Below are 265,095 nucleotides of genomic sequence, written 5' to 3'. Positions count from 1 at the left end.
CTTTGTTTTATCACAAAACCGGGTAGCAACTTCTGTCCAGTGAAGTCCACAAAGCATATTGTGACAGATAGGTACATGACCTACAGCACGATCAAGCAAGTTAATGTTTTGGACATTTTTGGACCACTAAACAACTATTGATTTAGAACAACAAAGAGTTAACGCAAGTTGCAAAGAAAACAGGAGCTGCCTCCACTATTCCAACACCATTTCAACATCAACAAATCTCCCCTGACCGCTTAGTCTAATTCAGTGACAACTAAAAGATACCAAAAACAATTTAGTCCAATCATCGTAAGATAAATATGATGTGGCTGTCCATGGTTCTGATTTCTGTGTGTGTATGTGTGTGTTGACTCACCCTACTTGTAGAGAAACACCAATGCCATCCTCTCTTTCATGTTGACAAAACGGTCTATCACTCTGTCATACAGTATACATTTTTATTTAGTGTTGTCCTAGGCTACATGGCTAAAACGCTTGCTCGCTAGCCAAACTTCCATTTATGGGCAACGTTAACTAGTTAACATTAGCCTTCTACATCTAGCTACATATTGAACTTCCATTCTCTCTGGCCAGGGGCACAACAATGAATGAATTAATAGTTGGATCAGAATCGCCATTATAATCATTTGCCAGTACTGAGAATTAAGTAAAACCACAAGTCCAAATCCCTATCTCCATCCATGGCTAATTTAGGAAAGGGACACTTTTAGCTAGCAGGCTAGCTAGCCACCGGAGGACAACAACACAACGAGATGCAACAATTCACGTTTTTCTGTCCATTATGTATGCTCTCAATGGGATTTGATAGGAGTAACGCCAGAATTCAAGCTGGCTTCCCCTAACACATTTTTGGGGTGCGCCAGGACCATTCACAGTTGATTTTGCTCAGTTTACTCAACGCTGATTGGCAAATTTGTTATACTTTTTTTTGTCAAGAGAGGCCAGATGCTCGCTGACTTCCCTTGCCTTCAATGCTAATGCCGGCAACAATGTCATACTTGTTTGGACCAGACAACATCAGATAGATGGCCTACACGTAGAGCGACAGAGGGGCGCTGTTTCGCTCACTCGGATGCTTTCTCCTGTGAGATACATTCAGCCTCTTGCGAATTGAACGAAAATTATGAAACATAGACAAAAGATACATGATTGTATGTGTATCTTTTTTTTATATTGGTACATTTTGGGGGGAAGCCTGGCATCCATGAACACATGCCACTGTTTGACACTACATTTCCCAAAATGCCTTTATTATAGGGAATTTTCTGTTGCACAACTGAATGCATTCAACCGATATGTGTCTTCCCCATTTAACCAAACCCCTCTGAATCAGAAAGGTGCGTGGCTGCCTTAATTGACACCATCAGCGCCCAGGGAGCAGTTGTTGTTTGGGGTTAACTGCCTTGCTAAATAAAGGGCAACATAGCAGGTTTCCCACCTTGTTGGCTCAGGGATTCGAATCAGCGACTTTTAGGTTACTGGCCCATCGCTCTTAACTACTAGGCTTCCTGCCGCCACATGTACAGAGTCTTATTGTACAGCCAACCACTTTTATTTTTTAGGCTGAAAAGTAGTCGATTGTACATTTAATATATGTTGTATTTTATATTAGAATAGGCGTTGCAGATTCGATGCCCAACCTGAGTTAGTCCAATGTGTTATTTAAGTTTAGTCCATGACTTCAACTTCAGCATACTGTGTTTGATGTTTATCATGTCAACCTCTCACCAGACTAGCCTAATGCTAAAAGATGAGCGGATCGGACAAACTAAATAAAGTGAAGGATAATATTGTAGGCCTGCACTGTAGGGGCGGTTCTTTTTCCCCATCTTCATTCCCTCCCCCAAACCCCCACGTCCCTTGGTGCTCATTTGCGTTTTCATTGTTTCTCTTTGCTTTTTGTGACCGAGAACATTATGCTAAAGTCCCACGCAATTGTGACCTGTTCAACTGCCGCAAGGCATCGCTAACGCTCTCTGGCAGCATCGCATCTCCAGTTCCGTAACACCTCTGTCCAGTTAAAATCAATATCGTCGCGTGTCTTTTCTTTACATCATTGGCCTCAACTACAGTGTAAAAAATCGGTTTAACGTCTATAACCAAACTGATTTATCAAAAGAAGATAAAAACCAAAGGGATATGCCGAGAAGAAAGCCGGAATTATGAAGGTGAGCATCGGTGTCTGGACGGGGTTCGTTTGTTAGCCTATCATTTCTGTTACCACCAATAAGTGAGAGTTAAACATAGACATAGCCCATGTTAAGTTAACCACCCATGCCATGCATCCATTATCACAACTAACCCCAGGCTGTCCATTGAATAGCCTACCAGGCTCTTGATTTATAGAGTAAACCTGTCAGATTTGCAGTTTTTTTTTTTGCCCGACTGTTTTTTTCCTCTGTCAGATCACGGGTCTCGTGCTCAGCTGTAGAGCATCCTGTACAACAGTGTCCAAATACTCCGTCTGGCGTGCACATCGCGTCTGAGTGGCTCTACAGAAACTATCGATAACAGCTGTCAATAAACTCGCGTAGTCCGATTTCAAATAGCTTGAATTGAATACATTTAGAATAGAAACGTATTTTCCATTTCTTTTTTCATATTCAATTGTGACCGTTGGGGTCAAGTGTAGTTTCGGTCGGGTCAATGTATATAGACGCGTTTAAACGTCTCCTCTTTGAACGGCTAAATTGCTTGAAAAGAATGTGTATATGTCAGCGCCAAGGCAGGTCAGTATTTTCCCCTAAATATTAGGATACCAATGTGACCATGTGTTGTGAGAGTGTGGGCTCCTTATACAGAGGATGAGGGAGGGAGATCTTCCTGATAAAGGTGACAGTTGACTGGTCAAAGTTGACCTGTAGGTTAGCTTTCAGTTTTAGCTTCTTGAATGTTTTCTTTGTGCAGTATTGCCAGAATGTGATTGTTCACCAATTTTTTTTCTTTCTATTATTGTCTAAGAAGTAGACAAGATAATCAAGACAGTCTCAACATTGTAAGAAATATAATTTAGTTTCATGCCTTGATTCCGTGTGATACCCCCCAAAAAATGTAAAACAGTTAATAATGACATAATTAATATAAGTAGTCGTCCTACTGTAATAGTAGTATTGCACATGTTCAATGGACTTGTGCCCGTTTTGCAATTAGTGTTGTCATAGACACAGCGTTTACATATTTCATGCCTACAAAATCTACTGTGCAGTGTGTGTTTGTGTGACAAACGGCTTGTATGTTGTTAATCAAATGAAATGCACACATGTTCTTGAATATCTGTGTAAGTAAGCATTTGTATAATTGTGTGTGTGTATGTGTGTGTGTGCTTGTGCATGTTTTTTTTGTGTCTCTGTGTGTTTGACTATCAATTGGTGTGCAGGGTGTGTCCCTGCTTGTTTTGAAGTGATGGATGTGTGACCCTGAATTCACACAGAGTGTTGCTCTGGGCTCTGGGAGCAGTCAAGGTTATAGTGGTATTATGAATCATGAATTAAGTCCAGGCGAACCAGAAACATGTGGCGCTATCCCAGCCACTTGTACTTGAAGACCACTGTCCCTCCACAGCTTGGCACACACTGTATCCCTGAGAGAACTGATCTTTCTCTCTCATCTCCTCACCCATTGACACCCACAGGTCTACCCATTTTAGGACTCAGTTGCCGATGGCATATCCTTGACTTTTCAAGGTCTTGTTTTTGGCATGTGCTTTATCTCTTCATATCTCCTTCTCTTCATCCCCCTTTTTTTCTATCCATTCTTTCACATAGTCTTAACCATCTGTAATTAACCTGAAATATATATTGGCCGTTTGCCAGCAGTCTTCAACATTTTCCCCACTAACCAGCTAATGAGAGAATAGCAGATTAAGTGGGAAGTGACATTCTCTTGTGTAGTATTACTTTATGTCACCAGGGAGTTGTTGATTCTCTAATGATGTGCTTGTTCTTCCCTTCACACTCATGCATATTCATGATTTTAAGGTGTGGTTAGGGGAGGAGGAGGTGGCGGACGGAGGATGTGCGGTAGTTTACCCTTGACAGGGCAGGGCTACACAGACACTCCCCCATCTGTGGACCGAATCTTTGCTCTCTGTTACTGCATTGGAATTCTGTAGTTGTAGCGTTCACTGTCTATTCTAAGACCTTGTCTCAAGTGTAGCAGTTAATGTTTGAGTTGGCCATTCTATTATTAGTACTGAACAGAACTGGCACCCATTTCCAAGATTGTTTCTTCCCTGTTTAATGTGTGTTGCTCATCTATCCATATAATTTGATAGGCACACAGACATACAGCAGTACTTTGACCAGGTACGTGTTTGCTAAGTGTGCAGACGTAAATAACCCTCCAATCGAGCGTGCAGATCAATTTAATGACAAATCAATTACAGCGTGTGAAATAACAATTGCACTGCAATAATTTGAAAAGCCTGATGGTGGTATGCTTGAGTCAGTGTGAAAACTAGGATCAATGTCAGGTGGCAGGGAACTGTCGGAGCAGTGTGGAGGGAGGGTCACCTTCACCCATCCATACTGAATCAGCACAATCCCCCACACACTCTAACACACATGCACACGCACACAGGCTCTCCAACTCCCGCTCAGTTCTGCCTCAGGTTACTGTACTGTGATCTCGCAAAACACAAAACCACACCTCTCCTCCTCCCTTTTATCAGTTCATTGCTTCTCCAGAAAGACAGCCAGCCATAATGGTTTCATCTTTCCTTTATTTCCTGGTCCTCTCTCTTTCTTGTGCTTTCCTTTATTTTTTAAAATTCTTACTTTCTCTCTCTTTTCTTTCTCTTTTTATCCCATTCTCTTTCATTCTTTCTCCCTTCATTCCTTTCTGCTTTTCATTCTCCGCTCCGTCTCATGTTTTAGAGAGAGTACTTATCCCTAATCTGAGTCAAAGGAGCTACGATGCCTCACTGACCCTTTTAATTAAAGTGAGCTCTCCGCCTGACGATGAGAGCTCATCGCTGACCTCACTGAGGAGTGATATGCTTCCTGGCAGACTTATAAGGAACCTGTTGTTGTATTTTTCTTCATAGAAGTGGAGTACTACTGGATGGCTAAATAACACCGCTTACTTGCCCCATGCATTACTGTGTTCATTTGAGGTTCGACTTAATGTTTCTGTACTTCACTCCTTAGGGAGTCACCTTTACTTAGACTGCCATCTAAAGAGAGGCGTTGTGTTTATGTCTGCACGTTTCATTTTCCGTCGATCCTCAGATCACTCCCATTCTGTACTGTGTGTTAAGCACCGTTGTGAGAGGTGTACAAAAGGATGACATGAATAGACTAGAGGCGCACACAATTCATGGAGGGGAAGAGAACATCTCTGATTGAGGGTATTGAATGGAATATCTATCGGATAGACGGGTTTACAAACAAATGCATCTTACATTGGGGTTAATGTATGCCACAGGTTTTGTGTGTGTGTGTGTGTCCATGCTTGCATGTTTGACACAGAGGGAGTTATTTTTAGTTTTTCATCCCACAAGCATTTAATCTTTTATTTTTAAATCTGCCACTGCTGTCTGTTTTGTGTTGAGCAATCCCATGTCCTAGATTTAATAGTGAGTGAGCATCAGAGACTTTTAACACACGTTGCTGCACAGCTAGTTTGCGTAGATATTCTGCAGGGGAGGTCCAAAAACAAGATGCTGATCAAGATTAAAATTGAACGCTAGAAGAAACCCTCATTTGCATTTCCTGTCTGTTAAAGAGAGTGGCCTCGCTGTATCCATTCTATTAGTTACAATGATATTTAAGGTCGCTGGCTATTTAACATGCTTTGTTAGGCTGACCTCCAACATGGACAAGCCACTGTAGGATGGTGTAAGATCATGCACCATCAAGAGCATTCTGTCTGGTTGTATCACCGCCTGGTACGGCAACTACACTGCCCGCAACCGCAGGGCTCTCCATAGGGTGGTGCAGTTAGCTGACTCAGCCCAACACATCCCGGGGGCCACACTGCCTGCCCTCCAAGACATCTACAGCACCCAGTGTCACAGGAAGGCAAGAAGATCATCAAGGACCTCAGCCACCCGAGCCACAGCCTGTTCTCACTGCTAACAAGCGGAGACAGTAAAGGTGCATCAAAGCTTGGACCAAGAGACTGAAAAACAGCTTCTATCTCCAGGCCATCAGACTGTTAAACAGTCATCACTAGCCGGCCTCTGCCCGGTACCCTGCCCTGAACCTCAGACATTGTCACTAGCCGGCTACCACCCAGTACTTTACCCTGTACCTTGGATACTGCTGCCCTACTGTATGTACTGTAAATCTGTGTACGCAGTGGTGGAAAAAGTACTCAATTGTCATACGTAAAGTAAAAGTAAAGATACCTTAATAGAAAATGACTCAAGTAATAGTAAAATACTACTTGAGTAAAAGTCTTAAGGTATTTGCTTTTAATATACTTAAGTATCAAAGTAAGTGTAATTGCTAAAATATACTTAAGTATCAAAAGTAAAAGTATAAATCATTTCAAATTCCTTATGTTAAGCAAATCAGATGGCACCATTTTCTTGTTATTTTAATGTACGCATAGCCAGTGGCACACTCCAACATTCAGACATAATTTACAAACAAAGCATGTGTGTTTAGTGAGTCCGCCAGATCCGAGGCAATAGGATGACCAGGGATGTTCTCTTGATAAGTGTGTGAATTGGACCATTTTCCTGTCCTGCTAAGCAGTAAAAATGTAACGAGTACCTTTGGGTGTCAGGGAAAATGTATGGAGTAAAAAGTACATTATTTTCTATAGGAATGTAGTGAAGTAAAAGTAAAAGTAGACAAAGTATAAATAGTAAAGTAAAGTACAGATACCCCGAAAAACTACTTAAGTAGTACTTTAAAGGATTTTTTACTTAAGTACCTTACACCACTGTGTGTACGCAACTAATAAACGTTGATTTGATTTTGATTTGAGTTGAGATTAGGAGCAGAGAGCTCAGATAAATACAAGTTAGAGTTAATGAAGGAAAGGGCTTAGTGCAGTAGAAGGGTAAGATGTTGTGACAGTGGGTTAGATTTAAGGAATAAACCGGAGGTTGATTTATCCAACAGGTTAGGCTTCCAATCATGTTGATTCAGTTATACAATACCAGCTTGGCAACAGAAACCATTGTGTTCAATCTTTTCAGTGTGTTCAATCTCTACAAATGCTTTTTAAATGCTTATACTAGGGGCATTTAAATAGTGTTAATGCTTGTAAATGTGTATAAATACAGACCTCATTCCAGCAGCACTTGAAAACGTGTTTTGTCTTAGTTTCTCCTCTTTATAATGTCTGAACAAAGTTTTCTGTGATCAGAGTAGATCTTGTCGGGAGAGATAAAGCTACCGCTATATATAAAAACACATTGACGTGGATGAAGGATGGCAGATAGATTGACACTAGAAGCACTGAGATACTCAACAGATCTGACAGTCTCTTCACCGCGAAGGCATTGTGTAATATCGCTACAGAGGCGATAGCAGGCGAGATACTGGGTGAGATAGCAAGAAGCATGGGGCTACTGTAGCAGGACTGAGATTGGTTATCAGGACAGGCAATTGAGATAGCCTATTGCCTGTGTTGTGTCTGGACCAATAGCCTTTTAAAGTATAGCATATGCTGCTCCAAATGATGCCTGTCTAAATGCTCTCTCCCCCTCGTTTTCTCCAGTCCTGTCCTGATAAATCTGCAGAGCGCCACAATTTTTCCATATTCCAACACACTGCAGGAGCTGCTTAGCTGTGGAATTCAATTAGCCACTGTCTTAATTGAGGCGTTTTGCTTACACCGTTTTCTTGAAGGTTTTGAGTATTGTACGCCCTCCAATGTCTTCACTTGTTTTCTTTTTTTTACTAGACCTTGAATGATTGAACTAAACCCAAGGCCTCATCTGAAACGGTGTTCTCTTTAGTGGGGAACTAATGTTGTGAATAAATTATCACCCTTGAGGTCTAACCTGAACTGAAAGAAGCGTCAGGAAAATCTACCATGAAATGAAAGATATTGCTTGGTTCTAGGGTCTTCCCATTGTGCAGTTTCTCGCTGTTTGTGGTACTGTTTGGGGTACTGTTTGGGGTACTGTTTGTGGTGCTGTTTGGGGTACTGTTTGGGGTACTGTTTGGGGTACTGTTTGGGGTGCTGTTTGGGGTGCTGTTTGGGGTGCTGTTTGGGGTACTGTTTGGGGTGCTGTTTGGGGTGCTGTTTGGTGGCATTTATATTACAACGAGAGGATCAGGTGGGTGATATGTGAGTGTGTGATACAGTATGTGACTGTTTGGTTTTGGTTTGTATCTTAGTATTCAATCCTAGTACTGCCTCTTTTCACAGGAGGAAGTTAAATGAACTATTTACAATCCGGTATAGTAAATGGATTGTTAAGTATTCAATGCAAGAAAACAAGCATGTTGTATGTCCCTCAGAGCTGAAAAGTACATACTTCAAATGGAGAAAAACAAATGCCTGTTTATGCTTTTCATGTTTTCCCTCTATATGTAGCCTGAAGCAGTAGCTATTCATACTTCCTTAATTAAAGAATAACGATCAGATAGGAATGAAGATTGACCTCCAAGAATAGCTTCCACGGGGAGATGAATACGTTAAGGTCTCTGTCAGGACGGACTGGTATGAAATTACCTCTGAAAGACAAGATGGCAGAACAGATCACTGGGAGGAGGAAGTCTGTGAAATAGGATACGTATTGGTCAGCTCTTCACTCTGCTAAAGGCCAGCATTTTCAATACTGGGTGATTTTTATAGTGCTAGATATCCTTGAATCTGTATAGTGTGTTCTCCTCTGTCAAGCCATTCAATTGCAGTCTGAAGTATTGCTGTTTTTATTTGTAGTAAGAGTCTTTCAGAGAGTTATCGACTTACTGAAGGATTCTCTACGGAAGTTGAAGTGTGATTTCTTTTGACAGCTCGTGTGTCTTGCAAATTTAGCATTGTGTTGTTGAACCATCTTTTAACGGTCAGGTTTTCCTAACTGTATGTTATATAGAATTCAGGACAGATACACACATTTTTTTCTTTCTTTAAATATTAAAATGTTCAAATGTTCAACGTATTGTATGTTTCTTAGGGCAACTTTGTTATGAATACAACTAGTTGAAAGAAGGACATTTCAGTACATTCACACAGCACTAGAGACAAAGTCTAGGGAGCTATGCTGTGTTGACTGGCTGTCTCTGTGTGAGAACTGGACTCTAAGGACTCAGCCTCACCAGAGCTGACACTGTTGTCCCTGAAGCTACAGAGATCAAGACAGCAGCTATGAACACCACACCACAGCGGGCATCTCTTGTAAATCTGACCACAGCCAGAGGCAGAGCCATGCAAAACCCAAACATGGGGGAACCAGATATGATAATACATCAGAAAATAGCATTTAAGCATTTATAGCTCAGAAGATGAACATCTTTAGATAGAGCGCTTGGGATCTCAAAACGTACTTACATTTCATTCAAACATGATGGAGTCAGGGTAATGCTTTCGGAAAGATGAAAAGATCACATATGTCGATGCTAATATCATTTGTCATGCGTTATTGTTTTCTTATACCATGGCATTGTTTAATATTTGTTTCTGATTGTCTCGAAGGGCATTCTAGAGTGTACATTCCCTATAATGCATGTTATATTTGCAGAGTAGAATTCAATGGTTATAGTTCATTCTTACATCTTATATGTTTGAGCTGCTTTTGAAAGCAAAAGTTGAATTGAAAACATTATTGAATTCAACTTCCTTTATTTAACTAGGCAAGTCAGTTAAGAACAAATTCTTATTTTCAATGACGGCCTAGGAACAGTGGGTTAACTGCCTTGTTCAGGGGCAGAACAACAGATTCGTACCTTGTCGGCTCGGGGATTCGATCTTGCAACCTTCTGGTTACTAGTCCAACACTCTAACCACTAGGCTACGCTGCCACCCCATAATGGCAAGCTTGGGCCGATGGTTAGCTAAACGAGCAAGTCTGTTTGTTTGGTTATCACGGCAACTACTGTAGCTACACTCCATGACCAAAAGTATGTGGTCACCTGCTCGTCAAACATCTCATTCTGAAATCATGGGCTTTAATATTGAGTTGGTCCCCTCTTTGCTGCTATAACAGCCTCCAGTCTTCTGGGAAGGCTTTCCACTAGATGTTGGAACATTGCTGCGGGGACTTGCTTCCATTCAGCCACAAGAGCATTAGTGAGGCCAGGCACTGATGTTGGGCGATTAGGCCTGGCTCGCAGTCGACGTTCCAATTCATCACTTTGTGCATGGGGGCATTGAAAGCTGAAACAGGAAAGGGCCTTCCCCAAACTGTTGTCACAAAGTTTGAAGCACAGAATCGTCTGCAATGTCATTGTATGCTGTAGCGTTAAGATTTCCCTCCACTGGAACTAACGGCCTAGCCCAAACCATGACAAACAGCCCCAGACAACTATTCCTCCTCCACCAAACTTTACAGTTGGCACTATGCCTTGGGGCAGGTAGCGTTCTCCTGGCATCCACCAAATCCAGATTCGTCGGTCGGACTGCCAGATGGTGAAGCGTGATTCATCACTCCAAAGAAAGCGTTTCCACTGCTCCAGAGTCCAATGGTGGAGAGCTTTACACCACACCAGCCGACGCTTGGCATTGTGCATGGTGATCTTAGGCTTGTGTGCGGCTGCCTGGCCATGGAAACCCATTTCATGAAGCTCCCGATGAACAGTTATTGCGCTGACGTTGCTTCCAGAGGCAGTTTGGAACTCAGTAGTGAGTGTTGCAACCGAGGACAGACTATTTTTACGTGCTACGCCCTTCAGCACTGGTTAGTCCCGTTCTGTGAGCTTGTGTGGCCTACCACTTTGCGGCTGAGCCGTCGTTCCTCCTAGACGTTTCCACTTCACAATAACAGCACTTACAGTTGACCAGGGCAGCTCTAGCAGGGCAGAAATTTGACGAACTGACTTGTTTGAAAGGTGGCATCCTATAACGGTGCCACATTGAAAGTCACTGAGCTCTTCAGTAAGGCCATTCTACTGCCAATGTTTGTCTATGGAGATTGCATAGCTATGTGCTCGATTTTATACACCTGTCAGCAACGGGTGTGGCTGAAGTAGCCGAATCCATTCATTTGGATGGGTGTCCACATACTTTTGTATATATAGTGTATCTAGTAAACTTGCTAGCGACTTCAGTGGATGTTGAACACATTTCTACTGGCAAATGAACACATTTCTCACGGCGTGTGTTAAATTCTAGAGATAATCAACTTGGGGCTCTATGGGTTCTCTGGAAAATATTGCAACTTCGTGGAAGGTTAGTTCCACTCGGCTAGTGCGTCGTGGAACACACCTTCCATGTCGTTAATTATTTTCCATAGGAAGCATAGCCTCTCGTTGATTATCCCTTACATATGGTATTAGATTGTGTATGCCTTGTTTCATGCTCATTCTGTATTTGGTGCATGTGTTTTATTGATTGGGGGACTCTTTGTTTGTGTGTACTCTGTGTGTGGATGGAAGGATGTATGGTTGGGAAGTTCAGCTGCAGAAGGTCTCACAGCAGGACAGAAAGAGAGGGAGTGTGCAGAGAGGACAATTAGCGATCAATTAAGAAATAAGCATCATTTTTCACAGATATTTTTTCTCTGGAAACAGTACCTACTCATGATTTTGCTCTTTTATCAATTCAATTCGCAGACTCACTTGGCTCTGGATGAACAGAAGCCAAATAAAACAGAAATCATTGGCCCCCATAGAGCAGACCAGACTGTAACCAAGCTCTGGCTCCTGTCGCCCTGCAAGGTCAAACTGGCGACTCCACTGCCAACCCCAGGCTGTGTGGTGCCTCTCTTTCTTTCTCTCTTTCTCTCTCTCTCTCTCTCTCTCTCTCTCTCTCTCTCTCTCTCTCTCTCTCTCTCTCTCTTTCTGTCTCTATCTGTCTCTGTCTCTCGCTTTCTCTCCCACTCTCTCTCCCCCTCTCCCCACACCCACGCTATCGCTATCCCCCTCTATCGCTCCCACCTCTCCCTCCGCCCTCTCTCCTCCCCCTTCACTACCCCTCCCTCGTCCTATCAGCTGTGGCGCCACCAGCCAGGGGAGAGGGAGGAGATGAGATGGAAGATGGAGGAGGATACATGGCTGATCAGCCAGCCAGTCAGTCAAGAGGAAGTGATTAGGCGTGTCCCTTGCTCACACTATATAAATTAGCCTCATTAGGTGTGCTGACCCTGGGCAGGTGGGCCTGGGGGGAGACTCTGCTGTCCTCACTTCCTCTGCTAAAAGCCAGCCTTCCTGTCCCTCCATCCCCTCCATCCCTGGGTCACTAAGTCACCGCATGTTAAGGTATCAACACAGGGAGCCTTCTGTGATAACAGAGATAACTCATTATTAGGACAAAAAATAATTACACAGTGCTTAAACATTACACTTTTTGTTCTCCCTGCCTTTCATTATATGTCAGTCCCTCAGTAGCGTGTGTCTCGCTTAAAATCGATCTTTATTTTTGGCTGTCTCACAGTCTTTCATCCATACACCTACCCCATCCGTCCCTGTGTTGGGTAAGTGTAACGTCTCTTTGTCTCTAAGATCCGTGTGTCTCCTGTGTAACAGTCTGACAGTACTGCTCCCATCCTGTCAGACCGAGGCACTCTCTCTCAGTCACGGTGTAGGAGCACCTGCCCTCTCTCACTGAGCCGCCCACCTGCCACTTCACTGGTTCTCAACAAAGACCTTTAAAAGTCAACTGTTGGAAGAGGCATCACACTTAACTTACAATGCTGTTCTTTTGGAATTCTAGACATAGTGGTGAATCATGCAATTCACATAGCCTTCAGTGCAACATGTCCAGTGCAACAGCACTGTTTTGACTGCATACTCATTTCCATAGGCTGCAATATCTGACTCGAAAGCAAACATTTCCTCAGCAGGAGTTTCAGTGCACATGGAATAATCATGATAGAAAGAGGATTTATAGAAGTATATTACAGTAAATGCAATTCTTAGTAGATATAATTGAGACACCACAACATTTCACTGTCAATTTATTTCAGATTTTTCTGTTTGTATTGAATTACCCATATCAATAACAGACATTCATTTCCAGTACACTATGAGGTCTCCCTGGCAACAGACTAGATCTTTCCATCTGCCATGATGAGAATATACCTACCTGTATGTTTTGTGTGTTTATGTTGCATATTGTGTATATACAATAGAAAAGGTGTTCCATTGAGGTAAAGAAGCATCCGTATTGAGTGTGACAGTTGAGCGTTTGACAGTTTGTTTACTGTATTTCTGTTCGACCCACGGTCAAGTACACAGTGTTTGTATAACACACACAGTTTCCATGTCATTCTGCTTCACATGCAGGTCCTCTGTGCTAAAGGAGGGAGTGCTTGAACTCAGTGCTGTCCTTTTACTGCAATTGTTTTGTATTGAGGATATTTACATTTTCTCAACAGTACCTTGGGAGACGTCAGGTTAATGAAATCCTGAGACATGAAATCACACCTTAATAACACGATTGTGTCAGTGGCACTGTCTTCCCTGTTTCTGTCTCACACCCTCTCTCGCTCTCTCGCTCTCTCTCTCCCTCTCCCCCTCTCCCCCCTCCTCAGCTCTTTTGCCATGTCTAAGGCAGCCGTGAGGAAGCTGCACTGGCGCTCCAAGGTCCAGGAGAGCTTCATCCCCCTGGTTGGTTCCTCTGGGGAACTGGGGGTGGCCGTGGGCGGCGGAGCTGACTATGGAGAGTTCCCATTCGTCACCGCAGCCCCCGGGGGCGGGTTCACAGTGGGCGACATCATCCTAGAGATTGGGGGTACCCCTGTGTTAGGGATGACACTAGGAGATGTCCGCGGGGTCCTTAACTCCTGCCTCCATCCCATCCGCATCAAGACGGTCTCACCAGGTACTGTATGGCTCAGTGTGGTAACTTACTCCTTGGTCTGGGGACACATTGTGAATGCTGCTGCTTCATCCGTCAATGACTAACATCGTTGTCAACCCCAACTTCTCCTTCACATGATAACACTATGTGAATGGTCACACTGCCTCCCTTAGGCAACTCATAGAATAACACGCTTCCCAAGTGGTTATCCAAACATAGCTGAATAATCACTGATACTGGAAAAACAAACTTGACAACTGCAAGGCTCAGTCTAACCACCAGTTTGCTGGCCCGGAGTACTTAGCACCTCTGAACGTAATTTGTGAACCGAGTGTGCACTGATTTTACACGTAGAATCGCCTGAAAAGTGGCAGCAGTCAGACGTCTGCTGCGGGCGGTCCCTAAAACACAGTGTGTGGAGAGAGGGAAGTCTTCAAATTCCCGATGACACATGTGACAAGGAGTCCAGAGAGGGCTGTGACGATGTGACGATACAGTTGTCTATCACCCTGGAGGGGCCTTGGAATTTATAGAGGGGGGTGAGGTGACGGATGTCTTTGTTAGGTCTGAACGGAGCAATATGTCAGCACTATGTCACCTGACCGTGGCTCCCCATGGCCTTGCTGGGGTAGATTGATGGCTAAATCGCCAGCAGGACTGTAAATGGGGCCCTTTAATCCTGGTCCCTCTGCCGCTGGTCCATCCATTATCATTCTGTGAGCCAGGCGGTCAGGCCAACCTCCCTACCTGGGTATTCCGACTGCATGTACTGTGAACAGAGATGGATGGGCTGAGCTGTAATGTGCTGCTGTACTGCCTGTGCTCTAGGCCTACACCTCCTCATTTCTCCTCCCTCATGCTCCTCCTCTTCCTCCCCTTCCCCCTCCTCCACCTCCGCCTTCTACACATCCTCCTTCCGCCTCCTCCTCCACCTTCTCCTCCTCCACAGTCCAGGCTGTCAGGGACACCATAGTGTTTTCAGGCTTTACACCACTAATGATATGATATGAGACTAAGTAAGTGTGGCAAATGATCCCTTCATTATATCTGTGTGACACAAGGATTAAAGGGCTTGTACCAACCCTGTCCATGCTTTGACAGACAAACACAATCATTACTGTCTATGATGACCTTGAAAGCTGATGTGTAGGACAACACCTTACTTAACTGTGATGTGCCATATTGTGTTGTGGTGAAGCAGTGTTCATGGATGTACATCATATGTGCTTTTGTCTAGTGTATTCTGTTGTTTCTGTGAAAACAACATAGCTCTGTGAAAGCAAGCACTCCAGTTCATTTTACTCACAGTATATATGACAACATTAGTCTGATGTATTTTTTATATTCATCAAGCACAATGCTGGACAGCTGTTTCACAATGCCAACAAAAGCTTCTCATTATTTCTCCCAGGAAGCTGCAGGCCCGGGTCTTGCGCGTCATACTGGCCATATGTGGCGGGTCATGTGTGGGTGTAGGAGACTACCTGTGCTAATAAAGTTTTATTACAGAGACGTTTTAATAGCAGCACAGCGGATTCAATCTGCACTCACATCTGGGCCCAGCTTATAGTACAGGCCACTTTACCAGAGACAGAGGGTTGGGAAGCAGTAGCAGCAGGGGCAGGGGAGGAGTGGATGTGGTGGTTGTCTGTCAGTGTGACGAGCAGGGAGATGCTCTCAGGCCATCCATAACACCAAGTGACTTGTCATCAGAGGCCATAAAGCACTTGAGATTAAACAAATAGATCAGAGAGTGAAATAAGTGCCTGGGCCAACAGCCCAGCCTCCTGTGTGACAGCACCACACCGCCTCTGTGTTATTAGGCTATGCATGAGAGGCCGGGAAATAATATATTATGCACTCAGGATGACTGATAAAGTGTTAAGAAGGAGATGTAGTGTTTATTAGAGAGGGAGGGATTGGGAAGGAGGGGGCTGGAATGATATAGGGGTAAATCAAAGCTACTATAGCGATACAGTCTGGGGAATGTTGGCTTGGGCTGTCACTCTCCTTTTGACAGGGTATACAAATATTTACACAATTCGTCAGTTTTTGACTGTTGAGCTGATTTAGCAAGTTCTCTCCGTCTGTCTCCGTCTCCCCCCCCCCCCTCTTTCTGTTTCTCTCCCCTCTCTCTCCCTGTCTCTGCCTCTCAGGCTCTGCCTTGTGTAAGGACCTCAGGCTGTATCTGAGTAAGTGCTTCACTCCAGGCTCCATGGACAGCCAGCTTCAGCAGGTCATCCGGGAGAACCTCTACCTCCGAGCAGTGCCATGTGAGTCCCATGACGCTGTGCCCAGCACCTCTCCCTCACACTGTGCCCGTTACTGACCCCTGTTGCTGTAACTTGCGAGTCCCCTTTAAGTCCTTTGCAGCTATGCCCTCTAAATCCGTTGGGACGCTATAATTGTGAGTCCACCTCTGTATCTGTTCCAGAGTCTGTAACATGCGAGTCCATTCTAGGTTAGTAAGTACTTTTTAATAAGAGAAATAGGAATTAGTATCTCTATGCTCATTACATATCTGGACATCGCATCTCAACATTTAAACACTTCAACAATTTCCTTATTTAAGACCTTCATTTAGATTTAGTGTAGACCTACATGGCTGTCACTATGAAAACAGTGTTAATTGGTGTGCAATCACAATCAGAGTCGGGAAAGCTGTTCTTGCCACGACCGTGTGTAAATATATGCGCGTAGACATGTGTTGAGTGGATTTAAAAAGTGATTTGTCAACCCTGGCTTCATCAGTCAAACATTCAATTACAAGTCAAGTTTAGGTGAGAGAAAGCACCTAGAGGAATATTCCCTAGGACATTTCCATGGCAGCTATCTGTATTTTTACACTGTTAACTTTATCCAGTTTGTATCGGTAGCTTTTTCTGTCTTCATTTTCTGCTATTTCACAGGTTCATGTCTGTCTCTTTCTTGTTTGGTTACATATTACTTTTTCTCTTTATTTTGTATGTGTTTTCATCTATTTATATAGTTAACCTCAATTACTTTGTTCAATGATAATGATTTAAAGTTGTCTAAAACATTTGAAGCAAAGACTTCTGGGTATATAGAGTGTCAGTTGCTCTCTCAATCTTCTCTCTAAGGGCCAGAGGGATGTCACAGTGAGAGTGGACTGGAGAGGACTATGGTGTGGATTTCTGTGAAGCTCTTATTTTGGTGTCATATCACTGACTGGTGTAATATCTGTCTGATAGGTTTGGCTTGTGTCATGTTTTCTCTCTTAAACTGTCATTAGTCTGCCTGGCGGGCTGGCCACAGACCACTCTGGCCAGCCCACGGCGATGGGGAGTTTGGCGCTAATCTCATGTTTAGCCAGGAAGTAGGTCATGTGGAACAGTCTGCCAAACCAGTCAGCATCTCCGCCACGTCTCTCTCACACACACACACACACACACACACACACACACACACACACACACACACACACACACACCGTGCGCACGCGCGCAGGTTAAAACTCCCAAGAATACGCCAGAAAACAACAAGACATTCTGTGTCTTTGAGCTTTGAACATTGCGATATACAGGACGTTCACATAAAAGAAGCATACACATTCTCCAAGCCAAAGTCCTTTTACATAACAATTCCATTTATCCAGTTTGTAATTAGATGGGGGTGATGGATCAGTCTGATCTTTAGTCTGTAGCATCTGTACTATAAATATGCTCAGCATTTATGGATTATGGATTAGAGAGTGTGGTGTACAGCCGCCCTGGTGCTGCTAGACCCGGGTGGAGATAGACTTGTGACACAACTTCCTGCCTGGCTCTCTAAGTTGGAGTGACAGCGAGGCGGCACGCTCATCCCCTGGCTGTGTAATCCTCTGATCTGCAGGAGATGGATGACACAGTAAGATGCTGCTGCTCTCCCGCTCCCTTCTATACCAACATAGACAAACACTGTAACAATGTTGAAATCCTAGTTTAGCCCACTTGCAAAAACACGAGCAAGTCAGCTCAAATGACACTCTTGTACTACTTCATGATATACATCTATGCTCCTACTTATATTCCAGGACACAAACAACCTATTGGGGGAATGAAATGTGTTATTTATACAAATGTAAAAGCATTGAGGTAAATGAAGCGAGTTACCAAGTGTAGATCACAGACAGGGGTGAATGGTGTATCAATGTAGTCCATCTGAAAGCCCCTTATGTACTTTGCTAGGCCTGCTTTACTGTCTCAGATCAATATGTTTTTAAGATGAGGTGGCAAACCATGCCTTAGCTGGCAGTTAGCAGTGGATAATAAGTTGCATCCTATTATGTTCATGTTTTTTTGGATGTATTGCCTTTTTAAATAAGTGGTTCATGTTTTTAATATTTTATTTGGAACTATAGGCAAAAGAAAAATGTGAATTGCTATTTGAACAAAGTTAGTGTGTGGATATCCTCACTGTATTTGTCTTTTGTTCTTAGAAGAACTGAGAAATAACGGATGTGCATTTTGCTTTGAAAGTATCTCAATCCCCTCGCGATTTAAAACATACTGTGTACTCTACTCTACATTATGTTGCCCCTGGCAAGAAATATGTTTACACACAGTGACTCTCATAAGAGCATGACATGATTTTTTTTTAACGCTAAACAGAATGAAGTAAATGCAAGTCATTTATCAATAATTTAGAGGCAGAATGAAATGAAAAGCAGATGTGCGTTCGTGCCTCGGGGGAGGGCTGGCAGTAGACAGCTACCTAATATCTCCATGGGTTGTTGTGGTGCATATAGTCATTAGACAGAGACACAACATTATCATAATTCATTTGGGAACTACATACCACATACTCTCTTCTAGGAACTATTTGTACATATGTCTAGTTGCATCAAACTGTATGTGTCTCTCCTATCTGCCCTTTACTTTGCATAGGATGACTCAATTTTAGGAAAGACTTAAGGACAGCTGAATTCTTTACTATCCCTAGTAAAGAATGGAGTGATCTCCATGAATTCTAAATTACTAACATATAAAAACTGTTGTATTATTTACATTATTTTACATTTGGTTTATGTTGGCCAGTAGTGATGTTGGCCTGTAGTGATGTTGGCCAGTAGTGATGTTGGCCTGTAGTGATGTTGGCCTGTGGTGATGGCCTGTAGTGATGTTGGCCTGTAGTGATGTTGGCCTGTAGTGATGTTGGCCTGTAGTGATGTTGGCATGTGGTGATGGCCTGTGGTGATGTTGGCATGTGGTGATGGCCTGTAGTGATGTTGGCCTGTAGTGATGTTGGCCTGTAGTGATGTTGGCCAGTAGTGATGTTGGCCAGTAGTGATGTTGGCCTGTAGTGATGTTAGCCTGTAGTGATGTTAGCCTGTAGTGATGTTGGCCTGTAGTGGTGTTAGCCTGTAGTGATGTTGGCCTGTAGTGATGTTGGCCTGTAGTGATGTTGGCCTGTAGTGATGTTGGCCAGTAGTGATGTTGGCCAGTAGTGATGTTGGCCTGTAGTGATGTTAGCCTGTAGTGATGTTAGCCTGTAGTGATGTTGGCCTGTAGTGGTGTTAGCCTGTAGTGATGTTGGCCTGTAGTGATGTTGGCCAGTAGTGATGTTGGCCAGTAGTGATGTTGGCCTGTAGTGATGTTGGCCTGTAGTGATGTTGGCCAGTAGTGATGTTGGCCTGTAGTGATGTTGGCCAGTAGTGATGTTGGCATGTGGTGATGTTGGCCAGTAGTGATGTTGGCCAGTAGTGATGTTGGCCTGTAGTGATGTTGGCCTGTAGTGATGTTGGCCAGTAGTGATGTTGGCCTGTAGTGATGTTGGCCAGTAGTGATGTTGGCCTGTGGTGATGTTGGCCTGTAGTGATGTTGGCCTGTAGTGATGTTGGCCTGTAGTGATGTTGGCCTGTAGTGCTGTTGGCAAGTAGTGATGTTGGCCTGTGGTGATGTTGGCCAGTAGTTATGTTGGCCTGTGGTGATGTTGGTCTGTAGTGATGTTGGCATGTGGTGATGTTGGCCTGTGGTGATGTTAGCCTGTGGTCATGTTAGCCTGTGGTGATGTTGGCCTGTGGTGATGTTGGCCTGTAGTGATGTTGGCCTGTAGTGATGTTGGCCTGTGGTGATGTTGGCCTATAGTGATGTTGGCATGTGGTGATGGCCTGTAGTGATGTTGGCCTGTAGTGATGTTGGCATGTGATGATGTTGGCATGTGATGATGTTGGCAAGTAGTGATGTTGGCATGTGGTGATGTTGGCCTGTAGTGATGTTGGCCTGTTGTAATGTTGGCCTGTAGTGCTGTTGGCAAGTAGTGATGTTGGCCTGTGGTGATGTTGGCCAGTAGTTATGTTGGCCTGTGGTGATGTTGGTCTGTAGTGATGTTGGCATGTGGTGATGTTGGCCTGTGGTGATGTTAGCCTGTGGTGATGTTGGCCTGTGGTGATGTTGGCCTGTAGTGATGTTGGCCTGTAGTGATGTTGGCCTGTGGTGATGTTGGCCTATAGTGATGTTGGCATGTGGTGATGGCCTGTAGTGATGTTGGCATGTGGTGATGGCCTGTAGTGATGTTGGCATGTGGTGATGGCCTGTAGTGATGTTGGCCTGTAGTGATGTTGGCCTGTAGTGATGTTGGCCTGTAGTGATGTTGGCATGTGGTGATGGCCTGTAGTGATGTTGGCCTGTAGTGATGTTGGCCTGTAGTGATGTTGGCCTGTGGTGATGTTGGCCTGTAGTGATGTTGGCCTGTAGTGATGTTGGCATGTGGTGATGGCCTGTGGTGATGTTGGCATGTGGCGATGGCCTGTAGTGAAGTTGGCCTGTAGTGATGTTGGCCTGTAGTGATGTTGGCCTGTAGTGATGTTGGCCAGTAGTGATGTTGGCCTGTAGTGATGTTGGCCTGTAGTGATGTTGGCCAGTAGTGATGTTGGCCAGTAGTGATGTTGGCCAGTAGTGATGTTGGCCTGTAGTGATGTTGGCCTGTAGTGATGTTAGCCTGTAGTGATGTTAGCCTGTAGTGATGTTGGCCTGTGGTGATGTTGGCCTGTAGTGATGTTGGCCTGTAGTGATGTTGGCCTGTAGTGATGTTGGCATGTGGTGATGTTGGCATGTGGCGATGGCCTGTAGTGATGTTGGCCTGTAGTGATGTTGGCCAGTAGTGATGTTGGCCAGTAGTGATGTTGGCCAGTAGTGATGTTGGCCTGTGGTGATTTTGGCCTGTAGTGATGTTGGCCTGTAGTGATGTTAGCCTGTAGTGATGTTGGCCTGTAGTGATGTTAGCCTGTAGTGATGTTGGCCTGTGGTGATTTTGGATAGTCAGTTGTGCCCACTGTGGGTTTGATCATGACAAGTTCTGACTCCTATCCTGTCTTTGACTGACAGCTGTGTCTTGGTGTTGATAAGAAGCTCTGCTTAATTACCCCTCTACTCCTAAAACTCCTTCTATCTTGCTCACTCTTTCTCCCTCTCTCCCTCTCTCCCCTGGCCAATGGGATCAGTGGGGGGCCTGAGGGGAGACGCATGGAGGAATATGTCAATAATCCCAGCTATCTCCTGCTGACATGTTATATATATCTCAGAGGAGGGCATTGGTAATGAGTCCTAGCCACACACACACACACACACACGCGCGCGCGCGCGCTCACGCACGCACGCACACATACACACACACACACACACATTTCCTACTTCCTCAGTATTAGCATTAGTGAGTCTACTCTGTCCTGAGGGGAAGAGAATAATTCTACACACGTCAGAGGGCATCAGGAGATTTGCTATCAGATGTTTTATTAGAGATAGAGCCTCATCTTCTGTTGCTGATTGGGACATATTAACAGGCTCTAACACAGTATAAAGAGGAGAGGCAGGCAGTGTTGTGTTGTATGTGTGTCATTGTCATTGTAGTGTGGAGTGCTGTGCCCTCCCTGATGGTGAGACAGCAGTGCATTAATCATATGTTTTATGGAGTAACTGGGTTTGACTCCCTCCTACTGGCCCCACTCTGCCATGATACAGTATGTGCTCTTCCAGGAGAAGGAGAAGGACATGAATTTGACCTTAGCTTGCTGTTTGGAAGGGATTCATTTCAAACTGAGGCCTGATTAGGGTTTTTTTGGAAGGTTTACAAGCAAGTTTCACCCATGCTGACATGTAACAAGTAAGCATTGATTTAACCCCTTACACTCGTGGGAATTGGCATATATGGATGGGGCTAAATTGAAATGTTTCTTACAGAAGAAATATGGAAAGCATATGCGTAACTATGGTAGCTATTAAAGGGGAAGAGTTTGGAGATTATGGGAAAAGTATTAGACTAATGGTGTGGACACAACAGTTCACCTGACACAAGACTGAATCCAAACACTACACTGTTGATTTTATGTGCATTTTACATATACTGTACTTTTTGCAGCATTAAAATGATATTTTTCTAAAATTTGATTAGGTGAAACATAAGACAAAAATATTACAAGGCTTTGAGTGAGAGGTCTAACTGGTGTCTCCAAGTGGACACACACCTCTCCAAAGTGTGCACAGTTCCTCCGTAATTTTAATGCGCTTTTATGACTCAAAGAAGTCTTCAACTATAAGGTGCTTTTTTGAGCTCTCCAAGCTGTGCCATTGAGGAACTAGAGTAAGCACACACAATTGCCCTTCCAGCTGTCACGTCCTGACCCTAGTAAGATGTCATTTTCTATAGTAGAGTAGGGCAGGGCGTGACAGGGGGTGTTTTGGGATGTTCTATGTTTTCTATTTCTATGTTTAAGTTCTAGTTTGTCTATTTCTATGTTGGGATTGTTTGGGGGTTGATCTCTAATTGGAGGCAGCTGATCCTCATTGCCTCTGATTAGAGATCATATTTAAGTAGGGGTTTTTCTCATTGTTGTTTGTGGGTTATTTTCGTTTGAGTAGTGTGGTTTCCTCTCTGCGTCATGGTTTGTTGTTTTTTCAAGTTATTTATGTATTGCATTCAGTTTCACGTCTAATAAATATGTGGAACTACGAACACGCTGCATTTTGGTCCACTCCTTCAAACAGCCGTGACACCAGCAAACAAAAATTGGTTCTGTGAAAGTTCCCAGAACATTTGTTAGATGTTCTCATAACAAAAATTGTCCAGTCATGCTGATAATTATAGAATGTTTGGATAAAACATTCGCCTGATATTGCAAGAATGTTCTCAGAACACATTTCGTCTGTTCTTTTAACGGTTCCCAGAATGTTTAATTAAGTTGTGGAAACAGTCTGGTGGGAACATTGTTGGGGACATCACAAAAGATATGTTCCCACAACACAAAAACTATCCAGTTGTGCGGATGATTCTACAATGTTTCTATAAGGGTGAAAAAAATGTGTTGTCCGCAGCAAATTTTCTTTACAATACAACAAATATAGGCTCCTTCTGTTCAGGACAACCCAGGGTATAACGCCATGTCATCTTGTAACTCTACATCCAACATAGTGATCATAAATGTTGACACTGTATATTACATGAGTTTCAGGATATGGAAATATGAAGTGCTCATTTGGACTCACGGGTATTTGGCTTGCTTGTATGACATCAAAGCAGTATTTATTATAATCCTCAACGTCTCATTTTACGAGTCCTCTTAATTTACAGCATTTCCTCACTCATATATATATTTTTTTTTACTAAAGTTGCCCAATTAGCGGGAGGGATGGGGTCAACTTCTTGTCATGTGCGGTGCTCAAGTTCAGAAAGTCTGTCAGTCAAAACCCATACAGAGCTGTGAAGCGCAGAGCCTGAGCTCTGAAACCATTTATAGCATGTTACTGTACAGTCACAGCATTCCAATTTAGGCACTTATCAGTGTACAAATCTGCAATTTTCAACCCGTATACGGGTACAAGTGTAGAGGGCTACTAATCAACCTACAGATATTGGATCTTAATTTGACCAGTATTGATGCAGCAATATAATTTTTTGCTGGAACAAGTTGAGTCCATTCACACGTTTCTGCTGATGTAATGTCGCTTGATCAGTGGTTAGGCTATTAGCTGGCCAAAATTAGGCAACATGAAAGTGCAGTGCTGTCACGCCCTGACCATAGAAAGCCATTGGTTCTCTATGGTGTAGTAGGTCAGGGCGTGACTAGGGGGTGTTCTAGTTCAATATTTCTATGTTGGTGTTTTGTATGGTTCCCAATTAGAGGCAGCTGGTAATTGTTGCCTCTAATTGGGGATTATATTTAGGTAGCCATTTTTCCCACCTGTGTTTGTGGGATATTGTTTGTGTTGGTGCTTGTGTCACCATGTAGTCACGTTGTGTTGCTTGTTTATTGTTTTGGTTAAGGAAGTTTCACTTTAAATAAATATGTGGAACTCAACAAACACTGTGCCTTGGTCCGTCTCTTACAACAAGTACTGTTAATATAGCCGTGTGTTATTGCGGGTTTTCACTGAATTTCTGTTAATCCTGTGGTGTAAGAAAATTCGCAGCACTAACAGGGTGATCAAATTTTGATCTGACATCTGTACCTTCCTTTCATCTCTAAGAAAGAATATGAAATGCTGTAGACTACAGTGCCTTCAGAAAGTATTAATTTCCCTTGACTAATTCCACATTTTGTTGTGTTACAGCCTGAATTCAAAATTGATTAATACAATTTTTTCTCTCACCTGTCTACACACAATACTCCATAATGACAAGTGAAAACATGTTTTTAGAAATGTTTGCACATTTATTGAAAATGAAATACAAAAATCTAATTTACATAATTATTCACACCCCCACACCCATGTTAGAATCACCTTCGTCAGCAATTACAGCTGTGAGTCTTTCTGGGTAAGTCTCTAACAGCTTTGTATACCTGGATTGTACAATATTTGCAGTTTATTATTTTTTGAATTCTTCAAGCACTGTCAGGTTGGTTGTTGATCATCATCAGCCATTTTCGTCAGCCAAGTCTTTCTATTGATTTTCAAGCCAATTTAAGTCAAAACTGTAACTAAGCCACTGAGGAACATTCAATGTTGTTTTGTTAAGCAATGCCAGTGTATATTTGGCCTTGTATTTTAGGTTATTGTCTTGCTGAAAGGTGAATTTGTCTTCCAGTGTCTGTTGGAAAGCAGACTGAAGCAGGTTTTCCTCTAGGATTTTGACTGTGCTTAGCTCTATTACGTTTATTTTTATCCCAAAAAAAACTCAATTGCAGGTGACAAACATACCCATAACATGACGCAGCCACCACCATGCTTGAAAATATGAAGAGTGGTACTCTGTGATGTGTTGTGTTGGATATGCCCCAGACATAACACTTTGTATTCAGGACATAAAGTTAATTTGCCATATTCTTTGCAGTTTTACTTTAGTGCCTTATTTGTAAACAGGATGCATGTTTTGGAATAGTTTATTCTGTGCATGCTTCCTTCTTTACACTGTCAATTAGGTTAGTATTGTTGAGTAACTACAATGTTGTTGATCCATCCTCAGTTTTCTCCTATTACAGCCATTCAACTCTGTAACTGTTAAAGGCACCATTGGCCTCATGGTGAAATCCCTGAGTGGTCCTCTTCCTCTTCGGGAACTGAGTTAGGAACGACACCTGTATTTTTTTATCTTTGTAATGACTGGGCGTATTGATACACCATCCAAAGTGTAATTAATAACTTCATCATGCTCAAAGGGATATTCAATATCGACTGAGCTTACAGATAATTGTGTGTGTGGGGTACAGATATGAGGTAGTCATTCAAAAATCATGTTAAACACTATTATTGCACACGGAATGAGTCCTTGCAATGTATTATGTGACTGTACATATCCTAATTGCACATGCTATATACAGTATCAGGTTCAATACTTTTTGTATCATTTCATAAGGGGTATGCTAATGCATTAAGTTCTAACAGTGAACTGTGGAGACAGATTGGGATGTGTAACTTTCTCTCGTCTCACTCTCCAGGCACGACCAGACTGCCCCATGATGGGGAGATCTCAGGGGTGGACTACAACTTTGTCTCCATAGAAGAGTTCTTCTCTTTGGAGGAGTCAGGAGCTCTTCTGGAGAGCGGCAAGTTCAAAGGTGAGGAGAGGAGAGGTATTTACTTCGCTAAGTCATCTCCCTCTGACTTCAACTGCATTTAATTTCATAGACATTATTTCATGATCAACACACTGTAGGTCGTGTACTGTATATTGCAGATAGAGCATGCTAGTCTATCTATAGGGGTAGAGGGTTAACTCACAAACCAGTCCACACAGTCTCTTACCAGGCAGGCACATGGCTGGTGAATATCATTAATATAATAGGATATAAGATAATTTTCTCAGAGGAAGCCTTATTACTTACATGTAGTTAATGACACCAGGTCTTGAACAGGTCTCAGTCGCTCCAACCTGCACAACCCACCCCAGTCAGGGGAGGGTTAAAGTTGGACCGCTTCCTCTGATTAAAAAAGCAACCCCGGATTAGCATGCATAATTCATATGAGTTTAATGGGCACAATAAATGCCATCTTCACTTTGCCTCACATGTGACATTGACGGCGGTACGGCTCCTGCAAAGCAATCCGGAGAATCAGCGAGTCTGCAGTACAGTGACACTGTGGTGGGATAACCTTGACGAGTACATCAACAACCTAATGTTTCTCTGTACTGGAGCTGGAGGAATAGATTTAAGTCATTTGATTTGTACTCTAGCTGCCACAACAGAAGGATATAATTGAAGAAGGAAAACGTATACTATACTGTACTGTACTGATCCCTAGGTTGGATGGTAAATCTATGTGATGTATGCATTGCACTGGAACACTGCCATCATAATATTTCAGATTTACTGTATTTTCTATATTTCATATAATGATAGCTATTTCAACTGTGTGTTTGGGATCTCTAGATGGAATCGCTTTACCTCTTATCCTTTTTATCCTTTTCACAATCATATTTGTTTTATTTATTTATGTATTTTTATTCTTGGCACCAAAGACCAAAAGCCAAAAGTACCAATATGCTTCTAACAATACAAATATATCTTATTACTTCACTTTATACGTCACTCTCTCTCCCATCCTGTTTTCTCCCAGGGAACTACTACGGCACCCCCCGGCCAGTACACATTGGTCCAGAGAGTCCTCCCATCACCTACCAGGAACACCGCAACCTACTCCGGAACTTCCGAACACGCAGCAAGTCGCTTAGCAACCTGGAGAAAGCAGCCGAGGAGGGGGAGAACAGCGAGGAAGATTCTGGCCTGTCAGGCAGGTTTACCAAAGACAGACTGTCCCGTAAGATTATATGGGTGACCAATCTACTACAGTCATATAGTGGTAATAAGTAGTTGTTGTATTAGTAGTAATTATAGTAGTAGTAGTAACAGTTGTGGCAGTAAATCATGTTTAATTCAAAACCTTTTTGTGATTTTAAGTTGCCAAAATGTGTGATTTGTTTTCCGCCATTTTATTTAGCTAAGTATGGTGGCCAACAGCTACTGTAAACTGTATAGACTGCCTTGTCCCTCTGTACCTCTGAGTTTTTGATGGCCAAATTAATCAATGATGGGCATGATTAGTATGCTCCTAGCTCTTTGTGGGGCTGTGGCTGCATCGATCGCTGGACCTGCTCCAGAGGAGGGTCTAGCTAACCGCGGGCAGGCTAATCTGTGTGGCAGGCAGGGAACAGGCAGAGAGCAGGGAGTTGTCCATGGTCCTGACCTGTGCTGCTGAGTCATCTATCGCCAGGTCAGGTGGTGCTGAACAGAGCGCTTGCTGGGCTGGCTCTGACTGCAGCCCTGGGTGTGCAGCAGGCCACATCCTCCCACGCCTAGTACATTCTAAAGGACAGGAGGGTCAGGAAAAGCTGTTTAAATATAGTTTTCAAGTTGTATTAGTCGTATGTACGGGATACGCATGGTATACATCGTCCAACTAAATGCTTATATGCAGGTTCCTTCTCGACAATGCAACAACAATATGAAATAGTAAAAAAATAAGAATATGAACATAAAGTAAATGACAGTAGAATAGAATAAACGTTTGAGCATAAATATAATACTGGAAGGCACAATTTATAGTACAATATTTACACGTGTATTGGGGAAGGGGGGGGAGGAGGGGTAGTGTATAAACTGGGCATTACAATAAGATTCTGATAACAGCAGTTGTGACGTGTGTGTAGCATGAATGCATATATGTGTGTGTGTGTGTATGTCTCCGTGGGTGTGTGCATGAGTAAGTGCATGTGTGCTAAGGTGAAGAGAATCAGAGCAGGTGGTCAGTCCAGTTCAAGTGTTCAGCAGTCTGATGGCTTGTAGATAGAAACTGTCTCTGAGGCTGTTGGTATCAGATCTCATGCTCTGATACCGCCTGCCCAACGGTAAGGGAGAGAACAGCTAATGTGTGGGGTCCTTCATGATGCTGTGTGCCTTCCTCAGGAACTGTTTTAAGTGGATGTCTTGGATGGGTGGGAGCATGGTCCCAGTCATGTTCTGGGCCATCTTCACCACGTGCTGGAGGGCCTTGCTGCCATGGACGGAGCAATTCCCGTACCTGGCCATGATGCAACCGGTCAGAACGCTCTCGATGGTGCAACGGTAGTATTTGGAGAGGACCCGGGGCGGCATGCCGAATTTGAACAGGGAGTACAGCAGAGGACTGAGGACACACTCCTGTGGGGCCCCCTGTGTTAAGAACCAGTGTGGAGAAGGTGTTGTTCCCAATCCTCACAGCCTGTGATCTTCCCGTCAGGAAGTCCAGGATCCAGTTGCAGTGGGGGGTGACCAGACTCGGGGCTCTGAGCTTGGTGTCGAGCTTGGAGGGAACCATGTTGTTACTGAACTGTAGTCAATGAACAGCAGTGCATGCCTTGCCTTTTGCGATTTTTGAAACACTTAACTCAATGGATCTGGATCTGTGAATGTGGATTTAAAGCTGTAAACTACATTCAGTGTAGCCAATGTCCATGATTTCAGAGAGTAAGTTATTCAATGGTTCTATTTTCACTGAGTGTAGGCTATCTGAGAACTTCTATAGCAAGATGTGTCAAACACAAGTTTTCAGTGACTTACTTTTCACTGTCCTCTTTATTGACGCTCCAGGTGGATTAGTGGGTATCAGCAATGCACATCCCGTCTCCTTGTCCAGAGGGTCCAGTGGAGGGGATGGCAGTGCCATGGAGAACGGCCATGGCAGCACCAGTGCCAGGGTGCGAGCAGTGATGCCTAAAAACTGGGAGGTGGCCTACAGTGACTCAGGAGAGCCTTTCTACATCGAGTGAGTGACTATTCTATATGGATAGACACTCTCTTTGACTGGGCCAGGATCAGTTTCCTCTAAATCTTGAATTTGTTGACTTGTAAATACTGTTATATAGCATTACCATGGTGATTGATTGGTGACTTTGAGGTGGCCTGTTTGTCACTCTCTTTCAGCCATAACTCCAAGATGACCAGCTGGCAGGATCCTCGTGCACAGAGCAGCAGAGAGACAACGCTTGACAAAAATACATGTGAGCTCTCTCCCATGGAAGTACTGCTGGAGCATTTAACTCAGGGTTTCCCAAACTCGGTCCTCGGGACCCCAAGGTGTGCACGTGTTGGTTTTTGCCCTAGGACTACGCAACTGATTCAAATAATCAACTAATCATCAAGCTTTGATGATTTGAATCAGCTGTGTAGTGTTAGGGCATAAACCAACACGTGCACACCTTGAGGTCCCGAAGACCGACTTTGAGAGACGATGGTTTAACTGTTGCACTGCCTAATAATGCTATCTGTACATTAATTAGACTAGGATCATAGGACCATAGGCACAGTGAGCCTGTTAATAGAGTCAAATGAAATGAATTGAGCTTTTAGTAGAATTTAGATACTGTGTAGTGATTAAGCCCTAACCCGATAACAGCAAGCCAGAACCTGGAACTAATGGCAGGGAGCCATTTTGCTAGCTGCTATGTCTGACAGAGGCCATGTGTTGGGCATGACACTGACAACCTACTATCATAATTATGTTATGTGATTCACAGATAACACAATAATACATCAACGTTTGACCATTATAGCTGATTATAGCAGTGAGAGATCCCATCTGCCAGAATATCATGAGTAAAGCTGGTCTGAATCTGTTGAGTGGGTTGCAGTTTACTGTTGTAACCAGCAGGGGGCGATACATATCAGCCAGAGAGTTTGTTTTCCTTTCAAGGTGCTTGAATCTTCTCTGTGGGATATTATGACAGGACAGAAAAAACACTTTGCCTGCATGTCTATTTATTTCTAAACGTTTTGCACTAAGTGCCATCTGGCCATGAGTTTTCAGTGTTGTGCATCTCTCAACTCAGCTCTAAGTGGCACATTCTAAGCAGTTTACACATTCACACACACAGGGTGCAACCTCTCTCTGTCTCTCTCTCTCTCTGTCGTTCTCTCAACCTCTTCATAGTGACCTTTATTTCCTCTTTACCTTCCAATTGCACAAAACCTCTCTGTCTTTCTCCCTCCCTGTTGTAAGCCTCTCTCTCTGTGTTTCTTTGCCCTTCTCGCTCTTTTCTATATCTTTCCCCCCCTCTCTTTCCATCCCTCCATCGCTCTTTCTCAGTACCAGGGTTCACAGAAGAGCCAGGGGAGCTGAGGGGTTACTCTATCCACACACGCTTCTCTAAAGGTCCCAGGGGGTTTGGTTTCAACATTGTGGGGGGCAGCAGAGCCAGGGAGTTCCTCCAGGTCTACAGTGTCACGCCAGGGGGACCTGGAGCGCTCAACACAGGTAGGAGAGGAGGAAGAAGGGAGGGGAGGGACAGGACAATATGCAGAGATGATTGTCATTTATGCGAAGTTGTAAAGTTGTGAAAGTGATTTGAAACAACAAAAATGCATTTAAAACTTTCTTTGATAGTAGAAAACAGACTTTTCTAGGGCTATGTCAGATTCAGCTTCCCTACGGTATCATAACTGGGCCAATGTTGATATCATGTTCCTCGTAAATGCCCTCCCATGCCCAACTAATACTGTGCCCCTGCCCAGTCATGTGAAATCCATAGATTAGGGCCTAATGGATTTATTTCAGTTGGCTGATTTCCTTATATGAACTATAACTCTGTAAAATTTTATAAGCATTTCGCTTCACTCGCAATAACATCTGCTAACCATGTGTATGTGACCAATAACATCTGCTAACCATGTGTATGTGACCAATAACATCTGCTAACCATGTGTATGTGACCAATAACATCTGCTAACCATGTGTATGTGACCAATAACATCTGCTAACCATGTGTATGTGACCAATAACATCTGCTAACCATGTGTATGTGACCAATAACATCTGCTAACCATGTGTATGTGACCAATAACATCTGCTAACCATGTGTATGTGACCAATAACATCTGCTAACCATGTGTATGTGACCAATAACATCTGCTAACCATGTGTATGTGACCAATAACATCTGCTAACCATGTGTATGTGACCAATAACATCTGCTAACCATGTGTATGTGACCAATAACATCTGCTAACCATGTGTATGTGACCAATAACATCTGTTAACCATGTGTATGTGACCAATAACATCTGTTAACCATGTGTATGTGACCAATAACATCTGCTAACCATGTGTATGTGACCAATAACATCTGCTAACCATGTGTATGTGACCAATAACATCTGCTAACCATGTGTATGTGACCAATAACATCTGCTAACCATGTGTATGTGACCAATAACATCTGTTAACCATGTGTATGTGACCAATAACATCTGTTAACCATGTGTATGTGACCAATACAATTTGATTTGTTTTGAATTCTTAGAAATTGTTTTTGTTCAGTATATATACATTTCTCTCTCCCTCCTCTCCCTCAATCTCTCGTTCTGTCATTCTCTCTCTCCTGACTGGAGATGGATTATAGTAGTGGGATTTTTCTGTGATCTCTCACAGAGAGTATATCTCAATCAATCCCTAATGGTTTGAATGCCATAATCTATCATCCCATGCATCAACACACGTACAGTACCGGTCAAAAGTTTAGACACTACTCATTCCAGTGTTTTTATTTAATTTTACTGTTTTCTACATTGTAGAATAATAGTGAAGACATCAAAACCATGAAATAACACATATGGAATCATGTAATAACCAAAAATAGATTTTAGATTTTAAATTCTTCAAAGTAGCCAACCTTTGACTTGATGACAGCTTTGCACACTCTTGGCATTCTCTCAACCAGTAGTATTATGTAGTGTTATGTAGTGTTATGTAGTGTTATGTAGTGTTATATTATGTATTTTATTTGTCTTTTTGTTTCCTGATTGGAGCCCAGGAAGCAAGGCTGCAGCTAATTGGGGATCCCAATTAAACATGAAATAGTACTACACACACCCAAAAACACATGTACACAACAGTATACGAAGATAGTATACCATTTATGAACTACAGTACATTGTTGTGTCCCTTCAAATTATCTGTAAAGTACAGTACAGAGTGTATGTTTGAAATGTATACTAATGCAATGGGATAACTTCACCAGACCTCCCTCTCAACCTCTCCTATCTGTCCATATAGCAGATATCCTGGTTTACATCAACGGCATCTGTGTCCTGGGAACGTCCCACAAAGAAGTGGTAGAGATGCTGAAGGCAGTTCCTGTGGGCCATAGTGTGGACATGGTCCTCCGGAGGGGATACCCCATGCTCTACAACCCCGACGGCTGCCCCAAGCAGCCCCATCCTGGGTTCACCGACATCTGTGACCCCTTCCTCGCACCCACCACCACCCAGCCCCAGCCCTTACACCAGCGCCTCCCCCTCCTCCGCCCATCCACAGCCCCAACCCAGACCCAGTATCATAATCTAAACGGCGTCCTTTCTCACCACGATGACGTGGGTTATATGGGTCCAGGAGTGAGGCCAGGACTTGATGCCAATGGGAATGCCACCTCCACAGCGACCCGACCACCATCCTCTTACAGACACTCCAGCGGTCATCTTTCCCACTCCGCTGACCCACCATCGTACAGACTGTCTAGTGGGCACCTTGCTCACTCCGCTGACCCACCCTCGTACAGACGATCCAGTCGCTACCTATCTGACTCCACCTCCCCTACACCACCCTCATACAGACAATCCAGTGGTAGCATCACTCCCACCACCCCCCCGGTCCGCCCGCCCCGCTCCCTGAGGGGCCTTGCCCGCCTGCAGGCCTCTGACAACTGCCAGAGTGACAGCGAAGTGGTCTCAGCCATCGGCTCACACAGGTATGGCAGAACACACACTCACACACACACACGCACACAAACACACACACACACAAACAATGTAATTTAGAGATCATTTACTCTCATAGAGAACCCTGACTATCTTTCTTTCTCTTTTCATTCTCTGCAGGGCTTTCATGATCCGTAACCACAACAATAACTCCCTCTCTACCCCCCCTCAGCCCCTGCGCTACAGAACCTCTAAGAGTGACCTGTCTGAGAGCGCCCTGTCCACCTCCTCCACCCTCCCTGTGTCCAGACTGCCCCTGCCCCAGTCAGAGACACCCCGTCTCTCATCCTCCCCTGGCGGAGGGGCGTACTCCCGCCTCATCAGGCCCCAGGCCTCCCTGCTGAGACCCCCTCCCACCCCTGACAGCCCCAACCTCAGCTTCAATGGCTTCCATGGCAATACCAGCGGCAGTGGCAGCCCCATAAGCATCTCGTCTCCCGGGGTGATGAGCCTGGTCAGTGGCCTTGGGGTGGGAGGTGGAGGGGAGCTGGTGCCAGTGGCCCTGGCTCAGTGTGAGGGTGGAGGGGGAATGGGTTTCAGTGTGACGGCCGGGGGACAGGGGGGCAGGCTGGCCCTTGTCAAGAGGGTCTGGGACAGGAGGCAGTGCTCCTCCCTACAGCCAGGGGACGCCATCATGAAGATCAACGGAGCAGACGTCCAGAGTCTCAGCTTTGCACAGGTACTGAGGAGGGAAAAGAGCAGAGAAAGAAGATAAGGAAAGAGACGGAGAATAAGTATAGGGACATTTAGATCAGAGATAATAAAGTGATGCTTTTCCATCCAGGTACAACAGGTTCTCCAGGAACACACCAAACAAGGAGAAGTAGTCTTATTGGTTCACAGAAGAGGTAAGAACATGAGCTAGTTTCCTGCAAACTTGTTCTCAAGAGTTGTATTTTATTTATGACTATATTCTCAGCCCAAGTGATGAATAGAGACTCAAAACATTTCTCAAGAATTCCTTTGTCTTTAGTGACGTTATTTCTCTTCTTCAGGTTCACACCGTTCTTCCATCTCCCCCAACTCTATGCAAAGAGTCCCCTCACCACTCCTCTGCCCCCATCCTCCACCCGTGGCGTCAGACAACAATCCTTCACCCCCTGCGGACGTCCTGATCCTACCCCGTCCCTCCTCCACCCCTCCTCCCCCGACCATGGTGCGCTCCTCTCTGGTCCAAAGCACCAGTTTCCTGGAGTCAGTCCCAGTCACCCTCACCATGGAACCCAAAGACTGGCTGAACGAGGGCATGGAGGATGAGGGGGACAGGGAGGTGGGGATCCCAGGACCAGGGCAGAAGGGAGGGGGACGGAACCGTGTGCCCCGGGGGTTTGATGTGGAGCTGAGGAGGAAGCCAGGAGAGGGGTTCGGATTTGTCATCGCTTCAGAGGATGTAGAGAACAGGAAAGGTGAGAACTGATTGATTTGTAGCAGAGCACTTGCCACGTTACGTCTTCTAATTGGTTGGATTGATGACTTACACTTTTCCCAATTTCCCCCCTCTCTTCAATGGTTAGGTATTGTAATGGAGTTACTGCAGAAAATAGGAAGCATACTTTTTAAGACCAAATCCCTTATCGTGTCCCTTAACAAATGTCATCGCCCAGTGAAAAGATGGCCTTCAGCTTGAAGAGAAAAGCTTCCCAATTGGCCGTACTGTTCTGTAGGATGTTGAATATATTATGATGGCTGCATGACAGTCACTGAGGCATGATGTTGAGTCATAGGTCTCTGTCACGTAAAGACAGACCTCCCCACCCCCAGTAGTCCCATGATGACATCATCCTGCTCGTTATGTATTTAGTATTTTGAACAGCACTACAGAGACTATGGAGTCAGAAAACACAGTAACAGTCCAATGACAGCATTTAATGTACTACGTGTATCATCATTATGCTAAAGCTGGGGTGTTGTGCTGCTTAATTCCTTGTGTGTGCGCACGTGTGTGTGTGCGCGCGTGCGCATCCTTGTCTGTATCAAGGTGTTATGTTGTTGTTATAGGGTGTAATATTTTGTGTGGTGGTGCCCAAGTGTGCAAGTGCATTTGATTAATATTTGTTAGTGTGTGTGTGTGTGTGTGTGTGTGTGTGTGTGTGTGTGTGTGTGTGTGTGTGTGTGTGTGTGTGTGTGTGTGTGTGTGTGTGTGTGTGTGTGTGTGTATGGGTATCGCATGTGAACTCGCTGCACCTCATGAAAATCAATGGAATCGATAGTGAGATTATCCAGCGTGAAGCCCCATGCCACAGGGCTATTAGGAGCTAAGCCACATAGGGTTTTATATGTGTCAGTGCTCTTATCTAAATCAGCCTGTCAGCTCCATTTGCCTCCCACAGAATAACCTTCTGATATAACACACTGCTTTACACTCATAGTCTTAATGCTATTGTAACCCTACACAGTACACTGCATCTCTATCCCATTTAGTTAACAGCACAGGGATTCTTGAAAGTTAGATCAATCCTTGTCCGGCAGGGACATTTATTTTTATAGTTAACCATTTTTGATTTTGTTGCATTATTTAAGCTTACAAATTATATTTAGGGGAATTTGCTTTTGGAATTTTCTAAATATTTTCTATATTTTTCATTTCCACGTCGGCTCTATGCCCGTAATTACCCTTATCCGGAGCAAGGGATCCCAATTTCAAACCCTCCCAAAAAGTGTTTAAAATTCAACTGGCAATAATGAACATTATGTCACGATTATCGTCGGTGAAGGAGGACCAAAATGCAGCAGGACTGTGTTTGTTCATTTTGAACATTTATTAAATCAAAATGAACACAAAAACAACAAAACGATATACCGCCAGTCTTCTCAGGCTCATACATGCTAGACAAGAAACAATCTCCCACAAATACACAGACAAACACACCCAACTAATATAGGACTTCCAATCAAAGGCAACACCACACAGCTGCCTTCAATTGGAAGTCCACCCCAATTAACCAAACATAGACATACAACCAACTAGATCAACATAGAAATACGTAGACAAGGAACAGTGCCCAAAAACCCCGGAATACTAAATCAAATGCACTTTTTAGAAAAACACCACCCCGAGCCACATAAAACAAATACCCTCTGCCACGTCCTGACCAAACTACAATAATTATTAACCCTTATACTGGCCAGGACGTGACACATTAACTGAAAAATGATATTTGTAGTTTCTTGCAATAGCCCTCTCTGACTTTAAATAATATTTCTCTCAAAATTGTGATTTCTAAAAAATGTGTCTGGGGATTTGGTCAACCCAGTCAGATTTGTCTAAAATCCTAAATGAATCAGGAATGAACAGGGTCAGCGACACCACAGGGTCAGCGACGCCATCTTCATGTCTTCATTACATGTAGTGCAACAAGACCACTCATGGTCTGGAAAGTTCTCTACTTTTGATAGATTTCAAGAAATAATATTGAAATCACCATGGTCACAACCATAAACTGTCAACTCCATCTGCCTGATAGATTAAGATATGAATTTTGGTTCAAATATGTTTATTTTAATTAGGTTTTAGAGTCATGAAGCAACTGATGAAAAATACAATTGCTACTTTGTATACCACTTGAATGAAGAAGATAAATTCAATTTTTGTCAACTCCGTAAAACATCAACTCTGTCAGAATTTTGTCAAACATCAACTCCGTCAGGTTGTTGAAATCTCTGATAGAATGGTGATGTTTTAACTGGGGATTTTCAAATGAATCATTTTCTATATTTTACAAATGTTTAAATTGAACTTTTATTTTTAGAGGCAAAAATTCGTCTGTTTTAAGTATTTGTTGTCAACTCCGTCAGTGGCTTGTCAACTCCGTCACTGATGGCTAACTCCCTTAAGATACATTTTTGTTGTTGTCAATATTCAGAAAAAATATTTGAATCACTGTTCTGCAACATATGCTTAAACTATTGACGTGTTTGATGAGCTAGATCGGATCTAATGTTTGCTTTATAAATGTTGTTTTATGTTCTGAATCTAGAAAACATGCCAAAATGCTAACGACATTTGCCCTGGAACATTATATAGCACTATAAAATAAAACGTTTGAAGATTTGTATTGCATATTCGACGCGTACGAACACACGGGTGTGATCACTCTACAGTGGTCCCTGCAGCCTACGCTCAAACCGATGTGATTACAATTCATTACAATGTCTAGTTACGATTGATGCAACAGTCAGCGTTTGAGCTGGACATTTTGCACAAACACAGTCTTTACAACACTATGTCCTCAATGCGAGCAGTTTATTTCTGGATGCAGTGTTCAGACAGTCACAGAAGTAGCAACAACAACATTTGAGGGCCGCCACCGGGTTAACTTTCCTGTTGGGTAACAATCACATTTTGGAACAATGAGCGCTTTCTGACGTCACGTTCATAAAAGACTCACGCTGGTGGAACCGTTAGAGAAATTTGGAACGCACGCATGAAAAGGTTAAACACTTGTTGGGCAATAAATGTAAAAAGGAAATGCCTTTTATCTTGTCTGATGGAGTTGACATAAATCCAGTACTTTGCATTTTCTGAAAATATGAAATCATTATTAGGTTGTTCCTTTACATGGTGTGATAGCTGATACTTTGGTCTATCAAAATATATATTTCAAATGTTGTTAATATTAAGACAAATGTTTGTGAGAAAAAAGTCTCGTCTTTCAAGAATCTCTGAGCACAATGAAGCTAGTTTGTGTAATCATTATGGCTGTGAAGGGGAAAACATCCCACCTGATTAGCTATTAGCTAGAGGGCACTAATTATATAGCGTAAAACGTCAATTAAATGGCGAGTCTCAAATAGCCACCTGATTCTTTTAATAGCCAGGCAACAGCACACATTTCAGCAAATAAATGCCTGTTTCAAGTAAACACCAGGTGTAAATTAAATGTTTACAAGGTTACCATGAATTACCATGAATTGTTTACAAGGTTTGCCGTTTGCTTTGTTCCATAAAATAATTCAGTAATGGCTCGTAGAAATGATGGCAATCGTCCTTTTTTATCGGCAGTAAGAAACTGCTAACAGCTGAGAACTGCTGCTAGCTAACTTGCAAGCACAACAAATCAACAACTTAGGTTATTAGAATCAGGTGTGCTGGATGAGGATTGGAGTGAAAACCTACAGGACGGTAGCCCCCCGAGGAACAGGGCTGGAGAGCCCTGGTGTAGATGATAACACAGTATATTATCCATTCCATGTGATTCATTATCTCACTGGTCTCTCCTCTCTTTGTATTTGCCCATCTGACCATTCAACTCTAATGCAGTTAAATTTTCTTTATGGGCAAAGCTATCATACATTAATGTTGTCGTAGCAGGATTAAGGTTGTTGGTCTTTCGTTTTCTCGCCTCGGACAGGACAAAGGCTGTCTCTCGCTCCATTATCTTCTCTCTCACCCACATTTCACCCCTGTCTTATCTCAATAACTCTTCTCTCCCTCTCCATCCCTCCCTCTCTCTTTCTGTATCTCGCTCCTCCCATAATCTATTATTTTCTATATACCTCACCTCACTCTCCCTCTCGTGAGCACCCGCCCCCTCTATCGCTTTCCACACCCATTCGCTCTGCAGTAAAAGGGTTCAGTCTGGTTTCTCTAAAGATTAAAGCTCTCTCTCTCTCTCTCTCTCTCTCTCTCTCTCTCTCTCTCTCTCTCTCTCTCTCTCTCTCGCTCTCTGACTTCAGTGAGACGCTACGCTGAAGCTTTCCTCAGCAGAGCAACACCAGGGATATGTTTTAGTTCATTGTTTCCTATTGATCTCACTCCCATGCATTTGGATCTAAGCATCTCCTGGCTGTTTTAAGGGAATTCAGGATTTTCTTTGCGCTACGTATGTTATCCTAAGAGTCATGTTGGAAAGACTACAGTCTGCTTTGAAAACTGTCAAGGACTCCAAACGTAATTATGTTGCGTAGTTTACGTTTAATGCACTTAGCTTTGGATAGTGCTGGTATTTATATGTACGTGTTTTGGCTTTCTGGTTTCTGGTTGAATGCTGTCTGTCAAAGTTTGATGCTTTGCTTGAATTGTCACACTGTATGAGTGTGTGTGTGTGTGAGAGAGAGAATTTTGTTTAATTTAAATTAACATTACAGATTTGCACCAGATGCTGTCAATTAGTTCAACAACTGCAATATGTTTCTCGTCCTTTGTTTCCTCGAGCACCATTGGCGTTTGAGTCATTCATGGTATACTGTAAGCAGTAGCTTAAACAGTTGTTGTACTGTAATTGAGGATGTAATCCTACAAGTGGTTATAGTACTGGTAAAAGAATCCGTAGTAGTAACATTAGTAATTGCAACAGTAGTGGTAGTGTTAGCAGTTTAACAGTGGCAGCTTAGGTAGCAGCCAGCGGGTATGATAGTACAGTAGTACTGTAGTGATGGCAGTAGCAGGTTTAATAGTAACATCTGTTGACGTAGCTGCGTAGCAATCATGCTCGTTATCAGTTGTGCTAATAGCATTAGCAAGCATGTAACGTGCCCACTGCCTCTCCTGGCTTTAACATATTTCCTCTATATGCGGCCTGCGGTGCTGGAGGGATCTCTGCACTGCCTGATTGCCTGATGCATGGGAGCTGTAGAGGTACTGTTATCAGTACTGAGCGGTGATCAATGCAGCGCGTCACAGTCACAGTCAGTCTGCTCTGCTACTGGGCATACTTTACTGCAGTGGGATTACTACTGACAGACAGGAGAACAAGGAGAGCCAGAGGAAGTGTGTGTGTGTGTGTGTGTGTGTGTGTGTGTGTGTGTGTGTGTGTGTGTGTGTGTGTGCGTGTGCGTGTGCGTGTGCGTGTGCGCACGCACGCATATTGCTGATGCATTATGCATGATAACACTATCTTATAAAACTCTGCTCTGATTTGACCTGATTGCAGTTTCATGCCTGGGTCACCCAGATTGTACTCAGATCTGGAGAGAGAACTTAGTCCTTTGACTAATTTAAAACAATGATTATCCGGATGTGATCCCCCGCACACCACATCTGCCTGACTATCATAGTCTGGGATTACACTCTTGTTGATTGTACAATAACAACGGGACAGATCAGGAAGTACTTAGTGTATGGTTTTCATACTAAGACTAGGAGGAGGGAAGGGGAGAGAGTGTGGCATCTCTGATGCATGGGTATCTGTCTCTGGGTGTTGATGTTGTCTGATTGGTTATATAATGACGATGGCAACACAGGACAGCCAGCCGTCACCACCCACAGCCCAGTACACCTAGGAGAGAGAGGGGGGCTTTGAGAGACGGCGGAGGCAGGCACAAGGGTGTTACTGTATGGCAGGGTGAGGGAGACGAGGAGGAGGGAGAGAGGAGGGATAGAGAGAAAGGGAGGAGGGAAGAAGAGAGAGAGAGGAGGGAAGGAGGATGGTCCTGTAAGAAGCTTTTCAAATCAAATCAAATTCTATAGGTCACATCCACATATTTAGCAGATGTTATTGCGGGTGTAGCGAAATGTTTGTGTTCCTGGCTCCAACAGTGCAGGAGTATCTAACAATTCACAACAATACACACAAATCTAAAGTAAAAGAATCGAGTTAAGAAATATATAAATATTAGGATGAGCAATATCGGAGGGCTTTGACTAAAATACAGTAGAATAGAATACAGTATAAACATATGAAATGAGTAAAGCAGTATGTAAACATTATTAAAGTGACTAGTGTTCCATTGTTAAAGTGACCAGTGATTCCATGTCTATGTACAGTTGAAGTCGGAAGTTTACATACACTTAGGTTGGAGTCATTAAAACTTGTTTTTCAACCACTCCACAAATTTCTTGTTAATAAACTATAGTTTTGGCAAGTCGGTTAGGACATCTACTTTGTGCATGACACAAGTCATTTTTCCAACAGTTGTTTACAGACAGATTATTTCACTTATAATGCACTGTATTACAGTTCCAGAAGTTTACATACACTAAGTTGACTGTGCCTTTCAACAGCTTGGAAAATTACAGAAAATAATGTCATGGCTTTAGAAGCTTCTGATAGGCTAATTGACATCATTTGAGTCAATTGGAGGTATACCTGTGGATGTATTTCAAGGCCTACCTTCAAACTCAGTGACTCTTTGCTTGATATCATGGGAAAATCAAAAGGAATCAGCCAAGACCTCAGAAAAATAATTGTAGACTTCCCCAAGTCTGGTTCATCCTTGGTCGCAAATGGGTCTTCCAAATGAACAATGACCCCAAGCATACTTCCAAAGTTGTGGCAAAATGGCTTAAGGACAACAAAGTCAAGGTATTGGAGTGGCCATCACAAAGCCCTGACCTCAATCCCATAGAAAATGTGTGGGTAGAACTGAAAAAGCGTGTGCCAGCAAGGAGGCCTACAAACCTGACTCAGTTACACCAGCTCTGTCGGGAGGAATGGGCCAAAATTCACCCAACTTATTGTGGGAAGCTTGTGGAAGGCTACCCAATACTAATTGAGTTTATGTAAACTTCTGACCCACTGGGAATGTGATGAAAGAAATAAAAGCTGAAATAAATCATTTTCTCTACTATTATTCTGACATTTCACATTCTTAATATAAAATGGTGATCCTAACTGACCTAAGACAGGGAATTCTTACTAGGATTAAATGTCAGGAATTGTGAAAAACTGAGTTTAAATGTATTTGGCTAAAGTGTATGTAAACTTCTGACTTCAACTGTATATAGGACTCAGGGTTGAGTAACCGGGTGGTAGGCGGCTAGTGATGGCTATTTAACAGTCTGATGGCCTTGAGATAGAAGCTGTTTTTCAGTCTCTTGGTCCCAGCTTTGATGCACCTGTACTGACCTCGCCTTCTGCATGATAGCGGGGTGAACAGGCCGTGGTTCGGATGGTTGATGTCCTTGATGATCTTTTTGGCCTTCCTGTGACATCGGGTGATGTAGGTGTCCTGGAGGTCAGGCAGTGTGCCCCTGGTGATGCATTGGGCAGACCGCACCGCCCTTTGGAGAGCCCTGCAGTTGCGGGAAGTGCAGTTGCCGTACCAGGCGGTGATAGAGACCGACAGGATGCTCTCAATTGTGCATCTCTAAGGGTTTTTTAGGGTTTTAGGGGCCAAGCTGAATTTCTATAGCCTCCTGAGGTTGAAGAGGCGCTGTTGCGCCTTCTTCACCACGCTGTCTGTGTGGGTGGACCTTTTCAGATCGTCTGTAATGTGTACGCCGAGGAACTTGAAGCTTTTCCCCTTCTCTACTGTGGTCCCATCGATGTTGATAGGGGCGTGCTCTCTCTGTTGTTTCCTGAAGTCCACGATCAGCTCCTTCATTTTGTTGATGTTGAGGGAGAGGTTATTTTCCTGGCATCTGACCTCCTCCCTGTATGCTGTCTCGTCATTGTTGGTAATCAGGCCTGGGGTCGGCCCGTCAGGAAGTTCAGGACCCAGTTGCACAGGGCAGGGTTCAAAACCAGGGCCTCAGAGCTTAATGATGAGCTTGGAGGGTACTATGGTGTTGAAGGCTGAGCTGTAGTCAATGAACAGCATTCTTACATAGGTATTCCTCTTGTCCAGATGGGATAGGGCAGTGTGCAGTGCGATGGCAATGCATCGTCTGTGGATCTATTGGGGCGGTAGGCAAATTGGAGTGAGTCTAGGCTGTCAGGTAAGATCCTTAACTAGCCTCTCAATATGATCCTTAACTAGTCTTTTAGCTGAGTTAGTTTAGGAGATTAATGAATGAAGCCAATGGGTTAATTTTCGTGATTTCAGTGAATTATTGCGACATACTTTTTAACGATATTGGTTCAGTTTTTAGGGTTGAGATTGCATTTTTCATGGAAACAGACATGACATTTTATAACGGATTATCCATTTCCCATGTCAATCCTCAGTTATGATCTAACATTTTTTCAGAGAAGCACAAACACACACACACACACACACACACACACACACACACACACACACACACACACACACACACACACACACACACACACACACACACACACACACACACACACACACACACACACACACACACACACACACCATGGGCCACCTTAGCTGCAGTCTGTGTCTCTGATGTTGTGCATGACAGTGAGGGTGAGTCAATGCAGTGTGAGTGATATTTTGTAAGCTGAGTTGAGGGAGGTGGGGCTTGGAAATGCTGGACAGTGTTCTTCTCACAGTCAGGGAAAATGTCAGCCAAGCACAAACATCATAGACTGAATAAAGTGTGTGTGTGTGTGTGTGTGTGTGTGTGTGTGTGTGTGTGTGTGTGTGTGTGTGTGTGTGTGTGTGTGTGTGTGTGTGTGTGTGTGTGTGTGTGTGTGTGTGTGTGTGTGTGTGTGTGTGTGTGCGTGTGTGTATATGAAAGAGAGAGTGTATTTAAATAGGTCAGTATAGACCAGGTTACTGTCCTTTGCTAATTGTAGGCTAATTATGCAACCCATTTCTTGCCTACAGTTTAGAAAAGGACTGCAGTATTGGGATAGCGAAATGGACAGAGGGAATTATTACATTATGTATAGAGTTTATAAGAGTCAACCATTCTTTGCTTGTCTCTGGTACTAAAAAAGGTTGAAACACACACAGTTAGAAGACATGTCATGCTTGAAAATGTTGTCAAATGAATAAGGGCAAAAGCTTGTCCTTGGCGTGTCAGGGGGATGGAGCGATAGGCTGATTGATGGGGAAATGAAGGAGGAGAGGAGAGCTTTGGAGATGGGAAGAGGGAGAGTGTACAGACTAAGTGCAGTCATTTATTATATAGCCCTGCCAAAAACAGCATAGGCTTAATTACAGCTTGTTTTGAGGGATTCTGGCCAGAACCAGGATGATTTAGATCCCCTCTCTCTGTTCCCACGTGTCCCTTTTAGATGACCTCACTCAATAGCTCTTCACTCTAATTAGCAACCAATTCAAACAAAAATACAAGTATTTGTGAGAAACAGGTTAGTGTCAATCTCTCTCTTCAAGCGTTAAGGTTTCTACTGTATCTACAAGTTTCTACTGTACTTCAACCATTGGTTTGGTGTCTGAGATTTGAGGAACATGTGCTCTTGTATGATCCTGTATGATACAGGTCTAATTAGGGGTTTATGAGATGGTGGAACTGTGGAACTTCACTTTATCATCTCTCTCTCTCTCTCTCTCTCTCTCTCTTTCTCTCTCTCTCTCCAGCCGCCTCCCTCCTCCCTCACCGGTTCGTGACGGTGCGTCGGGGCAGTCCTTCGGCGAGGAGCGGTCAGATCCGGCCCGGTGACCGGTTGGAGGCGGTCGATGGGCGTTCTGTGGTGACCCTACCCCACCGGGAGCTCGCCCATATCCTGCGCCGAGCTGGAAACACCCTACGCCTCACCATCATCCCCCGTCCTAGCACCTGTGAGTACCTAGAAACACACCTGTATATACAAACATATCTACACACACACAGCCTATACACTCACATTTAAGAAGAAAATAAACTCATCACCTCCCCATTCTAGTTCACACGGTCACTAAGACACTGTCAATGTTCTCTGTGTGTACATGCATCCAGTACCTGTTTACTCTCTGTCTTCATTGACATGCTAACCTCACCCCTCCTCTCTCTCAGACTCATCCAGCCTATCGGAGACCGCAGACTATGACCCCAATTACAGAAGCAGAAAAGGGCACAGGTCACGAACCAAGGTGAGGGCAGAGGCCATCCATCCATTATGTGTGTCTGTGTGAGTGTATAATGTCCTCGGGTCCGTGGCTCCTTTCCACAGAGACACTCGCTTTCACCGTTTCTCTGTCTGTGTATCTTTCTCTCCTCCGGAGACTGATATGCACCTCTCTCTCTCTCTCCCTCTCTGTTTCTTCTTTAGCATGACTCTAGGTATTACAGTGTGGATCTGGACCGCGGCCCAACAGGTTTTGGGTTCAGTCTGCGGGGGGGAAATGAGTACAACATGAGTCTGTACGTACTGGGACTGATGGAGGGAGGACCTGCCTCACGCAGCCACAAAATACAGGTGAGTGTATTGTTTTAGAATGTCGGACCAACCGAAGGTACCTCTTTACAGAAGCGTTGTCTAATGTTTCCCTGTAAAACTGTAAGTTACCTCAACTTGAGGACTGTGCTGTAACTGTGTGCTGTAGGTGAGTGACCAGTTGGTGGAGATCAACGGGGACAGCACAGCAGGGATGACCCACAGCTTGGCTGTAGAGCAGATACGCAGGGGAGGACACCGCATACACCTGGTGCTAAAGAAAGGCAACGGATACGTACCAGATTACGGTAAGACACAGAAAAGGACCGGGGGGTAGAAGTTGGAAGCACTGTAAAACCCCAGAGACACTCCTCCCACAGCACAAACTGTCACTCAGTTTCACTTGATTTTAACAGACTAGGTGGGATGAGGACTGAGGATAAGGTGGCGGGAGACTAGAGAGAATCAGGACATTCAACTGAGCATAACCACTAGAGAATCTACCTCAAACTTTCAAACTTCTGTTGTTTATCTCTCTTGGCTGTATTATATCTCTCTTGGGTGTATTATATCTCTCTTGGGTGTATTATATCTCTCTTGGGTGTATTATATCTCTCTTGGGTGTATTATATCTCTCTTGGATGTATTATATCTCTCTTGGGTGTATTATATCTCTCTTGGGTGTATTATATCTCTCTTGGGTGTATTATATCTCTCTTGGGTGTATTATATCTCTCTTGGGTGTATTATATCTCTCTTGGGTGTATTATATCTCTCTTGGGTGTATTATATCTCTCTTGGCTGTATTATACACTGCTCAAAAAAATAAAGGGAACACTTAAACAACACAATGTAACTCCAAGTCAATCACACGTCTGTGAAATCAAACTGTCCACTTAGGAAGCAACACTGATTGACAATAAATTTCACATGCTGTTGTGCAAATGGAATAGACAACAGATGGAAATTATAGGCAATTAGCAAGACACCCCCAATAAAGGAGTGGTTCTGCAGGTGGGGACCACAGACAACTTCTCAGTTCCTATGCTTCCTGGATGATGTTTTGGTCACTTTTGAATGCTGGCGGTGCTTTCACTCTAGTGGTAGCATGAGACGGAGTCTACAACCCACACAAGTGGCTCAGGTAGTGCAGCTCATCCAGGATGGCACATCAATGCGAGCTGTGGAAAGAAGGTTTGCTGTGTCTGTCAGCGTAGTGTCCAGAGCATGGAGGCGCTACCAGGAGACAGGCCAGTACATCAGGAGACGTGGAGGAGGCCATAGGAGGGCAACAACCCAGCAGCAGGACCGCTACCTCCGCCTTTGTGCAAGGAGGAGCAGGAGAAGCACTGCCAGAGCCCTGCAAAATGACCTCCAGCAGGCCACAAATGTGCATGTGTCTGCGCAAACAGTCAGAAACAGACTCCATGAGGGTGGTATGAGGGCCCGACGTCCACAGGTGGGGGTTGTGCTTACAGCCCAACACCGTGCAGGACGTTTGGCATTTGCCAGAGAACACCAAGATTGGCAAATTCGCCACTGGCGCCCTGTGCTCTTCACAGATGAAAGCAGGTTCACACTGAGCACGTGACAGACGTGACAGAGTCTGGAGACGCCGTGGAGAACGTTCTGCTGCCTGCAACATCCTCCAGCATGACCGGTTTGGCGGTGGGTCAGTCATGGTGTGGGGTGGCATTTCTTTGGGGGGCCGCACAGCCCCCCATGTGCTCGCCAGAGGTAGCCTGACTGCCATTAGGTACCGAGATGAGATCCTCAGACCCCTTGTGAGACCATATGCTGGTGCGGTTGGCCCTGGGTTCCTCCTAATGCAAGACAATGCTAGACCTCATGTGGCTGGAGTGTGTCAGCAGTTCCTGCAAGAGGAAGGCATTGATGCTATGGACTGGCCCGCCTGCTCCCCAGACCTGAATCCAATTGAGCACATCTGGGACATCATGTCTCGCTCCATCCACCAACGCCACGTTGCACCACAGACTGTCCAGGAGTTGGCGGATGCTTTAGTCCAGGTCTGGGAGGAGATCCCTCAGGAGACCATCCGCCACCTCATCAGGAGCATGCCCAGGCGTTGTAGGGAGGTCATACAGGCACGTGGAGGCCACACACACTACTGAGCTTCATTTTGACTTGTTTTAAGGACATTACATCAAAGTTGGATCAGCCTGTAGTGTGGTTTTCCACTTTAATTTTGAGTGTGACTCCAAATCCAGACCTCCATGGGTTGATAAATTGGATTTCCATTGATTATTTTTGTGTGATTTTGTTGTCAGCACATTCAACTATGTAAAGAAAAAAGTATATAATAAGATTATTTATTTAATTCAGATCTAGGATGTGTTGTTTAAGTGTTCCCTTTATTTTTTTGAGCAGTAGGTATCTCTTGGGTGTATCACCTCTTTAGCTTCTACTAAATTACGAACAACGCTTTTTTTTTTCTCATTTTGGGGCTTTCCTTCCTTTTATTATTTCTCTTATTTTCTTGGGATTCATTCTTTGAACCCTCCATCTCTCACCTTCCCTCTTACCTCCCCACCACGTTTTCCTTTGTTCTCTCTTTATTTCCTGTCTTCTTTCCCTGTTTTCATTTTACTCCACATCTTTCTCTTCTTCTTTGCTCTTCCTCCATTCCTCTTCTCTCCCCGTCAGTGGAGCTGTCCAGTCTGTCTCTATGTATGACCAACTCCAAGCTAGGCGAGCCTTGCTTCTATGTCATCGGCCGGACAGAGAATACGCGGTTGGTAATCGTTCCTGTTAGTCCTCCATTTATTTGTCTCCTTACATTCCTCTCCTCCTCAATCCCTATCTTGTCTTTACTGTTGTCTTTAATGTCGTCTCTATTATGTCTCTGCTGTTGTCTTTACTGTTGTCTCTACTGTTGTCATTGTTGAAAATACCTTTTGTGTACTGTGCGTTGAAACCCTCATTGTGAGACCATGATCATCCACATGCTGAAATGTTGAGACAGGGGTATAACTAATGACTCAAACCTCAGTTTTAACGAGAAAACAAATGGCCAGTTAAGTCAATGAGAACAATATCCCTTGGTTGAATTGATTCGTGTGCCACTAGAATCTTCTAAGTGTTGCTCAATGCAGAAGAGAGCTAGTGATCTCTATGCTTCAACAATGCAGGAGACATTTGCATGAGAGCACACAACGTTGATATACTGTAATGGTTATAACGAAGGGTTACCTGGAGGTCAGGAAAGTAGCAGCTGTTGAGACAACACAATCTACACACATACAGCTACAGTTTCTTACAAGGATTCCCTGTGAACTCTGGAGTTCCTCTACAGTGGTTATGTAACATCACCTGCTTCTCTAACTCTCCTCATTCTCTCCACCTGTTCAATGTGTTCTCTTTGTTCCCTACTTCCTGGGTTCCTCCCTGTGTGTTCATCAGGCCGTGAGCGCAGAGTCCCCTCCCCCTTCCTCCCGCTGCAGCACCCCGAGGAGCAGAGTGTGGCTGCAGTAGACCTGGCCCGCCGGGCGAGCCGCAGCTACAGGTCCAAGGTGAAGAAGCGGGGGAGGTCTTCGAAAGGGAGAGAAAAGAAGAAGAAAGGAAGTAGGTCAGGGAGAGGCAGAAGCAGCAGCTCAGAGGGAGAGGAAGGAGCAGGGGAAGTTGGACACAGCCTTGATTCAGACCCTGGTCCTGAGAGACAGGAGGAGGAGGACAGTGAGACAGGAGGCAGCGGCCTGAGAGAGAGGACTCAGGTGAGAGGGAGGGATAGCAGGAGGAAGAACAGGAACAAGGGAGGCTCTCACAGTTTACCCAGAGATGCCCTGAGGAAACATAACAACGATAACATACACATAGAGGCAGAGAGGGGGAATGAGAGAGGGAGGGAGAGAGAGAGGAGGAGAGATAGAAAAAGGAAAAGCAAGAGTGAGGAGAGGGTCAGGAAGAGGGAGAACAACGGGAAAACAGAGGAAGAGGAGGAGGTGAAGGAAAGAGAGGAGAAGAAGGATGTGGAGGAAGAAGAGGTTGAAGAGGAGGAGGAAGATGAAGAGGAGGAAGAAGCTTATCTCCCCATTACTAACAAAAGGCTGCCCAGGCCAAAGCAAGACTGGGAGGAAGAGGATGTGGAAGAGAGGGAGAGGAAAAGGAGAGAATGGGACATGGAAAGAGAAAGGGAGTTGGAGAGTGAGAGATTGAGGGACAGAGAGTGGGAGAGGGAGGATGGGAGGTTGAGGGAGATACAGTGGGAGATGAAGAGGATACATGATGAGGAGAGAGAAAGGTCTCAATCCCTAAACAACCTGCTCTCCTTGGAGTCTCGCGTGGCCTCTCCACTACAGAGAGATCCCTTCTCCTTCCTAACTCCCTCCTCTGAGCTGGAGTATGCAGAGTCAGTAACCAGCCACTCAGATGGCAGTGTGTATGCTGCCAGTGTCTCTGGCCTCTCGCTGGCCCTCACAGAGGGGTCTGTTCTGGGGACCCCGGCCCTGCTGCTCCCAGGCCCCTGGCTCAAACCCAGCCAACAGAGGATCACTGAGGTCATACAGGAGAACAGGCTTGCAGGAGAACAGAGAAAAAGAGGGAGAGGAAGGGGAAGAGGAGTCATGGAAGAATCGGGAATATAGATAGCAAAGCAAAAGTATACATGCTGTTTGAGGAAACTGTTATTATATCAAGAGTTCATGATCAAGAAGAGTACCAAACTGTATCCCCTCTCACATACCGGTATATGCTTGCTTTTTAAAACTATACTCAACACAGTTTGTTTTATTGGGATGCTTTTGATATGTCATATTATTTAGTAATATTCTTTGTGCCTTTTGACAGCTGGTTTCTGACTGATGTTACTGTTGACAATGTTCATTTGTAAATATTTTAAGATGTTCCAGTGGAACAAAAATCAGTTTCTCTCTTCTCCTCTGTGGAAATCCTTTCTGTACACAGCACCTTTCTCTGCTCTCCTTCAGGAGTTGCAATACAATTGTCCTCCTGCAGTTTTTAGGAACTGGCATGGTCTTTCTCTCTGTAGTGATACATGCCACTGTACTTAAGTATTGGAGTTTCAGTTCCCTTCCACTGTAGATAGAGAGACAGCATAATACCTCATGATACTGAGCAATAATATGCAACAATCCCAGGCTCCACTTTGTCCAGGGAATGTGAAGGGAAGGGGTGGTATTGTATAGTACCTGCAACTCCTACTGTCCATCCAACTGTTCTGACATAGATGCTGTTGTGTGTGTTCATTTGATTGTGATGACTTTCAGAGGACCGTGACTTTGACAGCCAGTTTGTGCTGTGTGTGCAATCTATATACTGTCTAAATATTTGTATTAAATACATATCTAAATGCTATTGTATATACAATATTTAATGGAGCCCTGAATAGTATTGTTGGTTCTGTGAAATATAATAATACATATAAAAGATAAAGGCTACTGAAAACATTTTAATCAACATTATAGACTTGGGATTTCATGTTATTGAAATTAATGTTGTGATATTGGTTAAGTATCAGGGTAAACCCTTCTATCAAACAAATCTTACCAAAGTAATACAGCATGCATAAATATTTAAATTGTCAAAATGTTATTTCCTGGAAATAAGAACAGAGCCACTATTTATTCTACAGTAGTGCTGTGCCCTCTTCAATAGTGGTGGAGAGTTGACTCCAAAAGAGTTGATTCCTTGACCACAGAGTCAGAGTCGACTCTTAAAATCCCAGTAGGGTCATACCTTATCATGCCACTGACGCTGTGAGACATACGAGATGAGACAGGATGTATGTTACCTCCACCAACAGTGTGTGTGGTGTCTCTCTTGTCGTGATGGTGTGTTTTGTCCTACATTTTATTTTATTTTGTATTTTTAATCCTAGCCCCCGTCCCCGCAGGAGGCCTTTTTCCTTTTATTAGGCCGTCATTGTAAATAAGAATTTGTTCTTAACTGACTTGCCTACTTAAATAAAGGTTAAAAAACAATAAAAATACTAGCTAGCTGCACAAGCAACCGTGGTTAACACTACTCCCTGGACCAGAGCTAGTGTTCACAGACAACACGGCGTCAGCACACATAATCTGCAGCGAGATGCTTCAAAAAATCATAGAGTCGTTCAAAGAAATGTGCCGTGGGAACTAGGCTGATGTTGGCTACTGGTTAAGCCTAGAATATTTTGGTTATTAGTGTCAAATGGCTCCATATGCATTGCTAATCAATCACCCAGTTCAGCGCACACACTCTGACATTGCAGCTGTAGCTAATTTGAGCTAATTTTGGAATGTTTTGTCAAATTGAAGTCGGAGTCGAGAAAGAGCCGACTCCAACCGCTCGGATAGCAGGAGTCGGAGTCGGATTCAACTCCCAAAATCCCGGAGTCGTTCACCACTACTCTTAAGTGCCACTTGCAGTTGCCTTGGTAACCAAACCCATACTGAACCATTAAGCTGGCTCATACTGTGTATGTGGCATTTGGATAATGAATGAGTAGTGAGTGTGTCGTTATAGTCCCCTGTCATGACTAAAATGATCAAATATCTACGTATTTTTCTTGTCTATTGATCTTCAGTAAAAACAGCCAACGGCTCCTGACATTGAGTTATCTGAATAAATAAAGGACAATATATTAAATCAATCTGTCATTGCTTTGCCAAACAATTGGTAACTGGTAAGCCAGTTATGGGAGTTAGGGCCCAAATAGGATATTTTTGTACAGATGTATTTTTTAAATCCCCAGGTATTGAGATATATAATCGATAAACCAATATATATATTAAGTTAAAGGACTGAAAATGAAATACAGGAAGACACATATTGCTTTCAATTGACATTCTATTCAAGACATTTGGAGATGGCGCTGTCTGCATTGAATTATCTGACCCACCGAAACAGTGTTGTGAGGGAAGCAACTGAGTATGTATAAATTAAGATGTCTAATTTTAGATACAGTTTTTACATTCTTTTTCTCATGCCAATGGAAAAAAAGCAGAGGTGTCACTTCACAACTGGCACAGCACATCTCCAGTGTAAACCAGAACATGAATAAATGATTACACATCAGCACATGACTACCAAACCAGTCCAGTTAAGCTCCATTTTTTATTGAGACTGTTGTTGTTACTGTTGTAACTTATGTTTTTGAATGCTTCTTCTTTTCATTTTCATAAAGAAGATAATAGCCAATAAATTGTTAACAAACTTAAAATAAACTGCTAATAAAATATTTATATTACTTTACATCATTTTCTCATCTATTTTGACAATACTTGTGTGAGTATGAGACGAGGTTCATTGAGAAGATGTTTTCTACTTAAAGCAGTAGATGGCAGTAAAATTTGGTACAGTGCGGAGGGTGAGGGTGGAAATGCATCTAAAAAAGTGTGTGTGTGCATGTGTGTGTGTGTGTGTGTACGTGCGTGTGTTTTCATCCATCTTATCTTTGGTATCACTGCAGGGCAGTGCTTCAGAGCACATAAGAACCCTGTTCTCCTCTACCCTGTACTGAAGTTGACAGCCATCAAATCAACATAATCCCCACTGAGTCAGAGTTGAGACTCATAGAGGGTTACAAACAAACGAGAGATAAAAACAAGTAGCAGAAGAGAGCTGGAAAGGAAGATGGCATAGAGAGATACAGTATATGGGAGTGAAAAAGGAGAGAAATTGGAATGAGAGATGTATAGCAGGAGTGAAAGGGGGAGAGAGGTGGGGTCTGAATAGCTTCAGTGTTAGCATGGCAGATGGAGTATGTATGGGAATGTTTAGATGCGCCTGGAAAGAGAATGCATGAGAGGGAGAGGAGGAACAGGGCACACAGTGTGTGTGTGTGTGTGTGTGTGTGTGTGTGTGTGTGTGTGTGTGTGTGTGTGTGTGTGTGTGTGTGTGTGTGTGTGTGTGTGTGTGTGTGTGTGTGTGTGTGTGTGTGTGTGTGTGTGTGTGTGGCAGATGTATGAGTATCAGGAAAAGGCAAATGGCTGATCCTTTAGTAACACATGAATGATTTACCAGGCTCTGTGGAAGAGCAGGGATTTCACATCTCTCCATGTACTCTCTTATCTAATATCAGGCTTTTTACTATTAGTGTACAACAAATTGCCTCACCTTTAACACATGCACACCCACATGCATGCACTCTCTCTCTCTCCATCTGTCTTTCTCCCACATACACATACACACACAGTTATTGTGACATGAGCAATTACACAAAGACCTTTACAAACTTTGTACTGGAAAATGACAGTTATTTAATCCTGTATTACTAAAAATATTGTGGCACAGAGGCCCTTTAGTGGACTATTTTGGCTATAGTCTGACGCTTCATTGAAGTAGTGAAGTGTCATTAGGCTTACTCTGACGAAAATGCACATAGGGAGCCATGAGAGGAGGCAATAGCCTATTACCAATAGTGACATATTACTGTAGGCCTATGCTGGTAATGACTAGGTTCTCCTCAGCATAGCGGTTTGCAATTAAAGTTATTGATAGCGCAGAAAGCCAGCGCCCTCTGGATTTTCTCCAACTGAGTCAAGTGCGAAATGAATCGGCTTTAGGAAATTACTTTAACTTCCCTTCACTGTGGAGATTTTGGGGAATGTTTACAAAGAATAAGACTTACATCTAACCAGTAATCTATATAGCCATAATGCCTCAAAACCAATAAGAAAAACAGTTCAACAGTTAGAATTAAAGCCATTGATAAATGCATATCATATGCACATAACGATTTCGTTAAATTGATCATTGCACACCATATTTCAATCAAAACGTTTTAGAAAAATATACATTTTAAGGTAGCCTACATTTGTCAATCGCCTATAATGTGCATCATACGTTGCGCGTCCGCACAAGAGCGCTCCTGAGCCCCACGCGCGCTCATAGCCTACAGTTCACAGATTTGCCAGGAGTCCATCTCTTCGTATATCTGTACCACCACTGGTGTGACGTTACTGCGACTCTTACCATAGTGGATTACAGATGGGTAAAACATTGACAATCGTTTGATAAATGCACTTTATTTATTTTAATCACATGGGATTTTAGAAAGTGCGCAGCGGACTGTTTTATTGGTTTTCCCTGAAACGTCGGGAACAGGACACAGGCAAGTGAAAACTCCTTATACAGATCAAGTATGTGTATTGAAGACATGTGGAGTATTTTACAGTTATATCATTTTTCAGCTAACAAATTTCGGAAAGAAATTTAACTGTCTAAAGATTTTTTAAAGACTCGAGTTCGAGTAGGCAACTCTTCGTCATGGACGCGTGAGGTGAAGCTACACGTTGCGGTGATCTACGAGGGACACTCGGGCAAAATCTATAGCCTAAACCATCCTCTGGCTTTTGGATGTGGTCTGTACAGGGCAGGGGTGAATACTTGGAGCTCTAGCTATGACATGAATCAGTCTTCTAACGTCTTAATTTTGTCTTTTCCAAAGACACATCTAGTTATGGGGTGAAGAGGATGAGGTAGGGACTGCAGGGATAGTCTGTGGGAGGGAACATGGAATGTTTTCTATTATATAATCTTTGACAAAACTGCTTATTAGTGGGAGAACATAACAAGCCAATTTCCCTGACCCCTTTCCCCCTCCCCTTTTCATCTGGGAAGACAGAAAACTTTTTGTGATCATTGATCATTTTGGAGAGAATCAACCTGTTTTCAGACAAATTGGCTGTTGAAACGATAACACATCTTGACTGAAGTTGACAAGGAGAACACTGGGGTCTATGACAAGAGTCACTGGTGTGTATTATTGTTATTTCACTGATCTTGTATTACACAGTAACCCCCTCTGTCTGCCTCTCCATAGGAGAGAGGAATATTGAATTACCAAGATGGCTAATGTGCATTTATTGTTTCAGATTTCAACTATACCTCTCTGTCTCTTTTTTCTCTGCCTTGATCCATCTCTCTTTTTTATTGTTTGATTTTGGTTGATCATTTGGAATGACACCTGATGCCCAAGGTCCTGGATTTCTATCTTCCGTCATCCTTCATGATGCTGAATTTAAAGACACTAAGCCTTCAGCTAACCACACTCAGTTGTACCCCTTACTTGTTTTTCACCTTTGCACTCTTTTCTTTGTGAAGCCATCTTTTGTGGACGTAGAACAATTGCAACCAACTCCATCTTGCTGTGAGATACTGTGATATGTAATCATTCGAGAAACTGTCGACACACCGTTGTGTCCCTTGCCGTCTCTGAATCTCTGAAAGGCTTTTTGCGTAAAGTAGAAAGGGAAAAAAACAATCCACAAGTTAATTTTCCTCCAGCCCCCCTGTCCGTCCTCCCTCCCCTCTCCCCCCCCCACTCATCAGGGCTGGTGGGGGGGTGGGATCTGGAGCTCCAGGGTCGTAACGGCGGAGGTGGTGGTACCCTGGAGCCTCCTTGTAGCAAGGCCTCCCATCATGGAGACCAGTCCAGAGAGCCCCAACCGGGCCGTGGAGTACCTCCTGGAGCTCAACAACATCATCGAGAGCCAGGCCAAGCTCATGGAGACCCAGCGGCGGCGCATCGAGGAGCTGGAAGGCCAGCTGGACCGAGTCAGCCAGGAGAACCAGGACCTGAGGCTGGAGAAACCCACTCCTCCACGAGCCCCGGAGCTCCCCGAACAGAACCATAGCAACACCAACCACAGAGCAGAGCAGCCCCTCTCCCTGCCCATCCACCCTGGCAGCAGTAGTGGAGGTAGTGGCAGCACCCCCAGCCCCATCACCGCCCCACCCCCTGCTGTGGTGGTGCCCCCTGCAGGGCCGAGCCGGGAGAGACGTGCCCACACCAGGCTGACCCGGGGCATGTCCTGTGGCTCGAACCCAGCTGAGAGGGAGCAGCGGGACAGATTGGACCACACAGACAGCTCTGACACCAACAGCTCCACCATCCGCAGAAAGTGAGTTCTGTTTCTCTTTTGTATAATTCCCATGTTTCCCCCCAGTGCATTCTTTCCACAACCCACTGAAGCATGGGTTGCTTGATGGATATGGTGTTATGATTTTATTCCCTGACTGAGTAAAACGTTGTCACTAATTGTCACTGTTCCTTGATGGTAGTCTCTCAGCATCAGCTGGATGTTCCCAACATGCCCAAATTATTCATGCCCAATGTGTCCCCTGTGGCGGATTTGATTTAATCTGGCTTAAAAGGAGTTGGCATACTGTTCATTTAATTGTGATCAGACAAACAAACAGCTCTGCTACAGTTATATAACTCCTCTGTCTACCTCAGGGAGTGACATCACCACTGAGTAAAAGTGAAGGGATATTTGCATCCAGATCACATTAGTTTGAAGGGAAGTGATGTGCTCACTGTAACCACACTGTCTCAAATAGGTGTAGTTGTGTTCAAGGCGTGAGTGTGTGACATACCGAGGACTACAGGATGATTAGATATTGATGAAGATGCTTGGAGCTTTGCTTTATGGGTCCTGTGTGTACTTAGGGGGTTAGGGTTTGATTTTACACAGGCTGACCGTTACTGTAATACCTTCTAAGTTTTAGTTCAGCGAGAGCAGAGTATAGTCACTGCATTGTGTGTTCTGTTCAACGCAGTGACTTGCGTGTTTGTGTGTGTTCCTCTTTCTGTGGGAGTTCCATTTTATGAGTGTGCTGATTTTGTTAGCGGGGTTGTGAGATCTGTGTGAAGGAGTGATTCTTTGATGCTTTATGTGTAGGAGTGGGATGTGTAATGTGCAGAGGAAGACAGTGTGTGTGTGTGTGTGTGTGTGTGTGTGTGTGTGTGTGTGTGTGTGTGTGTGTGTGTGTGTGTGTGTGTGTGTGTGTGTGTGTGTGTGTGTGTGTGTGTGTGTGTGTGTGTGTGTGTGTGTGTGGAGAAACCATATGAAATGATTATGCTCTGCTCCGTGCCTTTGTCCTTCAAAATCATAAAAATATAGCTTGACGCCCACGTCTGCTCAGAAATGCACTTTCCTTTAGGTTCGTTTCTGAGTGAGAGGTCAGGTCTTATTGGCCATGAATGTCTAGCTAGAGGTCAAGCTAAAGTGAAGGTCTGGAACACACTTCTGTGGCAAACAATATAATCCTCTTTTCAGTTTTACTTCCACACACAGATAATAATATTTGGTCTAATATGTTCAGGTACTAGGCGTATTATCTAAGCTGTTTGTGTGGAGGCAGATCCCTGTAAAAATACTATTGTATACTAATATATGACCATTTGTTGCAATTTTTTTTTTTTTACAGTATGTGTTATGAAGGCATAATAACATCACCAAATCATATTAATCCTATCATATTATTTCTCATTTTGGTGGACTACGACTTAATTCCCTCCTTTTGACTACATCTTCATTTATTTGTTCTCATTAATTGGTTCTCAGTCTCTCATCAGATTGATTCAGACTCTTGACTAGACAAAATCCCCTATTGATAGAAACACATATTAGTTATTTATGTGGGTGTTAAACACACTGATGAATTGCAAATGTGGGACAGTTTGCAGATTCAACCCCTGTTAATGGTAGTGCTTGTGACACATTAGCTCTCTACTTTAGGTTTTAAGCTAATAGCTGTTGTTCTTCAATTTAAGTACCACATTCAATACATGTAGTATACTTAGCTTGGTTGTTAAAGGAATTGCTACTGCTCTTCAAGTGCCACATTTACAGTAATATGGAGTAGTGATTTATTTTAGGTTATCATGTGTTGGTTTCTTCTCTGCCCTGACCTTGTCCTCAAACCCTTACCCAACTCACACCATTCAGCTCATTCTCAGGCCACTGGTGAGGCCTGTCATCTGTCATCAACAACCCACTAATATACACAATATTTACAACATCCATGTTTAGGTCACCCTCAGCCATCTAAATATGGTTCAGATCAAAGAGAGAGAGAGAGACAGAGGGAGGAGGGATATAGAGATGAAGGGAGGGAGATAGAGAAGAGAGGATGGGAAAGAGAGAGAGAGCGACCCCGACTCAGCATGTTTCACTCTAAAAGGGAAACAGTGGAACACACACACTGGTTCACCATCTGTTATCAGGGAGGTAAAGAGAGATGGAGGAAGATAGAGGTAGCGAGCTAGAGAGATGGAGGAGGAGGGAGGGCAGGACAAAGGGGCTAGGTTTAGAGACTAGGTTTTTGTGGGCACTTAGTTTGTCTGTTGGAAGAAAATGTACTATCTCAACATTGCCCCTGTGACTGTCCGGTCCTCGTGCTCTGATTTCTAGGGCTGTGATGTTCAGTAGAATGGCCTGATTTAAAGGATGATAAACTATGTCCCTTCTGCTTCTGAACCACAGTAACAACAACACAAACTAGCCCATCTCTTCTTCCAGCAGCACAGCGGTGTAGCCCAAACAGCTGTCCCATATTCCATTCCCTCTGCATCCACTAATGGGAAGATGAACAGTGTGAGTTGCAGGCCTTCGGGCATAGCCACGGGAAGTAAGGGTTCTGGGGGATACATTGAAATCATTTAGCAAAAATTAGGCTATACAAAACAATTTCCCCCAAAATGATATTTGTCCTGTCTGAAGAGACATAAATAAAATAATTCTAAATACTACACCAGAGAGCATCATTTAGCCACAGAGGATAGCTTCTCCAATAACATTTGTGGAGTAAGTTTTATCACAAGCACTTACAGTCGGGGATGCAGCAATTTGGGAAACACGCACTCCAACATAGTGTGGCCATAGATATAATCCATAGAAGGATTTTGGAACCTCAAACGTTAGCACTTTGATTGTTAATCTTTGACTGAAAATGTGGCGCCTGACAAGTGACTGGGAAGATTTTTTAGTTTATCGGACATTTGAGAAATTTACTGGCCATCCATAAGGCACTGGGTGCGTAACCCATTGGGGTGTCCACCCACGCAGCCAGGGTCGTCAATAAACGAGGGATATAGGCTAAATGAGCTACATTTACATGTCCTTACAAACAGACTATAACAAATTACAAAAACACTGTTCATTGTGTTTGGATGTGTATCATATGTGTCACGTTGGTATAAAGAGTCGGGAGACAGGCACAGGAATGCGTAATGGTTTTTTTTATTGACCCAAATTAAAGCGTGCCATGTGAAGGTACAGGGACGAAGACCAAACAAACACGAGAAGGTGGTATACAAAACACAGGGTCAAACCCAAACAAAAGAGCGAGGAGTACCTCGAATACATACACGGGGTGAGACCCGAAAACACAGCACAGGTACTCACATGACAATTGGACATTGTAACAATAATCGACAGCTCAATGGAGAACCAAAGAGCACATTTATACAAATCAATCAGTGGGAAATAGGAACCAGGTGTGCGTAATTTGACAGTTCCGGAGGGATCCGTGACAGTACCCCCCTCTGACACACTGCACTAGCAGCGCAACAACGCCGGCCTTGAGGACGATCACAGGAACGCAGTGCGGGTTGATCAGGACCCGATGCAGCTGCCGAAGTTGCGTTGTCATCGGACGGACCAGTAGCAGTGGCCTCGGACGGACCAGTTGTGGCGGCGTTGGACGGGCCAGTTGTAGCTCCTGAAGTTCAGGCGGCACAGGATAGACCAGTCGCAGCGTCATCGGATGGGCCATTCCCGCTGTCTCCCTTAATGGTCGATTATTGTGTCACGTTGGTATAAAGGGTCAGGAGACAGGCGCAGGAATGCGTAATAGGGTTTTTTATTTACCCAAATTAAAGCGTGCCATGTGAAGGCACAGGGACGAAGACCAAACAAACACGTATACAAAATACAGGGTTAAACCCAAACAAAAGAGTGAGGAGTACCTCGAATACATACACGGGGTGAGACCCGAAAACACAGCACAGGTACTCACACAACCAATGGACATTGTAACAATAATCGACAGCCCAGTGGAGAACCAAAGAGCACATTTATACAAATCAATCAGTGGGAAATAGGAACCAGGTGTGCGTAATTTGACAGTTCCGGAGGGATCCCTGACAATATGCAAAACTTGTTTGCCTTTTTTTGTATTGTTTTTTACTTTCCTAAAACAATAAATGTCCACCTCACGGTTCAGCTGTCAGAGATTTGAGCACTAAATGCATCAGGGCATTGCATGCATAGACTTATAGGCTTAGGTGTCCACTGTATGATATTAATATTAAAAAAAGAAATGTAAAGGAAGAGAAGCGTATGCCTAACCCCAGAGAGAGAGACAGAGAAATGCTGGCGGTATGCTACGACACCAGCATGCATTTCTTTAACCTTGTCAGATAGGCTACTGCGTCTGCTATACAGATACAGGCGTACAGAAGAAGACAAATTTTACACTTTTCAATCAGAATATTTTTTATAAAGATAATCATTATATTGTTAGATTCTAGGAGTAACTCTGGTAGGCCTTAAGCATTCTTCCTCACCTCAAGTTCAACTGTCTGGAGTCAGGTGGAGTGCCGGTGCGCATTGCCTTCATATCATAGGCCTGCAGTATAATAGGCTAATAGCCACACCACACCAAAACTTCACAAAAGTTTCTAAACTTTATTAGGGGAGTATCAAAAGTAAGTCAAGCCATTGTTTATAGGGGAAATACGAGCAGGATATTATATCGCGGCAAACATAACATTACAGTTTGAACTTAATTTGGCCATAGAAAATGTCTCAATATAATAAAACAAAACATTTGCGAACTGGTTTAAGTCTTAACAAAAGTTTTAACAGGCTATATAACAGCAATTACCAAGAAAGGCTAGTGCCTACAGTACCCCTCCCCCCAAAATAAAAAAATATGTTTTATTGTCACACACCAGATAGGTGCAGTGAAATGTGTTGTTTTACAGGGTCAGCCATAGTGGTATGGCACACCTGGAGCAAATTAGGGTAAAGTGCCTTGCTCAAGGGCACATCAACAGATGTTTACCTTGTCAGCTCGGTCTTATCGAACCAGCGACCTTTCAGTTACTGTTCCCACACTCTAACCGCTAGGCTACCTGCCACCCTAATAAACAAGTTACAGCAATAGGCTAATTATATTTATTTTACAAACGGCCTACTTATAACCTATCTTAAACTAAATACAGAGCACACAATTAAAAAGACAGATCGAACTTAATTTAGCCAACCAAAAAGTCTGAACAGAATTAAACAAAACACGTTTTTGTCATGTATACTCCCTCTCTGGCCTCGAGGTCATCAGGCTGCTGATTATCCCGCATACCTGTCACCATCGTCTCGCGCCCCTGCGCCTCATGACACTCACCTGGACTCCATCACCTCCTTGATTATCTTCCCTGTATCTGTCACTCCCCTTGGTTCATTCCTCAGGTGTTATTGACTCTGTTTTCATGTTGGTGCGTTGTTTGTGTTTCGTGTTCATTTTATTTATTAAAACACTCACTCCCTGAACTTGCTTCCCGACTCTCAGCACACTCGTTACAGTTTTGCATATTTAAAGAATTACCTTAGATGAATAAATAGGCCTACAATAATAACAATGATATACAATAATAATAATGATGAAACAAAGTATTATAAATACAAAAAAGGAATAAATAAGTAAAAAAATGGCATCCTTCCTGAATAGCGAGTTGCACAGTAGTACTCTGCATTTGGCCATTTGTGTGGTATTAAAAGATATTCTTCTGATGTCTTCTATCATGTAAAAGACGTAGAATTGCATGAAATGTGTTTATAAAAGGACCATACAAAAAATAAATAATCCCCATGTGAGGAAAGTAAAAACGTGTCTTCTCAGCGGTATGCCAACTGTATGCCATCCCCCCCATCCCCCCATCCCCAACACAAAACATCTTCCCTTTGGGTTATTGAATCTGACGTGACGTCAATCCCTTCATCTCTCCAGTGGGGTCAGCAGAGTTGAGGTCATCACCACAGTCTTAGTCCATGGAAGTGGATGCGTCCCAAATGGCGCCCTATTCCCTACATAGTGCACTACTTTCCCATGGTCTGTGGTCAAAATTTGTGCACTTGTGAATAGAGTATAATTTGGGATGCAGAGAGTTTGTTTGTATTCTGTTATGTAAGTGTGTGTGCATTTTTGCATGCTTGTGCAAATGTTTGGGAGTGTCTGACTGTGTGAAATAGAGAGGGAGACCCACACAGAGGGAGTGTGGAAGATTAATTAGTGTGACCTTAGTATAATTACTCCTGGCCCAGGGGTGATAGTTATTTGGGTGTGGGTGTGTGTGTGCATGATCTCATGGGGTGTCCATTATCAGACAGTCAACACTCCTGGTATCTTATGGCTATCATGGTGTCTTTTAATGGGAGGATATGACAGTTCTCCCCATGGTGAAAGACTGCACCCCTGTAGCATGTGCAGTAACTTTGATCTAGGTGAAAATTGCTTTCTCATAACATTTCCCTATTGAGTTTCTGAGTATTGCTTCTGTGTTATATAATACAGAAGAAAGGAAATAGTTGGAGCTTCCCCTCTTCCTCATTTTCTCATGAGGTTTAGAACCTCAAATCAGCATTGTGCAGGTGGTGGCTGTTTTTTACTCTCTCTCCTCCCTCCCCCCTCTGCCTCTTCCTCTCCTCCCTCCCCTCTCTGCCTCTCTTCAGGGCACTACATGTATATATTTCCTCTGCTTTGTAGGCTGACATTTATTCTGTTTTGAAATGCAGGGGATGGTATGGGCTTTTGTTGCAGAGGAAGCTAATTCTGTTGAATCTCTCACACACTCACTCTCTCTTTCTCTTCCTTTCCACTCCATCCTTCTCTCTCTCTCTCTCTCTTTCTTTTTCTACACTCCATATTTTTCACTCCCCCACCACTTCCTCTCTCTCTCTCTCTCTCTCTCTCTCTCTCTCTCTCTCTCTCTCTCACTCTCTCTCTCCCCCTCACTGTTTCTGTTTCTCTCTGCTGCAGATATGACTCAGAGGAGCTGCAAAAATTACTTTTCAATCCTCCCTCCCCTCCCTCCCTCCCTCCCTCCCATCACTCACTACCTCTTTTCTCCTCCATCACCATCTGGTTCACCCTTTCTCCTTTTTTGACTGAAGGAATGATAGATGTTGACAATAATCATCAATGATCACATCGTTCATTTGGTTATCTGACAGAAGCCCCCTCAAGCCTCTTTAACATGGAAGTACTGCTGGTAAGTTACTGCTGAAAAGAACGTTGCCTCAGGCAGATCTGGGAATAGGATTTAGCTCAACCTGCTTGACCAATACCAATAAAGAGCAGTATGCTATATACGATAATAAGATCTCTCTGGACCCTCTCTAGTAAAGATGCCCTGAAGGCAGCAGCATCCTCTTCAACAAGTAGTCAATCTCCTCCCACTACATCCCCTACATGGAAGCTTTTCTGGTTGTGTAGTCTACTCTCACGTTCTACCCTACAGTCACAGAAACACTTTCCTTTAATACTTTCTTGAGAGAAAAGGCATATTCTATCTAAGAATTGTGATGATGCAATGTATCATATTGTTTGATATTATATTGTGCATTTCTCCACAATGAGGGGACTGTAATCTGAGACTGCAGCCTATTCCTCGACCATGGGAGTGTTATCTCCTGTGATGTCGGTCTTTATGAGGTCAGGTAGTGTCATGGCCATGATGACCATGTCCAATTGGACCTGAGCCCCCGTCACTGTCTCCCGAGTGGCTCGACCAATGACCTTGGCTCTCTCTGCACGTGCTCGTACTGTATTCACCACTCAGTGGAACTCCCAGGGATTTCATGTCACTGCACAGCAATCGAAGCCAAGGTCTCAACCCTACACACCTCTACTCCCTGTAGAGAGACAGACAGTGTGTTTCTTTAGGTTGTTTCTTTATATTCAATTCTATAGAAACATTTAGGGGTTTTGTCGGTCCACTCTGTTTGGTATTCAGTTGTAGCTCTAGTAGGCTTGGACATAAAGTTCTGCTGCAATGCTTCAAAAACCTTTGTGTGACCTTCTGAAGTGTGAAGACAGATTGTTGGATATTGATATTGATTGATGTTAAAGTGGAGTGCACTGTCCTTATCTTAGGTTTATAAAATATTGTGTAAAACATGGTTGCTGTGGAAACTGTAAAGCGTTCCCTAAGGCAGTTACGATGTTGTGCTTCCATCCTCTACCCTGCCTCTCCCAGACCCCCTCACTTCACATATTCACACAGGGGTGGGTGGGTTGACGCTGGGTCTGAACACCCCCACCTCCTCCGCTGATGTCACAGCAGCTTGGAGCTAGAACGATCACGATTAGTCATTTGCTCCTGTAAATTAGTGGTTGTGTACAGAACAACAGTTCAGAGTGGTGACATAGTCATTTAGAGTTGCACTGTGGTAATCAGCACAGAGGCAGGAAATTACAATGATGACCTATGACACATTCTTTTGTTGACACATGAGTAGGTTAACTATTATAAAAGATGCACTCTTGACCCCTAGAATGTGGATTCAGTTTAGCATCTATTTTATTTGAGTGTAAGCTAGGAGTTTGTTTTCAATGTTGCACAGTAGACTGCTTTATCATATGAGCTCCAGTACTGGGTCAACTGTAAGAAGGAAAATTCAAAATACATACACCACACACACACCACACACACCACACACACACACACAGAGCAGCCCTTTACACAATCTCCTCCAATAACTACATTTGGGCAACAATTCTCTAGAGGGTGTTCCTTGTGTCCCAGATGTAGGGGTTAACATTTAGGGGAATGGTACTGTACAGCAGAGAAACTATAGGAATTGTCATTTGGAAATGTTATTCTGAGTGCTGTAGGAAGGTTTAGCATTGACTGACTGAGGACATTATATCTGCATTATTACTATACTGATCTGTCCATATATCTATCTATGGCTGTGATTGGACTGAGCCAGTTCGCTGTAGTTGACATGTCAGCCCTCCTTTGGCCACTGGCCATTGTGGATTGCTTAACTATTACTTGATTCAGTGTCTTTGGCATTCAGATGTAGACAAGTGGTAATTTGACGACGTGACGCGGTGGAACACATGTGCACGCAGCGCTGTGGAGCAGAAGACTGGTTACCGTGGGAACGCTGTGAGCTCCTCTGTAAAGAACTCTGTGGGCGAGAGAGAGAATAGAGAGAGGGAGAGAAGCGAAGAGAGGAGAGGGTAGGAGTGAGACCAGGAGAGGAGTGAAAGACAGGCGATAGTATGGAGAGAAGAGAGAGAGATGGAAGAGAGCTGCTGAAGAGAGCTGCTGGGAGAGAGAGAGGAAGAGAGCTGCTGAGAGAGAGAGAGAGAGAGAGGGAGAAATAGTCATTTTTCATTGGAGGGTAAGCTACAGGTCTCCTCAATTGGTAAAGTTGGGCCACTTTTTCTTTGGTCAAATGATATGAGGGATCATTATAATTTTCACACTGACTAACTGATCCTGTGACAGCCTGACATAATGTCAGTCTCTTGAGTAAATCTGGCTTCCCACCTCTTCTACTCTTAATGAAACCTAATTGTGTCTCTCCAAACAAGCACCAGAAAACACATCTGATAGTTAAACCCACCCACCCAGCATAGTATTAAAACCCTCATTTTAGGGTAGTACACACAGTGGTATTGTTTACTCTACTAGAGAGCTCCAATAGATAGCAGGTGCTGCTGCTACATAGATGGAGGTAATTGTAATCATGCCCCTCTTCTTCTCCGGTAAATGAGCGCCTCTATCGCCTGGCACTCAGCACCAAACGCCCACACAGGCAGTCCGCGCTGTTGCCAAGCAGCGGGAGACTCGGAGCCCAGAATAGGGGGAGGGGGTTTCGAAAAACACTTAACTTTAGGCTAGAGGCAGCGCACACGGGCAGGGGGGGGGCGGCTCCCCCACACACACATTCTCATCTGTAGACGGGGGGGGGGGGTTATGACGCAGTAGGCTCCCACACACACACTCCCATCTGTAGATAGTGAATACAAAAATGTAAATGTTGAAATAAAAGGGTTTTCAAGAGGCTTGTGCTTCAGCTGGTTAAAGTAGGTTTGTGCCTGGTTACTGGCGCAGGCTAGTGAATGTGAATCCTTACTGGCCATGAACTGTAATGTGTATCAGAGTTGAAATGTTCAAGATGTACGACGTGAAACAGGTAAAGATACTCACCCAATGGCAAAGATAACTGTACAGTGCATTCGGAAAGTAATCAGACCCCTTCCCTTTTTCCACATTTTGTTACATTACAGCCTTATTCTAAAATGGATTAAATAAATACAAATCCTCATCAATCTACACACAATACCCCATAATGACATCTCATGTAACGGCCGTCGTCAGAAAGAGACCAAGGTGCAGCGGAGGATGTGTTCATCATAAAGGATTTAATGAATCACATGAACACTATAAAATAAACAAAACGACCAGCAACAGTTCTGTCCGGTTACACACTAAACAGAAAACATAGAAAAATGAACATAGAACGCCCACCCAATGTAACACCCTGGCCTAACCAAAATAAAGAACAAAAACCCCTCTCTATGGCCAGGGCGTTACAGTACCCCCCCCCCCCCCCCCCCCCCCCCAAGTTGCGGACTCTGGCCGCAAAACCTGACTCTGAAGGGGAGGGTCCGGGTGGGCCTTCTTACGGCGGCGGCTCAGGTGCGGGACGTGGCCTCCGTTCCACCTTCGGCGTCGCCCACTTAGGTGGCGCCCCTGGCCGCGCCGGAGGACTGGCGGGCGACCCTGGCCGCGGGTGGAGGAGGCACAGGACTGACCAGGATGGGGAGACCCACTGGAGGCCTGGTCCGTGGAGGAGGCACAGGCTTGACCAGGATGGGGAGACCCCCTGGAGGCCTGGTCCGTGGAGGAGGCACAGGACTGACCAGGATGGGGAGACCCACTGGAGGCCTGGTCCGAGGAGGAGGCACAGGATAAACCGGGCTGTGGGGGAGCACTGGAGTTCTGGTACGTAGGCTCTTTACCCACACTCCAGGCTGAATGCCCACTTTGGCCCGGCACGGGCGGAGCGCAGGCATTGGGCGAACTGGACCCTCCCAGCGTCCTGGAGACACAGTGCGCAGAGCCGGTGCAGGATAACCTGGACCGAAAAGGCGCACTGAAGACCAGACGCTCTGAGCTGGCACCATCCGTCCTGGCTCGATGCCTGCACTCGCATGGCACTTGCGGGGGGCTGGCCTATAGCGCACCGGGCTATGAACGCGCACTGGAGACACCATGCGCTTAACCTCTCTAGGGTATGTGGGACGAATTCGTCCCACCTACTCAACAGCCAGTGGAATCCCGTGGCGCGATATTCAAATACCTATTACTTCAATTTCTCAAACATATGACTATTTTACACCATTTTAAAGACAAGACTCTCGTTAATCTAACCACACTGTCCGATTTCAAAAAGGCTTTACAACGAAAGCAAAACATTAGATTATGTCAGCAGAGTACCCAGCCAGAAATAATCAGACACCCATTTTTCAAGCTAGCATATAATGTCACAAAAACCCAAACCACAGCTAAATGCAGCACTAACCTTTGATGATCTTCATCAGATGACACTCCTAGGACATTATGTTATACAATACATGCATGTTTTGTTCAATCAAGTTCATATTTATATAAAAAAACAGCTTTTTACATTAGCATGTGACGTTCAGAACTAGCATACCCACCGCAAACTTCCGGTGAATTTACTAAATTACTCACGATAAACGTTCACAAAAAACATAACAATTATTTTAAAAATTATAGATACAGAACTCCTTTATGCAATCGTGGTGTCCGATTTTAAAATAGCTTTTCGGCAAAAGCACATTTTGCAATATTCTGAGTAGATAGCTTGCCATCACGGGCTAGCTATTTTGACACCCACCAAGTTTGGCACTCACCAAACTCAGATTTACTATAAGAAAGATTGGATTACCTTTGCTGTTCTTCGTCAGAATGCACTCCCAGGACTTCTACTTCATCCACAAATGTTGTTTTGGTTCAAAATAATCCATAGTTATGTTCAAATATCCTCTGTTTTGTTCTTGCATTCAAAACACTATCCGAACGGTGACGCGCGGACGCGTATCGTGACAAAAAAAATCTAAATATTCCATTACCGTACTTCGAAGCATGTCAAACGCTGTTTAAAATCAATTTTTATGCGATTTTTCTCGTAAAAAAGCGATAATATTCCGACCGGGAAACCCTGTTTTCGTTCAAAGACTCAAAATCTAAAATGGACTCTTCACGTGCACGTGCGCCCACGTCTCATTGTTCTCAGATCGACCACTTACCAAATGCGCTACTGTTTTTCAGCCATGGGCAGCAAAGTCATCATTCAACGTTCTGGCGCCTTCTGAGAGCCTATGGGAGCCTTAGAAAATGTACGTTACAGCAGAGATCCTCAGTTTTCAATAAAGAGAGTGTAGAAGGCCAAGAAATGGTCAGAGAGGGCACTTCCTGTACAGAATCTTCTCAGGGTTTTTGCCTGCCATATGAGTTCTGTTATACTCACAGACACCATTCAAACAGTTTTAGAAACTTTAAGGTGTTTTCTATCCAAATCAAACAATTATATGCATATTCTAGTTTCTGGGCAGTAGTAATAACCAGATTAAATCGGGTACGTTTTTTATCCGGATGTGAAAATACTGCCCCCTATCCTAGAGAGGTTAACCGCATAACACGGTGCCTGACCAGTACTGCGCTGCCTCCAGTAAGCACGGGGAGTTGGCTCAGGTCTACCGCCTGACTCCGCCAATCTCCCCGTGTGCCCCCTCCCAAAAAATGTTTGGGGCTGCCTCCCGTGTCCGTCGCTCTCCCTCGGCAGGTTGTTGCAGTGGTCAAATAATTGATCCCATGTCCAGTCAATCCTTGACTCCAACACTTCCAGCGACCAGGATGCCATGACCTCCCGAGCACGCTGCTTCATCCCCTCCTTGTGCTGCTCCTTCCTTCGCTGCTTGGTCCGTTTTTGGTGGGTGATTCTGTAACGGCCGTCGTCAGAAAGAGACCAAGGTGCAGCGGAAGATGTGTTCATCATAAAGGATTTAATGAATCGCATGAACACTATAAAATAAACAAAACGACCAGCAACAGTTCTGTCCGGTTACACACTAAACAGAAAACATAGAAAAATGAACATAGAACGCCCACCCAATGTAACACCCTGGCCTAACCAAAATAAAGAACAAAAACCCCTCTCTATGGCCAGGGCATACATCACAATACCCCATAATGACATCATCCCTTTTCTATGAGACTCAAAATTGAGCTCAGGTGACTCCTTTTTCCATTGATCATCCTTGAGATGTTTCTACAACTTGATTTGAGTCCACCTGTGGTAAATTCATTGATTGTACATGATTTGGAAAGGCACACACCTGTCTATATAAGGTCCCACAGTTGACAGTTCATGTCAGACCAAAAAACAAAGCCGTGAGGTCGAAGGAATTGTCAGTAGAGCTCCTAGACAGGATTGTGTCGAGGCACAGATCTGGAGAAGGGTACCAAAAATTTTCTGCAGCATTGAAGGTCCCCAAGAACACAGTGGCCTCCATCATTCTTAAATGGAAAAAGTTTGGAGCCACCAAGACTCTTCCTAGAACTGAGACATCAGGGTAAAAGGGTCTCGGTCAGGGAGGTGACCAATAACCTGATGATCACTCTGACAGAGCTCTAGTGTTCCTCTGTGGAGATGGGAGAACCTTCCAGAAGGACAACCATCTCTGCAGCACTCCACCAATCAGGCCTTTATGGTAGAGTGGCCAGACGGAAGCCACTCCTCAGTAAAAGGCACATGACAGCCTGCTTGGAATTTGTCAAAAGACACCTAAAGGACTCTCAGACCATGATAAACAAGATTCTCTGGTCTGATGAAACCAAGATTGAACTCTTTGGCCTGAATGCCAAGTGTCACATCTGGAGGAAACCTGTCACCATCCCTACTGTGAAGCATGGTGGTGGTAGCATCATGCTGTGGGGATGTTTTTCAGTGGCAGTGACTGGGAGACTAGTCAGGATGGAGGGAAAGACGAATGGAGCAAAGTGCAGAGAGATCCTTGATGAAAACCTGCTCCAGAGCTCTCAGGACCTCAGACTGGGGCAAAGGTTCACCTTCCAACAGAACAACGACCCTAAGCACACAGCCCAGACAACGCAGGATTGGCTTCGGGACAAGTCTCTGAATGTCCTTCATTTGCCCAGCCAGAGCTCGGACTTGAACCTGATCGAACATCTCTGGAGAGACCTGAAAATAGCTTTGCAGCGACGCTCCCCATCCAACCTCACAGAGCTTGAGAGGATCTGCAGAGAAAAATGGGAGAAACTCCCCAAATACAGGTGTGCCAAGCTTGTGGCGTCATACCCAAGAAGACTTGAGGCTTCTTAAACTGTAAACTGTATCCAATACTGTAAGTTGTTATGAGTGTCTCTTACTCTTCCTCTATAGATAGATAGACTCACCTACACACTGACATGTCCTGACACTCTATTTACCCTGCTGTGTGTTGGAGGAAGTCCTTTATTTGTACTGTGAACACCCCTCCACACACCATATTTCCGTTGCCTCTTCCACTTTCACCTATCCTCTCCTCTCCTCTCCTCCGCTCCTCTTCACTTGATAATTTTCACCCCTTGGCCTCCTCCGTATACAACCTCTGTCCTTCTCTCTCTCCTCCCACTCTTCGCTTCCTCTCTCCATCCAATTGGCTACAGATTTTCATACGAATATAAAGAAATCTGCAGGGAAAACAATATGCGCATTTTTGCACCAGAGATGTGTTTCCTTCAAATGGACTTGTTTACGGATAAAAGGCTGTTGAGATGACGTAGTTAAATTTGCAGTTACATTTAATCGCATTTTCAACTGTACTGATTGTTTTGTCACAAAGAAAGTTTGCATTATATAGAGAATGTGTCCACTGATATTTGCATGCAGCCAACAGCTTGCAGATACGGTGCGGATATAGCCTACATTATGAGATTATTATGGACAAAAGAACGAGATAATTGTTATTTGTCAAATGGCAGCCAAGCATCGATCATCATATCACCAGAATAAGACCCTCGTTATTTATTGGAAAGGAGCATCAAGCTCATCACCGTGCACTTCCACCACCCAGTGAAGTTCATCATTTATTTAATCTGTAGCATAATACACTGCATGGTTTCCTGGGTCATAGTGGAAGGATCACACAACATATCATTGCGTGACTCCAAGTTTCCCTCGATATGGTGGTTATTATGTTTACAGTGCATTCGGAAAGTATTCAGACCACTTGACTTTTTCCAGATTTTGTTATGTTACAGCCTTATTCTAAAATGGATTGAATAAATTTTTTTCCTCATTAATCTACACACAATACCCCATAATGACAAACCAAAAACAGGTTTTTAGAAATGTGTGCAAATATATTACAAATGTCAAACTGAACTATCACATTTACAAAAGTATTCAGACCCTTTACTCAGTACTTTGTTGAAGCACCTTTGGCAGTGACTACAGCCTCGAGTCCTCTTGGGTATGACGCAACAAGCTTGGCACACCTGTATTTGGGGAGTTTCTCCCATTCTTCTCTGCAGATCCTCTCAAGCTCTGTCAGGTTGGATGGGGAGCGTTCTATTTTCGATCGCGTTCAAGTCCGGGTTCTGGCTGGGCCACTCAAGGACATTCAGACATCCTGTTAGAAGGAGAACCTTCGCCCAGTCTGACGTCCTGAGCGCTCTGGAGCAGGTTTTCATCAAGGATCTCTCTGTACTTTGCTCCGTTCATCTTTCCCTCGATCCTGACTAGTCTCCCAGTCCCTGCCACTGAAAAACATCCCCACAGCATGATGCTGCCACCCCCATGCTTCACTGCAGCGATGGTGCCAGGTTTCCTCCAGACATGACGCTTGGCATTTAGGCCAAACAGTTCAATCTTGGTTTCATCAGAGCTTCTCATGGTCTGACAGTCATTTAGGTGCCTCTTGGCAAACTCCAAGCGGGCTGTCATGTGCCTTTTACTGAGGAGTGGCTTCCGTCTGGTCACTCTACCATAAAGGCCTGATTGGTGGAGTGCTGTAGAGATGGTTGTCCTCCGGGAAGGTTCTCCCATCTCCACACAGGAACTCTGGAGCTCTGTCAGAGTGACCATCGGGTTCTTGGTCACCTCCCTGACCAAAGCCCTTCTCCCCCGATTGCTCAGTTTATCCAGTGAGCCACATTTAGAAAGAGTCTTGGTGGTTCCAAACTTCTTCCATTTAAGAATGATGGAGGCCATTATGTTCTTGGGGACATTCAATGCTGCAGAAATGTGTTGGTACCCTACCCCAGATCTGTGCCTCGACACAATCATGTCTCGGAGCTCTATGGACAATTCCTTCGACCTCATGGTTTGGTTTTTGCTCTGACATGCACTGTCAACAGTGTAACCTTATATAGACAGGTGTGTGCCTTTCCAAATCATGTCCAATCAATTGAATTTACCACAGTTGGACTCCAATCAAGTTGTAGAAACATCTCAAGGATGATCAATGAAATCAGGATGCACCTGAGCTCAATTTCGAGTCTCATAGCAAAGGGTCTGAATACTTATATAACTAAGGTATTTCTGTTTTTTTTAAATCCATTTTAGAATAAGGCTGTAACAAAATGTGGAAAAAGGGAAGGGGTTTGAATACTTTCCGATTGCACTGTATATCAATATTTGCACATAAAAGCGTGTCCACCGCCATTCCTCACATAATGCAATTTACAGATATCCGAGTTCATCTAGTGTATTTTGTTTTGTAAAAATTTGGAAAGTTAACTGACAAATTAGCTGTTTCCATCAGCACTGTCATGACATTTTTTTATCCGACATGTACTTTACTTGCATAGAAAGGTTGGATGGAAACCTTGTTAGTGTCACTCTCCTTATTCACTCCCTGTGTGTTGCTATCGTACTCGGCTCCACGAGGGCCAAAAAGGGGCTTAACCCCCTCAGTTGAAATTTGGGACAGAGCGTGCCATGGTGTGTGTAGGGGGACTATGGAAAGCCACCGAGGCACAGAGTTTCCGTTAGCCGGTAATTGCCAACTTTTGGCCAATAAATAAATGAAAAGCCAATAAATAAAAATATAGCCAGTCAAATTGTTCAGGGATGCCCTGATGCTGAGGAGAGAGAGCCTTGGCTTAGGCCACTGTTGATTGTGAAGATGGAGGCCTTTTTTACTGAAGTAAAACAAAAGTTAGAAAGTATGCCTATAGTGAAAAGCCTACAAGGCAGGGCTCCAGACTGAAAACATTTGGTTACATTTTGCAACCCTTTGACACCTGGTTATCCTCATGATTCCTGTAATGAAAGTGTCTGCCTGCCTGTCCCTGTAACTGTTTTGCTGGGGCCTGTTGCTGTGGAGCAGAAAAATAGTTTTCTGATTGTTTAACAAAAAATCCAATTGTTGGGAAAAGCCAGCTATCCTGTTGTCGCAGATGAAGAGAGGATGTTCTCAGTTGTTTGTAGGTATACTTTTTATTTCTCAACTCTCAATAATGAGCTCAATAGCAACTATTTTACAAAGATATTTGATATTGAGATGCGAAATGTGCATTGGCCATTGCGAGTGCATAGGCCGCATTGGACAGTAGGCTACAACTGCAACGTTTTTTTTTGCATTAAATGAACTGTTAGATTAATGCATGGCTACTATGAGTGGTTATTATCTTTAGAATTAGTGATATAGTTAATGTGTTTTGAGTTTCCACTTACTCATGTGGTGAATTAGCCCTAAATAAATTAGCCTATGATTTCAGAACACATAATGATACAGGAATATTAATCTCTAAACCAAAATATTCTGGAGCCCTATTTTAACAGTAATATTTATTTGGCAAGACAGCTGTGCATGGCTGCATCTCACTGTAGTAGGATGTAGGATATGTTTTGGTTTGAATTTCCATTCACCTTTTGTTTACTGCGTTTGTTTACTGTTAATGTAACCAGCCTAAATATGGATTGTGTCATGATTTTATCGATACAATATTTTATTTACTAGGCCTACCACTCGGTACTGCTGTTTCATTCATTCACTTTCGCAGTTGTGTCGGTATTCTAAGCCAAACTGCTATTCAGTATGTTTGTTTGCATGCATGAGTAACTAGGCTACTACTTTCAGCATTTAGTCTGCATTATTTTGGTAAGACAACTGCATTCACATAGGCTGTTTGTAATAGGTGAATTACGCTATGTATCTTGTAGGCTATATTCATTACTAAAACGACCTTGCTTTAGTGTGTAGGGCGATGTCTATTGTGCTGATACAGCGCAGCGGAGATTGGCGCGAAATCTGTAGCCTACCTGTCACTTCAAAAGCACTCAATGATCTTGGAGTCTCTGCATTTGAACTGTATGTTTATTGTGGTATAGCGGGATATAAGCAGAATTCAATATATACTGAACAAAATATTAAAATATTTTCAAAGACTTTACTGAGTTACAGTTCATATAGGAAATCAGCATTTAAAATAAATTTCTCCTAGAGATGAACGCACTTTGGTGCGAAAAGTGCAAATCAATCCCAGAACAACTGTAAAGGACCTTGTGAAGATGCTGGAGGAAACAGGCACAAAAATATCTATATCCACAGTAAAACGAGTCCTAGATCGACATAACCTGAAAGGCCGCTCCGCAAGGAAGAAGCCACTGCTACGGTTTGCAACTGCACAGGGGAACAAAGATCATACTTTTTGGAGAAATGTCCTCTGGTCTAATGAAACAAAAATAGAACTGTTTGGCCATAATGACCATCGTTATGTTTGGAGGAAAAAAGGGGAGGCTTGCAAGCCAAAGAACACCATCCCAACCGTGAAGCACGGGGGTGGCAGCATCATGTTGTGGGGGTGCTTTGCTGCAGGAGGGACTGGTGCACTTCACAAAATAGATGGCATCATGAGGGAGGAAAATTGTGGATATGTTGAAGCAACATCTCAAGACATCAGTCAGGAAGTTAAAGCTTGGTCGCAAATGGGTCTTCCAAATGGACAATGACCCCAAGCATACTTCCAAAGTTGTGGCAAAATGGCTTAAGGACAACAAAGTCAAGGTATTGGAGTGGCCATCACAAAGCCCTGACCTCAAACCTATAGAAAATTTGTGGGCAGAACTGAAAAGGTGTGTGCGAGCAAGGAGGCCTACAAACCTGACCCAGTTACACCAGCTCTGTCAGGAGGAATGGGCCAAATTCACCGAACTTATTGTGGGAAGCTTGTGGAAGGCTACTCAAAACGTTTGACCCAAGTTAAACAATTTAAAGGCAATGCTATTAAATACTAGTTGAGTGTATGTAAACTTCTGACCCACTGGGAATGTGATGAAAGAAATAAAAGCTGAAATAAATAATTCTCTCTACTATTATTCTGACATTTCACATTCTTAAAATAAAGTGGTGATCCTAACTGACCTAAGACAGGGAATTTTTACAAGAATGTAATGTCAGGAATTGTGAAAAACTGAGCTTAAATGTATTTGGCTAAGGTGTATGTAAACCTCCGACTTCAACTTTATGTCATGACAGAGTAAAAAAGTGTTCACATTCAGATTTGGTCTGAATCCTTTCCCTAGTGTTCTGCTCTGTAGGATTCCTATAACATTTGAATAAAATGCCTTAATATTTATGCGGAAAGCTTTTTCATCAGTACAGAAATAGCTGTACTGTTACCTGTATTTAATCTGTATAAATAGGGATGTGCTGTGATCTCAGCTACCACATTCAGCATTATCAAAGCCACTGCTGACAGGTTCTTCTGCTTTAATTGGAACTCTTATCATCAGCCACGCTACACAAACGAGCGCTGCCTCTGCAATGTCTGCATAATTATAATCCTTAGTCATTTTGAACCTCTTTCATTTTCTCTCTAAGCCACTATCTCCCTGTAACTGCTTATGCTGATATACTGATTTCTTTGGGACCCTGTCACACCCAACGTTTTGGTCAATTCCAGTTGAAGTCTGATGAATTGGAATTCAAGTCATGAGAAGAAAACGTATCAATATAGGAGGATGCATGACATAGTTCCAATAGAACGCAACCTTCTTGTCACTCTCCCAGCTTCTTGTTACTCTCCCAGCTTATTGTCACTCTCCCAGCTTATTGTTACTCTCCCAGTTTATTGTTACTCTCCCGAGCCTCTCCCAGTTATTGACTCTCCCAGCTTATTGTTACTCTCCCAGCTTTGACTCTCCGTTAGCCTCTCCCAGTTTATTGTTACTCTCCCAGCTTATTGTTACTCTCCCAGCTTATTGTTACTCTCCCAGTTTATTGTTACTCTCCCAGCTTCTTGTTACTCTCCCAGTTTATTGTTACTCTCCCAGTTTATTGTTACTCTCCCAGCTTATTGTTACTCTCCCAGTTTATTGTTACTCTCCCAGCTTATTGTTACTCTCCCAGTTTATTGTTACTCTCCCAGCTTATTGTTACTCTCCCAGTTATTGTTACTCTCCCAGCTTATTGTTACTCTCCCAGTTTATTGTTACTCTCCCAGTTTATTGTTACTCTCCCAGTCTTATTGTTACTCTCCCAGTTTATTGTTACTCTCCCAGTTTATTGTTACTCTCCCAGTTTATTGTTACTCTCCCAGCTTATTGTTACCGACACTCTCTCAGTGTCTCTAGTCGCTTGGCTAACTCTTTTCCATAAATACCTCATAGTTATCCGCAATTTCATAGTTAAATGCAATTTCTTTCCCCCAAATATTTGAAACTCCACTCGCTTCCTCTAACCCATTTAGCTACTTCTGTCTGAGGGACCAGTTTAAAACTACTTTCCTGGTCAGGTATAATTAATCCAGGTGACCTGCTGGATCTTTCAGTGAGCGGCCTCTCTCCCTGGCCTCTGTACCACACGCAGCGGGGCCCCAATTTGAAATTACTTGGACTGTCACTGTGTGTCTGAGTGGGAGGCCTGCTGTTATCACTCTAATCTAACTCATCCAAGAGCTTTCCTATCTCTGCTCTCTCTCTCTCTCTCTCATCTCTGTCATCTCTCTCCTCTATCCTCTTCGTTCAGGCGTTTAGATTCTGCAGATGGAATTACTCAGATTTTTTGGTAGAGGAGAATTTAGATTCTAGACTGACTTCAAAAAGCTTACGGATTTTATGTGCACTTGTACTGTATTACGGAGAGTGGTTGAACTTTTTTATAGAAGACTGCAGAAGACCAGTACAGTGTGGCAGAATGCAGTGTTGGGTTATATAATCCGTTAGTGTTGGAGTTTTCAGATATAATCCTCCCTCTCTCTCTCTCTTTTTCTTTTTCTTTCTCACTCCCTATTTATATATCCCTCATTCTTTCTATCTCTCTCTCCTTTTCTCTCCGTCCATCCACCCTCTCTCTCTCTTTCTCTCTCTGTCTCTCTCTCGCTGTCTCCTCTCTTTATCACACACTCTGTCTATTATCAGGCCTATTTACTGTACATGCCTGTATTTTTCTTCTCTAACTCATGTCCTCTGTCCAGGTTTTTCTGGAGTTGGATGCCATCCTTGACCTTTTTCCAGACAGTCAATAGACGATGATGATAAGAGGTCAGGGTGGTTGGCTGACTGGATGACTGAGGAACACCATTGTTTGCAGAAGCTCTGTACCTTTGTTGTCCCTCACTCCTGAGTTTGTTAGTCACTTCAGTAGGACAGTCATGTACATTGCAATTCATGATACATTTTTTTATTTTAATCTCTCTTATATGTCTTTCTTCTGTTTACTACCATTGCTGCTTCACTCAATGACAATGTTCTTGTGTGTTGCTTCAATTCAATTGTCTCTCTCTTTCTTCATTTTTGCTCCGTCTCTCTGTCTCCGTCTCTTTTCCTCTCTCTCTGTACATCTGTCTTTCTTTCTTGGTCTTTCTTAAGTGTCAGGCAGTCACCATCTTACTCAAGCTATCCAATCTCTGCTCCCACAAGCCCTACTGCAGCCAGCCCCTATGCCACCCTCCTCCCTACCAGTCTGACTGTTAACAGCTTCTTCAGCCTCCATCAGTACTGCTGCCCCTCGTCTGCCAAGCACTCGCAGCAGGCAAGGTAAGGGCCACCTAAGGGCCTTCAAAAGAACCCCAAGAACCCTTTAATACCTCACAACAATCCTTACCTCCTGCAAGACCCTTAGAACCCTAAACAGATCCTCAGTCCTCCCCTGGTCACCAACCCTTACTTCAAAGCTTGCCCTCCCTTTCCTCTTCCTACAAAACCCCTTCACTCCCCTGGTTAACCCCCTGGTTACCCGTCACCCTAAGACCCTTACCCTTTACCCAGCCCCTGACCTGTGCAAGAACCCTCCATTGCTATGTCACCTCATCGTTGTTTCACCCTTTTTCACCACCTGCTTTGCCTTTCATCACCTGGTCTCCCATACACCGGTGGGAATGTGTCACCAGTTCACTCCTGACCCTGGCCTATGCCATACTGTCATGCTGCCTCCTCATCTTTCTTGACTATCAGAGAGTCCTCACTGTTGTCTCCATCTTAACCGCTGTGTCTGAGAGGGGAGTAGAGGGGATGGCCATCTTTAAAGGGTGAATCAGCAGTTGCTACATACATTTTTGGACTTAAAAATGGATGATATGTACCCATTGATTCTTGAAGAACATAACTTAATGCCTCATGAGCTTAATTCACTGTCGGACCCCATCAGAACCAATAATATAAGCTTATTTTACTTCAATATTTGTAAACAAAAGTAAATGTAAACAAACACTCTATAGCCTCAAAACATGGTTAAAACTATAATGTTGACATCATGGATGGTCAGTCCTTTCATCCATAGCTCTGTCTATGAATTTGAGAGTGGTTCCATTTCTCCAGCTCCATCCAACACCTTTTACCGAAAAGGGTCAGGGGGAGAATGCTTTGTTGTTGTTTCCACTGATGATTGCTACTTTAACAGCTTAACACAGAGAGACAGGGAACTCACTTAAAAGGGCCATTTTACAAAGAGAGAGAGAGAGAGAGATGTCCCCACTTAGAGAAGAGAAAAAGCAATCTTCTTGAGTGGAGGGTCTGAAGGTAGTCTGAGTCACCACTAAACCCACTGAATCTTCACCTTCTCTCTCTCTCTCAACATGACCCTGCGATATACTGGAGCAGACACCAGCTTCAGTGCATCATGGTTCAGGACTGCCATCTAGTGGGATATACAGGCCTAGTGTGCAGTCAGTGAGCGCTAGTTAGCATTGTTGCCTGGACAGAATACTATTGAAATATGACCTAGAATACAGCAGCTGATAGCTAAGAAACACAAATTATTATTATTTATTATTTTTTTTACACAGGATATGACATGAACATTTAAGACAGCATCCTGCTCCTCTCTTCTCTCAGTATCATTTCCACTACTGTATTGCGTTGATCAGCTTTTTCTCACGTATTTATGTCTCATGCCTTTTCTCTTTTTCTTGATGTTTTTCTCTGTTTCTCTGTGTATTCGTCTGTCTGTCTGTCTGCCTCTGTGCATGTCTCCCTGCCTACTTCTCTGTCTGTCTCCCTGCCTGTCTGCCTGTCTGTCTGTCTGCCTGTCTGTCTGTCTGTCTGTCTGTCTGTCTGTCTGTCTGTCTGTCTGTCTGTCTGTCTGTCTGTCTGTCTGTCTGTCTGTCTGTCTGTCTGTCTGTCTGTCTGTCTGTCTTCTTCTCTCTGTCTCCTTCCCTTCCTATTTATCTGTCTATCAACCTGTCTCTTTTCCTCTCTGTCTGTCTATTTGCCCATTCCCGTTGGTTCCTCAGAGAGGAGTGCAAGGATGTGCCCTCCCATCAGTTCTGTTGTCCCTCCTCAGGGTGCAGTAGCCCCTCCTCTCGGTAACCCTGGGCTTTGATTGGTCTCTTGGCATCAGTCTGGACAACTGATTGGTCTCTTTGTGCCTAACTGGACAGCTTACCCAATCCACCTGAGTCGGACCCTCTGGGGGACTCTTGTTATTTACTGAGAGAAAACTGGAAGCCTCCGCAATACAGTTTAACATATGAATGACTCTGGAGGGAGCCTCATCTGGCTGGATTTAATCTGATCATCTTCAGAGTTGCATGCAAATTCTAGTATTATGATAGTTAGTGATAGTGATTTACCAGATACAGTGCCTTCGGAAAGTATTCAGACCCCTTCAGTTCAGCCCTTCAGCCTTATTCTAAAATGGATTAAATAAATAAAAATCCTCAGCAATCTACATACCCCATAATGACATCACAATACCCCATAATGACATCACAATACCCATAATGACATCACAATACCCCATAACGACAAAGCGAAAACAGGTTTTTAGACACTTATGCAGATTTATTGAAAATAAAAACAGAAATACCTTATTTACATAAGTATTCAGACCCTTTGCTATGAGACTCAAAATTGAGCTCAGGTGACTCCTTTTTCCATTGATCATCCTTGAGATGTTTCTACAACTTGATTTGAGTCCACCTGTGGTAAATTCAATTCATTGTACATGATTTGGAAAGGCACACACCTGTCTAAATAAGGTCCCACAGTTGACAGTGCATGTCAGAGCAAAAAACCAAGCCGTGAGGTCGAAGGAATTCTCCATAGAGCTCCTAGACAGGATTGTGTCGAGGCACAGATCTGGAGAAGGGTACCAAAACATTTATGCAGCATTGAAGGTCCCCAAGAACACAGTGGCCTCCATCATTCTTAAAAGGAAAAAGTTTGGAGCCACCAAGACTCTTCCTAGAACTGAGACATCAGGGTAAAAGGGTCTTGGTCAGGGAGGTGACCAATAACCTGATGATCACTTTGACAGAGCTCTAGTGTTCCTTAGTGGAGATGGGAGAACCTTCCAGAAGGACAACCATCTCTGCAGCACTCCACCAATCAGGCCTTTATGGTAGAGTGACCAGACGGAAGCCACTCCTCAGTAAAAGGCACATGACAGCCCGCTTGGAGTTTGCCAAGAGGCACCTAAAGACTCTCCGACCATGATAAAGAAGATTCTCTGGTCTGATGAAACCAAGATTGAACTCTTTGGCCTGAATGCCAAGCATCACATCTGGAGGAAACCTGGCACCGTCCCTACAGTGAAGCATTGGGGTGGCAGCATCATGCTGTGGGGATGTTTTTCAGCGGCAGGGACTGGGAGACTAGTCAGGATCGAGGCAAAGATAAACAGAGCAAAGTACAGAGAGATCCTTGATGAAAACCTGCTCCAGACTCCTCAGGACCTCAGACTGGGGCAAAGGTTCACCTTCCAACAGGACAACGACCCTAAGCACACAGCCAAGACAACGCAGGAGTGAGTCCATGAGCGGCCCAGCCAGAGCCCGGACTTGAACCCGATCGAACATCTCTGGAGAGAACTGAAAATAGCTTTGCAGCAATGCTCCCCATCCAACCTGACAGAGCTTGAGAGGATCTGCAGAGAAAAATGGGAGAAACTCCCAAATTCAGGTGTGCCAAGCTTGTAGCGTCATAACCAGGAAGACTTAAGGCTGTAATCACTGCCAAAGGTGCTTCAAGAAAGTACTGAGTAAAGGGTCTGAATACTTTTGTAAATATGATATTTTCATATATTTTTTTAATTAGCAAACATTTCTAAAAACCAGTTTTTGGTTTGTCATTATGGGTATTGTGTGTAGATTTATGAGGAAACAAACAATTTAATACATTTTAGAATGAGGCTATAATCTGACAAAATGTGGAAAAAGTCAAGGGGTCTGAATACTTTCCGAAGGCACTGTATTATGACTCCACAGTAGACTCATGAACCATGATGATCTCCTCACTTTGTATATCCATCCTCTGTCTCACTGCCTAACATTATTAGCTTTTCTTTGCTCGTCTTGACACCTGTCACCTCTGTTTTAAGTAGTCGTTCTCTATGTTCAGTAGCTGCTACACTGCCACCCAAGTCTGTGAGAAGCTAGGCTTATCATAACTCAATGAAATCTAAGAGAAAAAAAAGCAATTTCAATGTCATGTCTTGGTATTTGTTTGTGTTTGTTTAGAAATGTTAGATGATGTTGCTCCATATCTGAAATAAACATATCATGTTTGGTGCATAGAATAATATATCTTTTTTCTGATGTACTGTAGACCTCTGGACAGCAGGGGGCATAGTTATTATATTCTCAACGGTAGAGTTGTCCTACTTCTCAACTTTGTCTCTGAGACACATACAGTAGTTGACCAGTAACTGTGGGCACAGGCATCCTCAATAAATGTTGGTGGCCAATAGAACATTATATCTGTGTGAATTTATGATCTATGTGTGTTTTCTTTACTCTAATCATACACTAGGTGCTATCTAGAACCTAAAAGGGTTCTTCAGCTGTCCACGTAGGAGAACCTGTTAAAGAACCCTTGTTGGTTCCAGGTAGAACCCTTTTGGTTCCAAGTAGAACCGTTTTGGGTTCCATGTAGAACCCTTTCTACAGAGGGTTCTACATGGAACCCAAAATGGTTCTACCTGGAACCAAAGGGGGACTACCTGGACCCAGAAAGGGTTATCCTATGAGGACAGCCAAAGAACATGATCACACTCATCAAGGTAAACTACAGAGTAAAGCAGAAATGCAGTATGACATCATATACACCAGGTATGGAGATACATAGAGCTGTATATACACTACCGTTCAAAAGTTTGGGATCACTTAGAAATGTCCTTGTTTTTGAAAGAAAAGCAAATTTTTTTGTCCATTAAAATAACATCAAATCGATCAGAAATACAATGTAGACATTGTTAATGTTGCAAATGACTATTGTAGCTGGAAACGGCTGATTCTTTATGGAATATCTACATAGGCGTACAGAGGCCCATTATCAGCAACCATCACTCCTGTGTTCCAATGGCACGCTGTGATAGCTAACCCAAGTTTATCATTTTAAAAGGCTAATTGATCATTAGAAAACCCTTTTGCAATTATGTTAGCACAGCTGAAAACTGTTGTGCTGATTAAAGAAGCAATAAAACTGGCCTTTAGACTAGTTGAGTATCTGGAGCATCAGCATTTGTGGGTTCAATTACAGACTCAAAATGGCCAGAAACAAAGACTTTCTTCTGAAACTCGTCAGTATATTATTGTTCTGAGAAATGAAGGCTATTCCATGCGAGAAATTGACAAGAAACTGAAGATCTCGTACAACGCTGTGTAATACTCCCTTCACAGAACAGCGCAAACTGTCTCTAACCAGAATAGATAGAGTAGTGGGACACCCCGGTTTTATTGCTTCTTTAATCAGAACAACAGTTTTCAGCTGTGCTAACATAATTGCAAAAGGGTTTTCTAATGATCAATTAGACTTTTTAATTGATAAACTTGGATTAGCTAACACAACATGCCATTGGAACACAGGAGTGATGGTTGCTGATAATGGTCCTCTATACGCCTATGTAGATATTCCATAAAAAATCTGCCGTTTCCAGCTACAATAGTAATTTACTACATTAACAATGTCTACACTGTATTTCTGATCAATTTGATGTTATTTTAATGGACAAAAAATGTGCTTTTCTTTCAAAAACAAGGACATTTCTAAGTGACCCCAAACGCTTGAACGGTAGTGTAGGCCTGACTCCATCCCCTTATTGTTGGAATTTGAATGAGAAGTACATTACCACCCCCTCCTCTCTGTCCCTTTTCTCTCCCAGCTTTTCTGTTGTGACTGGTGTGTGTGTTTGTTCTATTTGTCGTTATGTAATAGTGTGCCTCCCTGTCAGTCAGCTGGGTAAAGTGAGATAGCAAGGTGCAGGAGGAGGGAGGTTGAGAGAGTTTGGGCAGGGTGAGTAAGTTCCGAGGTGTCAAAAGGCTGAAGAATGTAGCCTTGCAGCTCTGCAGGGTGAGCGAGAGAATGTGAGTGTGTGTGTGTGTGTTCGTGAAGTGTGTGTTTGTTAGGGTGTGTTTGTTATCACGCTCCACCAGTCCGTGTGGGACCTCTTTAACCGTAGGAGCACGGTAAGGACCTTTGAATTCACTCCTAAACTTTCTGTACAGAACAACGGAGATGACATGCTGTAACTAGTGGTAAGTCTTGAGTGATTGTCAGTTGGAATGTATGCAATACTTGTGTATGCACGGTTTGTGCTTATTATAGAGCTGACTGAGTCAGTGTCTCAGTATGGTGAGCCTACTGTGCAGCGTACATGAGTGTTGCGAAGGCTGTTGAATTCAGCTTTATGAATTTATTTTTATTTAAATAGCTTTTATAGATACTATCAATGTGGATGTGCAGTTTATTGTAGACAATGGTGTTGAAAGTGTCTAGTGAGGATAGTCAGGGTTTTTGATAGCGTTCACTACAGTTCATTACAGTAAGTTCATGTTTATGACAGTGAGAGGTTACATTCAGTATCAAAAGCATGTAGGACCGAGGGAGGAAGTAGATTGAGTGAAATTCACGAGAAGATGTCTGAGTGTGATAATGAATGGGTGTGACCTGTGACAGAGTGTATGTCATTACACTGACAGAGAACAGAGCCGTTGGGTTATACTAGAGGCTGTCTCCCTGTTTCCATCGCAAACAAACTCTCACTCACTCACTCACTCACTCACTCACTCACTCACTCACTCACTCACTCACTCAGTGAGCGTTACAGTAGTATGCGCATACAGCATGTACAGTGTCAGTGTGTGTGTGTAATGTCTGTGAGGAGAGAGAGTAAAAACAACATTTATGTTGGAGATTATAAGAGAGGCAGTTAGATGGTGGATTGGAATCAGTGGATAGAGTGTAGGAGGCAGAAGAATGCTTGGATGTGACAGATGAATGATTAGATTGTTCTCACAGTATTCACTTCTTCTGAGTTCTACAATAGAAGTTCTTCAACTCGTGGGTAAATGTGTTCTTCCTCTTTCACACATGTGAGAGCCATTATCGACATTTCCATCGTTCCAACACTAGAGTGGTTTGAAGATGTGACGTCGTCTAATAGCAGTGAGGGTTCAAAGCTGAGATAAACTAAAGTCTGTTGTTGTTCTCTCTGAATGGATGGATGGATGGATGGTCAGTGTTGTTTCCCTTTGATGGGTCTTGAAAAGGATTGTATTATTCTATCACTAAGCAGAAAGCTTGGGTTGCTCTCACCTCTGGTGTCTGTCTGTAAAGCAAATTAAATCAAATGTATTGGTCACATACACGTGTTATGGCAGATGTTATTGCGGGTGTAGTGAAATGCTTGTGCTGCTAGCTCCGACAGTGCAGTAATATCTAACAAGTAATATCAAACAGTTTCACAACATATACCCAAAATACACGTAAATCTAAGTAAGGAATGGATTAATACATATATGTCAGAGCGGCATTGGACTAAGATACCGTAGAATAGTATAGAGTACAGTTTATACATATGAGATGAGTAATGCACGATATGGGGACATTATTAAAGTGGTTAGTGATCCATTTCCTTAAAGTGGCCAGTGATTCCTAATCTATGTCTATAGGCAGCAGCCTCTGATGTGCTGGAGATGGCTGTTTAACAGTCAGTGGTGTAGTATAGAGTACAATACAGTATATACATATTTAATGAGTGATGCAATATGTAAACACAGTATAAAAGTGACCGTCTCTGATGTGCTAGTGATGGCTGTTTAGCAGTCTGTTGTGGAGACAGAACAAGAGAGAGGTGATGGGCAAGTGAGGGGTGAAGGACAGACAGAGACAGGGGAGATCAAGAGGACAGGACAAGGAGAATTGTGTGAGAGGAGCCTGTTAAAGTAAGTCTTTGGTCAGTCACAGTGCAGATCAATAGAGTATTATGACTTCTCATCAATGGCAGGGAGCACATGTGTTTTTAAAATCCTAGCCACTCTCCTGTTGTGGACCCATGGAGACTCTGCCTCTTCAACACACGCTGACAGGCAGTCCATCAATAATGAATATGGAGGAACAGGAGGAACAGGAGGCAGAGGGCAGCTAGCGAGGAAGTGACACTGTTTCACACTGCAGATAATACATCTCTTCCCCACTCACTTCTCTCCTCTTCTGCTCTCTGCTTCTGCTTTCTTCTTCTCGTCACATATTGTCAAAAGTTCCCCATCGGTTTCTAATCTGAATTTCATCCGAGGTGAAGAGAGTTATGTTGGTGCCCTCTGAGTGTACCTGCAGCCCCACAGAGGGCCTCAGTCAGTAGCAGCACTGTGACAGGCCTACAGGAGGCTGATCCATAAAACATGAGGCTCTGATGTGATCTGTGATATGGCCACCCTCATGATTTATACAACAAACTTTTTACTCCAATATAAACTTTGTGTAAGCATATTATGTGAACACATGAACACAGTCACAAACGCAGGAAAAACATTAACATGTTTAATTCAGTCTAAAGAGTCAAAATATTACAGCGCCCAGTTGTTGGCGCAATAGAAGGTGGAGCATATTTGGGTCCTTTAACAAAAAATATATGTTTTATTGTCACGTACCAGTCAAACGTTTGAACACACCTACTCATTCAAGGGTTTTTCTTTATTTTGACTATTTTCTACATATACACATACATATACAGTGGGGCAAAAAAGTATTTAGTCAGCCACCAATTGTGCAAGTTCTCCCACTTAAAAAGATGAGAGAGGCCTGTAACTTTCATCATAGGTACACTTCAATTATGACAGACAAAATTAGAAACAAAAATCCAGAAAATCACATTGTAGGATTTTTTATGAATTTATTTGCAAATTATGGTGGAAAATAAGTATTTGGTCAATAACAAAAGTTTATCTCAATACTTTGTTATATACCCTTTGTTGGCAATGACACAGGCCAAACGTTTTCTGTAAGTCTTCACAAGGTTTTCACACACTGTTGCTGGTATTTTGGCCCATTCCTCCATGCAGATCTCCTCTAGAGCAGTGATGTTTTGGGGCTGTCGCTGGGCAACACAGACTTTCAACTCCCTCCAAAGATTTTCTATGGGGTTGAGATCTGGAGACTGGCTAGGCCACTCCAGGACCTTGAAATGCTTCTTACGAAGCCACTCCTTTGTTGCCCGGGCGGTGTGTTTGGGATCATTGTCATGCTGAAAGACCCAGCCACGTTTCATCTTCAATGCCCTTGCTGATGGAAGGAGGTTTTCACTCAAAATCTCACGATAAATGGCCCCATTCATTCTTTCCTTTACACGGATCAGTCGTCCTGGTCCCTTTGCAGAAAAACAACCCCAAAGCATGATGTTTCCACCCCCATGCTTCACAGTAGGTATGGTGTTCTTTGGATGCAACTCAGCATTCTTTGTCCTCCAAACACGACGTGTTGAGTTTTTACCAAAAAGTTATATTTTGGTTTCATCTGACCAGATGACATTCTCCCAATCCTCTTCTGGATCATCCAAATGCTCTCTTGCAAACTTCAGACGGGCCTGGACATGTACTGGCTTAAGCAGGGGAACACATCTGGCACTGCAGGATTTGAGTCCCTGGCGGTGTAATGTGTTACTGATGGTAGGCTTTGTTACTTTGGTCCCAGCTCTCTGCAGGTCATTCACTAGGTCCCCCCGTGTGGTTCTGGGATTTTTGCTCACTGTTCTTGTGATCATTTTGACCCCACGGGGTGAGATCTTGCGTGGAGCCCCAGATCGAGGGAGATTATCAGTGGTCTTGTATGTCTTCCATTTCCTAATAATTGCTCCCACAGTTGATTTCTTCAAACCAAGCTGCTTACCTATTGCAGATTCAGTCTTCCCAGCCTGGTGCAGGTCGACCATTTTGTTTCTGGTGTCCTTTGACAGCTCTTTGGTCTTGGCCATAGTGGAGTTTGGAGTGTGACTGTTTGAGGTTGTGGACAGGTGTCTTTTATACTGATAACAAGTTCAAACAGGTGCCATTAATACAGGTAACGAGTGGAGGACAGAGGAGCCTCTTAAAGAAGAAGTTACAGGTCTGTGAGAGCCAGAAATCTTGCTTGTTTGTAGGTGACCAAATACTTATTTTCCACCATAATTTGCAAATAATTTCATAAAAAATCCTACAATGTGATTTTCTGGATTTTTTTCCTCATTTTGTCTGTCATAGTTGATGTGTACCTATGATGAAAATTACAGGCCTCTCTCATCTTTTTATGTGGGAGAACTTGCACAATTGGTGGCTGACTAAATACTTTTTTGCCTCACTGTATATATATACTGCTCAAAAAAATAAAGGGAACACTTAAACAACACATCCTAGATCTGAATGAAAGAAATAATCGTATTAAATACGTTTTTCTTTACATAGTTGAATGTGCTGACAACAAAATCACACAAAAATAATCAATGGAAATCCAATTTATCAACCCATGGAGGTCTGGATTTGGAGTCACACTCCAAATTAAAGTGGAAAACCACACTACAGGCTGATCCAACTTTGATGTAATGTCCTTAAAACAAGTCAAAATGAGGCTCAGTAGTGTGTGTGGCCTCCACGTGCCTGTATGACCTCCCTACAACGCCTGGGCATGCTCCTGATGAGGTGGCGGATGGTCTCCTGAGGGACCTCCTCCCAGACCTGGACTAAAGCATCCGCCAACTCCTGGACAGTCTGTGGTGCAACGTGGCATTGGTGGATGGAGCGAGACATGATGTCCCAGATGTGCTCAATTGGATTCAGGTCTGGGGAACGGGCGGGCCAGTCCATAGCATCAATGCCTTCCTCTTGCAGGAACTGCTGACACACTCCGGCCACATGAGGTCTAGCATTGTCTTGCATTAGGAGGAACCCAGGGCCAACCGCACCAGCATATGGTCTCACAAGGGGTCTGAGGATCTCATCTTGGTACCTAATGGCAGTCAGGCTACCTCTGGCGAGCACATGGAGGGCTGTGCGGCCCCCCAAAGAAATGTCACCCCACACCATGACTGACCCACCTCCAAACCGGTCATGCTGGAGGATGTTGCAGGCAGCAGAACGTTCTCCACGGCTTCTCCAGACTCTGTCACGTCTGTCACGTGCTCAGTGTGAACCGGCTTTCATCTGTGAAGAGCACAGGGCGCCAGTGGCGAATTTGCCAATCTTGGTGTTCTCTGGCAAATGCCAAATGTCCTGCACGGTGTTGGGCTGTAAGCACAAGCCCCACCTGTGGACGTCGGGCCCTCATACCACCCTCATGGAGTCTGTTTCTGACCGTTTGAGCAGACACATGCACATTTGTGGCCTGCTGGAGGTCATTTTACAGGGCTCTGGCAGTGCTCCTCCTGCTCCTCCTTGCACAAAAGCGGAGGTAGCGGTCCTGCTGCTGGGTTGTTGCCCTCCTATGGCCTCCTCCACGTCTCCTGATGTACTGGCCTGTCTCCTGGTAGCGCCTCCATGCTCTGGACACTACGCTGACAGACACAGCAAACCTTCTTGCCACAGCTCGCATTGATGTGCCATCCTGAATGAGCTGCACTGCCTGAGCCACTTGTGTGGGTTGTAGACTCCGTCTCATGCTACCACTAGAGTGAAAGCACCGCCAGCATTCAAAAGTGACCAAAACATCAGCCAGGAAGCATAGGAACTGAGAAGTGGTCTGTGGTTATCACCTGCAGAACCACTCCTCTATTGAGGGTGTCTTGCTAATTGCCTATAATTTCCACCTGTTGTCTATTCCATTTGCACAACAGCATGTGAAATTTATTGTCAATCAGTGTTGCTTCCTAAGTGGAGAGTTTGATTTCACAGAAGTGTGATTGACTTGGAGTTACATTGTGTTGTTTAAGTGTTCCCTTTATTTTTTTGAGCAGTGTATATTAGATACTTCAAAGTAGCAACCCTTTGCCTTGATGACAGCTTTGCACACTCTTGGCATTCTCTCAACCAGCTTCACCTGGAATGCTTTTCCAACAGTCTTGAAGGAGTTCCCACATATGCTGAGCACTTGTTGGCTGCTTTTCCTTCACTCTGCAGTCTAACTCATCCCAAACCATCTCAATTGGGTTGAGGTTGGGTGATTGTGGAGGCCAGGTCATCTGATGCAGCACTCTATTACTCTCCTTCTTGGTCAAATAGCCCTTACACAGCCTAGAGGTGTGTTGGATCATTGTCCTGTTGAAAAACAAATGATAGTCCCACTAAGTGCAAACCAGATGGGATGGCGTATCGCTGCAGAATGCTGTGGTTGTCACGTGTGCTCCCTCTCCGGCCTCTAGGTCACCAGGCTGCTCGTTATGGTGCACACCTGTTACCATCGTTACGCGCACCTGCACGTCATCAGACTCACCTGGACTCCATCACCTCCTTGATTACCTGCCCTATATATGTCACTCCCTTTGGTTCCTTTGTTTCCATTGTTTCTGTTTCCTGTCTGTGCGTTGTTCGTGTTTCCTGTTTTGTTCATTTGTTTATTAACTTCCCTGAACTTGCTTCCCGACTCCCAGCACACTCATTACAGTGGTAGCCATGCTGGTTAAGTGTGCCTTGAATTCTAAATAAATCACTGACAGTGTCACCAGCAAAGCACCCCCACACCATCACACCTCCTACTCCATGCTTCACGGTGGGTACCACACATGCCGAGATCATCTGTTCACCTACTCTGCATCTCACAAAGACACTGCAGTTGGAACCAAAAATCTCCAATTTGGAAATCATCAGACCAAAAGACAGATTTCCACCTGTCTAATGTCCATTGCTCATGTTTCTTGGCCCAAGAAAGTCTCTTCTTCTTTATGGTGTCCTTTAGTATTTTTTTTTGCAGCAGCAATTTGACCATGAAGGCCTGATTCAGTCTCCTCTGAACAGTTGATGTTACGTAGTCTCCTCTGAACAGTTGAAGTTGAGATGCGTCTGTTACTTGAACTCTGAAGCATTTATTTGGGCTGCAATTTCTGAGGCTGGTAACTATAATGAAGATATCCTCTGCAGCAGAGGTAACTCTGGGTCTTCCTTTCCTTTGGCGGTCTTCATGAGAGCCAGTTTCATCAGAGCACTTGATGGTTTTTGCGACTGCACTGAAGAGTTCTTGAAATTTTCCAGATTGACTAACTTTCATGTCTTAAATTAATGATGGACTGTCATTTCTCTTTGCTTATTTGAGCTGTTCCTGACATAATATGGACTTGGTCTTTTACCAAATAGGGCTGTCTTCTGTATACCACCCCTACCTTGTCACAACATAACTGACTGGCTGAAACGCATTAAGAAGGAAAGAAATTCCACAAATTCAACAAGGCATACCTGTTAATTGAAATGCATTCCAGGTGACTACCTCATGAAGCTGGTTGAGAGAATGTGAAGAGTGTGCAAAGCTGTCATCAAGGCAAAGGGTGGCTACTTTGAAGAATCTCAAATATAAAATATATTTTGATTTGTTTAACACTTTTTTGGTTACTACATGATTCCATATGTGTTATTTCATAGTTTTGATGTCTTCACTATTATTCTACAATGTAGAAAATAGTCAAATAAGAAAACCCCTTGAATGAGTACATTGGATAGGTGCAGTGAAATGTGTTGTTTTACAGTGTCAGCCATCGTAGTACGGCACCCCTGGAGCAAATTAGGGTAAAGTGCCTTGCTCAAGGGCACAGACAGATTTTTCACCTTGTCGGCTCAGGTATTAGAATCAGTGACCTTTCAGTTATTGGCCCAAAGCTCTAACTGCAAGGCTACCTGCCGCCCTAACACACTAACACTCACAGGAGGAGTGGCAACAGCAGGGGTATCAAATTGAGATGAGGAGAGCAGAGAAGGCCTTTGGGAAGGGAGGAGTTAAATGAGAGCAAGGATGTTCAGAGAGTTATCATCAGTAGCCTAGAAAGCATTGTTCAGTATGTTGTGTTTTCATGTGTGATATGATGCAACCTAGGTTTGGATATGGGGGGGAGCCAGACGTAAAAAGGCCATCTGAGTCCTTCTGTGTGATGTGGCAGCCAGCGTGGTGTCCCTATCTTTTGGTGTATAACTGTGTGGCTTTGTCAGCAACTGTCCATGTTTTCATTCCATAAAAGGAGCACTCTCGTGGTGCACAGTGGTAAATTGTATACTATTTATACGTCAAATGGAAGACAGACCTGCAATAGAGACTGGGTCTGTGAGTTTACTATCTGTTTGTGTGACTAACTACAGTAGCCTGCTCAGTGCTATATATTTATGTGCTGTGTGTATACACACTGAGTAGATTTGTTGTAACACACACTTGTAGCATTATGCTCATGATGACTGTCCGTCACTCGCGGCCCACAATGCATCTACACCGACCTAAACGGTGTTAATAATCCATCGTCATGGCAACAGTGCTTCTCATCCCTCAACTGCCTCTCCGCCCACATAGGTCTCACAGCAACCGTCACTAAGCAACCCCCTCTTCCTTCTTAGTTTCTGCATTTGTGAGGCTGCGGGGGCAGAGAAAGAAATGGAGTAAGAGATGATGTTACATCAAGAAAATATATCATATATGATGTGACAAAAATATGATATTATATATGATGTGACAAAAATATGATATCATATATGATGTGACAAAAATATGATATTATATATGATGTGAGCCAAGAAAATCCCTGCCATGGACTGGCGCAAGAGGAATGAACTCTTCAGTAACCTATAAACTACATATTTCCTTCCTCCTTTTTGTCTCCCTTTTGCTCTCTCCAAAAGTGCGCATACACACATCACACACACACACACACACACACACACACACACACACACACACACACACACACACACACCCCCGTGAAAGTGTTATTGGTTGTGATTTTATGATTTTCATCATGTGATAATTTAGGGGTTTTCCACTTTTTTTTAAACGCCACTCCTGAATAAGAAACAATGTACAAATTAATTAACAAAAATGACAAAAATATGATATCATATATGATGTGACAAAAATATGATATCATATATGATGTGACAAAAATATGATATTATATATGATATGACCAATGACCCAACACACCTCCAGGCTGTGTAAGGGCCATTTTACCAAGAAGGAGAGTGAAGGAGTGCTGCATCAGATGACCTGTCCTCCACAATCCCCCGACCTCAATCAAATTGAGATGGTTTGGGATGAGTCGGACCGCAGAGTGAAGGAAAAGCAGCCAACAAGTGTGGGAACTCCTTCAAGACTGTTGGAAAAGCATTCCAGGTGAAGCTGGTTGAGAGAATGCCAAGAGTGTGCAATGCTGTCATTGAGGCAAGGGGTGGCTATTTGAAGAATCTAAAATGTAAAATATATTTTGATTTGTTTAACACTTTTTTGGTTACTACATGATTCCATATGTGCTATTTCATAGTTTTGATATCTTCACTTGATGTCTTCACTATTATTCTAAAATAGTAAAAATAAAGAAAAACCCTTGAATGAGTAGATGTTCTAAAACTTTTGACCGGTTAAATATGATTAGAAAGAGGGGAAATATTGAAAGTGGTTTTCACTGAAGCTAGAGATCTACAGAGCTTATCAAGAAGATATTGCGATACATTTTTAAAGTCTGATTAAACATAAATAGAGTAGGAGGAAGTTATCTTTATATTACTTGGCCATATGCAACGTGAAGTATAGTACAAATCACAGAAGGTTTGGTGCACCTTAATTGGGGAAGATGGCTCGTGGTAATGGCTATAATTAGTGGAATGGTATCAAATACATCAAACACATGGTTTCCATGTGTTTGATGCCATTCCATTTACTCCATTCCAGCCATTATTATGAGCCGCCCTCCCCTCAGCAGCCTCCACTGATACAAATGTAACAGATATATTGGCCACTAACATTTTTAGAGGTGGTGGAGTGGTCAGAGTTGTGTCTCTGTACAGCTGGCTCCAGTCATTGTGACTACTGTTGTTATTACATGACATGCTATGGTTCCCTGTGTTCAAACAGCCTTTCACAGTATTGTGGCCTTGTTTCACCCTTTTTTATCAGAGAAAACAGTGTATTTCTCGGTACAGGAAATGCTGTTGAAAACCACTATGACATGTGTGCACATGATGGTTGATGGTTGTAACATCAACACTCTATTACACAAATAACACAGTATTCTCAACCTTAACTAATGTGTCTACTGTGGCTGTGTAATTCTATAGTCCTCCAGTGTTCCTTCCTCCCCGTCATATATTTTCTGTCAGCTTCACACCGACCACAGGAAACCACTGCTTCTCAGGGGAAGAGAAGGAAACAGGAAGAAGGGAGGACCAAATTGAGAGAGAAAGAACATAACTTTCCAAATTGTTGTACCCTATTCCTACAGAGCATGTTGTAAACATGTGGGCATTTTACAATGATGTTGGCCTGCTTTATAGTCTGAATAAAGCTTTGCCCACATAAATGTGCATGCTGCCCCAGTTTCTGTTTCCTTGGGCCTCGGCTCTGTCATTACGTTTCCTTCAGGAAGTGAGAAAGAACCAGAGGGCAGCGCCTGGGCAGAGTGGGTGTGGCAAGGGAAGGGAGGGAGGGAGGAAGTCAAGGCAGGGGCATGTGACTTGTGACTGTGGTGAGGTGAGGTGGTTACTCACTGACGGACTGGCCGACTGGTTCTCTGGGTGACTGTTGCTACATGGGATAGAGAGCAGGACAGTGGAGTAGCTGTTGGATTACCTGGAAGATCAGGGCCTGAGGGGACTGTTGGGCTGGATAGGAGGCTGCCTGCTTACCCTGTCTGTACATGTCTGTTTGGAGAGATGCAGCTCTGTAGGCTACATACAGTAGGTCAGACAAGTGTGTGTTGCAGTACTGTACAGGCCTAGTGGGAAAAGTTAGCGTTCGTGTGTATGTGTCTGTTTCATAATCTATTTGTCAAAAGTGCAGTCCTGTGCGTGCATGCGATTGGCTGTTATTGTAAACACCTGGTCTTTCCCGACAGGTGTGGAATGAGTGGTATGTGGCACTGGCAGTGAAATGTGTTTGTGGCTAATGACTGCCCTAATGTTCAAAAAAACTGTTATTTTAATGTATGACAGAGAGAGTGTGAGACAGAGAGGGAGAGAGATACTTGGTACAAGACAGAGAGAGAGAGAAGTCTGAACAACGGTACTAAACTCAGTAGTACATTAACTACACAGGGAGTTTTCCGGCCTGGACAAACAAAGAGGGATAGAAAGGGTACAGAAAGAGAGAGAAGGGTCAGAGAGGGAGTGAGAGGGCAGAGACTTTGTTTCACAAGGCAGGAAACGACACGTGATTCTGTCAGCTCCAGTGCAAGGAACATTTTGGAGGAATGAGAAATTCTGCTCCGATCACGTTCTATTACCATTTGTGTGACTGGAAGGGTTGCTGCACATGATAAAAAACATATATACAGTGGCTGAGTAAATTCTGATCTTTGTTGTGGTGAGAAGCTAAGTACAAAGTGCCAGCGTGAATGTGAGTAAGTCTGGTCCTCCTCCCTCATGAGATCCAGCAGGAGAAGTTTCCTGCCACGCCGGTCTAATTTCTACATGTGAGTGACTTACCTATGAGTGACAATACATCTGTATTTGGGGCTGGAGATTACTAAGTTAAGTATGTCCCCTTTTCATCAAGCCCTTTCCCCTCTCATTCATCCTTCTGTCCCCACAGTGTGGAAACAGAGACCCAGTGTGCGGAGCCTCCCGGGGCCCACTCAGACGGCCCCTACAGCCAGACCACAGCGTACCTGCGTGGCACAGAGCGCTACAGTGACAGCAGCAGTGGTCCTGGTCCTCCAGGCCCTCGGGGGCCTCCGTGTGTGGCCCCTCCCAGCTCGGCTAGCCTTGCCTGGGCACTGCGAACACGCCATCAGCCTGCCAGCCTGGCCCTCCGCAAGCAGGAGGAGGAGGAGAACAAGAGGTGCAAGCCCAGTCTCTCTGACAGCTATGAGCTCTCCACAGACCTGCAGGACAAGAAGGTACCCTGGGGTATGGGGGTGTGTATACAGAATGTGTCTGTACTGTATGTTTTGAACTCTGTGTCGTATGTGTTGTGTGTAGAGAGAGAGAGAGAAACAAGAAGCGTGATGACATGCGTTACTTTACTGTTGTGGTAGCCCTGTCTATAACTCCTCTGTCAGGTGGAGATGTTGGAGAGGAAGTATGGTGGCTCCTTTGTGAGCCGCAGAGCAGCCCGAACCATCCAGACGGCCTTCCGCCAGTACCGCATGAACAAGAACTTTGAGCGCCTCCGCAGTTCGGCGTCCGAGAGCCGCATGACGCGACGCATCATCCTGTCCAACATGCGGCTGCAGTACTCGTTTGACGACCGCCAGCCGCAGCAGCAGGGGGCCGGAACACAGACCAACTTCACACACAGCGTGGGCATCGGCCCTCCTCATTCACCTGACGCAGAAAGGACAAGAGACTACACACACCTGGAGGACTCCTTCACCAAACAGGTTGGTCTGGTGCATTCGCTATAGCAGTGATATGTTGAATCAAGTGACTAGTTAACCTCTTACATCTAGACGTTCCGCTAGCGGAACACCTGCTCCAATATCCAATGATAGGCGTGGCGCGAATTACAAATTCCTCAAAAATACAAAAACTTCAATTTTTCAAACATATGACTATTTCACAGCATTTTAAAGACAAGACTCTCCTTTATCTAACCACACTGTCTGATTTCAAAAAGGCTTTACAGCGAAAGCAAAACATTAGATTATGTCAGCAGAGTACCAAGCCAGAAATAATCAGACACCCATTTTTCAAGCTAGCATATAATGTCACAAAAAACAAAACCACAGCTAAATGCAGCACTAACCTTTGATGATCTTCATCAGATGACAACCCTAGGACATTATGTTATACAATGCATGCATGTTTTGTTCAATCAAGTTCATATTTATATCAAAAACCAGCTTTTTACATTAGCATGTGACGTTCAGAACTAGCATACCCCCCGCAAACATCCGGTGAATTTACTAAATTACTCACGATAAACGTTCACAAAAAACATAACAATTATTTTAAGAATTATAGATACAGAACTCCTCTATGCACTCGATATGTCCGATTTTAAAATAGCTTTTCGGTGAAAGCACATTTTGCAATAATCTCAGTAGATAGCCCAGCCATCACGTCTAGCCATTTAGACACCGACCAAGTTTAGCCCTGATCAAACTCCGATTTACTATTACAAAAGTTTCATTACCTTTGTTGTCTTCGTCAGAATGCACTCCCAGGACTGCTACTTCAATAAAAAATGTTGGTTTGGTCCAAAATAATCCATCGTTATATCCGAATAGCGGCGTTTTGTTCGTGCGTTCCAGACACTATCTGAAATGGTAAAGAAGGGTCGCCCGCATGGCGCAATTCGTGACAAAGAAATTCTAAATATTCCATTACCGTACTTCGAAGCATGTCAACCGCTGTTTAAAATCAATTTTTATGCCATTTTTCTCGTAGAAAAGCGATAATATTCCGACCAGGAATCTCCTTTTCGGCAAACAGAGGAAAAAATCACAAAGACGGGGGCAGCCAGGTCACGCGCCTAAGCCCACAGTCCCTTGATCGGCCACTTGAGAAAGGCGATAATGTGTTTCAGCCTGGGGCTGGGATGACGACATTCAGGTTTTTCCCGGGCTCTGAGCGCCTATGGACGACGTAGGAAGTGTCACGTTAGAGCAGAGATCCTTAGTAAAAGATAGAGATGGCAAAGAAGTTCCAGAAATGGTCAGACAGGCCACTTCCTGTAAAGGAATCTCTCAGGTTTTGACCTGCCATTTGAGTTCTGTTATACTCACAGACACCATTCAAACAGTTTGAGAAACGTTAGGGTGTTTTCTATCCATATATAATAAGTATATGCATATTCTAGTTACTGGGTAGGATTAGTAACCAGATTAAATCGGGTACGTTTTTTATCCAGCCGTGAAAATACTGCCCCCTAGCCATAAGAGGTTAAATGAATTCTCAGTTAGAGATTCTATTCCTGTTTGAGTCTCTGTTTTGTCATACTGCAGGTTGAATATCTGTCCCTTACTGTACCAAGATGTTCTATCCTCTCCCTCCATGTGCCGTTCAGGTGAAGTCCCTGGCTGAGTCCATGGACACCGCCCTGACCTGCCGTAGCGGGCGGGATGACTCCCAGGAGGACTTTGGAGAGTGTGTGTGGAGCAGCAGCAGTAACCCCTCCTCTCAGAGAGGCCTGTGTGAGAGACCCCGAGGAGGGGGAGGGGGCCTCAGCATGCATGGAGACAGCACAGCCACCTCCTACAGTGATGTCACTCTATACATGGACGACTGCATGCCCTCCTCACCCCTCTCACTGGACCGGGCCCCCAGCAGCACAGACACTGAGTACTGGGGCCCTGGGGGAGGCGTGGGGGCCCGTGAGGACAGCAGGGACACTGAGGGAGGGGGTAGCAGTAACAGCCGTCGCAGCACTCCCTGCACGGAGTGTCGAGACTACCGTCTGAGGGGCGCCCACCTGCCCCTGCTCACCATCGAGCCCCCCAGCGACAGCTCCGTGGACATGAGCGACCGCTCGGACCGTGGCTCCCTCAGCAGACAGATCTACGAGCAGGAGCCAGTGGGAGGAGCGGGCTCTCCTCAGGGAACACTCAAACACTCCCCTAACACTCCCCGCTCTGTCTCCACAGCCGCAGCGCAGGGCCAGACCCGCGCCCCCGGCCGGGGCCCCCCCCTGCCCACTCAAATCCCCCACCACGTGGCACACCACCATCACCACCACCCTCACCACCACCAGTACCCAGACACCCCCTCGTCCTCCTCCTCCCCCCAGCAGCCCCCAACCACCCCCCTGTCCTCCTCCTCCTCTGCTGCGCTGCCCCCTGGTGGCCTAGAGCAGCCCTGTCTGTCTGATGGGGACAACGACTCTCTCAACTCCACCACCAACTCCAATGAGACGGTGAACTGCAGCTCTGGCTCCTCGTCTCAGGACAGCCTGAGGGAGCCCCTACCCCCCCTGGGCAAGCAGACCTACCAGAGGGAGAGTAGACACAGTTGGGACTCACCGCCATTCAACAACGACGTGGTGCAAAGACGCCAGTACCGCATCGGACTCAACCTATTCAATAAGTAAGACTTTTGCAATCCATTTATATTTTACATTTAAACTACGTAAAACAACCACATGTCACAATCAACCACATATCACAATCATTGAATGTAAAACCTTCGAAACAGGAAAAGTAGTGTCAGGACATAGTGTCAACGAGAGGGAAGTGGGAGTCGTTCTCTTGTGATTTGTCATTGTCTGATTGGTCTCTGTGGTTCTCAGGAAGCCAGAGAAAGGGATCCAGTACCTGATCGAGAGAGGCTTTGTGTCCGACACTCCGGTCGGGATCGCTCGCTTCATCCTGGAGAGGAAGGGCCTTAGCAGACAGATGATCGGAGAATTCCTCGGCAACCGGCAGAAACAGTTCAACAAGGACGTACTGGAGTAAGGGAATGAGGGACGGAGAGGGGGAGGATTCCGAATGGGAGTATACAGTAAACAGGGGATTACTAGAAGTAATTGGAGAGGCTACTGTTACAGTAGTGACTGTGTCTCCTGTGTATGTTATAGCTGTGTGGTGGACGAGATGGACTTCTCAGGTATGGACCTGGACGATGCTCTGAGGAAGTTCCAGGCCCAGATCAGAGTTCAAGGAGAAGCCCAGAAAGTAGAGAGGCTCATAGAAGCTTTCAGGTGTGTGTATATTGTATGTGTTCAATAGTCAAACTCATGTGTCTATTGTGTTGTTAGACTCTGGAAATAGATTGAATGTACAGTGAGAATGTGTGTTGTTTTTGGAAATCTCTCTGAAATCTACACTACTACTACTCTTGAAAGTACTTGAAACATATTCTCCTTTCTCCCCCAGTCAGCGGTACTGTGTGTGTAACCCGACGCTGGTCCGCCAGTTCCAGAACCCAGACACCATCTTCATCCTGGCCTTCGCCATCATCCTCCTCAACACGGATATGTACAGCCCCAACGTCAAAGCAGAGAGGAAGATGAAGATAGAGGACTTCATCAAGAACCTCAGAGGTGCAGTTGGAACAAGCAGATCCATACACATGCGCACAAACAAAACATTGAACTTAAGGTCCTCATGTGAGAAACAAGATTCTCAGGCTGGCCCCCAGACTATAACATGGCAGTATACTGTGATCAGTGATGACTATTTCCACTGCGTTTGTTTCATCCTTTTGGGTTGTATGAGTTTTGAACTTAAAAGTGAGCCTGCTACCTCCCAGACACTCATAATGCAAGACACTTTCCATCAAAGAGTTCTTTCAATTGAATGAGCAAAATATTTAAACACAGCAGGAAGTAGACTGATGTAGGCGCGTTTAACGCATTAAAAGCCTCTCTCTTTCCCTGTGTGTCTACTAGGAGTGGACAACGGCCAGGACATTCCCAGGGATCTGTTGGTTGGGATCTACCAGCGCATCCAGAAGTGGGAGCTAAGGACCAACGACGACCACGTGTCCCAAGTGCAGGCGGTAGAGAGAGTCATAGTAGGCAAAAAGCCTGTGAGTTGTCTGGGCTTGAAATGTAACTGTAGCCCCGTGTCATTTCCCTGTTTAGCCTGTCAACATCTGTGGTACTATGTGTTGTTGCTATGTGTTACTGCATTGACAAGCTGTAACACTAGTTTGTTCTTTGTGTTACTGCTCAGCCTTAGGGAGATGTAATTCTAAACTATTTTCTTTCTTTGTGTTTTGTGTAGGTGATGTCTCTGCCACACCGCAGGCTGGTATGCTGCTGTCAGCTCTATGAGGTGCCTGACCCCAACCGACCCCAGAGGACAGGAGTTCACCAACGGGAGGTCTTCCTGTTCAACGACCTGCTGGTGGTGAGGCTTCCTAACACATCCTCCTAACAATGGGACCTCCTATGAGAGCCTCCTGCTAATGCATATGGAGAGTTGGAGACCATCAGGCTATCCTAAACAATGTAGAAATATATATTATGTTCTCTTTTCCCCTCCCTTTACAACCACATGTTCTCCATGTGCCTTCTCAGGTGACTAAGATTTTCCAGAAGAAGAAGACTTCTGTGACGTACAGTTTCAGACAGTCCTTCCCTCTGGTGGAGATGCAAGTCCACATGTTCCAGAACTCATGTGAGAGCCTGTTTCCTCCTCTGCCTCTTCCTCATATTCAACACTAAACCCCTCCAGACATCTGCACATTTACTTATCAGTAGTTTTCTTCTCTGTACGCTCTGTACTCTTTCTCTCCCTCTATTAAGTTGATGAATATGCTCCTCTCGTATCTTTGAATGAGTTCACTCTCGTTTCACTCTGTGTGTGTCTCTGTCTGTCTTTATGACATCGGTCATAAAGTTAACAGCCAGATGGTAAATGTTATGTTTTTACATTATTCTCTTTCTCTGTCTGTCTCGGTCACCCAGACTACCCCCACGGTATCCGTCTGACCTCAGCAGTGTTGGGTGGAGAGAGGAAGGTCCTTATCGTGTTTATGGCTCCCAGCCAGCAGGACCGCACCCGCTTTGTCAGTGATCTTAAAGAGAGTATCGCTGAGGTGCAGGAGATGGAGAAGTACAGAGTGGAGTGTGAGTACACCTCCCCCTGTTGGTCATTATGGGGAACTACAGCTGTGTGTGGCTCGACAGTGTAATAGAGTAACTATTGCTTTCCTGCATCTTACCCTATCCACCTGTAAGTGAAAAACAGGAAGAAAGGTAGTGATGTGTATTAACTATTTCTATTGTCAATCTTCTTCTCTCGGTCTTCCTCTCAATCTCTCTTTCTCTCCGTAGCCGAGTTGGAGAAGCAGAAAGGCGTGATGCGGACTGGCCTGCTGACCGGCTTGGTCGGAGGTGGAGTGGTTGTGAAGGGTGAGGTGGCGAACGGCACCCTGGGAAGGCCCAGTCTAGATGACAACTACTCTGCGGGAGAGGGACTCAAACGCTCTGCGCTCAGCTCATCTCTCCGAGACCTATCAGATGGAGGTAAAACACACAAACACACACACACACATACATACACTACCGTTCAAAATTTTGGGGGTCACATAGAAACGTCCTTGTTTTTGAAAGAAAATAACATTTTTTGTCCATTAAAATAACATAACATTTATCAGAAATACAGTGTAGACATTGTTAATGTTTTTTTTTAATGGAATATCTACATAGGCTTATAGAGGACCATTATCAGCAACCATCACTCCTGTGTTCCAATGGCATGTTGTGTTAGCTAATCCAAGTTTATAATTTTAAAAGGCTAATTGATCATTAGAAAACCCTTTTGCAATGATGTTAGCACAGCTGAAAACTGTTGTGCTGATTAAGGAAGCAAAATAACTGGCCTTCTTTAGACTAGTTGAGTATCTGGAGCATCAGCATTTGTTGGTTCGATTACAGGCTCAAAATGGCCAGAAGCAAAGAACTTTCTTCTGAAACTCGTCAGACTATTCTTGTTCTGAGAAATGAAGGCTATTCCATGCGAGAAATTGCCAAGAAACTGAAGATCTCGTACAACGCTTTGTACTACTCCCTTCACAGAACAGCGCAAACTGGCTCTAACCAGAATAGAAAAAGGAGTGGGAGGTCCCGGTGCACAACTGAGCAAGAGGACAAGTACATTAGAGTGTCTAGTTTGAGAAACAGACGCCTCACAAGTCCTCAACTGGCAGCTTCATTAAATAGTACCCGCAAAACACCAGCCTCAACTTCACCAATGAAGAGGCGACTCCGGGATGCTGGCCTTCTAGGCAGAGTTCCTCTGTCCAGTGTCTGTGTTCTTTTACCCATCTTAATCTTTTATTTTTATTGGCCAGTCTGAGATATGGCTTTTTCTTTGCAACTCTGTAAAGAAAAAGAAAGGAAGGTCTTCGTTTCTGGCCATTTTGAGCCTGTAATCGAACCCACAAGTGCTGATGCTCCAGATACTCAACTAGTCTAAAGAAGGCCAGTTTTATTGATTCCTTAATCAGCACAACAGTTTTCAGCTGTGTTAACATAATTGCAAAAGGGTTTTCTAATGATCAATTAGCCTTTTAAAATTATAAACTTGGATTAGCTAACACAACATGCCATTGGAACACAGGAGTGATGGATGCTGATAATGGGCCTCTGTACGCCTATGTAAAATCAGCCGTTTCCAGCTACAATAGTCATTTGCAACATTAACAATGTCTACACTGTATTTCTGATCAATTTGATGTTATTTTTAATGGACAAAAAATTATATTTTCTCTCAAGAACAAGGACATTTCTAAGTGACCCCAAACTTTTGAACGGTAGTGTATGTATGTATGTATGTATGTGTATATATATATATATATATATATATATATATATATATATATATATATATATATATATATATATATACACACACACACACACTACCGTTCAAAAGTTTATATATATGTAAGTACATACGAACCACTTCCTGGAAATTGTGTCTTATGCTAATAAAATACTCTCAGTAATCCTGCCGTTTAATAGAGATATTCTATATGCTCTTTTTACTGACTGACTGTGTTCTTTATAATGATTCATAGAAATCCTTCAGACACTAATGTCTGGACACTGAGAGTAGAGGGTACCTGGTCCATGGGGCTGTTTGAGATTCTTCCTTTGCTTCTTCTGGTCTCATCTTGTTCTATTATCTCTGACAAATGAAAGAACACTAGCTTCTGCAAGCAATATCTTTCACCTCTCTGCAATCTCACTCTGCAACATTCTGTTACTCTATTTCCTCTCTTTTGTAACCTGCCTCTTCCTGGCTGGGTGCAGGTAAACGTGGTCGCAGAAACAGTGTTGGCTCCCTCGACAGTACCATGGAAGTAAGTCTGAATGGACAAACTGAATGGTGTACCTGCCCCTTTAATACATATACCTCAAACATAGCCATCCCAGTATATCCCTTTAACAGAGCCATAAACGCGTAGTCTTTCCCCTTGTCCTCGTCCTTGACCCTGACCCCTTCCTCAGCATGCTCTGTGTGTTTGACATGTGTGACTGACATGTGCATGCGTGTGTTCTGGAATGAGCTTTTCATACCTCTGTGCTCTTGTAACAGTGTAGGTTCCGTCCCTCTCTTCGCCCCAACCCGGGCTCGAACCAGGGACCCTTGCACACATCAACAACTGACACCCACGAAGCATCGTTACCCATCGCGCCACAAAAGCCGCGGCCCTTGCAACGCAAGGGGAACAACCACTTCAGGTCTCAGAGCGAGTGACGTCACCAATTGAAACGCTATTAGCGCGCACCACCGCTAACTAACTAGCCATTTCACATCGGTTACACTCACCCCCCTTTTGACCTCCTCCTTTTCCGCAGCAACCAATGATCCGGGTCAACAGCATCAATGTAACAGTGTAGGTTCCATCCCTCTCTTCGCCCCCAACCCAGGCTCGAACCAGGGACCCTTGCACACATCAACAACTGACACCCACGAAGCATCGTTACCCATCGCGCCACAAAAGCCGCGGCCCTTGCAACACAAGGGGAACAACCACTTCAGGTCTCAGAGCGAGTGACGTCACCGATTGAAACGCTATTAGCGCGCACCACCGCTAACTAACTAGCCATTTCACATCGGTTACACTCTCACAACAGCCTGTGCATGTTCTTGTTCTCAACTCTTGTTCTTCTCCATTCTTGCATTGTCAAAATCGTTATTTTCATTGGTTTGTTGTTGGTTTGCAGGTGATGTGGTGTTTGTCATTGCAGTGTTCCAGTGATTTGTCCAAGGCGTTCTGATAGGATGTCATATGCATGAATTACTTCCTTTCCAGAACTCCTTCTCAACTCTCCTTCCTCTTCCTCTTTGTCTTCCTCAGGGTTCCATCATTAGCAGCCCCCAGCCGCACCAGCGTTACCCGGTTCCGGGTGTGGTCCCGGGCTGCTACCCTACAGAAGACTACCGGCCGCATCGCCCCATCCTGAGCCCCGGAACGGGGGTGGGGGGTGGGCCGGGGCAACAACACACCACTGCTGGGACGGGAGTTGGGGGGGTTCCCAGCAGTGTAGAGAGAGCAGGGGTGGGGAGTGGCCCTGGGGGGGGCAATACGGGCTCCTTCCTGGGCTCTCTATTCGGCAGCAAACGCGCCAAGCCGCCAAGTCCCCTTATACCACCGGGGCCACCCTACCCCGCCCCTGTCCCCCCACCCACTACGGGAGGGCCCCCTCCTCACTCCCCATCATCTCTGTGCCAGTCGGAGGGGGGCCCTTCCAAGATCCAGGCCCTGCATGCTCAGTACTGCCACACGGCCGCCGTGCAGCCCCCTCCTCCCTACTACCATCACCATCGCTACCACGTCCAAGCTGGCCCTCCTCCCTTGCCAGGCGGGGGCGTGCCCCCTCATATCCTTCAGAGAGGGCCGTTCCCCTGTCGTCCTCCTATTGGCCCCCCTCACGCCCAGCTCCAGCAGCTGGCCCATCTCTCCCAACTTTCCCAGCATGGCATGCAGGGTCGCTACAGCAACATGGCGGTGGGCTGTCCTCCCCCCCTTTCTCCTCACTCCCAACATTCCCAGAACCCCCAGTTCACCCTGTACCACACACAGCCCACACACTCTATCAGGGCGGGCGCCATGCCAGGCAAACCTCCTCTGACTTTGTCTCACTCCCACCCGCACCCCCACGCACACTCCCACACCCACCCCGGGCACCCCCTCAGTGCCGCACCGCACCCCGCCCCCCACCCACATCAATCTCGCTTCATCTTCGGCACGCTGCCCCACCAACATCAGCATCAGCAGCCGTCCGCGTCCGTCAACACCCATCACGCTGCGCCCGCCGCCCAGTATCAGCCCCAGTACCCTCCTCTCTCTTCTATCCCCCCTCCCCCCCCCCCACTCCCCTTTACCCCCCCCTTCTACCCCCCTTATCCCTCTTATGCCTCTCTGCCCTCACCCCCCCCAGCACCCCGGGCAGCCTCAGCAGGGGCCCCAGGTGACGGGAGCTGGGGCGACTGGCACAGGGGGCAGCTCCAAATCCAAACCTATCAACCGGATCAGCACGGTGGTGTGAGCAGCAGAACGTGGGGCCACAGAAGGCAGAGGTCAGAGGGCAGGATGGAGGAAGGGGGCGGAGCTAGGGACAGGGATAGAGCCAGGGCTAGTAGAGGTGAGCAGGACAGCAGCAGCAGTAACAACAGCAACAGTGACAAGAAGAAACGCAACTTATTTCGCCTCTGCTACTTTCACCTCCGCTTCCCACACATGTAGACCGAGAGAGCAAAGGAAAGAGAGTTGGAGCTGAATTACCTGAACACATACAAGACACACAGGCAGAATAAACACACATAAAGCAATGCCCACATAAATGTAGGCACACAAATATGTTTGGATATAGGCAAATAAGTTTCTCAGGTGAACTCTGTTAGCACACAAACTCATAAGGGAGAGTCACAGGTAGGAGCAACACACACACACAAAATCAACAATTTCTCTAGCCATAGGACTGATGCTGGTTGTAAATGTACAGTAGAGGGCCTGTACCCAGTGTTTCACTGTCTGAAGTATTATTGGAAACGCTGGACTTTGCCAAGACATGAGCTTGAGAGTGTTTTAAACATAAGTACCAACATGTAATCGTGCAACGTTATGAATGGGGCAAATCTGACGATGAAAACACGCAAGATTTGGTTCTGGTGTTGTTGAAATAAGGACAATGCTGACCAACAGAAAGACCATCTCCACCCACCTGGATATGAAAAAGACTTCACCACTAAATACATTCCAGCAGGGTTGTGCATTGTAAACAGCCATTGAGGATAGTTGCAAAAATAATCCCCTCGATTTTGCAATAATTTATTCAGCTTCATAATAGGTTTGTCAATTACCACGGCAGGTCTTCATCACTGAAAGGTATCCTTTTTTTAAAGTAGACCTCAGAGACATTTGCTTTGTCTTCAACTTTTATGACTCACAGTTCAATGGCAGTCTTAGGCTCTATGGTCTTTTACATGTAAAGAGAAGTCAGCTGGTTTCATAGGATTTACATGCATTCCCTATAGGGTGTGTGGATTAATGATGCTACCAATAATATTTTTGAATGTTTTTAAGCCTTTTTGCTGTTGTATAAATGTTACATATATAATTGCTGAGTATGATGAATATTGTCTAATAACATAACTGTTTTGATCCAGTGATTAATTAGATATTACAGATGTTTGATTGATTAAAAAATGATTATACAGAGGATATATACACTTATTCATTCCCTCATACTTGTATGTAATGAGGGTGTTATAAAGTGTGATTTATTTTTGTTCTCTATGATGGTTGCCATTGATAACTTCTATTATCAGTTATTATTATTGAATGTTAAAAATATTAGTTCATATTTAGGACAATTTTTGTTCTTAGAGAGTTGTGTACCCTATATCTCCCTCCATTTTGTCTGTTTATTTTTAGGAGACTGGTGATTGTGTGAACTAGTAGTTGCACAATGTCAAAAAGAAAATGGTTAATTGGAGTCAAAATGCATATGAATTAATATGCTTTCCCACCTCAGACCCCTCTGAAAGATCCCCTTAAGGGCTTTGACCATTTACCTGCTCATGGACAATGATCCTCATTTCATTGGTGACCCTGTCGTTTATGTCCTCCCTGTTATCCTCCCTGTTATCCTCCCTGTTATCTTCCCTGTTATCCTCCCTGTTATCATGGGACTCACTCAGAAGCATCTGGTCTTGTTGAGAGAGTTTCTCACATGGCGTGTGTTTGGATGGTCTATGTCTTTGAACAAGCACGCTTTGTAATATAGTTTTGTGGTTTTGCACACGTGGTGTCTTAAAGTCAAAAATAGCATTATTTTAAACACCCTCCTCACATACCCCCTTGCCAGTCCTCAGAAGACTAATAGCCTACGCCCCAGCACCCTTACTGAATGGGCTTGTCATTAGATCAAACAGGTTTGTTAATCTTCTCATCTCTGTTGACCACCTTTCTTACTTCCTCTCTCTGTTTTTCTATTGCACTGTGTTTGAACAATGGTAGATTGAACAAGGGATTAGTGTTTCAGGATAAAGGGAATCATTTAGTTTTAGGATGGTGAATTGTAGTTAGACATGCTAGACAATACTTGAGGACAAAGAAGAGACAGATTAATGTTAAAAGCCAGAACAAGAATATGGGTAGTCAGGGAAAAATGTAAGGTTTTAGGGGTGGTTGAGGTTGAAGTTTTTTTGTTGGCTTTTTCCTGCATAATTCCCTCTGTATTGTCCCTTTGGGACCCCTCTTGCATGAATATATCTGCACTTATTGAATGGATTGTACTGTATAAATCTGAATGTACATATTGAGGTGTGTGTGTGTGTGTGTGTGTGTGTGTGTGTGTGTGTGTGTGTGTGTGTGTGTGTGTGTGTGTGTGTGTGTGTGTGTGTGTGTGTGTGTGTGCGCGCGTGCGTGTGTGTGTGCGCGTGTGCATGTTTGTGGGAGTGTGCATGTGTGCGTGTGTGAGAGAGAAAGACGAGTAGGGGACTTTGGTTTGAATATTGAATTATTTTTATTTTAGACTGAGGGTGAGAGAATAATTTGCAGTAATTAGGTGTTTGTATGTCAGAGAACTAATTGATATTATTTTAAACATACAGGAAGTATGATCTTAAGACTTTAATTTGTGTATGTAATAAGTATTAACTGGAAGAGTAGAGAATTGAGATGTGAATATTTATTGCTTCTGATATATTAAAAAGTGTCCTTGCAGTGAAACAATCTTCCGTCTTTTATTGATGTCTTCATGACAGAATAAATGTCTGCAAATGTTATGGACAGCAACACATTTTCTTTATTTATAGGGGGGGGGGGGGGGGTTTGGGGGTTGACTGACTCCTGCTATCAGAGTCGTTAGAGTCGACTCTCAAAATTAGCTACAGCTGCAATGTCAGTGTGTGCACACTAATGAATTAAGTGATCGATTAGCAATGCATATGGAGCAAGGTTATTATAGTTGTGCGATTTTCTATTCTTTTTTTTTCTGTTCATTTTTAGATTTGATTTGAAGTTCAGTTCAGTTTCAGTTAGTTTTCAGACTTGATTTGCTAGATTTTATTCAGTTTAATTTTGATAAAAACATGAATATTTCATTTTTACATTATTTAGTTTCAATTTTAGTGTTAGAGACAGAAAGTAGCCTTACGCATGGGAGGCTAGGAGCCATTTATGTGTTGTAGGCCTAAAGCAGGGGTATACTCAAGTACTATTTGAGACAGTCCGGGCACACACATTTCCTGGGTGGCAAAGGTCCGGAACAATATTGTCATTTATCAGCATAATAACAAACCCCCACCTCGCAACCCATGTGACCCCAAACTGTTGAAACTGTTCACAAATTTGCAGGTTTAAAGCTAATTTCCTACAATTCTACAAATGTTTCACATCTTATGTGTGTTCATATGATACCAGGAGTTGAATCCTGGCCGAATTCCAAAAATAAAATAATAGCTCTCTCACCTTGTCTTTATCCTGAAATTCTTTGTGGGTGCTGTTCAGATGAACTTTGAGGTTGGCAGGGCTTTTCCCTTTATCTCTGTTCCACACGCTGCCATCTTCTGACACTACAATACATTTGTTTTTGTCCGTTCTATCAATGTACTAAAAATAATCCCATATTAGGCTTTGGCTTTTGTGACCGACCACTGCTGGTGTTGGGTTTGCTGCCAACATTGTTCACTGGATAGAAAACACTCTGGAGTTTCTAAAACTGTTAAAATAATGTCTGTGAACTGATATGGCAGGCGAAAACCCGAGGAGAATCCATCCCGAATTTTTTTATTTTGAGACACAGTCCATTCAAATGCTTGTCTATGGGATATTCAAAGGAATTCCTCCCAGATTGCAGTTCCTATGGCTTCCACTAGATGTCAACAGTCTTTAGAAAGGGTTTCAGGCTTGTTTTTTGAAAAATGAGTTAGTAGTTGTAGTTTTTCAAGGTGGCTCTCATTTGGACTGTAGTCTTGTGGCATGCATGGATGAGGGCGCGCACTTCGCTATTTATCTCCGGTATTGAACATACTATATTCCATCTTAAAATGTATTGTTTATTTACATATTAGGGTATCTGAGGATTGATTAGAAATGTTGTTTGACTTGTTTGGACGAAGTTTATTGGTAACTTTTGGGATTCCTTTATCTGCATGTTGAACGAGTGAAACGGGTGGATTACTGAATCAAACGCGCCAACTAAACTGACTTTTTTGGGATATAAAGAAGGACATTATCGAACAAAACGACCATTTGTTGTGTAGCTGGGACCCTTGGGATTTCAAACAGAGGAAGATCTTCAAAGGTAAGTGATTTATTTTAGCGCTATTTCAGATTTTTGTGACGCCTCTGCTGGTTTGGAAAATATTTTTAATGCTGGTGTATGCGTGTATGCGGGGCACTGTCCTCAGATAATCCCATGGTATGCTTTCGCCGTAAAGCCGTTTTGAAATCTGACAAAGCGGTTGGATTAACAAGAAGTTAAGCTTTTAAACGATGTAAGACACTTGTATTTTCATGAATGTTTAATATTACGATTTTTGTATTTTGAATTTCATGCTCTGCAATTTCACCGGATGTTGTCGAGGTGGGGCGCTAGCGGCACACCTAGCCCAAATTACCCAACAATGCAGTTCAAGAAATATAGTTAAGAAAATATTTACTAAATAAACTTAAGTAAAACATTTAATAAAAAGTAACACAATAAAATAACAATAATGAGGCTATATAGAGGGGGTACCGGTACCGAGTCAATGTGTGGGGGTACATCTTAGTCGAGGTCATTTGTACATGTAGGTAGGGGTAAAGTGACTATGCATAGATAATAAACAGCGAGTAGCAGCAGTGTAAAAACAATGGGGGGGTCAATGTAAATAGTCAGGGTGGCCATTTGATTAATTGTTCAGCAGTCTTATGGCTTGGGGGTAGAAGCTGTTAAGGATAATTTTAGACCTAGACTTGGCGCTCCGGTAACGCTTGCCGTGCGGTAGCAGAGAGAACAATCTATGACTTGGGTGACTGGAGTCTTTGACAATTTTTGGGGGCTTTCTCTGACATCGCCTAGTCGGATCTGCCCCTTTTTTTTCAATTTTTGCCTAAAATGACATACCCAAATCTAACTGCCTGTAGCTCAGGACCTGAAGCAAGGATGTGCATATTCTTGATACCATTTGAAAGGAAACACTTTGAAGTTTGTGGAAATGTAAAATGAATCTAGGAGAATAACACATCTGATCTGGTAAAAGATAATACAAAGAAAAAAAGGTGTGTTTTCGCGTATTTTTTTGTACCATGAAGGCTATTCCATGTGAGAAATTGCCAAGAAACTGAAGATCTTGGACAACGCTGTGTAATACTCCCTTCACAGAACAGCGCAAACAGGCTCTAACCATAATAGAAAGAGGAGTGGGAGGCCCCGGTGCAAAACTGAGCAAGAGGACAAGTACATTAGAGTGTCTAGTTTGAGAAACAGACGCCTCACAAGTCCTAAACTGGCACCAGTCTTAACGCCAACAGTGAAGAGGCGACTCCAGGATGCTGGCCTTCTAGGCAGAGTTGCAAAGAAAAAGCCATATCTCAGACTGGCCAATTAAAAGAAAAGATTAAGATGGGCAAAAGAACACAGTCAATGGACAGAGGAACTCTGCCTAGAAGGCCAGCATCCCGGAGTCGCCTCTTCACTGTTGATGTTGAGACTGGTATTTTGCGGGTACTATTTAATGAAGCTGATAGTTGAGGACTTGTGAGGAGTCTGTTTCTCAAACTAGACACTCTAATGTACTTGTCCTCTTGCTCAGTTTTGCACCGGGGCCTCCCACTCCTCTTTCTAATAGCGTTTCAATCAGTGACGTCACTCGCTCTGAGACTTGAAGTAGGGTTTCCCCTTGCGTTGCAAGGGCCGTGGCTTTTGTGGCGCGATGGGTAAAGATGCTTCGTGGGTGTCAGTTGTTGATGTGTGCAAGGGTCCCTGGTTTGAGCCCAGGTCGGGGCGAAGAGAGGGACGGAACCTACACTGTTACACCTATGTAGATATTCCATTAAAAATCTGCTGTTTCCAGCTACAATAGTAATTTACAACATTAACAATGTCTACACTGTATTTCTGATCAATTTGATGTTATTTTAATGGACATTTCCAAACTTTTGAACGGTAGTGTACATAAAAACACAGAACATGTGAAATATGGGTCTACTTCTCTGCTATTTAAATCTGAAATCAGAATGTTAACATCTTCTACCAATTCAACAATATAGCTGTTTTGATAACTACTTTCTCTCAACTTTTACAAACAAATACAATTTTCTCCACTTTCCCAACAACTTACATAAAAACTATGAGCTTATGAAATCTTGGTCTGCTTCTCTGTTTTTCAAATCTGAAATATAAACCGAAATATCTTCTACCAATCAAATGATATCACTGGGAGAGCCCATTTAACTTTTATTTAAGACTGATTGTGCCACACAGCTCACCCCATCCCTTAAAAATAGCCCACTATAACAACCCTCACACTCACTAATCAAACTACAATAGTGACCCCACTTCCTATAGCTAACCTGGTCATGGCCTACCTATCTTAAACATGAAGTATTACTACTGTAATGTACTGCTACATGAAGTTCCGGGGCTACTTAGGCTACTCCGCTTGGTAAACGCCCTCCGTGCACCTTTTATTATGAAAATAACACCATTTATTTGCAGTATAACTATTGGAATTAGGCCAGGCATGCAAAAGACAAATTGTTAGTTTATCAATAGATTATTGTGTTTCTATGTCCTGCCTTGGTATAGGTTCTGAGATTAAATAGGTGTCACACCCTGATCTGTTCCACCTGGCTTGTGCTTGTCTCCACCCCCCTCCAGGTGTCACCAATTATCCCCTTTGCATTTTTATATATATATTTAAATTATTATTATTATTATTATTTATTTATTTTTTCACCCCAATTGGTAGTTACAGTGTTGTCCCATTGCTGCAACTCCCGTACAGACTCAGGAGAGGTGAAGGTTGGGAGCCGTGCGTCCTCCGAAACACAACCCAGCCAAGCCACGCTGCTTCTTGACACACTGCTCACTTAACCCAGAAGCACCAATGTGTCGGAGGAAACACCGTACACCTGGCAACTGTGTCAGCATGCCCAGCCCACCACAGGAGTCACTAGTGCGTGATGGGCAAGAACATCCCTGCCGGCCAAACCCTCCCCTAACCCAAACGACACTGGGCCAATTGTACACCACCCCATGGGTCTCCCAGTTGCGGTCAGCTGCGACAGAGCCTGGAGTCGAACCAGGATCTCTAGTGGCACAGCTACCACTGCAGTGCCTTAGACCACTGCGCCACTCGGGAGGCCCCCCTGTGCATTTATACCTATGTTTTCTGTTTGTCTGTTGCCAGTTCGTCTTGTCTCGACAAGCCTACCAGCGTTTTTCCTGTACTCCTGTTTTTCTCTCTAGTCCCTGTTTTCTAGTTTTCCCAGTTTTGACCATTCTGCCTGCAATGACCCTGAGCCTGCCTGCCGTTCTGTACCTTGTGACACTGCCCTGGATTACTGACCTCTGCCTGCCTGCCCTGACCCTGAGCCTGCCTGCCTTTCTGTACCTTCCGGACTCTGCTCTGGATTACTGACCTCTGCCTGCCCTTGACCTGTTGTTTGCTTGCCACTGTTTTTGTAATAAACTATTGTTACTTAGAACTGTCTGCATCTGGGTCTTATCCTGAGGTCTGATAATAGGAAATGATGTCACGCTCCTATTGCACAGCAGTACTGTAGCTTACCCATACTGTCAAATATTTTACATAAACTACCGGTCTATTTACTCTGTTGGCAGGATGTTTTAATCTTTAGCAGTAATGTATGCTGTATCTGGAAAAAGACTGTCAGTTTCTGAAAGAGAAAACAATGCAAATGGTTGTGGACCTGTCCACAGAACGTGTGAATTCAACAATGTTTTGCATTGACTTTTTCCCCATCCTAAATAGTCTGAAACATTGTCTAAAAGGCAAGCTACAAAAAAAAAAAAAAAATTACGGTACTTACAGTATCTTACTAAGGCCTACTTCAATGTAGAAGATCAACTGTTAACTTGTTAAATTCGACTGTATAAGCCTACTACTACTACCTAGTCTCCCACTGAAGGCTACTATCAGCTATTTATAAAACAGTCACTCCTTTACAAATTTGTAACAGATTGTATGAATTGGAATTCGTAAAATATCATATGAATTGCACAAAAAAAGATATATGGCAGGAGGTAACATATCATACAAAATGAATGACGTTGTACACAATTTTGGCTCGTGAGTTCTACTTTCAGAACTACTGGATAAAAACTACTGGATAAAAAGTATTTAAAACCTCTGGAATGCATCTTTGAAACATTTTTTACTTCTTCAACTACCACACAAATGATTTTAAATAGCTATATTAAGTCACACAATTTTTCTCCATGGAAAATTACCATCCAGTTGATGTTGATATTGTACTACACTGTTGAGGGTGCTTGCAAGTAAGAGTTTCGCTGCACTTTTTATACCGGTCCTGCTATCTGGGATCCTTGTGACTTCCCTACCCCATTGAAGTTTAATGTAAAATGGTCGGTGGCGATTTTAGCATGTACATCTCGGTGGGGCAAACTCACTACACAACACTAAACAATACATTAATTGCACTATAACAGTGAAAACCAGTGCCCAAAAACTGTTAGGGCCTACATAAAGCTGTCCCCTCAGCAGAGCTTTCTTTTCAGCACCGTGGAGTGAACCCTTACGACATCTACACCTGGGTATCAGAGGATCCTTGTCTGGCAGCGAAACTGTTCATTCAGCCTCATTTACTGCCTTTAAAAAACATTACTGATATGGCTGACTTGCTTAAACAAACGTGGTTTCTACTGACAATTGAGATGTACAAACTATGGCATAAGGGAACGGTGAGCAGATAAGATGCAATCCGTAATTTCAATTAAGACATTAGTGAGCGAGCTATGATGGACATAGTCAATATAACAATTTGTTCAGCACTTTTGAAATGTACAGGACAGAATTCAGAACATGGGCCATTCTTACAGTATTCTCCGTGTACACCAAGTCATAACGGTATGACAAATAAAGGGGGCATATAAAGAGACAATGAAAGCTCTTACAATATTCAATGATGACATTTCTCTAAAACAGGTTATAGGCTACATGTGCACCACCAAGTCAGAACAGTAGGCTAAGTTATCAGGGGGAAAGGGACCAAATTATTAGGTTGGGGCACATGGGCTACTAACAGCTTACTACACAACATACACTTAGTATTACTTTCTTAGCTACAGTATACATATCTCCCTGGCATATTACATAATTTATGCAGCAGCATATACGTAAGACATGTTTGTCATGAAACGTTTTCATTAAAGTCTGGCATTCTTTGGATTTATGGTGCTTTCAAGACAACTGGGAACTCTGGAAAAAAACAAGGTCAAATCATGACGTCAGTGATCTTCTGGCCTTCTTTAGAGGCCCAAGTTCCCGACTTGGAATTCCCAGTTGGATGACCGCTCAAAACGTATTTTCCCAGTCGGAGCAAATTTTTTAAGAGTTCCCAGTTGTCTTGAACTCCTTAAAGTCTTATATTTCCCAGTTCCTAGTTTCCAGTTGTTTTGAACATGGCAGAAGTCATGCAGGATTGACAGCATGGCCAATGTATTCAAGTTTATCTGGCCTATGGTGTTGCGTGTGAATGTTCATCTTTTGAAGCTTGGATAAGAGACCCTTAAACTCAGACTTGGAACACGCACCCTCTCCACCGAATAGCAGGCAAGGGAAGCAAAAAGTGATTGCTTTGCGATGCTTGCAGTTAGACACTGATTCCTTCCAAACCACTCAATGTTGAATTTGCAATTTCCAACTTGTTGTGTAATGTTTATGTCCAATGGCCGATGAGCACTGATACGTTTTATCTATCATTTCTCTTCATATGACAAGGATTGAAAAGGATTTGCCAATAGATTGTCGATGTCATTCATGATGATGACTGCTTGTCTAGCTTGCTAGCTAAGATTTTGAAAGTATGACGTTGACATGATCATTCCAATCAAAGCTACGATAGATATAACGTGATTTGATGTTGTTTTATCTGTGGCTATGACCTTGAGCCTTCTTGGATAGGCACTTCTAATGTAAATATATGGCAGATTTACAGTGCTCATCGACCATATCAGTGCTCATCGGACATAAACATTACACAACAAGTTGGAAATTGCAAATTCAACATTGAGTGGTTTAGAAGGAATCAGTGTCTAACTGCAAGCATCGCAAAGTTGTCTGAACTTTCTACATCTCCCTGTAGATTTTGCAGCGACATAGTGTCCCCATGAGTGACAGAACACGGAGCCAATGATGGTGCAACTTGAGAAGATTTGTATCCCATACGCTTTGTATTTTCCCTGGCTGCCCCTCCACCACAGAAAGCACTGAGCTAGGCTGAAACACATGCATTTTGGAGCTGCCTCACTCAATAAAGTAAAAAAGAGAACATGTTTTCAGCAGCTTTATAAATTCAATAGATTATTTTTTTTTACATTGTTTGCAAACTGATATGTTATTTTGTATTATTATTAAACATATTTTTTTGCTATACACGTGGGGCTCTGCCCCCACCGGCCCTGAATGAGGAGACTCCACTGAAAATGGTTAAGGTTATGTTAAGGTTATGTTAAGGTTATGTTATGTTATGGTTAGGGTTATGGGTAGTGGTAGGGGTTACGTTTAGGGTAGAAACAGCCCAGGGATTCTGGACAGCACTGACCATTTATAGCTACTGTAAACGGTGTACGTGACTAATACCATGCCAGTAGGTATTACTCCGTCCGTGCCACCTGCGTGCATGCATGCACTTCTGCCATCCTCCACATCAGCATTTTTTTTAAATGGCACACGTTTTAAACTATGTACTAATTTTAATTAGCCAAGCGTATATTAGTAAATAATTCCGCGAATGGGTATCATAATTCGTGAAATAAGTCAAGATCAGAGAAAAAGCGTCTCCGAACTACTTTCTCTAAATCGAACGAGCGTGGAGGGACTAATTCCTGCCCTCTCTTCCACTCAAATAACTCAGCTGTCGTAGTACTAGTAGTTGAGAGACTTGAGGTTGCGCTTAGGCAATGATGAAACTAAGATGGCGTTTAAACCCAGACAGGATGAACGGGGGATAGCGAAATTGGTCACACATTGATTTGATGGGGACATCATTCTCACAGAGATAGTCGTTTACAAGCAAACGAGTCTTCAAAGTGGATCATCTTTACACTTATAATCAAACAGAAGTGGGTATATGGGGGAAGCGACGCTGAAAACGGCCAACCCTTACGTGAGCTATCTGGACCTTGCTTTCTAGCTAACGTTAGCTCGTAACATTACTAGCTACAGTAGCTAGCTCACCAGCGACAGCTAGCTAACGTAGATAACGTTAGCCAGCCGAGCTAAACAACAACAACACTGTCAACAGGGAGGAGGGTAGTCTCAGGAGAAATAATTGTCTACGGGATTGTCCGGAGTATTTTGATTCAAAATAAAACAATTAATATCTGTCTTGGGACAGGTACGAAACAGAGAAGGAACCAATATTTCCAGTGAAACTTCCACGCCAATTCGCAGTGCTACCCGAGACCGGAGGTGCTGCCTGGGATGGGCTGAAAAGTGGAGGCCGTAACGTTAGCTTCAGCCACCGTAATCGTGACCCAGTGCTGAACAATAGACCCCGTGAGCTTTCAAGACACCTACACGGCCCATCATATTATTGGTGACACCTGAATCCATAATTTCCTCTGATCACGTTGAACGTGTTAGGCAGAGTTGCTGTCCAAGTGCCTGCTAACGTTATCTAACATGTAAGTCTAATAACGTTAGCTATACTCTAGCTAGCCATATTTCTTATCCGGTAAGTTAGCTAAGATGCTAGCTTGAGAAATCCTAGTTAGCAACTAACCAACTAACTACAGTGAAACTTAAAGTAAACCAAACAGCTTGGGATTGTCTTAGCTTGTCAGTCACCAAGGACCTCCCGTTATGTAGCTAGCTATGTGACAAATGACCCATATTTTGTGATGTTTGACAATGGCTATATTCATTTGTTTCCTAACTTGAATCCCCATATTTGGTCTTGCAAATGGGAGCGTGGATGGATGCAACCAGGCCTTTAAATCCTGTGACGTTTTTATGTTGAGATTAGGGGCTTTAGCTATATTTAGAGAATGTGTCCAGCATTTGTGAAGCTTTCTCAAATGTCTTTATCATTATTTGCTATTGAAAGGAAATGTAGGAGGCCTTCAGATGGGTCCTGTGAAATCAATTGTAGGAAACAAACCATATCCCAGACAGTATGAGTCTTTTTATATCACCAAGTATCAACATACTTTGTTAGTTAGTGTATTATTTTCTGTTGATGACCAAACACCAATTTGACCTTAAGAGATGACAATGGCACCATGTAAGAAGTGCATTATTTGCTATGTCTGTAAGGTAAGGTAGGGGGAGGGGAGAACAGTTACAAAGAACGCCTCCCTCATATTGGGTTAACAGGTTTGGGATTTTGGTGTTTTACTAGATTGAAGGTTCCATGATGTTCCAAAGACTTATTCCAACTATTAGAACATGATTCAATTCAAAGACATTACTCACAAGTAGAAGAATCATGTAACGTTTGTGAAACAATGGCCATTCAAAATTGTAGGTTGTGTCCCTTAGGGCCCTTTGTTTGATCTGATGAAAAACAGACTCTAAAGCGTTGTTAATCTATCCAATTCAATTTATGGTACTGTACATATGCATTTTTGAAGAACTGGTAATCCCATAAGGAAAAATCCCTTGTGATTATTTTCTCCTTAGCCTAACTTTGAACCCGACGTGGACATTTTCAAGAAATGCATTTGAAATATACAATTTTTATAGTAGATGTGTTATGTAGAATGCGTTGTTTACAAAGACTCCAATAACTACATAAACAATGGATTAATACAATCTTAGGTTTGGGGTTATGATAGGGTAAGATGGTTTTTCCAGCCTTATAAGACATGCATAAATGTATTCTTCAAGAATCAATGGGTAGCCTATATATAGGGCCTGTATCATTCATTGAAATGACCATTGATTAGCAAGAAATCTTACATTGACTTCTCATGGTGACAGTTATTTTGACTGCCAATCTGTTTAGCTAAGTAAGTAGCTGCACTGTGTAGTGACTTGACATGCAGATTTGACCTTACCTGTTGCCAGGGCGATGGAGGGGGAAGACTTTGTGCCTCCTCCGGAGTGCCCAGTGTTCGAGCCGTCATGGGAGGAGTTTCAGGATCCCCTGGGCTACATTGCCAAGATCCGTCCAATTGCAGAGAAGTCTGGAATCTGCAAGATTCGTCCTCCTGCTGTAAGTGTTTACTGATGACATGCATCTATCATTTAACCCCATGAAACCTGTGTGGAGTTGAATATGGTTGTTTTCCTCTGACCTTAACCAATCTGGTGTAGTCTCACTGTTATTTGTGTGTCTAGCACACACAAGTACATTTTCTCTTTCTTACAAGCTGAGCACAGGATTGAGTGATTGCAGGATGACAAGTGTTTACATCAAACATAGACATTGATCAAAGCTTTCCTTTCCCCACAGGACTGGCAGCCACCCTTTGCTGTGGAGGTGGATAGCTTCCGCTTCACACCCCGTATACAGAGACTTAATGAGCTGGAGGTTCGTCTCTCTCCTCATATATTGTACTGTTGAGTCTCAGAAATGGAATGAATAGAACGGTCATCCCCATTCAAGTCAATGATGGCATAATGGGTAGACTGGCATCCATTTTGAGTGTAGCCATGCCAGGAAGTAAAAGCAGGAAGTGTACCTGTGCTGTGATTTCAGTCAACTCAACTGACATTACACAAAAGACATTCCATTGCATGAGCTACATCAGTTAGCATGATTTGAAAAAAATATTCTACATTACCATGGCAATCCATCATCAGGCAGCCATTGCTCATGTTAACATGAGTTTACCAGTCAAATTGCCAGGGTTAGAGCTTCCAAGCCTGTTCTATTTCTATGGGTTGATATTGAAGAACTGTTTTAGCAGTCACATGTTCTGGTTGACCCAAAGATTATATTTTAGTTTTCAGTCCATTCTAATAATATTCAATCCTGACCCCCCCCCCCCCCCCAGGCGGAGACACGAGTCAAGCTAAACTACTTGGACCGGATCGCCAAGTTCTGGGAGATCCAGGGATCCTCTCTCAAGATCCCAAACATCGAGAGGCGCATCCTGGACCTCTTCAGCCTGTCCAAGGTGCCAGAGCTGACTGACCCATTTTTTTATTTCTCAGTAAACCCCCTGTTGCATGTCTTTATTTCTGTAAAACAAAGAAATAACACGTTGAGACTCTTACCATTGCTAACACTATCCAATAGTACTTTAGCCAGTAAAACTGATTTGTCCGCACTTGTATTATTTTGTGTTGTAGGTTGTGATAGAGGAGGGAGGGTTTGATATAGTCAGTAAGGAGAGGCGCTGGGCTCGCGTGGCCCAGAAGCTTGGCTACCCTCCAGGCAAGAACATTGGCTCCCTCCTGCGCTCACACTACGAGAGGATTGTCTACCCCTTTGAGGTGTTCCACACTGGTGCCAGCCTGCCGGTAACGCTACTCACCCACTTTGCTCCTGCTCTTTTGTGCTTACACAAGCGATCTATCAACTCTGATCTATCAAATAGAATTCGACATGCATTAACTTACATTCTTTATTTGTTTAGTCAGTTACACTGTTTATAAATGGTGTCCATCCATAGTCATGAATGCAGAAGAGGGTTTAACCCCAGGATTTCTATGTGTAGCAGACTAAGCCAAAGCTATATGATGGAGAGGAGGTGCATAGAGAATACAAGCCCCACTCCATCCCCCTACGCCAGTCTGTCCAGCCCTCCAAGACGAGCAGCTACGGACGCAGAGCCAATCGTCTCCAGCCAGACGTGAGTGACAGCACCATGCTCCAATGACCGATGTACATAATTTCCCTCTTAACAGTATCAGTCGTGTGTGTATAGTTCACAGATACTAATAGAAGTTGGTTAATTTGACTAATTTCCATGATCATGTTGATCGTTCCAAGGATGTAAGCATTCACTCTCCACAGCCATAATCTGTTAGTAGCCTTATTTAACCAGTCTCGTTCAGAAATGGGGTCCAAATCTATTCATTGGGTGGCGATGTACTGTCTTCTGAGAACTGCTAGTGAAACTACTGATCTGCACCGGTTCACAGATCTCAGCTAGGGTAACACCTGCCATTAACACATCTTACTCGTAGGTTTTTCACACTGATTGTTTTATCTTCTAGGTAGACTATCAGTGACGGATTTGGTTAGGCAGGAAGATAAAGTTGTCATACGCCCATACAATCGTGTAATAATACTCATCTTTTTGGCATTGAAAAACGGAATTACTTGTCATTCATATCGTTGTATTCCTAACTTAGTCCGATTTGAAATAACGTAATATCAAATTAGTCATTCATCCAAATGAATTGAATCTGAGTTCCAGCTCTTTCTCTCCAAATTGGAAAGGAACATCTAGATGGACCCGACGATGCGCTCAGAACGCAACCAGCATGCTTGCTCTGTGTACCGCTACACTGCTGCTATGGTGTCTGCTGCTACTGCCTTTTGCCACATGTTACACTAGCTCTCGTTATATGCTATATGTCACCCTATATCTTCCTTTCTCTCTCTCTTTCCCTCTTTAAACACCACGGATTGTTCATTTTGTCACCCCTGCCATTGAACATTGCTAACCCATTGTAGTTACCTGTAGGGTACCCATGTCTTTCACCCATAGAATACATTTTGTTTGTACCATTTTGCATTTTAAAGTGGTGGTGTGGTGAGATCTTTTGATTTGCTTCCTCATATGCCTTACTCCAGATTTGATTTGAACAATGGCAAGAAATGCTTAACGGGATAGTGTGAGATTTTGGACATCTACTTCCCCAGAGTTAGATGAACTCATGGATATCATTTTTGTGTGTCTGCCTCCAGTATGAAGGACGTTTAAGGTCGTTTTGTGTGTGAAAGCGAGCTTTCATAACAGCTTCAAGACAAATTATTAATGAACAGTAGCTTATTTTCCAAATATTCCAACCTAAGAAGGTATTGTCCTAAAGTTGCCACTTTCAAGAATGAAAGTCGATAGCCTAGTCTATTATTTGCAATAAATGTTATTGTCCAGGCTTGTATAGGCTAACCTAACTCAGCCCGGTCCTGATCAAACTCCCATCATTTGTGTGTCACACAGACACACACACACAAACCTGTTCCATGCTGAACTCCTCCACCAGAAATTAACATTAGAAAAGATTTGCCTGCATTTAGCCTCAGCCCAGGCTTTCAACAACATTATCTTACGTCATGATTCGTCTAGTTGTAGCATTCCATTTCACACGGTTATTTTAGGCAAGTTAAAAAATTAATAGTTTAAAATAAATGCGAATAGTTGGGTTGGTCAATATAACAGTGTGTTATGGGTACATAATCATGATGGGACAAAGGTTGCCCAACCGTAACTGGAAGTCTACCAGAACAGCTAGCACTGGATGCAGAGCCATAAAAATGGTATCTGTGATTTAATCTGACCCTGAGTAAATAGAGAAAGGGCTTAAAATCTTGCACTGTCCCATTAAACTTTCCACTGAGATATCATTGGCTTGGTCATAGCCCACCATAACAATCTGATGATATGGTTTTGTTTTAAACCCACGTATGCATCCTTGTGTGTGTTTAATTTTCCGCTAAAATGTTTTATTACCTAGACCAGGGGTCTCCAACCCTGTTCCTGGAGAGCTACCCTCCTGTGGACTTTCGCCCCAACCCAAGTTGTCACTAACCTAGTTCAGCTTATCAACCAGCTAACTGATTAGAATCGGGTGCGCTAGATGAGGGTTGGCGTGAACCTGCAGGACAGTAGCTCTCCAGGTACAGGGTTGGAGAGACCTAGGCTATGCGTTCTCTGAGGGCTCAGTTCTAAACAGATCAAAAAGACCTTGTGATGTGATCAGTACAAGCACAGCTATATTTGGCAAACACATGGTCTACCCACACCTATTATAGTCAAACACAAGTCATTCTATTTCATCACACCAGATTTCCATCTCTCCATATACCTTTTCACTCTTCCAATGGCAGTTTTTTCTCCTTAGCCATTTCTTTTTCTTCCTCCTCCTGTCTCAGTTCTTTGTTGCTGTTGTTGTCTTCCTATGCAGGGTCCAGAGGATTCTGCCCCCCACCCTCTCTCCACTGGCTCTCAACACATCTCTACATCGGTACTGCCTGTCTCTCTTGAGCACAATGCGAGTCCTCGCTCTATCCCGGGCTTACCTTGCCCCATGTCTCTATCTGGCTCGGTTTCTCGAGCAGCAAACCCCTCGCTCTCTCCCGGCTCTACCCTTGCCCCATGTCTCTATCTGGCTCGGTTTCTCTAGCAGCAAACCCCTCGCTCTCTCTCTCACCTTTTTTTTTTTTTGCAGCAGCAGGCCTCTTGCCATCCTTTTCTAACGCTTAACAAACATCACCATTCAACAGCCTAGCATCAAGCTTTAGATGTCTTTGGCCCTTATTCCTCTCACCCACCCACTCACTCACTGTTTGTCCCTGGCAACAACTTATGGAAATGAATAAGCAATTATCTGTCTGGCCTGTACTTGTTTATGAAATCAGTGTGAATCTCTCTCTCTCCCGTCTTATCTCTTTACTGTTAGTAAGTCTCTGTGCGTCCTTTCTTAATGCTTCCATTCCCTCACTTCTGCAGTGCTATTGTGTGACTGCATGTGTTCTGCTGAGTGCAGTTGAACACCAGTAGGTTGTGTTTGACAAGAACCCTGTTAGACACTCCACTTGGCCTTTTGAGAAAGTAAAATATTTGGAAAATGCAAACACAGCTTTGTACATTTTATGCTCTGAAGCATTGCCCCTTCAAAAGTTTTACAGATTTAGGATCTGAGGTAGATGACGCCTCACCACCTCGACTTGAGTCCATTTTTAATTGTATTAGTCACTCAGTTCAGCTGAGTTGAGACTTGTATGTAGGTTCCCCAAATGAGTTTCCTTTGTTGGTACGTGTGTCTAGACGTGTGTTTGGATGCTTTTTCTTATAACACGGTGGTGGGTCATTACCTTTGTTTAATAACTGTCAATAGTCAAAGATGTACTACTATTTTCCCTTATCCTCACACCATCTCCTGACCCCTTGACCCTTCTGCTTCTCCATTCCCTCTCAGTATACCTGAAAGTGTATTGGTGTTGCTCCCATCACATCTCCATACTGACTTTTTGCCATCTGTCACCCTAGCCTGATCCCACAGAGGAGGACATAGAGAAGAACCCAGAGCTGAAGAAACTACAGATTTACGGTGCAGGGCCTAAGATGATGGGGCTAGGACTGGTGCCCAGGAATAAGAGCATTCCCAAGAAAGGTAACACAACTCTGCTACAATCCTTCACCCCCCCTACCTGGGTCTGAAATGTGGGCTCTGGTCATAAAGTAGTATCATATAGAATACGGTGCGATTTTGGATGCGTGTTGACCACTTCTCCGATTTCCCCTCCTTCCAGAAGAGCTGCCTCAGACTGTGACTGTCCGGGCTGCAGCTCCTGCTGTCCAGGTCAAGGAGCAGCCAGGGGAGGTCAAAGAGAAAGGAGGAGATGGCAGCACAACCACAACGGCTCCTCCTCCTCCCTCTGATGCCATGATAAAGAGTGAGGTGAAGAAAGAGGAAGAGAAACATGAAGGTGGAGAAGCTCATGACAACGGGGACCAAGACAGTGGTGAAAATGGTGACGGGCCCTGCACCAAGATGACCATGAGGCTAAGACGTAACCTCGGCAACCCTCAGTTTGTAAGGGCCTTAGCCTACATTCACGCTTAGATTAAGGCTTATCCTGGACCAAGAAGCATGATCACTGGAGATTCTCTGTCTGGGAATCCAGCCCTGTAGGTTATGTCTGATCCAAAATCAGATGTTATAGATATTTGAATCATAAGGTGGCAATTTAAATGGGCAAATAAATAAAGCTAGTTGAACACCATCTATGCTGCCAGTAATTTAATGGGTGAACAATTTCCATTTACTATTTTGTTAGTCAGCTCCTTTCCAACGTATTTGAGTGTGGCAATTTAAATGCAGAACTTTAATTCTGTTTCACTGATCCGTTCTGTGTTCTGCTTAGGTGGATTCGTTTGTGTGCCGGATGTGTGGCCGTGGCGACGAGGATGAGAAGCTCCTGCTGTGTGACGGTTGTGATGACAACTACCACACCTTCTGTCTGCTGCCCCCTCTCACCGAGGCCCCCAAGGGCAACTGGCGCTGCCCAAAATGTGTGGCCGAGGTGAGAGCGTCATAAACCACGTTTCCATCCACAGAGTAGTCATACCGTCTAAAAAATAAATGCTGCCAGGTAATTTGTTCAATCGACATAGTGGGATCTTTTTGTGTCGGTAAAAGTAATTACCGGTATGGGAGAAATGGCAGTGGAAACAGGTATTTTTATTTATGCGTAAATATTGATATATTAACCATCATATGGAAGTAAACTTGAGTCACGAGATGACATGTTGTGTGGTCCTCCCACTACGACTCATCAGCAAAGCATGGGGTTTATTAGGCTAGAGATGAAATAAATTATGATCAACTTCACTGGGTGGTGGAAGTGCACGGTGATGAGTTTGACGCTCCTTTCCAATAAATATCGAGGGTCTTATTCTGGTGACATGATGATTGATGCTTGACTGCTGTTTGACAAATGTTAATATTATCTTATCCATAATAATCTCATACTATCCTACCCACACAGCCTACCCCCACTGTATCTGCAAGCTGTTGGCTAGAGTGCACGTGCGTAGACCAGAGTAGACACATTTTCTATTTTACCCAACAGTTTTTGTGACCAAACTATCAGTATAGTAGAAAATGTGATGGAAACACATTGAACTTCGATTTTTTATTTATTTTATTCGGTACATGAGAAAGTCCATTTTGTGTGCACTACGTCATCGCGCACGGGTTTTTATCTGCAACAAGTCCGTTTGGTGGAAACACGCATATTTTCTTTATGCAGATATTTGAATAGTCACATTCATCTGTCACCAATTGGATGGAAAACTAGCTATTGAGACCTACAACATCCTGTTTTCAAACAAACATCCTGCTATGTGGCTGCAGCCATCCACTGTCTAATTAATCTGGAGCCTCTGCGTGTATATTTTAACCTGAGGAGTCTGGAGTCATTGAAGCAGGTTTCTGGCAGATGTAGCTTGTAGGGGAAACGTGTGTTTGATGGAACCCGGGGCTGGACGCCTGGTCAGGAGAATTCTGTCTATTGAACACAGGCTATTGACATGTAAACCTGTCAGGAAAAACACTGGGCGTAAACTTTTGCCTTATAGTCATCTGTATGTCTGGTAATTATTTGATTTGCCTCCATCCAATCCAATTCTTCAGTGGCCTCTTGTCTGCCTCGCCTCTTCTTCCCTCCAGGAGTGTAAGAGGCCAGCGGAGGCCTTTGGTTTTGAGCAGGCTACTAGAGAATACACCCTGCAGAGTTTTGGGGAGATGGCCGACACCTTCAAAGCAGACTACTTCAACATGCCTGTCCATGTAAGTGCGCCTGTACAAACTATAAGTGAATGCTTTGCTCTGATGTGGAGATCAACTAGTCCTTACTAATGAAGACATGCTAGTTGACTATATTGATACATTATTCTTCTCCCATATGATTTTTTTTGTTGGTGTACAAACGTCTGTGTGTGTCTAGATGGTTCCGACAGAGCTGGTGGAGAGAGAGTTCTGGCGGTTGGTCAGTAGTATAGAGGAGGACGTGACAGTGGAGTATGGAGCAGACATCCACTCTAAAGATTTTGGCAGTGGATTCCCCATGAACAACGGCATGAAGAACCTCTCACAAGAGGAAGCGGTAACTAGCTATCAGCCTTTTCATATCTCACTCCTGTTGTTTTCTCCTTTTCCTTATATTAGTTCTTTAAATATATAGTTATTTAAATATACAGTGTTTGTCTAATCTGCTCTCATTGATATGCCATTAATATGATACTTGCACAACATGTATAAAACAATATATATTACAATATATAAACCTGCACAGTTTAGTCTGACCCTCTTGCTGCCCTCTTCTGTGTCTGTCTGCAGGACTATGCCCGGAGCGGCTGGAACCTGAACGTGATGCCGGTTCTGGAGCAGTCTCTGCTGTGCCACATCAACGCAGACATCTCTGGCATGAAGGTGCCCTGGCTTTACGTGGGCATGGTCTTCTCCGCTTTCTGCTGGCACATCGAAGACCACTGGAGCTACTCCATCAACTACCTGCACTGGTAAAGAGGACACTAACTGTACAGTACACAAAACATTACAGCCCCTACGGGAGACACGGGGTATTAATAGGTAGTTCATCTGTAGATGGTTGTCCTTTTATGTCCGATAGCTTTATACAGGACAATGTACTGACTGACTGATAGATATGGTTAGTGAGAACCTGTTCGCATCCCCCCCCTCTCTCTCTGTTCCTCTCTCTCCCCTCGCTGTCCCCTTTACCTCTCCCTGTCCCCCTCTCCTCCTCCAGGGGTGAGCCTAAGACGTGGTACGGAGTTCCCTCTGTAGCAGCAGAGCGGTTAGAGGAGGTGATGAAGAAGCTGACCCCAGAGCTGTTTGAGTTCCAGCCTGACCTCCTTCACCAGCTGGTCACTATTATGAACCCCAACATCCTCATGGCCCATGGGGTCCCGGTAAGTCACACACACACACCAGAGTATGTGAGCGGAGAGTGGAGCGTTCCCAATTTGACTGGAGCGTGGAGCGAGTTTCCCAAACGCTGGAGCGTCGGCCTTCTCGCCCGCTCCAATTTCACTTCACAAGCTCAGGGCATGCCCGGCCCAGCATGCATTTGTAGTCTACTTGTGTGCTGCTATAGCCCCTTGCTTTAGCTGCTGCTATTTTCATAAAGAAACTGATAAAACACACAGGTGCTAAATCAAGGTGACTGACAGTGAGGGAAAAAAGTATTTGATCCCCTGCTGATTTTGTATGTTTGCCCACTGATAAAGAAATGATCAGTCTATAATTTTAATGGTAGTTTTATTTGAACCGTGAGAGACAGAATAACAACAAAAAATCCAGAAAAACACGTCAAACATGTTAAATTGATTTGCATTTTAATGAGGGAAATAAGTATTTGACCCCCTCTCAATCAGAAAGATTTCTGGCTCCCAGGTGTCTTTTATGCAGGTAACGAGCTGAGATTAGGAGCACACTCTTAAAGGGAGTGCTCCTAATCTCAGCTTGTTGCCTGTATAAAAGACACCTGCCCACAGAAGCAATCAATCAATCAGATTCCAAACTCTCCACCATGGCCAAGACCAAAGAGCTCTCCAAGGATGTCAGGGACAAGATTGTAGACCTACACAAGGCTGGAATGGGCTACAAGACCATCGCCAAGCAGCTTGGTGAGAAGGTGACAACAGTTGGTGCGATTATTCACAAATGGAAGAAACACAAAAGAAATGTCTTTCTCCCTCGGCCTGGGGCTCCATGCAAGATCTCACCTCGTGTAGTTGCAATGATCATGAGAACGGTGAGGAATCAGCCCAGAACTACATGGGAGGATCTTGTCAATGATCTCAAGGCAGCTGGGACTATAGTTACCAAGAAAACAATTGGTAACACACTATGCCGTGAAGAACTGAAATCCTGCAGCGCCCACAAGGTCCCCCTGCTCAAGAAAGCACATATACATGCCCGTCTGAAGTTTGCCAATGAACATCTGAATGATTCAGAGGACAACTGGGTGAAAGTGTTGTGGTCAGATGAGACCAAAATGGAGCTCTTTGGCATCAACTCAACTCGCCGTGTATGGAGGAGGAGGAATGCTGCCTATGACCCCAAGAACACCATCCCCACCGTCAAACATGGAGGTGGAAATGTTGTGCTTTGGGGGTGTTTTTCTGCTAAGGGGACAGGACAACTTCACCGCATCAAAGGGACGATGGACGGGGCCATGTACCGTCAAATCTTGGGTAAGGAGAACCTTCCCTCAGCCAGGGCATTGAAAATGGGTCGTGGATGGGTATTCCAGCATGACAATGACCCAAAACACATGGCCAAGGCAACAAAGGAGTGGCTCAATAAGAAGCACATTAAGGTCCTGGAGTGGCCTAGCCAGTCTCCAAACCTTAATCCCATAGAAAATCTGTGGAGGGAGCTGAAGGTTCGAGTTGCCAAACGTCAGCCTCGAAACCCTAATGACTTGGAGAAGATCTGCAAAGAGGAGTGGGACAAAATCCCTCCTGAGATGTGTGCAAACCTGGTGGCTAACTACAAGAAGTGTCTGACCTCTGTGATTGCCAACAAGGGTTTTGCCACCAAGTACTAAGTCATGTTTTGCAGAGGGGTCAAATACTTATTTCCCTCATTAAAATGCAAATCATTTTATAACATTTTTGACATGCGTTTTTCTGGATTTTTGCTTTTATTCTGTCTCTCACTGTTCAAATAAACCTACCATTAAAATTATAGACTGATCATTTCTTTGTCGGTGGGCAAACGTACAAAATCAGCAGGGGATCAAATACTTTTTTCCCTCACTGTACAAAGATGAAGAGCTAGAGAGGGAGTGTGGCGATGTAATGTCCACAACTAAAGAATCATCGTGGAGTCTGAAAAGACAGGTATCCCGAAAGCATGAGGGTGTCCTTGGTACGTGTGCAGGCTAACAGAAAGAAATGGGTAGTTAGCTAAGTGTGTCATTGTAGCAAAGTATTTCTAAACCAAAAATCTGATCACTTAAAATGTTTGTTCTGTTATCTAGACAACAGGCAGTCATTGATTTTGGCCCAATAGGCCTGGCATATTACCTCTTCAAGGAGCTTTCTGTTTTTATAGGGTTATTTTACTTCAAATCCTTTAGGCCTACATACAGAAAGAAAAACTACTACACCCAGCCTGGCAAGAGTGGCCCAAAAGGGTGTTTAGCATCCCCAGTGGCTCTGCAAGGCTCCTGGCCTGCTTTCCAGGCACCATCACATGAGCCTGAAGACACAGACTGGCCAAACTTGTGTTTCTAAAATTGAATTCGAAGGCGCTGTGGATGGAGCCTCGTAAGGCATTTTTCGTTTAATTTGTAATTAATTCTAAGTCACAGCCTATATGTGCAATTTATAGACTAATGATTTAATAAAACACGTTTGACCAAATGCTGAGTGCTTAATGTCCCTTCCAGCCTAGTGTGTCGTACTTGCAAATGCTTCACAATTTTTTTTTATTTGTAGGCCTTGAAATAATATAGCCTAAATAATTAACTTGTGTATTTAAAAAATAAAATCTTAGCCTTCCTGTCTGGTTCCTGACCTAGTTAGTGTTTTTAAATACTGTTTAATACGAACATGAGTGCTTCTTAGTCACCTTTTCATGTTCTTTATTAAAATACTTTTGATTAAAATCATATGGTTTGGTTTCAATACTTCAAAACCAGACGGTAGGTCTAGGTAGTAACAAAAATAGATGGGTGTTTAAAAAGTGATTTTAATGAATGGAGCGGCAGAGTGGGGAGGTTTTTTAGGGCAGAGTTGGAGAGGACGTGGAGCACCGCTCCATGAGCGGCTTTTCCCGACCGCTCAACTCCACTCACTTACTCTGACACACACACACACACTTACTTAGGATTGCAAGTGTAACACACTACCTCTCATACCCATACTACACCTCATTATATTATGGAGTTGAAATTATGACAAATAACTGTGAAATATTTGTAGACAATGGCCATTCTGATGACCCCCTTGTGGCTTTTGATCGACAGGTTGTGCGCACCAACCAATGTGCTGGCGAGTTTGTCATCACTTTCCCCAGAGCTTACCACAGCGGCTTCAATCAGGGATACAACTTTGCTGAAGCTGTCAACTTTTGCACTGCAGACTGGGTAAGGCTCTCATCTGTGTCCTGAGAACTAAACTGACTCTAATCTTCCCAACTAGGTCTCTATACCTACCTAATGGGAGTGTCGTACGTTGTTTTCAAATTGTCTCTTGCATTCACCCGTTCCCCCCCAGCTGCCCGCAGGGCGCTCCTGTATCGAGCACTACCGTCGTCTGCGACGGTACTGTGTTTTCTCCCACGAGGAGCTGACCTGTAAGATGGCCGCCTGCCCAGAAAAGCTAGACCTCAACCTGGCCGCTGCCACGCACAGAGAGATGTTCAGCATCGTCCAGGAGGAGAGGGAGCTACGCAAGGGCTTGCTGGAGAGGGTGAGACTAATACATTTGAAGGGAATGGATGTTTACTCTGGGTCTCCTATAGGCCTGTCTGTGCTTTGGTCACTGACTTGAGCAGTCAGTGAAATGACTTTGTGGTGTGTGTTAGCTGTTTGATTGTTGTAGCTTCTTGTGCTATATTGACTGTTTGGTTTATGTGAGTTAGTGGTGTATGTTGTGTAATACTGACTGTGTGTGTAAAGCAGTGTTGCTTGGCTGTGTGTGGTTTCTTAAATCCCTGTGTGTGTGTGTTCTCTCAGGGCATCACAGAGGCTGAGAGGGAGGCCTTTGAGCTGCTACCTGATGATGAGAGGCAGTGTGATAATTGCAAGACCACCTGCTTCCTGTCGGCCCTGGCCTGTTCAAACTGCACTGAACGCCTCGTCTGTCTCTACCACACTCAGGACCTCTGTAACTGCCCCACAGACAAACTCTACCTCAGGTGCGACTGACTGACTGAGTCTCTCTCTCTCTCTACGTATCCTTTCTTTACCGCTAGCGCCTCACACCTGACTCCGCCTCTGTTTTTCTTCTCCCTACAGGTACAGGTACACACTGGATGAGCTGCTGGCCATGTTACACCGGCTCAAAGTGCGAGCCGAGTCATTTGATTCCTGGGCCAACAGAGTGAAAGAGGCTCTGGAGCAGGAAGAGGGCAACAAGACAGGTCAGAACTACACACCCATAGACACAAACTATACACTTGACAAGTATATCGCTCTATACTCTTGTGTGGCTGAACTACACTTCTGTGGCTGAATAATGTCCCCAAAGAAATGTCTTAAGAGTGAATGAAAATGCATATTGACTTTGAGTTGATGTTTCTCCAGGCGTCATGGATCTGGAGGTGCTGAAGGCAGAGGCAGCAGAGAAGAAGTTTCCTGACAACGAGCTGCTCCAGAGACTCAACACTGCCCTCACTGACACACAGCACTGTCAGCACACCAGCACTGAGCTCCTCAACAAGACACTGACCAGGTAACACACACTGCCATACCCAATGCATTTAGCTCCACGGTGACTCACATACACCATAACAAACATTGCTGTGTATGTGTTGCAGGAGGATGACCCTGGCTGAACTCAAGGCTCTAGTGGAGAAGATGGAGAACCTGCCTTGTGTGATAAGCCAGCTGGAGGACGTACAGGTGAGTAGCCTCCAGCTGGACCTGAGCCACCAGAGAGAACCAGTAACTCTGCTGTAGCGTTGTTAATGTCCGGCCCTCTTCCTTCCCTACTTCCTCTCATTCCTTTTTAATTCCCCCTCTCTCAGGCAGTCCTGCGTACGATAGAGGAGTTCCAGACTCAGGCCCAGGCTCTAGCGAGCGACAGGGACTGGCGGCGAGACGCCCCTCCCCCAGAGCAGCTCCAGGCCCTGTTGGAGCAGGGGGCCGGCTTACCTGTCGATGCCCCTGAGTGTGAGCTCCTGAAGGGGATGCAGGAGCAGAGCCGCTGGCTAGGCGAGGTGCGCCGGACCCTGGGGCCCGAGGGGAGTGAGGTGACCCTGGTGGTCCTCAGGAACCTGATGGAGGCGGGCTGCATCGTGCCCCAGAGCGTCTCTGTGGAAACGGCCATGGCAGAGCTGCAGGAGCTGCTGACGATAGCAGAACGCTGGGAGGAGAAGGCCCAGATCTGTTTGGAGCAACGGTGAGGGACACCGACACCTCATACTGACTCACTCTTTCTCTCCTCACTGTCTCACCCACACACACTCATCTCTCTTTCTTTTAGACTCACTCACTGTTCTCAGGTTGTTTTGCTCTTCCTAATGGCCCTCTCTCTCCTGGTGAGATTGCAGGCAGAAGCACCCTCTGTCCACCTTGGAGGCCATAGTGAACGAGGCCCAGCTCATCCCAGTCAAGCTGCCCAACATCCTGTCTCTCCGGGGCTGTCTGAGCCGGGCCAGGGCCTGGGTCACTGACCTGGAGGAGATCCAGGCAAGTAGCACCAACTCTTACTGTCTGTCATAACCTGGGCCACGTTCAATTGGCAAACGTTGTGCAATGATGCAGATAGGATATGCATGAATACCGGTCAGAGAAGTATGCTTGTTCTACAATGTACATGTCTATCACATTGTTCCACAAAGTTGTGCCCTACTAAATGTAATCCAGGCTTGTACTCTCTTCCGCTCATGTGTGCGTGTACTGTAGAATGGGGAGCACTACCCGTGTCTGGATGACCTGGAGGGCCTGGTGGCGATAGGTAGAGACCTGCCAGTCAGGATGGAGGAGCTGAGGCAGCTGGAGCTGCAGGTAGCCAGCGCCCACTCCTGGAGAGACAAGGCCTCCAAGACCTTCCTGAAGAAGAGCAGCCAGCACAGCCTGCTACAGGTCAGACAGGCCAGGGGTGGAGCTTGTGTGCGCCTGCTTAGTTCTTCATTTACAGTTGTTTTGCACTGCACTGGTTAAAAAGGATTTGCTGCACATATCAATCACGCTTAGTGGGTAGGGAGGGAAGCCTTGGGACATAGTCAGTATCCATCTACACACTTTGTTGAACTGACTCTTGGGTGTATGTGAACATTGTCAGCCCTGACATGTCTTTCTATGTGAGTGTATTAGCCAGTAATGTTGTGTGTGTGTGTGTGTGTGTTAACATGTGACTCTTACTAACACCTTGAGCCTCACAACTTTGTCTTGCTGTAGGTGTTGTGTCCATGCGTGGAGAAGCGTAAAGCGAGGGGAGAGGAGACGGGTTGTTTAGATGACACTGATACCAACACTCTGGGCCTTTCTGCTCAGGACCTGAGAGACCCTGGAGCCATTGTGAGTCTGCATGGAGTCTGGCCTAGCCAGGATCTAGTCTGTTCAGTGTGTTAATGTTACCTACCAGTTTCACAATGTCATATCCAAACAACTTGATTAGTCTTAAGGCAGTTTCTATTAGGGCTACAGCGACACTTCAGTCACATACAAACGGCATGCAGAGACCATTAAAAAGTGCATAATCCGTCTGTCCCCCTCTAGGTGACGGCGTTTAAAGAAGGAGAGCACCAGGAGAAAGGGGCTCTGCTGAGGCTCCAGCAGGTCAACCTGTCTAAACCAGGTGTGGAGAAGAAAGCCGAGAAAGAGGTAAAGACTGAGCAGGAGGACAAGGAGAACGGAGGTGGGAGGTGGGAGGACACCATGGAGCTAGACACAGCCCTCCACTCTGAGAACTGTGGAAAGGGGAACGGGGACAGTAACCACACAACGACAGGCAGCAGCACTCCTCCTCAGTCAGTGTGTGTGTGTGGCCGGGCGCCTCGCCCCCCTCTGCTGCGCTGCCACCTGTGTAAAGACTGGTTCCACGGTGGGTGTGTCCCGTTCCCCTCCCTCCTGCTCCCCTCCTCAGCACCCCCCACCAACCCCCTCTGCTGGTGGGACTGGGACTCACGCTTCCTGTGCCCCCGGTGCCAGCGCTCGCGGCGCCCGCGTCTGGAGACCATCCTGGCCCTGCTGGTGGCGCTCCAGAGGCTGCCCGTCCGTCTGCCAGAGGGAGAGGCTCTGCAGTGTCTCACAGAGAGGGCCATCACCTGGCAGGGGCGCGCCAAGGAGGCACTGGACACCCCCGAGATACAAGGGGCACTAGAGAGGCTGCAGGAGCTCAAACAGAACCAGCCTCACAGGGAGGGAGAGGAGGAAGAGGACGGGAAGAAAGGGAACTCTGAGTCGGTGATAGTGCTGTCGGATTCGGAGGGAGGGGAGGGAGAGGGAGTGATAGACCTCACAGAGGAGAACTCTCCCAAGAAGAAAGAGATGAACGGTGGCACGCAGGCTGGATGTGAAAACGGCGTAAGCCGTTACAATGTAACAGGTCAGTAGCCAATATTGTAACACCTCCAGTCCATGATGTAACCCAGTAGACTTTTTCCCCCTGTGTCTGACTGTACCCCTCTGAACCTCCACCCAGGTGTGGGCTCTCTGCTGCCGCTGGTCCCGTCACTAAAAGGCCCAGTGATAGAGCTGTCCCTGACCACCAGGACCCAGCTAGAGGAGTTGCAGCTGGAGGGAGACCTGCTGGAGGTGTCTCTGGACCAGACCAGCACCATCCACAGGGTCCTCCAGGCTGCTTCAGAGCCACAGAGACATACACTCCAAACACTCATACTGGTGAGTGACCAGGAGACCTTTACCCTTTAGCTGTGTATGTTGTAATAGCTTAACTCCAATGGTGTTGGTCCTTTGACATTTCCCATTTAGTTACAGTCAGTAGCTCTATTAGTTTTAAACTGTCTGAATAGCATGGGTTGATGTATCATGTTTTGTCCTGACTCCCCCTCTCTCTCCAGATTGAGCTCCAGGAGCAGAAAGGAGCGGGCCGTGGGGGGCGGGCCAAGGACAAGAGGAAGAGGAAGAGCCAGAGGGGCGACACAGGGGCGGAGGGAGGACCCCTGTCCCAGGACACCTCAGAGTCCAAGAAGACCCGGCCCCTCAACCACACTCCCTCACACATTCCCATCCAGGCACGCCCTGAGGTAACGCTCACCCAGGCACGCCCTGAGGTAACGCTCACCCAGGCACGCCCTGAGGTAACGCTCACCCAGGCACGCCCTGGGGTAACGCTCACCCAGGCACGCCCTGAGGTAACGCTCACCCAGGCACGCCCTGGGGTAACGCTCACCCAGGCACGCCCTGGGGTAACGCTCACCCAGGCACGCCCTGGGGTAACGCTCACCCAGGCAGGCCCTGGGGTAACGCTCACCCAGGCAGGCCCTGGGGTAACGCTCACCCAGGCACGCCCTGGGGTAACGCTCACCCAGGCACGCCCTGGGGTAACGCTCACCCAGGCACGCCCTGGGGTAACGCTCACCCAGGCACGCCCTGGGGTAACGCTCACCCAGGCACGCCCTGGGGTAACGCTCACCCAGGCAGGCCCTGGGGTAACGCTCACCCAGGCAGGCCCTGGGGTAACGCTCACCCAGGCAGGCCCTGGGGTAACGCTCACCCAGGCAGGCCCTGGGGTAACGCTCACCCAGGCAGGCCCTGGGGTAACGCTCACCCAGGCAGGCCCTGGGGTAACGCTTTTGTTTTGCTCTTTTGTTTATTTTCTATTTTTAGTCCCTCGTGTGTTTTTTACAACCTTTGTTCGAGGTAATTAGTTGCATTACTTATTTGAAAGAAGTTGAACCAGTTAAACTCATGCTTCTCTCTCTCTCTCTCTCCAACGGTCTTTGTCTCCCTCTCTTCCTCAGATCTTATGATATGGTTATGGATGCAACACTGGAGAAAGGAATGGTCAGACGTTTGGAGATAATAGAATGGACAGATCACTCTGGGCCGGAAGACAGCGTCAAACTGTGGAAGGAAAGATGCAGGCCATCCCCCCTCGTCTACAGCTCCCCCCCTCGTCTACAGCCCCACCATCTATCCCCCCCTCGTCTACAGCCCCGCCATCTATCCCCCCCGTCTACAGCCCCGCCATCTATCCCCCCCGTCTACAGCCCCGCCATCTATCCCCCCGTCTACAGCCCCGCCATCTATCCCCCCCCGTCTACAGCCCCGCCATCTATCCCCCCCGTCTACAGCCCCGCCGTCTATTCCCCACCTCCCCCCCGTCTACAGCCCCCCGTCTATCCCGTCTTCTTAAACACTAACACAGTGATTCTCTCTTTCTGAGCTCCTACATCTATATTCTACACTCCTGTCTAATTCTCTTGCCCTCCCACTCTATTCTGATCTTTCTCTTCTGCCCTGTACTTTACACCCCCCCTCTGTCTGTCTTTCGCTATCTACCTCTCTCCATCCTCCCGGTGAACGTTTTCGGAGTGTGTGAGCTGGCTTCGTCATTGGAGAGTCTTAAGTAGGGATCCAGGTCAGTCAGTCAGTATGCTGTGTGTTTTCAGCTCTATTAAATGCTAGTTTGGAACAAGCCTCAGACAGACAGACACAGTGATCTGGTTAAGTTGACCCACACATACCCACTTACTGAAGTAGAAATGAATGATATTGATTTATTTTTCTGGGGTTTTTGGGCATGAAGCTTACTTACAGCTGAAGTTCAGTACAGTGGAAGGTTGTGAATCACAGCAGATCATAGGTGTCGATGGTCACCGTGGTAACACTTGTATTTTTTTGTATTTGATCTTGTTTGTTGAGGCTGGGTTGTCAGAGGGGATTTTGCATTTTGAATAAAACCCATTTGGATATTTTGGGAATGTTTTTTGGTGCTACTTTCCCAAAATAGGTATCTCTTTCACTTTTTCTTGCTCTCTTTCACTACTCTCTCTTTCATTAGTTTTGATCCCCTCAGATTTATCCTTTTATTCTGTCCTGTTTTTCAGTCTCATATTTCTTCCCCCTTTCTCTCCCCTTCCAAACTAAAGGAACACTTCACTTTATCACAATTTACTTTTTCTCCTCTTGGTTAAAATAATAATTATTGATATTGCAGACACACAGTTGTCGTGCGTTTGTGTATAAACTTTTCATTTCAATGTTGCCTTTTGTTTCTTTTCACTCTTGTTAGAAAATAAAAGTTTAGTATTGTTTTAGGAATCTTTTGACTCCTGTCCTTTTTTCCATCATATTTTCTTTTCAAGAGGTTTGACAGAATAGTGAATTTGTGGTGCTGAATCGATCAGTACACTCCTTGTGTTGTGAACCTAAACCACAGGTGTAGTTGTCCCTGAGCTTCAGCAACTCCCTTGTGACAGTTTTGAGCATGGTGGTGTATGACAGAAAATATGCGAACAATTCAAAAGGACGAAATCACTTCAACTATTTTGAATTAACAAATTATATAAAAAGCTTTTATTGTAAAACATTTATGGACCAGACATCACAGTATACTGAACAAACAGCCACATTGTTTTCTAGTCTAAGAATTAAACAAATTAAGAACATGTCACATCCACAATTTCACACCAACTTTTTGTCACGTTTTTTGAAGTATGTTACTTTTAACATTTATAGTCAACATGCAAGTAATCAAATGTCAAAGAACTACTTTCAACTCCTCAGATTGTGCTGTCATACTGTATAAGTAACTCCATCGCAGAATACCATCGTACCAGCCATCAAGAAGACACGTTCAAGAAGATTTCCTCAACTCTCAACCACCAGAGATGGAGTTGTCATGTTTCCTGTGCTGTGGGATTTGGTGTGCTTTTTTTCCCTCACTGTGCTTCTCAATTTATTCATATTGAAACGTGCTTATCAGATCTTACCACAATGTCGACGTTTCATTCATTAGTCAGTCATTTTGTCCTTTACTTTGTTCTTGTTGGCCAATGTCCTTTGTATACTCTGTAAATGCCATTCACAACCTTATCAGTGGGCATTCATGGCACTATCCTTATAAGAATGGTATAGCAAATAAATGCTGGTCAATAGCTACAGATTGGTTTATTTCACCAGCGCTTTCTTTTCACTTCTGTTGCCTACCTGCCTACATTCATAATTCTCTCAGGCAGAAATTACAGCTTGCAATATGGGTTACTGGTAATTATGTTCTCTTCTACACTGCACCACTCTCCCTTCCCCTCTCTTTTACTTCGTCACAGCTGATGGTAACTAAGGAGAAGGTTGTACAGTCTATCACCCAATCTCTCTCCAATATGCAGTGACAGATCACAGTAGACAGTTGGTTTCTTTCCCTTTCCAAAGCAACCCACTTCCTCTGGACCATTTATTTCAATCACTCCTACACTTCCTCTCTACCTCACTTTGTTGGTCACCCTCTCCTCTCTTTTCTTTCTCGGTCTTCCACCCTCTCCATTAGACAGTGGTGACTGACAGCAGAGGGTTGTAGACCTTCTTGCCGTCAGGTGACCTGGTTCCGTGGGCCAGCAGTTCCTGGATGGTGATCCAGTTGTCCAGGATCCTACGGCTCCGTTTCTTCTGGCTCCTCCTGTGGCTCAGCTCCAGGATGGTAGTGGGCTCCTGTCCATGCGGAGCCCCCTGTTGTCCACCGCCACTGGACTCCCTGTCCCTCTCCCTCAGGCAGTCCAGCCTGCTCTGCATCATAAACTCCCTGCGTCTGCGCTGTTCCCTGGCCCTGAGAAGCTGCTGCTTCCTTTCCTCCTTGGACCAATAGCGGCCCATCTTCATCTCGCTGACGGCGTCGTCGTCCGTGGTCATGCCGCTGCGCTCCTCCCGGATCTTAATGGCCCGGGCCTTCAGGAGGCGGTCCCTAACGGGCCGCTTGGCAACATAGCGGGATCCGTCGCTGCGTACTTTGACCTTCCACTCCATACGCGGCGAGGTCGGCGGAGGCAGGGGAGGGGGGATGGGTAAGGATGGCATGGACACAGGGCCCTGGGGGATGTCCTTGCATGTGCTCCCCAGGCTCATGGGACTCTCGCTGCCATCCCTGGGTCTCTCCAGGCCCTCGGATGTGGAGGGGGACCTCAGCTGCATGCAGCTCTGGTAGCGCAGGGGGATTCTGGAGCCAGAGTGGCGGCGGGACAGATAAGGGCTGTTCTCAGCGCTACGCCCTTCCCTCCCCTCCACTGTCCCATTGGCTTTGGGGCATCTCACCCCTCCGTCTGACCCCCTCCTTGCCCCCCCGTCGCGGGACAGGGATCTGAACTTGGCCCCTCTCGGGCTAGAGGTCTTAACTTCCGCTCCCCTCCTGTGTGAGCTAGGGGAGTAGGGCTGGTTCAGGTTAGCCTGCCCCCTCTCACCCCTGCCTCCCCTCTCCCTGTGCCGGCTGGGGGTCCGAGACGGCAAAGAGGCAGAGTCTCCCCCCTCCAAGCTGCTGTGGCCATGTGCAGAGGGGGAGGGATACTGTTCGCTGACCAGAGGGGTGCTCCTGCAGCTCTCCCCTCCTGTGTTGTAGGCGCTGGTGCTGTCCTTGTCGGAGCGCTCCCTCTCAGGCAGCTCATTAATGTCTGACAGCTCATGGTGACAGGACTCCTCACTAACCAAAGGAGCCAGCCGCCCAGCCCCGGCCCCACCTCCAGCCCCACTTTCTTCCTCCAGGGGCCATGCCTTGAGACAGCGCTCCCGGAGCTGCTGCATCTTCTGGGCCCTCAGGATGTTACGACACTTGAACTCCAGGTGGCGTAGCTCCTCTTCCACGAGGGCCATCTCATGCTGCATCAGGGTCTCATTCCTGTTCACATCCAGAGGAACCCCCCCATCACCCCCATGACTCCCCTGTCCCCCATGACCCCCATGCTCCCCTAGCAGCAGAAGAGCATTGCTGTTCTTCTCATAATAACACTTGATCTCCAGGAGCTCCCTGTACCTCTCACACTCTTCTTCTGTCAGACCCGGCATCATCATCATCACTGGGTCAGCTGCGTAGACCCTCTCCCCTGCCAGGTCACCACCTCCTCCCCCACCCAGACAGTCCAGACCCAGTAGAGAGTCAGTGCTGAAGTGGAACTCTGTGGAGTGGCCATGTAGAAGGGGTGGGGTGTCCCTGTCCCCCTGGCCAGAGTGGAACCTGCGCATGCTGCCGGGGGTGTTGGTGGCGTTGGTGGTGGGGGCGCTGGTCTGGTCATCTCCTAGTAGGTCGTGTTCTGAGGACTCCTCATTGCGGGTACTCTCGTCTGTACGGCCCACCCCGCTGTCCAGCTCCTGGCTGTTACTCAGCAACGTGTGGAGCAGGCCTGGAGAGTCACGGTGACCTCGCCCACGGACCACCACCACACCACCCCCACCCACGACCCCTGGTCCTTCACCCAGCATGGAGGCCCTGTTCCTCAGCTGATGGGGGCTGGGAAGGTGGACAGCATTATCCAGAACCTCCAGGTCCAGTTCATCTGGGTCGAGCTGGTTGTCATTCTGAGTTGGAGAATGTGTTTCACGGATTGTGTTTATTTTGTTTGATTGCCATTGTGGTTTCGTTATTGAGTTGAAGGTGTCATTGAGGCGGGAAAAGGGCAAAGGAGAAAGGAAAAGAAAGATTGAAATTATATATTAGATTGAACAGGTTCAATTTGTTGTACTCTTGGGAACCTCATACAACATGTTACAGAGGTATGTCTGTTAGCGTTTATCTCAGTCACTAGATGGCGGTAGGACCTAAGGTAATGTGTGATTTCATTACCATTTTAAAGGCATTTTTACTGAGGGGTATTTTCCACTGTGCTGTCTGGATGAAAAGAAGGAAAATTGGGCCCATCGTTAAATGTATGCACATGCATGCCCACCCACCCACCCAACTATATGCATGCACGCACGTGCACTTACAAGCACGCGTACACACACAAACACACACCACCACTCTGTGCGGTGTTTTTACTACCAGTGAATAGTACAGGAGAATTACAAATTGCTTGTTTTAATTTACTCCCTTTATCCAGATCCCCCTGAGATATTGATTAAATGTGTATGCTTTAATTCAGTAAACAAATCACCGCTCAGAGTGGAGTTGATTACATTTAACCCTTAGAAACCTGGACCCAGTTTTCCTTGCATAAACAAAATCAGAAGTGAAAGGAGACTCCAAATAACGTATTTCTGGAAAATAAATATAAAAACTGTTGGTATGCAAAAAAATCTATGCTAATGTGTGGTTTGCATCACTTAATGCCCTATGTTTCATATATATAACAAACTTTCAAGTGACTGAATATTTTTGCTCATAGTGTCATTACAAAGATCGGCCACCAGATGGTAACAAAAGTGTTTATTGCGATCACATCAAGTTACTCCTTTTTATGTATTGATCATGTACAGACACTTTACCAGGTGTTTAAAGACAATGTTACATATATGTAACATTGGGCTTTAAAGGGTTAATTGATTTGGTTTACACTTGAATTGTTTAACTGGATTCAGGTTGAGAGATATTATTACTCAAAAAAAAAAATATTTTCATTATTTCTCTGTCGCTCTCTGTTGCTCTTTCCAGACCGTTGAATAAATCCTTAATATGTGCTCATATATACCGTCCTTGGATGATCCCCATCTCTTCTCCTCTCTTCACTATGTGTTTTCAATGTGAGACTATACTTTATCGATGAATCTTATTATTATAGTTTTATTTTTTGTAAGATTACATTAGTTGTCCTTTTTTTTAACAATACTAAACATACACAAACCATTAATAACATACAGACGCACACAAACATTCATAACATCACCCCTGCACAGACCCACCTGCTCACACCCCCATCTCCCCCTGCCACATGGCCTCAAACTGCACTATTTTGTTTCTCTCCGTCTCCCACACAGTTTCAACATTTAGATAATAAAGCATTAGGCCTTTCCATTGTGTTAACGATAGAGGATTGGTTGATTTCCATTTTTTAAGTATATGTTTTTTGCATGATGATTGACTAGAAAAATATCTTCCAACCCATAGGATATCTCACTGAAGCCTCATATGCCATGTCTTGGAATAGGCAGACAGACAGAGTAAAAGTACATTTACACTGTAATACTTCTGACAGCCAACTTTCCAACTCCACCCACAACTCATGGGCTTAATTGGGGAATTTTGTCCCTTGTGTAATGCATTTGAAACATTAGTTTTGTTGGTGCTGACATCTTCAGGACAGGAATACCGGTTTACTTAACGGAGGAATAAACACACATGTTCATCATTGGTGTCTTAACCAGAACGGGGAAAATGCACTTTATTTATTTTCGCACATGCGCAGTCATACATCTCTCATAGGGCATGACTGTACCAGTGTAAGAACACAACTCAACAACATATTAGTCCACATGCCAACAAGTTTATACTGGATTAAGCATACATTTTCGTTACCTGCAATTTCGTTAGTTACAATACAGAGGGAAAAAAGTATTTGATCCCCTGCTGATTTTGTACGTTTGCCCGCTGACAAAGAAATGATCAGTCTATAATTTTAATGGTAGTTTTATTTGAACGGTGAGAGGCAGAATAACAACAAAAAAATCCAGAAAAACACATGGCAAAAATTGTATAAATTGATTTGCATTTTAATGAGGGAAATAAGTATTTCACCCCCTCTCAATCAGAAAGATTTATGGCTCCCAGGTGTCTTTTATACAAGTAACAAGCTGAGTTTAGGAGCACACTCTTAAAGGGAGTGCTCCTAATCTCAGTTTGTTACCTGTATAAAAGACACCTGTCCACAGAAGCAATCAATCAATCAGATTCCAAACTCTCCACCATGGCCAAGACCAAAGAGCTCTCCAAGGATGTCAGGGACAAGATTGTAGACCTACACAAGGATGGAATGGGCTACAAGACCATTGCCAAGCAGCTTGGTGAGAAGGTGACAACAGTTGGTGCGATTATTCGCAAATGGAAGAAACACAAAAGAACTGTCAATCTCCCTCGGCCTGGGGCTCTATGCAAGATCTCACCTTGTGGAGTTGCAATGATCATGAGAACGGTGAGGAATCAGCCCAGAACTACACGGGAGGATCTTGTCAATGATCTCAAGCCAGCTGGGACCATAGTCACCAAGAAAACATTTGGTAACACTACGCCGTGAAGGACTGAAATCCTGCAGTGCCTGCAAGGTCCCCCTGCTCAAGAAAGCACATATACATGCCCGTCTGAAGTTTGCCAATGAACATCTGAATGATTCAGAGGACAACTGGGTGAAAGTGTTGTGGTCAGATGAGACCAAAATGGAGCTCTTTGGCATCAACTCAACTCGCCGTGTATGGAGGAGGAGGAATGCTGCCTATGACCCCAAGAGCACCATCCCCACCGTCAAACATGGAGGTGGAAACATTATGCTTTGGGGGTGTTTTTCTGCTAAGGGGACAGGACAACTTCACCGCATCAAAGGGACGATGGACGGGGCCATGTACCGTCAAATCTTGGGTGAGAATCTCCTTCCCTCAGCCAGGGCATTGAAAATGGGTCGTGGATGGGTATTCCAGCATGACAATGACCCAAAACACACGGCCAAGGCAACAAAGGAGTTGCTCAAGAAGAAGCATATTAAGGTCCTGGAGTGGCCTAGCCAGTCTCCAGACCTTAATCCCATAGAAAATCTGTGGAGGGAGCTGAAGGTTCGAGTTGCCAAACGTCAGCCTCGAAACCTTAATGACTTGGAGAAGATCTGCAAAGAGGAGTGGGACAAAATCCCTCCTAAGATGTGTGCAAACCTGGTGGCCAACTACAAGAAACGTCTGACCTCTGTGATTGCCAACAAGGGTTTTGCCACCAAGTACTAAGTCATGTTTTGCAGAGGGGTCAAATACTTATTTCCCTCATTAAAGTGCAAATCATTTTATAACATTTTTGACATGCGTTTTTCTGGATTTTTTGGTTGTTATTCTGTCTCTCACTGTTCAAATAAACCTACCATTAAAATGATAGACTGATCATTTCTTTGTTAGTGGGCAAACGTACAAAATCAGCAGGGGATCAAATACTTTTTTCCCTCACTGTATGTTCCAACATTCCCTCCATCTTGTGTCAATATCAGTTATTTTTAATTGGTTCCAATAGTTCATATTTTTTTCGAGGAGATTGTCAGGCAGATAGGCCCTCTGCAAGGTTTTGTTTATCTTACCTATCATATGAATAGCATTTTCTGACTCAAATAGGATTGCTCTGACATCCAAAAGATTTCAAATAGAAATATCTTGATATGAAACATTTAAGTTGCGTGTATTTCAAAATATCTACATTTGTCAGTCCAAAATTGCTTTTTAAGGATTTAATGGAAATGCATTGATTTCCTTTTACCAAGTCATGTACAGTTCTATGCCTTTAGTTTTCCATGTGGACCAATGTATCTGTGAATTCTGAAAAGCTATCCAAGGATTGTTCCATAGGGGTGTGTTTTCAGGGAGTGTTACTGGTTCTTGTAGAATCCGTTTCATTTTCTTCCATATTGTTATGGTGTTCCTATCCATGACATTGTATTGTTATTCTAGCTGCAGTTTTAGTCTACCCTGCATCTCACGTCTCTCTGCAGATTCGAGGGTGCCAGATGAATAAAGGGAATTTGAGGGTACTTGCAGTGGTGACTTTGTCTGGGTAGCAGCCTACATTTAATGGCCCTCTCTTAAATCTGCCCTCTAGCTCATTCTGGGCTGAATGTGGACTGCATTCTGATTTCAACACTCTGAGTGTGTCTCAGAGCACACACACATTTGTTTTTGCATGGCTGTGTGTGAGAAGGTATATTGGTGTGTGTCTATGCCTCATGCATCACTCTCAGTATAAAAATGGTAAACTATGCCGTTCCATCTGGAGGTGTGTGTGTTCAGTGACTACCCATTTGCTGGGTGTGTATATATATATATTATGGGATGTCCCGGGACTGTGTCCTTCTGTCTGTTGAGCTGTGACCTTGAGGGAAACAAAGCAATGCCACATTGGCACGTACTGAAAACAACCAGGCTCTCCCTCTCCTCGCTAGCTATCGCTCCCGTCCAGCTCCGTTTCTCCCTATCTGTCTCCCTCTTACTCCTCTCACCTTTCCTGTCTCCTTACATGGGTTAACAGGGTACGGGGAGATTCATAGTTCCAGTCTTATTTCTTTTACACAAATGGTGTGTCTCTAGTGTAGAGGTTCCGATATGACCTTTCTTTATGCCATTTCTTATGTCATTTCTGTTAAGAAACTAGTTGACTTGAATTTGAATGAATTTTGGTGTGAAGAATGAAACAACTTTGGTGGTTATATGGTATTTACTGTACTGTAGTTATCCTGGTCTGGGTTGGTTTGTTTATATGGTATTTACTGTACTGTAGTTATCCTGGTCTGGGTTGGTTTGTTTATATGGTATTTACTGTACTGTAGTTATCCTGGTCTGGGTTGGTTTGTTTATATGGTATTTACTGTACTGTAGTTATCCTGGTCTGGGTTGGTTTGTTTATATGGTATTTACTGTACTGTAGTTATCCTGGTCTGGGTTGGTTTGTTTATATGGTATTTACTGTACTGTAGTTATCCTGGTCTGGGTTGGTTTGTTTATATGGTATTTACTGTACTGTAGTTATCCTGGTCTGGGTTGGTTTGTTTATATGGTATTTACTGTACTGTAGTTATCCTGGTCTGGGTTGGTTTGTTTATATGGTATTTACTGTACTGTAGTTATCCTGGTCTGGGTTGGTTTGTTTATATGGTATTTACTGTACTGTAGTTATCCTGGTCTGGGTTGGTTTGTTTATATGGTATATCAGATAGTAAACCAATTCAGAGGGTCTCTCACCTCTATTTCAGGCCGGGCCAGGAGCAGGGAGATGTTGGTGCTGTCCTCCTGGGTCAGAATGGCCACCGCCTCCTCTCTGTTCTGGATGTCCACCCCGTTTATCTGAGACATATCAGAAATGTTCTTGTCTGACCCTGCTTTCTGCCATAAATTATAATAGAACGTTACCTAAAATGTTCAACAATCCTACCTGTAATATTCTATCCCCCTCTCGGATACGGCCGTCCATAGCAGCTATACTATTGGGGTTGACCTGGAGAGAGAGAGGATTAGGTTAGCTGGCAAACAGGCGATCAGAGCGAGGATAACCATCCTCCTCACCTCGCCCACATAGATCCCCAGATCCTCCTCATCATCTGTCCGGTAGCACACCGTTAACCCCAGTTTGTCCTGCTGACGAGACTTATACAGCTCCACTTCCTATTGAAATGTGTGGCAGACAAAACACACAAGTTAAACACATGAACACTGGTAATGGAGATGGAGATGGCATGAAGAATGGGATTGCTGTTGAATTACACGGTAGGCAATTTGATTTGACAGGAAAATGTGGCCTCACCTCGTACTCCAACTCATCCTGCCTGAGATCCACCTCGTGCTGAGTGATGTCAAAGTAGTCATTGGGGTCATAATATTCAGGCTCTAAAAGGCTGAGAAGAAAACATAGAGAATATGTCAGTGTATCAACATTTAAGCAGAACTACAAACGGCAGAGCTTTCAAACATCTAATGGAAATTGAAAGGTAAATTGAATTCTCTCTCTCACACACACGCACACTCCACTCACAGCTCGTTGAGCAGGTTGGGTTCCAGGATGGGTGGCAGTGGAGGGGAGGGGGGCGGGTGAGGGGGCGGGGCTCCACCTTGGTGGTGGGAGGTCCTTCCCAGAGTCAACATGTGTTGGAAGCTGATGTCAGTCTGAGTGCCGCTGTCCACACAGTCAGTCAGCCCCCCTGGAACTGCTGCTGTCCCATCCAGCCCCACTAGTCGCCCTGCCAGACCAGCCCGCCGCCGGGCCCCCCTTTTCAACACGTGAGACAGCAGGGGGTCTCGCACATCCAGGGTGGGGTCCCGTGAGAGACAGGACAGCTCCTTACCATTCACCTAGAGGAGGGGAGCGAGACCAGAGGTCAGATAGGAGAAGGTCGTGGAAAAGGAGAAAAAAGGAAGAGTAGGAGAGTGCTGTCTAGAACCCAAAACGGTTCTTCGGATATCCCCATAGGAGAACCCTTTGAAGAACCCTTTTTGGGTTCCATGTAAAACCCTTTACAAAGAGGGTTCTAGATGGAACCCAAAAGAGTGCTACCTGGAACCAAAATGGGTTCTGCCTGACACCAAAATGGGTTCTCCTATGGGGACAGCCAAAGAACCCTTTTGGAACCCTTTTTTCTAAGTGTGGTGAAGAATGATTAAACACAAAGGAGTACCAGGGCACATACAGAGGGAGACGTGGAGAAATTGAGAGAGAGTAACACAAAGATGGAAAACAAGCAGTTTATAGAGAGAAGGGGCAATGAGGGGAGACAGTGTGTGATTACAAAACAGGTGCACCCAACAGGAGTATAGATAGCAGACTTTGAGCCACATTAGAGGATCTCTCGCTAGACATACAGACAGACCAGGTTAGTTCACTGTGTGTTAGACTGAGCCACAACACAAGGACTGAGGAGGAGAATACATGAACGCAACACATACAGACAGGCCTAAAACACAGAACTAGGGTTAGACAGCCAACAGATAGCCGTTGAAGATAACAGAGAATAACACAGTACACCTCAACACATAGGGAAATGTGTAGGTTTAGTGTATGTTCATAATACACACATCACATGTAGGGTTACAAAGGCACATCACAGTACGTGGTACATTTCTCTCAACTTAAAAGGTTTTGATATCACACAGCGGGGGAGAAGAAAAACTTTATACTGAGACCTTCAATCGACCTTCTCCGTCAAAAGGACACAGCGGGTTACTTATTTGACCCTTCTGTTGAGAGAGGGGGGGAGAGCAATGGAATCATTAGAGAAGACAAGACTTACGTTAATAGGGTAGGTTCTGAGGAAAAGGTGAAAGTGCAATGTTGTTGTAAGGAAATGGGTTATTACTGGTTGAGAGAAATGCTGCCTGTTGGTAGACTAATCTCTGTATTATTCCTAAATCCCTCTGCATGTGTCTAACCATGCTGTACATGATCCTCTCTCTAGCCTCATTTATACCTTGTGCTAACATGTGTCCTTTGTCCTGATCTTGTCCACATTCTGATTGTTTTTCATTCTCAGAAATATGTCTACACATGGTATTAAAATGTGTCTCTTATCAATCCACTGTGTACACATTGTGACCACATTTCCTGTTCCCTCCCTGTATGCCAATTATTTGACAGCTATTCTTTCAAAATAATATTTATTTTCCCTATTTTAATACACATTTTGATGTCATAAGTCAATGATGCCACCTGTCAATGATTTCAGAAGGTGGGATAATGATGATTTAAATGGTTTCACTGTCCAGATCCCTCTACACTTGCTAACATATGCCTGACTACCTCCGTAGGTAGTCACAATGCGTCTTTTAATCGTCTACACCTGTCTGGAAATGTGGGCACAATCAGAATGTGGACAGGATTAGGACAGAAGATGCATGTCAGAACCAGGTATAAACTGGGCTTCTGTGAACCAACACAACTCAGTCACATAGAATACATCAAACCATCACAACTCAGTCACATAGAATACATCTCTGTGTAAATCAACGTGTGCCAACCCAGCCTAATAGATAAACCCTCTCTAGTTTCCTATATCTACATGTCTGTGAAGCCAGTTTCATAGTTCTCTCCCTCTCTCTCTCTCTCTCTCTCTCTCTCTCTCTCTCTCTCTCTCTCTCTCTCTATCTCTCTCTATCTCTCTGTATCTCTCTGTATCTCCATATCTATGATGTTTGCCCCCTGCCAGTTGCTACAGATAAAGGGGGATTTATAATTAGGGATTATGGGTGTAGATCTGCTGGGGGAATCAGATTGAAATAGCTGGGATGTTGATTTTGAGGCGACTGAACTTTCTCTGTGAGAGAAGCAGTGATCCTGGTAAACTGATGCAAGACCCCCCCAACATTACGTTTGTTAAGAGGTGAAACATCAAACCACCATTTACACCCCTCTGACCAAATGGTAATGTGCTTTTTGGTGTTTATACAATCTGCTGCTTGAAGTCATGAGCATACTGCACACAGCTGGGTGAATGTGCGTGAGGGTGTGTCACAAGTGTGTCTCCATATGTTTTAATGGAGACCTGTAGACAGTATCGAGGTACTCTGAGTGACAGAAGACAGACACCTGGGCATACAGATATTGTGTTAGTGCATTCATGGTCACACACCGACCTTGGCTGTCTGGGGATTTCCACATCTTTATACCCTGCTTCCATGCCTCCATCGTTCCCCTCTCTTTTCCTGTCCCCTTCAAATAATTGCAATTCAAATCGATGTTCCCCTGTGCAGTCAACCACAAAAACGTTCTTGCCACATTCGCTCTCTATTCTTTTCCATTTGGTTCTGGCCCTCCATGCCTTTCTGTACCTCCTCTCTCCATGCCTTTCAGTACCTCCTCTCTCCCTCTCCATGCCTTTCTGTACCTCCTCTCTCCCTCTCCATGCCTTTCTGTACCTCCTCTCTCCCTCTCCATGCCTTTCTGTACCTCCTCTCTCCCTCTCCATGCCTTTCTGTACCTCCTCTCTCCCTCTCCATGCCTTTCTGTACCTCCTCTCTCCCTCTCCATGCCTTTCTGTACCTCCTCTCTCCCTCTCCATGCCTTTCTGTACCTCCTCTCTCCATGCCTTTCTGTACCTCCTCTCTCCATGCCTTTCTGTACCTCCTCTCTCCCTCTCCATGCCTTTCTGTACCTCCTCTCTCCCTCTCCATGCCTTTCTGTACCTCCACTCTCCCTCTCCATGCCTTTCTGTACCCTCCTCCCTCTCCATGCCTTTCTGTACCTCCTCACTCCCTCTCCATGCCTTTCTGTACCTCCTCTCTCCCTCTCCATGCCTTTCTGTACCTCCACTCTCCCTCTCCATGCCTTTCTGTACCTCCTCTCTCCATGCCTTTCTGTACCTCCTCACTCCCTCTCCATGCCTTTCTGTACCTCCTCTCTCCCTCTCCATGCCTTTCTGTACCTCCTCTCTCCCCTCCATGCCTTTCTGTACCTCCTCTCTCCCTCTCCATACCTTTCTGTACCTCCTTTCTCCCTCTCCATGATTTCTGTACCTCCTCTCTCCCTCTCCATGCCTTTCTGTACCTCCTCTCTCCCTCTCCATGCCTTTCTGTACCTCCTCTCTCCCTCTCCATGCCTTTCTGTACCTCCTCTCTCCCCTCCATGCCTTTCTGTACCTCCTCTCTCCCTCTCCATACCTTTCTGTACCTCCTCTCTCCCTCTCCATGCCTTTCTGTACCTCCTCTCTCCCTCTCCATACCTTTCTGTACCTCCTCTCTCCCTCTCCATGATTTCTGTACCTCCTCTCTCCCTCTCCATACCTTTCTGTACCTCCTCTCTCCCTCTCCATGACTTTCTGTACCTCCTCTCTCCCTCTCCATGATTTCTGTACCTCCTCTTTCCCTCTCCATGATTTCTGTACCTCCTCTCTCCCTCTCCATACCTTTCTGTACTTCCTCTCTCCCTCTCCATGCCTTTCTGTACCTCCTCTCTCCCTCTCCATACCTTTCTGTACCTCCTCTCTCCCTCTCCATGCCTTTCTGTACCTCCTCTCTCCCTCTCCATGCCTTTCTGTACCTCCTCTCTCCCTCTCCATGCCTTTCTGTACCTCCTCTCTCCCTCTCCATGCCTTTCTGTACCTCCTCTCTCCCTCTCCATGCCTTTCTGTACCTCCTCTCTCCCTCTCCATACCTTTCTGTACCTCCTCTCTCCATGCCTTTCTGTACCTCCTCTCTCCCTCTCCATGCCTTTCTGTACCTCCTCTATCCCTCTCCATACCTTTCTGTACCTCCTCTCTCCCTCTCCATGATTCCTGTACCTCCTCTCTCCCTCTCCATACCTTTCTGTACCTCCTCTCTCCCTCTCCATGCATTTCTGTACCTCCTCTCTCCCTCTCCATGCCTTTCTGTACCTCCTCTCTCCCCTCCATGCCTTTCTGTACCTCCTCTCTCCCTCTCCATACCTTTCTGTACCTCCACTCTCCCTCTCCATGATTTCTTTGCTCACACTTCTTTCCAAACCCCACTCCCCTCCCATTGTGTCTCCCTCTTCCTCTCTCCCTTTTGTCTCTCTTTGCCCCCCCCCCTCTCTCTCTCTCTCTCTCTCTCTCTTTGCCCCCCTCTCTCTCTCTCTCTCTTTCTTTCTCTCTCTCACTCTCTATATCACTCACTCACTCACTCCCTATATCGCTCTCTCTCCTCATGCTGCCTCAGCACTCTTCTTTCTCCAGCCCCTCCCTAGAGGATACAAAACATGCTCTTATATCTGTGCCGTTTCCTTCCCTTGCCCGTTTGTCCTTCCTATACTAATGACTCTCCATACATCTCTGTCTCTCTCACCCTCTTAATGAGTTCTTTCACTTGAAGACAAAATAAGAAACCTCATTTTTTTGCATGGCATCTTCCGCCACGCCAAATGGAGTTAACAGTGTGAAGCCTGACTGTATTTTTTATTTGCCAAGTCTGATGAAATTGTCCCTTTACAAAAGCTTGTCCTGCAACTTGTATTTTTTTCCTCTCTCTTCTTTTGTCTACACATGATAGGAACCAGGTGAGATGGAGCATTTGAGACAATGAGTTGTTTTTCTCCTGTAACACCATCATCAGGACCAATGAGGGATAGGGTATATAGAAGACCAGCCCTTTGGCCATTGCTGACAGTCTGAGAACACTTAGAGAGAGGATGGAGGGGGACGTCGCTGCATTCATTATCAATGAGAGGCAGTGAGATTGCTTTGAGGATGGCTTCGTACAGGTTCATGGTTGTTGTGCATTAGATTGGAAGGATAACTCATCTTGACGTGTTGTGCAATGCATTATACATCCACTGGTCCATTATGTCAGCTGATTTCATGACCTATAACCTCTGACCTTTGCAGTGTCTCACATTATCCAATGACAGTCAAGACGAATTGCCAATGAGAGAGAGAGAGCAGGGTGTGTATTGCTCATTCTTCCATTAAAGTTATATTAAATAACAGGCGTGAATTGAGACTGAGTTCCGTACCGTTATATATTCCTGTTATTCTCTACGTTATTCGGAGTAGCACAGTAGGGGGGTGGTTGGGAGAGGCTGTGGAACGAGGGGTGGGGTGAAAGAGAGAGGGAGATGAAAGAGAAGCAGGTAGTTCAAAGGGATGAGAGAAAAAGCGAGGGAGAGGTGCTGATGGAGAGCAGCACCGGGGGAAGGGGAGGTAAAATGATGAAGGGTGGTGAAGAAAGAGGAGTGGAATACAAGGACAAAGAAAGAGGGAAGGAGCTTTCGAGGACTCGTAGATTGTAAGTTTATAATACAATTTTTCTCATTTTGGGTGGGAATGTCTCATAGCTCCATGCTTGTTGGTAAAGTAAATAGTGGAAACACACAGAGGAACCTCCAGGGAGATGTAGTGGTAGAGGCTTAATGAGGCTTTATCTCGAACCTTTTAGCTGCAGTTTGATGGAATATCTACAGTACACCAGACTCTGGGTGGTGTACTGTACACCCAACCCAAACATATGAGCAGTAAAGGAGGATTTGACAAATGTATCGACTCATAAACTCTATACTGACTCGTATTCTTCCCTGTGAATAATTTAGCTTATCACTAAAACAATTTGCATAAAAATGAATAATAAACAATCCAAATGGTTTCCCTCCTTCTTTTGTAATGACTGCGTGCTGACCATGCCCTGCTGCCCTGCTGCCCTGCTGCCCTGCTTCCCTGCTGCCCTGCTTCCCTGCTGCCCTGCTGCCCTGCTGCCCTTCACATATTCAATTCTACTTGTTGGGTAATTGATTTTTCTCATCTCTCATGCTTTGAAGGGTCTAGTCCCCTCTTCACAAAATCAATTATATCTGGAGACATGCTCTGCACCGTCTGGTTCTAACCCCAGCTGTTTGATATCGCAGGAGGACATTTACACAGGCCAATGGGCAGTGGTTGAGCTCAGACAAACAAAGATGAGCTGCTATTGACTTGGGGACTATTCAAATATTCAGGGAAATTGGGAAACTAATAAACTAACAAGCATATTTTGGGTTAATAGATTGATTCTCAGAAACACCATTATCAACAGAGCTATCAATATCTACACTCTAAGAAAAACATTTTCCAAAAGAGGTCTTCGGCTGTCTCGATAGGAGAAGCCTTTTTGGTTCCAGGCCGAACCCTTTTGGGTTCCATGTAGAATCCTCTGTAGAAAGAGCTCTACAGAGAATCGAAAGGGTTCTACCTGGAAGCAAAAAGTGTTCTTCAAATGGTTCTCAAAAGGGCTGAAGAACCGTAGATAGATAGATAGAAGATAGATAGATAGATAGAAGAACCGTAGATAGATAGCATAGGCTAGAGTGTAGGCAGATTAGTTTTTCTTGTATTTTTTAAAGCTTATTTTGGAGCTGTATGTATTTGTTATTGTCTAAGAAAGTGGTAATGTATATTCTCTCTCACACACACACACACACACACACACACACACACACACACACACACACACACACACACACACACACACACACACACACACACACACATGACCAGACATACAACCCATAAACCCCCTCTCCTCCCTTTATGACCTCCAACCTAATCACACACACACACTTAATCATACAAATACAAATTTACCAGAGAGAGGTGTTCCCAAGGGAGAAGATACAGGCCCCATGATAAAGAGGCAGATGAGTTGAATAATAAAAGTACCAAGCCAATTAGTGAGAGTCAACAGATATTTCCATTTACAGATCTTTCTCTATGGAAGGCCCATAGACCGTGAACCCAGGAAAGGTTTATCTTCGTCTATGGGAAAATCATATCTATAAAAGAGGTTTTATAATTTATGTATGAGGAGAATTCCCTCTGAATGTGACTGTCTTTTCGCTTAGTTTTTTCAGAGCAAGAGAGTGATGGAAGACAGAAGGAGACAGAAGGTGGAAGCGGAATCTCTGTGGGTGTGACTGTGGAGAGCCATTTAGATATTTGTAGCCAGAGAAGAAGTAAGTCAATACACAGATGCTGAGAGGAAGAGAGGAAGAGGGGAAGAGAGACAGATAGGATTCAATCTAAGACAGGTGAAGGAGACAATGAGAGAGACAGATATTGGTTTGGATACAGAAACATGTCTGAGGGCAAAGTCAATCTCAATGTCAGGTTGGCATATCACGGCACTCATCGTTGGGATATGTCAATATAATTAAATTGTTTTTTTATGTGCGTTGATATGAGTGAGTGAGCGTGTGTGTGTGTATGTGCGTGCATGTCATCTGTGTATGTTTGTCTGTGTACTCTATACACATGTTAGTAGGTTATCTGTGAGTGGCCATGTGTTTGCACAGTGTGTATGTCAGAACTTTCAGTATGAAAAAGGCACATTAGGCTTGTTTAATGACTTCAGTTGCCGTGGCAACGGCCTCGCATTGCAACCCATTCTACAGAGAGGGAGAGCGAGACCGGAGGAGGTAGAGACTGAGGGGCGGAGGGGGAGACTGAAGAGGGGTGGGTGGTGCAGCACAAAATGGATACTGTGCTCACTGTGTGGTGTAGATACATGAATGTTCTGGTTAGTTTGCTATGCATTACCCATAAACTCAACTAATGCTTATTGTAAATACATAGACTCATGTAGGCTGTAGACACTGATATATGAGGTGACCTTCACCACTTTCACCTGGGGAGTGACAGGAGGCAGAATATAAAATATGGGTGTGTACCATACACAAGACATGTGCACCTATTGTACATTAATACGCTCCTCCGGCAAGAGAAGATTGTATTCAGACAGACAGAACTAGCCTTTCAGTTGAACGTTATGTTTGCGTTATATGTAGAGTCTAAATTTGAATAATAAGCACGAAAACCTCAAACATGCAGTGTTTTAGAAAGCAATGTAATTATGCAAATGTATTTTACGCAATGTGATGTTTTTTTTTTCTTCCATGATGACACATTTTAATTGTTGGTATTTTATTTGGCATCATGGAGTTTAAAAACAATCAACCTTCTGTAGAAATTCTGTATTTACAACATTGCCTGGAGTTCTTTCAATTCAATACATTTAATTAAATGGAAATACAAAGGGCCTTTGGATGGATAGCATATTTTATGCCTGAATGTTACTCTCGGTGTGACATTCAGAAGCTTCATCTTCTGCAATCAAACCGTCAGTGTATTCTGTTTGGAATGCTGATGGTCTATCTACATGCCTACCTGCTCCTCTAGACACACCATTTGCCATCTGGCCTTCCCAAGTTGGGAACACCGATCACCCTATATTTCTGCCAATAGAAGGGGTGTCGGTGTCTCAGTTCTGTGTCTCCTATGTCTATCTCTAACCTCTGTGGTCTTTGTAAGCATTGGGTACACGCTTAGAAAAAAAGGTGCTATCTAGAACCCAAAAGGGTTCTTCGGCTGTCCCCATTGCAGAACCCTTTTTGGTTTCAGGTAGAACCCTTTTTGGTTCCAGATAGGGTTCTAGATAGAGTTCTACCTGGAACCAAAAAGGGTTCTACCTGGAACCAAAAAGGTCTATGGGTGTCACATCCTGACCAGTAAAATGGGATATTTGTCATTGTAGTTTGGTCAGGGCGTGGCAGGGGGTGTTTGTTTTGTGTGTTTTGGTGTTTTTGGTTTAGGTTCTATGTTTTCTATTTCTATGTTTAAATCTAGTTTTCTATTTCTATGTTGGGTTTTTGGCAATGACCTCCAATTAGAGGCAGCTGGTTGTCGTTGTCTCTAATTGGAGGCCATATTTAGTTGTGTATGTTTCACTTGTGTTTTGTGGGTAGTTGTTTTCCTGTATAGCCTGTGTTGCCTTACGGAACTGTTTCGTCGTTTTGTTTAAGTGTTATCTTTAAATAAATTAAGAAGATGAGCACTGCCTTGGTCCTATCCTTACGACGCTAATGACAATAGGGATATCCAAAGAACCCTTTTGGAACCCTTTTTTATAAGAGTATACAGACTGATTGGATCACAGAGCAAACAGACACGCTCCTTGCTACATCACCCAGATGGGGCAGAGAACAGCTCTCTGCTGCTATGGCAGAGGAATCAGTGATAAACCACCAGTGTTTTACTCCCTACCACTCCCTGTCTGGATCTCACACAGGGGACTCAGTCTGCCAGTCTGTGGATTTTGTTGTCTGTAAAAGCTGAGCACATTTTTGTATTACTTGAGCTCGCTTCCTTGGGCATACCTTTATGCACAGCTTATTACACAATTGTGTGAATGCTTGATCAGTGAAGTGATATAATTTTCCACTTTATCAAAACACTGACCCCGCATGTGGGCTCTGTCATCATGGCTGACCTCTGTATTGGGGTCACTGAATTTACTGCCATTCTCCCTTACATGCTCCAGACTACGCACACGCGCACACACCCACACACACACACACACACAGACACAGACACAGATACACACACGAGGGATCAGCAAAGCCACACAAGCCTACCTATTCATCCCAGCTCTGTGAAGCGTTCAAATCAATTACTCCTGTCACCTGAGGGCAATCAACAGAAACAAAGTCCTCTCCTCCCTCCCTTCCCCTTTCTTTTTTCCATCTTGTCCTCTCCTTTCTTTGACTCATTACTCTACCACTGGCAGTGCTCATGTCATCCCCTGTTGTTCGCTCCTATGGCTTTGCCTTGGGCACCAAGTGCAGTTCTGATGACTGGTACAGACTCACATGTTCGGACTCTGTCATAAAACCATAAAAATAGAATAACACATACAGTATATATCACTATGCATTTGACAGATCATGTTGTGATTGGATATTGAAGCTGATTCCTGGGTATTATATTTTTATGTTTCATTTTTATTCAGTCTCACAGGCATTACCGCTAAGCAAAACCAGCCCTTAAAGTTGATTGACAGCCTGCACGTCACACGGTAACGTCATTTTGAATATTGAACAGCTTGCTAGAGACCATTTCTTGCAGTGGCTGCAGCTCATGCCGCGTTCAGAACAACTGGGAACTTGGAAGTCTCCGACTTTCAACTTCAGTGCGTTCAAGACAACTGGGAACTTGGGGAAAAAACAAGTTCCGACTGGGATTTATTTTTTGAATGGTTGTCCAACTCGGAATTCCAAGTTGGAAACTCGGGCATCTTTCTAGAGTTCCGACTTTCCGACTTGAAGATCAGGAGTTCCCAGTTGTCTTGAAAGCGGCAGGTAGCCTAGTGGTCAGAGGGTTGATGGGCCAGTAACCGAAAGGTTGCTGGATCGAGTCCCTGAGCTGACAAGGTAAAAATCTGTCGTTCTTCCCCTGAGCAAGGCAGTTAACCCACTGTTCCCTGGGCGCTGAAGACGTGAATGTCGATTATGACAGCCCCCTGCATCTCTCTGATTCAGAGGGGTTGGGTTAAATGCAGAAGATGCAGTTAGTTGTACAGCTGACTAGCCTTTCCCAGTCCCCTCTTTCTGCCGATGTAAAGTTTGTATCTGTTCCATAACATGGGGCTTGTGAAAGCCGTGTTTTTCTGCACATGAGAGGATCCGGACAAAAAAATCATCAGGAAATTGTCTGTAAAACCCGAACTATTTGAGTTACAAACTAATAAGTCACCACCATTAAAAGATGAGACTAACGAACACGGCCACAGAGTTTCTAAACCCAGAGGCACAACACCGCGAGAATTCCGGGAACACGAAACAGACCAGGCTGGGGATTGGGATTTGAGACGACAATGAGATAAGTGAAAAATGATTCCTTAGTTCTTAATTTTCTAGAAATCTCAAGGCACAACCTGGATTCGAGACGATGTCTTAAGTTGAACAAAACAACTTTACATCGGAGGGCCTTCGCTATGACGGGCTGCACATGCGCAGTTCGATGCGAGACGACCGTTAGACCAGATGACAACCCAAATAACACTGTCGTGTCAGAGACAGTATAATATAAAGATAGGCACAAACTGTTTCCCCAATCGAAATCCCCAATCCCACTTGTTGGCGATGTCATAGCGATGTTTGCTAGCTAATGCTGCCTTCAAAACAACTGGGAACTTCCAACTTCAATGCTTTCAAGACAACTGGGAACTCGGAAAAAAACAAGGTCAAATCATGACGTCAGTAAAAGTCGGAAAGTCTGGGCTCTAGAAAGATGCCAAAGTTTCCGACTTCGAATTCTGAGTTGAATGACCATTCAAAACGATTTTTCACAGTCTAAGCTATTTCCCCCCCAGAGTCCTCAGTTGTCTTTAACGCACTGAAGTTGGAAGTCGAAGATTTCCGAGTTCCCAGTTGTTTTGAAGCTAGCCAACATCACATTGCCTACAAGTGGGATCTGGGATTTTTATTTGAGAAGCAGTTTGTGCCCATCTTCATACTGTATTGTCTTTGACATGAAAGCGTCATTTGTTTTGCTTTACATTTTAGTCATTTAGCAGACGCTCTTATCCAGAGCGACTTACAGTAGTGAATGCATACATTTCATACATTTTTTTTTTCTTTCCCATACTGGTCCCCCGTGGGAATCGAACCCACAACCCTGGCATTGCAAACACCATGCTCTACCAACTGAGCCACACGACATCCACATTGTGGATTCAATAAGCTTTTCGGCAGTTGTCTGAAGATAAATGGCACAACGAGCATAGGGGGTAAAAAATGGCACGAATAAAGTGACCAAACCTGGGTAAAAAAAAATTCTCTCAGATATAGGACAGACAATTCAAAACCTTATTCCTTATGATTTATTTTTGGACTGTCTGTTTTGCCATGTACAAATGTGTTAATCAATGCGTTTATATGGGCTATTCTAAGGCCAAATTCATTTTTTTTCATCAAACACATTTTTAATTAAAAAAATTATACCAACAGGGTCCTAAAATTCAAAATCAAATGGCTGAACTATACATTTATTACCATCTTTAAACAATCCAATATGCTAGCTTAGTAGATATTGCGATCGAAGGGCTTAGACCTACCAGGGTTAAACCTACGTAGGCTTTGGAACGTACTCCATTTAATATGATATGTTACAAATGGAATAATGGTGTGGTTACCTAACACTAAAATGAAAGTAGGGAGGATGGGTGGGGGATACCGCGACAGTCTAGCAATCCAAAGGTTGCGTGTTCGAGTCGGTGACAACTGTAGCAATTTAGCTAACCCTTCCCATAACCCTTTTCCTAACCTTAACCTAATTCTCCTAACCTTCTACAAAAATGATCCTAACCTTTGTCGTTGGTTCTCCTAACCTGCAATGTCAATTCTCCTAGCCTTTGCCAGTAGTTGTCCTAACCTGCAATGTAAATTATCCTAACTTTTGTCATTATGACACAACAAGCAGCATGGTCTCAGAGCAAGACGTATAATACTATACGTCTTCCAAGATGTATGAAACATTACGTCCTCCAATTCGTATAATATTGTACAACCGCTTTCCATTTGTAACGTACATAACATATCATACTAAATGGAGGGATACCAATTTACATCCCAAATCCTAAAAATTGGAATGACCAAGAGGCCAGCTTGGCAAAACCTACATAAGACTTGCACACCTAGATGTGCTTGCACATGTACCGTCTCTCAGTTGCTAAATACTGCTGTTGCTTAGGCTGTAACCGTGGCAACCCTTCAGCGCAACCCCTTGACAATAACTATTTTGCCGTTGAGCTAAAACCAAAGCATCTTACTCTATTCCCTGCAGCATCCCAGTGAAAATCTGGCCCCTCAGTGTCTCCCTCTCAGATGTAATTGGGCTCTACAGGGCTTTTCACAATAATTACAATAATTATAACAGAGTATGAACATAGTTATGATTATTAAAAGGACATGATTGCTGCAACTGCGAGTAAAAAAGTAAAAATGTATTTCATCCGTAGCTTATGCCTTATTTAATCATGTAAATGCCTGTGTTTAATGAATCATGAATCCTTGGTAAATAATATAAGAATGAATATGCCTGCATTATGAATTTTGTCACAATAATAATCCTATTCTGTAGATTGATGATGTTGTTATTTTTCTCATATGTTTTGTTCCTCCAAAAATCTGTCATCATTATGGCTGTTGTAATTACATTGTTCATAATCATTTTATTGTGAGCCCCTCTGTAAAAGCTTGCATTGCTTGTTCATGTGGATGGAGTGTTAAAGTCATCGTTGTGAAAATGATCTGTCAGTTGGTTGTGATGGATGATGGACATTAGACCTATATAACGTCAGCATGTGTCAAGACAGCAAGAGAGGAGGAGAGAGGAGGAGAGAGGAGGAGGAGAGAGGAGGAGAGAGGAGGAGGAGAGAGGAGGAGGAGAAAGGAGGAGAGAGGAGGAGAGAGGATGAGAAAGGAGGAGAGAGGAGGAGAGAGGAGGAGAAAGGAGGAGAGAGGAGGAGAGAGGAGGAGAGAGGAGGAGGAGAGAGGAGGAGAAAGGAGGAGAGAGGAGGAGGAGAGAGGAGGAGGAGAAAGGAGGAGAGAGGATGAGAAAGGAGGAGAGAGGAGGAGAGAGGAGGAGAGAGAAGTGTTAATAGAGTTGGTACTACTGTAAGCTAGACGGAAGAGAAAGAGAGAGAGTGAGAGAGTGAGAGAGAAAGCGAGAGAGAACGTGAGATGGCGAGAGGGCAAGAGAGAGAGAAGGCGAGAGAGAGAGAGGGCGAGAGAGAGAGAGAGGGGGAAAGAGAGAGAGAGAGAAAGCAAGAGAGAGAGGGGGCGAGAGAGAGAGAGAGAGAGAGAGAGAGAGAGCGAGGGAGAGAGAGAGAGAGAGAGGGCAAGAGAAAGCAACAAGGGAACAAGAGAAACAAGAGAAAAAGAGAGAGACAGAGAGAGCGAGAGAGAGAATCACTCACCTGGAACATGACCCTGTACTGTTCCTCAGGCTTCTGAACCACACACATGTTGCACCCCATGATGACCTGGACTCAGGCCAGGTGGGGCCAAACCAGTCCAGGAGGTCAGTACCTGAAAACACCCCTCTTTCCCTTTGGGTGTGGCAGTCAGAGAGAGCTCCCCAGCAACCTACAGGGTCTGAGTGTAGACCCCTCTTATGTTAGGGGACCGCGGATTATGAATCCCAGAGGTTCTCTGTTCCCAAAAACAGTCTGTGTCCCTGTCCCTGTGTCCTGTTCCTCTCTTCTTTTTAGTCAGATTTCAAGTTTTACCATCCTGTAGTGATCCATACATTTACAAAAAGGTTTTGAATGTCTTCCCGTCTGTTTCTGTCCCCATCACAGAGTACAACAATCTTTGTTTGTCTTCATAAGCGTGGAGTAGTTAGGTTCAGGTTAGGTTTTGCATGACTCCATCCTGGTCTTTGGATTGGTCAGAAGGAGTAGAAAGGGGAGTGAGGAATGACTAAGGTGACAAGGGAGCTAGTGATGGGTTGGAAAGAAAGACTGACAGATGATCTCTGCTATTGTGTTGTAATGTATCTAAGACGGTCTATCATAACTATATAATGATGATTCAATAACCTAATAACCACTTCTCATTTCTGTGGAACAGTCTCACCATGTGAGCTGTCTCTCTGAACTAGCTGAGGTTTTTCCCAATGGAACTGGAAGTAAACTCACCCATGTTTTTCCCCTGGTCCCAGCACTCTATCAAAGAAACACTTTCAAAGTTTCAGATGCAAACAGGCACCGATATCAAAGAACTTCTCACCTTCTTTTTCCCTTCCCACCTTCTTCACTTTCCAGGTTTAGAAGGATTGCTTCAGTCCTTTCCCAGGTGCCGCTCCTCTTTTGCTCTGGTACTTTCACCTCTTCAGGATAAATGGACTCGTCAGAACCTTTTCATTGGTGCTTATGATCATTGACATTTCCTGGTTTACCTCCATTGAAACTGACGAAGAGGAGAGAGAAAGAATCTACCCACTGAACCATCTAGCCTTCGGCCTGAAACTCAAGCCCTGGTTGTCGAACTAAGATAAACGGTGTGTATCGGGTACACGAAACCCAATAACACACACACTTGCACACGCATCACAGTGAGGTAACAACACACCAGGAAGTCGCTGTTGTCCCAACTACACCTCTTTGCCTGATGATCTGTATCTGTCAGAATAACAACCTCTAAGGACCGCTTTCAGGATGAAGCTCTTTCAGTGAACATGTCTACATACAAAATGTATGTCATTTAAATGTGGAGTATTTGAGGAAAATAGGTTACAGTTGTCTGCTGAAGGGTGTTTGAGACAGACTGGTTGGTTCAGCTAGGTGTTTTGTCAGGTTTCCAGACAGCACTTTTGACGTTATGGTTCATTTATTAACTAATCGAAAGTGTTTCCAATCCACTGGAATACTGGAGGCTACTGCTCCAGGGTGTCACTGAAGAGAAGATTAGAATTCAATTACAGGCCTGTTAGGCAGAGAACAGGAACCATCCTACTTGGTCGTGTTTTAAAAATCAATATCAAATGCACTATGGGATTCAATTGGATGTTGTGCTTGCAGGACTATTATTGGGAGATTCAGGACTCGTTACCATCAAGACCACCAATGATAAGCCATGTGTAAAATACTGTGCTTTTTATTTGAAAGATTGAGGTTAAGGATCTTTCTTTTCCTTATTGAAATGTGTTAATTGATAGTCTTTTACTTTCTCTTCTCCTCTCATTTGTATCTCTCATTCAACCTGTGCTTCCACTGTTAAAGTGGGATAAATCAGTGTATTGACTTCAATCCTGCACTCATTCTTTAATTACCCTCTGTCTTTCTCTCTCCATCTCTAACATGATGCATGCTCAAGTAGAAAGGTACCACATTATACTGTACCCTTGTAACCATTTCTCCATGAGTGTGTATCTCTCCCGCCTCTCCCCTCTTTGTCTGTCTCATCACCTGGGTTAAACCTTTAAGTCTTATCAGTACCTCCTCCAGGAGACCCTGCAGTCTGAACACCATTCAACACTGTACGCTTTGAAAAGTAAACAAGCCACCCTCCTGGCAGCAACAAGGTGTTAGCTTCTGTAATCCTTCCTCAATGCCTCGCTGACTGCACCTGTAATCTCTCCAGACACTCAGTGTAATCCTTAACACTGACAATATATAACCAACTCCAATATAAAAGACTCACACACACAGAGAGAGACATGCACACACACTTGAAAAACCCCTCCCAGTCTGCTAGGCTAGGCAGTAAGCACTAGAGAGATGCCATTAGCCAGTCTAGTTGTAGAACTGTGGCAGACAGTCACAGCAGGTGCTGAAAGCCAAACAGGCGTGTCAAATGTCCCGACGGTTCCTACGCTCTCTCCATCTCCAGCTCCACATAGAGCCTACCATCGCATGAGGATGTATGTGAATTCTATTCTTACCTGGCTACTACTGTAAAAGCTCCAGTTTGAAACCCAGAGCCTGCCATGTGAATGATCTGAGTCAACAGGTATGGACTCACACAGGATGCAACAGACTCAGGGAGGATAGAAAGAGAGGATACGCAAATTGTAATGATGAGGAAGGATATGAGATTCCCTCTTCCAGATTATTGCAATAATCACTTCTGTCCCTCTGTGTCCTCACAGACCTAAACAAAGCTCAAACTAGAGCCCCAGAAAAAGAAAGTTCATCCATCTTGTGCTGCAGGGAGGAAAGAGCATAAATTCAAGAATGTGAGGCAGCAGCTCTGTAGTAATCCACCTTTTGTCTGTTGGTCATTCTTTTAACAACCCACAATTAGGAACAAAAGCGTTGAGAGGATTCCATCCAGGTGGTGAGTAGAGTCAGAGTGTGAAGTGCCTCTCTCAGGTTCAACATAAATCACCATCAGCAAGATGATAGAAATCACTGACGGCTGATTGGAGGATACTCTTGGCTCCTTCCCTCAGGCGAGACGATAAATGCGCTCCCCCACTGCAGCGGGGAACACAAAGGCGGTTCTGCCGCACCATCAAGCATGCCTGCTGCTACTGCTGAATAAGATTCTACTGGATGCAACACTGTTCTCCCTCCCTCCCTCCTCTCTCTCTCTCTCTCTGGCCCCCTCCCCTAGTCCCCCATATTTTGCCCACACCTCATTTGCTACCCCTCCTCCCCCTCTTCCTCTTTCTATGTCTCTCTCTGTGGGAAACACAGGGCAGGCTCCAGACAGCCTGATGATCTGTTTGCACAATGCAGGTAGCCTATAACAGGAAGGAAGGAGAGAGAGTAAGCTACTACATTAAATAATGCACAATCAAGGTGCACTATCAATTCACATTTGTCAATATTCATATATCTGTGACATACTGAATGTATCTTGCGTTTCCTTCGGTTCTTGGGAGGATTGCAAGTATCAATTGCTTATATGATAAGGTACCAATAATTATATGGGATATAAACTGTACTAGACAAGCATTAAGCACATAAAAAAAAGCCTCTGACCGCCTGTGAATTTAAATGAGTTGATGCCCTGACTCACAGAAAAGAGAGGAACACAATTGGATAACAGGTGTGTGATGGGATGAATTTAAATAGGGAACACAGCCTAGGAATGTGATGTAAATGATTGTGTGGGGGAGAGAGGGGGGTGCAGAGAGGGGGTGGGGGGTGGGGAGAGGGCTTTTGGCAGTATAGCTTTCAAAATGCAAACAATACAAACTGCAAAAGCAGTTTGTGGATAACACAAAGGTTAAAATGCTGACAGATATAGATATACACCTGTTTGGTTTGCACAATACTTGTGTATTACCTCAATTGGTATATCTTCCTTGACCTCCCTTCACACTCTCTCCCTCTATGAATATCAAGCTACATTTTAGTACTGTTTATTGTCTAATTTCAATTTTAAAAATAGCTCTGTTGGCACATTTGCAACAGTCACACTGCAAATTAATTTAGAGCCAAGCAGAGCTATGAGACTAACCAGGGGACAGAGAGGATTAAAGTAGTGAATCACAACAAACTGTACACTGTAGGAAATAACACGTATTTAAATGAGAATGATAGCCTACAAAACACACACACGGTCACACACACGCAAGCACACACTGCAGTACTCTTATCTTGTAAAAATGCATAAAAGTACAGATTTGTCCATAACACCGCAAGACTGCCACAAAGCATTGTCCCATACAGACCACACATGCACTAAATACACCCATTGACTGGCTGGCTATGTGTTTGGTACATGGAGCAATAGGCCCTCTGTCTGAGCCAGTTTGAAACAGGATTTCACGCTATCTGACTGACCCAACAGGCTTACAGACGGTTCAGTTCAGCCCGCGACATTTTACTCAACACCCACACAACCACATACACACACACACACACACACACACACACACACACACACACACACACACACACGCACACACACACACGCGCACACACACTCATGCGCACACACACACTCATGCGCACACAGACACTCATGCGCACACACACACTCATGCGCACACAGACACTCATGCGCACACACACACTTACACACAGACCTCAGACTCGGTTATCCTCATGCTTCACCCTCTCCAAAATGTTAGGCTGCTGAAGATCTTTATCTCGTCAGAAAAGGTCAAAATTGGCAAAAATATCAACTGCCTATTCTGCAAGATGGAACAAAATCAGAGGGCATCTATTTTAGCATAGTGCCTCCTTGGACTTTGATGGTTCCTCGTCTAGCCTAAATGTCATTTCACCATCCATCCGTCACCTCCTTCCCCTCTTCATCTATTCAAGGGCCAGATGTAGAAAAGGGGGCCTCCTCTGTTCTGCAGCCTTGTCTGTGGTTTATCTCTGACTCTATTCTGACTGTATGTATTCACAAGTGCAGTTCTTGTTCTTCTGCTCTGGCGATGGTCTACAGTCTATTGGTGTAGTTTCCACATCCGCATTTTGTCAACATTACTTCTGTGTTCTGTATGTCTGTCAGTATTCTGTCAACCAGTATGTTATGTTCCATATGGGGGCACTGTGCCTCTCTGTGTCTATCTGCATTCTATAGGTCTGCAATTCCACTGTGGTGTATTGACATTGCTGTGTATTGTGGCATACACATACACATACACTGAAAATATGCACCGAAATGGAACCAACTACAATGGAACCATTTATGAATTTGCAGTACTGGTGTACGTATTGAAAAGTTTGGTTCCAAAACGCCATATCCACCAGTTTTTCACATCTGTGTTTTTTCATCAGAAATGTGTTTTCATATTTGTATTAACATGGGTTTTGTTCCAACACACTATATATCCATTGTTCCAAGGAAGCGAAGGTAACCTGCCTAAATGATTACCGCCCCGTAGCATTCACGTCGGTAGCCATGAAGTGCTTTGAAGGGCTGGTCATGGCTCACATCAACAGTACCATCCCGGACGCTCTAGACCCATTCCAATTCACATACCACCCCAACAGATCCACAGATGACGCAATCTCAATCAAACTCCACACCGCCCTTTCTCACCTGGACAAAAGGAACACCTATGTGAGAATGCTGTTCATTGACTACAGCTCAGCATTCAACACCATAGTGCAAAGCTCATCACTAAGCTAAGGACTCTGGGACTAAACACTTCCCTCTGCGACTGGATCTTGGACTTCCTGACGGGCCGCCCCCAGGGGGTAAGAGTAGGCAACAACACGCCTGCCACGCTGATACTTAGCACAGGGGCCCCTCAGGGGTGTGTACTTAGTCCCCTCCTGTATTCCCTATTCACCCACGACTGCGTGGCCAAACATGACTCCAACACCATCATTAAGTTTGCTGACGACACAACACTGGTAGGCCTGATCACCGACAATGATGAGATGGCCTATAGGGAGGAGGTCAGAGAACTGGCAGTATGGTGCCTTTGTCTTGGTCACAACATCAATGTGAGCAAGACAAAGGAGCTGATCGTAGACTACAGGAAAAGGTAGGCCCCCATTAACATCGACGGGGCTGTAGTGGAGCGGGTCGAGAGTTTCAAGTTCCTTGGTGTCCACATCACCAACAAACTATCATGGTCCAAACATACCAAGACAGTCGTGAAGAGGGCACGACAAAAGCTTTTCCCCCTCAGGAGACTGAAAAGATTTGGCATGGGCCCCCAGATCCTCAAAAGGTTCTACAGTTGCACCATCGAGAGCATCCTGACCGGTTGCATCACCGCCTGGTATGACAACTGCTAGGCATCTGACCGTAAGGCGCAACAGAGGTTAGTGAGAACGGCCCAGGACATCACTGGGTCCAAGCTTCCTGCCATCCGGGACCTATATAATAGGAGGTGTCAGAGGAAAGCCCATAAAATTGTCAGAGACTCCAGTCACCCAAGTTATAGACTGTTTTATCTGCTACTGCACAGCAAGCGGTACTGGAGCACCAAGTCTAGGACCAAAAGGCTCCTCAACAGCTTCTACCCCCAAGACTAATGAACAATTCATAAAAATCACCAGCAGACAATATACACAATTTACACAATTTACCAGACAATTGTACACTGCTGCTATTCGCTGTTTGTTTGTTACGTATACATAGTCACTTCGGCCCCACCTACATGTACAGATTACCTCAACTAGCCTGTACCCCCCGCACTGACTCGGAACCGGTGCCCCCTGTATATAGCCTCGTTATTGTTATTATTATTGTGTTACTTTTTATTATTACTTTTTATTTTAGCCTACCTGGTAAATATTTTCTTCTTCTTGAACTGCACTGTTGGTTAAGGGCTTGTAATTAAGTATTTCACGGTAAAGTCTACACTTTACCGGCGCATGTGGCAAATAAAGTTTGATTTGATTTGTTTAGCTGGAATGGAATGTTCTTATGCTGTGTATTTTTGACTGTGACGTGGTTATCTCACCTAGCTCTCTTAAGATGAATGCACTGGATAAGATCATCTGCTAAATGACACATGTAAATAGTTTACATACAAATGTCATATTACTGTATTGATTCATTTTTGTACTTTTTTTTTTTACTGATGTCACAAATGTATTATTGGTACAGCTCTTTATTAAAAATGTAGTTATTTGTCACATTTGACTGTGTAAAATCTAGCAGTGCGAATATATAGCGTTCTGCAACAAAACGTGATTATTTGTCTCTCAGAAATGAAACCATCAAGTGATAGATTTTAAACAAATACATGTCTGTCATTTACCAACGTTTCTGAAAATGGATATATAGTGTTTTGGAATGAAACTCTTCATATACAGACCAAATATAGTGTGTACATATAGACCAAAAGTCTCAATGTTGAATAGGTAAGATATAACGCATGCTAATATTGGGAAATGCAAATAGCTGAAGGTTCTTCAAATTTACACGGACAATATGAGGTGTGTACTGACTGAAAAGCAGAATGAGAATTGTTATCATGCCCATTTCTGTAATGCATTATTGGAATAAGAAAGGACTCACAAGCGCTTGACTTGAAAATGCTAATTGAAATCATTATGTATGCATGAGTGGTAAATGAAAAGCTGAGAGAGAACAGTATTTGACAGAGATTCAAACAGAGAGGGTTTCTGTGATGTTGTGTAGGTGAGGGATAAAGGTCTGAGGAGCATGACTGAAGGGATGTAGTATGGGCGGAGAGAGGAATATGTTAAGGAGAGATTCCTACCTTTCTAGTAAAGCTTGCTTTTGCATTTGTGAGAGGAGCAAAGGAGAGGGTTGGGAGGTAGAGTGATGGAATACCAGCAGAATTTTAACAATGTTCTCATTACTTATTTACTGCTTGGAAGGAAGTACTGCCAGTAAATAATACACTTTACTGGGAACCATGAGGTGTGTGTGTGTGTGTGTGTGTGTGTGTGTGTGTGTGTGTGTGTGTGTGTGTGTGTGTGTGTGTGTGTGTGTGTGTGTGTGTGTGTGTGTGTGTGTGTGTGTGTGTGTGTGTGTGTGTGTGTGTGTGTGTGTGTGTGTGTGTGTGTGTGATAATAAAAACAGATTATAGGGACTACAGGGAATACAGAAAGATAAGTAGAGGTCAGATGTTATTCGGTCTCTAAGGATGTGATTGTGTCTATGTGCAATTAGTGTCTATGTGTGCCTGTGTGTGTTTGTGTGTGTGTGTGAAGTGACCAGTCATCTGAGATCCCAGTCATAGGGCCTGGTTGAGGGGCATAAGAGTTACGAGGGGTGCCTGAGCTTCTGTTCCCTTGAAGATGACTTAGTTACATTCTGAGGGAGTTGCTCAAAGAGAGAGACTTCACAGAGGAAAGAAGGAGATGAGGGGCAGAGAGCTCTGTGACAGCCAGGGACAGATAGAGGCAGAGAGATAGGTGGAGCGAGCGAGGCAGAGAGACACAGTGAGACAGACAGACAGACAGACAGACAGACAGACAGACAGACAGACAGACAGACAGACAGACAGACAGACAGACAGACAGACAGACAGACAGACAGACAGACAGACAGACAGACAGACAGACAGACAGACAGACAGACAGACAGACAGACAGACAGACAGACAGACAGACAGACAGACATATATTACACAGAACCCCAAATAATTCGAAAACAAATCCAATTTTGATAAACTCCCATATCTATTGGGTGAAATACCACAGTGTGCAATCACAGCAGCAAGATTTGTGACCTGATGCCACAAGGACAAACACCATTGTAAATACAGCCTATACTTATGTTTATTTATTTTCCCTTTTGTATTTTAACTATTTGCACATCATTACAACACTGTATATTCACATAATATGATATTTGAAATGTCTTTATTCTTTTGGAACTTTTGTGAGTGTAATGTTCACTGTTCATTTTTTATTGTTTATTTAGCTTTGTTTATTATCTATTTCACTTGCTTTGGCAACGTAAACATATGTTTCCCACGCCAATAAAGCCCTTGAATTGAATTGGGAGAGAAAGAAAGAAAGAAAGAAAGAAAGAAAGAAAGAAAGAAAGAAAGAAAGAAAGAAAGAAAGAAAGAAAGAGGGAGGGAGGGAGGGAGGGAGGGAGGGAGGGAGGGAGGGAGGGAGGGAGGGAGGGAGGGAGGGAGGGAGGGAGGGAGGGAGGGAGGGAGGGAGGGAGGGAGGGAGGGAGGGAGGGGAGAATGAAAGTGAGAGACTCATGAGGAATGATGAAGTGCAAAGGAGAGGAAAGCTACCTACATTTTACATGTTACTCATTTAGCAGACACTTACATTAGTGCATTCATTTTAAGATAGCTAGGTGAGATAACAACATATCACAATCGTATCAACTATATGTTCAGCAAAGTCAGCGCTAGTAGCTCTACATAATCTGTCCTCTTTCCCACTCTCATCTCTCCCTCTATAACCACACTACGACTGAAAGAACATCACTATGTCTCTCTGGTGAGGAATCAGGGGAGTAACTGTTCTTAGACCTCTCCTAGACCCTCTTAAAAATGGATGTATGACATCATCAAAACTGTAATATTGAACTGAATCCGATTGAATTATTGTAATATTTTTGCACTGCTCTCATCCTGAAACTTCTTTGAGAATGTGTCCCTTGGCATGAATATAACACGTTGTCCTCCTTTTCCCCTCTTCCCATATTTATGACTGACTGGGGCTTTAGCCTCATCTTCTCTCTTGAACTGTTAGGCTAAAAATGACCTCTTAGATGGGGGCCCAGAGTGGGTGGGTTTAGTTCACCTTGAATAGAGGAAGCTTTGCTCAGAAGATGGGAGGATTCACAGTAAGTCATTGGCTAGAAAACGAGGGGACTAACTCTACTGGAATCAGGATTTATTATTGATTCAAAGTTAAAGAGAGAAGATGAGGCCAAAGACCCAGTCAGTCAGTAAATATGGGAAGAGGAGAAAAGGAGGACAATGTGTTACACTACATGTCGAAAAGTATGTTTACACCTGCTCGACGAACATCTCATTCCAAGTCATGGGCATTAATATGGAGTTGGTCCCCCTGTTGCTGCTATAATAGTCTCCACTCTTCTGGGAAGACTTTCCACTAGATGTTGGAATATTGCTGCGGGGACTTGCTTCCATTCAGCCACAAGAGCAATAGTGAGGTTGGGCACTGATGTTGGGCGATTAGGCCTGGTTCACAGTCGGCATTCCAATTCAACCCAAAGGTGTTTGATGGAGTTGAGGTCAGGGCTCTGTGCAGGCCAGTCGAGTTCTTCCACACACCGATCTTGATAAACCATTTGTGTATGGACCTCACTTTGTGCACGGGGGCATAGTCATGCTGAAACAGGAAAGGGCCTTCCCCAAACTGTTGCCACAAAGTTGGAAGCACAGAATCATCTAGAATGTATGCTGTATCGTTAAGATTTCCCTTCAATGGAACTAAGGGGCCTAACCCAAACCATAAAAACAGCCCCAGACCATTATTCCTCCTCCACCAAACTTTGCAGTTGGTACTTTGCATTGCGGCAGGTAGCGTTCTCCTGGCATTCGCCAAACCCAGATTAATCCGTTGGACTGCCAAATGGTGAAGTGTGATTCATCACTCCAGAGAACGCGTTTCCATTGCTCCAGAGGCAAGCTTTACACCACTCCACCCTCTGCTTGGCATTGCACATGGTGATCTTAGGCTTGGAAACCCATTTCATGAAGCTCCCGACGAACAGTTCTTGTGCTGATATTGCTTCCAGAGGCAGTTTGGAACTCGTAGTGAGTGTTGCAACAGTGGACAGATGATTTTTACACGCTACGCACTTCAGCACTTGCTGGTTCCGTTCTGTGAGCTTGCGTGGCCTACCACTTCACGGCTGAGCCGTTGTTGCTCCAAGACGTTACCACTTCACAATAACAGCGCTTACAGTTGACCAGGGCAGCTTTAGCATTGCAGCAATTTGACAAACTGACTTGTTGGAAAGGGGGCATCCTATGACAGTGCCACGGAAAGTCACTGTGTTCTTCGGTAAGGCCATTCTGCTGCCAATGTTTGTCTATGGAGATTGCATGGCGGTGTGCTCAATTTTAAACTCCTGTTGGCAATGGGCGTGGCTGAAATGGCTGAATCCACTAATTTGAAGGGGTGTCCACATACTTTTGTATATATTGTGTACATTCATGCCAGGCAAGGTTCACATTTTCAAAAAAGTTTCAGTATGAGAGCAGTGCAAAAATTATGCCCAGCCATCAGCTTTGTCCTGAGACATATTGAGACACTTTTGTTCTCACTTTTGTTCTTCACTCAATGCCACCTTGAGCCATTTTATGTGTGTCTTCAAGACATATCTCAAGACACTAATGTAAAGGTGATGACTGCCGTTTTACGGACTGCTAACCGACTGTGCTATTTTGTTAGTTTTTTCGCATTGTTTGCAACTTATTTTGTACATAATGTTGCTGCTGCCGCCTCTCATGACCGAAAACAACTTCTGGACATCAGAACAGCAATAACTCACCTTGAACTGGACAAAATGTTTTCTTTAATGAGTCCGATGCAAAGGATATACTGCTTTCCCGAGACCAGGCCCAAATCCCTGTCATTCACGTGAAGAAAAGACTGCGATACCGGGGTGCCTTGTGGAGGTCGGAGGTCGGGGTGCCTTGTGAGAATTCGTTGGCAAGTGGGTAAACCGCCACTACCCTCCGTCCTATTAGCCAACGTCACTGGAAAATAAATTGGATGATCTATGATCAAGACGATCCTACCAACGGGACATTAAATGGGGCAGTAGTGGAGCACGATGAGAGTTTCAAGTTCCTTGGTGTCCACATCACCAACAAACTATTATGGTCCAAACACACCAAGACAGTAGTTAAGAGGGCACAACACCTTTTCAACCTCAGGAGACTGAAAAGATTTGCCATGGGTCCCCAGATCCTCAAAAAGTTACACAGCTGCACCATCGAGAGCATCCTGACCGGTTGCATCACCACCTGGTATGGCAACTGCTTGGCAACGACCGTAAGGCGCTACAGAGGGTAGTGTGTACGGTCCAGTACATCATGCTTCCTGCCATCCAGGAACTATGGTATATACTAGGTGGTATCAGAGGAAGGCCCCAAAAATTGTCAAAGACTCCAGTCACCCAAGTCATAGACTGTTCTCTCTGCTACCGCACGACAAGCGGTACCGTAGCGCCAGGTCTAGGTCTAAAACGATCCTTAACAGCTTCTACCCCCAAGCCATAAGACTACTGAACAATTAATCAAATGGCCACCCGGACAATTTACATTGACACCACCCCCCTATCTATTTCTTGAACTGCATTGTTGGTTAAGGGTTTGTAGGTAAGCATTTCACGGTAAGGTCTGTTTGTATTCGGTGTATGTGTATGTGACAAATACAATTTGATTTGAGTTGAGTTGATGCAAGACAAAAACGACAGTCTGTCAAAACTAGAGGATTTATTTAAAAAATGTTCAACTTGAGGTAAGCAAGAAAAGCCTTTTAATATGTCATGCATGTTAGCCGAAACAATGTTTTGTCAAATATGAAGAAATATGTTAATGACATCTTGTTTTAGCACTACCAAATTTGATATTATGCTGACTCTGATTAGCTAGCTAGCTAACAACTGTCATTAGCTAGCAAGCAAGTAATGTACTGTAGTTAAATCTTCAAATGCATGTTGTTACTTTTTTTCAGTTTCCCATGTAGTCCATGGAGGATCAGAAAAGGGGACGGGATCATGTCAAATGTCTCAACCTCGATGATAGCTCAGCCATCACCACCGATCATCTTAAGATGTCTCAAGACATAAAGTTGATCTATTCTTGCTAACAGGTGACTGCAATTTTTGTATTTTCTGTGCAGTTTTATTAAAAAGCGAATACATCTAAATGTTACATCAAAAATATCCACAAAATAAATTATAGATAAATGGCTGGTGCATTTATAATTTTTTTTGGTTTGTTTTATTGATAAGGGATGCCATTCAACCTCATGTGCTGCAGAGTCAACTGGACTTATCTGAGGGCTGACATGGATAGGCTGATGAGGTAAGTTATGACTGGATGCTTGTATCTGCTTTTTGTTTTTACATGTGCTTTGAAAGTTATTTAAGTGATCATATCCAAGAAACCAGTGTTTGGAGGATATGTTTGGAGAAGTTGTTAGGCCCGAGACAAAGTTGAGGTCCAGCAAACCGTACCAATATATCCTCCAAACCCCGGCTTTGAGGGCATTATCACTTTTATACAACAGGTTACCAACATATTCAAATAATGATTGACATATTTTCATTCAAAACTTTATTTTGAATAATTTATTCATACTATTTCATCCTTCCACAAGAAATAGTCCCGACACAAATCTAAGTTTGCTACCCAAGCCAGCTGGTCGTTCGTTCTGTCTGTTCGGTTCCCAGAGACGCGACCCAGTCGTTCAGTCTTTTTGTTCTGTATCAGTCATTCATTCTAAATGTTCCATTTGGCTGGCAACGTTCTTATCCCTTGCTTGCTAGCTAGCCAACTATAGCTAACTTACAGTTACGTCAAAAAGTTCAGCCAGAATAACAGCAAAGTAGCTGCATTTGCATTTATTTAAGCTGTTTTCTAGTAACATTTATTTGGATACATCCATAACAATGAGCTTATGAGGGGCAATTTCTCCATAACAATGAGCTAATGAGGCCTGATTTCGCCTGGCATAGAAAATGTGCTCACTCGTCAGGACACTGTTGTTAAGAGGAGATAGCCAACAACACAGCTAGCACAATCACTTCAAACTGAAGCTGGAAAGAATCCCCATTGTTTCGTTTTACCTTTTTTCAATTTCTTTGTTTATATCCATAAAAATGATACCTGGTGATTCATGATTTTGACTGGCTGAGAAACGCTGTCTGCCTGTCTGTCTCCTCCCGACTCCCGACATGTTCATTACTATGGGACAGCTGGTAATCTAATTTAAATATTGAAACAATGTTGTGAATGTCAGAGAGACAGACAGGAAGGTTTATACAAATATCCGTTGTTCAAAACTAAATGTTAGTCTAAAAGAAATGTGAGATAATGTCTAGATGCTTTTTATAGTGGAGATCAAGTTCATAAGTTGCCTGGCTGGGCTGATGAGACAGTGGATTGTCCAGTCAGATGGAACAGAGTAAATAGGCATTTTAACATCATAGATTTAGCCAGTGGTAACTTGTGGAATAGACACCTGCTGAAATGTGTTTTTAACCAATCAGCATTAGACCCACCTGTTTTATAATGTGTAATGAACAAGGCCTATCAGTTTTTTGTCAGGATAGTAGGATGGAAGACGTCAGCAACTCAACTCAATCAAGGTAGGCTGTCACCCACCAAATACAAGTGAGAACACTGCAATGCAAAAATTAACATGACACATGCAATATTAATTTCTTCCCATGAGAACAGACAGAGTGATTCATTCTATTTTCAGATTAAACACAATAAAAGCTGGGGTCGTACATTAAGCCCTCAAGGATGGTTGGGATTTCTGCTTCAGGTGAGGTATTCATAATTAACAACATTTTACTACAGTGGGCTAAATCTGAGTGTTTCTTGGTAGTCTTAAACAAATCTACTTTGAAATAGGGATGTTAACGGTTAACCTTTAATTGGTTAGCCGCAGAAAATACATTTGACCGGTCATGCTTATCGGTCTTTAGGTTAATTTGCATAATTTAGTGGAATTAAATTGGCGCGTGTCTATTTTCATTAGTCGTTTTCAGTGGCGATTTTAGCATGTAAATCATGGTGGGGCAAAAAAAAAAGTGGGATACATGCCAGCAAAGCCACTACACAACACAACACTAAACAATGCATTAATTGGACTATAACGATGACAAGCGGTGCCCACAGCTGTCCCAAAACCTTACCAATGCTACACCTGGCTATCAGTGGAGCCTTGTTTGGCAGCGAAACAGTTAATTCAGCCTCATTTACTGCCTTTAAAAAAAAACATAGCTGATATGGCTGACTTGCTTAAACAAATATGGTTTCTACTGACAATTGAGATGTACAAACTATGGAATAAGTGGACGGCAAGCGGATAAGAGGCAATCCGTAATTTTGATTAAGACATTAATGATACAGCTAGGATGGACATAGTCAATATAACTATTTGTTCAGCACTTTTGAAATGTACACCGACAGAATTCAGAACATGGGCCGTTTTTACAGTGTTCTCCCTGTACAGCAAATCAGAACTGTAGGATAAATAAAGGAGGCATATAAGCAGACAATGAAAGCTCTTACAATAATTATAGGCTACATGTGCACCATCAAGTCAGAACAGCAGGTGAAATTAAGAGGTGAAAATAGACCAAACTATTAGGGTGGGGCACATGGGCTACTAACAGCTTACTACACAGCATACACTTAGTGTTACTTTCTTAGCTACAGTATACATATCTCCCTGCCATATTACATCATTTATGCAGCAGCATACAATACATTTTTGGACTCACCTTGTTGTGCTGTGCTCACTTGAACAGGAAGGTGGCGCGGCGGTCCTTTGTGGGCAAATCTGTCAACAAAGTCTGGCATTTATGGTTCTTTCAAGACATCTGGGAACATGATGGTAGAATCATGATGACGTTAGTGATCTGCAGGTCGTAGCTCTAGCAAGTGGCCCGAGTTCTGGATTTACAATTCCGAGTTGGATGAAAGTTCGAAAAGTATTTTCCCAGTCGTAGCTCATTTTTTCCCAGTTCCCAGTAGTCTTGAACACTCATGTGTTGTCTTGGCTGTGTGCTTAGGGTAATTGTCCTGTTTGAAGGTGAAAGTTCGACACTAGTCTGAGGTCCTGAGTGCTCTGGAGCAGGTTTTCATCAAGGATCTCTCTGTACTTTGCTCTGTTCATCTTTCCCTCGATCCTGACTAGTCTCCCGGTCCCTGCCGTTGAAAAACATCCACACAGCATGATGCTGCCACCACCATGCTTCACCGTAGGGAGGGTGCCAGGTTTCCTCCAGACATGACGCATGGCATTCAATCCAAATAGTTCCATCTTGGTTTCATCAGACCAGAGAATCTTGTTTCTCATGGTCTGAGAGTCTTTAGGTGACTTTTGGCAAACTCCAAGCAGGCTGTCATGTGCCTTTTACTGAGGAGTGGCTTCCGTCTGTCCACTCTACCATAAAGGCCTGATTGGTGGAGTGCTGCAGAAATGTTTGTCCTTCTGGAAGGTCCTCCCATCTCCACAGAGAAACTCTAGAGCTCTGTCACAGTGATCATTGGGTTCTTGGTCACCTCCCTGAACAAGGCCCTTCTCCCTCGATTGCTCAGTTTGGCCGGGCGGCCAGCTCTAGGAAGAGGCTTGGTGGTTCCAAACTACTTCCATTTAAGAATGATGGAGGCCACAGTGTTCTTGGGGACCTTCAATGCTGCAGAAATGTTTAGGTACCCTTCCCCAGATCTGTGCATCAACACAATCCTGTCTCGACGCTCTATGGACAATTCCTTCGACCTCATGACTTGGTTTTTGCTCTGACATGCACTGTCAACTGTGGGACCTTATACAGACAGGTGTGTGCCTTTCCAAATCATGTCCAATCAATTTAATTAACCACAGGTGGACTCCCAATAAAGTTGTAGAAACATATCAAGGATGATCAATGGAAACAGGATGCACCTGAGCTCAATTTTGAGGCTTATAGCAAAGGGTCTGAATACTTATGTAAATAACATATATATATTTATATTTATTATTTTTACATTTGCAAAAATTTCTAACAACCTGTTTTCGCTTTGTCATTATGGGGTATTGTGTGTAGATTGCTGAGATTTTTACAAATATTTTATACATTTTAGAATAAGGCTGTAACGTAGCAAAATATGGAAAAAGTAAAGGGGTCTGAATACTTTCCGAAGGCACTGTACATCACAGAATACTGAAATATAGCAAAACTGTTTGACATAAAAACATCAGATTTTCTGCATTTGTTTGGTGAAATCATGTTTATTAATTATGAAATCATGAAAATATTTAATAACATTCCACCCATGAGGCCACTAGGTCATTTGGCTGCAGGAAAGGGGTAACAGGAAAATAGCATGGTAGAGGGGGTATTGTTATTGATGTTGCTGTTTTTTTGATAGGATAACTAATGACATGTTATATTCCTGCAGATTAAGGAAGAGCCGCTCTGAGATCTGAGATCCCCAAACAACGATGACTATCTGGCTGTAAAGACTTGAAGATAGGCATTGTTTGGAGGTCTATACCACCTTTACCAAAAGTTATTTTATTGCATCTGAAATTGTAATTTTAGTTAATAAATCTTGATTACTTGGATTTGGTATGCATTACAGTTTGTAATATGAATGTGCATGAGAGTTCTAGAGTGAGTGATTAGGATTTATAACTAATAAAACATGAAAACAACAATAAATTATAAAATGTTGCGAGACGTCTTGAGACGGATAAGACATTGGTATTTCCAAGACAGTCTATAGACTGTCTTAAAGACGTCTTCATTTTCAAAAAATCTTAAGACAGGTCTCTACACATCTCAAGATGTATTCATTTATATGTCTTAAGACGTCTCAAGACTTGTCTCAAGATGTCTCAATACATGGTGATGGCTGGGTAGGATGCTAAGCAATTCAATCACATTCAGTTCAATGGTTATAGATTTTGCGATGTCATTCATTTCTAAGAGGGCCTAGGAGAGGTCTAAGAACACTTCCCTGATTCCTCTCTAGAGCGAGACAGAGCTCTTCTTTCAGAGTCACATAGTGGTTATAGAGGGAAAGATGAGAAGAGAAAAGAAGACAGATGATACCATATTGTAGAGACTGTGTGTGTGAGAGAAAGCAGAGTAAAGTGGCATTAGACAGAGAGAAATTAATTAATTGTTTGGGTCATGCAATTGCTTTTGCACCACTTAATAGCCAAGATAGTCTATTCCCTACTGTCTACCCATCACTATTCTCCATTCCTCGTTCCTCACTACTCTACCCTATCCCCTATTCCCCTATTCCCATCTCATTTTAATATTTTGTCACAACAGATGTAACATGGTTACAGGACAGGATGGAGGAGGGGGGAGGAGGGGAGAGGAGGGAGGAGGAGAGAGGAGGGACAGGGGAAATGAGGGATGAGGGATGGAAGAGTATTTTATGATTTTATCAAGATTCTGAGAGAGAGAAAGAGAGAGAGAGAGAGAGAGAGAGAGAGTGGTCTTCAGAGTTTTTATATTATTAATATCCGATATGCTGCTGTACTACATTTGACTACATTTCCTTAAATTAGAACCCAGCTGTGAACACTGCTAGTGGCGTCTTAGCACCGGGGGTGAACGAGAGTGGAAAGGAAAGAGAGGAAGAAGAAGTAGGAGAAGACATGAGCGAGGGAAATTGAGAGGGTGGAGAGGGATACCATGAGAGAAGTGAAGAGAGGTGGGTAAACGGGAGCTGGGAGAGATTGAAGTAGCGGGGTGAGAGAATGTGGAGGGCAAAGACTGCACAGCATGAGAAACAAAGAGATGGGAGAGGAAAGTAGAAAGTAGAAAGTAGGGGGGTGGCAGCTTTAGAGTTGTCCCTCCAGTGGGGATAGAGATTACTAGTAGCAGGCAGGAGGATGAAGGCTTAGAGCAGATTGACTAATTCATTCAAGTGCTAAGAGGGACCACAACATGATGATTCTTACAATAATAATTTGGTCGGTGCTTACAGTGAGGGAAAAAGTATTTGATCCCCTGCTGATTTTGTACATTTGCCCACTGACAAAGAAATGATCAATCTATAATTTTAATGGTAGGTTTATTTGAACAGTGAGAGACAGAATAACAACAACAAAAATCCAGAAAAACCCATGTTATAAATTGTTTTGCATTTTAATGAGGGAAATAAGTATTTGACCCCCTCTCAATCAGAAAGATTTCTGGCTCCCAGGTGTCTTTTATACAGGTAACTAGGCTACCCTGCCGCCTATACACCGGCTCTGGAGGCCTGGACCCAATGGGAGGATAGGAGGGAATCATTACATGAAATGAAATACAGCCATTACCTAGGAGGGGGCACATCCACTTCATTTTACAACAGAAACACAATACACCTCTATTTAAATGAATACCTTATTATATATCCATGGGGGAATATTGAAATCCTGTACCTGAACAGGCCTTAAACTCCAGGAACTCCCCAGACATTTTCTCTTAATGAGACTCTCTCTATATCACCTGTTTAGATGTATGTATTTTTACAATCTGTTTGTTTAATTTCTATTACAGCAAAGTGTTGCAGAATCAATTGTAAGGGGTGCACAACCAGTGGCAGGGAAGTCAGACGCAGGAGAGCAGAACTTGGTAATAGCCGGAGCAGTTTAATAGCAAAACCAACAGCATAAAAATAACAAGATATGGGCACAAAAACCCATCGCACACCAATCAACACGTGCACAAGCACTTACAATAAACAATCCCACACAAAGACATGGGGGGAACAGAGGCTTAAATACACAACAAGTGATTGAGGGAATTGAAACCAGGTGTGGGGAAAAACAAGACAAAATACATGGAAAATGAAAAGTGGATCGATGATGGCTAGAAGACCGGTGACGCCAACCGCCGAGCGCCGCCCGGGACCCAACTTCAGCGGAAGTCGTGACAATACCCCCCCTTGACGCGCGGCTCCAGCAGCGCGCCGACGCCAGCCTCGGGGATGACCCGGAGGGCAAGGCGCAGGGCGATCCGGACGGAGACGGTGGAACTCCCGCAGCATTGAAGGGTCCATCACGTCCTCCACCGGAACCCAGCACCTCTCCTCCGGACCGTACCCCTCCCACTCCATGAGGTACTGAAGGCCCCTCGCCCGACGCCTCAAATCCAGGATAGAGCGAACGGAGTACGCCGGGGCCCCCTCGATGTCCAGAGGGGGTGGAGGAACCTCCCGCACCTCAGACTCCTGGAGCGTGCCAACCACCACCGGCCTGAGGAGAGACACATGGAACGAGGGGTTAATACGGTAATCAGGGGGAAGCTGTAACCTGTAACACACCTCGTTCACCCTCCTCAGGACTTTAAATGGCCCCACAAACCGCGGACCCAGCTTCCGGCAGGGCAGCCGGAGGGGCAGGTTCCGGGTCGAGAGCCAGACCAATCAACACGTGCACAAGCACTTACAATAAACAATCCCACACAAAGACATGGGGGGAACCGAGGGTTAAATACACAACAAGTGATTGATGGAATTGAAACCAGGTGTGGGGAAAAACAAGACAAAACACATGGAAAATGAAAAGTGGATCGATGATGGCTGGAAGACCGGCGACGCCGAGCGCCGAGCGCTGCCCGAACAAGGAGAGGACCCGACTTCGGCGGAAGTCGTGACATCAATACTCTGATGGCAACACCTCTGCTGGTGAATACATTGAATCTCACTCACTCTCTCTCTCTCTCACACACACACACACACACACACACACACACACACATGCATACATACACACACACATACATACATACATACATACATACATACACACATACAAGCACACACGTACACACACCTCGACACCATTAATCCCATCCCTCCTCAGTCATCTCACCATAATGTTCTCCCCAGTGGTCCTGATCTCTAGCTCTTGCAGGGAGTCGATCTGATATTGCTGATACTGAACAGAGACCTGGACCCTGAACTCATTTCAATTCACTGCAACATATACCAAACACATGCACACAAGCACACACACACACACACACTACACAGTACATCTATGTTGTGTCATTTTCAATAGACACACACCTCAGGTAATATTTCACTGGAATGTTTAACGCTCTACTATCAGCTTGAGCTAAATTGATGATAGGGGTGGACACTGAGGAGCACTTGCTTAGACTACAAATGGGTCTTCTCACCCACTCAATGTCAAACTGAGGATCTATAATATTAGTGCGGATTGCTAGTGTAACATAAGAGCTACTTGAGCTCTTGACAGCGTGATAACAGAATGCCAGTGTAATTCAGCTCTCAGTCAAACAGCAGGGTGTTAACAATCCAATGGGTGTTTTAATGTTTGACAGGATATGTACAGATAAAAGGTTTAGCTCTATTATCTTCATATTTCTTCTATCTAGCTCACACAGAATAAAACAATGTACCATTCTGTTTAATCTTGGTCAATTTAATCCAACCACGATCAGACTCTCTCTCTCTCTCTCTCTCTCTCTCTCTCTCTCTCTCTCTCTCTCTCTCTCTCTCTCTCTCTCTCTCTCTCTCTCTCTCTCTCTCTCTCTCTCTCTCTCTCTCTCTCTCTCTCTCTCTCTCTCTCTCTCTCTCTCTCTCTCTCTCTCTCTCTCTCTCTTTAGTACCAGTCACACAGTCAGAGTTATGTGCCCTCAGGCTGTGTCAGATCAATATAACATTAGAGCCAGTCTCTGCATCACCCTCCATTCCTCATTCAGGGGTCCCCAGCTAGCTCAGCAATACATAACCATCCCCCTTCCTCCCTCTTTTCACGTTCTTCCAGTCTCTCCTCTCTTCCCTTCGTGGTTCATGTTAATTCAGGTTCCTTTCTTTTCATTGCTCCCCCTTTCCTATGACATATCCTACATTCCTCTCTGCATGCTCTACCTGGCCTCTTTTGGCCTTTATTCTGCATTTCTCTGAATCTACAGCTGACGGGGGAGTGGGTAAGAAGACAGAGGGAAAATTAGATCGGAGGGAGCAGAGGGGAAAAGGGGGGAATTTGAGCCAGATCAAGGAGAGATGGAAGGGGCAGAAAGAGAGCGAGAGAATATGGAGAGGATTTTTGTGTGCAGTGGAGGAAGACAGAAGGAGCCAGAGAAGGAAGGAAGGGAGGGATGGATAGAGGGGGAGGGGAGACTGCCTTGCCTGGCCTGGACTGGGTGAAATGAATATGTAATTGCGTTGTAGTGGCTCAACCCTTCAGCACACGTCTGACGGATGGCGTGGCAGACAGCTCAGTCTCTCTCGCAGGGCGGACATGGCTGAGGCTGAGCCTGTGGGCTGTGTGGGGCTGCCAGTGTAAACACAACAGCCTGTCAACAATACCTTAACATAACAACAAACAGCACCAGGTAATAACAACACATCCAGACTGGATGTCAGACATGTAATGGGAGAATAAGCACAAAGGTCATTGATGGCTAATAAGCAGAGGTGTAATATAAATCGGGGTCCTTTCGGACGTTGACTGGAAAGAGAAAGGTTGTTGTAGTCAACTGTGAAGTACAGAAAGAAGGAAAATACTGACTTAATCAACAAGGCGAGTGAGGAGTGTGGAGTGAACAATATTATGGAGTAGATGATCCTCCTCTTTACCTTACACATTACCACACATTACCACACATTACCACACATTACCACACACACACACACTCTCACACACACACACACACACACACACACACACACACACACACACACACACACACACACACACACACACACACACACACACACACACACGCGCACACACACACACACAACACGCCCCATTCCCTCTTTTCCCCATGTCTACCCATCCCTCCATTCCTCCACCCCTAAGCCATCCTCTCTATCCCCCGATGGGATGAGGCAAGGAGGGGTGAGGATGAGGGTAATTAAATTGGGGATGCTGTATGGTGAGAGATGAAGGACGCAATGGCGGGATACACCACATATGAAGGATCTCACTTGGCTGTGAATGATGCCACAGTAAAAAGACAGACTCAGAGTGCCATCTGGCGAGATGGAGATAAAACATATGGGTTTATGTGAACTGTCTCTACCTTCATCTCCCTCCAGTATACACACACACACATAGACAGGCTACTGTGATAACCTGCCCCAACATTAAAGACAAATAAATGTCAACCTCAAAACACAGGATGCTTGAGCAAAACAGGTGAGATATTGAGGGACAGAGTATAAAGGGGAGGTTTAAATGAAGAGATAGAGATTGGCAAGAAGAGGAAGGGGCAGATGGAAGAGTGTCACCTTGAGAGAGAGGGGGAGGGAAGGAGGAATAGAAGGATGGAGGGAAGGGGCCAATGCTGCCAAGTTGTTTCTCTTCAGACACAAGCTGATGCAACTGTCTGGTTTGGCTTGTTATGTAAACACAATGAAATACATACAATACATGACCAAAAGTATGTGGTCACCTGCTCGTCGAACATCTCATTCCAAAATCATGGGCTTTAATATGGAGTTGGTCCCCTCTTTGCTGCTATAACAGCTACCACTCTTCTAGGAAGGCTTTCCACTAGATGTTGGAACATTGCTGCAGGAACTTGCTTCCATTCAGCTACAAGAGCATTAGTGAGGTTGGGCACTGATGTTGGGCGATTAGGCCTGGCTGACAGTCGACGTTACAATTCATCCCAAAGATGTTCGATGGGTTTGAGGTCAGGGCTCTGTGCATACCAGTCAAGTTTTTCCACACTGATCTTGACAAACCATTTCTGTATGGACCTCGCTTTGTGCATAGGGGCATTGTCATGCTGAAACAGGAAAGGGCCTTCCCCAAACTGTTGCCACAAAGTTGGAAGCACAGAATCGTTTAGAATGCCATTGTATGCTGTAGTGTTAAGATTTCCCTTCCCTGGAACTAAGGTGCCTAGCCCGAACCATGAAAAACAGCCCCAGACCATTATTCCTCCTCTCACCAAACTTTATAGTTGGCACTATTTATTGGAGAAGGTAACGTTCTCCTCGCATCCGCCAGATGACTGCCAGATGATGACAATTTTTACGCACTACGCTTTTCAGTACTTGGCGGTCCAGTTATGTGAGCTTGTGTGGCCTAACACTTCGCAGGCTGAGCCATTGTTGCTCCTAGACATTTCCACTTCACAATAACAGCGCTTACAGTTGACCAGGGCAGCTCTATCAGTGCAGAAATTTGACAAACTGACTTGTCGGAAAGGTGGCATCCTATGACGATGCCACGTTTAAAGTCACTGAGCTCTTCAGTAAGGCCATTCTACTGCCAATGTTTGTCTATGGAGATTGCATGGCTGTGTGCTCGATTTTATACACCTGTCAGCAACAGTTGTAGCTGAAATAGCTAAATCCACTAATTTGAAGGTGTGTACTTTTGTATATATTGTGTATTTAAATAGCCAATTTAGAAACACACACACACACCATACTCTACAAGACTCAGAATCTCTATGCGTCTCATCAAGTCTCCTCACAGCGAACACACCCAGTAGGTAATATCTCACACAGAATGGTACCGTAGAGTAAAATACAGGTTTGTACTAGACTAGTGTCAACGGGGGTCTTCTGTTTCTCTCAGCACTGCAATGAGAAAAAAATGAAACAGATATTGATTTAACTCTCAGAAGCAGCATGATAGATCAATTTCCACACTTGTGTCTGGAGTGCAGTCTATCACCCGGGGCATAGGTGGAGAGGGGTGGTGTTAACCTACCCCTATCATTCATCATTGACCTCTCTCCCTCTCGCATAAAATAGCAATGGCCACCAAAAACTGGATCTCTATATAATGGCACTGTGTCTCTCTCTCATTCAAACACACATGCATGCAAGCATACGCACATACACCATCTGAAATACCCATTATATATACTGATTGTACAAAACATCAGGAATACCTGCTCTTTCCATGACATAGACTGACCAGGTGAATCCAGGTGAAAGCAATGATCCCTTATAGATGTCACATGTTAAATCCACTTCAATCAGTGTAGATGAAGGGGAGGTGACAGGTTAAAGAAGCATTTTTAAGCCTTGAGACAATTGAGACATGGATTGTGCATGTGTGCCATTCACATGGTGAATGGGCAAGACAAAATATTTTAGTGCCTTTGAACGGGGTATGGTAGTAGGTGCCAGTCGCACCGGTTTGAGTGAGTCAAGAACTGTAATGCTGCTGGGTTTTTCACGCTCAACAGTTTTACGTGTGTATCAAGAATGGTCCACCACCTACAGGACATCCAGCCAACTTGACACAACTTTGTGAAGCATTGGAGTCAACATGGGCTAGTATCCCTGTGGAATGCTTTCGACACCTTGTAGAGTCCATGCTCCGAGGAATTGAGGCTGTTCTGAAGGCAAAATGAGGTGCAACTCACTATTAGGGTTTTGTGACTTAGTGTATGTCTATGTTTATACACAAAAGTATTAGTGCCCAGCACTGCTTCCTCTATTTACATCACTGTTTCATCTGGGTCATAAGTAAATTATGTGTAATCCTAAATTATTTGGAGTAAATTAATGCTCTATTCTTTTCCAAATCGTTTGTAAGCTATTCTGCAGACAACAGTGACACCTGGCAGAATTTCTGAAGAACTTCATCAAGCACCTCACTTTTGAGTGAGAGACTTTTTAAGAAGATTGAACATTTTGATTAAATTCTATTTTCTACCAAAATCCTTGTCTATGTGTTTTCCCAGATTTAATTTCAGAACATCATGGCGATAGTTAGGCTACTCAAATCCATCATCACCTTCAGCAACTGAGCAGAATTTACGATCTCAAACACATATAGTAATGACAAAGTTTCACTTTCACGGCAAGGTTGCAGGTGTTCACATATATATAATTATGTATTTTTTTAAACCTTATAAATCCACATCAAGATAGGTATTTTTGGTAGGATTTCTAATTGTTACAGAGTTGCATGTACAGTAATGTAGGAACAAAATTGGGTGCTTATGTTTCCAGCGGGATGTGTTGGTGTTGCACCTTACATGCAAAAAGCGCTCAGGAAGACTGCCTTGAAATTTGACTAGTTTGCCTGTTTGTGCAATTTTATCCGAGAACTTTATACATTTAAACGTTATTTTCTGTAAGTAGTTTTCTATTTACTGCCACCCTTTGTATACTATTTGCGTAACGCTATATGAATGGCAAACGTTCAAGTATTGATGGTCCAGAAATTATCTTTTGAAAAAGTCGCATGAGCTAATGTTAGCTATAATTAGCAGAACGAGCCATCATGAATGTTAACTATCCTAACTAGCTAACTTACTTTCCACATTATTTTACTAGATACAACCAATTTGCAGTGTCTTTATGTAGTTGGCAAGTATGTGAGTTTACTGAAGGTTAACCCAGCCGGCAGATGGCGATATTGAGTCGTTTCATCTTACCGTCCAAAGGGACTGCATGCAGCCGGCTATACACTCATATCCCCTGTGGACCAGTTTGTAGATAAAACATTCTTCATTCAGGGTAAAAATGCGTCGATTTACTCCTTAAAAAGATTTTAATGGCGAAGGAGGAAAGAAATAGCTGGCTAGCTAGTTTTATGTTTTGGTCATTTATTCCAATAAATTTCCGAATTCCCAAAAAATGTTTATGAAGCTAGCTAGCTACGTTTTATAGGCTCCCCAATGAGTCAGCCACTTTGAACATCATATTCCCATTGGCCACCGCTAAAATCTGTCATTTATAATATATAATTTTTTTGCTTGCAAGCTAGCATTGTAATTTTTTCTCCCATGCCGAAAAATGCAGCGTTGATTACATTTGACACTTACTTCACGGCCACCGACATTTGACACGCCACTACTGTTTGCATTGAATTGTGGGTCATATCAACCCCACAAGTGATCAAAGTTGGTCCCTCAAGCTAAATCAAGGGCTGAGGGGGCAACGTTTGTGAATTGGACTGCCACTTAAGATGGCAACCAAATTGCATCTGGTTTCAACAGGGATTCCCCCGAGGGAAAGTAGCTAGTGCGAGGGTTGAGGGGGTTAAAATAACACGAAATAACAGGACTGTTTCATAAAGAAATTATGCACATAATGGATTGCCATTAATTATGCACATAATGGATTGCCATTAAATCCAGTTAAGGAGGAAATCGATGCCTTTGCAGCCTGAATGGAGAATGTTTTATGTACGAACCGGTCCATGGGGATACAAGTTTATAGCCGGCTGCATGCAGTCCCTTTGGACGGTAAGATCAAACGATTCAATATTGCCATCTACTGGCCTTTGGGCTATCTGAAGGTAAGAAGATGCACTGGGTAGCTAGTCAGGTAAACAATGGCTCAATGTTAGCTAGCTAGCTACATTGAACTATTACAAATTGTAAAGAAAATTATATTTGCTATAGTATGGGCACTTGTGTTTCTCTGCTAACATCAAGCCAATCAACGCTTTTTTACTGTACTTCAGAGGTTTCTGTCCCTAACGATTTTTATTGACCTCTGATCTATATTTCTGACTCATTGCTTTGCCAGGGTCCTGAGTGGAGTAGACATGGCTGACCAGGAAACTGGGCCCAATGGGCTGGGTAAGAGGGCTGCAGCAGGTGCTGCGGTTTTCAAAGTGCGTGAGGCTGCAATGGCTATTCTTCAAAACGAATCTACTGGTAACCTGAAAGTACAAAAACGGATTGCCCCATCGACTCCTTTAATTGTACCAGAACCTTCCCTGAAGCCGTACAAGCGGCCACCCACTCTGCTATTGCCACCTTCGTACAGCGCCAATCCAGTTGGAGGATTTACCTGTGAGGTGTGCGGCCAGAACTTCTTCTCTTTTCCTCAGATGGTGAGACACAAACAGTTCCACGACGAAGAAAGGCCCTTTCCCTGTGGTGTGTGTGGGAAACGTTTTCTGAGCCGCAGCCACTACACTGAGCACCAGCGTGTTCACACTGGGGAGCGCCCCTTTCCCTGCGACCAGTGTGAGCGCTCGTTCACCACACACCACAACCTGAAACGTCACCAAACCATCCATGCCAAAGAAGAGGCGTACCGCTGCCGGAAATGTGGCGTGCTCTTCTGCCAGCGTCACGAGTACCCCAGGGGCATACCCAGACCCGACCTCGAGACTCGACCTGGGTTTGAGTCCACGTCCACGATGCAGCCCACACCTCCCATTCAGGTCACACTCACACCCAAGCAGCTTAAGAAGCTTAAGAAGAAGCTTAATAAGAAGAGCCATGATCTCTCAACCAAACATGATCATTCTAAGAAGAAGAAAAAGAGGAGAGTCAAACATCCAGGCCCAGCAGAGAAAGTTCATTATGTGCCTCAAGAGGAACTTTGGCCTGTGTTGTTAACTAAAGGAGAAAAATTGCAAAAAGTTGCTTATGACATTGAGGTTATTATATGATCCCACATGATGATAAAACAAATGGGATAATTAGTCCGATCATGATTTTAAAAAAAGAAGTTTGTTTTGTTTCATCTCCATCTGAAGTTATACCTTGAAACACTTGTTTTGCCTCGCATCATGATTTTGGTATTTATTCCTTCATGAGTTTGAGAAAATAACTTTCCACAATTGAGCATAATTTTGAAACATTCTGTCAAGCATTTCAAATGATTAACTGTCCTCTGAAATGTTATGGTTTTGCTTTTGAGATCTTGACATTTTTTTTGTATTAGAATAGAATATCTACATTTTTGAGTTATGATTGATTGTTGTTTTGATCCATTGCCATGTAATGGCTAGTGTCCATGCATTATTAAATGACATGCTATTAAACTAGTTAACTCCTCTGATGTGGCACGTCAAAATGTATTTCCATATCATATAATGTTCATCTGCTTTTTAGATTATGTTCATAAAGGCCTGTAGGGTTTCTCTCTGGGCCTTAACCATTGAGTTGTCCAGAAATTGCCTTCAATTTATGTACGCATAAATAATCATGATGCATTGTTGTTAATTACTAAATGTACCTGTCATAAGAACAAGTGAATCCCTATATCTGTAGTCTGTGTAATGTGGACAGTGTTGTTACATTTGGGTAACAAAGTCTATGTATGTCGAAATGATAGTCTCCAGCTGAATTCTGTATAACTACCTCAGGCTGATTGTAAATGTATTTTTTTAATTGATAATAGGATTACTTACACATGTATTGCCTTTGTCTTTATTATTGACACTTTCCAGGTATTTGTTTTTCATGTCACAAGAAACTCATTTTAAAGTGAATGTAAGCATGCATAGAAATATATTGATTCACTTGGCTTTAAGTATTTCAGCTAACATTGCAGCTAACATCAAAATACCTAACCTAACTGGTGTGATGAATACTGTAAAGTCCTTTTGTATCACTTATCTTCACTATTACAATATGTTAAAGTTAGAATCTGAAATGAAGTAGGTGCAGAAGGTAAACCTCAAAGTGGGTCAATTTCCGCAACAACTAAGAGCTTTGAAGGGCACGGCTCAACTTCTCCGCTGTTTGGTCCCATGGCTACCCCTGCCCATGCTGTGTGTGACTGAGAACGAAGTCTTGTATCTCGCACAATATCTGCGTGGCAACGTCATTTCGCTGAGTCTATTTTTAGAGGCACGCGTCTGCTCCATATATCATTCTTGTTTTACAACAAGAGGTAAACACTAAAATCTGCTTGTGTAAACATGACAATATAGGGCCCCATGTTGACTCTTATCTCTGATGTAAATATTGGTTAGACTGAATTTAGATTGTCGTTGTAGTTACCTTCAGAAACCGCAGATATTGTCATTCTAATCTGATATTCCCTGGTCTACCACCGCCACAGTAGAGTTATTACTTTACTCACTACTTTCATTTTTTGCTAATCAATTTTGATCTGTCTATAAACTATGTTCTGTAAGGATTGTCTGGGATAAAGCCCTGCCCCTTGAAAGCGTTTGAAAACTAAATTATATTGAGGGAGTTCTATTAATGAGTCGCAGTGCACCGGTCAATGGCCCTCGACGTGAACGGGCAAAAGCGGTGAGGGAGGGGCAACCGTTCAAATCTAACAGTAATTGCGTCTCATGGTCACGACGTCAACTAGGCGGAATGTTACATAGGTCAGAAACATACTTCTATTTTTCCATAAAATATGTTAGAATTTTCAAACTAGTTTTCATTGGGAAGGCAGATAAAGCGTTTATATCAAAAGTAACCACTTTTGCGTGTGAACCTACATCCTACTCATTACTCCACGTGCTTAATTAATCTTGCCTAGGTTTCGCTGTGGGTTTTCAACGGGCACCTCACCTGGCTCACGCCCGGGTGGTAGCCCGGTTCCAAAACGAATGCTAGCACTTTTCACCAGTGCAATTTCCACCGGGGTAACCGGGGCCAGATAATTGAATCCCGTCATTGGCAGGTACCGCACATTTTTCGGCGAATACATCCCATTGGTCGAATAATAACGGTAACATTATGTACCCTTTGTGATTGGGTAGAGACAAGAGTCAGCCACCTCTGTGAACAATTGCAGTTGATTTGTTAGCCGTCTGTATCGGAGCAATTGACTACAATCATTGGCTGATTCCTCCAAAACGACGCAGTTGATTGGTTAATCCGTTCGTAGAGTATCACTGGCTGCATGCATGGCTGAAGCGACTGCTGCTGATGCTGTGACCTGGAGTTTGGTGTCAGCATCAGGACCGACAGTGCGTGAAGTACATTATAGTGTCAAGTGGCTACAGAGAGAATAAACGGACGCGTAGACCCATTTTACAGAACAGCTAGTTGTAGTGTTGGTTTGAAGGTAAGACCCATTATTTTCCTCAAAACAATTAAAGCAAGTGAAGTGTGGAATAATGAGTCTCGTTGAACCAGTGGCTGTCGGCCGCTGGCGAAGTAGAGCGTGGGGGTCGGCTGGCTATCCCGCCACTAGCTATTTTATTATCTGATCATGTCTGATGATTGATGGGGAAAGCATGGTCAGCGAATTAATTTAATAGCAAATAGATCATGTTTTCAACTAAGCACAATAGTGGAAGACTATAGTTACGACCTTTGCAAATACCAAGCGTTGTGTGAAAACTGCACTGCGGATCAGGACGAAGCAGGATTTGTAATGCACTGCTAGCCTTGCTAGCTAGCTACATGTGAGTTGGTCCTTGTAAACTAGCATTCAAATTGTTTTTTTTTTTAATTTCGAAATTACATAAACATGTCAGTTTGTAATAGATTATTTGGGCGAATGTATGAATTAGCCAACATTGATTTAGCAGATTGCCTGGTACTCACTCCATGATGCACACAGCTGCACCAGTGCCACTCACTGTCCTATCACTCAATACACCACCTTTTATACTTTTAATTGGAACCAGTCTACTTGCTCCTATAATGGAATAAAACTGCTTATCCTTATCAAGGTCTGGTAATGCCTCATTAAGCCCCTGCAGCAGGGTGCACAGATGTGTCAATCGTGATGCATGATGTATCACTGCCATTGTCGGCATGCACAAAGAAAGAAGAGTGGTGGTCACGTCTGTTATTTCCATTGAAACTTATACATTTTAATGTGTAATGTTGCCTATTAGAACATACTTCCTCGTTATTATTTCCCCACTGTCTTGCTAAGGTCCTGTGCATGGCGTGATGGGGTCCTTCAGCCGACAGGAGTTCTTCCATGAGCTTGCGGAGGGCTGTCTTCTGCCCACCGCTCAGCAGGGCCTGGAGCAGGTCTGGCAGCTTCTGGTCATCTGCCTTCTATGCCGACTTCTCTGGATTCTGGGTGAGATTTTGCATTCCTTTGCGTGAAATGTGACTTTTGGAATATAACAGAGCTCCTGGTAACGACAGAACATGATGATTCATAGGAGAGTGATTTTGATTATGACATTTGAGAAATGATATAGAACTGAATAATTACATGCATGTTCTACTAATGTCTACAACTACATGTTCTCATTCTCTTCTGTGTGTGCTGTTGTTTTTGTTGTCTTGTTCCCCTGGCCAGGCCTCCCCTCTTATGTGAAACACCTGAGCACCGTGGCAGGAGGGTTCTACACCCTGAACCTGTTCTTTGAGCTCCACATGGTGTGGGTGGTGCTGCTCAGTCTACTATGCTACCTCATCCTCTTCCTCTGTCGGCACTCCAGTAACCGGGCCACCTTCCTCTCCATCACCATCCTCATCTACCTGCTCATGGGGTAGGTAGATCTGTTACCAGGTAACATCAGATGCCTGTTTGAGTAAAGAGAATGGATGATAAACAGCCAGTGATCAAATCCCTCAAAGTGCGTTGAAAATGGTTGTCTAATCAGTCTACTCTCCCCTTTTCCTTCCAGAGAGCTGCATATGATGGACACCACCACCTGGCACAAAATGAGAGGTTGGTACTTACTCTCAGCGTGAATATACACTACAAACCAGGAGTTGGAACCGGTTTATATTTTTTCAAGGAACAGAATCAGAACCAGGAACGAAAGTGATCTATACTGTTCCGGCACAGAACCTTTATTTTAAAAGCATTGGAACAAGTTAATAACGCTCTTTTACATTCCAGGAATTTTTTCCCAGTCCCACAAAAGAAAACGCAACAAGGCACCTATGCAAAGCCCCCCTCTGCCAATCCGAAAATTCTTCCAGTGTGCCTGCCAGCTGAAACTCTTTGCCAGTGTGTGAAGGCTAACTGCTCCTCCAAAGCATAGCTGTAGACTACAGATGTTACCAGCAAAATTCAGGAGGAGAGAGATTTTTAATTAGAGAAGATTTTAACTTTTTCCAGTGCTAGTTAGGAATACTATAGTTATCACATTGGCTTTATTAACTGCAAAAAGGTAAGACGTGTTTTAAAATCTGCTGCCGCTTTGCACATACATGTTTGTTAGCTAGCTAGCTAGCTTCTCTTGTCCAACATTAGGCCAACTCTGAAGTTCAAAGACATTCAAAGTTCCTCCATAGAAGTCACTCCTCCGTAGGTATAATTCTGTGGGCCTAATTCAGATAATGCATGTCATCACAAGATGCCCAGCGCTTCAAGCCAAGCTTCCTCCTCCACCCTCTCTCGCTCTTTCCCCACCCGCAAAATGTAAGTTGCATTTTGCACCCTAAACTTGTCTTTCCGTCACGCATATAAAACAAATCACTGAGCTATAGCTTGCTCGCATGATTGGTGAAGTAATTTAATGTCGAGCTAAATGAAAAAAAGAAGAGATTTCATAGGTTTAAAAAGTTACAGAAAGGAACGATATAAACCGTTACATTTTTTGGTTCGAACCGGTTCAGATCTTTATTTTGCTGGTCGGAACAAGAGAAAAAAAATGATCCTGTTCAGAACGAAACGATATAAAAAATATTTTGGTTCCAACCCCTGCTACAAACAATGTTTTCACCGTATTAATGAACACATTTACAGTTGAAGTCGGAAGTTTACATGCACCTTAGCCAAATACATTTAAACTCAGGTTTTCACAATTCCTGACATTTAATCCTAGTAAAAAATTCCCTGTCTTAGGTCAGTTAGGATCACCACTTTATTTTAAGAATGTGAAATGTCAGAATAATAGTAGAGAGAATTATTTATTTCAGCTTTTATTTCTTTCATCACATTCCCAGTGGGTCAGAAGTTTACATACACTCAATTAGTATTTGGTAGCATTGCCTTTAAATTGTTTAACTTGGGTCAAACATTTTAGGTAGTCTTCCACAAGCTTCCCACAATAAGTTGGGTGAATTTTGTCCCATTCCTCCTGACAAAGCTGGTGTAACTGAGTCAGGTTTGTAGGCCTCCTTGCTCACACACGCTTTTTCAGTTCTGCCCACAAATGTTCTATGGGATTGAGGTCAGGGCTTTGTGATCGCCACTCCCAATACCTTGACTTTGTTGTCTTTAAGCCATTTTGCCACAACTTTGGAAGTATGCTTGGGGTCATTGTCCATTTGGAAGACCCATTTGTGACCAAGCTTTAACTTCCTGACTGATGTCTTGAGATGTTACTTCAATATATCCACATACTTTTCCCTCCTCATGAACTATTTTGTGAAGTGCACCAGTCCCTCTTGCAGCAAAGCACCCCCACAACATGATGCTGCCACCACCATGCTTCACAGTTGGGATGGTGTTCTTCAGCTTGCAAACCTCTCTGTCACGTTCTGACCAGTAAAGGGGTTATTTGTTATTGTAGTTTGATCAGGACGTGGCAGGGGGTGTTTGTTTTATGTGGTTCGGGGTTTGTTGGGCTATGTGTTTATGTAGAGGGGTGTTTGTTTAGAGTGTTCCGGGGTTTTGGTTAATGTTCTATGTTAGTATATTTCTATGTTCTAGTCTTTCTATTTCTATGTTTAGTTGATGGGGTTGACCTTCAATTGGAAGCAGCTGCTCTTCATTGCTTCTAATTGAAGGTCTTATTTAAGAGGGGTGTTTTTGTCATGGGATTTGTGGGTAGTTGTCTCCTTGTTTAGTGTCTGAGCACATGACAGGACTGTTAGTGGCGTTCGTTGTGTTTGTATACGTGTTTTGTTTGTTTTTCCTTCTTTTTACCAATTAAAGAAGATGAGTATACACGTTCCCGCTGCACCTTGGTCCAATCATTACGACACCCGTTACACTCCCCCTTTTTCCTCCAAACATAACGATGGTCATTATGGCCAAACAGTTCTATTTTTGTTTCATCAGACCAGAGGATCATTTCTCCAAAAAGTACAATCTTTGTCCCCATGTGCAGTTGCAAACCGTAGTCTGGCTTTTTATGGTGGTTTTGGAGCAGTGGCTTCTTCCTTGCTGAGCGGCCTTTCAGGTTATGTCGATATAGGACTCATTTTACTGTGGCTATAGATACCTTTGTACCCGTTTCCTCCAGCATCTTCACAAGCTCCTTTGCTGTTGTTCTGGGATTGATTTGCACTTTTCGCACCAAGGTACGTTCATCTCTAGGAGACAGAACGCGTCTCCTTCCTGAGCGGTATGACGGCTGTGTGGTCCCATGTTTATACTTGCGTACTATGGTTTGTACAGATGAACGTGGTACCTTCAGGCATTTGGAAATTGCTCTGAAGGATGAACCAGACTTGTGGAGGTCTACAATTTTTTTCTGAGGTCTTAGCTGATTTCTTTTGATTTTCCCATGATGTCAAGCAAAGAGGCACTGAGTTTGAAGGTAGGCCTTGAAATACATCCACAGGTATACCTCCAATTGACTCAAATGATGTCAATTAGTCTCAGAAGCTTCTAAAGCCATATAATTTTCTGGAATTTTCCAAGCTGTTTAAAGGCACAGTCAACTTAGTGTATGTAAACCTCTGACCCACTGGAATTGTGATACAGTGAGTTATAAATGAAATAACCTGTCAATTGTTAGAAAAATTACTTGTGTCATGCACAAAGTAGAGTTGCCAAAACTATAGTTTACCAAGAAATTTGTGGAGTGGTTGAAAAACGGGTTTTAAGGACTCCAACCTAAGTGTATGTAAACTTCCGACTTCAACTGTAATTAATATTTGAAGACTCATGCGGTATGTATCTGCAGGTTCCCAGATGGTGGTAGCTATGAAGGCCATTTCTCTGGCCTTTGACCTGGACCGAGGTGTGGTGACCAACGTGCCCTCTCCTGTGGAGTTCATGGGCTACATCTACTTCGTGGGAACTGTCATTTTCGGACCCTGGATCAGCTTCAACAGCTACAGAGAGGCTATAGAGGGCCGCAAGCTGGTGAGTTCAACACTAAGCCTTGTCTTGGCATAGAGATAAGGGTAGCCTGGTTAAACCAGACTAAACGCTGCACTCACTAGTCTGGTTTAACCATGCTAGGATGGGGGGGGGCATAGGTGGAGGGAATAGAGAGAGAAAGATGGTATATAGATGTACTCTTCTTCCTCAGAGCTTCTCCTGGATATGGAAAGTGTGTGTCAGCTGGGTGAAGAGCCAGCTGTGTCTGGTCATCTCTAACTGTGTTGCTCCCTACCTCTTCCCTTACTTCATCCCTATCTATGGGGACAAGCTGCTACGCAAGTAAGTGGATTAGCTAACCTCTTAGTGCTGTTGTTATGATTTACTGTAGGTCAGAAAAAGCATCCACAGACATTGATGTTTGTGATCGTGCAATATAGGGGAGGGTGGGCTAAGATGAGCCGTCTTAGTAATATAGCAGACTATCCAGAGGGACTTACAGCTAGAGCATTCATCTTAAGATAACTAGGTGGGACAACCACATATCACAGGCATGGAAAGTACATTTTTCCTCAATAATGTAGCTATCAGTAGAGTCAGAGCTAGAAGGGGGGGACTCTGCTGTCCTAGCTTCAGGGGGAAGCTGGTTCCACCATTGTGGTGCCAGGACAGAGAAGAGCTTGGACTGGGCTGTGCGGGAGAGGGCCTAGAACCGAGCCCTGGGTGACACCAGTAGTGAGAGTATGTGGTGCAGACACAGATCCTCTCCACGTCACCTGGTAGAGCGGCCTGCCAGGTAGGATGCAATCCAAGAGTGTGCATAGCCTGAGACGCCCAGCCCTGAGAGGGTGGACAGGAGGATCTGATGGTTCACAGTGTCAAAGGGGACAGGCTGCTACGCAAGTGAGTGGATTAGCTAACCTCTTAGTGCTGTTGTAATGATTTACTGTAGGTCAGAAAAGGCATCCACAGACATTGATGTTTGTGATCGTCCAAAAAAAGTGCAATATAGGGGTGGGTGGGCTAAGTTGAGCCATTTTAGTAATTTAGCTAGTAGGATGAGAACAGAGGAGAGAGAGTCAGCTTTGGCAGTGCGGAGAGCCTCCGTGACACAGAGAAGAGCAGTCTGGGTTGAGTGGCCCGTCTTGAAGCCTGACTGGTTAGGGTCAAGAAGATTGTTCTGAGAGAGATAGCAAGAAAGTTAATCAGAGACAAAATGCTCAAGTGTTTTGGAAATAAAAGAAAGGGATACAGGTCTATAGTTTTTGATGTCAGATATGTTGAGTGTTGGTTTCTTGAGGTGTTGAGCAACTCAGGCCATTTTGAAGTCAGAGGGGACGTAGCCAGTGGTCAGGGATGAGTTTATGAGGGAAGTGAGGAATGGGAGAAGATCTCCAGAGATGGTCTGGAGAAGGGAGGAGGGGATGGGGTCGAGCAGGCAGGTTGTCGGGCAGCCAGAGTTCAGAGAGGGGAGAAAGAGGTCAAGGCGAAGGGTAGTTCTGTGTGAGTGAGACCAGTGGACTCAATAGGCTGAGTGAATGATTAGCAGATGTTGTCAACCATTTTTTTTAAATGATTGACAAAGTCGTCCGCGGGGAGGGGTGGAGGATTAAGAAGGGAGGAGAAGGTGGAAAAGAGTATCCTAGTGTTAGAGGCAGAAGCTTGAAATTTAGAGTGGTAGAAAGTGACTTTAGCAGCAGATAATGGGGAAGAGAAGGTGGAGAGGAGGGAGTGAGAGGATGATAGGTCCTCTGGAAGTTTAGTTCTCCTCCATTTTCGCTCAGCTGCCCACGCCCTGTTCTGTAAACTCGCAATGAGTCACTCAGTCACAGAGCAGGAGGGGAAGGCTGAGCCGGGCCGGGAGGGAAGGGGACAGTGTGAGTCATAGGACGAGGAAAGTGTGGAGAGTAGGGTCGAAGAGGCAGAATCAGGAGACAGACAGGAGAAGGATTTAGCAGAAGGGAGAGATGATAGGATAGAAGAGAGAGTAATGGGAGAGAGAGAGAGAAGATTGCAACGGCGCATGACCATCTGGGTAGGGGCTGAGTGGTTAGGGTTGGAGGAAAGGGAGACCATCTGGGTAGGGGCTGAGTGGTTAGGGTTGGAGGAAAGGGAGACCATCTGGGTAGGGGCTGAGTGGTTAGGGTTGGAGGAAAGGGAGACCATCTGGGTAGGGGCTGAGTGGTTAGGGTTGGAGGAAAGGGAGACCATCTGGGTAGGGGCTGAGTGGTTAGGGTTGGAGGAAAGGGAGACCATCTGGGTAGGGGCTGAGTGGTTAGGGTTGGAGGAAAGGGAGACCATCTGGGTAGGGGCTGAGTGGTTAGGGTTGGAGGAAAGGGAGACCATCTGGGTAGGGGCTGAGTGGTTAGGGTTGGAGGAAAGGGAGACCATCTGGGTAGGGGCTGAGTGGTTAGGGTTGGAGGAAAGGGAGACCATCTGGGTAGGGGCTGAGTGGTTAGGGTTGGAGGAAAGGGAGACCATCTGGGTAGGGGCTGAGTGGTTAGGGTTGGAGGAAAGGGAGACCATCTGGGTAGGGGCTGAGTGGTTAGGGTTGGAGGAAAGGGAGACCATCTGGGTAGGGGCTGAGTGGTTAGGGTTGGAGGAAAGGGAGACCATCTGGGTAGGGGCTGAGTGGTTAGGGTTGGAGGAAAGGGAGACCATCTGGGTAGGGGCTGAGTGGTTAGGGTTGGAGGAAAGGGAGACCATCTGGGTAGGGGCTGAGTGGTTAGGGTTGGAGGAAAGGGAGACCATCTGGGTAGGGGCTGAGTGGTTAGGGTTGGAGGAAAGGGAGACCATCTGGGTAGGGGCTGAGTGGTTAGGGTTGGAGGAAAGGGACACCATCTGGGTAGGGGTTGAGTGGTTAGGGTTGGAGGAAAGGGAGACCATCTGGGTAGGGGCTGAGTGGTTAGGGTTGGAGGAAAGGGACACCATCTGGGTAGGGGCTGAGTGGTTAGGGTTGGAGGAAAGGGACACCATCTGGGTAGGGGTTGAGTGGTTAGGGTTGGAGGAGAGGAGACAGAAAAGGAAACATAGTAGTGATCAGAGACCTGGAGGGGGGTTACAGTGAGATTAGTAGGAGAACAGAGACCTGGAGGGGGTTACAGTGAGATTAGTAGGAGAACAGAGACCTGGAGGGGGGTTACAGTGAGATTAGTAGGAGAACAGAGACCTGGAGGGGGGTTACAGTGAGATTAGTAGGAGAACAGAGACCTGGAGGAGAACAGAGACCTGGAGGGGGTTACAGTGAGATTAGTAGGAGAACAGAGACCTGGAGGAGAACAGAGACCTGGAGGGGGTTACAGTGAGATTAGTAGGAGAACAGAGACCTGGAGGGGGGTTATAGTGAGATTAGTAGGAGAACAGAGACCTGGAGGGGGTTACAGTGAGATTAGTAGGAGAACAGAGACCTGGAGGGGGTTACAGTGAGATTAGTAGGAGAACAGAGACCTGGAGGGGGTTACAGTGAGATTAGTAGGAGAACAGAGACCTGGAGGGGGGGTTACAGTGAGATTAGTAGGAGAACAGAGACCTGGAGGGGGGTTGCAGTGAGATTAGTAGGAGAACAGAGACCTGGAGGGGGGTTGCAGTGAGAATAGTAGGAGAACAGAGACCTGGAGGGGGGTTACAGTGAGATTAGTAGGAGAACAGAGACCTGGAGGGGGGTTACAGTGAGATTAGTAGGAGAACAGAGACCTGGAGGGGGGTTACAGTGAGATTAGTAGGAGAACAGAGACCTGGAGGGGGGTTACAGTGAGATTAGTAGGAGAACAGAGACCTGGAGGGGGTTACAGTGAGATTAGTAGGAGAACAGAGACCTGGAGGGGGGTTACAGTGAGATTAGTAGGAGAACAGAGACCTGGAGGGGGGTTGCAGTGAGATTAGTAGGAGAACAGAGACCTGGAGGAGGGTTACAGTGAGATTAGTAGGAGAACAGAGACCTGGAGGGGGGTTACAGTGAGATTAGTAGGAGAACAGACCTGGAGGGGGGGTTACAGTGAGATTAGTAGGAGAACAGAGACCTGGAGGGGGGTTGCAGTGAGATTAGTAGGAGAACAGCCTCTAGTAAAGATGAGGTCAAGCGTTTTGCCTGCCTTGTGAGTTGGAACGGGATTGGGAAAGGGTGAGGGGAAAGAGAGAGTTGGAAAGAAATGAATCGAAGGCACACGTCAGGAGGTTGAAGTTGCCAAGTACGAAGAGTAGTGAGCCATCGTCAGGAAATCAGCTTATCAAGGTGTCAAGCTCACTGAGAAACTCCAAGGGCATAGATGTATAGATATAGATGCATAGATAGATAGGGTGATAGATGACAACAATGTTAAGCTTGAGTGGACAATTGACAGTGACAGCATGGAATTCAAATGAGGAGATGGACAGGTGAGGGATGGAGTAAAGAGAAAATCTCCACTTCGGAGAAATGAGTAGTCCTGTGCCACCACCACGACCACCAGATGCTCTCGGTTTATGACAGAACTGTCAGATGAAGAAAGAGCAGCAGTGTTCTCTGGGGTGATCCATGTCTCCGTCAGGGACTTAAAGGCAGCATGGGCTGAGATGAACTCAGCGTACTTCACAGCCAACGCTGCCAGAGACCCAGAATTCCTCATGGGTTGTGTACGCAGGGTACACTACATTAGAAATGTTGCAGCCAAGGGGTGGGGAGAGTCTGTAATGCCTACAGGGAGAGGTGCGAACAGGTATAGAAAACACACACAGTTGACAAAGCTACAAAATAGCTAAAATGTGATCATCTGTAAATAACTAGGTAAGATACTCCGGTGAGAGAGTGGTGTGGAGCCTTCCCCTCGTTCTTTTCTTAAATAACTCCACAGAACAACTCGGCAAAACAGTCTTTGTTTCAGGGATGGTCTTAATTTTGTGACAAAACCGCCGCTTACAGCTGCCGCTGAGAAACCAGGGTATTTTATTAGGATCCCCTTAGCTGTTGCAAAAGCAGCAGCTACTCTTCCTGGGATCCACACAAAACATTAAATAATACAGAACCTTAATAGACAATAACAGCTCGAGGACAGAAGTACATCCATTTAAAAAAGGGAGACTGAATAACTAACAATAATTGATAATTGGCTAGCAGAGGTGGAGAGCACGCCTCCCTGTACTGATTGCTGATTGCCTAGGAGAGGTGAAACCACTCCCTCTCCAATACAGCCACTGATTACCAAAACAAGTCACAAATTGCCCTGCCCCTTGATCCTGGTTGATGTGTCAACAACTATCTGCAAATGATGAGCAGTCAGCAGTTCACACACCAAGTAAGGTACTGGGAAAACAGGCAGAACTTAAAGTAGATGGCCCTAGCTAACAAAAAGACAGTACTAGACCAAAACAGACAAAGACAAAAAAGATATATACTTATCACTCCTGGCGATATCAGGAGTCCTCTAGCTATAGAATGAAGTGTATACCTGGAAATAATCAGAATACATGTCAACATTACAGTTTTGAAGCATAGCTTGTCCAAAAAAAGTGTTCTCTTGGCACAACTTATCCGGGCTATGGGGTAAGTTAAGCCACCTACACATTTCTGTACTGAATTAAATATTACCACTACCTTTTTAAACCATGTCTATCTTTATTTCCCAAACACAATTCAACACCATCACAATCACTTATTTTTTATTTCAACATTTTAAGCATATTTTAATAATAATAATACATGGGGTATGTAGTGCTTTTCAAGGACCCAAAGTCGCTTTACTGTTATAAAAATGAAAATAAACAATAACATCAATGAAAAACATAATTTAAGAGAGGGGAGCACTCAAAGAAGGGAAAGAGTGTATCAGTGTATAGGGAGGGTTGGGATTTGGATACTCCGTTTTAGGGTAAGGGTTTGGGTTAGGTGCTGCTCAGTATGTGTTTGTTAGGCATAACACCTAACAAATACTTTGTACTTTTTTAAAGCACTTTTATCATAGGTCAAGCCCTGTTGTTACCTCTATAATGCCTTGCATTATGCCTGGGAAGAAAACACTTCCATTTTCTCAACCTACCCCAAGGCAAACTTTTTGACTATATTATCCCACACAGCTACAAGGATGCACTTTCATGCTAGGTTTAGGAACTGATATTGAAGCTTATTGAGACCCCAACTGATGTATAGAATAATCTTAAAAATATCTACTTTGGTTTAGATACAAACATCATAAAACCTCTTAACACAAATTAATTTGACTTGGTGAAAATCCGTTTTTTGGATCTGACTTGCTTACCACTTTTTCCATGTGGTTTCTTCCTTTACAGACTCCATGAAATGATGACATCTTCCTAAATATTTAGTCAAATTATTTATTTTGTGTATGGTTTCCTAGAAACAAGGGTGGCTCAATTTACCCCTTTGGCTCAACTAACCTTACTCTCCCCTAAATGTTTTTGTAGGAAACTATTTGAGTGATGTAACGGGGCGGCAGCGTAGCCTAGTGGTTAGAGCGTTGGACTAGTAACCGAAAGGTTGCAAGTTCGCATCCCCGAACTGACAAAGTACAAATCTGTTGTTCTGCCCCTGAACAAGGCAGTTAACCCACTGTTCCTAGGCTGTCATTGAAAGTAAGAATTTGTTCTTAACTGACTTTCCTAGTTAAATTAATTAAAAATGTATCTCAGTAGTGTAATGAGCCCATTCTTATTTGTTTCTTTCTCTCCCTTTCAATAAATTGTCTTGTCTTGGGCTTTATCCCAAGCAAAACAAAACGGAAGATCAGGTAATTATTTATCTGATATTATGACGATAGAAAATCCCCCACCTGTCTCTGTAATTAATGTTGCATGTCCATTTCTAACTCATCAGCTGTGCCACCTCCCTGTCACCTGCCACCTGTCACCTGTCACCTGCCACCTGCCCCGTCTGTACACCAATCATTCCCCCTACCTTGTCTGTCTCTGCCCTGCCCACTCATGCCATGAGACTTAAAAATGTGAGTCTGTATCAGTTAAATGTATTAAATAAAATGAAATCGTGATAAATGATTACAATTTTCCTTCAATTGTTTGCTGCACAGAGGTTCTGTGGCAAGGTACTGTATGTTTTTGCAATTTATATTAAAATAGAAAAGTTGTATTGTTGTTAAGTGTGATTTGAGGCTTTAATTGTGCAAAATGTCTTCTAATCTAACCTTCTTTCATTGACCTTTAGCTGGCTCCTAGCCTACGAGAATGCACTCTCCTTCCACTTCAGCAACTACTTTGTGGGTTACCTGAGTGAGACCAGCACCACTCTGGCTGGAGCAGGCTTTACGGAAGAAAAAGACAACCTCAAATGGTCAGTGCATTGAAGCATCATGGTGACTAGGCTTGGCACAGACTTGCCATAAATTAAATAGTTTGTTTGCCCCCCCCCCCCCCCCCCCAGTTCTCTTTCCCCCCCAAACAGCCCAACTGAAATGCCTGTGTTTTCTTCTCCAGGGATATGACTGTTGCTTGGCCCCTTCATGTGGAGTTTCCCAGGTCTATGGTGGAGGTGGCCACCTCGTGGAATCTACCCATGTCCCGATGGCTCAATACCTGTAAGCTTTCTGTGAAATTGAACATATTTACAGCATTGTGAGCTTACATACAACAAATAATACAATGTTTTTGTTCCTCCTGTTTTCACAGTTGTCCTCCTACAATGACATTTAAAGCAGTAAACATCCCAACTCAATTGCTCTTTTTGAACTGGAATACAAACTTGATCCCCTGAAAACTGTTTCTGTCTGATCACCCAGATGTTTTTACCAGTGCTCGCAACCTTGGAACCTTTCCAGCCATCCTAGTGACATACACTACCAGTGCACTTCTACATGTGAGTATGCACAAGCAGGTGTGGGTGTGAGTATGAGTGTGTAAGAGATCTTTTCTTACCGTTGTCTCCTTTGGCCTTTAGGGTCTGAGCTTCCACCTGGGTGCAGTACTACTATCTCTCGCGTTCATCACATATATTGAGCACGGTAAGTCTGTAAAAGAAGTGGCTTGCTATAAAAAAAAAAGGTTCCATTTTTATTTCCGTTCCACGTTACCTTTCAGGGATAACATTATTTACATCTGGAGAATAACTTTAGGTGACATACAGAGTTTGTTTATTACTAAATGAAACAATCAACTTGGCTGTGGCACAATGCACAGCAAATGCTGAGTAGGCGTGAAAGGATAAATCATTGTGACTTCTATTTGATCTGCCAGAGACTCATTTTGTTGCATACCCTCTGTTCCAGTTTTGCGGAAGAGACTGGCAGACATTTTAAACGCGTGTATTCTGTCAAAGAAATGTCAGCCAAACTGCACTCACAAGAACAAAAAGGTATGGTTTATTAAGAAATAAAAAGTGATATTTATGCATAATGATATTTTCTTGTGTAAAGTCAAAAGATCTTTCAGTGATGGTCACATGCAAATCGACCATACAACATTTCACAATAACTCTTATATTAAACCGATGCCAAAAAATCCTCAATAAGAATGTTTTCATTACAGCATGATCTTTCTTCTTCTTCTCCCATCCACACAGGCCCTGTGGGTGTACATTATTAATGTAGCCTTCAGTGCCCTGGCAGTCTTCCACCTGGCATACCTGGGCTCTCTGTTCAACTCCAGTGTGGACTACATGGATGATGATGATGATGAGGTAACTATTTACTGAATGGTTTTCAGCTATAAGATGGCCAAACTCTCATACATTACTCTGATTATGCAATGTCACGTAGCATCGTCAGATCTTTTAGAACAAAGCGTTATGGTTGATTTGGGTATTTCAAACCCATGTCTGTTTTCTCTACAGAGTGGCGTGGCCAACCACACCATTCAGAAGTGGTCGGAGCTGAGCTGGGCAAGCCACTGGGTGACGTTTGGCTGCTGGGTGCTCTACCGCATCATCCTCTAAATGTGTGAGGGAGAGGGAGCGAGAGAGCGCTGGGGACAGAGAGACATATAGAGAAGGGAAGCAATAACAAGAGGGAATTAATGTGAGCCTGTTGAGGAAAGACCGGCTCTCTACTCCTGCACTGTGAAGTTGTATTGGACTGAAGAGTACACACAACCACCCTATGGGCAGTATATTAACTATTTTCTCAATACCAACATACAGTGCTCAGGACACCGCCTAAGAGACTAGGTAATCTACTTACTGTAACCTGCTGGTGACAAACTATTTTTGATACTCTTGAAATAATGCCCCACTCTTCCTTAATCACATAGTTTTTAATCACATGGTTTTGTTTGAGCTGCTGCATTTGTTTACCCCTTGTGGCGAGACAGACCAACAGCAGATATGGATGAGACATCTCACTGCGATTCTCAATCAATACCCATCCTGTTAGCATGACAGTGGTCAATCATTCACTCTCTTTGATGAACAACTAAGAACCCGTTCTCTAGTTTTCAGAAGTGATTCCGTAATACGCCGTTAAAGTAATATTTTCCTTTTCCTCCATATTCGAAAGCTACATTTTGTTATTACACCCTACTTAGTTGTTACATTTGTAGAGCATGTAAAACCCGTTTTTATGACCACACAAACCAGCATTATAAGAGCATATTTCCTTTGTGGATTTTAATAGAAAATTATGTTTATTTTTTATTTATAGAAATAAGTGTACATTGGTGTTTGTGCATTTTATACTATGTTTTTCATCCTAGTGTAATTTGAGACATTTTTTCAATTTTCCTGTTAATAACTATGTAACTGATATATCTACCAAATTATTGTAGTTCAGTCAAAAATACACAAGTATTTAATTGGTCAGTAAGGGTTTTTCATGTTGCTTTAAAGCCGATTATGAAAATGCATAACTTAAGATGAAGTTGCATCTGTAACCAAAGCCTTTGGTCATTTTCAACATGCTGTTCTTTTTAACATGCTTTTAAGGAAATGAATAATTCATGATGGAATACTTACTGCTCCTGAACACACTGGACATTGAAACCTACTGCTCATTTGGTTCATGTGATGAGGGCCAGTCCAGAAACAACCCTTAAGGACTTTTGTTTCCATTTGGTTTCTGTTACACAACTGTGACTGGGAAACTTACACGAACATATATAACATATGTCATTTACTAGGCTTTCCCTTAGAATACAAGGTTCATGCAATGCACATGTGCAGTCTTAGCAAACCACCTTTCACCACTGTCCTTTTGTCAAACTTTTACCTATATGTGTGTTGCTACTGAGAGAGAGAGGTCTGTGATATTTAATACATTTTCTATCAAACGGTAATCACTGTCTATCGTCAAATCCAATCAAATGTTATTAGTCACATGCGCCGAATGCACAGGTGGTACCTTACAGTGAAATGCTTACTTACGAGCCCCTAACCAACAATGCAGTTTAAAATGTTTTTATAAATTAAGAGTAAGATTAAGAAATAAAAGTAACAAGTAATTAAAGAGCAGCAATAGAATAACAATAGCGAGACTATATACAGTGAATCGTTGGTTCATGTGAAGAACTATTCACTGTTAAAGGAAGCTAACTGAAACAATAACAAAGTGGTCACCCCGCCTCTGTTTCGGTAAAAAGCTGACGGTTGGACCTGGAGAAATGTAACCACTCTCAAATTAATAGAAAGAGCTATGGATGCAAGAACTGACTATCCATGATATCAACATTACATTTTTAAACCATGTTTTGAGGCTATAAAGTGTTTGTTTTTTACAAACATTGGAGTTAAACAAGCTTATATTTTGGGTTCTCGTGGAGTGTGACAGTTGAACTAAGCTCATGAGGCATTTATAAGTTATATTCTTCAAGAATCAATGGGTATATATCATTCATTTATGAGTCCAAAAACTGACTTAGCAACTAAGGATTCTAGCTTAAAGTAAACAATTTCTGCCAAGCAGACCTGTTCTAACATGGCATTCAAAAACATATATTATGTGAACATGTAACAAGAAACTGCTGAACTGTTTTAGGAAAAAGGTATTTATTTTCTTATTTACAAGAATGGTTTGGACATTTGATCAAAATAAGGAACTTTGGTTGGGAAGAGGGAAAGATTGGGAGTGGTCAAGGTTTCACTTTCTGGGGAACATTGGCTGGGTTTGACCTTGTGTCCGTCCATTTCTAGTAGTTCTACAATCCAGAGCAGACAATGAGCGAGGGGAAACAGGTTGGGAAAAACGGTCACACACAGTGGATCACTGATGGATGGAAATCTGGGTCACTTTCTGCTCTTGTGAGAGCAAGTGGGCACAGTTGTGTATCAAGACGGGGCCTGTATGCAGTTCCAAGGGAGATGGGGAGAGGATGGGAGGCTGCTTTTCAGCCTTGCCTGCCCCAAGGACCGCCATGTTTGCGACGGCAGGATCCCAGCAGAGTCTCCAGAGCCATCTTCACAAATGCCTGGAAATTATTGCTTCTCTCCCTTCGGCTGTCCTGCGAGGGGACGGAACACAGAAATAGACAGAGGCCATGCTTCTCACATAACAATGGGTGTGATAGCCAAGTGTAATTAATTTGGTCCAGCTCTCCAATCATTTTGAGAGCAAGGACTGGATTGAGTTCACTTAAACTTAGAAAATGAAACATGAGGCTGTTAAGTTCTACGGGATCGGTGACCCCCCCCCGCACGGGACGGTTGAGCTAATGTGCGCTAATGTGATTAGCATGAGGTTGTAAGTAACAAGAACATTTCCCAGGTCATAGACATATCTGATATGGGCAGAAAGCTTAAATTCTTGTTAATCTAACTGCACTGTCCAATTTACAGTAGCTATTACAGTGAAAGAATACCATGCTATTGTTTGAAGAGAGTGCACAGTTATGAATTTGAAAATGTATCAATAAACCAATTAGGCACATTTAGGCAGACTTGATACTACATTTTGAACAGAAATGCAATGGTTCATTAGACCAGTCTAAAGCTTTGCTCATACACTGCTGCCATCTAGTTGCCAAAATCTAAATTGCACCTAAACTGGAATAATACATTATGGCCTTTCTCTATTTCATAGATGAAAAAAAAGCATGATTTTTTTCTTTGTATTATCTTTTACCAGATCTAATGTGTTATATTCTCCTACATTAATTTCACATTTCCACAAACTTCAAAGTGTTTTCAAATGGTATCAAGAATATGCATATCCTTGCTTCAGGTCCTGAGCTAGATTTGGGTATGTCATTTTAGGCGACAATTGAAAAAAAGGGTCCAATCCTTAAGAGGTTTTAAAGACCATGATCCTCCTACCCTCGGTCCTAGATTAGTCTAATGCTTACCTCCTTGCTTTTTGTTATCATCTCCTTTCTGATCAGCTTTCTTCGGTTGCTCCTTAGGACTCTGAGGTTGCTGTGGAGATTAAATGGGGGGGGGGGGGATTAAATTTAGAGAAACTCAAACTTGAATGTTTAACTTACAATGAATGAGGACTATGTACTGGTTTCTTGTTCTTACCTTGGTAGCTGATTTCTTGTCAGATTTGTTACCTGCAAATTATGAAAGAATGTTGATGTATTATTCTTTAGAATAACTGTCCCCTTCATGATGATCCAGGTAAGAAGAGGGTGCATTTTCTTTTCGATTTTGCAATAATGTTCATATAGTCAAGTCAATTTATGACTGTAGGGGAGACTTAGGGAATTTAACACGTTTTATCTTTGACTTTATTACTGAGTCTAATTGATCTAGATGGATAGTCCCAAATTCATCATTTAGCTTTTGACAGTTCATGAATAAAATAAAACACAAATATAGCACTGGCCTAAATTCACTACATTATACACTGCCTTGAGAAAAGCCTTTATATATAATAATGTATTCTCTATAAAATAATAATAATATGCTATAGCCTAATACAAATATATAGGCTACATGAAAGCATAAAAACTACTTTAGAAATACCTTTTGTTCCGGGCATTTTGGCTGTGCTCCAAAGTCTGTGTGTAATTTAGAAAACTCAGTGCTTATGTGGCGTCCAAATCGCTCATTTATGGCTCCAGCACCTGAATGCTCCCTTCACCGGGGCCCCTTCGGGAAAGAGCGCAGGGAAAAAGCAAAGAGCCCCGTCAGCCGCGCGAGAGGCACACTGTCCTGCGGGCCTTTGCTGAGCTCAGGCGAAACGTCTGAGCGCGCGACCCAAACTCATAATCCCACCATTGTTTGGACGATGAGCTGTGTCATTGTCCTCAATTTCAACAACAATAAATCGTTTTTGTCATATGCTATTGTTTTAGGCATACTGGCCTACATAGAGATAATATTATGTATATGTATTATTTATGTTTTTGCTTTGGAAGCACTTTTAGATTGTTATGAAAAGCGCTGAAGTCTAATAAAAAGCATGAGCCGGAACACAACCAGATAAATTACTTTGTGTAGAGGTGCTGACTAACGGTGAATAAACTGTAAGCTATAAAAATAAATTCATGACATTCTATATATAAACTCCCAGTAAATTATTAGGTAAACCACCAATGTCTCTGCATCACTGCCTTCTTCAGTGTAATGTCATGAATGCTTGAACCAGGTTATATAGACAAACAGTGCAATTAGTGCCAACAATGTCAATAGTGAGGGTTGTGCCATAATTATTAAGTTGATGAGTATTAATTGAGGGAAACTGTTAAAAGACAATAGTTTACAGCAAGTTGAGTATACTAGGCTAGTATCATCATATGGCAACATAACTAGATATTTTACATAATATTAGCATCAACATACATACATTTAATTGTTTCCAATTTCATTTCAATTTTTGGTTACATGTAATCTTTTGGCTCAACCATAATGCATAATAAGCATCATCAAAAGGGGGGACAAAAACTGATAAACTGTAGAAATAATATATTCATTTATCAGACTTATTGATAAAAAAAGGAGAACTGTTCATAAGAAGGGCCTGAGATCAAAGTCAATATTCAGACCACTAGGGGTCAATGTTTTTTTTTATCCAGCAGGCCTCCCCCTGTAGTATTAGGATCTCGATGCTACCTCCTCTCCTTGGTAGAGTAACATGCTCAATACCTGTTTTTTGAGGGAGGAGATGGTTAGCTTAAACAAAGTGAGCTGTTACTGAATAGTCAGTGTTCTTACATCTGATTGCGCTGCGGTGTTCAGCTATGCGTTGTTTTAATTGTCTTTTCGTTTGTCCTACGTAGGCTTTCACACATGAACAGGTGATGAGATAGATTACTCCCTTTGTCTTGCATGAGATGATACTCCTAACAGGGAGTTTTTTTTTACCTGTATGTGGGTGTCTGAAGAAGGATGTTTTTGGTAGACCATACAGGTTTGTACTCAGGGTGTGGTGTGTTGGCCTTGGCCAACTCTCCTGCTATCTCTCTCAGAATGACCTTCTTGATCCTAATCAGTCAGGTTTCAAGACTGGGCATTCAACTGAGACTGCTCTTCTCTGTGTCACGGAGGCTCTCCGCACTGCTAAAGCTAACTCTCTCTCCTCTGCTCTCATCCTTCTAGACCTATCTGCTGCCTTTGATACTGTGAACCATCAGATCCTCCTCTCCACCCTCTCCGAGTTGGGCATCTCCGGCGCGGCCCACGCTTGGATTGCGTCCTACCTGACAGGTCGCTCCTACCAGGTGGCGTGGCGAGAATCTGTCTCCGCACCATGCGCTCTCACCACTGGTGTCCCCCAGGGCTCTGTTCTAGGCCCTCTCCTATTCTCGCTATACACCAAGTCACTTGGCTCTGTCATATCCTCACATGGTCTCTCCTATCATTGCTATGCAGACGACACACAATTAATCTTCTCCTTTCCCCCTTCTGATAACCAGGCGGCGAATCGCATCTCTGCATGTCTGTCAGACATATCAGTGTGGATGACGGATCACCAGCTCAAGCTGAACCTCGGCAAGACGGAGCTGCTCTTCCTCCCGGGGAAGGACTGCCCGTTCCATGATCTCGCCATCACGGTTGACAACTCCCTTGTGTCCTCCTCCCAGAGTGCTAAGAACCTTGGCGTGATCCTGGACAACACCCTGTCGTTCTCCACTAACATCAAGGCGGTGACCCGATCCTGTAGGTTCATGCTCTACAACATTCGCAGAGTACGACCCTGCCTCACACAGGAAGCGGCGCAGGTCCTAATCCAGGCACTTGTCATCTCCCGTCTGGATTACTGCAACTCGCTGTTGGCTGGGCTCCCTGCCTGTGCCATTAAACCCCTACAACTCATCCAGAACGCCGCAGCCCGTCTGGTGTTCAACCTTCCCAAGTTCTCTCATGTCACCCCGCTCCTCCGCTCTCTCCACTGGCTTCCAGTTGAAGCTCGCATCCGCTACAAGACCATGGTGATTGCCTACGGAGCTGTGAAGGGAACGGCACCTCCATACCTTCAGGCTCTGATCAGGCCCTACACCCAAACAAGGGCACTGCGTTCATCCACCTCTGGCCTGCTGGCCCCCCTACCTCTGAGGAAGCACAGTTCCCGCTCAGCCCAGTCAAAACTGTTCGCTGCTCAGGCACCCCAATGGTGGAACAAGCTCCCTCACAACGCCAGGACAGCGGAGTCAATCACCACCTTCCGGAGTCACCTGAAACCCCACCTCTTTAAGGAATACCTAGGATAGGATAAAGTAATCCTTCCCCCCCCCCCCCCCCCTTAAAAGATTTAGATGCACTATTGTAAAGTGGTTGTTCCACTGGATATCATAAGGTGAATGCACCAATTTGTAAGTCGCTCTGGATAAGAGCGTCTGCTAAATGACTTAAATGTAAATGTAAATGTGTGTTGCGGTCAAGGTCTCCACCTAGTGATGAAATATAGAAGTAGAACCAGTAAAAAACTATTGGAAAACTGGGCAAGCTTTTATCAACTACAGTAGGTGTAATTGATATACAACCATTACTATATAATATATGTTGAATATGTTGGGTATTGGAAAATAAACAGAGCTAAGCAAAACTTGGGATAACAACAAAAAACGCTTAGGCATTTCTTTGGGAAATGCCCTAATTGCCATGGTTTCCTGGTTTATTAAAGACTGTACGAACTCTGCGTACATATATTTTGGCGTACAGACGTATTATTTGATTTGTAAATCATATTGATTGCGTTTAAACAACGCTACGTCAGCCATATGTTTTACAAGTCAGCGTAGCTGCGCAAGTGGGCAGGATCAATGGTGTCACATAATTTGACACTGACAGCGAAACGCTAAGGAAGGAAGGTGAGCTGTCTGAGGTTTTCTTTATATGTTGAATGTCATTTTTTTTATGGAAAAGGACGTAGTTTAAATTGCTTTTGAAGAAAAACAAAATCAGTCCGCTAAGTAGCATTTGAGGACAGAGGCGTCTAGTTATCATCAGACATGGCTAGCAAGCAACTGTAGCTAGCCCCATATTTGACTAAAGGAGCCTAACATTAACTTACTCCTTAGTACAGGGACCTTACATGTTCTTGTTAAAGGGCAAATTGGCTTTGGAAGCAAAAACAACCAAAATCTTTATCTAAACGTAAATTGATTCTCAATTGCGGTACGGTTCTAGAAACATAACCCTCTACTTTCATATCACATTAAAAAAAATCACAAATGCAAAAGACACACTTACTGTACAGTGTTTTTCAGTGACAACACATTTGTGGTGTCTGTCTAACCTTTACACACAGGTGTTCTGAGACGCAGATAACGAATTAGCACAGGTAGTCCACTCTTTCATCTTTATAAGCGCTCAAACATGGAAATATGGCCATGTGGGAACCCTAACCCTATAAAGGTGTGTATCAATTTAACCTTTTTGTTTTTTGAAAATGATTTCATGCTGATATGAAAGATAAGGTCCTTATGCTTCAAAAACTTAAGGCAAGCAATGCATGTTAATGTTCAGACCAATCGTTACGGCTCTAGTCTTAACAAAACTTCCCCCTGCAGAAGACCCCTTCTTCAATGACTTACACTACATGACCAAAAGTGTGGACAGCTGTTCGTCGATTATCTCATTCCAAAATCATGGGCATTAATATGGAGTTGGTCCCACCTTTTCTGCTATAACAGCCTTCACTCTTCAGGGAAGGCTTTCCACTAGATGTTTGAATATTGCTGCGGGGACTTGCTTCCATTCAGCCACAAGAGCATTAGTGAGGCACTGATGTTTGGCCATATACCTGGCTCACAGTCAGTGTTCCAATTCATCCCAAAGGTGTTTGAGGTCAGGGCTCTGTGCAGGCCAGTCAAGTTCTTCCACGCCGATCTCTACAAACCATTTCTGTATGGACCTCACTTTGTGCATTGGGGCATTGTCATGCTGAAACAGGGAAGGGCCTTCCCTAAACCGTTGCCACAAACAGTTGGAAGCACAGAATCGTCTAGATCTAGAATGTAATTGTATGCTGTAGCGTTAAGATTTCCCTTCTCTGCAACTAAGGGGCCTAGCCCGAACCCTGAAAAATAGCCCCAGAACATTACGCCTTCTACACCAAACTTGGCACTATGCATTGAGGCAGGTAGCATTCTCCTGGCATCCATCAAGTCCAGACTTGTCTGTTGGACTGTTAGATGGTAAAGCATGATTCATCACTCCAGCGAATGCGTTTCCACTGCTCCAGAGTCCAATGGCAGCGAGCTTTACACCACTCCAGCCAACGCTTGGCATTACGCATTTGTGTAACAGTTTAGCTTCTGTTCCTCTCTTCGCCCCTACCTGGGCTCGAACCAGGGACCCTCTGCACACATCGACAACAGCCACCCTCGAAGCATCGTTACCCATCGCTCCACAAAAGCCGCAGCCCTTGCAGAGTAAGGGGAACAACTACTTCAAGGTCTGAGCGAGTGACGTCACCGATTGAAACGCTATTAGCGCGCACCACCGCTAACCATTTCACATCGGTTACACTCACCCCCCTTTTGACCTCCTCCTTTTCCGCAGCAACCAGTGATCCGGGTCACAGCACCAATGTAACAGTGTAGCTTCCTTCCCTCTCCTCGCCCCTACCTGAGCTCAAACCAGGGAGCCTCTGCACACATTGACAACAGCCACCTTCGAAGCATCGTTACCCATCGCTCAACAAAAGCCACAGCCCTTGCTGAGCAAGGGGAACAACTACTTCAAGATCTCAGAGCGAGTGACGTCACCGATTGAAACGCTAATAGCACGCACCACCGCTAACTAGCTAGCCATTTCACCTCCGTTACACATGGTGATCTTAGGCTTGTGTGCAGCTGCTCGGCCATGTTGAATGTTACTTAGCTCTTCAGTAAGGCCATTCTACTTCCAATGTTTGTCTTTGGAGATTGCAAGGCTGTGTGCTCGATTTTTATACACCTGTAAGCAATGGGTGTGTCTGAAATAGCCGAATCCACTAAATTGAAGGGGTGTCCACATACTTTTGTATATGTAATGGAACTGAGTCATGGTCAAGGCCTAGCATAGCTGTTTTCACATAGTATAAGCACTTTGAAGCCGACGTTCGTGAGCAGTCTCATAGACTAACTGGGTCGGTTAGCAAGTTTGTTTTGTGGCATCTACATAAAACATTTCGGCACCGTTTCTGTCTTTTGTCATTGATATTCTATGACTAACAATGTAGCTGTTATAATAGGGCAACCCTTTAATGTCAAGAAGTCAATCGCTGGATTGTGTCTGTTTCTACCTGTCCTGTTATGACAGAGCAGCTACCATCTGGAACACAAATTACATTACACTGTGCCCAATGCTGGCTTTCTTTGCCGTTGTAGCTAGATCCCGTGATCAATGCCGCTGTGGCGAGATCCCGTGATCAATGCCGCTGTGGCGAGATCCCGTGATCAATGCCGCTGTGGCGAGATCCCGTGATCAATGCCGCTGTGGCGAGATCCCATGATCAATGCCGCTGTGGCGAGATCCCGTGATCAATGCCGCTGTGGCGAGATCCCGTGATCAATGCCGCTGTGGCGAGATCCCGTGATCAATGCCGTTGTGGCGAGATCCCGTGATCAATGCCGCTGTGGCGAGATCCCCTAATGCCGATCTAGCTGGCAGTGTTCTGTACCACACACTCTGGACTCTGGAGGCTAAATTGAATTAGCGTTCATGTAGCTTACTCCCCTACCATTCTCTAATTAGCTGTGCTGTTTATGTGTTTATAGGGATCTGCCCTGGCCGTGGCGTCCTCTCTACCTTGAATGTTTGTGGAATGGCTGCAGTTTGGCAGCAGGTGTTGGCAGTGGACGCAAGGTAAGTCTTTAATTTAATGAACGGGTGGCACGGCATGGCCTCAGAGTACTGATACAAACAAGTCTACTGATACAAATCTTGCATGGATTGCTGTCTAGGGATAGCCTGGTTAAACCAGACTGACCTCTGCTGAAACAATGGTGAGCGCAGTCGTTAGTCTGGTTAAACCAGGCTAGCCAAGGGCCTTGATTGTAGTAAAACTGCTGTCAGCATGTTTGTATTAGTGAATAGTATACCTAATACTTATACATCAGTCCTCAGTTCAAGCAAAATGATCTAAAGAGAGGTACAAAGTGAGAAATTACCATTCAAAGATCCTACTGTTGCTAATAACTGTTGTCTGTCTCTCTCTCACTACCCCCTTCCCATGATCCCTTCACAGATACAACGCTTACCGCACACCTACGTTCCCACAGTTCCGCACGCAATACATCCGCCGGCGCAGCCAGCTGCTCAGGGAGAACGCCAAGTGTGGCTTTGAGCCAGCGCTGCGCAGGCGTTACGTGAGGCTGCGCAGCCAGCTGCTGGGCTTGCGCTACGGACCCCTGTCTGAACAGAGCAGCTTCAGGGCCAGCAGTGTGCGCAGCTCCCGCACCACACTGGACCGCATGGAGGTTAGACTGAGAGAAGGGCAGAGGGAGAGCGAGACAGACAGAAAGAGAATACTGTCAATAAGTAGTTTGAACAGTCAAGATTAGACTGAGATGAGATGCCGACAAGGTAAATTGAGATGGAGGGAGAAAGACAAACGTAGGCAGTCTCGGTTGATGTAGGCAGGTTGAGAAAATGATTGTTTTTATAAGGCCTTAAGGTAAGTCTCTCACTACTTGCACTCACTCCATTTGGTCTGCTTGCTCTTTCTCCCACCCTCTTTCTTGACAGGACTTTGAGGAGGACCCCCGTGCTCAGGGGCCTCGTGGTCACCGTCGATCGGTGAGCAGAGGCTCCTACCAGTTACAGGCCCAGATGAACAGGGCAGTCTACGATGAGAGGTAACCCCAGCCACTCCTGACTGACCCCATTCATCCTTTAGTCTCTTTTCTTTTGAAACACTGCATTGTTTCATCATTATAAGCACAGCATTTCAATGAGTCATGGTCCAATGTGAAATACACTGCTCAAAAAAATAAAGGGAACACTTAAACAACACAATGTAACTCCAAGTCAATCACACTTCTGTGAAATCAAACTGTCCACTTAGGAAGCAACACTGATTGACAATACATTTCACATGCTGTTGTGCAAATGGAATAGACAACAGGTGGAAATTATAGGCAATTAGCAAGACACCTCCAATAAAGGAGTGGTTCTGCAGGTGGGGACCACAGACCATTTCTCAGTTCCTATGCTTCCTGGCTGATGTTTTGGTCACTTTTGAATGCTGCCGGTGCTTTCACTCTAGTGGTAGCATGAGACGGAGTCTACAACCCACACAAGTGGCTCAGGTAGTGCAGCTCATCCAGGATGGCACATCAATGCGAGCTGTGGCAAGAAGGTTTGCTGTGTCTGTCAGCGTAGTGTCCAGAGCATGGAGGCGCTACCAGGAGACAGGCCAGTACATCAGGAGACGTGGAGGAGGCCGTAGGAGGGCAACAACCCAGCAGTAGGACCGCTACCTCCGCCTTTGTGCAAGGAGGAGCAGGAGGAGCACTGCCAGAGCCCTGCAAAATGACCTCCAGCAGGCCACAAATGTGTATGTGTCTGCTCAAACGGTCAGAAACAGACTCCATGAGGGTGGTATGAGGGCCCGATGTCCACAGGTGGGGGTTGTGCTTACAGCCCAACACCGTGCAGGACGTTTGGCATTTGCCAGAGATCACCAAGATTGGCAAATTCGCCACTGGCGCCCTGTGCTCTTCACAGATGAAAGCAGGTTCACACTGAGCACGTGACAGAGTCTGGAGACGCCGTGGAGAACGTTCTGCTGCCTGCAACATCCTCCAGCATGACCGGTTTGGCGGTGGGTCAGTCATGGTGTGGGGTGGCATTTCTTTGGGGGGCCGCACAGCCCTCCATGTGCTCGCCAGATGTAGCCTGACTGCCATTAGGTACCGAGATGAGATCCTCAGACCCCTTGTGAGACCATATGCTGGTGCGGTTGGCCCTGGGTTCCGCCTAATGCAAGACAATGCTAGACCTCATGTGGCTGGAGTGTGTCAGCAGTTCCTGCAAGAGGAAGGCATTGATGCTATGGACTGGCCCGCCCGTTCCCCAGACCTGAATCCAATTGAGCACATCTGGGACATCATGTCTCGCTCCATCCACCAACGCCACGTTGCACCACAGACTGTCCAGGAGTTGGCGGATGCTTTAGTCCAGGTCTGGGAGGAGATCCCTCAGGAGACCATCCGCCACCTCATCAGGAGCATGCCCAGGCGTTGTAGGGAGGTCATACAGGCACGTGGAGGCCACACACACTACTGAGCCTCATTTTGACTTGTTTTAAGGACATTACATCAAAGTTGGATCAGCCTGTAGTGTGGTTTTCCACTTTAATTTTGAGTGTGACTCCAAATCCAGACCTCCATGGGTTGATAAATTGGATTTCCATTGATTATTTTTGTGTGATTTTGTTGTCAGCACATTCAACTATGTAAAGAAAAAAGTATTTAATAAGATTATTTCTTTCATTCAGATCTAGGATGTGTTATTTTAGTGTTCCCTTTATTTTTTTGAGCAGTATATATTATTCTTCCTGATTGGAAATGTTGATTTGTTTGTGCCTACAGGCCCTCAGGTGCCTTGGTGCCAACCTCTGTGGCAGAGGCTAGCCGTGCCATGGCCGGGGACACCACTCTGAGCGAGAACTATGCTTTTGCTGGCATGCACCACATATTTGACCAACACGTGGACGCTGCAGGTGAGTGGAAATGACAGTATGTGATGGAAAGATATCAATGCAGTTACCGACATATTTCTGTGTCTTATTTTCATGTTTTGTTGGGTTCCCTCTTCTCCTCTAGTTCCACGGCTGCAGTTTGCTAACGATGACAAGCACCTCCTAGCCTGCTGCTCATTGGACAGCACCCTGTCCATCATGACCCTGTTCTCGTCCCCGCCCAGTGTGAAGGTGATTCTGAAGGGTCACGCAGGTCCCGTCACCGACTTCGCTTGGTCCCTTAGCAACGACGTCATCGTGTCGACGTCAAAGGACGGGACGCTGCGTATTTGGAACACGGAGGATGGGAGGTGTATCCGTGAGGTCAGAGACCCTGAAGCCAGCGAACTGCTCTGCTGCACCTTCCAGCCCATGAACAACAACCTCACAGTGGTGAGTCATAGTAAAAGCGTTGTCTCTACAATGGCCAAACTCTCTTCCTTACGGCTTCCCTGACCTTCACCAATGCTCCCCCTGACCCCCTGACCTCTGTTCTGTCCTCCAGGTGGGGAACAGTAAGCAACTCCTGCAGGTGGTAAACATCTCCACAGGGAAGAAGGTGAAGGGAGGTTCTAGTAAGCTGACAGGACGGGTGTTGTCGATGTCCTTTGATGCCCCTGGGAGGATCCTGTGGGCCGGGGACGACAGGGGCAGCATATTCTCCTTCCTGTTTGACATGGCCACAGGTAGACTGAGGAAAAACCTCCCTGCTTGTTATGAATAATTAGTATGAATTAATTTTATTTATAAAGCACTTTATCAAAAACCCAAAGTACTAGGCCACAAACATAGGAAAGTGTTGTGTGTGTTTAACAACTCTGAATTTCAATCCACAGGGAAGCTGACCAAAGCCAAGCGGCTGGTTGTGAGTGAGGGCAGTTCCATCTGCAGCATCTCTGCCCGCTCCTGGATCAGCAGAGAGGCCCGAGACCCATCCCTGCTTATCAATGCCTGTGTCAACAAACTGCTACTCTACAGGTCACACACACACAGAGAGGCTCCATTAGTTATAATACAAACACTTAAAAATTAATTTAACTGTCGTAGTTTCATTAACTGCTGCATTTTGCATTGGAACGTGTATGTAATATCAGTGATACGTACTTGTATGCTATCGCATAAACAAGGAAGGCGTGATCCACTCTGTGCACTGCATGCTGAGTTGAGTTTGACTGGTTCTGTGACCCTCTCATCTTTACAGGGTGGTGGATAATGAAGGTACTCTGCAGCTGAAGACAAGCTTCCCCATCAAGCACGGGTCCCAGCCCCTCCACAGCATCTTCTGCCCTCTCATGTCGTTCAGACAGGGTGCCTGTGTTGGTATGAGCCTCAGTCACACTTCCTTACTCTCTGGTATAGATATTATAAACAAAAGTGCACCACACTTAGGAACATCAATTGTGTACTGGTTGTCAGTACATCAACTCACTGAAGCCAAAGATGAAAACATTCATAGGTCATAACATTCAGTTATAACATAGTTATAGCATAGGACCGTTCACACCAGTGTTCTCTCTCACTTGTCCCTCTTTCCTGATTTTCTCCTCTTTTTCCTCCCCCTTTTCTCCTATCTTTATTACAGTGACTGGCAGTGAGGATGCCTGTGTTTACTTCTTCGATGTGGAGCGCAACACTAAGGCCATAGTCAACAAGCTGCAGGGTCACGGTGGCCCAGTGCTGGACGTCAGCTTCAACTGTGACGAGAGTTTACTGGCCTCTGCTGATTCCACAGGCATGGTCATCATCTGGAGGCGGGAGCAGAAGTGATCAACCAATCACATACTCTACTGTCCAACCATATGCCAATATAACTTTACTTCTAGAATGTTAAATACAGTACAAGATTAAATGAACACTGACAATGTGCAATGAGGTAGTCAAGGAATATCTGTGTTGTCTAGGAGGTTTTAGTGGAGTTTTTAGGTTTTCAACATGGAAAGGAGAGCACTGCTTCTCACTGGAGGACCTGAGAGGCTTGCATGAGTCAAGATTAGGACACCTTGGTATAGAGTAGTAATGACGCAGAATAAGGAAATATTCTAATTGACAGACTTATTTATTCCTAATAAGTTCTGCATTTGCCTTCAAGCGTTTCCCATGTTTATTGTTTGACTTTGATGTGTCAATAACCCATCATAGAACTCAGTATTGACAATTCAGAATAACTACTGCATCAATAAAGACTGATCAAAATGATGAGACCATAAAAAAAATTGTGAGTGTTTGTATTTGCATTAGCCTGTGTTTGTCATTGAAGTCTTGCTGGTTGCAAATTACTATAATATATTTATGATATGCACATACTGAATAAAATAACCACTGTACATCACAGAGTTGCTTGTTTTGTTGAATTGCTAGTGTTTATTACAATGTAGCCATGTGTAAAATGTTTTTGTTTTCCACGCTTGAGCTACAGTAGAAGTCTATTGGTCATTGGGGCGTTCAATCTAAAATCGGATCCACCCAACCATTGGCTAACGTGAGCTCCTTGGATTCTGGCGGTGAAGTAAAGATGGCAGAATATTTAAAAGGTAAGGTCCCAAATTCTAAATAACAGGTTGGATTTGGTTTACTTTCCGTCTGCAATAACAGCTGTGCTGTGATAAGCACGCATTTTTAAATATAATATATCATTAAGTTGATTAGCAACATGGTGATGCAAAACAGTTTATGATATATTTGAAGTTAGCCTAGCTAGCTTGTAGCTAGTTAGCTGCACCTTGTTTGATTTTCATTAAACAGTAATGAATATAACTACCACCGCATTTAAATAGTTAGAAAAATAGCTATGCACATACAGATTGAAAACATAACTAAATGGAGTCGTAATGATAGTTCCTGATCGGAGCGAGCCATGTGTTGCTCTTTGTGTAACTGGCTTGTAACTCACTGCAGTGCCAAGTTGTATGTAAAGTGACAACGAGCCAGTTGGAGACACTCTGTCGTCAAGAAGGGATTGTGTGATTGGATCTGGGGGTCAACAAGAGACAAACGCACGACTTCGAAGTGTAGTACCCGTGTGACTACAAGAGGACACTTGTTCCTGGAAGGAAGAGAGCCAATCCAACGGGAGTACCGAAGGTTAGAACAAATTCTAACTATCAGTGATGGGAAAAGTACCCAATTGTCAGACTTGAGTAAAAGTAAAGATACCTTAATAGATAATGACTCAAGTAAAAGTGAAAGTCACCTAGTAAAATACTACTTGAGAAAGTCAAAAAGTATTTGGGTTGAAATATACTTAAGTATCAAAAGTAAATGTAATTGCTCAAATATACTTAAGTATTAAAAGTAAAATTATATATAATTTCAAATTTGTTATATTAAGCAAACCAGATGGCACGATTTTAATATAGAAATATATATATATATATATATATATTATATATATATATATATGTATATATTACACACGGATAGCCAAGGAGCACACTCCCAACACTCAGACATCATTTACAAACAAACCATTTGTGTTTAGTGAGTCTGCCAGATCAGAGGCAGTAGGGATGACCAGGGATGTTCTCTTGATACGTGTGTGAATTTGACAATTTTCCTGATCTGCTAAGCATTCAAAATGTAACAAGTACTTTTGGGTATCAGGGAAATGTATGGAGTAAAAAGTATATTATTTTCTTTAGGAATGTAGTAGAGTAAAAGTTGTCAAAAATATAAATAGTAAAGTACAGTTACCTCAAAAAACGACTTAAGTAGTACTTTAAAGTATTTTTATTTATATACTTTACACAACTGCTAGCTATGTATGGTTTGATTTTGGTAGCTGGAGATTATATTGATCCAGCTTTAATTGATGTAATTTACAGTGCTGGTAATGTCTGACTGCCACTGAAAGCATCCATCTGTAATTGAGAGAGAACCTCTTCCCTGTTCCTACCTCTCCGGCCTGTATATGTATGTGTGTCTTCCAGAGGGGTTGGGATAAAGTAGAAGTCACATTTCCGTTGGACCTTGTGTACAATTGGCCAAATAAAGTGATCTTAGGAGATGTCTAGTTTGTCATAGGGGCACCAGAGTTCAGTCTGACTCCTTGTCAGCGGCTGTTTTTTTCCTAAGAGAGGGAGTTCTACCTGGTTAAATGGAAGGGTTACCCAGATCACATGAACACCTGGGAGCTGAGAAAAAACTTCAGGTGTGTGGAGCTCCTACGTCAGTTCTGGGACGATGTCTTCCTGGAGCTGCAGAGACAGAAAAAGACTGTAGTCCCCAACCGGTTTGAACCAGAGCTGTCCTCTTACCTGGAGCAGAGAGCCAGGCAGAGGCAGACCCTGCAGAGGTGGGAGGCCCAGATCAACAGTGTCGGGGGCCTCAAACACATCCTGGTCCTAAACCGTGTGGACCTGGAGGGCCCTCCAAAGAACTTTACCTACATCAACGGATAAGGTGTGCAAGGGCTCGTGTTTCACCAGTACTTTGTATCCAATACATGTTTCAACTGTAGGGATGCTGCCCTCTTTATCACTGTTACGAACCGGTTCAGAGTTCGCAACAAAAGGGAGACAACGTGGAGACAAGGAATATCAAAATATATATTTATTAACTAAAGTAACTAAACAAAATGAACAATTAACAATGGTGTGTGTAATCAGTAGTGTGAGTGTTTTGCATGCATGAATGTAATAATGCAGGGTGTTGAAAGGTGCCAAAGCAAATAACCAAAAAGCCACAAAACTACACAACAGACATCAACCAAGGTGTCTGCGTGGAGAAAGTCTCCCCAATGACTGTGGAAGAGGTCTATTTATCCTGGGACACACCCGGGCCCAGGTGTTTCCCATGTAGCTGACGACCTTCCCAACTCCGCCCACCGGCATCCTAATAAGGAAACAAGAGCAAAGAGAGAGAATACGGCAGACAAAGTGGGAGGGTCGTCACAATCACTCAGTCTAATATGTAGCAATACAGTACAAATATAAATATGTAGAATGAAATCAAAGATTTTCTCTCCTAGGTGGGTGAGGGCATTTCGGTGACAACGGTGGCAGTGGGGTGCGAGTGCACCAGCTGTTTGGAGAACCCTGTGGGCGGTTGCTGCCCAGGAGTATCGGGCCATGGCTTTTCCTACAACGAGTATGGGCGGGTGAAGGTTAAGCCTGGGGAGCCCATGTATGAGTGCAACCAGAAGTGTCGCTGTGGACCAGACTGCCCCAACAGAGTGGTACAGGAAAGGATCCAGCATACGTGCGCACCTCTGAGCATATCAAAATGCATTCCTTCGTCATGGAGTATGTCGGAGAGGTAAGAAAAACAACTTGGATTAAAGAGATTATTTGGTGCACAGTTTATAATATCACTGGCAGCTGTCACAGTTGACAATCAAACAACATACTACTAGTGGTTTTCATTATCTCATGCAGCACTGTGTGTATCCTGGCTGTATTACACTGTATGGTTGTTCTCTGTTGTGATTGGCTGTGTTGTGTTCCATCCAGATCATCACTACAGAGGAGGCAGAGAGGCGGGGTCAGGTCTATGACAGTGTTAGTGTTCATTTCCTCGTTTCCTTATCAATCAGTTACTCATTGGTGAAATTAGCATTATGACAATATCTTTAATTAAATAATTCAAAAACCTTTATTAATGCAATTGCAGACAGAAGTTGACAAACAGGAACATAGCATGAATGTTGCTGAGTAAGTTCTGCATCCAACAAAAGGTCTCCAGTTGTTTTATTAAACCCTAAGTCACACCCTGGTGATGTCACTGCCTACATCATCATCCTCTACTCCTGGGACCAGAACCAGCCTACAAAGCTGTAGAAACAGGGCCTTTATTGTTAGCTAAACACTTAGCAGTAAATGTCCCCTTCCCCCAAAGTTGATTTATTGTGGAATGTTTACCTAGTCTTATCTCCTTCAGTCCCCTGCAGAGTTCTGTCTAAGTCACACATTTCTAAGAAGGGCCTCTTTATAATGAGGCAGAAGAAGAGAGAGAGAACTAAAATACAAATGTAGAACAATACTAAACTTCTACAATGAATATATATTGTTAATCAGTAGTCTAAAACCCTATAAATGTAAGGAGGGAGGGGTCTTTTAACCCCTCCCCTTCTATTAATAAAACATAAGCATAATCCATTTTTTTCTAATACATCAAACACTTTGGTACAACCCTTTTCATGACCCCTAGGTGAACCCAACAACAGACAGGGAGCAACGTACCTGTTTGACCTGGACTATGTTGAGGATGAGTACACTGTTGACGCTGCTCGCTATGGAAACGTCTCTGACTTCGTCAGCTGTGGGGGAAGTGGGGGGACGCACTGGTTTGGGGTCAATTTCAATTCAGTTAAATACTTACTGAATTGAAAGGGAATTGACCCCCAACCCTGTTACTGATACTTACCAAATAATTCCACATTTGAGAACACTTAATCATTAGACCTATCCTTTTCTGACCTCTGTCCCAAAGTGCAACCCGACCCTGCAGGTGTACAATGTAATGTATTCATAGTCAACCAGGATGAGAAACTACCACGCCTGACTTTCTTCTCAAACCGTGGTATCAGCGCTGGGGAGCAGCTCACCTTCGACTACAATATGCAGAGTAGGTTTCATCTGATATATATCCACAGATCACAAGATCGCTGAAATAAAAGATATGGAAATACAGTTTACAATTTACATTTTTGAGAGCATACAAAATGGAACATTAATGAATATGTCTGAATAGAGCTGGTGGTAAGGTTAATGTAAGATTCAAAATCCATTTAGGTTGTAGATATGGGATATCTTTAAACGGGTTGCTTTGGGCGTCCAGAGTGGTGCAGCAGTCTAAGGCACTGCATCACAGTGTTAGAGGCGTTACTACAGACCCGGGTTTATTCCCAGGCTGTGCCACAAACGTCCATGGCCGGGAGTCCCATAGGGCGGTGCACAATTGGCCCAGCATCGTCCAGGTTCGGGGAGGGTTTGGCCGGGGGGGATTACTTGGCTCATCGCGCTCTAGCGACTCCTTGTGGCGGGCCGGACGCCTGCAGGATGACCCCGGTCGCTAGTTGAACGATGTTTCCTCCGACACATTGGTGTGGCTGGCTTCCGGGTTAAGCTGGCGGTGTTAAGGAGTGAGGTTAGGCATGTTTCGGATAACGCATGACTCCACCTTCGCTTCTCCCGAGCCCATTGGGGAGTTGCAGCGATAAGACAAGATAGAAATTGGGGAGGGGAGGGGTTGATCCAATAGATGTGGAGAGAACTAAGATCACCTAAAAAGGCCCACATGTCTGGATCACCTAAAAAGGCCTACATGTCTGGATCACCTAAAAAGGCCCACATGTCTCGATCACCTAAAAAGGCCCACATGTCTGGATCACCTAAAAAGCGTGTGCGCATAGAGTGCAAGTGTGAGAAGGACAATTGCAGGGGGTACTTGTTTTAGGGGTGCGACAAAGACTAATAATAAACTTGATTTTGTTCCAGTAGTGCCATCATGACAATTAAACTTTATTTCTGGTATTTTAAATGGACAATGTAAATATTTGGTGTGTTTTAATATTCAACCCTATTTCATCAAACACTATTCATTCGGTTTGGGACGTTGTTTAATTTGTTTGTAACCTGTTTGCAGTTTTTCTTAGAGTTATTTGGTTTTAGTATACAACACTAGAATCAAATTGTGTGCCATATTTAAATAACATAAAACACTGTCTCCCATGAGTGTACAGCGCCTTGCAAAAGTATTCATCCCCCTTGGCGTTGTCCCTATTTTGTTGCATTACAACCTGTAATTTAAATTGATTTTTATTTTTATTTCTTGTAATGGACATACACAAAATAGTCCAAATTGGTGAAGTGAAATTCGAAAAAATAACAAACGGAAAAGTGGTATTCACCTCTTTTGCTATGAAGCCCCTAAATAAGATCTGGTGCAACCAATTACCTTCAGAAGTCACATAATTAGTTAGATTGCACACAGGTGGACTTTATTTAAGTGTCACATGATCTGTCACAAGATCTCAGTATATATACACCTGTTCTGAAAGGCCCCAGAGTCTACAACACCACTAAGCAAGGGGCACCACCAAGCAAGCGGCACCATGAAGACCAAGGACCTCTCCAAACAGGTCAGGGACAAAGTTGTGGAGAAGTACAGATCAGGTTTGGGTTATAAAAGAATATTGGAAACTTTAAACATCCCACGGCGCACCATTAAATCCATTATTAAAAAATTGAAAGAATATGGCACCACAACAAACCTGCCAAGAAAGGGCTGCCCACCAAAATTCACAGACCAGGCAAGGAGGGCATTAATCAGAGAGGCAACAAAGAGACTTAAGACAACCCTGAAGGAGCTGCGGAGATTGGAGTATCTGTCCATAGAACCACTTTAAGCCGTACACTTCACAGAGCTGGGCTTTACGGAAGAGTGGCCAGAAAAAAAAAACATTTCTTAAAGAAAGAAATAAGCAAACATGTTTGGTGTTCACCAAAAGGCATGTGGGAGACTCCCTATGTCTGGCGCAAACCCAACACATCTCACCACCATGCTTCACTGTGGGGATGTTTTTCATCGGCAGCAACTGGGGAAACTGGTCAGAATTGAAGGAATAATGGATGGCTCTAAATACAGGGAAATTCTTGAGGGAAACCCGTTTCAGTCTTCCAGAGATTTGAGACTGGGAAGGAGGTTCACCTTCCAGCAGGACAATGACACTAAGCATACTGCTAAAGCAACACTTGAGTGGTTTAAAGGGGAAACATTTAAATGTCTTGGAATGGCCTAGTCAAAGCCCAGACCTCAATCCAATTGAGAATCTATGGTATGACTTAAAGATTGCTGTACACCAGCGGAACCCATCCAACTTGAAAGAGCTGGAACAGTTTGCCTTGAAGAATGGGCAAAAATCCCAGTGGCTAGATGTGCCAAGCTTATAGAGACATATCCCAAGAGACTTGCAGCTGTAATTGCTGCAAAAGGTGGTTCTACAAAGCATTGACTTTGGGGGGCGAATAGTTATGCACGCTCAAGTTTTCTGTTTTTTAGTCCTATTGTTTGTTTCACCAAAAATATTTTGCATCTTCGAAGTGGTAGGCATGTTGTGTAAATCAAATGATACAACCCCCCCCCCCCCCCCCCCCCCGCCAAAAAAAAAATCTATTTTCTATTAAGGCAACAAAATAGGAAAAATGTCAAGGGAGTGAATACTTTCACAAGCCACTGTAAACTTTTCATTTTATGTAATTGTCTGCTGTACAATTTGTCTGTACAAAACTGGCATGTGTGAAAGTTGAAAGGTGTGTTTTTAATATGTATGAAAATGCAGACTTCCATGACTTTTTGGATTAGGAGCCGTTGATTAGTGATGGGGGTGGATCGATAGTTCCATATTGGGATATTATTTTTGCCAATATAAATCGTATCGTTCTGACAATATTGCAATATTATTTTTTGCTCTAGTTGACTGTACCTGCACCAAAATGCCAGCAGTTTCCCATCATAGCTTGTTCTCCATCTTCTTTTTAGATCGGGAGCTAAAATGTTTTCAGCACTTTTATTTCCATGACTGATCAAAACTCGTTTTGCAATAAAATCACATCAAATTGCAATACATATAGAATCGTAAAAATGTCAATACATATCGTATTGGCACCTAAGTGTATCGTATCGTGAGGTCCCTGGCAATTCCCACCCCTACTGTTGACAGAGACATTTTAAAGAGCTTTCTTGTGACTGCAATTCAATAGGCTGGTTAAAACCATGAATTACACAGTTGTAGGACTGTCATTCATGTGTGAAGCCTCACATTCATTGTTGGATGGAGCTACTGTCCCCTCATAGAGGTTGCGCTGGGTTGTTTAAGTCAGACTGATCTTATGTCATTTGACCAGGGGCCGTAATCCATATGTATCACGCGTCTCAGAGTAGGAGTGCTGATTTAGGATCAGTTTTGCCTTTTAGATCACAATTAATAGGGGGGGACCTGATCTTAGATCAGCACTTCTACTCTGAGATACTTTGTACATACTGCCCCAGACTTTCCCTACAGGATGTCATTCAGTGGCCAAAGCTAAACTGTATATTGAGCATTACTAGGTCATCTTGGTCCAAATCTTTCTGTAACTAAAACATGCCTTTTTCTTACGAATGTACAACTGGCAAAATAAATGAATATTTTATTATACCAACTGCATGTTGAGCTCAATTTGTGTTGTGTTTCTCAAATTGCTAAGAATATGGATCCCGTAGCAACTGACATCAGCAGCCAGATCAAAATGCATCAAAAGTAGACTTTATTGGTGAGTGGGGGAAAAAAACAATCCCTTTAAATACTGTACAACAGGATATCTTAGAAAACAATGCCAGACCCCTCTAATATTTTTAAACCCCATTTCACTTCTCAGTTGGTTTTTCAATGTCAAAACATTTGCAAACTTCAGTCTGGGAACCATTAAAAAAATGTTGGAAAGCATGCTACTTTGTTGCTCTCTGCCTTTAGAAAGTGTTGTCTTTGAACATGTGAATGTTCAGACATATTTAAGTCAAATCATTAGCACTGAATTCCAAACATTACTCTTGTTTAAATTAGTGAATGTCATTATATTTGTATGATTATTTGGAATATAGAAGGCACAAACTTGTGCCCAGGTTATATTGGTTGTTCCCTGATGGTTAAAGAAAATAAAAAAATCATATGGGTCCTATTACAATTCACATGATATTCTTTCCAATCTAGATTCATTATCCATTTGCAGCTGATGATAACCTATGCTTTGCTTTTTTGGTGACAGTTGCAATCCCCTCCATTGAACTAGAGAAAATCACTGTTAATAGTTTTTAAATTTTCAGCCATATAAATGAGAATCTATGGATAATGTTAATTACCAAGTATTACTACAAACCTGCTTCTCATACTGCATGTACACACGATATGTACATTACATATGAAACAAAGTCATAATTCATTTGCAAAAATAGTAGCATCTGATAAACATTATCTTTACAAAAAAAAGTCAGATAGGCATTTCAGTATAATACAAATGAAACACACCGATCCCACCACCATCACTCGATGCAGTAGAGCAGGGCGTCATACTCATTTTGGCCCAGGGGCCCGCATTCGGTCTTCAACGAGGTACAGAGGGCCGCATTCGGTCTTCAACGAGGTACAGAGGGCCGCATTCGGTCTTCAACGAGGTACAGAGGGCCGCACTGAAAATTGTTTATATTTCCTCTGCGTCAAAATAGTCTATCCATATTATTATAATTTTTTTCGATGCTCCCTGACTGTCTAGCTTTCATTTCGGTGATTATCAGTGAGCTGGACCCAGTCAAGAAACTGTATGAATGTAGGTCCATTATCATTTCTACACAGTTTCGATATGGTTTTAGTCATTTTAAAGTATATTGAGTTTGTTTCCCCCCCCAAAAAAATTTTTTCTAAAAAGACATTGTACATTGGAATTGGATTGGAACCCCCCCCCCCCCCCCACGGGCCGTATGTTTGACACCCCTGCAGTAGTGCATCATGTGATGGTGAACACCAACAGCTCATGGCGGTGCAGCTGTTGGTGTTGTCTAGTCCTGCTGTAGGTGGGCAGGTGGGCCCTCAGCACTTTCCTCAAGTCCTCATTGAGAAGGAGGCAGATGATAGGGTTGACCCCTGCCTGGGCGAAGCTCATCCACACTGTGATGGAGAGGTACCTGTGTGGGATGGAGCAGGACTTGACAAACACCCTCCAGAAGCAGGCCATTATGTAGGGAGCCCAGAGCACCAAGAAGAGCAGGGTGACGATGTAAAACATCCTGCCCAGCCTCCTTTCCGTCCTCACCTCCTCCATGCCCATCAGACGCCGGTGCTGCTGGTTGTGCAAAGTCTGCCTGATGCCAAGCAGGGTGGGGGGCATTGGGCCCCGGCCGAAGCCTGCGATCCAGTTGGCCGCTGCCTGGCCCGTGGCTCCTGGTCCATGAAAGGTCCAGTTTTGGCTGATGGCCGGCACTAGCTGGACAGGCTTCATCTTGCGGTGCTTGTATTCAAACAGCAGGAGTTTGGCGTAGAACCCGTGAGTGGCCAGGACCACGACGGCCAGCATGAGCATGAAGCCCAGAGTGTCATTGGTCTTAAGGTAGCGGTGCTCGAAAATGCACTGGTCCTCGTCTTGGATGAACTTGTACGTCCCCACGTCAAAGACGGGTGGCGATGCCATGGCGATGGCCAGAGTCCACACCATGCAGATGATGGCAGCGCAGGTCCAGACTGTCATGCGCTTGGTGTAAAAACGGTGATGGGCAATGGCCAGGTAGCGAGTCACAGCCACACAGAACAGCATGAAGGCAGCGTGAAAACAGAAGAGCACAGCCAGGAAGGCCACCACCTTGCAGCTGAAGGTGCTGTAGGTCCACGCGGAGCTGTTGTGGACAGACACCAGGACGAAGGGGAAGCAGGCAGCAGAGCGGACAACATCAGCCAGGCACAGGTCCAGCAGGAAGAAGTAGGGGGCCTTGTGGAGGGCCCGGTCTCGGAGGACCAGCAGAGACACCAGCAGGTTGCCCACCAGGCTAACACAGAGGATCAGGCCCAGGAACACCAGCTTGATGTAGGCGGACACAGCTGCAGCCGAGATTCCTTCACTGCTGCTGGTGCTGATGCTGCTGGCCCTCTGTGAAGCCAACACTGCCAGCAGGCTGCCTGGTCCATCAATGCCAAAGATCTGGGTCTGGTTAGACATGCCTCCAGCTCTGTGATTCTAGGGGCGGGGTGCTAGGGTGATTCTACCCCTTCTCTCTCTCCGACCGACGCCACTCTTCCGCCTCAGGCAGCCCTCCTCTCGTCCGCCCTGGTGGATGTCTCTGTCCCACTCTTACAGGGAGCTGTGAGGATCCTTTCTACATAACAGCCTCATTTGTCCTTTCTCCATTACATTCAGCACCTGTGAACAACGAAACAGGCATAATAAGACAGTGCATTAACACTCACTCCAGGAGGGCACATTTATCCATTTACCAGAGAGCAATCATCTGCAAAACAGGCCGTCTTATATGTTTCTCAGAATGATTCAGATGCATAAAAACAACAAAGAAAATAAAAACATGGCTTCTTAGAAGCGTGTGTTGGGCAACAGTGAAGATATCTCCGCCTTACTGTCTTTCTATGGCTGGGATCAGATCAGCAGTTCTCCAGCATGCCAGCTCCTTGGCTCTCTCAGTAATTACCTTGCCCGTTGCTAAGATACAACAGCTCACATACTTTGTGCAAGTGTGGGTGTTTGAGTGCATGCATGGGGATGTATAGGGGATGGAGCAGAGCAGAGCACAACCAAGCAGATCAAATAAAATAGACAGCATTAGCTTCCAAGTAATTCACATTCTAAATGTGAAAATAGTGTTTGTGCCAAAAAATGTACTCCAAATTGATCATGTGATTAAAAGGACTCTGTAAATGGAAATCAAGTTATCATTATAGCTGAACAAAGGAGTTGGGAGGCAGATGCGGGTTTCTGAGTGTGTCTGAGAGTGAGTGATTCACCTGTTGACTTCAAAGAATATAAATTATTCCTAATATTTGAATACACAGGCCTCCCAGTGGACGTCTTAACATAATAATAATATAACAAGGAAATGTCTACATAGCATGCAGGGAATTTTCTACACATTAGAATACCCTGACTCAAGCATGTTTCAACTTAATTGTATAAGGAGCAAGTACTATAAAGAAATGTAACTGACTAGGCTACGGGAATTCATTGTTGTGCCCAGCGAGCAAATATTCAGCACAATGGACAGCGCCACATCAGCGCGAAGTAAAACAAAGGATTGGTCGCAGATTTCAGCACCACTGTCACTGTACAGCGCCGTGCCCAGGAAACTCATGATAACAACGCACCTGTTCTTGGGGCTGGGCCTGCATGGAGGCACTAAATACATTGAAGATTATTGCAATACTGCACTCATCACAATTAAGACTGTGTAGATGCATGTCGTCTTAATCACAGGCCTTGGCTACTAATGACAAGCTTTGATAAGAAACATTTCTGCATGAACACACATCACTTCATTGACTCTTGACCAGTTTTAAGTAATGCCCTGTGAACATCCAACACGGGAAAGAGATATAAGGTGCATCGTCATGTCACATTTAGATTATTTGCTTCATATACAGAAATAACTTACCTTCGATTTCTGGGATACAGTGTTGGAGAAGCTACAATGTTTCACACCGGAAGAAAATGAAGAAATGAAGCTACACTAAAGCTACCGTTAAGAAAAATGTCGTTGACTGAACTAAATAAAGTTACTTTGAAAAAGTAGTTCATGACCGCCAAACTACAAAAAAATCTATATCTAAATCTGAAATGTCATAGACTACAAATTGCAAGACAGATCACTCTGGAGTCAGATGTTAACAGGATGTGTGATTTAGCCTGTTACACACAAAACTGTTTTCAGTGAGAATTAGGCAGGTCTAATGCTGAAAAAGAAAGTCAATTATTGCCTACTTCACCCATATTTTCTTGTTTTTATTGCAAAAAATGTAGTGTGTAGTTCCAGTAGTTAGCTGCACCGCTACATGGCAAAAAATACTACTGAAAACACTACCGAGATTTGTATTTAGTTCAACTACCACCAAGTTACTGCAAAATGTAGTTAAATTAGTTGAATTACATGTAGGCGTTAGTTCACCACTCCCCAACACTGCTAGGACATGTAAAGATGCTGGAATCCTCCTTCATAGAAGCGTCACTGACATTGTATGAACACATTCTCCAGTCAATATTGAAACCACCACACTCAAGATAGGCTATGTCTGTCCTCTCTGAGCGATTACACAATTGGGTTGGGCCACAGGTAGCATAACGTTTACTGGCCCTTTAGCATAAGTTTCACACAGACACAGACCAAAGGATGTGTCCAATTTTCGTTTCCATAATTTCATGTCATTTGCACTATCATCGGGTAGGCTATTGTTGCGTCAGGTCCGAGGTAAATAGAGTCTAAAGACAATTTAGGAGAGGTAACAGTAACAGCACGTAGGCTAACCTCTATAGCCTGCCATACAATCTTCCTCTATATCGTCACATCCAAATCTTAGATTTTCATACCCATAAACGTAAATTGTAATATCGAGTTTCCCTCGACTAACGTTTTGACGCCCCTTGACGCATAACTACAGTCTTCAAAATAACCTCGATGAATCTCTATTTTCATGATGTAGAAGCAAACGCTGTGCATTTATTTACCCAGTAATTTGCAGCCAGTCTGTGTTGTTGTCCGGTGAAGGTCCACATTGCATGTGTCTGCCTGGCGGACGGTGGGAGCGCATTTGATTTGTCATAGGCTATTGAAAATGACAAAAATGTACATTTATATCGCATGTCTAGTCGACAAAACGTACGGTCAAAATAAAAACGTTTGGATGTTTAAATGCATGATTTTAAAGTAATCCCAATTAAATGGCTGCGTCTGCCTTCGTGGATGCTGTTCGCATGTTCGCGGGGTTCATCAGTTCTATTGCACTCGCTACCCTTGCTCCTTTTACATAGCCTCGTTATTGTTATTTTATGGTGTTACTATTTCCTTTTTATTTAGCAAATATCTTTATTACTTTTAACTGTGCATTGTTGGGAATGGGCTCGTAAGTAAGCATTTCACGGTAAAGTCAACACCTGTTGTATTCGGCGAATGTGACCAATACATTTGAATTTGATTTGAATCACCTATCGGAATCATAATAATCTTTATTTGCCAAGAAGCCATATTTGCATGTACCAGGAATTCCCTCTATATGTAAAAGGTCAAATGTCATGACGTCGGAATGGCAATGCACTGTGACCTTAAACAACCTGGTCTCTATTCTGTACTTAAATTAGAGACACACCATTTAGTATGATATGTTATATTTCGTATGGTATGTATTCATTTGTGATTACAATTCGTATGATATGTTAAGTATTGCAATTTGTACAATACCGTGAAACTTATATTAATAATAGCCTTGGCATTCATTTGCTTCAATCACTGAACACAACAGGTGCTTATTAGAAACAAGCTTCTGTTTGAGCCAGGCGTCTATTTCCCGTATATTTCCTAATTGAGCCAGGCGTCTGTACTCCCGAAGTTGTTGACTGTTGTGCTTGCCCGTTAGCTAGCAGTTCTCAGCTTTTAGCAACCAATGGCTAGCAGTTTCCTACTGACAATAAAAACAGATGATTGTCCAATTTTTTTTGAGTCATTGCTGAATTATTTAATGTAACAAATCAAACATTAAACCTTGAACAATTCATTTAGACCTGGCGTTTATTTGAAACTGTTTTTTATTTGTTGAAATGTGTGCAGTTGCCTAGCTATTAAAATGGAGACATGTTATTTAAGTTTACGGTATGTTACGAATTGCAATTCGTAATATATGTTAGTATTTTTCAATATGCACAATATGTTACAAATTTGCAAAATATAGATCTTACGAATTCCAATTTGTTGTTGCTAATGTTATCTAGGTGGCTAATGCTAACGTTAGCTAGCTGACAAATGTTAGCTAGGCTAGGGGTTGGGGTTAGGTTAGGAGTTAAGTTAAAGGGTTAAGGTTAGGTTTAGGGGAGGGTTAGCTAAAATGGTTAGGGTTAGGGGAAGGGTTAGGGTTAGCTAACATGCTAAGAAGTTGCAAAGTAGCTAAAAAGTAGTAAATTATATAAAGTGGGACATGATGAGATTCGAACACGCAATATTTGGGTTGCTAGCTTTCGCATTATACGACCGCTCATTCACCTCGTCCAACCACCCTCCCTAAGTTTTTGCCTTAAGTAACCTTCTGTCTTATGTAACCATACCAAACGTAACATATTATACTAATTTGAGTGTCCTGGATTTACTTTTACTATGTTACGTCTAGTCTATGAGACCAGACTACCTTATAATGAAACAGTACTGAACAATACCTATGTAATTTGGCCCAACAGTAATTATAAAACACATGAATAAGAGTTGCTTTATTACAATTAAAATATCATAAAAATTAGATCCTTTATAGCTGCACAAAAATATTGTAAGTTAACAAGCATTATCCAAAGAGTGTGTAGCTCTCTGTGTAGTTAACCACAACATTCGCTGGGGGGGCAGATCTGTCCTGTTTTTTTGTATTTTTCAGCTGTTAAATGAATTGCTATTTTGCAGATGGGGCATAGCAGCAGGAAGTAGGGGTGCTGAGGGTACTGCAGCAAAAAAAAAAATGTTTTGTAATATACATTAACAAAAATATATTCTTTTTGGAAAAAATAAAAGTAGTGAGTAAACTACAAAAGTAGTGCAGTGGGCCTTGACTAGTATTATTGGACAATATAGACATCTGTAGTATGGGCAAAAACATTTTTTCAGCAACTCTGCTTAGACAAAAATAGGTCATTATATAATTAAGAATCTTGCAGGATTCAATAGTTGGAATTGTAAGAGTTTTGACCTGTCCCTTTCTCTGTGATGTAATTCTAATGGAATCCAGACAGAACAAAACCCTGTCCTCAAACATTTACACCAAAAGGTGCAAAGTTATGGGCAAAGACACAAAACATCCACGTCAAATTAAATATATTTCTTGATCAAATAACATGGAAAACAACCACTTTTTGTGCAGTATTAATTTACCATCCTTACAAACCCCTTAATGCAAATGTGCATTACTGTCATTCACATAGCCGGATCATCTAGGTTTGTATCTATAGACTTTCCATCACCATGAAGAAAAACTACGCACAATACAGTAATTGAGTACATTGAGACATCAAGTGGTTTGTAATGTGATGTGGCTCAGATGGTAGAGCATGACACTTGCAATGCTAGGGTTGTGGGTTCAATTCCCATGGGGGATCAGTACAAAAATGTATGCACTCACTATTGTAAGTTGCTCTGGATAAGAGATACTACACAAAAAAAGTTATGAATAGACCATTTCAGTTTTCACAAACAGTAGAATAAGTTGCATTTGCAAAGTATTTCAAGAAACTGAAAAACACACAGTACCAGTCAAAGTTTGGAAACACCTACTATTCAAGGGTTTTTCTTTATTTTTACTATTTTCTACATTGTAAAATAATAGTGAAGACGTCAAAACTATGAAATAACACATATGGAATCATGTAGTAAACAAAAAAGTGTTAAACAAATCAAAATGTATTTTATATTTGAGATTCTTCAATGTAGCCACCCTTTGCCTTGATGACAGCTTTGCACACTCTTGGCATTATATCAACCAGCTTCATGAGGTAGTCACCTGGAATGCATCTCAATTAACAGGTGTGCCTTGATAAAAGTTCATTTGTGGAATTTCTTTCCTTCTTAATGCGTTTGAGCCAATCAGTTGTGTTGTGACAAGGTAGGGGTGGTATACAGAAGATAACCCTATTTGGTAAAATACCAAGTCCATATTATGGCAAGAACAGCTCAAATAAGCAAAGCCCTATTTGGCCCTATTATTTCATAGTTTTGATGTCTCCACTATTATTCTACAATGTAAAAAAAAATACAAAATTAAGAAAAACCCTGGAATGAGTAGGTGTGTCCAAACTTTTGACTGGTACTGTCTATCAAACAAGTATTTTTATATTCCACAAGTATTATCAGATTAACTGTTTTGTACAGATAATTATCAGACACAAGTTACAAATGCTGGTAAACACTAATATATTTAGTTTCCTTTTTTTCACAAAAGTAGTGTACTGGGCCTTTATTTGTCCTATATTAGCAGACTGATATAGATGTCTTCAGATGCCCCCGCTTGCCTTTAGCTAGGTAGGTTCACAATCTCCCAACCTCAACTAGGTACCTAGCCATTTCAGGCGATAATCAAGTTAGAGTAGCTTGTCTAACTATTTTAGCTGGCATGCCTGCTGGCAAGGTTCCTAGACTTTAGAAAATACTAAAATTGCTTTATCTTGGGTTATGATACTATTTACCAGTGTTGCAGTTGTACTAGACTCCTACGAATCAATTCAATATGCATAATTACAGAGGTATGTTTAGATAACTTTTATTTATTTTTTTACATAGAATTAGGTGTAATTATTATGGCTCTAGATTGAAGGAAAAAGCTGTTTCAGGTGTTTGAAAAATGCTACATTTTCCGACCACCAGCCCTCCACATTCTTTGTGCCCCCTCTAAAATAATGGGTGCATGACACCCCTGAGTACAGCTGGGATTATGTGTATGTCAGTATTTACAGTGCCTTCCGAAAGAGTTCACACCGCCGCTTGACCTTTTCCACATTTTGTTGCTGTAACGTGTACGCTGGGAGTCAGGAAACAAGTAGAGGGAGTGACTAAATAACACAAGGAACAAAAAAAGAAACACAGGTAGGGTACAGACATGAAAACACTGAAACAGAAACAATAACACCCAGGGAAAGAACCAAGGGGAGTGACACATATAGGGAAGGTAATCAGGCAGGTGATGGAGTCCAGGTGAGTCTGATGAGGCGCTGGTGCGCGAAACAATGGTGACAGGTGTGTGTAATAATGAGCAGCCTGGTGGCCCCACGACAAGGCCGATGGCCACACTCAGGAACACGATGAGCTGACCCTGGACAGGGTTGGCTCAGCCTTGGGGGGCTTGGTGATCTGAGCCTCTGATGATCTGCTTGATAGACCTCTCAGTGTTTTTGAGGAAATCTGAAACGATGACGACTCCTCATCCACCGTAGTAGCGTCTTCCTCATTTGAACTGCTAGTACCTTCTTGGGTCAGGGTCATCGATAGGGATGCAAAGGGTCAGAAACTTTCCGGTAAATTTTCAGAATATTTCTGGACATTTTCCATGGGAAATTAAGCCGGGGAATTTTGGTAATTTTGCTTAAATTCATCTAAAAAACTTGCTTATAACAGTGAACCTTTTTTGTGGGATACACATAAGGCAATTCTAGGTATTGTGGCATATTTTGGTTAAACTATCCCAAATTCAATGGAATTGCAACCCTCTGCATGCACAGTGCATTCTTCCATCACATGTACAACTGATTCTCAAGATCTTGCACACTAATGAGATGCTATTTAGCCCACACTACTACAGTGTATGAGCCAAGGACTACATGCTTTCTGGTAAGTTTTGATTACAATACTGGGTGGGGTGAATACATTTTATATGACATAGATGATTTTTTTGTAATCTAGTAAATAGTAGCCTACAGCAAAGTGTGTTTAAATCATTTCTAACTTGTTAACAAATTCTGCTGGTTAGTTTTTGATACCATGTGGGTTTTAGCTTGCTTGAGCCTGCTAACTGAGGAGTGTTAATTCGCCTGTTTTCATACATGTTTAATTTTAAAACATTTATCTTACAAAGGAGTTGTTTAATCTAACTGCTTAACTATTTATCTGTACATGGAATTGTATTTGGGTTTTCTTTACTCATTTTTTTCTAATGTCACACGAAAATGCCACGGGCACTATCTGATGTGTGGAGACATTTCACTGCAGCTAATGTAGAAGGAAAAGCTGTGTACATTTGCAAATACTGTGCCAAATCATGTGAAGAATGCAAGAATCATCTGGCCGAGTGTATAAAGTTCCCTCAGCGCTCACAACAAGCAACCTCTGACAAAAGTCCCTCTACTTCTATTCGAGGTGAAAATGATGAATCAGACACCTTATCGATAGCAACAGCTCCATGGTCCTCCTGGAATCAGAAGTTTTTTTGACTCAATGGAGGAACGTAGTCAGAGAAATGCTGATGAATGTCTTGCTCGAGCTGTGTATGCAACTGGTTCACCTCTGATGCTCACAGGCAATGTGTATTGGAAGAGCTTTCTGAATGTTCTTCGCCCAGCATACACCCCTCCAACCAGACATGCTTTATCTACTAATTTGCTGGATGCAGAGTTCAGAGTTCAAGTGAAGGTCAAGCAAATCGTAGAGAAAGCAGACTGTATTGCTATCGTCTCTGATGGGTGGTCGAATGTTTGTGGGCAAGGAATAATTAACTATCATCTCCACCCCTCAACCAGTATTCTACAAGAGCACAGACACAAAGGACAACAGACACACCGGTCTCTACATTGCAGATGAGCTGAAGGCAGTCATCAATGATCTTGGACCACAGAAGGTATTTGCACTGGTGACAGAATGCTGCGAACATGAAGGCTGCTTGGTATAAAGTGGAGGAATCCTACCCTCACAGCACACCCATTGGCTGTGCTGCTCATGCATTGAATCTGCTCCTCAAGGACATCATGGCACTGAAAACAATGGATACTGTGTTGGGTGGTACTTTGCATGTGGTGATGAAAGTTTCCTTTAACAATCAGTCTTCCAGATAGATGACACAGACACAGGAACCTTGGTATAAAACTCTTTAGTAATAAAATGCAATTGCAGACAGAGTTTCACATACAGAGTACCTCAGTGGTCTATAGTAAAGTTCTGTGTGGCAAAACAGGAGACAACGCTCTTTATACAACCTACCCTCAATCATATCTTAACATTGTTGCATTGGATTAGATAGAAAGTATCTAAGATGAGAAAAAGATGTCTAGACTGTGGTTTCTCACTCTACTATCTCGGCCTTGAGGCTGCGTGACTATCAGCAGGTGCTTTAGTTCTCAGTCTGAGAACTAAAGCAGTACATCCCCATTACCCAGTATGTTTCCATCATTGCGCATTGCAAGCATACAAAGGTTATCACATATATACAGTAATCATGTCATTCGATATTCCCTTTCTTTTGTTGTTCAGTGAAATCATCCCATGTGAAGAGTCAGCTCATTTAATTAAAGTTCAATTCGTAACTAAATAGTTTTTTTTATTTCTATTGGAATGATTTAATCATTTGCAATTATGTCTACTTATGCTAAGGTAAAAGGTTTATGTTTGTCTCCATATGATATGGTAAATATATCCAATGCAAAAAAAACATCTATATTTAAATGGTATTAATATTAATTTGCATATATTTCCGTTAATTCCCATATTTCCATTAATTCACATATATTCCCGTTAATTCCCAAGGAAAGTTTCCACCTCTGAATATTCCCCAAAATGTGCAACCTTAGTCATAGACAAATCTGAGGTGTTGTCTGTGACTTCAAAAGATACGCTTTTTTTTCAAAACACCCAGAGGTGTTGGACTCTCTAACCCAGGGAGGTGTATGCACTAGCAGCAATGTCATCCTGCTGCTTAGAACTTACTAAGTTCTCAGAGAGCACAGCTGCCAGTCTGCTCAGTCCAGCTGCCACCCCTCGCTCGAAGCGCTGGTGAGACGCAGGGGAAGTTGTCTGAGAGACGTCAATGGGTGGCTCAGCCAACTCAGCCAGGCTTTGGGTCAGACTGTCCTCTCCTGTGGGTCCAAAGTGTGTCATGGTCACCATGGGAGGGTGCCAAAAGCAGGTGGCCACTACGCCGGGAAACTCTTTCCCCATCTGCCTGTGAGCTCTCGAGCCTGGGCCCTGTATCTTGCATAATCAAGACTCCATCTTCTCTGGCCATGCCATCGTCCATTGATGTCAGCTGCTTATCATCACTTGAGGGAGGGATGGGGAGGCCTCAAGGAAAACCTCTCTGGGAGTTGCTACCTTCTGTTCTACTGAACTCACAATGGGTGGGATCTGAGGGATGTTCTAGGAGACTTGAGAAGCTGGTGCTTGGCTCCTGAATTCTGAAGGACTTTTTGTTTTCCTCTGTTTCTTTCTCTGCTTCCTGCCTTGGATCCTCCGCCTCCACCTTCGATCCCTGCTGTGGCACCTCTTTCTCTACCCCCTTCTCCTCTACATCTTCCTCCTCCACCACTATATCTGGTGTTGCAGGATGCACACGGATATGAAACATCTTCCAGTGAAGGCATGTTGGCTTGGATCTCTGTGTGAGGTGGGTCAGGTTCATTGTGTGGTTCTCTGTGATTCAGGGTGGAGGTTCCTCCCTCTTGCTCCTCCTCAACCGCTAAGGTTTCAGCCATGCTGCTGTGGAGTGATGTTGGAGACAAGCTCAGAGGTGTGGGGGGACTTCTATCTTTGGGCTCCTCCTGGGGTTGGTCGTCCAGTTTTGCTATTTCACAGTCCAGTTTTGCTATTTCACAGTCCAGTTCCGGTGAAGGTTCAGTTGTCAGTTGGTTGACTTGGGATGCTACAGGTATGGATAGCGCTTCATTGATTTGTGCTGTGGAAGGCACATGAGGTTATTGTTCACCCAGGGATACAGTGGTACTGGACAGTGTTCCATCTGCTGATGGAAGGTTGTCTGGGAGAGGAGAAATGGGTATGTCATTGGCAGTCTGTAGGAATAACATAAAGAGAAATAAGTAACAGTGACAGGCTTTGAGGTAGCATGGTCCCAGATCTGTTTGGGCTGTACGGGCAACTCCTATGGTCAATGTTTGGTATGAAAATGACCATAGGAGTTGGCTATACAGCAAAAATAGATCTGGGACCAGAATGGCTTTGAGGTACAGGGACTAGTCATAATATATGAAGATGTATGCATTCACTACTGTATGTTGCTCTGGATAAGAATGTTTGCTAAATGACTCAAATGTAAATAATTCCTGTAACTGTTCTCAAAGTGATCGACAGCGTGTCATTCCTAAATGGGTCAGGGTGAAATTTAAAACAGAGAATCTAGTATATTATAAAGATATGTATACAAGTTCAAAGATAACTGGTAAGAAATACTGATGAGTTATTCCACCGTTACCTCTAAGTCGAGCTCTCGTTGAAGAATGACTGGGCACACAGGAGTGGGCTTCACCATCTTTGGCACCGGCTTAGTCAACGCTTCATCTGCAAAATCAAAGGTCAAAAGTCAATCACATTACCCATTATTCTAAATTTACACTTACTGTGTTTCATGTGCAATTATATTCAAGTACATTGGATGTATTGGACTGGCCTGAGATGTAACAGTACGATTGAAACAGTGAATAAAGCGAGAGTCAAAATAAGGATCTGAAAATGTCTCCTTACTCTTATGTTTCATCCTTTTACAACTATGTAATAACTCTTTGATAGTCACATGCAGCAGTCCTGCTTTACCTTCATCCTCTGGGAACTGCTCAAAGTAGTCCGAATCCTCCATACTGAAAGGAAAGACATTATACTGTTAATCAATGGCACTGCAATGAAGACACTCACGATACTAGTTTAAAGATAGACCTTTTTTTATAAATGATACATTAATAGCACTATAACGGTGACAAATGGTGCCCACAAACTGTTAGGGCCTACATAAAGCTGTCCCGACAGCAGAGCTTTCTTTTCAGCACCATGGTGTCACGTTGTATAATGATCGTAGTCAGGTGCAGGAATAAGAAATAGGGTTGTTTATTTTCGCCACCCAAACAAAAGCGTGAGGTGTAAACCTCAAAATAATACATGGGACGTGACCCGTAAAACAAATCCACAATAACACGTAGCATGTAAGCTGATACGACAGCACAGGTACGCACAAGACCAACGGACATGGTAACAGAGGGCACACATATACACATACTAATCAGGGGGAATGGGAACCAGGTGTGTGTAATGAGACAAGACAGTCCAGGGTTGGTGGTAATGAATCCAGCTCAGTGACACCTAGAAGACCGGTGACGTAGACCTCTGGAGCTGGTGAACGGAATGAGCAGCAGTACTGGGGGGGATGCGTGACAGCCATGTGTGGAGGATTCACTCCATGTATCAGCGTAGCCTTGTATGGCATCGAAACTTTTCATTCAGCCTCATTTACTTCCTTTTAAAAAAACATAGCTGATTTGGCTGAATTCAGAACATGGGCTGTTCTTACAGTATGCTCCCTGTTCACCAAGTCAGAACCGTAGAATAAATAAGGGGCTCATATAAGCACACAATGAAAGCTCTTAAAATATTTGATGATGATATTTCTATCTCCTTGGCATATTACATCATTTATGAAGCAGCATACAAGACATTTTTGAACATACCTTGTTGTGCTGTGCTCACTTGAACAGGAAGGTGGTGCAGCAGTCCTTCGTGGGTAAATTTTGTCATCAAAGTCTGGCATTCTCTGGATTTGTGGTGATTTCAAGACAACTGGGAACTCAGAATTTTTTTTTTAATCATGACGTCAGTGATATTTAGGTCGGAGCTCTAGAAAGAGGCATGAGTTCCCGACTTGGAATTCCGAGTTGGATGACCGTTCAAAACGTATATTTTCCCAGTTGGAGCTTGTTTATTTCCGAGCTCCCAGTTGTCTTAAACTCACTGAAATCTGAGATTTCCCAGTTCCAAGTTTCCAGTTGTTTTGAGCAGGGCAGAAGTCGTGCTGGATTGACAGCATGGCCAATGTTGAATGTTTATCCTTTTAAGCTTGGAAAAGAGATCCTTAAACCCAGACTTGGATCACACACCCATTCCACTGAATAGCAGGCTGGTGATTGCTTTTCAATGTTTTCAGTTATCCACTGATTCCTTCCAAACCACTCATTGTTGAATTTGCGATTTCCAACTTGGTGAGTAATGTTTTTGTCCAATGGCCGATGAGCACCGATAAATTTTATTTATAATTTCACTTCATTATTTAACTTCATATGACAAGGATTGAATAGGATTTGCCAGTAGATTGTCGACTTGATTCATGATGATGACTGCAAGCTTGCTAGCTAAGATTTTGAAAGTATGATGTTGACATGGTCAGTCCAATCAAAGCTACTGTAGAAGTAATGGGATTTTACATCATTTTATCTGTGGCCAATGACCTTGAGCCTTCTTGGATGGGCACTTCTAATGTAACTCTATGGCAGCACCCAAGGGGCTTGAATTTTCGAGCTCTACCTGTAGATTTTGCGGTGACTTAGTGTCCCCATGAGTGACAGAACACTGAGCCAATCACGGCGCAACTAGAGAACATTACCAACCCCTACGCTCCATATTTTCCACTGGCTGCCCCACCACCACAGAAAGCACTGAGCTAGGCTGAAACACCTGAATTTTGGAGCCCCCTTACTCAAGAAAGCAAAAAAAAGAGACCAAGTTTGTATTGCTGCTTTATTAACAAAATATTTGTTTTATTTTGACATTATTTGCAAATATGTGTGACACGTATTAATGCCAAAATAAAATACAAAACAGGCACACAAAAAAATGTACGTATGTATTTTTTATTTTATTATTTTTGCTAAACAGTGGGGCCCTGAATGCCCTGAGTACCCTGAATGATGGGTTGCCACTGGTCTATATAAGGTCCCACAGTTGGAAGTGTATGTCAGAGTAAAAACTAAGCTATTAGGCTGAAGGAAGTGTCTGCAGAGCTCCAAGACAGGATTTTGACGAGGCACAGATCTGGGGAAGGGTACCAAAACATTTCTGCAGCATTGAAGGTCCCCAAGAACACAGTGGCCTCCATCATTCTTAAATGGAAGTTGGTAGTAGGTGCCAGGCGCAGCGGTTTGTGTCAAGAACTGCAACACTGATGGGTTTTTCACGCTCAACAGTTTCCCATGTGTTTCAAGAATGGTCCACCACTCAAAGCACAAATTCAACTCTTTCATTGAATCAGATGGCTTATTCATCACAAAACCATTTGATGCTGCCAACTATTTGTATGCTTATTTCAATGGCAAACGGGGCAAACTTAGGCAGGAAATGCCCACCATGAAGAGTGAACAATTGTATTCATGCATAAAAAAACTAATAATGAAAGAAAAGCAGTGCAAGTTTGAATTTTGTGAAGTTAGTGGAGAGGTGTAAAAATGTATGTTATCATCAATAATGACAAACCTCCTGGCATTGACAACTTAGATGGAAAGCTACTGAGGATGGTAGCTGACTCTATAGCCACTCCTATCTGTCATATTTTTTATCTGAGCCTAGAGGAAAGTCTTTGTCCTCAGGCCTGGAGTGGTTCTAACAGCAGACCTATAAACTTGCTGCCAGCTCTTAGCAAACTGTTGGGGAAAATTATGTTTGACCAAATACGATGCTATTTCTCTGTAAACAAATTAACAGACTTTCAGCATGCTTATAGAGAAGGGCACTCAACATGTACTGCACTGACACAAATGACTGATGATTGGTTGAAAGAAATTGATAATACGAAGATTGTGGGAGCTGTACTGTTAGATTTCAGTGCAGCCTTTTGACATTATTGACTATAACCTGTTGTTGAAAAAAACATGTAAAGTGTGGGGTTCCACAGGGCAGCTCTCTAGGCCCTCTACTCTTTTCTACTCTTTTCTATCTAATGCCATTGGCATTAAACAAAGCATGTGTCCATGTATGCTGATGATTCAACCATATACGCATCAGCAACCACAGCTAATGAAGTCACTGAAACCCTTAAAGAGTTGCAGTCTGTTTTGGAATGGGTGGCCAGTAATAATCTGGTCCTGAACATCTCTAAAACTAAGGGCATTGTATTTGGTACAAATAATTTCTTAAGTGCTAGACCTCAGCTGAATCTGGTAATGTGTGGTGTGGCTGTTGAACAAGTTGAGACTAAATTACTTGGCGTTACCTTAGATTGTAAACTGTCATGGTCAAAACATATAGATTCAGTGGTTGTAAAGTTGGGGAGAGGTCTAGCCGTAATAAAGATGCTCTGCTTTTTTGACACCACACTCCAAAAAGCAAGTTCTGCAGGCTCTAGTTTTGTCTAATCTTAATTATTGTCCAGTAGTGTGGTCCAGTGCTGCAAGTAAAGACCTAGTTAAGCTGCAGCTGGCCCAGAACAGAGCGGCATGTTTTGCTCTTAATCATAATCAGAGGGCTGATATAAATACTATGCATGCCAGTCTCTCTTGGCTAAGAGTTGAGGAGAGACTGACTGCATCACTTCTTTTTATAATAAACATGAATGTGTTAAATCCCAAATTGTTTGCATTGTCAACTTACACACAGTTCTGACACACACACTTATCCCACCAGACATGCCACCAGGGGTCTTTTCACAGTCCCCAAATCCAGAACAAATTCAAGAAAGCGTACAGTATTATATAGAGCCCTTATTACATGGAACTTCCTTCCATCTCATATTGCTCAAATAAACAGCAAACCTGGTTTCAAAAAACAGATAAAGCAACTCCTTGCGGCACAACACATCTCCCCTCTTTGACCTAGATAGTTTGTGTGTATGCATTGATATGTAGGCTACATGTGCCTTTTTTTTTAAATGTATGTAGTTCTGTCCTTGAGCTGTTCTTATCTATTGATGTTCTGTATTATGTTTCATGTTTTGTGTGGACTCCAGGAAGAGTAGCTGCTGCTTTTGCAACAGCTAATGGGGATCCTAATAAAATACCAATACATCCAGCCAACTTGACAAACTGTGGGAAGCATTGGAGTCAACATGGGCCAGCATCCCAGTGGAACGCATTCGACACCTTGTAGAGTACATGCCCCGACGAATTGAGGCTGTTCTGAGGGCATACTCAGTGTATAATCGTCAGGTAAGAAATATGGATTAATGATTCCCCAATCAGGGGGGCAGAGAGCTGCAGCAAAAATGGATAAAGCATATCAGCCATATCAGCCTCAGTGGATTTTTTTTTACATCAGTCTTATGCAAGGCATCTAGTAGCACATCACATGTAGTAAATTGTTGAAATGAAAACAAAGATTCACTAGAAGTTGACGGGTTAACTGCAGAGTCAGCTAGAGGCTGGGAGTGGGAAGAGCAGTCGATTGACTGACCAGGGTCAATTATTTGAGTTTCTTCAAAATAAAAGATCTGCCGAAATAAAATGCTGGTTAAAAGCATTACTTATCCCATACTTCTTAGTAATGATGCCAGAGTCAGACAGACTTGCTTATGCATGATAAAGTTAGGTCAAATTTGTTTTATATTGGATATTCAGTTCTCTCTTATCAATAGCTATTGAACCAAGCATGCCATGACAATGAACATTGTATTTAATGAATCGGGATGTGTGTGAATTTGTTTTATTCGGATTTCAATCTTTCAAAAACGTATTGGAAACGTATTGGAATAGTGCATAGTGGAATCTGTGATACTGCTAAAGGACGAAGACTGGAAAAGAGAGAGGGAGAAACTTGGTGTGTCAGACACATACTCACATAACCGTTCTTTGTTCCCTTTCTCACTCACACACATACATGTATGTGCAACAGTCCTGTGTTTAAGGGGAGCCCACCCAATCTATTTTGGCCACTTTGTGCCTCCGTCGGCGGCATTTGTGTCTGCGCATTAGCTGAGAAGACGAGCTCTGCTCTGTGGAGCTGCTGCATCTGAGACACAATACAATGTAATCTTATTGGTCCATTATACAGAGACAACGGAAATTTGGTGACTTTTGCTGTCACAGTACCCAGCCCAACACACAACATACACGACTGGGGAACAGCACAGGGTCAGCCGCAGGGCAGCTCCTCTGGAGCAGGGAAAGCGGGAGATTTGTTGATTTCAGTAAAGAACCACTGATGAAAAGAGGGAAATTAGAGAAAAGACAGAGAGAGGGAGAGAGAGTGAAAGACCATCTACCTGCTGGCGTCCTCATCCTCCTCACTGTCGACGAAGGAGCTGGACTCCAGTTCACTGCTCATCACTGAGGCGCTGTCGTAGCCCATGGCAGAGTCCCTTGCTGTGCGCTCCGACTTAGAGTGGCCGTTGATACGAGGGACTGGGGAGGAGAACCACACAAGAACAACCACAGGTAAGATATTAACACTTTGATACAAGTTCACATCATGACATAATACTGTGAAGGACAACTCAGAGCTGAATGAGTTGGAGAGATGATATGAAAAACGATGAGAGAAACATTTCCCAGCGTTATAGAAAACCACCAAGAGGAGATTTTCGTATTAAGGACAGGATCAGGACATTAAATGGGAAATCAAGACAGGGATTTAGAAGAGGTGAAAGGCCAGTGTAGAAAGCACCAGAGAAAGAGGCGAGAGATTACCAACCAGTGCACTTGGCTTCTGAAAAAGCTTGAAATATCATCAACCCAAGAGGATATCAGAAACAAATTCAGGCTGCAGGTAGCCTAGCAGTTAAGAGCATTGGGGCAGTAACCGAAAGGTCGCTGGTTCGAATTGCAGACTAGGTGAAAAATCTGTGGATGTGCCCTTGAACAAGGCTCTTAACCCTAATTACTACTGTAAGTTGCTCTGGATAAGATATATATAAAAATAAATACATGTAAGAATAAAATCTGCCAGGGGAGGTTCTCTTCTGCACTGCTCAACTAATCCAGAAAATGTGGAGGAGTTAAAATGGAATGTTACCTTGTTACTGTATCTCCAGAGTTCCGGTCTAGAAGTACAGCTTTGACTGCTCCTACAGTTTTGCGTCGGTACTGGAGTTTAACTGACCCCCAGCCCAGAAAGACAAGTTCCATACATGGCCACATAGAGAAGTCACATTTTTTAATTCCTAATAATAATCTCCAGTCATCACCTAAGTGCACAAAACATCCATTGGAAGATATTGGCCGCGTTCGAGAGGATCAAAACCACAATGTATCAAGGGGAAATTGTGACTGACTGACTGACTGATCTACAAACAATAATGAGTGAAATGTGATATGATGAAAGATGATTTGTAGATCAGTCAGTCGGCAGTCGCCTGCAGTCCTTTTGACGCTCTCGAACACATGGATTGGGTTCGAGAGCATCAAACAACATTTTATAGTCATCCAATGTCTGCCATGTTTTTGGATGACATGATGATGTCACTGCTGCTTGGTTTACACTAGTTGCCACAGCCACCAAGTCATAATTGTGGCTAAACCCCACCTATTTCTCTTCTTAAAATCTGATTTTAAACCTTGACTCTAATCTTTACCACACTGCTAACCTTAAATTAAGACCAATAAGATAATGTTTGTTTTCATAAATTTTTACTATACTGCCAGGGTCTGCCTATCGTTACTAGTGACAACTAGACCCCAGGTAACTAGACCCAGAGTGGCGCAGCAGTCTAAGGCACTGCATCACAGTGCTAGAGGCTTCACTACTGACCCGGGTTCGATCCTGGGCTGTATCACAACCGGCCGTGATCGGGAGTCCCATATGGCCGCGCACAATTGGCCCAGCGTCGTCCGGGTTAGGGGATGGGTTTGTCCGGGTGGGGCTTTACAAGTAGGCGGTCATTGTAAATAAGAATTTGTTCTTAAATGACTTGCCTAGTTAAATAAAGGTTAAAATAAAAACAACCTCACTGCTTCCTAGTTGCCACAAATACGTGCTGCCTATTTCTACAATTTATCTCCTTAAAATTAGATTTTAAATATAACCTTAATCCTACCCTTAACCATACTGCTAAATTAAGACCAAGAACCTAGTTTTTGTTTTCATACATTTTTATAATATTGCCACTTTGACTTTATGGCTATAGTAACTAGTTGAAACCCTGCTCCCTGTGCGCACTGAGTGCTAGTGCGCATGTGATGTTGGTCTATAGAAGGGCCATGAATTGGCATATGCTAACGTGAGTAGATTACCTTGAAAACAATAGTAGAATATCGCAGTCTCCAGTTTTTACATTATACCTCAACATAAGGAAGTTGGATTATATATTCAAAATGCATATTTAGCAAAGTACATAACCAAACCAAGCACACGGGTTTAAGAAAAAAAAAAAATATATATATATATATATATATATATAAAACCGGACTCGGCAGGTGTCCGTGCTATCTAGCATCCTTGGGACTAGTTGAAATTTAAAATGGTTAAAGGTTATGGTATGGAGATCCCGAATAGCACTGGTCTTCTTATTATACCTCAGTGGGCTTCAAACACGTAAACATTACCCCCGTTGTATCATTGGTGGGAAAGCTTTCGGCGCGGCGTACTCTAACCAATCAGCGAATTGTTTTCCTGTCCCGGAATGTAATAAATATCGCGGACGAAGAAATAGTGAGGGAAAGGACAAATAAACCATTTCAGGACTATGTGGAATTATAAACCAATACATTCAATATAACGTTAATACTTTATTATTATTATGCACAACTATTGCTAAATGGATATCTAGCTTTTAAGAGAATGGGGCCGTGTTGTGATACGAAGAACACACGCAAGGTAAGCTAGCTCGCTTTAGGCCTCTAGCTAAATTTACGCGGAAAAGGAGGGCAAGTAGCTAGCCAAACTAGCTTGCTAACTGTTTATAGGAAATACAAGCTAGTAATTTGTGCAACGAACAAGTTAGCCAGTCACATCTAAGCAAGCAATTCCACTACCCCCTAACTCATTAACTCATTTGTGGTGTATTGCTTTAGCTAGTAAGCTAAGGGTAATTGTAAAAAATGAGCGAAAAAACGAGCTGCAGCAAAAAGTCTGCAGTCTCCGCACTGAAGAAACGATGTCCGTCCCCTGAACAGGCTGGTGAGGCCCCGCTTCCTAGTAAGTTAGCCAAATTGGGCGACGACGTGTCCAGTGAATTAACATCGAATTTTCATGGAAACAAAAATGGGGAAGATGGCGATAAAGTGTCAGCCAAGGAAGAGAAGAATGATGGAAATGACGAGAGTGGACTAGGCGCTGATGCACATGTCAACGCCGCCGAGAGTGCACCAGTCTCTCCCGATCCAAAGAAAGTAGACACCGAGGAAAGTGCTGGTGCTGGAGATTGCCGACCCTCAACTTCACTGGACCAGTCAGATTCGGCCGCAATAGCAGCCGCCAAGGCACTTGCTAGTTTCACAAGAGCAACTACAGATGAGGCGAAACAAACGTCCTGCTCCTCCAAAAAAGTTGTACATCATGAGAGACTGGGACACAAAGTTAAGCGTGGTGACCATGAGTCCTCAAAGGAACGGGCAAAACCTGAAAGGGGTCTTCACACGCAGGCAGCAGCAGCAGACAGCTCTACCTCACTGCGTGGAGTTGACAGGGAGGATGCTGAGGACATGCCCGATGAGGACGACGACTCAATACCTGGATCATCCTCCACGTCGAGTTCCTCATTCCCATCAGATAATGACGATGATGGGGAGTGCGCCATAGTATCAGTGAAGATGGCCCCAGAGATTCGACAATCATTGGGCCTTCTGGCACAGGTACAGATGAGGCTGGATACTCTGGAGAAGAAAGGTGCCTGGCTCCACCAGCGGTTAGAGCTGAAGATGAGCTGCCAGCGCCGTCCGCACCTGGACCAGCGCAGCTCAATCACACAAGCCATCCCCGACTTCTGGGTCACAGCAGTATCCTTTTTGAAAACTGTTATAAATGCACACAGTGACACACACTTTTCCAGATGACAACAAATTACTTCATGATCCCAATTCATGTGCCTGTGAATTATGTGCATAGACACTGTATATGTTGGTGAGTGTGTAGGTATGTCACATTTTATTTTTCTCTTGACTCAAAGCTCAACAGTTGTTGAACCACCCTCATCTCTCTGCTCACATCGACGAAACCGATGAAGACGCTCTCAGTTACATGACCAACCTTGAAGTAATTAAATAATCCCAGCGAAAATGTAATGAATCTTTATATTCTTCAGAATAAATAACCTATTGCTCCCCTGAATTTAAAATGTTTTGTCTCCTACGTAGATTGAATCCTTCAAAAACAACAAGCTTGGCTACAGAATCGGGTTCCACTTCAGGCGGAACCCTTACTTCCAAAACGTCATCATAGTGAAGGAGCTCCACCTTGGAATGGGAGGTGAGTGACAGATCCAGTTTTGATATCTATCTTGCTTGTCCTCGCTTACGTAAACGGACCCAACTGGACTGGGGCACAGGAATTGAATATAAGGGCAAATTAAGTCACCATCTCTAAACAACAGAGACTTTAGGATGCAACATTTAGACATTGGACAGGTTAACACGGGAACAGGACTACTGTGGGATTCTGGCAGGAATGGGGGTCAAGTTTGTGACAGGACCGAACAGGATCAATAGTCCACAGGGACGGGCAGTGCAGGAGTTATTTACAGTTGAGGAACAAACAAGTTATTTTTGTGTTGTAAGCAGTTTTAGGAGGACATATATCCTTTTGAGTGTTTTTCCCCTCTACCCCTCCTCACTAGAGTAACATGTGTTCTTCACTATTTAAAAATTACAACTTTGGTATTTGTGACCGACTGGCTCGATTCGGTCTTGTGTAGCAAAATTTGAAATGGTATTTTTTACTTTGGATAAAAGTATAGACTCAGAGCTAGAAAATGGTATCATACACTACAGTTGAGGAACAATGGGAAAGTAATTCTGCTTTGGAAGTTGATAAACTTGTAAATTAACTTGTGAGAAAATGGCCTTTTGAATGTTTTGGTACACCTACCGGAGAGCTCTTTGTCTACACCCATTCAGCATCGTTCACACCCTCTTAAGCTTTAGCCACACCCATCTCTTTAAGGGTTGAGATGTGCTTTGTGTGATAACAGCAAACAGCAGTCAAGCACCCAACCTAACTGTCTAACATTGGCTAGCTTACTAGCTACTTCCAGACAAATGCAAAAATAGCTTTCACTGACCATTTTACTTGCCCTTGGAGAGCTGGATATGCTGTTTTTATGTTATCCAGCTTTTTTTCTTCAACGTTTACTGACACCGGCCATTTAAACGGGTGTTGAGCGTTCGTAAATTAGTCAGTTATTCTGCTCTCTGGCACACTCAGATGAGTGCTTGAAATCAGAGTAGATAGCCAGAGTGAATTTACCAGCTACGTCTATCAACAGCTGTCGCGGTGACATCATGAACATTCTATTGAAATGGATACTTGCATAATGGAGTCTTTCTTTTGTTAAGACATCTAGCTAGCTAAACAATTAACATAATCTCAATTCATGACGTTACTACTAGAGGTCGACCGATAATGTTTTTTCGATATCGATTTAGGACCAAAAAAATAAGATACTGATTAATCAGACAACTTTTATATATGTATTTGTAATAATGACAATTACAAGAATACTGAATGAACTCTTATTTTAACTTAATATATAATTAAAATCCTTTTAGTCTCAAATAAATAATGAAACATGTTCAATAGGTTTAAATAATGCAAAAACACAGTGTTGGAGAAGAAAGTAAAAGTGCAATATGTGCCATGTAAAAAAGCTAACGTTTAAGTTCCTTGCTCAGAACATGAACATATGAAAGCTGGTGGTTCAAGAATCCCAGTTCTTCAATATTCCCAGTTAAGACGTTTTAGGTTGTAGTTATTATAGGAATTATGATGCGTCGACTATTTCTCTCTATACTATTTGTATTTCATATACCTTTGACTATTGGATGTTCTTATAGGCACTATAGTATTGCCAGCCTAATCTCGGGAGTTGATAGGCGTGAAGTCATAAACAGCGCTGTGCATCAACCATTGGTAAGAGCTGCTGGCAAACGCATTAAAGTGCTGTTTGAATGAATGCATGGACCCTGCTGCTGCCTACCATCGCTAAATCAAATCATAGACTTATTATAATATAATAAACACAGCAATACAAGTTTTTGGTCATTAATATGGTAAAATCCGGACACTATCATTTCGAAAACAAAACGTTTATTCTTTCAGTGAATTATGGAACCGTTCCATATTTTATCGAACGGGTGGCAACCCTAAGTCTAAATATTGCTGTTACATTGCACAACCTTCAATGTTATGTCATAATTATGTACAATTCTGGCATTAGTTCACAGTTCGCATCGGGCCAGGTGGCCCAAACTTGCATATACCCTAGTTAATATTTCCTGCTAACATTAATTTCTTTTAACTAAATATGCAGATTAAAAAATATATACTTCTGTGTATTGATTTTAAGAAAGGCATTGATGTTTATGGTTGGGTACATTTGTGCTTTTTTTTCACGAATTTGCTTTTGTTAAATCATCACCCGTTTGGCGACGTTGAAGTAGGCTGTGATTCGATAATTTAACCTCTCTGGGCTAGGCGGGACGAATTCGTCCCACCTACGCAACAGCCAGTTGAATCCCGTGGCGCGTTTTTCAAATACCTTAGAAATGCTATTACTTCAATTTCTCAAACATATGACTATTTTACAGCATTTTAAAGACAAGACTCTCGTTAATCTAACCACACTGTCCGATTTCAAAAAGGCTTTACAACGAAAGCAAAACATTAGATTATGTCAGCAGAGTACCCAGCCAGAAATAATCAGACACCCATTTTTCAAGCTAGCATATAATGTCACATAAACCCAGAAGACAGCTAAATGCAGCACTAACCTTTGATGATCTTCATCAGATGACAATCCTAGGACATTATGTTATACAATACATGCATGTTTTGTTCAATCAAGTTCATATTTATATCAAAAACCAGCTTTTTACATTAGCATGTGACGTTCAGAACTAGCATACCCCCGCAAACTTCCGGGGAATTTACTAACAATTTACTAAATTACTCACGATAAACGTTCACAAAAAACATAACAATTATTTTAAGAATTATAGATACAGAACTCCTTTGTGCAATCGAGGTGTCCGATTTTAAAATAGCTTTTCGGTGAAAGCACATTTTGCAATATTCTCAGTAGATAGCCCAGCCATCACGGCTAGCCATTTAGACACCGACCAAGTTTAGCCCTGACCAAACTCAGATTTACTATTACAAAAGTTTGATCACCTTTGTTGTCTTCGTCAGAATGCACTCCCAGGACTGCTACTTCAATAACAAATGTTGGTTTGGTCCAAAATAATCCATCGTTATATCCAAATAGCGGCGTTTTGTTTGTGCGTTCCAGACACTATGCGAAATGGTAAATCAGGGTTACGAGCATGGCGCAATTCGTGACAAAAAAATTCTAAATATTCCATTACCGTACTTCGAAGCATGTCAACCGCTGTTTAAAATCCATTTTTATGCCATTTTTCTCGTAAAAAAAGCGATAATATTCCGACCTGGAATCTCCGTTTAGGTAAACAGAGGAAAGAAAACAAAGCTTTCGGTCGACGCGGGCACGAGCCTGAGTCTCACAGTACTGTAATCAGCCACTACCCAAACGCGCTACTTTTTTTCAGCCAGAGCCTGCAAAGCCACGATTCAGCTTTTTGCCGCCTTCTGAGAGCCTATGGCAGCCGTAGGAAGTGTCACGTAACAGCAGAGATCCTTTGTAATGGATAGAGATGGCAAAGAAGGCCAAGAAATGGTCAGACAGGGTACTTCCTGTACAGAATCTTCTCAGGTTTTGACCTGCCATTTGAGTTCTGTTATACTCACAGACACCATTCAAACAGTTTTAGAAACTTTGGAGTGTTTTCTATCCAAAGCCAATAATTATATGCATATTCTAGTTACTGGGCAGGAGTAGTAACCAGATTAAATCGGGTACGTTTTTTATCCAGCCGTGTCAATACTGCCCCCTAGCCCTAACAGGTTAACAGGCTCCGCATTGATTATATGCAATGCAGGACAAGCTAGTTAACCTTGTAATATCATCAACCATGTGTAGTTAACTAGTGATTATGTGAAGATTTTTTTTATAAGATAAGTTTAATGCTAGCTAGCAACTTACCGTGGCTCCTTGCAGCCACAAGGTCCTTTTGATGCTGCACTCGCGTAACAGGTGGTCAGCCAACCACGCAGTTTCCTCGTGGATTGCAATGTAATCGGCGTCCAAAAAGTAGATTACCGATTTTGTTATGAAAACTTGAAATCGTCCCTAATTAAATCGGTCGACCTCTAGTTACTACCCTGCATGAATCTGCAGGTAGCTAACCAACCAGGTTAATTGTTAGCTGGCTAACATTAGGCTATAACTAGCAAAGCAAAGGCTCTGAGACACGAATAATATTACTACACAGATCATACATGTATTGTTAGATAGCCAGCCAGCTAACGTTAGCTAGCTAGCTAACAGTACACTTTAATTTGAAATGAAAATTACTTTGACAAAATTTGGAATGTGTAATATCTGAAAATGTAGCTAGCTAGACCATCTTACCCGTATACATCGATGGATTCTTCCCCCTCTCTCTCGCGGATGCCATGATTCCCCTTAGTTTGTAATCCGGAGACAGGTGTGTTCTCCATCTCTCCATCTCCTTAGCTAACATGCTCTAATTCCACTGATTTCAAAACTTGGTCCTCCAGGAAGTGGAGAGAAACTCTAATGCTGTTCTGCTATGCGATATCTTTAAAAAAAAAAAAGCTGTGTTAGACAGGATTGCCTACACATATAAGGTAAGTTTAATGCTAACTAGCAAAGGTAAAAATCTGTTATTCTGCCCCTGAACAAGGCAGTTAACCCACTGTTCCTAGGCCGTCATTGAAAATAAGAATTTGTTCTTAACTGACTTGCCTAATTAAATTAAGGTCAATTTAAAAAAAAAAAAAAACATACTGAGCAGCTCAAATAGACAAAAGCGTGCTACATGGCAGACCAATCCAAACTCCTCTCTCGGCTTGTCCAGCCCACTCATCTCAGCCAATCATGGCTAGCGGCAAGGTTGCTGCCTTTTTCTGTGGCTAAATCAACTAGGCTCATCCTTAAAATATATATTTGTATTTACAGATGGCATACAAATGTAAGGCACATGAAAATTCACATGTTCCAGAAGGCATTTCTACAAAAAAATGCATTTTGATAAATATAAAAACTTAACGTTCAAATGGCTCTCCTGTGAAGTAGTGACTTGCGACACATGCCTAGTTTACTGAAACGAGAACAATAGTGATGCAGTCACTCTCCTCAACTTTGAGCCAGGCGAGACTGATATGCATGTTACCTACACTTTCAGTCCATGTACATCTAAGTGCAATATGTGCTGCATTGTACTGGACCAACTGCAAATCATCAATGTCTTCTGACGCACATTTCCTTTGAATTACACAGTAGGCCAGGTTTGACGAAACTAGGGCCAGTACGACCTGTCTGGTCGACTGAGATGTCAAGAAGGCAGAGCAACGCCCTATGGACAGACCTCGTCCCATTTTAGCAACCATTTGAATCTATATGTTTTGACCATGACAGCTTGCTATCTAGGGTTACACCCAGTAGTTTAGTCTCCTCAACTTGCTCAATAGCCACATTATTCAATAATAGATCTCAATGAGGTTTGAATGAGTGATTTGTCCCAAATATTATGCTTTTAGTTTGTGATATTTAGCACCAGCCTATTGCTAGTTACCCATTCTAAACCTGACTGGAGTTCTGTTAAGTGTCTCAGTTCTTTATTTTACTGTTGCTGGTGTATATGTTAGCTCGTCAGCATACATAGGCACACAGGCTTTATTCGAGGTCAGTGGAAGGTCATTTGTAAAAACAGAAAACAGTAATGGCCCTAGACCAGTTTCATACTTGAGTAGACGTAAAGATGCCTTTTTAAAAGAAAATAACTCCAGTAAAAGTGATGCACCCAGTAAAATACTACCTCAGTAAAAGTATTTGGTTTTAAATGTACTTAAGTATATATATAATTTAAAATGTCTTATATTAAGTAAACCAGACACACTTTTCTTGTTTTTTTTAAATGTACAGATAGCCAGGGGCACAGTTCAACATTCAGATTTAATTTAATTTACAAACGAAGCATTTGTGTTTTGAGTCTGCCAGATCAGAGGCAGTAGGGATGACTAAGTGTGAGAATTAGACAATTTTCCTGTCCTGCTTAGCATTCAAAGTGTAACGAGTACTTTTGGGTGTCAGGGAAAATGTTAGGCGTAAAACATATATTATTTTCTTTAGGAATGTAGTAAAGTAAAAGTTGTCAAAAATATATAAATAGTAAAGTACAGATTCCCCAAAAAACGACTTAAGTAAAAACACTTTAAAGTACTACTTAAGTACTTTACACCACTGCCCTAGCCGGCTGCAGTGCGGTACACTGAATTTGCATGAGAGAGGCTTCCATTAACAAAAACCCTCTGTTCTATTCGTGGGGTAACTCTCAAATCATAATAAGGCAGAGGATGAAAATCCATAACACCAAAAAATGTTCAGCAATAGGTTATGATCAATGACATCAAAAGCTGCATGGAGTCTTAACAAAACAGCTCCTTCAATCTTCTATCAATTTCTTTCAGCCAATAATCAGTCATTTGTATCAGTGCCGAGCATGTAGTGCCCTTCGCTATAAGCATGCTGAAAGTCTGTTAACTTGTTTTCTGTAAAATAACTTTATTTGATCAAACACCATTTTTTTTTTTTTCTCCAAAGTTTGATTGGTCGGCTGTTTGAATCATTAAAGGGTGCTCTGCTATTTTTGGCTAGTGACATTATCTTTGCCTTGTTCCATGGCACACACTGTCTTCTAGGCTTAAATTGAAGATGTGTCAGGATTCACAATGTATTCTGCTACCAACCTCAGCAATTGACCATCCAGGTTGTCGGTACCAGGTGGTTTGTCCTTATTTATAGATGGCAAAAAAACAATATCAGCTGGGCAGGCAATGGAAAGTAGCTACCAGCGAGCGAACAGCTCTCGTGTCTTGTGAGGGGCCATTGCTATGAAAACACACACGCAGCAGGGAGTGGGGGGGACCTACAGACGAGCAGCTAACGGAGGAAGTTATTTCTGCATGTTAAAATGAACACGCGACTGGAGTAATTTTATGTCGGGACAGGAAAGTTGTCGGGGTCATGGAACTGTTGTGGGATCCGGACAGTACGGGGAAAATATTGACAGGACAAGACTCCCGTGTCTACGCAGAGGTGTAATCTGGTTTTAGGTGTAAATGAGGCCAGTAATGACAATATCCTTCCCCTGTTACATGTCCTCTTACAGGATCTCCCGTGTCTTTCTCCGACCCCATCCTGTGGTACCGCGGGCAGAACCTGACGCTCCACAGTGAACCCAGGAGATCGGGACGTGGCATCTACCAGACCTTCTTCAGCTGGTTCAGCGACCACACCAGCCCTGGCCGGGACGATATAGCACAGGTAACGGCATGCTCACTGCTTGGCACAGGTTGCGAACTGGTGCACAGTCTGACATGCATGAAGTAAGCCAGCACACACATTCAACATTTTAGTCAACAGATTTTTCACTTAGTCGGCTCAGGGATTCCAACCAGCAACCTTTCGGTTACTGGCCCAACGCTCTTAGCCGCTAGGCTATTTGCCGCCCATTGAACATTGCACAGTTCCACTGGTGACCACACGACTGCCATTATTTAAGGCTCTATAACTCTTAACGTTACTGCACTATTCCAACACACTGTTCTGTTTCTTTTGTGTGAATCTATAGATATTGAAGGATGACCTTTTCAGAAACCCTCTGAGATACTACCTGACTCCACTGTGGGAACCCAGGCAGAATGGCAGGTAAGCTGCCCAGCAAAACCTCTTGTGGAACTAAGTTCAATAAGGACTGTTCCATCTCCATGATACTATTACCATGCTATTACCACTTTAATATGTGCCGTAATGTAGCCTAAAATAATACCAAACACTTTTATTAGAAAGCATTTTGTGTATACAAATTTAAAAAACAGGACGTGACAGGTCTCTTGATTGTCTTAACTATCACAACTAGGGATGCAAATTTCAGTCAATTTTGCTGCCGACTAACCGATCCCCATTATCTGGTCAACAAACTGTTACATTTTTTCCAAACAGTGAAATTACTGACCAACAGAAAATACTATGCATGCATACCACTGGGCTAGATGCATACAAGGAACAGGCATTTTTCATTAAGAGCTTAATGGAAACAGGCAAAATAGCAAACCTGTCATCTTCGTCAAAGGCTATAGCCTATTATTGAACATGTACTTCCTGTAATGAAGCAGCCAATAAAACCCAATTTTCAAACTTTCACCAGAATGTAAAACACAGTTCTAAACAGCAGACCTGATGTGAGTGGTTCCATATGTGACGGAGATGAACATCTCTGTTAGAAACATGGAAGAGGGGGAATCTAACAGCAACAACTATGATGGGTTGCTAATATGACTGGGATGGTGCCTTTGGCTTCTGGACAACGAAAGAAAGTTGATTTGAAAACCAATAGAACAGGAGAGAAATGTTGGTTAATGGCATGAGGAAGTCTTAAAAGAATTGCCTCCATGTTTCTATGGATGGATTTTGGCAAGGCTACTTTGAAGCAAATCAAGACATGCCTCATTATTTGAAGTAAAGTAACATTTTCAGGTTTCAAACAATTATACTGCATCAAGCTCATATTGCAAAGTGGTGGGTGATGCGCTGACAGGCTGCCTACCGTTTACTTTATATGCACTCGAATGGCGAATGAGGCACACTTTAATTACGAGTTGAGATTGAGAAATAAGTGGCTATTTTTAATCGTGGTGGTGATAAATGGTTTTTAACAGGCGATTGCATTTAGAATTGTTATTTGTTGCGCAATTACTGGGCTGATAAAAGCACTTTTCACTCCAGTACCAGCTTTTTGTAGAGCTACTCTCTCGCTGTTAACATCTCTGATCACAACATCCGGTTCCAACAGCACCAGTGGGCCCAAGCCAGCTGGAAACAGCAACAGGGATGATTGTGTGGTGATCTCCGACTCGGATGATGACGAAGACCAGGCTGAAGAGCAGGCTAAGCCTGGACGAGGTCATAGCAGGGAAGAGGATGATGAAGATGAGGACGAGGTGCATGGGGGCCAAGATGCAGGTTAGAGAAGACTAATGGACCTGATTCCAGTGCTTTAGGGTCACACTGTCTGCTGGTTTACCTCCTGAGAAATGTGTATAAGTGTGTAGCAAATGTCCCTGAATTAGTAAGCAGGTGAGACTGAATAGACAGCGAATATGTCCTCAGAATCAGATGAAAAAGCCCACAGGAGGATGGTGACAGACGGTAAGACATTTTCCACAAGCAGCAATGTTATACGAGAACCACATAGAATGTAGAAGTTTGTTGGATCTGCTGGTCAGCTTTGCAGCTCAGTTCAGAACATGAAATCATTGTTTGGATGAAAGTCTACTTATTTCAATGGTTCAGGAATACTGATTTTTACATGCAAACTCAGCAGCTTATTCACACTGATCTGCCAATTTTCTGCAAAATCCAGTAGAACCAAAGACTGTTCATACATTAAATAAGGGGTATTTGTACAGTCATTGGAAGTTATTTTTTTGTTTACTGGGTTAAGGTGTGCTTTGTTTATACATTTTGGTTACCTGATACTTCAATCCACCACTCACTGTTTTTACCCTTCACGTACATTTTATTGCAGGGGGAACTAAAATCAACAGTTGACCAATTGTACGACATAATTATATTCCTACTCCTTCTCAACATTCACCATAATCCATTGTTAATCCCCTGTTTATATCCCGTGCCAATCACTCCATTTGCTCAAAGTGGGAAACCCATTATAAAAGATCTGATCATTTCCATTCTCCAGGGTCTGATGACAGCAGCCAGGAGGCCAGAGAGGATGAGGACGCGTACGGAGAGGTGGATGAATCACGAGGTCGCGAGGTTCGAGACCAAGATGATGAGGAGGCTATTGAGGTGGGCGAAGAACAGGACGAGTGCTAAGATTGTTCATTTTTCCCAGTTTCCTTTTTTCTTATTATGCACAAAAGCAAAATTATTATTAATACATTCTAAGTTACTCATTGCCTTTTTAAAATCAGGGTAAATTAAAAAAGCAGACACCATGTTTTGACCTATTGGTCAGTCCACCTTTTTGAGTACTTTAACTTGGTGAAAAAAACACTTTGTTTCACCTTTAACATTCTGTCATAAAGAGCACATGTTAAAAAACAACATGTTTTCCCATTTCGAGATTTTTTTTTTGGACTATAGCAGGTGCCTGTTAAGTGACAAAATCGTCAACCCTGTTACTTTACTCATCTTAAATCAGCCATAAAATCCCTCTTAACAGGGAGAATGGAAGCTTGTCTTGTGCAACAGGGAGGGGCAATTTGAATGCAAGCTTCACCCCAAAAAAATGAAATTGTTAACATTTCTAGTGTGTCTATGGGTAACAGGGTTGACATGTTATGCTCAACCCGTATAGTTTTCCACCACAAAACTCTAGAAAATTGCCAAAAAGAGTCGAACCAGCTCACCTGCTTTTGTGCACAGTTTCTACTTAAAATATCAAAGGGATGCAAAAGGCACTCATTTCATCGAACGACCCGTATATTTTAGTGTAGTCTGTTTTGATTTGTTTGAATTTTAGATTCCAGTAATGAAGAATCTAAGGAGCCATGCCTATCTATCTTAATTCTGCATCGTAAAAGGTATTAGTTCTTGAGTCATTCATTCACTCTTGTTGATAGGGCTACTCCACACAAAATGGAAAGAAAACTAATACAATCATATTAAAATGAGGTTTGAGACTGCGAAAATTTGAGAGCATCTCTTGTTGCAAGTAGTTCTATAAAACAATCCTAGATATTTTACTGACTGGTATCAGTGATCATGTCTTCAACTCAATTTGTCTTGAACTTTTCCTATTGTAAATCTGATCTTTGACGAAGTAAAAAGGTGATGTAATTTTTTTGTTGAGGGGTTGTAATCCTTTACAGAACACGTCTCGGATGCACTTCATACTGAACCAAATCTTGTTCTCAGGGATGACCTAGTCGTGGATGTTTTCATGGAAGGAAACTGATTTATTTTAGAGGCCGTATAAGGTTCTTACACCTGCCATTGTTTGGGTGTATCTGTGTAAAATAAGTTTATTCTACAGTAGTTTGTTAGTTTAAGGTAAATATAGGTAGTGTGTCACCAGTGTTTTTGGCTTTTCTATCATAACTTAGTGTGTAGCTCTACACCCTATTCACATTTTCTAGTCAATGTATTCATTGAAATTATTTTAAAGCTGGAATCCTTCATGGCGACACAGCCACATCCGTTTGAGATATTACAACAAAGAAGTTACTGCAAATAACAAACAGTTTTTTCCCCTCTCGGATGTCATTGCATGCGCGATTGAAGAGCACTATATGTACTGCAATGCTTTACTGCTCCTCAGCCAGTGGTGCTGTTTCCCGCTACTCCGGATTCCATCTTTAAATATATTTTAACAAATTGATTGAGATGTGTGAAATCCAACACTTTGACATGAATTGTAATATTTTGAGCTTGTTGCGTTGTGCTTTTATTTTTATCTTTTAGAAACTGGTATCCATTACATTTACTTTGTTTTTTATATATATATATATTTTTTAGCAATAAGTAAAGTTAAGTCACAAATGTTTGAATGGTGTGCTGTTCAGAGCGAATATTTGCATTGATTGTTGGTTCAAAGGCATTGATGAGTGGTCTGACGAAGTAGCATAACTGTAGCCAAGGGTTGCTCTTAAACTACTGTAACAATACTAGTGCTTTTATGTTATTTCTTTTCCACACAGACTGATGGCATTGGCATGTACATATTTAAAGTTAACCTTGTGTTCAGATCTGTTAAGCTTAAATCGTTATTTGTAACCATCTGGAATTTGAAATATAGTGTACATTAACAGAAAGTTATATTTTGTGTGCTGAATTTTATAGTATGCTGTAGTTTTGAAGAAAATGTTTGTTAGTTTTTTAAGATGTCCACATTTTGAATCAGATTTAATTAAATAGCAAGTTATTTATTTTTGCTTACTGTTTTTAATTGTTTAAATGTTGGTATTAGAAATTGTTAGGGTGACACAATCAGCCTGTAATAACCATACTTAACTGGTAGACTGTGATACGGGGTCAATACGGGTCCCATCTTTTTAGGAACTCAGTCCAGTTCAACTTACTGCTGTTGAGTTATAATAGTAGAATGCACACGGTGCAATTTCAGAATGTGGTATTGTAATGGCAGTCTTCCTCTGGCATTCACTGGTAGACCTTCAGAGAGCTATTTATAACCTGTCAGAAAATTCCACTTTATCGAGGAGCTGATTCCAGTCTGCTAGTAAGTTAGGTTGTAGTTATCAAGGAGCTGATTCCAGTCTGGTAGGTAAGTTAGGTTGTAGTTATCAAGGCCAGATATTGTGCCCAGGGGCCTCGACCCTGGGCAAAATGGGTATCATATGAACATACTCAGGTATCATATGAACACACACAAGACATGGCAAAATGTGTAGAATTGCAGGAATTTGGCTATAGAAATGACCATTTTTATCTGCCAACAAGCAGGTTTTCAACAGTTTGGGTTCCATAGGTTGCTCGGTGGGGGTTACTATGATGATAAATTACAATATTCCTCTGGACCTTTGCCACCTACGAACTTTGTGACCAGACCTCAAATAGTTGAGTACCTCTAAAAGTTGTTCTGGATGGAATATATTGCCAAACCAGAAGATGGCAGTATACAAAAGCAAGGATAAGTGGATCGCTACTCTGAACTGCTTTTGTAACCCAAATGATGGGTACAGTCAATTTGGTAAAAAGTACTGAACAAATAGTACTTTGACTTGGAAACAAAGGCCTACTGTGTATCCAAGGTAACTGCATCCCTGAGCTTACCTTTCTTTGCCCAATGATTAAGTATGTATAATACGGTGGATTTCAGCATGGAAGAGCTTGATACCCAAGATGAGATACTCAATTGACAACTGACTTTGACATTATGACAGCAAAGACATTGTATTTACAATATGTTTAGGTTGGCCAATTCTTATATGAACAGGCAAAGAGGCCTGGAAGACAAACATTATCGGTGTATAACTTATGGTTTAGATGTCAACCTGTATCCCAGTTCAGATATGACGCAGGTGCCAGTATGTGATATTATTTAGAAATGTGGATTCACATGCTAGCTCTTGGCTCTGAAAATAGCTTCAAGGTGGACATTTTTGGACAGGCCCGGACAAAGGAACAGCGGCAATGGTACATTTGAACCATTGATTCCTTTTTTTTATGCACAATTATAAATATTCAACTAGCAAAAACCTGTCCTGCTGTTAGCTCCAGAACACACAAGACATGCAGTCTAGGAAGGGCACTTACTAATAGCTCTGGAAAAAACAGTATGCATACGCCATCAAATGATCACACAACAACAAACACTTTCTCAGCCTCATCTTGTTTCATCTCTGCCCACTTGTATTCAGACCAGTGGATTACTGTACCACCTCATGGCCTCTAGTACAAAACCACAAATGCTTTTATGTGTATGAATTAATTATGGAGGTGGTTTCCACAATATTGATCATGGTAAACAGACACGGAATGCAGAGAACCATGTAATCCAGAGACGTGTTGGAGCTTGTGGTTGCAGCACCATAGGTTAAGACAGTTTCATAATGAATGACAGAAGATAAAGCTCTGTTAGATTCCAGCTGGGGTCAAGTCAATGTGATTACACACATCTCCCTGTTAGATACAGTACGTCTGATGTCTACCTTCTCTGGTTTTATCAGGAATGTTACTGAACTCATCAGGCACTTGTGGTGATCCTTGTCCAAAGACGACCCACAACATGTGTGACGGGATAGGCTC

The 265,095-nt window shown here is 43.6% G+C and overlaps 10 protein-coding genes, 1 long non-coding RNA gene and 1 other non-coding gene across 30 annotated transcripts; 8 read left to right on the top strand and 4 right to left on the bottom strand.

The window, feature by feature from the left end:
* The first annotated feature begins 27,117 nt into the window (after positions 1-27,117).
* LOC106567236 (membrane-associated guanylate kinase, WW and PDZ domain-containing protein 2) lies at positions 27,118-52,134 on the top strand. 3 transcript variants are annotated; one of them, XM_014136283.3, is made up of 13 exons: positions 27,118-29,042; positions 29,201-29,277; positions 30,363-30,530; positions 32,328-33,018; positions 33,149-33,707; positions 33,813-33,876; positions 34,024-34,434; positions 44,150-44,350; positions 44,565-44,641; positions 44,821-44,967; positions 45,095-45,233; positions 47,590-47,677; positions 48,346-48,484. In XM_014136283.3, exons 1-13 carry the CDS (start codon positions 28,726-28,728, stop codon positions 48,350-48,352), a joined length of 2,946 nt encoding a protein of 981 aa, XP_013991758.2. In that variant the 5' UTR covers positions 27,118-28,725; the 3' UTR covers positions 48,353-48,484. The 3 variants fall into 3 exon arrangements, with proteins under 3 accessions (XP_013991758.2, XP_013991755.2, XP_013991757.2); XM_014136280.3 differs by lacking the exon at positions 47,590-47,677 and having other exon boundaries at positions 30,369-30,530; positions 48,346-52,134; XM_014136282.3 differs by lacking the exon at positions 47,590-47,677 and having other exon boundaries at positions 48,346-52,134.
* A 1,652-nt stretch (positions 52,135-53,786) lies between these two features.
* Positions 53,787-108,166, top strand: LOC106567312 (IQ motif and SEC7 domain-containing protein 2). Of its 8 annotated transcripts, none has more exons than XM_045693205.2 (14): positions 53,787-55,787; positions 95,121-95,445; positions 95,590-95,910; positions 97,539-98,554; positions 98,757-98,918; positions 99,045-99,167; positions 99,343-99,509; positions 99,858-99,997; positions 100,195-100,320; positions 100,491-100,590; positions 100,881-101,042; positions 101,250-101,441; positions 103,233-103,282; positions 104,285-108,166. In XM_045693205.2, the coding sequence occupies exons 1-14, from the start codon at positions 55,306-55,308 to the stop codon at positions 105,671-105,673; spliced, it is 4,755 nt and encodes a 1,584-aa protein (XP_045549161.2). In that variant the 5' UTR covers positions 53,787-55,305; the 3' UTR covers positions 105,674-108,166. The 8 variants fall into 8 exon arrangements, with proteins under 8 accessions (XP_045549161.2, XP_082816167.1, XP_082816170.1 ...); XM_082960041.1 differs by having other exon boundaries at positions 53,788-55,787; positions 95,121-95,427; XM_045693211.2 differs by lacking the exon at positions 53,787-55,787 and adding an exon at positions 83,360-83,459.
* An 8,358-nt stretch (positions 108,167-116,524) lies between these two features.
* LOC106567237 (lysine-specific demethylase 5C) lies at positions 116,525-137,242 on the top strand. Of its 7 annotated transcripts, XM_014136285.3 has the most exons (29): positions 116,525-116,791; positions 117,023-117,311; positions 118,696-118,843; positions 119,084-119,161; positions 119,628-119,750; positions 119,926-120,096; positions 120,294-120,428; positions 122,713-122,772; positions 123,798-123,921; positions 124,061-124,344; positions 124,676-124,834; positions 125,983-126,102; positions 126,260-126,418; positions 126,652-126,833; positions 127,082-127,244; positions 130,313-130,432; positions 130,563-130,757; positions 131,024-131,205; positions 131,306-131,430; positions 131,594-131,741; positions 131,827-131,911; positions 132,037-132,410; positions 132,562-132,700; positions 132,917-133,096; positions 133,412-133,531; positions 133,733-134,561; positions 134,658-134,857; positions 135,037-135,222; positions 135,940-137,242. In XM_014136285.3, coding segments are annotated over exons 2-29 (4,800 nt in total). In that variant the 5' UTR covers positions 116,525-116,791; positions 117,023-117,309; the 3' UTR covers positions 135,949-137,242. The 7 variants fall into 7 exon arrangements, with proteins under 7 accessions (XP_013991760.2, XP_013991763.2, XP_013991762.2 ...); XM_014136288.3 differs by lacking the exon at positions 117,023-117,311; XM_014136287.3 differs by having other exon boundaries at positions 116,525-117,223.
* A 240-nt stretch (positions 137,243-137,482) lies between these two features.
* LOC106567238 (PDZ domain-containing protein 4) lies at positions 137,483-163,879 on the bottom strand. The gene is made up of 9 exons (XM_082960040.1): positions 161,604-163,879; positions 160,790-161,251; positions 147,746-147,799; positions 146,601-146,917; positions 146,373-146,463; positions 146,135-146,233; positions 146,004-146,066; positions 145,814-145,915; positions 137,483-140,479 (listed from the first exon to the last, which is right to left on the bottom strand). Exons 2-9 carry the CDS (start codon positions 160,847-160,849, stop codon positions 138,464-138,466), a joined length of 2,802 nt encoding a protein of 933 aa, XP_082816166.1. The 5' UTR covers positions 160,850-161,251; positions 161,604-163,879; the 3' UTR covers positions 137,483-138,463.
* Positions 163,880-186,359: 22,480 nt separating this feature from the next.
* On the top strand, positions 186,360-189,504 carry LOC106567239 (uncharacterized). Its single transcript, XR_014380057.1, has 2 exons — positions 186,360-186,475; positions 187,879-189,504. It is a non-coding gene; the product is annotated as an uncharacterized LOC106567239 (transcript).
* Positions 189,505-190,861: 1,357 nt separating this feature from the next.
* On the top strand, positions 190,862-206,178 carry LOC106567241 (protein-serine O-palmitoleoyltransferase porcupine). 2 transcript variants are annotated; one of them, XM_014136295.3, is made up of 15 exons: positions 190,862-191,121; positions 191,944-192,096; positions 192,322-192,514; positions 192,653-192,696; positions 195,833-196,014; positions 196,184-196,314; positions 202,671-202,691; positions 202,989-203,003; positions 203,123-203,248; positions 203,392-203,492; positions 203,694-203,770; positions 203,852-203,915; positions 204,180-204,265; positions 204,473-204,589; positions 204,743-206,178. In XM_014136295.3, exons 2-15 carry the CDS (start codon positions 191,961-191,963, stop codon positions 204,842-204,844), a joined length of 1,395 nt encoding a protein of 464 aa, XP_013991770.1. In that variant the 5' UTR covers positions 190,862-191,121; positions 191,944-191,960; the 3' UTR covers positions 204,845-206,178. The 2 variants fall into 2 exon arrangements, with proteins under 2 accessions (XP_013991770.1, XP_082816165.1); XM_082960039.1 differs by lacking the exon at positions 190,862-191,121 and having other exon boundaries at positions 191,791-192,096.
* Positions 206,179-206,868: 690 nt separating this feature from the next.
* Positions 206,869-208,945, bottom strand: LOC106567243 (uncharacterized). Its single transcript, XR_006758565.2, has 4 exons — positions 208,802-208,945; positions 208,355-208,386; positions 208,180-208,249; positions 206,869-207,339 (listed from the first exon to the last, which is right to left on the bottom strand). It is a non-coding gene; the product is annotated as an uncharacterized LOC106567243 (long non-coding RNA).
* Positions 208,946-211,999: 3,054 nt separating this feature from the next.
* Positions 212,000-220,278, top strand: LOC106567242 (WD repeat-containing protein 13). Of its 2 annotated transcripts, none has more exons than XM_014136301.3 (10): positions 212,000-212,088; positions 214,984-215,071; positions 215,454-215,685; positions 215,954-216,063; positions 217,801-217,931; positions 218,035-218,342; positions 218,455-218,635; positions 218,786-218,927; positions 219,151-219,269; positions 219,532-220,278. In XM_014136301.3, exons 2-10 carry the CDS (start codon positions 215,031-215,033, stop codon positions 219,714-219,716), a joined length of 1,449 nt encoding a protein of 482 aa, XP_013991776.1. In that variant the 5' UTR covers positions 212,000-212,088; positions 214,984-215,030; the 3' UTR covers positions 219,717-220,278. The 2 variants fall into 2 exon arrangements, with proteins under 2 accessions (XP_013991776.1, XP_013991777.1); XM_014136302.3 differs by lacking the exon at positions 212,000-212,088 and adding an exon at positions 212,410-212,635.
* Positions 220,279-222,019: 1,741 nt separating this feature from the next.
* LOC106567313 (histone-lysine N-methyltransferase SUV39H1) lies at positions 222,020-228,088 on the top strand (the record flags this gene model as incomplete). Its single annotated transcript, XM_082959720.1, is given in 4 exon segments — positions 222,020-222,343; positions 222,916-223,141; positions 223,144-223,202; positions 223,397-228,088. Coding segments are annotated over 4 exon segments (720 nt in total), but the record flags the coding sequence as incomplete, so codon positions are not given.
* An 88-nt stretch (positions 228,089-228,176) lies between these two features.
* On the bottom strand, positions 228,177-233,568 carry LOC106567244 (putative G-protein coupled receptor 173). The gene is made up of 2 exons (XM_014136303.3): positions 233,138-233,568; positions 228,177-230,830 (listed from the first exon to the last, which is right to left on the bottom strand). Exon 2 carries the CDS (start codon positions 230,627-230,629, stop codon positions 229,427-229,429), a length of 1,203 nt encoding a protein of 400 aa, XP_013991778.3. The 5' UTR covers positions 230,630-230,830; positions 233,138-233,568; the 3' UTR covers positions 228,177-229,426.
* A 5,644-nt stretch (positions 233,569-239,212) lies between these two features.
* On the bottom strand, positions 239,213-247,933 carry LOC145860036 (uncharacterized). Its single transcript, XM_082960038.1, has 4 exons — positions 247,318-247,933; positions 241,899-241,942; positions 241,561-241,646; positions 239,213-241,141 (listed from the first exon to the last, which is right to left on the bottom strand). Exons 1-4 carry the CDS (start codon positions 247,401-247,403, stop codon positions 241,046-241,048), a joined length of 312 nt encoding a protein of 103 aa, XP_082816164.1. The 5' UTR covers positions 247,404-247,933; the 3' UTR covers positions 239,213-241,045.
* Positions 247,934-249,622: 1,689 nt separating this feature from the next.
* Positions 249,623-263,255, top strand: LOC106567245 (protein SET). 2 transcript variants are annotated; one of them, XM_014136305.3, is made up of 7 exons: positions 249,623-250,987; positions 251,166-251,243; positions 251,345-251,456; positions 258,476-258,630; positions 258,938-259,014; positions 260,159-260,328; positions 261,065-263,255. In XM_014136305.3, exons 1-7 carry the CDS (start codon positions 250,091-250,093, stop codon positions 261,199-261,201), a joined length of 1,626 nt encoding a protein of 541 aa, XP_013991780.1. In that variant the 5' UTR covers positions 249,623-250,090; the 3' UTR covers positions 261,202-263,255. The 2 variants fall into 2 exon arrangements, with proteins under 2 accessions (XP_013991780.1, XP_013991782.1); XM_014136307.3 differs by lacking the exon at positions 251,166-251,243 and having other exon boundaries at positions 249,625-249,866.
* The last annotated feature ends 1,840 nt before the right edge of the window (positions 263,256-265,095 follow it).

The sequence above is a fragment of the Salmo salar genome, chromosome 13 (genome assembly GCF_965601325.2).
Source record: "Salmo salar chromosome 13, fSalSal1, whole genome shotgun sequence".
NCBI lineage: Eukaryota > Metazoa > Chordata > Actinopteri > Salmoniformes > Salmonidae > Salmo > Salmo salar.
Note: the sequence above shows the minus strand (reverse complement) of the source record. Positions and strands in the feature narration are given on the sequence as shown.

Coding starts and splice junctions, on each gene's coding strand:
- LOC106567245 (XM_014136305.3), top strand. CDS start 250,091: ATGAGCGAAAAAACGAGCTGCAGCAAAAAGTCTGCAGTCTCCGCACTG. Junction 251,244..251,344: donor GTTACATGACCAACCTTGAA/GTAATTAAATAA, acceptor TCTCCTACGTAG/ATTGAATCCTTCAAAAACAA. Junction 251,457..258,475: donor GCTCCACCTTGGAATGGGAG/GTGAGTGACAGA, acceptor GTCCTCTTACAG/GATCTCCCGTGTCTTTCTCC.
- LOC106567244 (XM_014136303.3), bottom strand. CDS start 230,629: ATGTCTAACCAGACCCAGATCTTTGGCATTGATGGACCAGGCAGCCTG.
- LOC145860036 (XM_082960038.1), bottom strand. CDS start 247,403: ATGGGCTACGACAGCGCCTCAGTGATGAGCAGTGAACTGGAGTCCAGC. Junction 241,943..247,317: donor GAGGATGAGGACGCCAGCAG/GTAGATGGTCTT, acceptor CTTTCCTTTCAG/TATGGAGGATTCGGACTACT. Junction 241,142..241,560: donor AACGAGAGCTCGACTTAGAG/GTAACGGTGGAA, acceptor TTATTCCTACAG/ACTGCCAATGACATACCCAT.
- LOC106567241 (XM_014136295.3), top strand. CDS start 191,961: ATGGGGTCCTTCAGCCGACAGGAGTTCTTCCATGAGCTTGCGGAGGGC. Junction 192,097..192,321: donor CCGACTTCTCTGGATTCTGG/GTGAGATTTTGC, acceptor TCCCCTGGCCAG/GCCTCCCCTCTTATGTGAAA. Junction 203,493..203,693: donor GTCCCGATGGCTCAATACCT/GTAAGCTTTCTG, acceptor CTGATCACCCAG/ATGTTTTTACCAGTGCTCGC.
- LOC106567242 (XM_014136301.3), top strand. CDS start 215,031: ATGGCTGCAGTTTGGCAGCAGGTGTTGGCAGTGGACGCAAG. Junction 218,636..218,785: donor CCTGTTTGACATGGCCACAG/GTAGACTGAGGA, acceptor TTCAATCCACAG/GGAAGCTGACCAAAGCCAAG. Junction 218,928..219,150: donor AACAAACTGCTACTCTACAG/GTCACACACACA, acceptor TCATCTTTACAG/GGTGGTGGATAATGAAGGTA.
- LOC106567312 (XM_045693205.2), top strand. CDS start 55,306: ATGGAGACCAGTCCAGAGAGCCCCAACCGGGCCGTGGAGTACCTCCTG. Junction 98,555..98,756: donor GGACTCAACCTATTCAATAA/GTAAGACTTTTG, acceptor TGTGGTTCTCAG/GAAGCCAGAGAAAGGGATCC. Junction 100,321..100,490: donor TGTTCAACGACCTGCTGGTG/GTGAGGCTTCCT, acceptor GTGCCTTCTCAG/GTGACTAAGATTTTCCAGAA.
- LOC106567236 (XM_014136282.3), top strand. CDS start 28,726: ATGTCCATGATTTCAGAGAGTAAGTTATTCAATGGTTCTATTTTCACT. Junction 29,278..30,362: donor AACGCTTGACAAAAATACAT/GTGAGCTCTCTC, acceptor GCTCTTTCTCAG/TACCAGGGTTCACAGAAGAG. Junction 33,019..33,148: donor TCAGCCATCGGCTCACACAG/GTATGGCAGAAC, acceptor CATTCTCTGCAG/GGCTTTCATGATCCGTAACC.
- LOC106567238 (XM_082960040.1), bottom strand. CDS start 160,849: ATGGGGTGCAACATGTGTGTGGTTCAGAAGCCTGAGGAACAGTACAGG. Junction 146,067..146,134: donor TGGGGATCTATGTGGGCGAG/GTGAGGAGGATG, acceptor CTCTCTCTCCAG/GTCAACCCCAATAGTATAGC. Junction 145,916..146,003: donor AGGGGGATAGAATATTACAG/GTAGGATTGTTG, acceptor GATATGTCTCAG/ATAAACGGGGTGGACATCCA.
- LOC106567237 (XM_014136285.3), top strand. Junction 130,758..131,023: donor GCAAGGGCTTGCTGGAGAGG/GTGAGACTAATA, acceptor GTGTTCTCTCAG/GGCATCACAGAGGCTGAGAG. Junction 134,562..134,657: donor AAGCCGTTACAATGTAACAG/GTCAGTAGCCAA, acceptor ACCTCCACCCAG/GTGTGGGCTCTCTGCTGCCG.